Raw genomic sequence first — 288,358 nt, 5'->3', positions numbered from 1 at the left:
AAAATGGAGTGACTTATGATAAGCTGTTGAAAACGTGCACTAACTTTAAAAAATTAAGTTGCTATTTTGGTCAAAAACCTATATAATATGTTAAATATTGCTATTGATCCTGAAAATATAAGTGATTATCTCTGCATTTGGTGATTTTTGTGAATCTAGTGTAAAATCTGAGACTTATAGCCATGGAAAGGCGGTATACAAGTGTAACACCATTTATCATATAAAAAAATAATCGGGATTTTATAAGGGAACAACTTGGAATTTTTTTATGCCGCTGCTCATGGAGACTCATATATGGCTAAGGTTGGTGCCTGTTTTGGTTTTAGCTCAGTAACAGCTTTGGTTTTGAAAATATTTGAATTTGAAGTTTCTGAAAAAAAAAGCCCCCTTCAAATCGGCCCCGTTTCCCATGTCATGTCAATAGGTTATGAAGTCTATAGTGTGGTTTATTTTGTTGCTGACCAAAAATGATGTACAGTGCCTTGCAAAAGTATTCGGCCCCCTTGAATCTTGCAACCTTTCGCCACATTTCAGCCTTCAAACATAAAGATATGAAATTTAATTTTTTTTGTCAAGAATCAACAACAAGTGGGACACAGTCGTGAAGTGGAACAACATTTATTGGATAATTTAAACTTTTTTAACAAATAAAAAACTGAAAAGTGGGGCGTGCAATATTATTCGGCCCCTTTACTTTCAGTGCAGCAAACTCACTCCAGTAGTTCAGTGAGGATCTCTGAATGATCCAATGTTGTCCTAAATGACCGATGATGATAAATAGAATCCACCTGTGTGTAATCAAGTCTCCGTGTAAATGCACCTGCTCTGTGATAGTCTCAGGGTTCTGTTTAAAGTGCAGAGAGCATTATGAAAACCAAGGAACACACCAGGCAGGTACGAGATACTGTTGTGGAGAAGTTTAAAGCCGGATTTGGATACAAAAAGATTTCCCAAGCTTTAAACATCTCAAGGAGCACTGTGCAAGCCATCATATTGAAATGGAAGGAGCATCAGACCACAGCAAATCTACCAAGACCCGGCCGTCCTTCCAAACTTTCTTCTCAAACAAGGAGAAAACTGATCAGAGATGCAGACAAGAGGCCCATGATCACTCTGGATGAACTGCAGAGATCTACAGCTGAGGTGGGAGTGTCTGTCCATAGGACAACAATCAGTCGTACACTGCACAAATCTGGCCTTTATGGAAGAGTGGCAAGAAGAAAGCCATTTCTCAAAGATATCCATAAAAAGTCTCGTTTAAAATTTGCCACAAGCCACCTGGGAGACACACCAAACATGTGGAAGAAGGTGCTCTGGTCAGATGAAACCAAAATTGAACTTTTTGGCCACAATGCAAAACGATATGTTTGGCGTAAAAGCAACACAGCTCATCACCATGAACACACCATCCCCACTGTCAAACATGGTGGTGGCAGCATCATGGTTTGGGCCTGCTTTTCTTCAGCAGGGACAGGGAAGATGGTTAAAATTGACAGGAAGATGGATGCAGCCAAATACAGGAACATTCTGGAAGAAAACCTGTTGGTATCTGCACAAGACCTGAGACTGGGACGGAGATTTATCTTCCAACAGGACAATGATCCAAAACATAAAGCCAAATCTACAATGGAATGGTTCAAAAATAAACGTATCCAGGTGTTAGAATGGCCAAGTCAAAGTCCAGACCTGAATCCAATCGAGAATCTGTGGAAAGAGCTGAAGACTGCTGTTCACAAACACTCTCCATCCAACCTCACTGAGCTCGAGCTGTTTTGCAAGGAAGAATGGGCAAGAATGTCAATGTCTCGATGTGAAAAACTGATAGAAACATACCCCAAGCGACTTGCAGCTGTAATTGGAGCAAAAGGTGGTGCTACAAAGTATTAACGCAAGGGGGCCGAATAATATTGCACGCCCCACTTTGCAGTTTTTTATTTGTTAAAAAAGTTTAAATTATCCAATAAATTTTGTTCCACTTCACGATTGTGTCCCACTTGTTGTTGATTCTTGACAAAAAATTAAAATTTTATATCTTTATGTTTGAAGCCTGAAATGTGGCGAAAGGTTGCAAGGTTCAAGGGGGCCGAATACTTTTGCAAGGCACTGTAATTTCAGAGTTTTAAAATCTTATCCTATCCATCACATTTTTGCCCTTAACGATACCAGATGAAATGCGCTCATATCATAACAGCAATGTCGCATGCCCCATGTCGCATAATACTCCATCTACTGATTTTTTTTCTTGCCATTATCTGAACATTACCCTGGGCATGGTTATATGGACACATCAGCCAATATTATGATGATTATTATCTTTTTTAAACTTAAATAATAAATGGTTGTTTGTCCTTTGAAAGACTGTGTACCTTTGAAATTGAAATTCACAGATCCTGCCTTATCTACTTTTCCCCTCATTCGCCAATTGGAAGTTCTGATTTTCATTAACAATCGAGTTAGCTATTGTTCATAGCCTGGCAGTGTACAGTTTGTACTGTATGTGTTCACCACATACATCATGAAACGGTGGAACAGCACATCATGTTCAACAAAACATGCAGTACACAGGCGCTGTGAGTGGTAAACGATAGGTGACTGACCATAATGGTCAGTAATGATGCTCCTTTCTGTATCGCTCTGTGTGCAGCTCGACATCCCCACAGCAGCTTTGACCTGTCTCAGCACTTATTTGCCATCTATGATATGGGTAGCTGTGAGCTGTGAGTCTGAGGCGATAGTAAATAAGGTCAGAATAAACGTATTACTGGAGGAATGGACAGTTTAGGTGGAAATGGAATAGATTAAAAAGAGTTACAAATATCAGAGAATTTAAATTGTGCTTTTTACTTCTGTCAACATTTTATGAACACATCCTTTTCTCTCAGTTACTCTTGTTAAAGACAAACCTCTGTTGATTTAATACAAGTCTGAATACTCACAACAAACAACATTTATGGTGTCACAGCAGCGAAGGTGAAGCTCAAATGAAATTATTCACATAATTACTATAAGGGACAACATCTGCTTGCATATCTTGTTAGCAAAGACTGAAGGCATGGGTGCTTTCTTTGCCTGTAAGGAAAATACAGAAGGCTAGTTACCCAACACAGTCATAAATAGCGGGAAAAGTTGTGGCATTATTCTACACAGTGGAGATACTGTAGGTGAAACAGTGCTGGTGTTAAATGGAGCAGAGTGCTTCTTCCAAATCCTTTTTAGTCCGCTATGTTTGGCAGTTGGACTGTGGATTATTGTGAAATGACCCCAAAAAGAGACACTGATGACGTTTACTTGCCACCATATCTGAGACTGAGTTGGAGGGAATTCCATTTTCCCAAAAAAAAAATTTCTTCAGCTTTAAAATAGATGTCTCCAAGGTTGAGTCTAACTTTTAGAGTGGATATGATGAATGAGCAATGATCTTGGAGAACTGGTTCACTACATTGAAGATGGCAGGGTTACCACAGGACACAGACCGGCTATGAATTACAAGTTATTATGGGAATAACTTGGATAGGAAAAGATGAGACATGGATGTAGAAGACCCTCTGGAGGTCAATGGGAATTTTATTTTATTTTTTCCGAGAAGAGACCGCAAATAAGAACGTGACCCCTTTCTAATGTTATTATAGTCATATACCATGATACAACAGCAATAGCTGTTCTGTCTCCCTTACATTCTGTTCTTTTCCCTCTGTTCTCTGTTTTTGTCCCTTTACATACCTTCCAATAAATAACGGAGAACAAACAACCACAGCGGGAGTGTTTGAAACTCCCGTGTTGCATAGAAAAACTGTTCCAGCATAAAAAGGTATATCGATTCAGTATTCTGCCAGCACAATAATAGCAACTGGATAGGCCTGGTTTTGGAATTATAGAAGAAGGTTGAAAAGAGTGCGAAATAAGGAGCCAACGTTGTCAGTTACATGCAAGACAACAAGAGGAGAAGGTGCACTGGTAAAGCTTATGGCAAACTGGTGATGATTGGAACAAGACCGTCCTGATCTCGCTTTCATATGTAAAGAAAAACACGCTCAAACAGTATACAACCATCCAGCTACCTGAAAGTATCATCAGCCAAGAGACATGAGAAGTACACAAGAAGAGTGCACATATCCTCCACTGGCAAGCTTTGAAATTGCAGGCATTAATAAGTCTTCAACCAAAAGTGCAAGCTTCATAACAAAAGAGGGGGCACCGATGATTGATGGATATGTAAGAAGTCTACAGTTGCAGCTACTGCCACAATCAGCCATGCACTGGTAAGTACGTGTGTGCAGGACGCTTATTTTGACTACTAAGGATATCAGGTATCAAGTAAATATTTTTCACCTTGGCACCTACATCCTCATTCATGCCTCCGGAGAGAGTCGGAACGGGGCCGTACAATCCCGGGCCGACTCCCCCTTGATTTTAATGCATCACACACCTAGGTTGTGGGATGGATGAGACCTGTTGGGGGAGGGGGGGGGGCGCATCCCGTCATCCCATTTCTGAAGGCCAGTTGATGGGGGCGTGAATGTTCCATGGGGACCACCCTAGATCCCAGGGGGATGACGGCGCCCCCCTTGCTGGGCCTAGGGAGGAGAGATGGGCTGCGCTGGCTCACCCTCCCCGATTGGCGGGGAAAGGCCCTGGGGTGTTTATAAAGCAGCACATGCTCAAAATTACGACAACATTTTCTCACATTTAGCGCCAGACAGTGTTTAAAACGGTGGTGTGAAATTTTCAAGTTTGGACCTGATTGTTTAAATCCAGAACTAAATATTTAATTTAAATCCTAAATTTATATCCTATATCCTAAATGCTAAAACTGGAAACGGTTGGAACTAAATATTTAGCTTACTATGCAAATTCACATGACTGGAGACCGGAAGTAACAAAATAAAAGCTGGAGCACACAAAATAGTCTTTAAAAAGTTTCTCCTAAATATGTATTTCACCTACAGTCCCTATTTGATACACTGCCAAATCAAATACTTGTTCTCCCCACTGTATATATTGTTATTATTATGATGACTCATGTCCAAGGCTGCCACCCTTGAGTAGGTTTTATGAATTTTCAAGCAACGTAAACAGTCTGAGCTGCTCCACCAGCTTTTATTTTGTTACTTCCAGTCTCCAGTCATGTGAATTTGCATATTAAGCTAAATATTTAGTTCCGACCAGTTGCTGATTTAATATTTAGGATATAGAATATAAGTTTAAAATTTCAATTAAATATTTAGTTCGGGATTTAAACAATCAGGTCCAAAACTTCTTATTTTAAAATAAATATTTAAGTTCCTAAATAATGTTGTAAATGTGCAAAAAAAAAGTGACTAAAGATTTCACATGATTTTTAAACACTGTGTGGCGCCAAATGTGAGAAAATGTTGTAATTTTGAGCATGTGCTGCTTTACAAACGGTGCCCCATAGTCGACCGCGTGGCATTTTCAATTGTCTGGAGGACTATCACATGTCAGATGGGATTCACGCATGGCTAGGTGCAATTAGACGCACTCAAGTAGAAAAACTGTCAAGATTAGCGATCAGGCAGCATAGAATAGGATGCCAACATACTCACACTCACAAGGAATTCACACAAATACTGGGTTCTACACCGCACATGGCTGATTTGTGTACGCTCACCCCTCCCAATCAATTATCTTTCTGACCCCCCCTCCTCATTCTTCTTGGTCATCAGGGCCCCCACATGGTTTCAAACAGAAATACAACTAGCTAACAATAGCACAAACATATTCATAGTTAGTGTAGGCGTTCAATGTATTTGTTGTTGTTTGTGCTTATTCTGTCTCTCTCTTTTCCCCTTTCTTCTGTCTCCCCATAACCCTTTCCTGTTCGCTGCTTTCGTCTAATAAACGAGACACGTTGAATGATACATATAATATGATACATTAAAACTGTTCGGACCGATCGTACACTCATATTTCCATTATCCGTGTCAATCAGCTGAACAGGACATACAAACAAACAAAAAATATCAGGTACGAAACTGCTGAAATTGATGTCAATTAACTCATTAGTAAATGTGCCTTTTCATCACTCGGTAGAATACTGCATCTGTCCTAAAAATACAGGGGACAAACTGCAGAGTTCACATTGTTTCATTTATCAGTTCCAACCAAATCTGTCGAAGTGGCCACATACTGTATTTGATCTGAATATACTTGTCTAGCCACATAATCAAAGTACAGGGTGTTCCAAAATGGTTGACCCCATTCTAAATGCCCATATCTCGGAAACTACTTGATGGATCTTCATGAAATTAAATACACTTTATGTTGAAGGTCATAAGTTTTATTGCTTAAATTTACAAAGAAAAGGCCAAATATTTGTTGGTTGTATGACAGATTTTCATAAATGTTCAATATGAGCGCCCCCTGTGACTCAGCACACGTTGAGTCGGTATTCGAGCTCGTGTCAAACTCGCTGAAATTTCTTTTTTTGGTGCCAAGTCTTAATTTGTTTTGTAGTTGGTGCCTTCTTTGCAAAATTTTGGAAGAAGGCACGCTGCACTGTCTTCGGTGACCGAGCCCGAGCATACTCTGACACACAAAATGCCTTTTCCTTTTGAAGTGAACGGCATTTCTTCACCTGAAAAGACAGAAATGCCAAACGTTACACACAAGAACTTGAAACGTTTCTACACAAGCTGTGAAAATTCTAAGTCATTCCAACGAAAATTGTCAAAATTATTGGCCTACGAAATGGGGTCAAACATTTTGGAACACCCTGTAGGTTCAGCTGCGCCCCGCAGTACTCGCCGGGGGAACAGTTGACGGTTAACAGCATTTGATCCGATTGGTCGTTGAAAGCAGAGGGCGTTGTAAGTGTATGACGAACGCTTGAGCCGATTGGTCGTTGATAGCAAGGGATAAGAGCTCAAGCTAGTAAGAAGAAGTTTCTCTTCAGGGAAGAGAACAAATCATTCCTCCAACATCTAATTTTAGAACTAGATATATTAAATCCTTTAAAGTCATACAGTTAAATTTTTGATAGGATTACCTGTATATAAATCCTAATATTCCAAGGTCTAGTTAAGGTTAGGGCTAAATAAATATATAATTTTTTGTTTATAAAGGAATTCTAGTTAAGTTTAGAGTGAATCTTGGATAATCGGGTTCTTAATTAAAACGTGTAACATGTACTACTATATGGGCAAGTCTCCCATAAATCAACATATCTATTCATTACTACTACGTTTAGAATTCTTGATAGCAAGGGGCGCGGTTGGCGGATGACGAACACTTGATATGACTGGCCGTTGAAAGCAGTATAGTTATAAGTAATTATAGTTTATCTTTATATAATGAATCCTTTCAGTATTAGACAAAATGCTGTACAATCGCATCTTGTGGTTGTAGTGTACCCTAACTTTTTTGCGCCCCCCCCCCCAATTTGTATTCAGAAAAGGCCAAATGTGGCCGTTGAAAGCAGTATAGTTATAAGTAATTATAGTTATCTTTATATAATGAATCCTTTCAGTATTAGACAAAATGCTGTACAATCGCATCTTGTGATTGTAGTGTACCCTAACTTTTTTTGCGCCCCCCCCCTCAATTTGTATTCAGAAAAGGCCAAATGTGAAGTAAGGTTGGCCAACCATGTTTTTGAATAATATCAATGGCTAAACAATTATAAGCATATTTTCGTTATTTTTTTTTTTTAACGCAACCCTTCCAGATTGTTTAACCCCTAGCAACGCCCTTGACAACGAAAATGCTTTTCTTCGACAATCTTCGGAATTGACGTCACACCAAGAACTGCGAGGGAAGTCCGCCATACACACTGTATTGTTACATGGGTAACTCGGTAAGATGCCACGGCGGTGTGTGGCGATGTATTGTTCTCAATCTAAAGAAAAGCTGTATGAATGGCTGAAGGATAGCAGGGCACGTAAATGGGAAATCTTATGTTCGCACTAAGCGAATGAATTTCACGCTATCATTGAGTCGTGTTCTCTGCTACAAGGACTTCAAAGATGCCTGCTTCCTCAACCGGTCTGCTTATGATCAAGGATTTGCAAAAAAGTGTGATTTTTGGATAGATGACTGATGACTTTGTCAAAGCAGAGGTGCCAAATGTTGTGGAACAGTGCTTAATTTGTAAATCATAAAAGGTGCCGGAACGCAAAGTACATATGACAGCACAGGGATAACGGCACGTGGACAGGTCCCGGAACATATTGTAATAGCCCGAATAGGGAAATATAAAGGAGAGGAGTGAATGATGGCTGCCTTTACTTTATTGTGGCGACAGTTAAATAACAAATAACAAAAATAAGAGCGGACTGCTGCAACATGCGACCGCCAACTTTGCTGTCACGCCGCACTCTTCTCCTCACTTCCCGCTCTGCTGTCCGATGGCCCCTTTACTGGCCCGCACCCAGTTACGGACATTGCATTATGCAGAAAATGTTGCTGAAAACAAAACGCAAATGCCCACTTGCCATGCTGTGGGACTTTCCTTTTTTTCTTTCTTTTCTATGTGCTTTTCTGACTCGTTTTGAACCATCTTCCTTCTTTTTGAAAAAGACAGTAAATGCAACAGTCTTTTTGGGATGTTGAAATACCGTTTGATCCTGGCTGCTTGCTCCCAAGATGCCGCAAATTTCAAGTTTTTTTTTTTTTTTTTTTTTTTTTTTTTTTGTCAGGAGTGTGATTTGTTGATCCAGCTTCTCAGTGCACTATTATTATTTTATTTTATGTCGTAATGTCGTAACTGCGTGTAATATTCTGATATAATGTTTTTCGAGGTACCCTGAAGTGCACGCAACGTTACTCTTGTTTTGGTCACGTGACGCGGGAGTGTGATAGAGAGGAAGAGGCTCTATCTATCGCTCCGCACAGCCTGCCGAGAGCCCCAAGCTGTGTTCGTACTGTTAGCTCCATGTGTTAATAAAGAAATAAAGTTGTCAGCACGTTGTGTGTTCGATACCTTTGTCAACAAAAAGCTCATAACAAGACACTATGCACGATCCGTTTATGAGACTCTGGGACTGGAGAGCTGTGAGTAGTGGGAGGCGAGGGGGAGATGAGCGAGAAGCAAAACTTTGCGGTCGAATGTGGCGGCAGTCCGCTATTATTTTGTTTTCTTATTGTTGCCACAATAAAGTGGAGAAAGCCATCAACGACTCATCTCCTTCTTTCCCCCCAACGTTTTCATATTTTATATGCACGAGAGCTGCCAAATCTGCCAAAATGAACATGAAGTCTGATTATTATTTTTTTTTTAAACAATGTCATCAGATAGACAAAAACATTAAATTATGTGCAAATGCCTGCATCTTCAAATCATGAAAATAACTAGAAGATTGGTAAGACATAGGCTGTTATCTTACCAATCTTCTAATCTCGATGGGTCTTGTCTCCATTCCATGTCAGGTAGTCCAGGCACATTGTTTGCATCCTGATTAGCGTCCAGCTAATACATGTTAGGTCCAACATAAAATTCCAACCTCCTCTTCTTCCTCCAACTCTTCCAAAACTTGGATCTCCTCCCTTGCGCTCAATCTATTGCTTATATCGCTGTTTGAATCATTCAATCAATCATCAGTCGCTGCCATCGCTGTTCTCAGTGTGACATATCACTTCCGGGTTCGTCCCCTTTCAGGCTCGAACTTCGGAAACACGATTGTTTTGTCAAAAATACAACATATAAATTATTTTTTCATGCTGTATTTGTTGGACAATGATTAATTACTTTAATTGTGACCCTATTTGGCATGTTATGAAATTACTTCACTTTTGGTCTTTAAAGAAAAACAAGGCTTTTCAACAACACATATTAATCATATCATTCAGACTTCATTCTCCATATGTCTTCAAAATGTATTAGACTTGCCATTTTCATTTTTTCCGCTTAGTTGGAAGTACAACAGCTACATTTGTTCATAATGAGCTGTGTGCATAAAGAAGAGAGAGCTACAGTGTGCGAAAGGCACCATTATTCTATTAGAAAACTGAAAGCTCTCAAAATCTTTGAATAGTTATTTTAAGTAAGAGAGAAATTGCACTTTTCTGATCTGACTAATTTGTTATGATTGACTATTCTGAATAAAAATGTAACATTGGGGTTATTGAATGAACTAATGAGGCCAGCTCTAATCTTCGAAAACAACTAGCAAAGAACTGTAGCGATCGATTCAAGGCCCAGAGAATTACAAGACCTGGATGAATTAGCCTATTCATAGGAACATATTATTGAGATATAATGGAGCATGTACATAACAACATTGCATTACCTATAGAGTTATTTTCATTCTATCACAATGTTTAAAATATATGCGTATCAGTAGGCAATAGTTCCCAGTGAGCATTTAATCAAGATAAAAAGTTGATTCAAATTAGCATAACCGCCATTGGGTTAATCAGGGCTTTATAGTGTGAGCGTTTTACCCACATTTGTGCCGAAAAATAATTTGTTGCGAGTAGAGAAAAAAACAAACAAAAAAAGAATGACCCATAGACTTCAGTATAAGTTGACGAGACAGCTCCTATAGACATTGCGCCACGGCTTCCCGTAGGGGGCCGGGCCAGGCTGAGCATCCTGGCAGCTTTCACCGTGATAAACTCAAACACATGCTGTGTTCTAACGCCGGATTTCGGTGAAAACAGGACGAAAGGTTTGGTGCATACAAGCAGGCAGGAGTGTCTCAAGAGTGATTTGGTTGAGGACTCAAGGTAATTATTGAATAGCACTATGCATACCTTTGAAACATTGTGAAAAAAAAAAAAAAAATCAATGGATAAAATAAGTGTAACTTTGGCTTGAAATATATACGTAAAATCAATGATAACTGCCTGTTTTTATTTGCTTTTAACTAGGGTTGTTCCGATCATGTTTTTTTGCTCCCGATCCGATCCCGATCGTTTTAGTTTGAGTATCTGCCGATCCCGATATTTCCCGATCCGATTGCTTTTTTTTGCTCCAGATTCAATTCCAATCATTCCCGATAATTTTTCCCGATCATATACATTTGGCAATGCATTAAGGAAAAAAATGAATAAAACTCGGACGACTATATACATTCAACATACAGTACATAAGTACTGTATTTGTTTATTATGACAATAAATCCTCAAGATGGCATTTACATTATTAACATTCTTTCTGTGAGAGGGATCCACAGATTGTGACTTTGTATATTGTGACTAAATATTGCCATCTAGTGTATTTGTTGAGCTTTCAGTAAATGATACTGCAGCCATTCAATCCAAATGCATGGTGGGAAGTGGAACCCTGACTGTGCGTAGTGCTACCAATTGTTATATCTTCTCTGCGTTGGGAAATAACATAAGGTGTTAAGAAAAAGATCAATTGCTGCCTTGCTTCCCCACATTATGATGTTTCTAATCGTAGGGAGAGGGATTGTAAGTCTTTAGCCTATTAAAAACAGGCTCCAAAGGCTGCCAAAATTCATTCTACTCATTTTACGCTGCCTTTTATCTTTCTATATAGGTAAACCGGCACCATTACAGATTGAGCGCAACAATGCGTGTGTGGGTCGTGCAACGCATGCATTAATTGCGTTAAATATTTTAACGTGATACATTTTTTAAAAAATTAATTACCGCCGTTATCGGGATAAATTTGATAACCCTACCTTAAGCCTAAACTAAAGACTCTGGATGAGTGTAACATATTATGTATGTGACGTTAAATACAATTAGAAAACGATTTAATTAAAAAATATATATATATTTAAAAAAGGCGTGGCCGATATTTTTTTGCCGATTCCGATACTTTGAAAATGACTTGATCAGACCCGATCGATCGGGACATCTCTACTTTTAACAAATAATCTAGACTGTTATACATTCATATATATATATATATATATAGAAATTTCTGGATTTACACATTTATTTACAAGAATTTTCAACTTAAAATGCTCTTTGTTTTGTGATGCTGGATTTTTTTAAAAAATCCTTATACAATAGCTTAACTTTACATACAAATAATCAGGTAATTTTCAGCCAACTGACCGTTTTTTGGCAAAAAAAAAAAAAAAAAAAAAAAGCTCTTATGTAACATTTCAACCTAAAATGACTAGGGCCATATGGCCGGCAAGACATACTGAGGCAGTGGTGACAGCGGAATTCAACCTAAAAAAGTTGTGATTGTACATAGAAAAATGAAAACTTTTCTTTTTTTGAGTAGAATAAAGATGATTCTGCATGCTTTCCTCAAGTATTAAAGTGCCTGTGACAGCATGAAAAAAATCAAATAGCATTATTATGTGAATTAGAATCATATTTTGAGACAATTTGACTATATACAACAATTTGGCAAAGAAAGATGATGAGAAAAAGAGTCTTTTAATCTGCCGTTTGACCCGCCTGTCATTATAGCGCTCTAGCGTTCCCAGCTGATGACGTCAGCAGGGTCTCGCCTTTCGAAAACGAAAAATCACACAAATCTACCCTGACTCATGTCACACACGGCGGCGGTATTGATTGTCTTTACCGATCGGCCAGCCCCTGTTGGCGAGCAGGTTACGGCTCGTCGTTCTGCTGTGGCCACGGTGGGCTGGCAGTGCTCGTCGACGGGAATAAACGCCGACAATAGCCCATTCTTGGTGGACAAACCAGCCGACATCGGAGCAGGGGCTATTTGTGGCCATGCCGAGGAAAGCGCGTTCTCGGTGGGCACGCGAATACGACCGAGGTAGTGGAAGTGACCATGGTGTGTGACAAGCCACTGGTAGTCGGCAGAGTGGCCTTCTCGGTGGACAAGGAGCATTGTCACGCACAAAACACAAGCCACCTCCTGATTAAAACGTGTGCCATGATCCCAGTATTTGACATAATATAAAACACATACCTTACTCACCTCACAATGGTCCCACAGTTTTCGGACTTGTTTTGGTCATTAACCATGGTGAACAGTAACTTTTTGAAACCCAAAAAGGCTCACACGTCTCTCCCTGGTGCAGCAACAAAAGCCTGCAGCACATTGGGCTGGTGTGATATGAAAAATAAACGAAATATTCCGCAAAATCAGCTGAATCCAGTCATTCTGCATTCTGTAGTATTGGGTGCATACTGAAGATTATCCCGCTGACGTCACATTCGTATTGTTCGTCAATCCAGGGAGTCTGTCATTTTCATGGTGCGGGATTAAAAAAATTGAATAAATATATCGATGGCTTTCACACACATCCAAGCGGTCCATTTTATTCAGGAGCATAAAATACCACGTAAAATATTAAATAAAGTGCCTATGACAGCAAAAAGCATGTTTAAGTTTCTGATGTGAAAATGGAGTCATTTATTAGCTGTTGAAAACGTCAAAATTGCACTGAATAAAAAAAAAAAAAAAAACATTTAAGTCGCTATTTGGGGCAAAAACGTATGATATGTAAAAATGAAAGTATAGGTGATTATCTCTGCATTTGGTGATTTTTGTGCATCCAGCGTAAAATCTGAGAATTTTATAGCCATTTGAAACTTTGTTATATGAAAAAAATAGTTACTCGGGATTTCATTAGGGAATGACTTCTGAATTTTTCGATGCCGCTGCTCATGGAGACTCGTAAATGCCTAAGGGATGTATGTGGCTGTTTTGGTTTTAAGTCGCTAGCGGCTTTGATTTTGAAAATATTTGAATTTTAAGTTTTTGAAAATAGGCTTCCTACAAAGCGGCCCCACGCCCGGTCTCCTGTCAACTGATTGTGAATTCTATGTGCGAGCACAGATTTTACCCTATTCATTCGCATTTTGTTCCTATTAAATATGAGATTTGAAGACATCTTGATCCCATATTTTTAGTTTACAAGAGATGATAAGTTATTTTAGTACTAACAATTCTTACATGCTCTGCACGCCTCCAATAAAGCTGATGATTGGCAGCGGGACAAAACGCAAGCTAAAACATAAAAAAACTGAGGTAAAATTCAACAGCGGGATTTCATTCACGGTACAGCGGCAACGAAGAAAATTGAGCACCATTTTTTTCTGAAAGATTTTAACCAAGAAGGGAGAAGAAATTGACGAATGAAATGCTGCAGGAGATGCTTTCAGGGTCTGACAATATCGAATCAAAAGATATGCCAACAGCCAGTGTTAGCAGCTTCACTGCAAACAAGATTTACCAATTCCGATCAGATTGGTTCAAATTCTTCCCTTTGCTAACGCTATAAGATAAAGCCAGCGTACGTTCGTGTTCCAGTAGTCAAATGAGCAGAGCCTAAAGCACATGACATGACATGGGGTGCAAGGCCGATCCATAGGGACCCTATTTTCAAAAACAATTACGAAGTCTATTAATCAGCGCACCCATTCAAGCATTTCGGTGATGCATTCCTAACGAGCGGCATGGCAGTTGACTTCCGAGTGATTGCGTTGTTTCAAACTATAAAAAAAACACTCTCAACACCCTAAAATGTTTAATGCAACCATTGTCATCATTTAAAAATATGAAATAAAGTCGCTTGATTTTAAAAACGCTCCATCTACATGCTACGTGCACTGTCACGTCAGTACAATATTATTCAATTCCCCTGAGCAACGGTAGGTTTTAGTAGATAGTAGGTTGCGGTTCTAATTTTTGTAGCCCTGTAAATCCACAAATCTGAAAAAAGTACTCGCCAAGGTTAGTGAATTTTAGTAGTGGACCTCTCCGACTACTCCCATACTCAAAACTGCATTTTTACTGTACCAATATATGGAAAAAAATGAAAAGTCCCGCATGTGAACTTTAATCAGGTTACAGTTCTAATTTTTGCGGTACTGTAAATCCACAATTTTGAATAAGCTCTGGCCAAGGTTGTTAAATATTAGTAGTATGCCTGATGGTGCTGCCCATTTCAGTTGCCCAGTGTGAAAGGGTCTTCTCTGCTCAGAATAGGATTAAGAGCTCCAAAAGAAGCAGCCTGGCAGTATCGAAGACAGAGGACCTAATGAGAATCACTCTGAAAATGCCAAGTCTAGGAATTTGACTCAACTCCTGCTGTTGATCACTGGATGAAATCAGCCAAGCATGCTAGGCAACTTGACTATAAGAAATGGGACAGCGCTTTTTTTTGTCTTTAGATACCATTATAGTGCGTGTATGTGTACATTATTTTTTTATAAAAAAAAGTACACTATAAGCTATCTAAAAAAACTAATCCCAAAATATGTATGTGATAATAAAAAAGCTTAGTGTAAAGGCCTGTTTTTTGTTTTTTGTTTTTTGTTTTTCTTTAGTTACTATACCGTAACTACACTATTCAGCTAAGATCATGATTTTATTTTGTTATTAGTAAATAGCTTATTAGCTTCTTCAGCTTATTATAGTTTAAAAAAATAAAAAATAGAAAAAAAAAAAAAAGAGCAATTTCAGGATTCAATTAGAAACCACTATGAGTCGGCGGTGAAGTCAGATATCAAAAGTATGAAATAAGCAGAGTTTGAATTTGAATACATCAATATGATTTCAATTTGGTATTACTACTGACATCTGAACTGGAGCACAAACATCACCAGCCTTGACTTTTGGCCGTATCTACACATCACACTGGGTTGGAGGTTACACAGTGTGCGTGCCGAGTGTGAGAGAAGCTGTCTGCCAATGTGTGATGTATGAATGGATGTTTGCATTTGTCCAAACACTGACACTCAAGGTTTATTGTGAGAAGAATGTGGAGACAGAAAAACCTACAGGGCACTTTCACAAGGTCCCTAATGAGATTTGCCGGAAGGTAGATGAAGGGGAGTGATGGCAACAAGGGAGGATGACTTGTCAAGAGTCACACGAAACGGGAAGAAGGGAAAGGAAACGTTAGAAATTTATATTCGGGTAGAAAGCACGAAATTTAACTTTGTCACATCTGAAACACTTGTCAACTGTAGAATGCCAACATTTCACAATTTTTGTTTCATTTTTACATGGAGTTGGACTTGATATTGACATAACCATGTTTTTTTTGTTGTTGTTGTTGTTTATTTTTACCTCTCATGCTACTGTATCAGCACACTCGTACGAAATACCATAATTGAAGGAATGGATTCTTTGTCTGCTGTCAGCACCATGAACTACTAGTATGATTTTCATTATACAAAGCATATCTAAAACTTGATATTTTTTTTATCACTCCTTTTCATTATTTTGAATGAATAAACCAGTATATATATATAAATGTTCAAGTATTTCATAGCGTACTCTATCAATTACGTTGTATATTTATCACATTGTACATTACTTTGCTATTTACTCATTACGGTCTGCGACAACAAGGGATGCTGTCAAAGGTTTATTGAATCCAACAAAAACAGGATTGTGAAATAAAGGGATAACAAAAAGGGTCCGTGACAGCAGGTCAATGGGGATCATTGAAACCAAGCCGAGGGTAAACCAAGGCTGTAGACAGTGAGCCAACAAGGTAAACTAATACAAACATATCCAAATACCTGCACTAGATAGAGAATTCCAAAATGAGGGCAGCAAATGAACAAACCAAGGCAGGGGCAAAACCAGCTAAATGCGAATAATGGTATCAAGAGTAAAAAACGTCCGATGGTGACCACCAAGTCAACTTCTTTACAAACCTCCCCTGGGTCGCTTGCATTTAACGCTAAAAGTCCTAGGTTTTTTTGGGCTATAAAGAGAGACCAAAAAGGCGTCAAATGACTGATACCAAACTGACTACTTGGCTTTCACTCAAACAAGCAATCAAGCATACAACCCCCCTACACACTCCTGTATAGTCACTGCTTAATTGTGAAGGGGGTGTTTCACTCTGGATAGCTGCAATTAGCTTCTTGAATATTTGAAAATTCAGGGCTCCATTTGCTTTGTCAAACACGGAGGAACACGGAGCTGCCAGTCGCCATGTTATACAATATGATTGACATGGCAGCACTGAATGCATGTGTGCTGTATCAGGCATGCACCGGAAGGCAAGAAAGATGGGTGGACTTCCTAGTTGGTCTTGCAAAGGAATTGGCTCACTCTCATGTGGGCGCAAAGAAGGCGCAAAAGGAAAAATTGCTTCAGCAACAACCTCCAACACCTAGCCCCGGGAAAAGGGTGTAATATCATATGTCACCACATAAAACATGTTTTGTTTTTTAGTACACCGTCCCTTGTACTGTAGGAAAACTGCACCATCTGGAAGATGTAAAAAGGTTGTCCGCCCGATTGCTTGCCTGAGCGGTCCACTGTCCGACAAGTAACAACTGTTTTGTCCAATTGGACAAGCCTATTCGGAAGGGGGAGAGAAAATGACCTCTAAAGTTGTTCATTGCCTCATACAGTTTACACACACATACAATATATGTGAGACATACTGTAAGTATGAAGACAGTATGGTTCCATGGATGTTTATACAAAAAAACTGACTAGTATGTTCAATTTGGTTTACACAGAGGATGAAACGAAGAGTGGAAGGGACAAGTAAACACTTAAAGTCACGTGCTGTCAGTAGTTTGGTCTATTTTATGGTGGCTTTTTCACCACAACCTCCAGCTAGAATAACACCAGTTTACCCTTCCCCCATCAGCCAAGGCAGCCCTGCCCTGCAAACGCGCAGGATGCTAATTGGAGCAATCCAACCCTGTGGTTTTGCGAGTGTGAATGGAAATGACTAATGAGAACCATAGTGCTTACAAAAGATATGCGTTACAAAAGTGATTTGTATCAACGGATCCACCCTTGGTAGTTCTAGTGTTAAATACACCGCTGATGAGATTGGACACAGATGCGACCAGGGAACACCACCCACACTCTAAAGCCTAGTCTATGCTTCTGCATTGCGGTGATGGCGTAACGACCGCGTAGACCCTATGTCCTCAATGAGCATTCAAAGTTCTGCGTCAATGGAACATGTTGCTCTGTAATTCCCCACCAAGCCACTAGAGGGGTGTTGTGTTGTGTTTGTTCGGTTTTGGGGGACTCTTGTCGAATTCCTTTAGTTTTCTTCCGGTTAGACATCAATTTGCAACAGAGATGGAACATCTATTTAGTTTATTATTTGCAGCTGCAGCCAATCAGTATTGGACAACAAATGTTGCCAGTTCAAATGGGGAAAAAAAGGCGATGCAGAAGACGTTTGCGAATGTTTGAAAATGGCGGTGTTGTTGTGCTGAACCGGAAACAACGTTCTGAGCGGCCCACAGTCCTTCGACGTTCACGTCACGCGCGTTGACGTGACATGTAGTCAGGATTTTGTGGAGGTGCACGTCAGGTTACAGCATAGGGTCGTAAACCGGGTCTGCGTTGATGGCGTAGGTCCGCCGTCGTCACTAAGCAGAAGCATAAATCAGCCTTAATGAGAACAATATGACCAGAAAACAAATGTGATATTACCATTATTCATTTATACAAATCAGTATATACTGTATATCAGTTTGCCAAATACAAGTTTGGATGAAAACCCTGATCAGGATAAGACTTCGTCCATTGCATGTTTAGGCAGGATGGTGATCACTTTAGTTTTGTACTACAAATGTACTGTCAGCAGAATGAACAGAAGTTCATGAAATAGTTCATATTTTAGGCGAATGTCAACTTAATATGGTGTCACTCATTACCATTCTTAACAGATTGTTATAGTACAACCAGAAAAGGTATACTGATAAAAGCAAATTTTTAAGAGTGGCCCGCCCAAGTAAATTAAGTGAATCCAATCCCAAATTAATGCCAATTTCCTATTAAATTTTTGTAGTTTTATTTATGAAGTACCTTATACAAAAATAGTTATTATGTAACCATCATGAAACAAAACATTTGTGGTGTCATGGCCACATATCTCAATACATGTAATAATTAAAATACAGTGGTACCTCGACAACTGATGTAAAATTTGACTCGTCATTTTTCTCGACATGCTCGAAATACGACGATTTATGACAGCATCCCAATTTCATCATTTTCCCATAAGACAGACGCGCGGCGGATTTTCTTATGAGAGAAATCAACACGGGTCCTGAGAAGGTTAGTGCTGATGGTGAAAAAAAGGTATAGCTTACCATTGAAATTAATAAGAAAATGATAGAAAAATATGAGCGTGGTGTGTGTCTGAGTGAACTGGCTGGACGTATGGCCAATCTCCTCCGACCTCCATTCGCCAATCTCTGTAAATTAAGATGACAATAAAATCTGTTTTAATATCCAATTTATTTTTCTTACTTTTATTATTACATCAGCAAGCAGACGCCAACAACAACATGAAAAAAAGGAAAAACTTCCCACAAAACTGCACCTCTGTCTCTCGTCAGCCATACGGTGCTTTCGGGAACAGCATGCAAAACACAACCGCCACGTTATATATTAATCATTAGAATTTGCAATTATAAATTTATCTGTTTTGCGATGTATGTAATTCTTATTTTTAATCATACAAGCAGTATTTACAGTATGAAGGATTGAGCGTAGATTTTCGGCTGTGGAACGAATTAAATCAAATTATAATGTATTCTTATGGGAAAATCCCGCTCGACATACCACCATTTCGACTAACAAATCAGATACTGGAATGAATGAAATTCTTATGTAGAGGTACCACTGTAATTGCATTTTTGTTTTGTTCTTACATGACATTCACACTTCAATGAAAAATGTCTTTAGGATGCCAGGACTGAAACCACCCATCCTTCTTTGCTTGAAGCTATTGAATGTGGTTCAACTTTGTATCTCATTCAGTGTGGGAAATTATTCAAACTCTCAACATAAGATCTACTTTATGTGAAGTCAAACACCTTTTAGCGTTGCACTTTGTCCCAATGGTCAGGTTAATGTAAAAAGAATAACACAACTGGTGTCTATGTAAGGAAAAAAAAATAATAACGATAATCACCTCAACAGACTTAATTACTGTGCAAGCTACCTCACAGCACCACCTTTGTTGTGTGGCAGTAGTTTACGCAATGAGTCAGCAATGCAAAAGTTCAGCTCCCCTCAGGCACATACTTTGACACCCTCAACTCTCACTGCTATCAAAATACATCGGCTTTTCCTATAAGTTGCCCGACGGCAACACATAAGACAGTCTCTCAAGCTTTAGCATGAAACATTATACAATTGCTAATAAAATTTCAACCTAAGCCTTGGCCTTAAAACTAACGCGTAGACTAAAAATGACCTCACTTGTCAGGAAACACCCTTTTAGCACCAGTGGGATGAAGTGGGTGGGTGGGAATGGGTTGTTGAAGTCAGTCAAATGGCTAGCTAAACAGGAGTCCTGCTTAAGTAAGAAAATAGTTGGTCTTTGAATTCGTTAAAAGGGGGCCAGTCCAAAGCCTTATCTGCAATAATGGTTTTTCCCGCACTTCCAAAACATGAAGGAATGTACTTTTTTAATAAAATCAATGACAGTTTGTCAGTTACTAATACATTTCTTTAACATCCAATATGGAATTTTAGCTCCATGACACTATGTCAAATTGATTTAAGTGCTGTGCCCACTTAGAATTATTAGATTTTGTTTATACCAAACTGATCGATAAATGCTAAAATTTTAATGAATCATAAAAGCATTTTCATATAAAGTGTGTTTAGCTGAAAGGTTACATTCCTTAATCACCTTGTTGAACAACGTGAACAAGCCTTTCAGAAAATTGGTGATCAGCAAGTGACTTGAGATGACCCTGTTCAACATGCTCCATGAAATTGAAGCTTACGATTGGCTCATTATCCACACCTATCTGTTGTGACTAACATAGGAGCAGGGGTGGAACTTAGAGGTCTGGGCTGGGTGCAATCGGACCCCTCTCAGGCAGGGGTCGGGAACCTTTTTTGCTGAGAGAGCCATGAACACCACATATTTTTATTGTAATTCCGTGAGAGCCATACTATATGTTTAAAACTAAAAATACAAGTAATGTGTGCATTTTGTGTAATGTCAACACTTTTAAAGTACAATAAGTTTCTGAATAGTTTTTAATGACATAGTTATGCTGTTGCTAATCAATGATGTGTATTTCTTACCATTAATGCGACTTATCGCCTTTGTCGGTTGACACGTGGATACTAATGCACGGAGCACCATCAGTGCACACCAAAACAAGTTCATCCATCGGTAGATTTTTTCTTTAGCGAACTCATTGAAGGACTTGAATAAATGTTATAAAATCCCATGTTGTCCCTTTCATAGTCAAAACCTTCAAATCACGCTGAACTGCGATAAATAGCTTACATCTGTTGACTCATCCAAAGCAAAAGAAAAGGACATAAATGTGAGTTTTATGTCCTGCTGAAAAGTATGATACAGTTTTTTTTTCTTTTTGCCATCTTCTCAAAAGAGTTTCTAAAATTAGATGAGAACGCGGAAAACGAGTTTACTTCCTGATCTAACGCACACACGCACATAGGCCGCTATTTTCGACAGCAAAATAAGGCAACCCCACTTGAGCAGTGTCTCTGCCTCATCTGCGTTGCCTATGTGATTGATTGATAGATAAATAGATAGAAACAACGACATGTATGTTTGCCACTTTCCCACTAAAATTACTGCGAACTGGGTTTCTAGTTGCCGGTTGCAGTATATGGACTGCATGTTCCATGATAACCCTGGGCTCACTCAGCCAGCATGGGATGGCATGGGACTTGGGGGGGGGGGGGGGGGGGGGGGCACATTGCACATCTAGGTTGCTATTTGATGATACCTTGTGTGAAGTGTAGGAGTGTTGTCGGAGCATTAAAAAAGTTAACAATTGCCGCAAAAGTCACATCTGCTCATTACTGCTCAACACCAGCGTATGATCGGTGACCGTCGCAGTTTCAAGCAATGCGCAAAGGAGTATAACGATTTTTTTTTTTTTTTTTAATTTTTAAAGATTTGTCTGCGAGCCAGATGCAGCTGTTATAAAAGCCAGATCTGGCTGGCAAGCCATAGGTTCCCGACCCCTGCTCTAAGGGGTTAATATTCGGGCGTAAAGTAGCCGTGGTTTGGCGAGGGGAGCGTCACACAGAAACGTAAGTAGACGCGCGTAGCTGTAATATAGTTAGGGGGCAATGGCGAAATGGAAAAGTCATCGGCGTTAATATGAAATCCAACACATGGGCGCGATCAGACTGCAGTGGCAAGTGACAGTGACACGCACCACCCTCTGCCGGTGTGTCATCGCTAGTCTCTGATTGGCTATGAATTTGGAGGGCATTTCAAAATTTACGGTCTTTTCTGAGCGCCAACAACCTCCCATACTGCTGCTTTTTTAAGTTAATTTCCAGAAATCATGCCAAGAGGTATCATGAAGTATGTTCTGGTTGCACACAGCTAAAATGATACGCTCCTCAATGTTGACAAAGTGTGGGGTGTGGATGTCAATTTACGGGTTAGCCAGTGTCGTCGCAGGTAATTTGTCAATCAATAAATCCATTGTTTATTGGTTGTAGTGCCAGGCGACAGCGACAGAAATAGAACCATTTCCTATTAGACTTATCGCGTCACTAGTCTGCATGAGTATGCGTACGAGCACAAAATTTCTCGTGCATGAAGGCCACGTGTCACTGCAAGAGTTTGCGATTTTCGCCTCATCGCGCTACATAGAATATGTATTCAACGTGAGCGACGTCACCTCCCATGAGTCTCGTCGCCCCCAAGTGTTAAAATATCTCAGCCCCACCCCTTGGCCGGTCGTCTAGAGGGGATCACAAAAATTTTTGAACTAGCACACACCTCCCACACACACACACCCGACTACCGTCTTGAGGGACCCATTGATAATTGTCCACTTGCACCCCAGACAGTCGGAAAGTCGATTCGAGAGAGCCGGTTTATGCTCATCGCACCTGGGACCTGTTCACATTTGTTCCGCCACTGCATCGGAGCATTGCAGTGGTGCTACAAAGCGGCATTTAATGTGTCAGAGCTGCAACAGTAAATCAACCGGACACTCTTCATCAATGCACTTAACAGGATTGATTACAAACTGGTCTCATTAGCAGTTATGCTAATTGTTTTATAAAGAGTGGCAATTATATTAGATTTAGACACTGAGTGACATTATATCGTGATGCATTTGAGCATCCCATGGCTAATTGTTGTTAATGATAGAGATAGTTTTAGGTTTAGGGTTACAAAATTTTTATTTTTTTCATTTCCAAATATATGTCACTAGATCACTGCTTCAATGAAGCGATCCAATCTTGTTCCATGAAATGCTTCAGCAGGTAGCACTAAATTTTAGTCAGTCTGACCTTGCTTGGTTTCACGCCAGCAGCTGCTCGGCTTGTCAGGCTTTTCTGTTGGTGCCACGGCGGCAGCTGAGGAGCCATTTTGGCGCCTGATGTATTCAACAGCTGGTAGTACCAGGCCCGGGGTGGGCGTAGAAAGACGAGAGAAGAAGATGAGGGGGGAGCGTGGAGGTCGTGTGTCGATCGAGCCGTGAAAACATGGGACACGGAGCGTTATGGATGGCAGGCACCCGGCCAAATGGCAAAATAATGTTCACAAGAAAAACAGGCACTTCACAAGCATTGCTCTACTGAGGTCTGGATCTGACCTGAAATCACGTTTAAACTGCAGTTTAAAGAGCCCCATCTGCATTCAAGCCACTGTGTAATGCACCTTCTTTTTTTAGCCAGAAGAGGAAAAAGCTGGCTTGAATTTACAGAGCAGTCCCCCCTCTGGATCAGGTATGCATGTGTGAGGTGAGGCAACTGAACACTTGGCTGTTTTCAGACATAAGTTTTAGCTTACTGCAGTGGGGGGGGAAGGATGGTACCTGATGTTTCATACATTTCCCATAATGTGTTTACAATATGAGTTCAACCTCAGTGGGGTCAGCTAAAGTGGGACCTCTTAAGTGTAAAATGAAATCTGTTCAGGGACACTGGTCGACCTATTGGCTTTCAAAACAATATAGCCAATTGGAATAATGGAAAGAAGTGGATTTTCAAGGGTCAAACTGTTGCTAGCATTAGTGGTTCATGAATACTTACAACCCCTAAAAAGGGCTACACTAAATGCAGAGCTTTCAGGTCCCATTTGTTGCAATGTCACCCCACCAATTTGCACGAGATAGTGACTAAGGCCATGTTTAAACAGCAGGATATTTGGCAAGAAGAATAACTTTTTCTACAGTTTGGCCCATCATCCACATTTACATTTTGGGCATTGAAAACAAGGGTTCTTAAAAACTACATCAAAAGTGAAGATGTGCAATTCTGTGTTTGTGGCGCCAACATGTGGACACTGATAACCGAAGATTTAACTGTGGAAACGTCACTGACTGCCTTGTTCTTACGTCACATGAGAGACCAATCATAGACCTCACCATAAGTTGACAAGACAGCTCCCACAAACATTGCGCCATGCCTTCCCGTTGGGGCTGACCCAGGCAAAGCATTTGGCTTTCACTGTGAATAAACGCAAACACGCGCTGAGTTCAAACGCCAGATTTAGGTGGAAAAAGTACAACAGTTTTACTGCATACAAGCAGGCACGAGTGTCTCAAGAGTGATTTGGTCAAGGATTCAAGGTAAATATTATATGAAATAGTCCCATGCATGTACTTTTAAATATTGTGAAAAACATGCATGGAAAAAAATACGTAAAATGAATGATAACTGCCTGGTTTTTTACTTTTAACAAAGAATATAGACTGTTCTATGTTCATATCTATAGAAATTCAGGGATGTACGCATTTATTTAGAAGAATTATAGAGAGATGCTAAATTTGCTTTTGTTAAGTAAAATTAAGATAATATTTGAGGAAAGAATGCAGAATTAAGTTTCTGATGTGAAAATTGAGTGTTTATTAGCTGTTCAAAACTTACACAAAAAAAATTAAGTTGCTATTTTGGGCAAAAACTTTTATATGTTAAATATTGCTATTGATCCTGAAAATATAGGTGATTATCTCTGCATTTGGTGATTTTTGTGCATCTAGCGTAAAATTTGAGAATTTTATGGCCATTTTAAGTTTTTGTTATATTTGTACTGAAAAATATATAATAATATTCGGGATTTTATTTGGGAATGACGAGATTTTGATGTTGCTTCTCATGGAGACTCATATGCCTAAGGGAGGTGCCTGTTATGGTTTTAGGTCACTAGCGGCTTTGGTTTTGAAAATATTTGAATTTGGAGTTTTTGAAAATAGGCCCCTTACGGATCGGCCCCGAGCCCCGTGTCCCGTGTCCCGTCAACTGATAGTGAAGTTTATCAACCAATGTTTACATCGTTTCCGTTTAGATCTAATTATTAGACAGGTGCTTTTTGCTTACTTTTCTTTACAAACTCTTGCAGTGCTTCATATTAGTAGTTGTATGGACATTTTTTTTTTTTTTTTTTGCGGATAGTTATGCAATATAATTAAAAACGAATAATTGCAGTTGATTGTAGAAGCTTTCTTTTTTTTTCTACAATCGTGCCGTTGTAGACGTAATTATTTTTTCAGGATTTATGAAGGCAGGATCCTCAGATTTAAAAAATTAAATAAATAAATAAATACATAAAAATCTGCCAGGTGAATAGCAAAAATCTGCCAGTAATCCATAGTTTCACTGCCTATAGATGTCACAAAATGGCATCAAGTAAGTTGTTTTTCCCCATACAAAAGGAGGAGCTAGGGGACTGGGTAATTATAACTGCTAAAAAAATGTTTCCAAACCAATATTTTAAAAACATTTTCAGTAAGTGAGCACACAAACACATACAAAATCGGTATAGAATAGCAAATATGCGGCGGAACATGATGTAATCCTGAAAATGTGGGTACATTTTCAAACTGTATAAAAAAAAAAATCAAATGCTTGGAGAAACATTGACATGCTTTGTTTTATTCCTCACAGCAGTTTATAAAATAATTTGTGCTTACTTTGGCATATTCAGATGCTTCATGTGTGCATCTGACGTAGGAGTATTTTTATGTAAACTTGTTTTCCCACTGTCAGTCATCCTCCCTCTTGAGAAAGAATGAGCAAAACACAAAGGGAGTGGAGGATACAATCTCACAACCTGCTACGTGTGCTATCTGGGGTTACTTTCCGTTCTGACAAATTATGTGCACTCTACACTGTGTGCTGCCTATCGCGTGTGTTTTAAGGAGAGTCTGTAGAGATGACAAGACAGCTGAATAAAGAAGAAAGAGATAAACATTTGAACAGGACACACCAGGTGGATGGAAGGCATCCAAAACCATACTGTGATGAATCGGGCTGTCAGCTTTTGATACCTTTTTTCACGATGCATCTCTGTTTAGTTTCATCTCTAACCTCTCAGTAAACTCCTATAATTAAGTGATGTCATTGCCTTTCTTTGTATGAAAATAATTCATATGATATAAACCTACAAGCTTTTCTGCGAAGAAACACTGATGAGGCTTTGAGCCAACATCATTTTTAAAATTGTGTTTGGACACCTGATTAAATCCAATATTTCCTCTCCCTACTATCTCCTGAGGGAAATATGAGGTTATTCTGAAACTAAATGCTCCACATGTCAAATGTGTGATAGATGACATGAGATTTAAACCAATAAGGCAATGGAGCTGTACGCGGCAAAACCAAAACTTTGACATGAAACTGATAAAGTCAACAAAACTACAGAGCAGAAAAGGTGATTATTTTTTTTGTCCTAGACATACAGTCTATCACAAAAGTGAGTGCATCCCTCGTAGTTCTGAAGATATTTAAGTATAACTTTTCATGGGACAACACTGACAAAATGACACTTTGACACAATGAAAAGTAGTCTGTGTGCAGCTTATACAATAGAGTTAATTTATTTTCCCCTCAAAATAACTCAAAATATAGCCATTACTATCTAAACCCCTGGCAACAAAAGTGAGTACACCCCTTAGAAACTCAGTACATCCCTAAATGTCCAAAATTGAGTACTGCTTGCCATTTTCCAACGAAAGCCCGCAAACAGTTTGCTGAAAACATGTCAACAAAGCACATGAGTTATTGGAACCATGTCCTATGGTCGGATGAGACGGGTGGGCTTTCTTGTGTACCATCTTCAGAAGAGGATTCCTCCTGGTGTGACAGCCATGCACACCAATTTGATGTAGAGAGCGGCGTATGGTCTGAGCACTAACAGGCTGATCCCCCACCTCTTTAATATTTGCAACAATGCTGACAGCACTCCTGTAACGGGTCACATGACATTTTGGAGGTAAAATTACAAGCAGTACTCAATTTGGACATTTAGGGATGTACATAGTTTCTAAGGAGTGTACTGACTTTTGTTGCCAGGGGTTTCGATATTAATGGCTATATTTTTAGTTATTTTGAGGGGAAAATGAATCAACTATTATATAAGCTGCACACAGACTACATTTTATTGTGTCGAAGTGTCATTTTGTCAGTGTTGTCCCATGAAAAGATATACTGAAATATCTGCAGAAATGTGAGGGGTGTACTCACTTTTATGATACACTGTACAATATGCTCACTCTTTCTGTATCCCATCTTTGTGTTCTTTGTCAAAGTAATTGGTTTGTGCAAGGAACATGAACATAACAAGCAAGCGAGAGGCAACAACAATCAGAATATCAAATAAACAGAGGTCAAGAAAACAACAATTAGCGCCAAACATGACTAAGAAACAAGAACAAGAAAATAAAAATTATAACAAAGTCCTGAATAAATTATAACATCACATGTTGTTTGCAACACCTACAAAGGCAAAGACAAGCAGATAAATTCACGGTTGGAGTTTTGTTTGTGCATTGGAGACAAGTTTCCTGTGTCGTTGTTAGTAATGAGCTTACAATTTTTGTAGATACTGTATATCCCAGTGATTGGCATTGGTATCGACTGTCGTGCTTCCAAATATTTATGCACAGTGTTATGAAACAGTTTTAGGCATACCCAGGGTCCCTACATTTTGGATTTCACTGTATATTCTCATTTGTCTGCCATTCAAGTATGCAGTCGAATGCAAAAGTTTGTCTATCCTGTGCATGTCCACGTTTTCTTACCACTGTGTGGCTTTGTTACTTCTAACCAGTCTTTGTCCTATTATAGTCCTGCAGAATGAAATGAATTGTTACGGACTAATGAAACCCCTGATAACTCTAAAATTAAGGCTAATATAAACAATTCTGAACTTCCCCTTTAAAATAAAGACCTAGCCGTTAAAATGTCTATAAAGTTGTAAAGCAATAAAATTTTCGGACACATCATGTGACTAGCACCTTAGAGACGGTCCTTTGCTTAGCCCAGGGGTCGGCACCCCAAAATGTTGAAAAAGCCATATTAGGTCAAAATAAATCTACAGTAATATGTCTGGAGCCGCAAAAAAAAATAAATGCCTCATATAAGCATTATTATTATTGTATATATCTATCACAGCTATATTAGCCTACTATCAAAAATGACCAAGTTGGCTATAAATACATCATGAGCCTTCATGATAAAATGTTTATTTTTCTTTCAGTGCATTCAATTGAAAATGACGCACCACGTGACTACCGTAATTTTCGGACTATCAGCCGCTACTTTTTTCCCCTCATTTTGAATCCTGCAGCTTATAGTCCAGTGTGGCTTATTTGTTGATACATTTGGGTTAATACGTAACACTTTCTTTAACAGTGGTGTCATAAGACTGCCTTAAGACCATAATAATTCTGACATGACACTATCATGGGCATTAATGACATTTTGAATTATGTCACTAACTTCATTTATGTCCAGCTGGGATCTTTACATCCATTGAGAAGTTAGACGATTTGCCGCATGTCACAAAATGCCCTCTGTCATAAGCATTCATTAATGCTCATGGCAGTGTCATTTCATAATTATAATAGTCTTATGACAGGCTTACGGCGCCACTGTCAAAATAAGTTATCAAATACCATAACTAGCAAATAATGAAACAACTGGAACAGTAACTAAAATAATTAGCACAGAACATGAATTTTGATTGTTATTTACATCTGCAGCACTGCAATGCATGTCAGGAGGCATGTTGGATGACAGCAGAATTGACAGCAGGTGGCAGCAGAGGTTGACTGCCCCCCCACCCCAATGGAGCAGTGATGGCCAAATGAAGGTTCTTGAAGTAATGACGCTTTGCAGCCAATTGGTTCAAAGCTTGATGGTGGTTGATTGGTCTTATGAAAGTCTTCTGATGCCGCTGTCAAATAAAGTGTTATTTCTTGGTGTAAATATCCCATAATACAGAGAGAACAGCTGCGGCTTATAGTTCAGTGCAGCTTAATTATGAACAAATGCTATTTTCGTGTAAAATTTGGTGGGTTGCGGCTTATAGTCAGGTGCGTCTTATAGTACGAAAATTACTGTACTTGTTTTTGTCAGATACTGCCTAAAGTATAACTTCTTTACAATAATGAATTATGTTTATTGCATTTTTTTAATTTTATCAAATCAATTAAAGAAATCCGAAATTTGAAGTTATTTGTATTTTTAAGAATTAAAAAAAAAAAAAAAAAAAAAAACTAGAATGTGCATAATGTGCCCCTTATCGGGACAACAAACATAGTGCAGCGAAACATAGCCTGCATTTAAAAAAAATAAAAATAAATAAATAAAACAGCACCCTTCACCCCTCTCCCTTTTCTCCTTTCGAAAAAGTATATAATTGGAGTTCACGTACCTGCATAAAAGTGATGGGTGTTCAATATCGATCACATCACACGACTCCTCACAGTATTCTGCTGCTGAATTAATGTCCTTGATTTGCTGATTGGTGAAGTTGCCTGCCATTTGTATGGCCCTTTCCTTCACAGCCTTAGTGCGAGAGGCATGATTTTGATTTTTTGTGTTATCTCAGTTCTGTTTTTGAAGTCTGCAAGTAGGTGTTCTGATATGTTGATGAATGACTCCTTCATTTAGCAGTCACCATTTATGAACGGTTTTCCACGCTTTATTTATCCCGTCTTGCAACAAAGCTCGCAGCAGTAGTGGAGTTTGGAGATGCAATCCACTTTTTAAATCTATATTTGCACTACTCTAATTTCTCCAGAAGTAATGCAATCACATTTACCGGGTACTGGGCTTCAAAAGTAGTGTGCCTTCCCTGCAAATGCCTTTCCACATTGCTTCTTTTGTGATTTAACAACTCGCTACAGAGCAAACATTCAGAAAATTCTTCCGCAGTGGCAATAAATGCATTTGATTTGGCCCAAGAAGCGTTAAAACCTCTCTTCTCCTCAGTTTTTTTTTTTTCTTTTCCTCTTTGGAATCCATGTCCGGTTTGTTTACAACAGCCGCCCTGCTGATCGAAACACGCCTCAGAGGCTACGACGCAAATCTTCGTTGACAGAAATGTTGAAATATAATAATTATTATACATGTTTACAGCAATGGAAAATGTTAAGATAGTTTGTGTCATGTTATTCCTCCTACAGAAACCATGTTAAAATATATATTTCCCTCTCTCATTTTTTTCCATTTTTAAATATTTTTGAAACGCTCCAGGGAGCCTGTAGGGCAGTGCTAAAGAGCCACATGCAGCTTTCAAAACATGGGTTGCCGTCCCCCAGCTTAGCCAAAACTACACTTGAGGTGGCAAGGTGGATATTCAGAATTTGTTTAAACCTAAGCTTTCAAAAGCTTCAGCAACAACTGGCTTGAACACAAACAGTTGATTTTATTGGTATTTTGTTTTTATTGCAGTGTTTTTACTATCCACTTTCAACCCAACCACCGAGAGTTGCATTAACCCCTTAATGCCTGCAATATGAAGCAATTGTCAGAGAATCACAAAATTTGAAAAATAAGGTCTTAATGAAACCTTTTTTTTTCCAAATTTGTAAAACAGAAAAAAAAAAAAATGTAATAAGCGCTCTAATATCTATAACTCTTACTAAATCCTTGTTTTTTTCCTAATGGAATCTACAGATGCATGAGTTGATTTTCATCTTTTTTTTTTTTTTTTTTTGAGGAAAGGTATTTAAACATTCTGAATTTGTCTCAAAATCATGCAATTTTAAGTGTATCAAATGTGATACATTTGGCAAGAAGGGTTTAAGAGCGCCAAAAATCTTGTTATGTTGGCTGGAGGATGTGACCCAAAAGCTCAGCAGTGAGAAGTCAGTTAACAGAAGCAGCCCAAGGGCGTATTTATTGAACACAAAAAAGAGGGAAAACCGGTGAGAAGCTGTGGCTCTGTAGATTTTCTGGCAGTGCTGGAAAGGCTGGAATGGCTTGGAGTTGCTGTGAAGAAAAAGAGTTTGTCAAAGTTTGGTGGATTTAGTGGCCTGTACTTTACCATGTGAGGTTAGGTGAAGCTCTGGCGTTGAATGACGTGCAGACTGGTCTTTTGTAGTGGCAGGCTGTTGATTGTGAAGTGGAGGCAGGTGTGGAGATTGATGACAGGTGTGCACAGCAGAGTCAGTGAGGAGTGGGAGGAGGTGAAGGTGAGTGAACCGTAACAGTACCCCCTCCCCGAGGGGCGCCCCCAGGCGGCCGTCCAGGGGCATCAGGATTGGCCTTGTAGAAGTCCCGAAGGAGAGAGGGACACATGATGAGCTGCTTTGAGATCCAGCAACGTTCCTCTGGGCCGTAACCTTCCCAGTCTGCCAGGTATTGAAAACCCCGACCGCGGCGCCGGACCTTTAGCAGACGCCGGACCTTCCATTGGGGATGTCCGTCAACTAACTGTGGCGGCGGCGGAGCTGGGGCAGAGGGCATCAGAGGGCTTGCAGAGACAGGCTTGATCTTTGAGACATGAAAAACCGGATGCACATGTTTCATGGAGGCAGGAAGCTTGAGACGAACAGCTGCGGGGCTCAGAACGCTGTCAATCGAGAAAGGGCCAACATACCGCGGAGCCAGCTTCTTGGATGAGACTTGGAGCGGCAAGTCGGCAGAGGAGAGGTAGACCCGTTGACCAGGCTGATACACCGGGGCAGGAGTACGGCGACGGTTGGCCCCACGGCAGGAGCGCACGTTGGTACGCAGCAAGGCAGAGCGAACCTCCTTCCACACCCGTTGGCAACGGCGCAGATGGGCCTGGACAGAGGGGACTGAGGCTTCGGTCTTCTGGACGGAAAACAAGGGAGGTTGGTATCCCAGGGAGGCCTCGAACGGGGACCTGCCGGTGGCGGAGCAGGACAGGGCATTTAGTGAGTATTCCACCCAAGGCAAATCCTTGCTCCAGGAGGTCGGGTGGAGAGCAGACACGCAACGGAGGGCGGACTCTAGGCTCTGGTTGGTCCGTTCAGCCTGGCCGTTGGTCTGAGGGTGATACCCAGAAGAAAGGTTAACAGTGGCCCCAATACCTTTACAGAAGGCACGCCAGACCTGAGATGTAAATTGGGGCCCCCGGTCCGAAACGATGTCACAGGGCAACCCATGGAGCCGGAAAACATGCTGGGTCAGGAGTTCGGCCGTCTCAGCAGAGGTAGGGAGTTTAGGCAACGCCACCAGATGCACCGCCTTGGAAAACCGGTCCACCACCGTGAGAACGACAGCATTCCCCTGGGAAGATGGAAGACCAGACACAAAGTCAACGGCAATATGAGACCAAGGGCGATTGGGCACTGGAAGAGGACATAGAAGCCCAGCTGGTGGCCGATGAGACGCCTTGGCCCTACAGCAATTGTCACATGCAGCCACGAACTCCCGGACGTCCACCCTCATCGTCGGCCACCAAAACCGCCGGCTAAGGAAGGAGAGGGTACGTTGGTACCCGGGATGGCAAGCAAACTGGCTGGTATGGCCCCATAGAAGCACCTGGGAACGCATCGAGTCAGGTACAAAGAGACGGTTGGGGGGACAGTTGCCGGGCCGGGGCTCAGTCTGTTGGGCCCGCTCAACCTGGGCTTCAATGTCCAGGGTCACTACTCCTATAACCCGAGAAGTTGGAACGATGGGCACAGGTTCAGCAGAGGACTCCTCGGGAGCATGGAGACGTGACAATGCATCAGCCTTGGTGTTGCTGGAACCAGGTCGGTAAGTAAGGGTGTAATTGAAACGGTCCAGGAATTGTGCCCACCGTGCCTGGCGGGAGCTAAGGCGTTTGGCGGCCCGGATGAAAGTCAGGTTCTTATGATCCGACCAGACAACAACGGGCTCCACGCTGCCCTCTAGCCAGTGGCGCCACTCTTCGAAGGCAGCTACAACAGCAAGCAGCTCCCTATTCCCGATATCATAATTCACCTCCGCCGGCTGCAAACGGCGGGAGAAGAAGGCACAGGGGTGCAGCTTCTGGTCTTCCACTGAACGCTGGGACAAGACTGCCCCTATACCCACATCTGAAGCATCCACCTCGACTATGAATGGCCTGGAAGGGTCAGGATGGAGAAGGACGGGGGCGGTCGTGAAATGTTCCTTGAGGACAGAAAAGGCGGCATCGGCTGCTGGTGACCAGATATAGGGGCGTAGAGTGGAGGTGAGACCAGTGAGGGGGGTGGCTAAGCGGCTGTAGTTCCGAATGAAACGGCGATAAAAGTTAGCAAAGCCTAGGAACCTCTGGAGCTGTTTGCGGGTTGTTGGTCGGGGCCAATTGAGGATAGCTTGTATCTTGCGGGGGTCAGGACGGATGCAGCCACCCTCCACAATGTGCCCAAGGAATTCCACGGAGGGAGCGTGAAAAACGCATCTTTCAGCCTTGATAAAAAGCCTGTTCTCTAAAAGGCGCTGGATGACCAAGCGGACGTGTTGCACATGCTCCTCAAGACTCCGGGAGAACACCAGGATGTCGTCCAGATACAGGACCACAAATACGTCCAACATGTCCCTGAGTACGTCATTCATAAGTGCCTGGAAGACAGCAGGGGCATTGGTGAGGCCAAAGGGCATAACCAGGTATTCATAGTGCCCACGGGGGGTCTTAAAGGCTGTCTTCCATTCATCACCTTTCCGGATGCGGACAAGGTGGTATGCATTCCGAAGGTCCAACTTGGTAAACACGGTAGCACCGACGAGGGGTTCGAAATTTGAGCTCATGAGGGGAAGTGGATACTTGTTCTTGATAGTGATGTTGTTGAGCTGTCTGTAATCGATGCATGGCCTCAGATCCCCGCCCTTTTTCTTGACGAAGAAGAAACCGGCCGCCACTGGTGATGTTGATGGGCGTATGAGTCCTTCAGCCAGGCACCCATTAATGTAACTGTCCATAGCTGCTTTCTCAGGTGGAGACAGGTTGTACAGGCGACTGGAGGGAAGTTCAGCACCAGGACGGAGCTCGATGGCACAGTCGTAGGGTCGGTGCGGAGGAAGGGTGCAAGCCCGCTCCCTACTGAAGGCCTCACCTAGGTCATGGTATTCAGAAGGAACCTTGGTGAGGTCAGGGGGAGCAGGGCTGGGTCGTTCGGCTAAGGAAGGTGTCTGAGCGGACCGAAGGCAACGGGCATGGCATGAAATACTCCAGCTTAGAATGCGGCCAGAACGCCAACAGACATGCGGTGTGTGGAGTTCCAACCAAGGTCTGCCCAGGATGAAAGGCGCATCAGGTGAGGCAATAACGTAGGGGCGGATTCTCTCCACGTGATTACCTGAGACAGTGAGCATGAGAGTCTCACACCGATGAGTAATGGGACTCATGGGACGACCATCCAAAGCGAACGCTGAGAGAGACTCCTCCAGGGGTGTGATAGGGAGTCCAACCTCTAGGGCATAAGAACGGTCAATAAAAGTTTCATCGGCACCTGAATCGATCAGCGCTGGGATGGACAGTGTTCGCTCTTGCCAGGCGAGGGTGACGAGAAATCTGGCTCTACTTGAGTGGGGGTTAGACAAGCGGCTCACACGGAACCCCCGACCGAGTGAGCCTTGTCTTTTGGGGTTCGAGCCGAGGGAGCCCTGGAAGACAGGCTTGGACATGTGTCAACCGAGTGCGTCGAGCTAGCACAGTACATGCAGAGCCCCTGTAGTCTCCGGTGTTCACGTTCCGCTAGAGTTAAACGGGCCCTTCCCAACTGCATGGGCTCCTCCTCACTAATAGGCTGTGAGGATGCAGGGAAGAGATGAGAAAACTGGTTCTGACTCACTGGTGGTGACGGACGTAGCTTGTTTGCAGCACGACACTGGTGAGCCCTCTCTCGTTTGCGCTCACGGTGACGCTCGTCAAGGGATATGGAGAGGGTGATGAGCTGGTTCAAGGAGGTAGGCCTTTCTCTACCCACCAAAGCGTCCTTTATGGACTCCGCCAGGCCTCTTCGGAACGCGCTGAATAAAGCGGGCTCATTCCATCGGCAGCGTGCAGCGAGGATACGGAATTCTGTGGCGTACTCTGCTACTGAGAGAGAACCCTGCTCAAGGGTAGAAAGGGCAGAATCAGCATCCTGCCCAGGGACCTCATGATCAAAAACCATCCTGAATTCCTTGATAAATGCAGCGTAATCCTGCATATAAGGTGCGGAGCCCTCTCGACTAGCCATAACCCAACGACGGGCTTGCCCTGTGGTCAGGTTAGCAATGTAGGCTATGCGAGCTGCGGCAGTGGAATACATGCTTGGTTGTAGCTCGAACACATACTCACACTGCATCAGGAACTCGCGACAGAGTGTGAAAGAGCCATCATACAGGGCCGGGGCAACGAGGTGGGGCTCACGGGCAGAGGGTGCGTCAGGCGGAGGAACCGTGGCTGGTGGTCCCGAAGGGGGAGAAATCTGGGCGCTGAGAGCAGCAACACGGTCGGTGAGAGTCTGAACCAAAAGGGTGAGTTGGCTAACCTGGGCCTGTTGTTCGGATGCCTGCGCCTGTTGAAGACCTGACACCACCCGGACCTCCTCCCTCAATCCAGAAAAAAGAGCAGCTGCCTCAGATAGCTGGTGAGAATGTTGCGCCAGCAGCCTGTCCTGGGTCCGATGCGGGTCGGGGGTCGTGGGTCTTCCTGACTGCGACATGCTGGCTGGGTCTTTTGGCCAGAGCTTACTGTTATGTTGGCTGGAGGATGTAACCCAAAAGCTCAGCAGTGAGAAGTCAGTTAACAGAAGCAGCCCGAGGGCGTATTTATTGAACACAAAAAAGAGGGAAAACTGGTGAGAAGCTGTGGCTCTGTAGATTTTCTGGCAGTGATGGAAAGGCTGGAATGGCTTGGAGTTGCTGTGAAGAAAAAGAGTTTCAATGAGTCAAAGTTTGGTGGATTTAGTGGCCTGTACTTTACCTTGTGAGGTTAGGTGAAGCTCTGGCGTTGAATGACGTGCAGACTGGTCTTTTGTAGTGGCAGGCTGTTGATTGTGAAGTGGAGGCAGGTGTGGAGATTGATGACAGGTGTGCACAGCAGAGTCAGTGAGGAGTGGGAGGAGGTGAAGGTGAGTGAGCCGTAACAAATCTAGCATTAACTAAAGCACAATGTAAACATGCATAAATATCCTACAATATAGGTCAACAGTTTGATGTTAAGTATTCTACTTTATTTCATATAGTGCTCCTGCTCCACATGCAGGATTTACCCCCCCCCCCCCCCACACCCATTGCTTTACTTAACCACCTTATTCTTCTAAGTGTGCCTGTTAACTTAGATAGGCTCCAGCACTCCTGCAATCCTGGTGAGGATAAGCGGCTCAGAAAATGAATGAAGTATTATCAAACTTTCATTTATTTAAGCTAGTTAAGAACTTTTCTTTTTTTCAAAAAAATTATGCTTCAGTGAAGTTTTTGAAAATATGTTTTTCTGACAAAACACATTAACATAATCTACTTCTTAGGTATTGCAAGTAATATAGCCATCACAATATTCAACTTTTTCACATTTTGCCCATGTCGTATAGCCTCACCCAATGACCTACCCAATTTTACATCCCACCATTTGCATTAGTATGACTTATCTCATGCATTACATAACCGTGAAAACATTCATAAAGTATTTTCCTTAAAGTTGATATCTGGACCTCAAGAAGGACTACTTTCTCCATGACCTGGGTATCAAATAGCCACCCTCTGGTAGACTTCAGGTGTCCCAATGAATATTTCAGCAGGTCAAAATAGATATTATTCCCAAATCATGAATCCTGGCATAAGCTGCAGGTCTTATGTAGGGCACAGAGCCAAGACCAATTGCCGGTACACTGTACTTTGCACAAGTCTTGGGATACAATACCTTTTCATTCCACTGCCACTGACAATATGAAACAGGTATTTTTGATTGGATAAATCTTGTGTGATTTGTAGACTATCGTTTACAAGAAATTGCTGACTGTTAGGGCACATTAGTATTGTATACGGTGGTATTCGCTAGCTAAGTTCTTCAAATAAGCGCAGGGTGCTCCTCCACCGATAGTTACGGTACTAGTACTATAAAGTTCTGTATTGTTCATGTTTGTCTCAAGTGTTTTTGTCCAGTGTTCTTAGTGTTTAGCCAATTAAATGTTTCTGTAATTACATTTGTATTTTGCTAGTTTACAGTTGTTTTCACCCTGGATGCTTCCATTTATTTTAGTTTCAATGATTAAACACCGATTTTCTTAAAATGGCACCAACATTTAGAAATGACATTTAACAATTCTATTACATCCTCACATTTTTACTTCAGATTCTAAAACAGTTGCCATCCCCAGAAGGCTGGCTTCATGGCCATACCACTCCAAAATTGACCATATCGCTGCTGTTCGCCCACTAATATAGAAAATCTATGATTTCCATAAATAGGGAGTCTTTTTTCTGGGTCATAGACTTGAAGGCTGCCATAGACACTGCCATATCATTCTGTGGATTATCCTACATAATCCAAGATTGTTACCTTGTTCAAACTGCTTTACATCAATACACAGAGTTGTGTCCATGTCAACCACAAAGACTGACTGGTTTCCTCATCTCCAGTGGTAATCACCAGGGCTGTATGACTTCTTCAGATCAGTTCATCTTCATCGACTGTCTAATGTCCAGGCCCTGTTAGCGGGTGTCCAGACTGTCATTCCGCAGTTACCATCTGACTGAGCTGGAGTATGATGATGACACTATCCACTCAGAACTGGGAGATGCTCTGGCTATATAGAGCGAAAAGGCAAAGAAGCTTGACCGAAAAGTGAGTTGTATAGAGTTGTCTGAGGCCATGTCCAAAATAATTAGTCCACACCAGCACGTTTGTAGAAAAAAATGTCCATAATACCCCATTCTACACTTATGTTCTTCAATATGAAAAACTGCACGAGTTTGTTAATAAATGGATGCAAAAATGCACCTGTCTAATTTATTCCAAAAACATTGGCCTCATGTGTGATGTAGGGACATTGTTTGTCGCAGTCAGTGACATTTCCACAGTTAAATCTTTGGTTATCAGTGTCCACATGATGGTGCCACAAACGCAGAATTTGCACATCTTCACTTTGGATGCAGGTTTTATGAACCCTCATTTAAATGTGCGTGTGGATGATAGGGCAATCCATAGAAACATTTCTGCTTTTTGCCAAATACCCTGCTACATGTTGACATGGCCTAGTATTATCGGATAGTCGATGAAAAACATTTTAAAATGATATCTGATAATATCGAAAATTGGTTTTTCATGATCGTTTTTGTGCAAATATGCATATAACAGTTCTATAATGTCCGCTTATTGCCTGTATTTCTGGTGTTTTAACGCCTCCCCTCCTGGCGCTTAGTTTTGAAAAGTTCCTGCACTCTCTATACAAGTCATAGAATAGAGAGCTAAATGGACGAGCTAATGTCTGCAGCCAATGTACCATAGCAGTTATGCCATCCAACCACGTTGTTTGTGCCTTATACAAGCATGGTTCGTAAGTTATATTCTTCCTTTGTTTTATATTCATGAGTATTGTATAGTATATTGGAGATGTGTATATTTCATTTTGTTTGCATTTCTGGCAAAACGTGATTATTTCATTGCTTGCAAGTTGTGCTTCCAGTTGACTTTCAAATTTACATTAGGTGTATACTTTGCTTTATTTGTGACTTTCATATTATTGACACAGTGTGTTGTTGTTTTTAGTTTTACAAAAAAAAGTATCAGTGCTCTTGTCGAAAGATGACATTAGTAAAGCCAGTTCAACTTTACTCCAGCGTCTGACTTCTTGTGACCCTGATTTGTGTACCCACACACAGAATGAGGCCTTGATAAGTGCCTTATTGGCACTCTGCAATTGATCCCCCCCCCCAAAAAAAAAACAAAAAAACAACAACAACAAAAAAATGATGTTTGCACCATTTTGTTTTCAACAATATAGCGGTGCAATATACTTTTTCCAAAACTGCAGTTGAAATTATCTTAGTTTTCACAGAAATATTTAGAAAACCTTTAAGTTATTACATTTATCATTAGTAAAGCATCCAGTGGACCACCACAGCACTATCAGCCATAATAGGTCAACGACGGCATATAGTGGGGTAAATAAGTATTTAGTCAACCACCAATTATGCAAGTTCTCCTACTTGAAAAGATTAGGGAGGCCTGTAATTGTCAACATGGGTAAACTTCAACCATGAGAGACAGAATGTGGAAAAGAAAAAAAAAAAAACAGAAAATCAAATTGTTTGATTTTTTAAAAAATTATTTCCAAATTAGAGTGGAAAATAAGTATTTGGTCACCTACAAACAAGCAAGATTTCTGCCTTTCAAAGAGGTCTAACTTCTTCTAACGAGGTCTATCAAGGTCTAACGACGCTCCACTCATTACCTGTATTAATGGCACCTGTTTTAACAAAATTGTAGACCTGCGCAAGGCTGGGAAGACTGAATCTGCAATATGTAAAATGCTTGGTGTAAAGAAATCAACTGTGGGAGCAATTATTAGAAAATGGAAGACATACAAGACCACTGATAATCTCCCTCTATGTGGGGCTCCATGCAAGATCTCACCCCGTGGCGTCAAAATGATAGCAAGAACAGTGAGCAAAAATCCCAAAGCCACACGGGGGGACCTAGTGAATGACCTGCAGAGAGCTGGGACCACGGTAACAAAGGCTACTATCAGTAACACAATGGGCCGCCAGGGACTTAAATCCTGGACTGCCAGACGTGTCCCCCTGCTGAAGAAATTACACGTCCAGGCCTGTCTGCGGTTCACTAGAGAGCATTTGGATGATCCAGAAGACGACTGGGAGAATGTGTTATGGTCAGATGAAACCAAAATAGAACTTTTTGGTAGAAACACAGGTTCTCGTGTATGGAGGAGAAATAATACTGAATTTTATCCGAAGAACGCCATACCCACTGTGAAACATGGGGGTGGAAACATCATGCTTTGGGGCTGTTTTTCTGCAAAGGTACCAGGTCGACTGATCTGTGTAAAGGAAAGAATGAATGGGGCCATGTATTGAGAGATTTTGAGTGAAAATATCCTTCCATCAGCAAGGGCATTGAAGATGAGACGCGGCTTGGTCTTTCAGCATGACAATGATCCTAAACACACAGCCGGGGCAACAAAGGAGTGGCTTCGTAAGGGTTAGCCAAGGCCAAGCCAGTCTCCAGATCTCAACCCGATAGGAAATCTGTGGAGGGAGTTGAAAGTCTGTGTTGCCCAACGACAGCCCCAAAACATCACTGCTCTAGAGGAGATTTGCATGGAGGAATGAGCTAAAATATCAGAAACAGTGTGTGAAAAGCTTGTGAAGAGTTACAAAAAACATTTGGCTTCCGTTATTGGCAAGAAAGGATACATAACAAAGTACTGAGATGAACTTTTTGTATTGACCAAAAACTTATTTTCAACCATGATTTGCAAATGAATTCTTTAAAAATTAAACAATGTGATATTCTGTGTTTTTTTCCCACATTGTCTTTCATGGTTGAGGTTTACCCATGTTGACAATTACAGGCCTCGCTAATATTTTCAAGTGGGAGAACTTGCACAATTAGTGGTTGACTAAATACTTATTTGCCCCACTGTATATTAGTATCGGATTTTGGAGTTGGACAACATCGGGATATCGGTTAAAAAGTCATTATCAGAAAACTAGAGCTGGACAATGACCATGCTTATACATGTTGCTGACAGAGCAGATCGATCTCCTCTCCTCTTATGCTATAATACTGTAGCTCTAGTTAATAGCTTTGTATATCTGGGCTACAAAGAGACACACAATGGGGATCTAAAACTGGAGGTCTGCAGAAGAGCCCTGGCAGCATCAGCCCTGCACTCTCTCTGGAAATCATTCTGGCAGACTCGTAAAATCTCACTCAACATAAAGCTTTGAATGTACAACTCTGCTGTTCTCTCCATCCTCTACGGCTCAGAGATGTGGCCCCTAAACAAGACCCTGGCTGCAAGAATACATGGCTTTGATAGCACTCTCAGAACTATTGAGAACATCAGATGGCCCCAGCGGATCGCCAACAAAGCCTTATGATGCTGCAGGGTGGCATGTACGGGCTCTTCTGTGGCTGAGCAGAGTGATTCCTGCCAGTTTGGCCACGTCATCCGTCTACTATCAAATCATCCAACCATCCTCCAGTTCCACACTAAGGCTATGTGATGCAGGTTAGGCATAGTGTAATTTCCATGCAAGGCACAAGCATCTAGGACAAGACCGCCAACACTGTAGTACTGTAATCAAGTTCAACTCTACGCACCCGAGCAGCACATTGCCCCTCTTGCAGGAGCATTAACTAACGAACCAAATTTTTACTTGCATGCTTAATTCGTATTCATATAAGTGCACCCTTTCATTTATTAAAGTTGTTTTGGATGTACATGTCCCTCTAGAGTAGGCAAAACAGTCAAAGGGTCGCAGTGGGTGCAGGTTTCCCTTCCAACCCATCAAGAGGAAACCTTATCACCAATCAGATGTCTTGCAAGCGAAATCAGTTGATCTCAGTCAGGTGCTTCTTGTTTCAGCAGAAATCTCATTGGTTAAACTATTTGTGCTGAAACAGTTGGAACAAAGACCACGACCCACCACAACTCTTGAGGACCTGTTTACAAACCCCTGCGCAGGAGTCTGTTCTGGGAATCCAAGTCCGAGCAGTTCCTCAACAAAAAATTTAAAAGGTTCTACAGCTTCAGTCATCTTCTGTTCTGCTTATCTTCACAAGAGTCGCTGTGATGCTAAAGTCTATCCCAGCTAATTATGGACAGGGCCTTACCTGAACTAGTTGCTAGCCAACCAAAGGACACAAAGAGAAACCATAGACTTCATAATGATATTGACGGGACATATTTCCAGAGACTGCGCCACACCTTCAAGTAGGGGGCCGTCCCACACTCCGCTTCAGTCGGTCGCAGTTATTCTCAAACACATTCAGCAATCCAATGCCAGATTTAGGTTGAAAAATTATGAAAGCTGTATCGCATGAAACAGGAAGGATTATCTCAGGAGTGGTTTGTTCGACGATTCAAGGTAATTATTACCGTATTTTTAGGACTGTAAGTCACATTTTATTTATTTATTTATTAAATTTTAAATTTCACGGTTTGGCTGGGGGTGAGACTTATACTCTGGAGCGACTTATGTGCAAAATTATTAAAGGAACCCTCTGTTTTTAAGACAAGTAACTCTTAAAAGATAAATGTTAGTATGAGTTATAATAATTTGATATTATAAACCCCTGTTAATGAGGTTTTTGTTTTAATAAAGTTTGTAAAATTATTTTAAGTGATAGGTCGCCAATCTTGTTACGTCACCGGTCCTGTTGCCGAAATTCCAGCGTGTCACTCGTTAGCTTTCCCAACATGTCGTCAGTTCTACCCTTCCTATTTGAACCAGATCTGAAAAGTGAAGAGCAGGACAGCACTGTCGGTCGTTCACAAGACGAGCTTCAGGGGAAAATGCGTGCAGCAAATACCTGATAAGACAAAAGTTGGGCAAAACTGGTGATGCGAGAGAGTGCTGTTGACAACTCCGGTTAGGAGCAAGAGTGTATGCTGTTTGGAACTCCGGTTTTATTAGCAGATATTCAAGGTAAGCATATTGCGTTTTCAAACTTATCCCTTATCCCAATGTAATTATTTAGATTGTTAGCATCCAGAGCTGCCGTGTGCTTTACATACAGTACAGGCCAAAGAGCACACCTTGTGTAATCCATGTATTGTACATTGTAACGCGTGGTAGCTAGGATACGTGTATAAAAGTACCAAATAGGGGAGAAGCTTCCACTTATGCACATTTATTCACAAAAAAATTATATTTCCACCTTGACCACTCTTCACTCGGGAGCTCAGCAGTACGCAAACACGCGTTCCCTGATGAACTCCAACATTGTTGTAAGGTCCACGTCAGAGTCACTGTCGTCACTGTAGCGTGCCATAGTGCTTTAATTATTTTGTATGATTTGGGGAAAACTCCCACGAAAAATAGTCAACATTAAAGATAGCAATAGTAATCCAAATCCGCATTTTTTACTCACTTGAAGATCCAGGAATTAGACCGATCCCATGGCAATGTCGCAGCCGCGATCAGGCCACAAAATAGACTGATCCGAAAAGCCGCTGTGGGACCGACAAATCAAAAAAATGGACAGATCCAAAACCAATATTGCAGATGTGGTGGGACCGTCAGATCCAGAAAATAGACGGATCCCTTACTTGACTGAGGATCCAGGAAAAATGTTCGGGCGCCAGGTGTAACGCGCGGTGGGTAGGATACATGCATACAGGGACCAAAAAGGGGGAGAAGCTTCCACTTATGCACATTTATTCACTAAAAATAATAATTTCCACTTTGACCACTCACTTCAGTCCCCTTGTTTCCATTTGACTGGAAATTGCATCCAAAAGCAGCACCTCGTGGCATTTTACTTCGCGAGTTTAGGCAGCAATAAGGAATTGCTGAACACGCTACACATTTGGAAAGATACCAATTACGTCATCACTGCGAGCCCGCAAACCATGGTGCCAACTAACGGTCAAAATATGGACTAAATATTATAAAATATTGCCATTGATTTAACATTTTATGTGTTTCTAACAACATATTTTAGTACAAGAGAACAATTGTGGTTTATTAGAGCCGACATGTATTTAAGTTAGAGGATCACTTTAACATATTATATCATTTCACATGTTATTTTGGCGTTTTGAAGTTACACTGAAGGTTTGGTAAACTTGTTAGCATGTTCTTTATGCTATTGTTATCTGAATAACTTAATAGCTATGTTATGTTAACATAACAGCCACGTTCGCATTTTGTGGTTCATGCATCATATTACATTATCATAAGATATCATCTTGAAAGGTAATTTAAAATATATCTGTTCTATGTGATGGATTTTATCAAGTAAATTTCCCCCAAAAATGTGACTTATGTTTTTTTTCTTCTTCGTTGGGCATTCTATGGCTGGTGCGACTTATAGTCCAAAAAATACGGTATATTTTTGGTACCAGGCATGCATTTTGAAACGTGAAAAAAAATTCAACAGGAAAAATTAACCGCTATGGTATTGGCGTCACAATTCGCAATATTCACGTAATATAAATGCTAACTGCCCGGTTTTTTGTTTTTAACCAGGAATCGAGACGGTTTTACGTTCATATCTATAAAGAATTCAGAGATTTAAGCATTTACAGTATTCACAAAAATTTTCAACGTAAAAAGCTTTTCGTGGTGATAAGGTGGCGCCACAGTGGCCAAAGACTAGCAGCACATTTGACATATTTAAGCAAAATAAATTCTAACTGCCAGGTTCTTTGCTCTTTTAACAAAGAATCAAGACTGTTTTACGTCCATATCTATAAAGAATTCAGGGATTGAAGCATTTATTCACAAGAATTTTCAACGTAAAAAGCTTTCTGTTTCCACTCGGTCAGCTTTGACGGAGATAGGCCCCCTATTAATTAGCCCTGCGCCTGTCAATTTATTATGAAGTCTATGGACAAACCACCATTCATACATACAATCATACCAAGGGACAAATTAAAGTGGTTAACCAGCCTGCCATGCATGTTTTTGGGGTACCGAGAGAAACCCCTCAAAGGTACGCAAAGAACATCTAAACTCCATGCAGGATAGCCAGGGCCTGGAATCAAATCTTTGATCTCACAACTGTAAGGCATACGTACTAACCACCCAACAAGCATGCCGCCTCAACATCGTCATACAAAATGGTAAAACGACATCTTGTCATTTCGGATAATTGTGTACAATATGAAAATTGCGCTTCTCTGTGCTATTAAATGTCCATGTTTATTTACGTTTTTCACTCAACTACAAGGCATGCTTGATTTGTGGCATCATAAATGCACAATAGAATTGTAGCTATAACTGTTTACACTGCTCTCGGGGACTATCAATTTGAAATGTGTCTAGCTTTACTCAGTGTTCACATCTTAAAATGTGGTGGGCATTTTTCATCAATTTAATATGTTTGAGGCCAAATATGTCAGGAAGGCTGACTGACTAAACCCTCATTGTGATTCTATTTTAGAGAGAATCACATTGTTAGCAGAAGCCCATGGTCAATAGAGACGTCACATAGCATGTCAGAAGGTAATCGCTTCATACAATAATGGCATTTCATTTGAGCCCTCTTTTCCCACAATTACAAAGCTGAGTGCATGAGTTGCCTGTAACTAATCATACTAATGTTTTGACATAAATCTACATGAAACAGCTAAATCCCCTAAAGTTTCACTGAAAGACGATATTTAGTATACTATGCTTTCTCCAGAAGCCTTTGCAAAGTGAGTTTGTCAAATGATTTGGCACATGCCTAATTTTGATATGATAGACCCAATTATCATCTTGAGTTTTCTGTATTTCTAAGCACCACTTTTACTGCAACTACATACAAGGGCAGGCTTTCCTCATTTATTTCAATCTCTTTCAAAAACAACATGCTATCAAGCACTGCCTACCCCCCATATCCATTGATCTCTACCGTTTTGGTAAGGCTTTGATGGAGTATCTTAAATGATATTCCATGCATCTTTAAGGGTGCGGTAGGCAGGCGCCAGTGTAAAAGGCTGGCAATTACTGGTTAAGACATTTACGAAGAAAATGAGACCTCGTCTCTAACACCACAAAATGTGTGCTGCTGCGGAACCCCTTGTTCATTGGCTTCGTCATGGTCCTGTGGGCCCATGTGGTTATGGAGTGGGGCTTAGGTAAACAGCAGCAGTAGTGGTAAATTTATGTTGTCATTACACTGCAGGCTAAGTTACTTTCAAAATAAAGTTACATTTTTAGGTTAATATAAAATTATGATATTTAAATTGACAATATTAATAGAGCAACAGATGGAACAAATATTACAGGAACTATAATAAGTTAAAAATCCCAACAATTTTTGGTGTTTTGACATTGGCTAAAATGAGACCTATAAATAATATACAATAAAGTATTCACTAATTTGTCTGTGTGGACAAAGAAATGAGCGAAACTATGAAGTAGGAATATTTACTAATAGTTTGCATACGTTCGTCGTTTCATTGGATGTCACCAATAAAAAAAAAAAAATAAATAAAAAAAGTTTTGCTCTTAGTTCAACATTGCACCTCACCAAATTCTGTTCCAATCATAATATGCAAAACAACTGATGAAGCTGCCAAGCAGCTGTGCCCATCACTGTCTGCTGTCGCACACACACACACACACACACACACACACACACACGCACAAAATTAATTTTTAAAGTCATAAGCGTTGCAGTAAATGCAACAATCAGCTGCCTATAAAGACAGAAGCTAATCCGCATGCACTTACTTAAATTGACAGCTCATGAGGCGTCTTTTATAACAAAGCATTACAGAAATCAGTATTAGTAAAACAATCCTAAACTTAAATATATGTAACCTCATTATGGTCTGCAATAGAATATTCAGATGTTTAAAAGTAGTTGACAATTGCACTGCATGGTTTGTGTTTTACATCACTTCTCGGAGTTCATGAGTTTTTATAACTTTGTTGTCAAGCTATTTTCACAACTTCAAATTGGTTAATACTGTACAAAATGACTACCAATAGTATTGATTTGTAAAGAAAGCAAGGATAAAGAAATGTGCTCACCTTCTGTTGCTGACGTCAGCAAGGTGATGTCAATCACACAAATCAAGAATAAAAATTGCTTACTCCTTATATAGTTCGGGGAGGTTAGGACTTTTTTCAGTTGATATCATTTTTGAGCCCAGATCTATTGGAAATGTGCAAATACCCACAGCATTTGAGAGTCCCTATAAGTAATAGTAATTAATTTTTTTCACAAACTTGTCAAACAAGCTACAGTTAAGGTATACACAGGGGTGAAAGTGTGACCGAACGGTCAGGAACGCAGTTCCAGTATAAGATTCAGGGCCGGAATGCTATTCCGGTATAAGATTCAGGGCCGGAATGCTATTCCGTTACACGGTGCTTTGATTCTGAAAATATGACTGCAACTGTCAAAACGCTATATTAAAAAAAAAATAAATAAAAAATAAAGAATAAAAAAAAGAAGCTCACGCTGCCACACATGCATTTCATCTCCAAGAAGAAAACAATCTACCAAATTCAGATTTCCATACACAATTGTTAGCAACAAGCATAATAAAGTGCTTATCAGTTTCCATTGATTTTATTCCACGGACGGCATGGAGGTTTCCCCAGCTGGTGCAGTTATCAGAGTCTGACGATGATGAGTCACGTCAATGTGCCAGTGAACGCAACAAAGCAAAACGCCTGGACTCAATTATCTTTTCAATTGGCTGCCATACTGACATGTGATCAGCAGAGATGGTTAGCTCTGATTGGTTCAAATGTGCATGTTTTCTGGAACAGCAAAAAAAAAAAAAAAAAAGGTTGAATTGATGCGACAAAAAAAAAAAAGGGCAATGCAACATAAAATTGATAAAATCTTTAAGAGCAACGAAAAAGTTCAGGAGGCTTATTTAGTTTTATTTGCTCTGATGGGGAGGTTCAGAACATCTTAGCTGTCAATGTGCACTTTGGAATTATTCATTTCCTTCCTTATGATTTAAAAAAGTCAATGATTGCGCGATCTTCAAAATATATTCCATTTCACTCTGCATAACATAAGTCATTTGTACTTATTTTTCTGAATGCATGTTACTTCTTTATTATTAAAAAAAGAAAAAATGTTTACATTAACTTTAATTTTAATATACATCCTATGTTCTTAACTAGTTAAAATTAAGATTTTGCATTTAGCATGTGAGGAAATGAGGGAAAATAAAAATTAGGAGATGGAGGTATAGCAGTTTTTGTTAACTTTTATTGTGCAAATCATTGAAAAAATACAATTTTGAATGAAAATCAGTTTTCGTATGCGTTATAGAAAAAACTGTGATAAAACAGTTTTCTTTGCATTTCAGTAGTTTAAGAGGTTTGGGGAAAAAAAAAACATTGGAAAAAAAAAAAAAAAATTCTGGCTCCGTGGCGACCTTCACTTCGGGGAGTTCCAGCAAGAAAGTTTAGCCATTTTCACCCCTGGGTATACATAGATCGTAGTCCTTACCACTATATGAAACAAAATTCAAGTTCTTTTCATACCATAAAAATAATATGCTTTGCATAGGTATAACACCAACAACATAGGTAAAATCACCACCCTCTGGCCAATTATCCTTAGACACACAGGCACAAAAACTGCTTTGAAAATAATGACCTATAGCATATTTTCTGTTACAGAGGATCCAAGTAATTTCACGGCGACACCCACCCCAGGGGCAGACAGGCTGTGGCCACAGAGCATCAGACCACAGGGTAAAGCCATGGCCATGTTATGATCCACAGAGGCAGAAGTAAGTAAGACCCCGAAGCAGACAACTCAAACCAAGAAGGCGTGTTAAAATATTTATCGAACTCAAAAAACACACGCGAACATCAAGAGGAAATAACAAAAAGGGTCCGTGACAAAAGGTCGACGGGGATCTAAAATAAAATAAAAAATAAATAAATAAAAAAAAAAACGAAGGTAACTGAGGCAATAGACTGCAAGAGAAGGGTATGAGTCAAAAATAAAGCAAGCGACTCAGCAACAAGCAAGATAAAAAAATGAGACAAAATGATCATCAAGCAAAGTAGCAAAAGGCACAACAACACAAAGTGTCAAAGGCGACAAGACAGGTAATATCTCAGCACCTTTATCTTGGATTGCCTGCGTTTAAATACTCTGCTGATGAGATGAGATGCAGGTGTGATGCTGGAAACTCCGCCCACCACGGCACACCTGGCTTTGTAATTAAAGCACAACCAGACCAGCAGCAGAATGTGACAGGCCATGCCACATCACAGTTCCCAGTGAGAATGGATTCCTCTGAATCAACAATGAAAGTTAGTATAACATTCCTCAAATAATATACACAGTAACAATAAAATCACTGAAAACAAAACTTATTTCAAATTTAATTTACATAACCTATGAAAAAAACATAAGACAAAATAGAATAGATAACAATAAACATTGAAATTGTAACAAACATTACCGTATTTTCCGCACTATAAGCGCACCTGAAAGCCTTCAACTTTCTCATTAATGCGCCTAATAATCCATTGCACCTATATACCGTATTTTTCGGACCATACGTCGCACCTGAGTATAAGTCGCGCCAGCAAAAAAATGAAATTGAATGAATTGTAAAGGAAAAAAACATATATAAGTCGCATTTTTTGGGGGAAATGTATTTGATAGAATCCAGAACCAAGAACAGATGTGTCATCTTCAAAGACAAGTTAAAATACAATAGAGAACAACAGGCTGAATAGGTGTACGGTATGCTAACATTACATGACGCTAGAAGTTAGGTCGGGCCTAAAAAATCCAGTCCAACCTGACCGGCCCGCGGGTATTAAAGCACGACGCTGCCCGAGCCTGATCTATTAACTTGAATGCTTGCCCGAGCCCGAAAAAGCCAGAAATGTTTTGTTTTACTTGTAGGCATGAGCCTGAAAAAAAAAAAAATATATATATATATATATATATATATATACAGTGCCTAGCAAAAGTATTCGGCCCCCTTGAATCTTGCAACCTTTCGCCACATTTCAGGCTTCAAACATAAAGATATGAAATTTAATTTTTTTGTCAAGAATCAACAACAAGTGGGACACAATCGTGAAGTGGAACAACATTTATTGGATAATTTAAACTTTTTTAACAAATAAAAAACTGAAAAGTGGGGCATGCAATATTATTCGGCCCCTTTACTTTCAGTGCAGCAAACTCACTCCAGAAGTTCAGTGAGGATCTCTGAATGATCCAATGTTGTCCTAAATGACCGATGATGATAAATAGAATCCACCTGTGTGTAATCAAGTCTCCGTATAAATGCACCTGCTCTGTGATAGTCTCAGGGTTCTGTTTAAAGTGCAGAGAGCATTATGAAAACCAAGGAACACACAAGGCAGGTCCGAGATACTGTTGTGGAGAAGTTTAAAGCTGGATTTGGATACAAAAAATTTTTTCCCAAGCTTTAAACATCTCAAGGAGCACTGTGCAAGCCATCATATTGAAATAGAAGGAGCATCAGACCACTGCAAATCTACCAAGACCCGGCCGTCCTTCCAAACTTTCTTCTCAAACAAGGAGAAAACTGATCAGAGATGCAGCCAAGAGGCCCATGATCACTCTGGATGAACTGCAGAGATCTACAGCTGAGGTGGGAGAGTCTGTCCATAGGACAACAATCAGTCGTACACTGCACAAATCTGGCCTTTATGGAAGAGTGGCAAGAAGAAAGCCATTTCTCAAAGATATCCATAAAAAGTCTCGTTTAAAGTTTGCCACAAGCCACCTGGGAGACACACCAAACATGTGGAAGAAGGTGCTCTGGTCAGATGAAACCAAAATTGAACTTTTTGGCCACAATGCAAAACGATATGTTTGGGGTAAAAGCAACACAGCTCATCACCCTGAACACACCATCCCCACTGTCAAATATGGTGGTGGCAGCATCATGGTTTGGGCCTGCTTTTCTTCAGCAGGGACAGGGAAGATGGTTAAAATTGACGGGAAGATGGATGCAGCCAAATACAGGAACATTCTGGAAGAAAACCTGTTGGTAACTGCACAAGACCTGAGACTGGGACTGAGATTTATCTTCCAAAAGGGACAATGATCCAAAACATAAAGCCAAATCTACAATGGAATGGTTCAAAAATAAACGTATCCAGGTGTTAGAATGGCCAAGTCAAAGTCCAGACCTGAATCCAATCGAGAATCTGTGAAAAGAGCTGAAGACTGCTCTTCACAAACACTCTCCATCCAACCTCACTGAGCTCGAGCTGTTTTGCAAGGAAGAATGGGCAAGAATGTCAGTCTTTCGATGTGCAAAACTGATAGAAACATACCCCAAGCGACTTGCAGCTGTAATTGGAGCGAAAGGTGGCGCTACAAAGTATTAACGCAAGGGGGCCGAATAATATTGCATGCCCCACTTTTCAGTTTTTTATTTGTTAAAAAAGTTTAAATTATCCAATAAATGTTGTTCCACTTCACAATTGTGTCCCACTTGTTGTTGATTCTTGACAAAAAATTAAAATTGTATATCTTTATGTTTGAAGCCTGAAATGTGGCGAAAGGTTGCAAGGTTCAAGGGGGCCGAATACTTTTGCAAGGCACTGTATATATATATATATATATATATATATATATATATATTTATATATATATATATATATATATATTTTTTTTTTTTTGTGGGGACTCAGAAGAAGGACGAAATGCGGGGACGCGATGTGTGGTTGCGTTTTGTGTGACCACGTTTGTGACGATGCCGGTGCATGTATGCCGAATAATAACAAATTAAAGCCTGACTTTAGTAACGAATTCTCCCAGTTAAACAAGACTGTAAGATGGATATTCAATAAACATTTATATCTTTTATATTTGCGTGTCTGTTCTAACAGGCGGATAGTGGATTTGACATTTATTTTAAAATCTTCTCGAGTTGGCAGAAAAAAAAACTTTTTCTCAATGTTTAAATAGTCTACAATTTTTATGATCATTATAAATCGATTTACACAACGAAAAACGCTGGAAAAGTTTGTTAAATATATTTCTCGTATGAGACCAAAGCGCTACATTCATTTACATTCAGCGAAGCCGACACAGGTTTCCGTATAGCATCTTCAACAATCAATTTGAATCCTTTCCATATCCCACTCCCACCGCAGTTGTTTGCCCCCTGTCCCCTGTCTTTAGTTTGTTTTTCACTCCTATAGCTGCTCCACATTGAAAAGGGAATACCAGGATGCTCGCAGAAGGTGCCAGGGCTCGGGAGGGGAAGAATGCGCGTTCATGTGCGCAGGCATGCACAGCGCTTTCTCTGTTTTATCCAAATTATTTATTTCATTTAACATCCATACATCGTTTTAGTATAAATATATGAGTATATATTTATTTTTAAAAAAAGTTAGGGAGAGAGAAGTCGGCCCAACCCGACCGTAAATAATCACACATAAGTCGCTCCAGAGTATAAGACGCTAGCCTGGTACACCAGACTCAACGCTGTTCCAGCTATTGAGTCTGGCCACCATTCCCACGGAAACAATTTCCAGGGCGGAGCAAGCCACAGCAAACAGACAGCGGAGTGGACCAATCAGCGACGGGCAGACGTGACGTTATTAAATGGCGATGGCAGGACGAGGGACTTGCGCGCGGAAGTAAACATACGAAGAGAGCGGAGTTTATTCGACATGGCTAGCGCGAGACAGACTGTTGTCAATGACTCGTGTCGATGTGTTTTTGGTCATTTAAAACTGATTTTACCGTGGATTGGAACATATTCTTGGCTCTGCCGTTCACCATCTGTGTTGCTGAAGAGACGACTTTCGACGCGCAAGAGTGACGTTGCTCGTGAAGAACACGTCACGCAAATAAACGAATCTGATTTGTCGATTGATTTTGTATCTGCTCGAAAAGGCCGTTAATGGGATGGTTCCCAGACTATATCTCTCAGTGTTTGAAAAATACAGGGAGAATAGTCTGGCAGAGCCAGGCTAATAAGACGCACCCTCTGCCAAACTATGAAAAAAAAACTGTGACTTATAGTCCGAAAAATACGGTATATGGACCAACACTGATTACTCATGGCATGACATTTTAGCGCAGCTCCATCTAGTGGATGCATAATTCAACCACTACCACTACTAGTAGGGGTGGGAACCTCTGGGTACCTCATGACAGGATACAATACAATTTGTAATACAAGCTCACAAGAACGATGATCTCATGATATGGCGATAGAACCATTAGCGATAGAATCATTCAACGTTATTTTACTATACACATAATAAACAGAAAAAACATGCTGTTTTTATGTTCGTTAATTCGCTGCCGACCTTCTTACTTCAAACAGATTGGACGTCTATGGCGGTTAATGCCAACCAATGAGCATTTAAGATAATTTTCTGTTGATTTTCAGTCACTTCCTGTTTATTTTGGGCCATTTCCGGGTCACTTCCTGTTCATTGTTGGTTAATGAACAGTAACTTACCCAGGAATGAATTGGTAGTGACTCAAATTCAACAGGAAGTGACATGTAAATGTCCAAAAATCAACAACCCTATCTGGAGGTGATAACACGTAAGAGCAGAATTACAGACGCTATGACTTTAACGAGATCCAAAAACTCCATGTAGCATGTATCACCGAGTGTCAAAACACAGCTGTGAATGGCCGCAGCTGGATTTTTTGGGAATTTTATGGGTGAAACATGGTAATATAACAAGGTTCGTGATGCAGAAATCGAAGACATCAAGGAGTGGTCGAGATTTTCTTTTTTTCATATATTTACACTTTTAATCGTCTTTATTTAATATTTCTTTACTCGGATCGATTATTCATCATCTAACATATCGGAGTAAATGCAACAGTAACAAAAAAAAAAAGAAATACAATTCAGCGATAGTTATGAGGTAGACATCCATGACTTTTTTACAGACGCCATTTTTTTCATTGTGACGTCATTTGTTTAAATGTTTAAAATATGAGAGTGAATACTTTTATAAAGTCTTTTTTTTTTTTAAACAAAAAATATTAGACATCAATTAGTGATTCTAAGCTAAAAATGACGGACATTTTGAATAATAAATATAAATAACTATTAGCTTTGTTTTATGGCTGGGTTGAAACAAAAGCAGTTGCGCGACGTCTGTAAACGGGGGTTTCCAGGGTAAAAGGGACAAATTAAAAATAGTTCGGGGGCTTAATGCGCTATGAATCTGCTATGGCAGCATATAGACATATTGTGCTATCAAACACAACATTTGTTTTGGCTTAAAATACAGCAGTTTCTTTTAAAGAGGAGTGCAAGAGCAGAAACTGCTTTTTCAGTCTTGCCTGTGTTTTCTGCCATATATTAAAGTGATATAGTCATCTTTGAGTGAACTTTGTGTAAAATTCAAGTATTCCCAGACCGGGCCGAGTGTCCTCTATTTTGGATATCAAATATGGTTACCCTAGAATACCTATTAGTATTAGGTATTAGTAGGAGTTAATGTGCTCACATTTCCTAACACCTATTCAATCATAAAATTGTTGGATCCCATTGGCTAACATAATACCTCACAAATTTCCCATTGATTTATGAACTTCAGAGAGTGACGAGTGCTAAGTATGACAAATCTCCAAACTTCTTTGTCAGCGTTTTGCTGTTTATTGGGAACTCATTTTACAGGCACTAAAGGCATTGCCACAAGTGTGACATATTAATTCCCTCATGCCATGAATGCTACATTTAGTGTGCTATTATCTTGTTCAGCATGGTTGTGGAAAAGAACAACTGTGCTGTTCACATGTGTCTTATTTAGTTTAGCTGAATTCAACCAGTTTGTTTGGGCAGGTGTGAACACTGTGATGACGGTCGGGCGCATTCCAAAATGAATTGACCGAGACTCTTAAAGGTGGTCTCTGTCTGACAGCAAACAAACTTTCTGATGGTAAGAATGATATCACACTCTCATAAATACTCTTGAGTTATGGTGAAGTCTCATTTTAATAGTTATTTATGCAATGAAAATATATCTTAGGCATTTAACAAGTGTAATTAAAATGATATTTTCTTCATTTCAAAGAAAACTGACATGAGCATGGAACATGTCTTGGACAGAGCATAAATGGACTTGCTTGGGTGTGTGTTGATGGGGGGGTGAGTACCTTACATAGTTGAGACATAGAACTGGAGAGCATCACAACTGTTTTTACTTGCTAGCAGGTTTATGTTGTACCTCTGCCATATGCCCTGCCCAGGAAATGTGTTTTATTAATAGGGTTAAAAGCACACCATGCCTTTGTGACTTATGGTTTATGTAAGCCAATGTGAAGGTGCATTGTTGACAGGCTTTTTGCAAATAAAGTCAGGGTAAAATTGCAGGAAAGATGGAAAGAAAAACCTTCTCAAGGGGCCTCTCAGGAGCACGGGACCAACTGGTTTTCTGGCCCAGCCTCTAGGGAGGGTTGTATTAAGCAAGTCACTGCATTCCAGGTGTTGTCTTTAATTGGCAATTCTGCATGCAATAAAGCATTTCACGTCCTTTCCCTTGTAAAGTGCTTTCATTCTAGCTCCAAATGATGTAATTACCTTGCTGTCCCTGGCGAGAGGGCAAGCAAGAGAGGAGAGACGCTTGCTCTCAGCAAGAAGTCGGGAGAGGGGTTGGTGAAATGTGTTTTCACTTAAGAATGAAAACACTGGAAAGTGACATGTTCACTCACCCAATAAAGGTGCACTTTAATTTTACTTTGTACCTCCCCTGCTTTAGCAATGAAAACAGAGCATAAATAAAAGTTGGTTTTGATGCACATTATGAATGCTGTTCTAGAAGGTTTCGCAGAGCTTTCATCACAGTTTGAGGTTTGACTTTTAAATCTTTAGTATGATGGGTAAAGGTCATTGCATAGACTTCATAATATATTGACGGGGCGCAGAGCCGATTAATAGCGGGCCTATCCAGACGCGGCTGCAGAAAGAAATTACGGGGGGGCATTACATTTTTTTTTTGAGGGGGGGGGGGGGGGGGGGCACACTTATTCAACGTAAATTTAGCCTGAACAGTGGCATTATTACCTGTACATTACTACATCAGTGCACTGAAATATTTTCTGTCACTGAAGTCACAAGTGGTAGTTCATCGTAAAATCTATAAGACAAACGAAAAACAATGGTGCAGTTCTGTGTGCATGTACCGTAATTTCCCGAATATAAGGCGCACCCGTGTATAATGCGCACCCCAAATTTACTTGTAAAATTTGGGGGAAATTATTGTACCCGTTTATAACGCGCACCCTAATTTTAGCACCAATAAATAGAAGAATACAAGAAAACAGAGCTCGTGTACAGATACAGAGATGTCATTTTACTGACTGGTGAAACACAGCACAAGCATAGCACATTGGTAGTTCAAAACATTACCGTAAACTGACAATATTTACGGTAATAATATGATTTGACAACTTCTCCAACTTACCAGAATCTAGGAGAAAACAAAACGGATGCGACTTTTCTTTTAAAGGCTGCTGTATAACTTGCTCGTTTCCTCATGATGAATAAATGTTTCTTCCATGGATTGATACGGTAAAACTACTGAACTATTGTTATTTGGGTTTGAGTTTCCCGAGGGACCGATACAGTTGACGGACACAGAAAGTGTGTGTCCTTACATTTGCTATGCTCCGAATTGTGGAGCTGCAATAAACGTCGACTCAAATGAGTTCAAGAAACTAAATTCTGTGCTTTATGAAGAGTGAAAAAAGCAGAATTTAACACAGACGAAATCATTCGGCCGATTAGTATGAAGTATTACCGAAACAAAATGGTGACGTCACGTACCGTAATGGTCAGCAACGGGTCGCCGCATACGTTTCTTCAACACAACGTGGCCGTGTCAATGAAAAAAAATCGGTTTATATATATATGTAATACATATATATTTCTGTCTCCATCCATGTACCCGTTTGTAATGCGCACCATGAGTTTACAAATTGATTTTGGGAAAAAAAAGTGCGCGTTATATTCGGGAAATTACGGTATTCAACGAAGGTTCTTAAGCATAAACATAACATATGCACTGATAAACATGAGCACTGATGTCAAGATGAGCAGTGAAATCAACAGTCATGCTTGAAGAGGTAACTACAGCAGCTAAGAGCACAAAAAAACACGGATGTCCATCCCAATTTGAATTAGTAACGGAGGAGCCGCTCAATCTCCATTTCTGTAACCAAAGCAATCCCTATTCAATCGCAGTACCCAATGGCCGGCTACTTGGCCCGCCCCCCTTATCTATGATTGCATACCAGTCAACCCGAGGCCGTTGGCAATCTTATAAATAGTGACGCATGCCCTTACAAATTGGTGACTAATCTTACAATGTTGTATATAGCGTGCATTAAGAAACAAAATTAAAACTCAATTTTTAAAACAATATTAATTAATTGGTAATATTGTAACATATAACCTGGAGAAATCAAAGAAGAATCAATATCTACAGCTACATCATGATTACTAAAATTAACAATGACTTTTGTTATAATTGTATGTAGAACTTTTGGCACTTTCTATCATGTCTTTTGATGGCTGCACTTCAGCTCGCAATTCAGTTTGACGTGAAGGGTAATTCGTTAGTGTGTCCAATTATAAATTAAAAAGGTCAATTGGTAAAATTAACTCACCGATGCAATCTTTGAGTCAGGGAACATTTCTTTTGCTAATTCTGAGAAGTGATCAGCAATAGTTGCGGGCAAATTTTGTTCGGCAACAAATTGGCAGAATAAAATCTACGCTTTCGTCACTTTTGCAGGCTTGATCTTTATGACCAGTGTTGTTAATCCTACTTTTAAAAAGTACAGTTACAAATGACTTATCCCAAAAAGTAATTGAGTTAGTAACTCAGTTACCTGAATGTAAGAGTAATTAGTTACTTGACAAAGAAACTGGTGTTACCTTTCATGTTTTGTTTTTTTTTCCCCAAAAAAAAAAAAAAAAAAAAAAAAAAAAACATAGTAACCTTTGCTATGTTTGGAAGTCATTTATTACTTCATTACGATGTAAAAGTTTTAAAACTGTTTCATCATTTAAAGATAGATTCAAGTCAAGATTTTGCCGATTTACGAGTATTTTAGATAAAAAGTTACTTAGGTTCGCTAAGAAGGTTCACTACAACAGAGCCATTCTGAGAACTGTACTGCTCTAAAATGGCGGCTGTTGACTAACGCCACCGAACTACATTTCGCATGTAGTTCTATATGTATGAGATATCTAGGCGTAGATTGTAGGCTGTCGGCTACAGTCAGGAAGTATTGGAGCCACCTTATCTAGCATCGCGTTTGCTACAGCGTCACAACACTCTTCCCTCTCCGTGTCTCTAACTTTTCTCGCGTCATTCAACCAATGTTGTAACGCATTGCAACACACATTGTCTCGTTGCCGAAACGGTGACAAAATCTGAACGGAGAAAAAAAACGTAATGCACGAAAAACGTACAGATTTTTAACATACGGCGTCCACATTTAAAAATCAGTGCTCACTTGTACAAATTACGCTGAAACCGTACAACTTGACAGGTGTGTGATTGGCTAGAAATCGCCTTCATTCGCTGCTCAGATTGGTTGAATTGAATGACGACAGATCAAGATAGGATGAATAGAGGGTTCGTCCTCTCGGTGTGTGTGTGCGTGTTTTTGTGGAAGATTTAAAAAAAAAAAAAAATTACACAGTACAGTCTAATAGAATTAGGGCGGGTACAGCAGTCTCTCAGGGCGGGCCCGGTCCCCTAATGCCTGCCCATGCCACCGGGTCTGAGCCTATCTCCGTCAAAGCTGACCGAGTGGAAACACAGAAAAAGACCTTTTTACGTTGAAAATTCTTGTGAATAAATGCTTAATTTGTTGAATTCTTTATAGATATCAACTTAAAACAGTCTCGATTCTTCATTAAAAGCAAAAAAAAACAAAAAAAAAACGGGCAGTTAGCATTTATTTTACGTAAATATGTCAAATGTGCTGCTAGTCTTTAAGCCACTGTGGCGCCGCCTTATCACCAGAAAAAGGTTTTTACTTTAAAAATTCTTGTGAATAAATGCTTAAATCCCTGAATTCTTTATGAATAAGAACGTAAAACATTCTCAATTCTTTATTAAAAGCAAAACAAAACCTCGAAGTTAGCATTTATTTTACGTTAATATTGCGAGTTATGACGCCAATGCTGTAGCGGTTAATTTTTCCCATTGATTTTTTTTCACGTTTCAAAATGCATGCATGGTACGAAAAATATAATAATTACCTTGAATCCTCGAACAAATCACTCCTGAGACAATCCTTCCTGTTTGTGTGCGGGCATTCGTACTTTTTCAACCAAATCCGGCATTGGATCGCTGCATGTGTGTGAAAATAACTGCGACTGACTTAGACTGACTAAAGTAAAGTGTTGGACAATGGGCCCCTACTTGAAGACATGGCGCAGAGTCTGGGGAATGTGTCCGGTCAATATCATTATGAAGTCTATGGTCATTGCCTGAAAATGTTTCTGCTTTCATTTGGAACGGTCATTTGAGTCAGTGTTAATATATTCACAATGGCACCTTCACAAGTGATTTACTGTATTTTCAGTCTGGATACAATTACAAATATGTTAATGTTGTCAACTACCCAACAGAAAGATCTTATCATTCAGTATTTGTGCTAAATTCCTCCGTTTGGGTGGTGTCCACTTCCTCGTGAGACCTCAAAGGTCAAAACCAATGGCAAGTGTTGGTCGGCCAAGCGTGTGGAGATGTGTAACAGTAACCTGCAGTCGCTCAACCAAAGCGAATCTCATGATCCACCTGAGAGTTTTTGAAACCTCAAGAACAAGTTCAGCCTGTCAGTTCACGGTATGTAACAAGAACTCTATTTGAACAAGAGAAAATCCACAGAAGTCAGATGAACAAAAAACTGAGGAAGAAAGAGAATAATATGACTTCTTCATGAGTCCTACCTGGCTACAAGTTTGCATATCAGACCTGCCCAGTGGCTGTCTTGGTTCCAGGAGCGATACCATTGCCAACAAAACACACAACAACACAAAAACAAGCTGTTCGCGATTGCCTCTGTTCCCATGGGAACGAGCCTTCAGAGGGTTTGTTAACATACTCTCCTGTACTCATCGCACAAACACTACACATCCAGCATTTTTTTTGTCTTTGGGAACCAAGGCCTCATACGCAACCCTATTATCAGTGCAAGCGATTAGTTGGCACGAATTGTGAAAAGCACCACAAGGGGGAAAGGATAGGGATTCCCGAGATTTGGCTTGCAAGACTCATTCACACACTTCCTGTCCTAATAAAGACCACACATGCCTGCCGGTATGTGTGCCGCTGTGCTGGAAAAGGAGCAGTTTAAAAGAAAGCCGGTTTGCTGGAGAGAAAGCCAACGTAAAAGTAAACACATTTGAGTTGTATTTAATAAGCCCCTATTTTTTGTTTTATTGCAGTGTGCAAGAGGGTATGACAGTTTAACAATGACAATCACTCTTCGCTTTTCTTTGCCAACTTTTTTCATTGTTTGATTTTCTGTTGCGGAATTGGAAATGCATGGGTGTGCCAAGAAACAAATCCATGAAAATCATGTAAGTACTAATCCCTAAAAAAGTCCATGTCCAGGTCATATGAAGGATTTTCCCCCCCTATTGCTTAATTTGTCAAAATCTAAAATGTGTACAATAGGTGAGTATGAAATTGTGTCATTTGGTGCTGATCCAGATTACTGAATGTGCTCTACTCACTCACATTTGCCGTCAGTGCAAATTAATACCTTTCATAAAACGTTCTTTGCATTGCCACAGGCGCCAAAGTTCCCATATAATTTAAGTGTCAATTTACAACTTAAGGTTTTAATGGGAGTGAATCCAGATAAACCATTAAAATAGAGTTTAGTAATATTTAAAACTTTTGCATTTTTTTGTACAAAACTGCTTCTCTTAATGGAGCATCGCGGCCAACACAAACATCAAAGTAAATGAAGGAATTCTATCAATTGGCATACATGATCCAATACTATGCCCCCCTCATGTATATGTAGCTACAGGGCCGTTCCTGACCAATTTGGTACCCTAGGCAACATATTTGTTGGCGCCCCCCACCCCTATTTTCACCACATATATTTAAACATTCACACTGAAAAAGCACATCTCTTTGTAATTTATTATATAAAAAAGACAACAACGAACAAGTGCAGAAATGAAAAGAAAAATACTCCAATAACTATCCAAAGCACCAATAAAAAAACACTTGAAAAACAAAAGAATGACATAAATTTCTATTGTTATTACAATATAATTAAGACCTACCCACGAACCTATATAAAGACACACAGAACACTTTAAAATGCAATTTTTTTTTTCCACCTTGACCTATAACCTTACTCACCTTGTCTTCACCGATGCAAAAGCACCTATTGCACTTTCATATGACAGTTGTTTTGGAAGGTGCAATTCTTTCCTGGACTTGGTGGGCTTGGACTTTGTGCTGATGTGGATAAGTTTGCTGTAAAAGATGGCACAGGATGTACATAGGTAGAAGGAAAATATTTCAGAAGAGCATCTACAAAGAGAAGAAAGTGGAATGTTACATTATATTAGTCAAATAGCTGTTGATTGTGAAACCAGCATAACATAACCATAATAGCGCCTAAATTCTTGCAGCCTACTATACCTGTCTATTAGATCTGTCCACTATCTTTGATGGGCGTAGTTAAAAGAAAATACATTCTTGAAGCACTGCAACGACACAGGACTATGCAATAATAATGAATTGAATAATATATGATTACAAAAAAAAAAACTAAATTGAATAGATATATATTTTTTTTACATGAACGTGATCGCCATTTTAATGACCTAATGACACATTTAATAACAAATGTTATTAAATTTAAATCCGTGGCACTTTTTGTCCCCCATACCACAGAACTTTGAAATTATTAACTGCATTTTTAATGGTGTATTTATTCAATAAACCTTGGCACTTCTAGGCAAGGCAAATTTATTTGAAAAGCACAATTTAACACAAGGTAAAAGTGGTTCACATCACATGAAAATAAGCAAGACAATTTTAGTCCTCCATACACTTTGTCCAAATTTCTCTATAATGGGTGGGGGAGTAAATTTAACTGAAACTAATTCACAGCTGGCTGAATACTGAAAATATTTCTAAAACAGCAGCCTGGCTAGTGATACAGTATAATTTTGCTTTCGCAATAAGTCTATGTGACTCTATGTAACTTTATGTTAATAACCGCTTGCTTGCAGTTGCTCTAAGTATACTTGCTTATGCTGTTGAAAAAAATCATCACAACAAACCTCTGTTTTTCTTCTGACCCGGAGGGCTTTTGTCTTTTCATGAAGTTGATTTGTCACCGTAACGTCGCTCAATTGTGGAGGCTAAAAATATCACCTTCAGGTAGCTCGCTGGTCTGCTGGGTGGTGAGACTAGGGTCTGTGGTGAAATTATCGCGTCACGGAAAAAAGTGAAACAGGCAGAAGGCACACTAGAAAAATGATTTCATTATTATTTAAAGACTTATTACGAATGGTTTTGTTGTTCTTTTGTTTTATTGTTTTGTATACATTTTTTGAATACTGCTGTCATCAAATATTATTTGAATATTTTTCTTGACGCCCTTTTGGACGCAGCTGCGCCCTTAGGCATTTGCCTAGCTCGCCTTATTGGCGGCACGGGTCTGTGTAGCTACAGTTGTGTTCAAATTTATTCAACCCCCAATGTGGATAAGTGTTTTTGCAAGTTTGACATTCATTTTCCATCTTGTTTATAATCACATCAAATAATGACATGTCAATTAGACAAACACAACTGAAACAATAAAGATATTTTTGGTAATATTCCAATTAATGGCCTTTCTGTGATTACCTCATTGAAAAAAATTATTGAACCCCCCCAACATTGTTCCCTCTAAGCTGCGCGCGTGCGCAATTGTGCACTGCTTGCACACACTCGGCGCATGAGAACATTTATGAAGCGCAGAAAAAAATTCAACAGAAACGCATTGTAGCGCCAATAGGACTACTGTCTGTTAGCGCCGCAATAATATGTTAGCACAACACTCCTATTGGTGCATTCGATACTATAACGCGACGCTCCCATTGGTGCTTTCGATACTATAACGCGACGCTCCCATTGGTGCTTTCGATACGGCAACGCGACACTCCCATTGGTGGAGAAAAGTGAGTTTGACTACTCTGCTGATTTACTGAAGCAACATTCTGCTGCCAATGTTTGCAAACGCAACATATTAATTAACATCTAATTTTAGAACTAATCTAGTTAATTACTTAATTGCACCAGCAATTGTTTTCTGTACCATTTTGCAACGTAACTCAATGAGTGACAGATGTCTAGAAAAATGCTTTCAAACAATGTTTTGAACAATATCTATTCTTGAATTAAGAACGTTTCTGACCTTTCAAAACTTTTTAAAGATTAAATATACTAATAAAATAAAATATGTATTTTAAGCTATTTTTCAGCTAGTCATTTTTATTATTATAAGAAATCTGAGTAAAAATTTACTTGAAGCACTGGCAGATAATTTCACTTAATTCTTGTAGATTTACACAAGGGAATTTAACTACTCGTAGTTTTAAGGAGGTGTGTTTTTGCAGTGTAGCTGCTCAGACACAGAATAGGAAACTTGAGTGTCCATATTGTCTGAACAGTTTAAATGCGGGAGAGATATAGTGTGATACATTGTGGTTGTTCATTATGTTCTATTTATTAACTCACCTATGCCACAATTGGACCTTACCCAGGCCAAAGCAGGACCCTCCTATGGCTAAAGCAGGACTGTCACATGTAACATAGTACACATCTCATGAACAATGACATCTTGGTCTTTTTCATTTTAAGTGGGCCAAATCAGTTATACCTTATTAAAAGTAAACTAATGAAAATTGCTGCTGTAATTTTATTCTTTTAATAAGCCATGTAACTTGCTCTGATTCAAGGTTTTGAATAGGCGTGTTACTGGTGTGCGGCCTCTGTGTACACAACTGATGTTGCTCACCATGGGCTGCAGTGTGCTCAGAGAGCTTGTGTGTCTGCTCAGGCACATGAAAAATTAGAGGGAACATTGCCCCCTTTAACTCCACCACTCTTAATAACAAAGGTTTACATCAGGTGTTGTCAAACAGCTGAAAACATCTGTAGATGTGAACAGAACCCTAATGAGCAGCAATTAAGCATATTTAAAAGGACTGTGACACATGGCTCTTCTTGGCAGTTAATGACATCTTTACAACATGTAAAGTCCAAGGAATGGTCAAAAATGTTCAGAGAGGAGGTCATTTTACTTCATAAGCAAGGATATGGATATAAAAAGATCACAAAAGGGCTAAAAACTTCAAGAGACACAATTGGGAGCATAGTCCGCAAGTTTAAAGCGAAAGGCACAGTGGAAACACTACCTGGGCGTGGTCGAAAGAGTTTACTGTCTGCAACTTCTGTGCGATACCTCATGCGAAAGGTGAAGGAAAATCCCTGGGTGACAGTTGAGGAACTACGACAGGACATGTCATTGGAATGTATTCAGGTTTCATCCTAGACAATAAGACGCACACTGCAAAATGATGGCTTCCATGCAAGAACTCCCAGGCGCACCCCCAAGCTAACTTCAAAGCACAAGAAGTATGCCAAAAACCATGTGGACAAACCACAGAGGTTTTGGGATACAGTTCTCTGGAATGATGAGACCAAACTGAAACTTTTTGGGCCAACGGATCAACGGTACGTGTGGAGGCGAAAGAATGATGCCTATAAAGAAAAGAAAACCCCTACCTACTGTGAAGCACGGTGGAGGGTCAGTCATGCTCTGGGGTTGTTTTGCTTCTTCAGGTACAGAGAATCTTCAGTGTGTGCAAGGTATTATGAATTCAGTTCAATACCAGGAGATCTTGGATGCAAATGTCATGCACTCATTGACAAAGCTGAGGTTTGGGTGAGGTTGGGCCTTCCAACAGGACAATGATCCTAAGCATACATCCACATCTACCACATCTTGGTTGCAATAGAAGTGCTGGAAGATTCCGAAGTGGCTATTGCAATCACCAGACTTAAATCCCATTGAAAATCTTTGGTGGGACTTGAAGAAGGCAGTTGCAGCACACAAGCCCAAAAATGTTAATGAACTGGAGGCCTTTGCTCATGAGAAATGGGCAAAGATACCTGTGGATCGCTGCAAGAAAATGTTGTACTAAGTACTAAAACTATACATACCGAAGGGGTTGAATCATTTTGTCAATGATGTAATTACAGAAAGGCCATAAATTGGAACATTCCAAAATATTTTTGTTATCCCAGGTGTATTTGTCTATATGACATGTCATTATTTAATGTGATTATAAACCAGTTGAAAAATAAATGTCAAACTTGCATAAACACTTATATACTGTGGGGATTGAATAATTTTGAACACAACTGTAAATTGACGATAGGGATAGGTTCAGGTGGACCATTTCAAATCCGATCTAGGTCACTTTTGTATGTGGTTAAAATCCGGTCTGGGCCCCATTTTTTTCAGAATGTGGCTGCGGTCTGAACTGCCAAGTCTCCCAAATTGGAATTCATGCAGCAATTACGTCAGCAAAGAGCGAGAGAAGCAGGGAGCTACAGCAGGGAGAGAACTGTGCATTAGCGTTAGTTAGCAACATGAAGCAATTGTCAGAGAATCCCAAGATTTGGAAAATAAGGTATTAATGGAGCCTTTTTTTCAAATTTTTGAAAAAGAAAGATTAAAATCAATATGTGTAATAAGTCCTCTAATATCTACAACCTTTGCTAAATCCTGATTTTTTTTTTTCTCATGTGTTGACTTGCATCCATCAATTTTTTGGAGAAAGAAACTTCAAAATTCTCTCAAAATCATGAAATTCTAAGAGTATCAAACATGATAAAATTGGCAATACAGGATTAAAAAGACTTATAAATGAAACAAGTTTGTCTGTCAAATGGTTTTCTTCAATTCTTCTTAAGATTAAGTTTTGTTTTTCCGTCAATGTAGGCTACATATAATTCAAATGAAAGTATGCATGCTCTGATGGTAGTACTGGAAATCAGTGCAATACAAACTGCTGTTTCTTATTTTAGCTTTTTCCCCCCACAATCTGATTCAACATTTTATTCCAAATAGTTTGGCTGTCCATGTTTGTAAAGCAGATCGTTCTTGTGCTGCATTCAAAACCACCAGTGATCAGAGGGAGCTTGTGCTGTGTGCAAGGATAATATTGCTTTGCCTGATTCGATAATACAATCCTGCAAAAACAGTCAAATTGCCGAGTCACTTTTAAGTACACTGGGATTTACTTTTCAGTGTCAAAGTAATACACTTTCCAGTCACCACAGAAGATGGTACTGATGATCAGCAAAAGACACAAATCTTTGTTTCGCGTCATAACTCTCAGTAGTAATAAATCATATTCCAAATTTAAAGTCTGCAGAGTGGTTTGCCGGACATGGTCGCAGCTAGAGATTTGGGGCCGCGTGAAAAGAAAATGACTTTGGGCATTGCCACTTCAATGCCAGAAATATAAAATGTTTTTTTCTATCAGTCATGAATCCTTAAAACACACTATTTTCTTCTCTTTCTTATGTGTTTTTCTTGGACTTTAACCTAGTGAGCAAAAAAAAAAAAAAAAAAATGCACCACATAGTTTTCACTTGTATTTATTCCTTAAGTTGATGAAAAGAGATGTCTGACAAAAGATGACAAATGCAGAAATTTATTGAGTTGACATGAGAAAATACCTCTGTTGCAAATGTGTAACAAAGTACACAAGGCAGCATTGGATTCATTCATTTTATAACAATCTGTAAACTATTGTAGGTACTTCTCAAAGGTGGAGGCAAAATAAATGCAATTGTTTCAACTTTTGTACTGCAACGATAAAGGTGCTTTTTGGGGAAAAGAAAGGAAAATAAACATTGCGTAATCACATTATGTGTTTGCACTGCAATTGAGCGTGAATTAAAACAGCACAAAGATAACCACTGCTCTCACTTATTCATAGGGTGTACATTAAACCTTCATTTACTATTTATAAATGTACAGATTCTTGTTGTGTTCATGTTGTGTGTCTCATTAACAAATGTGTTATTATTTTGCTAAAAATAGCTACTGAAAAAAAATATTACCGCAATTTTCTGACTATAAGGCTCAGCTGACTGTAAGCCGCCACCCACTAAATTTGACACGAAAATGACAAATTCGTAGATAACCCGCACCTGACTATAAGCCGCCACCCACTTACTTTGACATGAAAACTGCATTCATTCATAGATAAGCCGCACCAGACTATAAACTGTAGCTGTCCTCACCCTGTTGTGGGATATTACCCATATTATTAACTACACCAAAAGATATTAACCGGTAACACTTTTTTTGACAGCAGCGTCATAAGACTTGGATATGAACATCATAATTATGACATGACACTGTCATGAGCATTAAGAATGCTTATTACAGATGTCATTTGGGCTAGGTTTATACCGCAGGTCTTAATGCATGAAACCGATTTTATCGTGTTTTTCCGACTCAAGTGAGGCATTAACTTGACGGTCTGAACTTGACAAGTTGCATAAAAGTGGACCATTTTAAATCCGATCTGGGTCACAGGTTTAAACCTGATCTAGGCCACATTTTTCCAGAATGTGACGGCGGTCTGAGCTGTCAAGTTTCCCAAATCGGAATTCATGAAGCAATTACGGCGGCAAAGAACGAGAGCGACAGGGCACTACGGTAGCGGTGCAGCTGTTCATTAGTGTTAGCGCCTAGTTTGAACGCAGCATTTGGGGAAGGAGGAGTCTTGACAACAGACCTAAAAAAAAATCAAATAAAATGAGTTGAGGATAAGCCTGAGAATGCTCGGTTTTCTTTCTGCTCCAAATGAGCAATATTTCAAGATTGCTTACACAGCCAGGAGTCGGAGCAAACTGTCCGTATGTGTTTGTGTACGTCATGTGTAGTCATTTGTTTTGATGCTCCGGCGCATGCTGGCCAGTATGCTCAGTACATCTCAGACTGAGAATTAGTGTGAATGCGTAATACTTGAACGGGCTCAATGGACAAAAACAATCTGAAAGAGCACGCCCAAAAAACAGATATGACGAAAAATCGGAATTTTGCATTAAGACCTGCAGTATGAACCTAGCCTTAGTGCCATCAAGCAAATTATGTCTTTTGGATGAATGTAAAAGAGCTGAGCTGGACATAAATGTAGTTAGTGACAAAATCTGCCGGACGACACTTAATTACATCTGTCATAAGCATTCATTGATGCCCATGACCTTGTCCTGTCATAGTTATGACGGTCTTATTACAGTCTTATGAAGCAGACGCCAAGTAAGTTAAATGTTGTTACCTATTAACCCAAATAAATCAACAAATAAGCCACACTGGACTATAAACCACAGGATTCAAGAATGAGGGGGAAAGAAATAGCAGTCTATAGTCCAAAATTACGGTATTTCATTTGTTAGAATGTGGTATTGGGTTTTGAAAAATTATTCAAAATTTTCAAAAATATTTAGAAATGTGATGTTGCCTGCCTTGAAAACATCTTGCACAGTATCCAGTGAAAAACCTTAAAATGTCATTAGTGCTTGACAAATAGAAACCTTATGATTGCAAAGGCAACATAAAGTGCACAGGCAATTGCAATCCTGTTTTCCTTCCAAAATGAAATATTTTGTAAGATATTGTTGAGAGTAATGTTTTAAGATGAGTTTGAAGTGGAAGCGTTTTGGGATCATAATTAGTGCTTTATTAATGGTTAAAACTAACAATATAGTAAATTATAAACATTTTGGCTGTGCTTAAGTTACTTGTAGTTCATTCATGCTATTTGGACGTGGACCCGTTCTGCAATGACTAACGTGGGTTTAGTCGAACCTTCTCGTGTTCTTCTCATAACATATCATGTTGAGACTGGACCTTCTTTTGGAATAAATGTAGCAAAAAAAAGAAAAAAAAGAAAAATGAAAAGAAAATCCAAAACAGACGGGCAGAGCTAACCCTTAAATGCTTAATGAACTGAAGTGTGCTGAGGTTTCTTAGATGCCAAAATCCCATGTAACGTCATGTTTGACACTAGCTAATCTTTGAGAATTGTGCATGTTTCAAAAAATACAAACGAAAAAGCAAAGAAGTCTTTCAATACCTTTATTTAACGTTTATGGTATTTTATACCCGACTCTGACTACACAATTTCAGTCGATTCCAGCCCGACCGACACGTCATGTAGAATCGTTGAGTGTCGTGACCGACATTTTTGAAGTGGAGGGGCGGATCACGACGCCTTGTGTCGTGTGATATTTTCACAGACTGTCGAGCTGGCTCGAACGACTCACTATTATGTTGCAGGAACTTTGGCGGGTCAGAATTTCTGTTTGTCACGCCGAATCGTGTGACACGTCCTACGTGTTCCTACTATTTGTTGATGAATATTGACCAATGGTGTAGCTTTCTGACTAGAATGTGCTTTCTATTGCACTCACTCACTCACTCACTCACTCACTCACTCACTCACTCACTCACTCACTCACTCACTCACTCACTCTCGAATTAAAAAAAAAAAAAAAAAACTGAGAGAATGCAGCATGAGACACCTCCATGTTCCTCCACCCCACGCAGAGAAAATAAACAGTGAATCCCATTATCCTGTCTTTTATGTAGTGAATTTGTTGAGTCAAACAGAGCAGAAAAACGTCCCTATTATGATACGAAGTGCCTCCATGGCCATTACCGACTGACAGCTGTTTGTCCCGCCTCCCGATGACATTAGCCATCTTCGCGGCAGTACGCGATGATCAGGCAGGGTCTGGTTTTGTAGCATTGCAACCAATGTTCTCTCTAATTTTTCATGTGTCTGTGCACACTGTAAACCACTGTGAGCAACATCAGATGTGTACCCTGTGGCCACACATCAGTATCACGCCTGTTCAAAAACTAGGATTACAGCAAGTTACATGGCTTATTAAAAGAATCAAGTTACAGCAGCAGTTTTCAATATTTTCAATATAATTGATTTACTAAAAAATGAAAAAGACAAAAATTTAGTTGTTCATGAGATGTGTATTATGTTATTTGTGAGAGTCCTGCTTTAACCATAAGAAGACTCCTGCTTTGGGTACGGTTCAGTTGTGGCATGGGTGAGTTCATACATAGTTATTAAAAAAAAAAATAATAATAATAACCACAATGGGAGTACAGTGGTACCTCGACATCCGATCGCTTCCACACACGATCTTTTCGACATTCAACGTAAAATTTGACTCGCCATTTGTTTTTACATCTGACAACATGCTCCAAAGATGACAATTTATGAAAGTGCCGCATTTTCTTTGTTTTCCCACAAGACGGAGACACGGTGGAGTTTCTTGTGAGAGAAATCAACATGGGTTGCAAGAATGTTCGTGCAGGTGGTGAAAAAGGAAAAGGTGAGGTTTACCATTGAAATATATGATCGTGTTGTGCGCATCCGTGAACTGGTTTTACAATACAGCGGTACAGCGGTAGAATGCCATCCATCCATCCATCCATCCATCCATTTCAGAACTTGTGCAACACAACATGCCAGCTGTCTGCTGCAGCTAAACAAAGTGAAAGTCAAAAGTCCTCCCTCACTCTCTGGTACGTCAGCCACTCGGTGCGTTCAGGTACACCACATAAGCCACATGTGCCACATTAGAACCAGATTCGTTACATTATCACAGGTATTATTACTACAGTGCCTTGCAAAAGTATTCGGCCCCCTTGAACCTTGCAACCTTTCGCCACATTTCAGGCGTCAAACATAAAGATATAACATTTTAATTTTTTGTCAATAATCAACAACAAGTGGAACACAATCGTGAAGTGGAACAAAATTTATTGGATAATTTAAACTTTTTTAACAAATAAAAAACTGAAAAGTGGGGCGTGCAATATTATTCGGCCCCCTTGCGTTAATACTTTGTAGCGCCAGCTTTTGCTCCAATTACAGCTGCAAGTCGCTTGGGGTATGTTTCTATCAGTTTTGCACATCGAGAGACTGACATTCTTGCCCATTCTTCCTTGCAAAACAGCTCGAGCTCAGTGAGGTTGGATGGAGAGTGTTTGTGAACAGCAGTCTTCAGCTCTTTCCACAGATTCTCGATTGGATTCAGGTCTGGACTTTGACTTGGCCATTCTAACACCTGGATACGTTTATTTTTGAACCATTCCACTGTAGATTTGGCTTTATGTTTTGGATCATTGTCCTGTTGGAAGATAAATCTCCGTCCCAGTCTCAGGTCTTGTGCAGATACCAACAGGTTTTCTTCCAGAATGTTCCCGTATTTGGCGGCATCCATCTTCCCGTCAATTTTAACCATCTTCCCTGTCCCTGCTGAATAAAAGCAGGCCCAAACCATGATGCTGCCACCACCATGTTTGACAGTGGGGATGGTGTGTTCAGGGTGATGAGCTGTGTTGCTTTTACGCCAAACATATCGTTTTGCATTGTGGCCAAAAAGTTCAATTTTGGTTTCATCTGACCAGAGCACCTTCTTTCACATGTTTGGTGTGTCTCCCAGGTGGCGTGTGGCAAACTTTAAACGAGACTTTTTATGGATATCTTTGAGAAATGGCTTTCTTCTTGCCACTCTTCCATAAAGGCCAGATTTGTGCAGTGTACGACTGATTGTTGTCCTATGGACAGACTCTCCCACCTCAGCTGTAGATCTCTGCAGTTCATCCAGAGTGATTATGGGCCTCTTGGCTGCATCTCTGATCAGTTTTCTCCTTGTTTGAGAAGAAAGTTTGGAAGGACAGCCGGGTCTTGGTAGATTTGCAGTGGTCTGATGCTCCTTCCATTTCAATATGATGGCTTGCACAGTGCTCCTTGAGTTGTTTAAAGCTTGGGAAATCTTTTTGTATCCAAATCCGGCTTTAAACTTCTCCACAACAGTATCTCGGACCTGCCTGGTGTGTTCCTTGGTTTTCATAATGCTCTCTGCACTTTAAACAGAACCCTGAGACTATCACAGAGCAGGTGCATTTATACGGAGACTTGATTACACACAGGTGGATTCTATGTATCATCATCGGTCATTTAGGACAACATTGGATCATTCAGAGAGCCACACTGAACTTCTGGAGTGAGTTTGCTGCACTGAAAGTAAAGGGGCCGAATAATATGGCACGCCCCACTTTTCAGTTTTTTATTTGTTAGAAAAGTTTAAATTATCCAATTAATGTTGTTCCACTTCACGATTGTGTCCCACTTGTTGTTGATTCTTGACAAAAAAATTAAATTTCATATCTTTATGTTTGAAGCCTGAAATGTGGTGAAAGGTTGCAAGATTCAAGGGGGCCGAATATTTTTGCAAGGCACTCTACTTTTATTATATTACTATTTTGGTTTTTATGCATAATTTTTTTGTTTTACTACCAGAGGAATTTGTAGGCCCAGCCGGGTGGTGGCGGGGGTCGAGTTCGGTGGTGGGAGGATCCCATCTCTGTTTTTTGCAGATGATGTGGTCCTTCTGGCTCCATCGCACAGCGACCTGGCAGCAGAATGTGGCTTCAACAAAACAGCACAGGAGTCTTACTCACCTTTCACTCTTTATTTTTCTCTGCACTTCTCAGGTCATGCACCTCACAATTATATACAGGTACAATCTTATATAGTCACCCATCAATGGGAGTGTCGCGTTTCTGTATCGACCGCACCAATAGGAATGTCGCACTGACACATCACTGCAGCACCGACAGTAGTCCTAGTGATGCTACAATACATTTCTGTTGAATTTTATTTTGTTGTCTGCATAGATTTTCTTGTGATTGTGATGTTGTGATGATTTCATAGTGTTTCTAGCTGAGTCTGTGCAGTCAGTGCACGATTGCGTACACGCGCAACTTAGAGGGAACAATGGTTACAACTAGACACGTGCTGTTACCAGTTTCAAGGTCCATCATTGTATGAAAGCGTCATGGTTTCAAAACCACAAAAGTTTTCCTTCATACCGGAGTACATATTAGCTATTTTTTATGTCCCAAAAATGCTGCATGAAATCCCTGGCTTGGCTTCCCCTCCGGTTGTTGCTTTGTCCTGTGTCTGACAGTTACACTACACCTGCGCTTTTTCCCTCCTCCAAAACAAATTAAAAAAAACAAAGTCGCGAGTACGGGAGTACTTCGGCAGACGGTTTAGAGGAGAAAGGACAGCTTACGTGCAAGACATTCTTGCGGAGGGTGGTTGCAAGGGGAAGCAACACCTCCAACATGGGTTCACATTTACTTGACCATCATCCGTCACTTTACACAAAATTTAAAGTAAATGCTTTCATAAAGTTTTTCACCAGCTCCGAGGGTTCACTTCAGCGTGCTTAGTGTGTCTTTGTCTTGTGATGGTTAAACAAATACTACAATGTAAGTTTGTTACCGAGGCAGATAATGTGGCTAGTTAGCATGCCTCCCTACAATTAGCCTACTTTTGTAAAGTGTTCTGCCATTGTAAACAACTCTTCAAAATAACATTTTTATAATACAGCCTGTGGTGTTTTTTCTCTCTGGCGACTTACTGTCTTGAGAGAGGGTGTGTGTGTGTATAATGTGTAAATAATGATATGAGTCATACATACGTCTTTTACTCTGGCTCCCCATTAATATTCAACTAATTAATATTTATAGTAGCAGTGGTATGTGTTTTACATAAAATCAATTTGATCATATATTGTTTAAGTCCGGTTCTTTATGACCAAAGGTTCTTGTTCTAATGTTGAGCAACTTGAGCTGTGGCTTTAGTCTCAGTTTCAGTTATTTATTAATTTATTTTATTTATTTATATTAACATTATTTTCATGTTGATGTTCCAATTTGCAAATATGCTGTTAAAAATTTAAAAAAATCCTGTTCAAAGGAAAAAAAGTTTTTTTTTTTTTAACCCATACACCTCAAAATAACACATACAGTGGGGCAAATAAGTATTTAGTCAACCACTTATTGTGCAAGTTCTCCCACTTAAAAATATTAGCGAGGCCTGTAATTGTCAACATGAGTAAACCTCAACTATGAGAGACAAAAATTGGAAAAAAAACCCAGAAAATCAACTTGTTTGATTTGTAAAGAATTTTTTTGCAAATCATGGTGGAAAATAAGTATTTGGTCAGTACCAAAAGTTCATCTCAATACTTTGTTATGTACCCTTTGTTGGCAATAAAGGAGGCCAAACATTTTCTGTAACTCTTAACAAGCTTTTCACACACTGTTGCTGGTATTTTGGCCCAGTCCTCCATGCAGATCTCCTCTAGAGCAGTGATGTTTTGGAGCTGTCGTTGGGCAACAAGGACTTTCAACTCCCTCTACAGATTTTCTATGGGGTTTAGATCTGGAGACTGGCTAGGCCACTCCAGGACATTGAAATGCTTCTTACGAAGCCACTCCTTTGTTGCCCTGGCTGTGTGTTTTGGATCATTGTCATGCTGAAAGACCAAGCCGCGTCTCATCTTCAATGCCCTTGCTGATGGAAGGATATTTTCACTCAAAATCTCTCAATACATGGCCCCATTCATTCTTTCCTTTACACAGATCAGTCGACCTGGTCCCTTTGCAGAAAAACAGCCCCAAAGCATGATGTTTCCACCCCCATGTTTCACAGTGGGTATGGTGTTCTTCGGATAAAATTCAGTATTATTTCTCCTCCATACACGAGAACCTGTGTTTCTACCAAAAAGTTATATTTTGGTTTCATCTGACCAAAACACATTCTCCCAGTCCTCTTCTGGATCATCCAAATGCTCTCTAGCGAACCGCAGATGGGCTTGGATGTGTACTGGCTTCAGCAGGGGGACATGTCTGGCAGTGCAGGATTTGAGTCCCTGGCGATACATTGTGTTACTGATAGTAGCCTTTGTTACTGTGGTCCCAGCTCTCTGTAAGTCATTCACTAGGTCCCCCCGTGTGGTTCTGGGATTTTTGCTCACCGTTCTTGTTATCATTTTGACACCACGGGGTGAGATCTTGCATGGAGCCCCAGATCGAAGGAGATTATCAGTGGTCTTGTATGTCTTCCATTTTCTAATAATTGCTCCCACAGTTGATTTCTTGACACCAAGCGTTTTACCAATTGCAGATTCAGTCTTCCCAGCCTGGTGCAGGTCTACAATTTTGTCTCTGGTGTCCTTCGACAGCTCTTTGGTCTTGGCCATAGTGGAGTTTGGAGTGTGACTGACTGAGATTGTGGACAGGTGTCTTTTATACCGATAATGAGTTAAAACAGGTGCCATTAATACAGGTAACAAGTGAAGCCTCTTTAGACCTCGTTAGACCTTATTAGAAGAAGTTAGACCTCTTTGACAGCTAGAAATCTTGCTTGTTTGTAGGTGAACAAATACTTATTTTCCACTCTAATTTGGAAATAAATTCTTTAAAAATCAAACAATGTGATTTTCCGTTTTTTTTTCCCACATTCTGTCTCTCATGGTGAGGTATACCCATGTTGACAATTACAGGCCTCTCTAATCTTTTCAATTAGGAGAACTTGCACAATTAGTGGTTGACTAAATGCTTATTTGCCCCACTGTATAAGAGCTATAATTGCAATACCTTGATACCACAGTAATTTTGCTTCAGGTTATCATACCGTCAAACTCTCATACTGGCACATGCCTCGTTATAACTCGTCTATTCCAAGACACACTGCAACATCATGACAAAATGTCGCATAATCTGACAGTGCGATCGTTGGGAACGACCCCAAAAAAATCTTGTAGTCTAGGAAAGACATTAGTTGATGTCACTGCTGCATTTGAAACCTTAGTTTTTTTTTTTTCAACTTTAGAGGCATATTTTGGGGGATGAATTCAATATGACGTTAGGGGTTTTCAATTCAAGAGGTTACTCAGTTTGTTTGTGTATTCAGAATATTACCGTATCCATTATATGACTTGTGCTCACTTCACTTAAGATTATTCCTTGAGGCAAAGACCCAAAATGCTGAGTGAGCAATAAATCTGACACTTAGGGGAATTCAGGAACTTCAAGTCCACAGCTCGAGTGCCGTCAAACGTTCTTTGGCCTCACGACATTCGCTGTCTGTGACCCCTTTAACTCCTGTTTTGTTCTCGGCACTGCAGGCCCCTCAGACTACCCCCAAATCCCTCTCTACTCTGAAGGTACAAAATCACCCTACATGGTAGACACCCCATGAGACAGACAACCTCTTGACTGTGTTCCTCCACACTAGCCCGGTAGCCTTTGACCTCGGCAGCACCTCTGCCTCTCTGTGTGGCTGCCCTTGCATTCCAGTGCAGCTCTGAAACTTGAGCCCACGGTGAGCTCATCGTCGGCCTGCAAATATTCAGGAGTTAAATGATAGCCAAAAAAAATGTTGAGGGAAGAGAAAACAGCGAGAAAGGGGAGAGGCATCCGCTGGTGTAGGACAGGTCTGGAACTACTTCTGTTTGCGTCTACTTGGCAAGGCACCTCAGGGGTTAAGTTACATGAGAGACAGCGAGCAGGAAGGGAAAGAAGCTGTTCTTTGCTTGTTGTCTGTCTCTTTTTCCTTCCCGGGCCTGACTGACTGCTACCTTCATTTTCCTCTTGACACGCGCTAGCAAGCCGGCTGCCCTCCCATATGTGCTTAAAATTTAACGACCTCATATGTGGGAGCTTTCCGGGGATGTGAGGGTGACCCAGTGAGCTTATGCTTGCACTCTTTTTCTGCGCTATTACCGCAAGTTGTCCAAAGACGGTAAGTGTACCTCTTTAAAATGACTTGAAGTGTACCTGTATATATAATAGTGCTGCAACAATTAATCGATAAACTCGTATTATTGATTAGAAAAAATTATTCTAATTAAATTTTGCTGCTTCGAGGAATTAGTTAATTAAAGTGCCGTTGTAATGGTTTATTTTGAAAGTGTTTGCATTTAGTTTTATTGATTTGAGTGGATACACTTCCCTCTTGTCTGCCTCATTTCAATTGGGTGAATCCAGCTGCTCCCTGTTAAGACCAACATAAGCTGTTGTTTGAATTAGTTTTTTTATGCATTCATAATTTAGTTTATAGGTATATTCAGCTGTTTTTTTGTATTTTTTTGTCTAAACCATTTGTTAAGAGCATTGTAAAAAAAAAAAAAATAAAACGTTAGCATTTTATTGCATTTAAGCTAGCGGACTTTTGCTATGTAAGTTAGCCAATTGTTCTTTTGTTTGTACATAGATTCTCTTTTATTTACTTTTCTTTTACTGTTTGAGGCTGAGCTCATGTATTTTAATTTTTCATGTTCCTTATCCGATTACTCAATTACTCGAACTAACTAGTTCATTAATTAATCGACGACTAAAATAATTGATACTGTAGCTGCAGCCCTAATATATGTATAACATATAAAAAAAAAATTAAATTAAAGACCTCAAAATTCCAACCACATGCACAACCCAAATGAGATAATACGAGACCTGTATGTATAAATGAGCACTCTTAAGCAAAGTTTTCATCTCAGCAAATAGTCAATGTTTTATTGTGTTGTTAATTACAGAAGTTTGACAAATTTTGTGACTCGAAAAAATAGTTGAGAATTTAAATTTTTGCAAATAATTATAAATCTGTCTCTTGAATTATCTCATTAAACTCTGCAAGTGGTTATGGCCAGCAAGTGGATAACTTTTTATATACTAGTAGGCAAATTGTGTGTAAATGAAACGGATAGAGAGTATTTCAAATCCTCATCGTGTTCTTCTCAAGATGCTCTACCACTATATTGATGATTGTTCCGGCTTAATTACAGCACACATAATTAAACCAATCAGTGTCAGTCTCCTGCTGTTTGGGAAGACGTCTCCAGAAAGTATGCAAAGTTAAAAGAGAAAAAAAAAAAGCGAGCCAGCTGAAAGCTCAAATGACTACTTAAAAGTGGGACCGTTTCATTTCATGCATAATTCATAACTGCCTTGTTTCTTTCCTGCTCCCTGCCTGTTGTTTAGTGACCCGATGCACTTGTCTTGTCAACCTTTTGGTTGACGTCTCTCTGAAGCTTGCTTTAAAACACTTACTGGTGATTTTAATAAATGGTCCAAAATATAAAAAGGTTGAGCACACACAGTTTTCAAGAAATGAGAGAACATCTTTCATGCTGGTTTTAAATAACCAATAATCGGTCTGGAGAGATTTCAAGTTTATATTTGTAAATCTGTCACCAACGTTTCCTCTCAATGAGAAAAACAATTTAAACTAATTGCGAGCATTTTCATGCTATAACTCTAAAAAATGTCTGAGGTGAAACAGCAGCAATTATCTTGCAATGGTCTCATTATTTAAATGGGTGTGAAGTGCTCCATTGCTCAGGTAAACACACAATTCTTCTTGGAAAATAACTATGCGCTGTGATCAAAAGCTTTTTTTTCTTTTTTTTCTTTGCCAGGGAGAACTGCCCCAATAACCCCCATTTACAAAACCTATTCACAGTATTCACTTAACACACTACCAGCAAGCAACTACTGCCAATGGACATGATTAATGGGTAAACATTACAGTGTGCAGTGAATAGCAACACATAACACTGTCATCATCAACACATAACCCCGACACACTAACGAATGCAATGAGGTCACTGAGGGTTTTCATGGACATTAATTTGGCTTTTAGCTGGTTAATGCTTCCTGGAGCTTCTCTTGGGAAAAAATATATAATTGAAAATGATTATGTTATCACATGCTATGGCTATTCACTCTTTTACTCGTGTATTCCAATAAATGAGACTAAACATCCTCTTGCTGATCTAACCTGTCTAATATTGAAAAAGTGTTTGTTTTCCTGGTTGAATGTACTTGGATTGTGTGATTAATCAGTGCTCTGGTTGCTTTATTGGAATTTATTTACTGTAGTGGAGCCAAATTGTGGTGGTTGCACAGTTCAACCTCTCATTTGTTAAGTCATTATTTAAACTAATTAGCTAATGGATTGAAATTGCTAATTTGATTTTTAAAATCTACTCCACTGAAAATCTGTTTGATGCATTGGTACTATGTATGTATATTGAAGTAGATACCATTTGTTTCAAGTGGGCAGGTTTTTATAGTTTCTTCATTTGGAATATGGTATTGCAAGACGAGTCTGCGGGTAATCTCCCAGAGAGCAGACATACATTGAAAAGATGTTGGCTCAACATTCCGCTGTCGATCTTATATCGTTTAATCAACGTCAGTTTTGCACCCTCAGTTAATGTTGTTTCAGCGTTGAAATGCTTACAAAACCTAAACGTCATTTTGATTATTAATAATATTAGAACAACGCTTAATCAATGGTATGTTTTTGACCAAAACGCCCGCTTATCCATAATTCAATGACTTTTCAATCATACTTCCCGGTCAATCATAAATCAACTATATGTCAACATTAGTTCATCAACTATAAAACAATGTTAACCCAACCATCACCTGACATTTTGTTTGTTAAGGATTTTTTCTTTAAGGAATTACAAATCTTACCTTGTAGTCATTATTGTTCCAAGCAGGTGTGGATCAAATGACATTAAAAAAAAAAAGAATGAAAATAATAATAATAAAAAAAAATAAAAAACATATGTAGGCAGGGCTCCAGATTTCGACCAAATGGTTACATTTTGGGCCTAAAATCAGAGCCAGTACGTATTTTTTTTTCCATGTACTCGCACATGCACAATCAGTAATATTCCAGTTTTTTTTTTTTTTTTTTTTTGTCTTTTTTTTTTGTTTGTTTGTTTTTGTTACCGACAAACTCCTTCGCCGTTAAATCCACTAGTTGGCGGTAATGTAACGAGTACGTTTCCCAAGGGAAAATACGACAGAAGAAAAAGATGGTAGAGATGGCGATGTGTGGAGCGGGTTATAATTGGGGTAGCGGCAAAAATTGACAACACTTGAGCACAATGGCAAAAAGGACAAAAGGTGGCTACCATATTTTCCACATTATAAGATGCACCTTAAATAAATGGCCTATCTCAAATCTGTTTTCTTATATAGGTCGCACCGCATTATAAGGCGCAGTAGTAGTAATAGTAGTAGTAGTGGTTGGGATTGTGTTATACATCCACTAAATGGTGCTGCGCTAAAGGGCTGGTCATGCGTACGCGGAGTTTAAGAGGGGCCGGGGGGCCAGGCCCTCCCTGGTGGCCGAAAAGTGTCATTGTATGTAATTGACTTATATATGATTTTAAAATCAAGAGTTTTCCGGTAAAATATTGTCTATAAAAGTTACAAAGCAATAAAACAAACAACAAAAATGAATGAAATGAACAAAAAAGATATTTTTATAATGGGTCTAAATTATTTTTCAAACAGATCATGTGACTAGCACCTTAGACGGTCATTTGCTTTGCTTAGCCAAACCCACCCAAGGACTGAAGAGGCAAGATGGATATGCGTAATTTTTTTTCAAACCTAAGCTTTCAAAAGTGACAACAACTACTGAGCAAGAACCAAGGATTGAAAATGTGGACAATGAAACGCCAGAGAGCACCACCAAAATGGTGAGCGGAGTTTCAATTTGCCCCACTAAAGACGCTAATTGTACAACAAAGCCACCACCGTGGTCTTACAAATGTAGTTACCCCCGTCAAAAATTGTGTCCCCTGGCCGCGAGAGCGCACACACACACACATTAGTTATGAGTTATGTCGATTTAAACAGTTAATTGAAGCCAGAAAAGAACCACAGTTATACAATTTGGACATTGACGTTGATTAAACTGGTAAAACTCCACACAGGACTTGAATTACAGTAGTAACAATTATAGGTCATCCTACAAGTAAAACAGTAAAATATTGCGAAACATTTTATAACGTTCAGTACATATGCTACGTTATACGACAGGAAAAAAACAAACAAAAGTTTTGTTTCTTTTTGATGGATAGGCCATGTTTTAAAACCTCGTAGATAACTACATCACCAAAACCTGGAAATCAAGCAAATCAGTGCAGCGCTGTGGCTCCGCCCAGGGGATACAATTTTTGACGGGGGTTATTACATTGGTAAGATACCAGCGGGCATACCATATTCAAAAGATCACAGTCTTGGCGAAAAGTATAGCTGTCCTTAAAAGCCTGATTTAGAATTCCCCTCAAGAATGATGGGGAAACAAAAAACGCTGATTTTCACGTATTATTATATATATTCTTGTAAGTTAATTTTATTGCTGTCAATGAGTTTCGGGGTCATTAACATGTTATGCCCCCCCTGCCCCAAAAGTCAAACTCCGCCTACGATGTCATGCAATGATTAACCTATATTGGTCCAACTATAAGGTGCATCGGATTATAAAGCACACTGTCTGCTTTTGAGAAAATTGAAGGCTTTTAGGTTTGCCTTATAGTGCGGAAAGACTAGTAATTTACTTAAACCCATGACTACCTTTAGATTCTTCTTCTTTTTCACATGTATTTATTTTTTGTCATGAATGCGATACTCCGCATCCATGATACAGCTGGGTCTCCTTTCAGAAAGGTATACCAGTTGATGTCAATACTGATAGAAAATAAAATATAGATTAATAAGTTTGCAGTTTTATGCATTTATTATGAACATTTTTATCAGTTAAAAAGTGAAACATAAGAGGAAAACTTTGCATGTCAATATACAGTGTGCATGCCTGAAGTTACGGACCACTGTGCTCCTAGTAATAAACGCTAGTCTGGAGCCCTGATAAGAAACATCCTGAAAGAAATAGAAACTATTATTATTATTAAATAATTTTATTCTTATCATCATTAGTGGTAGTAGTATAACTGCTGTGGTGTGATAATCCATTTTAAAACTCAATCTTGGTGAACTATAGTCATACCCTTTAGCAAAGTATTTGTAAACTGTTGACTCTCTGAGAATCTTGTTTAAAAGGCCCAGATGGAGCAGCGCCGCAGAAATGTTTGTAGCTGCTCGAGTGAATACTGTCCAGTCTGTTTTGAGGATGGTGATGCTTAATTTTATTCGTTGTTTGAATGGTTCTAAAAATGTGTTTTGGGCCGGACCAACGTTTTGTACAGTTCTACACGGTTAAAAAAGCACTGCTATAGGTGGGTTTTTAAAGTGGGTCGCTTGGAGACCCAATACTGTATAACTTTTGATTATTATTATTACGTTTTTTTATTTTTAATCATTTCCTTGTATTGTGTTGCTGTAAGTCGGACCTTGAGTCTGCTAATAAAATCCATCCATAGTAAAGTGTCTTATCTATCACACTACTCTGTCTATTCAAACGTCACTTTAGTATGAAGGACAAATCCTATAACTTTATTCATGCAGTTATACACCAACTCCCCCTCATGTCTCATCTCTTTGATCAAGATTTATTCATATGTCAGGATTCTATACATTGTCGTGTTTTATGGAATCATTCAGATGGACCTTCTGCAGTCAATTACAGCATCAAGCTATGTTTTTTTAGGCTTTTGGAACCGACATTGTAAGTTTAGAAAAAAAATTGGTCTGCATGAAATGAACTATTTAAGAAAAAGCTGCATTTGTCATTTAATGCTTGAACATACGACAAGATAAATATGATTTTAATTATGTACAATAAAGAAGATGGAATTTGATAGAATTATAAATGAGATAGCTTCTTTAAAGCTTAACTATGCAGTGGTATAAAAATTACACATATTCAATCGCTCCTTGATATAATGAAACAAATGTTAAATATCTTAAGAAAGGTTAAATGAATATATTACTAGTTTACTACCACTATTATTTTTATAGTTCTTAAGTAAAATATTGTCTGCTTTCCTTGCGTCTCCCTACTCCTTGGAAAATGTTAAGTGTTTATTTTACGGAAATTTAAAATGATGAAAAAACATTAAAAGTATTTTATTCCATGACGTGTAATCTTAGTAATTTGTCAACATGAAATTGTGAATCGTTTGAAAATTTAGAGAAGACAACAGCATTAATTTTTAAGGAAAATGCAGGTGGTATACTGGTGTGTTTTTTCTTTATGATTTTTGTTGTTGTTGCTGATTATATCAGCATCTCCTTCTTTTAAAGAGCTGAAAAACAATTCAGCATTGAAAAACAACAACAGAATAAAACTACACCTCTTTTAGAATGTGTACTTTAAAAAAAAATTCCGCATTTCTGTCACACTTAAATTGATTAAACTGCTTGCAACATATGAAATTAATCCACCATCCAAAACTGAATTAGCTTTGACTCAGCTGAAGAATGAATGCATGAATCAGGCATTGTCTGTCTGGCGCTGGACATGACCCCAAGACTCAGCTCAGATATGTAGTGAAGGAACAGGAGAGTGGTGAACAAGCAGAGGAGTATTGAGAAAGTAAGGAGGGGGAGACTGAGTAGAGACTGGTCCCAGGCCAACTGGAGGATCCAGCACAAGGAGAAGCTTGTTCTCGTTTTTTCTCCACATGCACCACAGGCACTGAGAAAAAAAATAATAATTCTGCAATACCAGCGATAATGTAATTATTGGCAAATAGAAGAACGAGGGTTAATTGGAGTTAAGTGTCTGTAGGATAGAAAAAAAAGTTAATATCGTATGTGCATATACTGTATAAATATATGTGGGTCAAACCACCATCCTGCCAACGGTGCAGAAGAAGCAGAATTCCTACCGCTGCTTTTAAAACAAACACATAATTCAGTAGTTCCGACAGACTGCTTTGAGTGTATATTTTTTTGGAAGATAATACCTGGCTATTTGAGGTCCAATCATTAGATTATAGTCAACCTTGACACGAGATGAGAATAACATGTAGAAAACATGGAGCTGCTTTAGAGGGTAGAGAAATCCAACCCCCTGCCATGATGAATTCCACTCCTTGCTGTTTTCATCCAATCTCATAATCTCCCACTCGTGACTGTTCATGCCCTGTCTGTCGGTGTGAGCGTTTGTGTGTGCGGTTGTGTGAGGGGCGGGCATAATAATAAAAGTGATGAGTTCTAAAAATAAAGAATAGATTACTGCTTTGCTTATTTATCAGATTTTGTAATTTATATCTCCAGCATGTTTTGATGGACATTACATTACATGTAGCCGAGTGGTTAGCATGTCTGCTTCACAGAAAAGATTCTAATTTTAGCTTCAGTCTTCTAATGTAGTCTTTGTCGTCCTTTTAGTCTTTGTACTTTCTAAATGTAGTTACAGTGCTTTTAAGGTTTTTCTCCCGGTACTCCACTTACTAAAAAACATGTAAGTTAGATGATCCCTTTAAAGAAACTATCTTAGAGACAAGTATTTCTTAAAAGATAAATGTTAGTTTGAGTTATAATAATTTGATATTAAAACCCCTCTTAATGTTTTCGTTTTAATAAAATTTGTAAAATTATTTTAAGTGATAGGTCGCCATTAGGGTTGTTCCGATCATGTTTTTTTGCTTCCAATCCGATCCCGATCGTTTTAGTTTGAATATCTGCAAATTCCGATATTTCCCGATCCGATTGCTTTTTTTTTGCTCCCGATTCAATTCCAATCATTCCCGATTATTTTTCCCGGTCATATACATTTTGGCAATGCATTAAGAAAAAAATGAATACAATTCAGACGAATATATACATTCAACATACTTTACATAAGTACTGTATTTGTTTATCATGACAATTAATCCTCAAGATGGCATTTACATTATTAACATTCTTTCTGTGAGAGGGATCCATGGATAGAAAGACTTGTGACTTTGTATATTGTGACTAAATATTGTCATCTAGTGTATTTGTTGAGCTTTCAGTAAATGATACTGCAGCCATTCAACCCAAATGCATGATGGGAAGTGGAATCATGACTGTGCGTAGTGCTACCAATTCATGTATCTTCTCTGCATTGGGAAATAACATAAAGTGTTAAGAAAAAGATCAATTGCTACCTTGCTTCCCCACATTTCTTCCCATGATATTTCTAATCATAGGGAGAGGGATTGTAAGGCTGTAGCCTATTAAAAAAAGGCTCCAAAGGCTGCCAAAATTCACTCTACTCATTTTACGCTTCCTTTTATCTCTCTAAATGGGTAAAACGGCGCCATTACAGATGGAGCGCGACAATGCATGAGTGGATCGTGCAACGCATGCATTAATTGCGTTAAATATTTAACGTGATACATTTTTAAAAAATTAATTACCGCCGTTATCAGGATAAATTTGATAACCCTACTTTAAGCCTAAACTAAAGACTCTGGATGAGTGTAACATATTATGTATGTAACGTTAAATACAATTAGAAAACAATTTAATTAAAAAAAAAAAAAAAAACATATATATATATATATATATATATATATATATATTAATTAAATTGTAGTTAATATATATATATATATTTGAAAAAAGGCATGGCCGATATTTTTTTGTCGATTCCGATACTTTGAAAATGACATGATCGATCGGGACATCTCTAGTCGCCATTCTTGTTGACGTCTCAGTGCGGTGACGTCACCGGGCCCGCTGCCGAACTTCCAACGTGTTACTTGTTAGCTACCCCAACATGTCGTTGGTTTTGCCTTTCCAATTTTAAACAGAGCGGAAAAGTGAAGAGCAGGACAGCACTGTCGGTTGTTCACAAGACGAGCAACAAAGGCAAAATGCAGAGCAGGAAATACCTGATAAGACAAGAGTTGGGCAAAACTGGTGATGTACTTGCGGCAAGTGCGTCTTGATGACAACGAAGCGCGAGAGCGTATGCTGTTGAGAACTCCGTTTTTTATTTGGCATATATTCAAGGTGAGCTATTGCGTGATCAAACTTATTCCAATATAATTATGTAGATCAGGGGTGTCCAAACTTTTTGCAAAGGGGGCCAGATTTGGTGTGGTAAAAATGTGGGGGGCCGACCTTGGCTGACGGCCTTTACGTAGAAAAATATATTCAAGCAAATTTTAGTAAGCGATTCTGTGTGTCACATTTGCTTTATTATCTTTTTTTAAATAATTTTCAACAATCTCGCAACTAGCCTTAGTGGCGTTCTCTTTCGACTCTTGGGCTCTTGTGAAATACTGTTGATGGGAAATTAAACTAGCTTCAAGTTGTTTCAATTTCTCGCTGCGTATCTTCCCTGTAATCTTGTCGTACATGTCAGCGTGTCTTGTTCGGTGATATCGCCTCACATTGAACTCTTTAAAATCAGCGACTGTCTTTATGCAAATGAGGCCGACACAGCTGTTAAGTATTTCAGTGATGAAATAGTCCAATTTCCACCTATCCTTGAAGCGTCGGCCGTCGCAGTCAACTTTCTTTTTTTTGTTGATTATCGCCGTTTTAGAAAATTGGAAGTAAAGGATCACACAGGGTAATGTTGCTGAGAGTGCTGCTGCCTTTTAGTGGGTAAATGAGGAGCAGCATTTAGTGTGTAAGCTACTTCATATGCTGGTAGCAGTACTGCTGACCAATTTATTAAGTCTATGTGCGGGCCAGGCGTTATTGATTTTATGACAGAGGCTGGGGGCCAGATGAAATTTGACCACGGGCCACGTTTGGCCCCCGGGCCGGACTTTGGACATGTCTGATGTAGATTGTTAGTATCCAGAGTTGTCGTGTGCTTTACATGCAGAAGAGCCCAAAATTTTGAACACACCTTGTCATTCGTGCATTTTTATTTTTATGACTATTGACTTTATAAACTCTCACTGAAGGTAATAAAACTATAAATGCACACGTGTGATAGTCAGGATCGGAGTCGGGTCGTGGCTGACTCTCCTCATTAAATTCGTCATCTGGATCGAGTGTCCTCCATGTCTTGTACATCCAACTCACGTTTAGCTACGTAAGGGTGGTCCATATTAAGTCCTCGACGCGCATCAGCTGGCCACTGTACCGCTGCATCGGACATGTCTGGATCAGTTTGAGTGGCAGCATCACTCATATTAGGTGAATATTGAACAGACACACTTACTGCCTGATGAACCGACAGTAGAGGTGAATTATTAACTTCCTCTGTGACTAGCGGTACGCCAGAAGGTTCGCCTACCGCCGTAGCGACAGGAGCGGCTTGCCTGCTTCAGAGAGCGGCCAGCAGTTTCTTGTCTTTGGTGCTTTATTGCCCGCATTTCACTCGCTATCCGAGCACGTTGAGGCTTCTTGTTAGGGAAAATAGTTGGAACAGCATTTGATTTTAGTCTCCGCTTATATCCAGCCGCTCCGGTGAGCTCTTTCATAAGTTGTCGTTGATTAAAAGCCTTGTACGCGGTAGGAGAAAAATGGCGAGAACAAAGCTTTGGGTCTTTGAGAAGTTTTGTCAGTCTACAGGCATTTTCCCAAAATCTTCTCCTCTTTTTGTCAATAGGAAATCTGTGGAGACTCACATCACTCCTCTAGTTTCCATTTGACTGGAAATTGCATCCAAAAGCAGCACATCGTGGCATTTTACTTTGCGAGTTTAGGCAGCAATACACAATTGTTGTACACAAATGGAAACGTCAATCACTCCGAGCCCGAAAAACATGGCGCCGACTAACAGTCAAAATATTTACTATATATTATAAAATATTGCATTGATTTAACATTTTATGTGTTTCTAGCAACATATTTTAGTACAAGAGAACAATTGTGGTTTATTAGAGCCTACATGTCTTTAAGATCGAGGATCCCTTTAAAGAATCTAAATCCTTCAAACGTGTCAAATTAATTTGGGTATGCATATGTGCCCAGCTATAAGATGTCCCTTACCTTTCACTCCAAATCACTTGGATTAGGCTCCAACTCACCCTTGGCCCAAGTTAGGTTTTACAATACAAAATATGGAGTTCACACATGCGTTTCACTTTCATTAGTAACACATGTATGCAAGCGTGGGTGGCCAAAAGACGACAGGCACTTGTGGATATTTTTCCCCCAGCTGATTTTCGTTCTACTGAAATGACAATAAACATTTGCAAATTACTTCCTAATAAATTCATGCCACCCAAACTGAATTATTCACTGCCGTTTTCAGACCCCGAAAAAGTTTGACAAGGATTTTAAACCAGTTGATTGACTGTTGATGAGGAGGCGGAACCCATGCTCATCTTGACAACCAGTCAATATCTCACAATCAAACATAATGTGTTACTTTGATTTCTGCGCCTTCAATTTTTCATTTCCTTGCTCTGCGAAAGGCACCTTGATTGTGACAACATTGTGATCTGCATATAACACGAATAATTTATTCCTAAGAATAAATCAGAATAACTTTTTTAAAAATAGTATGGGGGGTTAAGAGGAAAGGGGGACAAGGGAAAACGGAGACCTATGATGATGTATTTTTGTTAAGAAAAAAATATAATTTAACAAATTTTCTGTTGTGTTTACGAAATGTGCATAGAGCAAAAGAAGCAACTGTGTTTATATTTTTATAAGTATCAAAATGTAACCTTTCATGTCTAATCCACATGTGCTATCCCTCATCCAGGGATTCTTGAATGTCAGTGGAGTTGTTTTTTGCATAATAAACTGTGAATAAACACACACATGCACTCACACCATTTTTCTTGCATACTGGACGTTGCATGAAAAAGTTACTGTTACCATGCCAACAATACTCATTTTGATTCAATTATTCAGCTTTACTAGGTAGAATGACTGGTTAAACTGATACTGTGACTAAACCTAATTTATTTTTATTTCTTGTTAGAATGTTATTGTTTGTGCCATGACTAGTTAAAACATAGTGCTCTGATTAGTATTGTGTCTGCCAAATATAATTAAACCAACCAATTCACTAATATTTGGCGCTCTGCTGCAGACTACAAATGATCAGTGGTGGATGAATTGCTCACTTTTTTTTTACTTATGTAAAACTACAGATTCAGTGGTACCTCTACATATGAAGTTAATTCGTTCCAGGACCTTGTTTGTAAGTCAAAATTGTCATATGTCGAGCAGGATTTTCCCATAAGAATACATTATAATTCCATTAATTCGCTGCACAGCCCAAAAACCTACGCTAATTCCTTAATAAATACTGTTGTTACAATTGCGAATCGCAATGACACAGAGTAAAATAAAAAAATTATGCATACAATTCAAAACAATAATACAATAATAGTAATAATAACAATAATTCCTGTAAAAACGTAACAGACCGGGTTCTAATGTGGCGGATGTGTTTTGCGTGGTGTACGTGAACGCACTGCGTGGCTGACTTGACAGAGGGAGAGAGGATTTTTTTACTTTCACTTTTCAATTTCTGTTGATGGTGTCAGCTGTGGCATGTGCTGCACAAGGTATCGAATAAATGATTAAAAATCTGACGAAGCTGGCGATTTCTTTGGTGATGTTACAATAATAATAAATAATAATTGTCACCTTAACTTGTAAAGACTGGCGAACGGAGGTTGGAGGAGGACCATTGAGATTGTAGACATTCTACAGATGTATTATCAAGCCAGTTCACGGATGCAGAGACCACGCTCATATTTTTCTATCACTTCCATCTTGATTTCAATGGTAAGCCTCACCTTTTTCCTTTTTCACCACCTGCGCTAACATTCTTGGATCCCAAGGGCATAGGTTTGGTCTTAATATTGGTAGGGACGATATAACAGCATAACCTGCATGTACACTTTTTGCTGGGGATGGGACATTAATAAGACCAAACATATTTGGTGAATGGGGGTCATGGCTACTTTTCTCACCAATATGAACCTAATTAAATGATAGGTTAAATGATTAACGCAAAATAAATCTGTATTGACCTATACTAACTTTCACACTGCAAATTTATAACATCTTAATTTGATAATTTGGGTTAAATCTAGTCAAATAATTGTCTCTATTTTTTTTTTAGTGTTAAAGGCTAATTAACAGATTAATGTGTCAGATTCTTCCTCTTACTTTAAGTAAATACTACTATTTGTTTGTATTGAGCCCATATATCTAAAAGAAAATCATTTTTCACCTAAATCAAGAAAAAAATTCTTTGAAATAATGTTTTGCACAATATTCTTGAATTAAGAACATTTCTGACAAAATGTTTTTCTTCTAACATTAAATATAAAAGCTTTTTGCTTAAAATAAGTATGTTAAGCTTATTTTCAGCTAGCTGTTTTTCTTATTTCAAGAAATCTCAGTGAGTAAAATCGACTTGAAGCGCTGCAGCAGTAGCGAAATTAGTGGAGTGTTCCCCACCTCCACAACATTGACGTCTTTTTACATTACTTACAGTGGCTGCTACTGGCAGAAAAAAAACTTCTAATATCCCTCGTCTTTGAAGGGGGTGGGGGAGGCGGCATGTTGTATTTCTGTCGGGCTGTGAATGGGTGTGTGTGTGTGTGGGGGTTCAAGTTCAAGTCATCAGCCAATCAAACGTGTGTTTTAGGGGAAAAAGTGGAATGGCACATTCAGCAAGTGAAAAGGGGTCAGTGTAAGTCTGAACATAATAAAAGTACTATAATTCACTTAATAATTGTAGGATCAATTCTATCCATACAACATAGAGAAAGACAATCTAAACTGAAGTCATTATATAATGCAAATAAGGTTGCTTAAAAGTTGGTGGGGATAATTTGAGCATCCTGAAAAGTTGGTAGTGTTATGTCCCTACCGTCCCTATGCAAACCTACGCCCTTGTTGGAACCCATGTTGATTTCTCTCAGAAGAAAATCCGCAGTTCGTCCATCTTGCGGGAAAACAAAGAAACTGCAGCATTGGCATAAATTGGCGTATTTCGAGCATGTTGTCTGACATAGAAGCAAGTGGCAAGTCAAATTTTACGATGGATTTCGAAAAAATCATGTCAAAGTGATCGTGTGTCAAGGTAACACTATACATGTGCAAAAAATTACTTGAGTAAAAGTAATCTGAGTCAATATTCAAATAAAGAACCTGAAAATTTATTGACTGCTCAGTTTTATGTAGAACTGCACAGAATGGGAAAAAAGCAAAAAAAAAAAAAAGTGACTGCTCTGTAAACAGAAGCTTAATAAGCTCAAAAACTTAGTTTAATGGCTAATTGCAAGCAACTATAAGGTGCATACCGCCACCTACTGTACAAGAGTGTGGTGGTTTTTATTATCAATATCTTGTTCACCTGCCTAATCTTGCGTGTACTAGTCTTGGTGCCTCCAGTAGTCAGTTACAGTAGAGTTGCACGGGGCTTATCGATTGACATGACAACGATCAACTATCAATATATATTTTTTTCAACTGGATAAAAGAAAACAAACAATAGTAATGTGTAACACAAGCAACAATTTGAAAAGTAGTGGAGTAAAAAAGTATAGATACCTGCTTTAAAATGTAGTAAAGTGAAAATAAAAAGTACCACTTCATATTTGCACGAAGTACAGATACACAAAACTGTACTTAAGTACAGTAAAGAAGTACTTTTACTTTCGTTATATTCCACCACTGCAAATGATGTCATAACCAGTCTTACCGTTTTCTGCTGATACAGCGGCAGAGTGAGCCTAGTAAGCTAAAGAATTGACAGGAACAGCAATGTGTCAGGAATGCGGATTCATCTACACCCTTTAATCTAGTGCCAGCCAGCATCTAACACCAGGATGATTTTAATGAACATTTTTTTAGCTTATAACATTTACAAATAAACATATCTCAGGATTGTGTTGCATTGATGTAAGTGGCAACAGTATGAAAAAATAAAAAGCTGTAGTCAAGCAAGCCATCCTGGTTTTCCAAACTATACGGTAACACTAACGCCTGAGACTAAATTATCTAAAAATATCTGCCACGATTGGTGAGTTGAATATTTTACATGTATTTTAGAATGATTATTTTGTAGATTTAAGTCAAATTCCTCAGATAAAAAGAGAAAGAGAAATATTTTGACAGGCTGAGTTAAATTCCTCATAACGTAGTCATAATCACTTGACGAAGTGCAGCAATTTGATTGAAGTGCAACTTAAATTGTTTGGCTTGAGGATCATTTCAGCCTCCATGCAAGGAACTTTAGACTGACATGATTAACCCATAGATGAGCACTCAGTCAGTCATCCTTCATGTCTCCAGTCTGTGAAACCCGACAGCGCAGTGGAAATTATGGGGTATTGTATGAACAGCAAAGACTAGCGGTCGGCTCTGAGTTTGAACAATCTGGTGATTTGCCATCACATCTGGACTATGAAAGAGGTCTTATTATGGATCCCACTGCTTTTCTTGGCAAGCCACGCCCTGCATACCGTGCAAGTTCTAAGACTGGCCGGAGACAGATGACTCTAGCAAGCTTAGCTTCTTCATTGAAAACAATTAAGTTATTTATTAGACAGTAAGCTTTTAGTTTGGAGTTAATTTACAGGCACTGTCTTTTCAAATGTATTTGGGGTGAAGTGGGTTGTCACAGGAGTACATCAAAGCCAGGATGTTGCCATCACCTGAGACGTAAATAGAGGCTGATGGCATATCGGAAGTTGTTATTCCACAATCCACTGCAAAAAAAAACTATTGCAGTGCCGTTTTGGGTGAGTAAGAAGACACATTTTGTGAAATACTGTACTCTTTCTGTCGGCGTAGGCTTGACATGCAAGTTTTATGGGCTGTGAGCGAGGCCATTCTTGTTTGCTTTGGAGCCTTCTGAAAGAGGCCCAAAAAGCCCTAGTGAACTCTATCCAGACCAGCTGCCAGCAGGAGTACAGCACACAGCTTGGAGACTAACTCCTTGCTTTTCTGCAACCACACTGAACTTTTAGCCGTCTCCATGATGTCGACACATTTTCGATTCCACACAAGCCTTCATCCTCATCTTTCCGTCCGTCTTCACACCTAATAAAAACACAGTTTGTCTCTTCAATCTATTCTCTAAAGCATATCATTATGACTTTAGTGTTTCTGATGCATTCGGTGGCTCTTGTAATATGTGTCCAGAACAGACGTAGAACGATGGAAGACATTGGATTAGAAGATTGAAGACGTATCCTCCCCATACACTTACTTCAAAGCAAGCGATCCCTCAGAGACTAGGAGGATTAATATGTACAGACATGTTTCATGTGGCAGCAGCGGTGCAAACTGTTTATGTTCAAGTTCTTTACTTCAGTTTTTCCTATTTAACTTGTCATGATTTTGCTGGCAGGTCTACAGTAAGCCGAGCGATAAGTCTTGTAAATTTAAGCAGTCTCATTTTATTTGTGAATTTCCAACTGGGCAAGTTAACTTTCCTTTGACTATAAGACCACGGCAAACTTGAGTAAAGTGGAGCAAAGCTTAAAATCGACTGTACATCAATTCTGAAAAATTGCACTAAATTATTTACATACTTTAAGAGAATAAGATATCCGGTAAAATGCTTCCATTTGGATAATCCCATTATATATTATATATTTGCAAACTACACCCGCGATCAAAGGTTTTGAGACACTTAACCATTCTGTAGAATGAGAAAATGTCTCAAACCTTTTCACAGTGGGTATATATACAGTGGTACCTCTACATACGAAGTTAATCCGTTCCAGGAGCTTGTTTGTAAGTCGAAATGGTCGTATGTCGAGCAGGATTTTCCCATAGGAATACATTATAATTCCATTAATTCGTTCCACAGCCCAAAAACCTGCACTAAATCCTTAAAAAATACTGCTGGTACTATTACAAATGGCAATTACATATAGCAAAACAAATAAATAATAAATAAAAATCGGATTAATAATATAATAATAATAATAATTCCTTTAATAGTGTAACGAAACGGGGTCTAATAAGGCGGACGTTTTTTTCTGTACCTGAAGGCACCGCGGCGCTGACGTGACAAAGAGGGAGGGGAGCGGGTGAAAGTTTACTTTCGCTTTCAATGCTTTCTTGAGAACATCGTCAATTGCGGCAGACAGCAGGCGTTTTGTGTTGAATAAGTTGTGAAAGAAATGCTGAAAACGTGGCGAAGCTGGCGATTTCTCTGGAGATGTTACCACAATAAGAATTGTCAGCTTAACTTATAAAGACTGGCGAACGATGGTCGGAGGAGGACCGTGGAGATGTATTGTTGAGCCATTTCACGGATGCCCACCCTACGCTCATATTTTTCTGTCATTTGCATCTTTATTTAGAAGGTAAGCGTCAACTTTTTCCTTGTTTCACCACCTGTACCAACCTTTTCTGAAACCTGTGTTGATTTGTCACACAAGAAAATCCGCCGTGCATTCGTCTGCGGTGCTGCCATTGTCGTCGTATTTCGAGCATGTCGTCGGATGTAGAAACAAATGGCGAGTCAAATTTTACGTCGGATGTCGAAAAGTTCGTGTGTCGAAGCGATCGTATGTAGAGGTACCACTGTACTAGTATACATTCATTTTAGGCTGCGCATAGGGTGACCACTTCCATAAGGTCAAAACAGAGAACATATTTTTTAAAAATAAAATAAAATTACAACACATCAGACCTGTGGTGTATTTTTCATCAACACTAAAGTTTTGCACGGTATATACTGTAGATAATATTTGTGTAACTACCATACTTTTCGGATTATAAGCCTCTACTTTTTTCCCCTCATTTTGTATCCTGCGGCTATAGTCCAGTGTGGTTTATTTGTTGATGTATTCGGGTCAATTGGTAACAATTTTTTTGACAGCAGCGTCATAAGACTGTCATAAAACAGTCATAATTATGATATGACACTATTATGGGCATTACTGAATGCTTATGACCGATGTCATTCAGAGTTATCTGGCAAACTATGTCACTAACACAATTTATGTCCAGCTCGGATCTTTTACATGCATTCATAAGTAAGATAACTTGCCGGATGACACTAAATGACATGCTCATGACAGTGGCATGTCACAATTATGATTGTCTTATGGTGCCACTGTCAAGTAAAGTGTTAGCAAATATCATAAGTAGCAATTAATGAAACAACTAGAACAGTAACCGAAGAAATAATTAGCACAGAACATAAATTTTGATTTTTATTTACATCTGTAGCGCTGCAATGCATGCTAGGTGTCATGTTGGACAACAACAGTGTTGACAGGAGGAGGTTGATGGTCTCCTCCAAGGGAGCAGTGATGGCCAAATGAAGCTTCTTGAAGCAATGAAGCTTTGGTGGTTCATTTGGTCCAATGATGCCGCTGTCAAATATCGGTTAATATCTTTTGGTGTAAATATCCTATAATACAGTGAGGACAGCTGCGGCCTATAGTTCAGTGGGGCTCATCTGTGAACAAATGCCGTTTTCGTGTCAAATTTGGTGGGTGGTGGCTTATAGTCAGGTGCGCCTTATAGTCCGAAAACTACGGTAAATAGTAAAAGATACAAATTCAATGTCAAACTTTTTTGACAATTTACTTTCTCATGTTTTCAAAGTGCAACATGCGCAAGAACAAATCTTATTTTGAAACGGTGTTCTGCCAAAATAGCCTACACGGCGAAACATCTACCAATGCCCAGTGTGCTTGCACACGCATGCGCAAATCAGTTAAAAGCAGCGAGTACTTATTATTTTCGTTGTTATTGATTTTTTTAAACTTTCTATTGCCTCAAAATACGTTTGGCATATGTTTTCCTTGGTTAACTTTTAAGCCTTGACTTTTCGTGTGGTAGCTTTAAAGCAAATTGTTTATGTGTTGACCACATTAGTCACATCATGTATTTAAATTGCCCTTATTTGATACTATTACGTTTAAGTATTTTCTTAAGTCTCCCTGTATGCATTTAAACAAAAGAAGTTGAAAGGGCACGGTAGTATTTACAGTGTAAATACTCCCTCCCTCTCCCTGCTTGATGTTCGTCAGGCAGTGCACGTGCACTGGAGTTGCTTATTAAGGTTAACAATGATTGACATATGTTTGTGTATGATCTTGCCAGAGTCACAAACTTCAAAAGCGCCGTATGCGTCAATCATCTTTTAACTTCTTAAACAGTTACTGCGGCAACTCATTTTGTATAAGTGAGCAGCTACAGTATAGGGAATTTGAGTAGACTAACTTAATGAAGCATTTCATAAAGCCAATCATTTTTTTACTATTTATATTGTTTAAAAATAATTCGGTGGGACAGTAACATGTTTGAAACTTATCACAAATATTACATTTGGAGTGCTTAAAAAAAATCTATTAAAATTCATATATACAAATATATATTTTAATTTTACTCTATGAAAAAAAGTCGAAAAACATGTCTTATACAGTATGCATCTTTCCAATGCTAATTCTGAATGAATACATTGAACACACACAGAAAAAAAATAAAAATGTTAGGTGGGGGGCGGTGTGCAACTACACAGTTTTTCACTTATTGTGGGGGGTTCTGGTCCTCATTAACTGCTAAAAACAAAAATGAGGGCTCATTGTATTTCAATTTATTCCTGAAACCTTATCCAGCACTCAAGTAAAAATGTTTTTGTTTTATGTTTGAACAACATATGGCTTTCTCTTTTTGAGTAGTAACCTGCTTAAATGCAGGATTCTAAATACTCCATGCCTCCGTTTTTTTGCAGTAAAAGCCAAAATAAGCCCAAATTTCAGAATTATAAAAGGACTAATCCCAGCAACATGACCGGAAGTACCCGCCCGCCATTGCTGAGGTGTGCCACATGCCGCACACAGCCAACAGCAGTTAATGTTACTGTTTACATTGACTGAACTGGGCTGCTATAGGTGTCTAAACACCTCAGTAATGGTGGCCAACCACTCGTGAGTGGCGTACACAAATCTCTACTTGGATTAGTCCAGTGTTGTTGTTACTTTAGCAGAGTGGCAGACAAATATGCTGTGCACTGCCAACTACTGGACTAGAATAGAAATGCAGCCACTGAATTATTATTTCTACCAAAAACTCGTGAAAGGACCGATACAAGAATTGCGTGACGTAAGATCGCAATATAAGAATTGATATACATTGCAAATACATTGCACTTTTACACTGAGCAAATGCTCTTATTTCCTGTATTCTTCAAATGGCTATCAACGAATGATATAATTGCATTTTTACTAATTAATGTCGAATAAGGGTTTGAGGAAATGCAAAGCCACTGATGTTTCAATGGATCTTAAAGATAAGCGAATGCCATGAACTATAATGCTTTTGCATGACTTTTCACATTTTGTAATTTGACTTCTTACAGCTTTATTTAAAGGATTTGTTTGGCAAACAGTTGTTACAGGAAATGAGTGAAAAAAAACAGAAGGGAAAAAAACAGCATAATTGTACTGATGTATTACTCATTTTAGCAGATGATACTATTTGTAGAAAAAATAACGAAGACAAATTAATTTACTGTGTGATGTGGAGAAAGATTTTCTTCTTTTTGCAGAGGTTAGCTATGATGTCACTGTCATGTGTTCTGGGTTATATCCTATAAGTGACGTAAAGGACAGTGAGAAATCAGATTTAGATATGAAGGATAACTCGGAAATTTGATTTGAATCAGATTTCACTCCAACCTACAGCATAACTCGCAGTTATTTCTTGCCATCACACTTGACTAAAAAGGATCTGATTTCAATCTTGGAATAAGACCCCAAATCCATTTTGTCAGCGTAAACATAAGACATATTAGTCATTTTTGCCCTTTCCTCCTGTTAATATACTCCGTCTGGCTGTCTTTAGCCTTTGCTTGACACTCTTTTTCTAACCAGACAGTGTGACATCATCTTTTTAGTGACTGTTGCAATGCCCAAACAACATAATAGAACAACTTCACTTCTAAAGTAAACTCCACAAAGGCATTACGCAACTCCCCGGACTTATTGTTTTTGCCTAAGCTTCGTTTTTAATAAACTTTACCCACAAGATGATATATTTTAAAAACGGAATATTCTCATTTCATATATTATGTAACAGTGTAGTATAAAGTGTTACTTTATTTATAACTGATATAACTGTCAGTCAGACAGGCACTATTTTTCTAATTCTTTTTTTTTATTATTATTATTTTTTTTTATTATGTACCATCGGGGGTCTGGCCGCTCCCATTTCTTGCAGCAAGACTCTGGCACATTACACCCTTCCAGATTTTAGCACATGTCACTCGCTTATTTGCCTGCCATCAGGTGTATGCTGAATGATGCATTCCTTCTGTCTCTAAAGATTCACGGTAATTATACGGTAATTGCTTGTCCAGCCTCTTGGCCCACCCACACTCTTTGTACTTACTGAACTTGGCAGAAACAATACAAGTTCAAATGAAAAAAAAAAAAAAAAAAAAAAGAAAAGTATATGCCCGGTGGCAAGACATTGACACATGTTTCAAGACCAAATTATTCAAAATAATCTCCACTATATTTATGCAGAAAGGAGCAATCTCTCCCATGTGGCATACAGTTTTCTCTTTGTTTTAGGAAAAATAAGCTTTTTTGACTGAACATAGCCGCAGGCATGTATCCAGCTGAACCACATTCCACTTTCACATGACCTCCTCATAGACCTGGCCTGGAGCAAAACCTGCACCGTTCATTTTTTTGGCCACACCTCTTCCCATTTGACTGCCCTAGATAATTTAAGACCTATTGTTTTTTTTTGTCTTTTTTTTTATTCCTCCTTCCTCCTCGCTGTTTACAAGCTGGACTCTATTCCACCAGCAAAGCTATTGGCTTGTCAATTTCATTTATATGCCTTTATGGCTGTATTTACAAGAACAGAACCATCTCCAGTCAGTGTGGGCATTTGAAATTCATTATAGCGTCAGGCAATGTGCTTTCTCTCATAAGATGAATATGGTTTGGGCATGAGCATGTCCTACGTTTAGCCAGGGTTAATGACAGGAATTAATCAGGTCATGCCCAAACTCTGGCAAATGCCAATTAATCACTTAGAGCTGTATTAATACACGCACATTTTTAATGTTTTTTTTTTTTTTTTTTTTCATTATGTTAACACTAAATCAAAATTAGTGTTGTAACACTGGAAAATACGTACAATACTAAAAGTTTCTTGTACAATGTTGACGAGGGTGAAGGGAAATTTGTTTCCCCTTGTTTATTACATTGACCATGCAAAGTGCCGTAGGGTGTGTCAGTTAAATTACAATTACCGTATTTTCTGCTCTATAAGATGCATCGGAGTATAAGGTGTACCCTCAATGAATGGCTTATTTTGAAACTGTTTCCCTTTATAGGACGCACCGCAGTATAAGGCGCACCCTCAATGAATGGCTTATTTTAAAACAGTTTTCATATATTTGACATATCGCATTATAAGGCGCAGTAGTAGTAGTAGTCGTAATAGTAGTAGTAGTAGTAGTGGTTGCGTTATGCATCCACTAGATGGAGCTGTGCTAAGGGGAATGTCATGCCATGATTAACCAATATTGATCCACATATAAGGTGCCTCCGATAAAAGGGCCCTCTGACTCTTAGGTGAGCCTTATAACGCGGAAAATACGGTACTTAAATGATGTCCAAAATGAGATACAATGTCTAATTTGGTATTACGGTGACCCCTCATTTTTCACGGAAAATCAAAAATCCGCGAAGAAGAGGCGGAGCTTATTTACATAATTGTGTGTGTGTGTGTGTGTGTGTATTGTGTGTGTAACGATATTAGAGAGTAACGGCGTTATTTTTTTTCAGTAGTGAGTAATCTAAATAATTACTTTTCCCACCTTTGCAATGCCGTTACCGTAACTGAGGATGTAAAGGTGTGCGTTACTATTCGTTACTACGTTGGTTGAATGACGCGAGAAATGTCTGAGAGACCAGGAGAAAGCAGAGCAGGAGTGGGGAGGAGGAAAGGGGGTTGTTACGCTGTTGCAAACACAATGCTAGGAGGCTCCAATAATACCTGACTGTAGCCGATAGCCTCTAACTACGCACACATGATGCTAGGGTAGATATCACATGCATGTAGAACAAGATGCGAAATGACAGACTCGGGGGCGTTAGTACATACATAGAGAACTAAATGCGGAATGATACACTTGCCGATGTTGGTAAACAGCCACCATCTTAAAGCAGTAGACTTCTCAGAAAGGCTCTGTTGTAGTGAACCTTCCTAGTGAACCTAAGTAACCTTTTGCCTAAAATACTCCTAAATTGGCAAAATCTTGACTTGAATTTATCTTTAAATGATGAAAAAGTTTTTAAACTTTCACATGTCGAAAGTAGACAGAAGGGAACTAATGCAATAATGGGAGCAATTTTAACAACTTTAACAGTTGGTTCACAACAACAAATGACTTCCAAACATAGCAAAGGTTTCTATCTAGTTATTGCAATATCCGCACTACCCCTATGTTAGGTTTATGGTAAAGAATTGGGCTAGGTCCAATTGTCCCAAAAACCCTTTGAACTTCACATAGTGTGAGCTATGTTTTTTTTGTTTTTTTGACATGTTATTTCCCTTTTTTCCCCCAAAGTATAATTTAAATAAAATGAAACAGAACAAAAATAAACAAAACCTTATATGTATATTTTAATAAAATGTACATGTGGATTCTAATAAATGTTTTTTAAGCATTACAAATGTAATAATAAAAATGATGTAAATGAGATATTGTTTTCTTTTATATATGCAGTGTGTATACATATATAAATACATATATCTTAACATTTTTAAATACTGTATTTATTTTATTCATATTTTTAATTGAAAAAAAATTAGCCATGTACTGAGGGCATGAAGTTTGAAGCACGAAATAGCGAGGGATCACTGTATTTTTCAGATTAAATTAGTTAACACTTAGGAGTTTATTTGATTTGATGTAGACATTAAATGAAATTTCAATTTTTTTAGGTGCGTCTACATTCTGCTATAATGTTTACATTCAGAGAATATGTGAAGCAACCCACATGCTCAGATGCCCAAATTGCTTGTAAATAACCACCCAAATATCAACACAGGGCAGTGACATCCTGGTAAAAAACAGCAATAAATAAAACATATATTAAATGTCACATACTGTTAGATGGCTTGCATTGAATCTTCTCCCAATTGGTTTTAAATGAGGATAACCTCCACATTATTCTACTAGGTGCGGTCAACAATTGTTTTCCCTATTTAATAATAATATTAAAAAATAATGTATTCGTGTACTATGAAGTATGATTAGTTTTCTATGCTTTGCCAGTATTTTAAATTGACGTTTTTTTTTTTTTTAGCTTGTCAGGGCAGAGATAGATGTGTTTAGGTCACAGATTTTGATGATGATGTCAAGCAATGTGCTCCTAATTTAATCGACACTTCTGTGTGAACTACTGATGGCGCCCACTCCATCAACTCCCATGCCACCACACACACACAGACACCTTAAATCTAAAAGGCTTATTCAGTTTACATTTTAAGATCTACATTTGTAGTCATCCAATGAAAAATTATTAATAATCACAAGGTCCCACCATCTCTTAAATCAGAAAGCAACTTGGTTCCTCAGGAGAAAATAGACATTAACAGTACTTGTGGTTGTGTAGAGAATTCAGGAACAGACACGTAGAAATTTAATATCCCCAACAACAATGGGAAGATGGGGCATCTGTTTGAAAATGTCACATCAGACAAAACGATGTGTCAGCCGAGGTTTTTGCATATATCTTCCCTTGTACTTGGTATCCCACAGGAAAAGCCAGGCGTACGGAAGATCTGATGAGTAGTCAAGGGTTTTGATCAAAGCTCCACATGGAAATAAGAGACGGCAAACTGAAGAAAATGCGTACACAACTCCAAAATCAATTATACTATCGGGGCTTGGTGTTCTTTAGTTCAGTGGACGTGCAGGAAGGGATGTTTTTATGTTCCTGTGAGGGCATCTGGAGCACATTAAGGGAAGACGTGACGCTGCTTGGTGAAACATGACTCAGGTATGGATGAAGGCTTTTACACAACTGTCTTCCCAGACGTTTCAAAGCTATTCTTTATTTGTCTGTCAAGTAATAGAACACATACTTTTTATGTGATAGCCAAAAAACCCAGAAAGAAAACAATCCTCCTGATCTACTTATCCATTTTGGTTTATTTATTTTTTTCTTTCGTATGGGGCTCTGGTGTCCTGGAAGAGTCAGGATATTCAATATTTTAAATTAGCTGTCTGTACAGACAATACAACCTATGGTAAGGGAATGTAATTTGTAAAATAACTAAATGTGTATTTTCTTTTTGTAAAACTACAGCAAGATTATTGCCTAGTTGGGAACGTAAGGGAATGTAAAGTGATAACAATTTAGGCCCAGCGGAGACTGAATTACCTGAAAATTGATTATATTTAGAGGCCTTGTTTTGTTACAATCATCATGACTGTGGGTAGATCTTATTAGATCCTGTGTTTCCACTTGTGGCTGAATTGAGGCCCCCTCAACAGCCTTTATCCGGTTATGTCTGGGCGCAGCAGTCAAATTTGTTGTGCTGCCGAGCGGACCCGTGTCCCTGATTCCACCTGCAGTTTTAGCAAACAAGGCCTGCCACCACTAATATGACAAAAAGTATTTAGCACAAGTCTGGATTTTTACATCCACTGATTGAGCACTTGGTTTGAACATTTGACGTAAAATACTGTTTTCCTAAGATTAACATAAATATAATAATTCCTAAATTAACTGAACTGATTCATTCTTAGGCTGGGGTATAAGGCCTAAAAACATAATTAACTCATTCACTCCCAGCCATTTTTACCGGCGCAAGGCCCTTCGCCGTTTTACTGGATTTTGCCTAATTTTGCAAGGCCCACAGAAAATTCTGTTCTATTGCTATATAAACATGGAACACACCAAAAGAAAGATTAGACTCTCTTCTTTCAGCAGAAAAAAAAGTTCATATCTTTTTCCATTCTTTAGAAATCAGCATTGGAAATAGCTTAGTTTGAGCAATTTTCCAATTTCTAATGCAAAAATGGAGAAATTGAACTTTTTGTGAAAGCAAACATTTCAAACATAACTTTGACTTATACACAGCTATTTTTTTTTTTTGCTTTAGTTACATTCCAAACATCTGAATAATGTTTTCCTTTTACAAAATAAGATAAACAACAAGACAAATAGAACTTTTGATAGCAAAGAAACAATTTATTTACGCACAACTAACTGAAAAATGATGCTGTTCTGGCCGCGACAGACGGTTAAACTTTTCCCTCATCGCCGTCTGTCCCATAAAGAAGAATTTATTTGAGTCTCTGTGGGGTCTGCTCGGCGAGCAGCACGGACCCAACGTCATCGTACGCTGGTGGTCACGGTCGTTCTGCTCGGTCGTCCAACGCCTGGCATCCCGGGTGTCCTACCGGTTGTTCTGCTCGGTCGTCCGCCGCTGGCATCTATTCAGTCGTCTTCCACCGGTGCCCGGCCGTGTGGCTCGGCTGTTCGTTGCTGTTGAATCGGGTTGCGGGTCTTACCAAATGCGCTACTACCCTCCAGTGGCCAGTTTTACTGCTTTAAAATGGATTTTCAGCTTTTTGCTTTGGAGCTAAATTGAATCACGGCCCGGAGTTGTCTTTTTTGAAAAAAAAAAAAAAAAAAAAAAAACGTAAAAGACGTATAAATACACCTTTGGGACACTGAAACAATTAAAAATAGAACATATTTATATGTTTTTGGGAGCAAATGAGTTAAGATAATCATGTATCCAGAGGTGGGTAGTAACACACTACATTTGCTTCATTATATTTACAGTGGTATGAAAAAGTATGGAATTTCTCACATTTCAGCATAAAAACCCCATCAAATGTTTTCTGATCTTTGTCAAAATCACACAGATGTAAAAACAGTGTCTGCTTTAACTAAAACCACCCAAACATTTATAGGTTTTCATATTTTAATGAGGATAACATGCAAACAGTGACAGAAGGGTAAAAAATTTGTAAATTGAGAGATAGCTGAAGCTACAAAGGGGATGGATGCTGAAACAAGAAAATGATCCAAAATACAGAAGTCAATCGGCTTCAGAAGAACAAAATGCATGTTCTGGAGTGGCCAAGTCAAAGTCCAGACTTGAATCTCATTGAGATGCTGTGACATGACCTTAAGACAGCGATTCATGCCAGAGATCCCAGGAATCTGACTGAACTACAGCAGTTTTGTAGAGAAGAATCGGCCAAGATTAGTTCTGATCGATGTGTCAGACTGATCTGCAGCTACAGGAAGCGTCTGGTTGAAGTTACTGCTGCCAAAGGGGGGCAACAAATTTTAATTGTGATTGTTCACTACTTATTTTTCAAACTGTGTCATTGTTTGCATACTATCTTCATTAAAATATGAAAACCTGTAAATGTCTGGGGGGTTTTAGTTAAAGCAGACACTGTTTTTTCATCCGTGTGATTTTGACAATGATCATATCACATTTTATAGGTGATTTTATGCTGAAATGTGAGTAATTCCAAAAGGTTCAGATACTTTTTCAGACCACTGTAGAATTGCACCTTTAGTTACGAACGTCTCACCATACAGAATGTCAGATTAAGACACATCAGTATGGGAAAATATTGCCTCCTGTTACAAAACAAATTTCAGGATACGAAAGGTAAAAAATACAGTATGGGCTGCTACTCACAGCTCCCAGAGTTTACTGAACGTAACATACATATATCTGCTTTGCTACATGGCCATTGCCTGGCATTCCTGGCATCCAATTGGCTAAGAGAGACCTCTACTGAATGTGTATGTGTGTATCCCAGCATCCTCTGTCGTGTTCCGACAGCTTTATATGAGTGTATTTACTTTTATTCTATTTCTTTTTTTTTTTTACATCATGCACAACTCAGATTTATGTTTATTGTGCAATATTGTGATTGTAATATGTATTTGTTACATGTTTTGATGAGTTTTTATGCATGACAAAAAATTTATGTCGAAATTTTGGGGGGCTTGAAACGGATTAGGGCATTTACATGGAAGATGCGTCTCTACTTACAGAATTTTCAAGTTACTTCCAGAACCAATTAATTTCACAATTATAGGTACCACTGTACTTGAGTCATTTACTGAGAAAAATGTACTTACAACCACGCCACGTTTTCCCACGCCCTTCTTTTTACTTTTACTTGAGAAGATTTGTGAAGAAGAAACGCTACTCCTACTCCACTACTTTTTTCCCCCCTATTTATTTTTACCAGCACAGTGGCTCACCCAGTCTCACCAATCAGATGCAGCAACAATAATCACATGACTCCATTATACCAATTAGATGTAACAATACAGATACATCACCTCACACACCACAGGTTTGCAGGCCAGTCTTATGTCACGTTCTGATGATGTTCTAACATCACAACAAGTGGAGTCCTTAAAGCTCCGTAAAAAAAAAAAAGTATTTCAGATAGTGCGGATTTCAAACTCTTCTAGTTTTTATTTGGCACAGATAGACCACGGAAAAGCAGAGCAAGTTTTAGTTTCATGGTGGAAAATGTTTTTATCCACTCGAGGACAGTCATGCTCTTGGGACGGGTGATTTTTTTTATTTTTATTTTTTTCAGTTGGAGTTGGATAATTCTGGTATATTTTTGGCCTAATATGCTCCTCAAATAGGTTATAGTATAATAATAATAGTTTATACACTGCAAATTTATAACGTCTTATTCAGATAATTTTTCTTAAATCTTGTTAAATAATTTTCTCTATCTTGTTTTGAGTGTTAAAGGCTAGTTAGCAGATTAATGTGTCAGATTATTCCACTTACTTTAAGTAAATATTAATATTTGTTCTTATTAAGCCCATACATCTAAAAGCTGCTGATTTTTTTACCTTAATCAAGAAAGAAGTGCTTTCAAATAATGTGTTGAACAATATGTATTCTTGATTTAAGAGCATTTCTGACAAAAAAAAACATTTTTTTTAAGGTTTAATACACTCATTTATTGCTTAAAATAAGTCTGTAATGCTTATTGTTATTTTTCTTATTTCAAGAAATCTAAGAGTAAAATTTACTTGAAGCACTGGCAGATAGTTTCACTGATTTCTAGTAGATTTACACTGAAGACAAGGGGATTTCACTAGTTTTAAGTATGTGTAATTTTTGCAATGTATAGATGACCTTATGCTGAGAAAAAAATATGCAATTGTTTCAAAAATAAATACGATATTATAAGGAATTACGTCATACTTAAGCAGTTTTTCCATCGAATACCTTTTTACTTGTACTTGAGTAATATTTTGAAGTAACGCTACTTTTACTTCAGTCACATTTTTGGCTACTCTACCCACCTCTGCATGTATCTCACAATAAATTTGATTCACAGTGTTCTGATTATTTTGCATCTCCTCTCTCTTTAAAGAAGACTGAGTCCAAAAGATGGAAAAACTCAAAACAAGTTTTTTTTTAAATTTTAATTTACATTGTTATTCTCTGAAAACCAAACTAATCCTATAGTTAAAGTGCAAAGCTTCCATTTTGAATGTGCTGCCTAACTGCCATTTATTTTTTTAAGTTGTTCACAATAAACCTCAAATGAATTCATAAAATCTCCCAGGTAAATAAATATTCTAAACTGATTTCACACTGTCTGTGTGACCATAAGTTTAATAAGATAACAACAAACGGAATGAATGTTCGTTACACATCATTTTTTTTTTAACCATTCCTAATTTTCACAGTGGAAAACTTCAAAACAAAAGCACGAGCTTTGATTACAAGTGACAACACGAACAGTCGCGCTGGCGTCTAATTTATTTGAATGTCAAGCTAACTTAATGCAATTTTAATTTTACAGTCCGCTTCTCATTTTCCGCGTAGGAAAAAAATAAAAGCCAAGAAGCAAAATGCTCATGCAGAGTTAATCCTTTGATGCTTGCCAACTGAGATATGCTGAGGTGTTGTGCAATATGCTATCGTCAGGGTAACATCATGCACAATGGATTTCCAGCCTTTTGAGGTGTGAAGTGTTGAACCACAAAAAAGACGAGAAAAGCTTGCTGAACTGGAGTGCATTGTAGTATGCTGATGGGGATTGTGACCTCATATATAACTGCAAAGTTCTGTTGAATGTTTAGGTCAGGTATTGCAGAACTCTACTCTTATTTCTATATCTGAATGTATGCAGAATGTTGACATTTGTTTTTGTGTTTTTTTTTTTTTTTTTTTTGCTCTTCTTTTTGCTCACCGTGAGAAAATATGCAAGATGAGAACGCAACTTGACACAGTGAAGTAGAGCCATATCTGGTTGTGCGTGCTCAGCCTGACAAGCACTCACTGTGGCCCTGAGGACGTGTGAGAGGGAGTGATACAGAAATAAAACATTGTTTCCATTGCTTTACCTAATCAAATGCAAGGCTACACAATGTCTCTCTTTGAGTGTGTGCCACTATTCCGGCACAGGTTTCCGTTTCAACCCTCTGGGCACATCAGCAACGCATTTGCTTCCGACAGCCATTTATTACCAGTCAATTGAAAGATTCCAAGGTGTGGGTCATTTTGCGTTGGCTCTTTTGGGAAGATTTGTTCTTGGTTTCTTTACACAGGCCTGTGCGCTGGCTCAAGAATTTTAGCTTTAAGTCCTTTTCAAAAAAGGATTATGATGGTCCTATTGATTACCGACCCACCAACATTTACTGTATAAAGACTAAAGCAGCTATGAATATGGAACCAAGCACATCACCAGTTAAGCTGATAGCTTGCAGTGACATCATGCTTCACTGTCATTACTGTATATTTATTTTATGGCTTAAATCAAGCAGACACAAAATAACGATGTAAAATACCAGAGTTGTATCACAATGTTCTGTTTTGAATGACACTGTAAGCTATCGATACATTTAAATTGTTATGATGGTGGGTGTACTTCTCATTGGCTGAAGTGTATTACATTTTACTGAGATACCTCTCCAATATTGCAAGATTAAATTTCTAACATTTAATAACATTGGTGAGTTAAAAATACAGTGAAACCTCGTTTGTCGTAGTTAATGGGGACCAGAACCCGCCAGTATAAGTCAAAAACTGCAAAGCAGCACCCCCCCACCCCCAAAAAAATATATATGGCGGAAAAGATAGACAAGGCTGAAAAAGCTGTTTCTGTTCTTGCACCCCTCTTCAAAATAAACTGCTGTATTTTAAGCCAAAAGAACTCTTGTGTTTGATAGAACAATACGTCTACATGCTGCCATGGCAGATTCATGGTTCAGTAAGCCCCCGAACTATTTTTAATTTGTCCGTTTTACCCTGGAAACCCCCTTGTTGACAGACGTCACGCAACCGCTTTTGTTTCAAACCAACCATAAAAAGAAGGGAGGTAATTATATTTATTATTCAAATTTTTTGTCGTTTTTGGCTTAGGATCCTCATTTGATGTCTAATATATCTTTAAAAAAAAAAAAAAACTGAAAAACTACTTTAAAAAATTATTCACTCGCATATTTTAAACAAATTACGTCACAATGAAAAAAATGGTGTATTCATAACTATGGCTTAATTTTATTTTTTTGTTATTGTCACATTTTCCCCAATATGTTAGATGATAAATAATCAAACAAAGAAAGATTGAACAAAAAAAAAAAAAAAATGTTTAAAAAGGTAGATATATGAAAAAGAACATCTCGACCACTCCTTGATGTCTGCGATTTCTGCATTGCGACCCTTGTTATATTACCATGTTTCACCCATAACATCCCACAAAATCGGCTGTGGCCATTCACATCTGTGTCTTGACACTCGATGATACATTCTACATGGAGTTTTTGGATCGAAACAAGGTAAGTACGCAATAATATCTCGTTAAAGTCATGGCGTCTTTAATTATGCTCTCGTGTGCTCTCACCTGCAGTTAGGGTTTTGCTGTTTATTTTATTTTATTTTTTTAATGCCCTCCTGTTCGATTTTTTTCTTCCCCCAGAAAATTGAGATTTTAAGCTTTCCAATGATGTATCACACATGCATATAGGACAATTGTGAAATTTGGCCAAATTGGGAGTCTCAGAGCGGAACTTCAAGTCACCTGAGTGTTTTCTTCCATATGTATATTTTAATAAATAGTTTTTAAGCACTTCAGATGTAATAATTATTAGTTTTAAACATGTTAGTGTCCCACCGAATTATTTGTAAACAAGAATAAAGTAAGAAAATGCATGCCTTTATTAAATGCTTCTTTGAGTGAGTCCACTCAAATCCGCTCCATCTCCACACTTACACACTATGAGTTGCCACAGCAACTGTTTAACCAGTTAAATGATGATTGACGCATGTCGCGCTTTGCTGCTGTGGCTTCCAGGGATATGTGGCAAGATCAAACAGAAGATGTCTATCAATCATCGTTAACTTTAATAAGCAATTCCAGAGCATTGCCTGAACAACAAAGAGCTGTGAGAGGGAAGGAGGGAGACTGGGACTACTCACTACTACTGGCTCGGGACAGCTCATCTGTATTATTATTATTATTATTATTTTAATTGAAGAAAAATCTGTGACAGACCGCTGTTTTGGGAACCAAACACACAAAACATAAAGCAATACAGTGGCACCTCAATATACGATCGCATCAACATACGATCCTTTGAAAAATTTTGACTCGTCATTTGTCTCGACATATGACGACATTCTAGAAATACGACGATTTATGACAGCGTCGCAATTTCAAGACGGACGCACGGTGGATTTTCTTGTGGGACAAATCATCATGGGTCTTAGGAAGGTTAGTGCAAGTGGTGGAAAAAGGTTATCATTAAAAGGTCATCACGCTTATCATTTAAATTAAGTAGGAAATAGTAGAAACATATGAGCGTGGTGTGCACGTCAGTGAACTGGCTCGGCAATCCGGCTGGAATATGAACTCAAGGACGACACTTGTTATTATTGTTATTGTTGTAACAGGAATAAAGTCGCCAGTGTCGTCAGGTTTTTAATCATTTATTTCAGAACTTGTGCAACACAACACGTCTACTGTTCCCCGTAGCCGACGCCAACAACATCAGAATATGAAAAGAGCAAGTAGAAACGTCCCACTCTTCCACACCTCTCTCACTCTCGTCAGTCTCATGGCGCATTCAGGAACAGCATGCAAAACACAACCGCCACATTTGAATCCGATTTATTACATTGTTATCATACTATTATTATTCCCGTTTGTATTGAGAATTTATGTGTTCCACTATGTGTAATTTCTATTTGTAATTGTACCTGCAGTGTTTATTAAGGATTTAGCCTTGGTTTTTTTGGCTGTGGAACGAATTAATCGAATTATAATGGGAAAATCCCGCTCGACATACGACCATTTTGACTTACAAACCAGGCTCTGAAACGAATCAAATTTGTATGTATGTGTACCATAGTATATTGTTCCCCTACAAATAGCATTTTTTAAAGTCTTACCTATTTTGACAATACATTGTTTTTTCTTTTTTTTTTTTTTTTTTTTTTTTTGCAATTCTGACCAGATTCTGTGTCAACTGTGCTTTATAATAAGTATTACAAGTAACTTGTGCAACACAACACGAATACCGTTCGCTTTAGCTGACGCCAAACACAACAGAACATGGAAAGAGAAAGTAAAATCTCTGCCACAGCTGTCTCACTCTCTCGACAGTCACACGGTGGTTTCAGGAGCAGCTTGCATAACACAGTCACCACATTAGAACCCAATTCGTTATATTATTATTATTGTTATTATTATTCCGATTTGTATTTATGATTAATTTGTTTTGCTATGTGTAATTGCTATTTGTAATTGTACCTGCAATATTTTTTAAGGGTTTGGCGTAGGTTTTTGGGCAGTAGACTGGATTAAAAAAAAATTTTATAATGCATTCTTAAGGGAAAATCCTACATACAAATCAGGTGCTGGAACAAATTAAATGTGCCCGAAAATTCGGCACTGAAAACTATCAGTCAAAAATAGCTAAAAATTCATTATCAGTTTTTGGTTAAAATGTTTTGAAGACAAAGTTTACCATGATTAGTCCAAAGAGTCTAACCCCCAAATTCCACTATCTCCATGTGCGCTGCACTCAGCTGCGTTCCGAACAATATTTGTGACACTATTCTGAGCGAGCAATGATAGATTTTGAGCACAGAAAAATAGATTTCCAGCTAAGAAAAAAAAAGTATTGCGCTTGCAATTAAAGATTTTGAGCAGGCAATGATAGATTTCAAGCACAGAAAATACTATTGAGAAAAAAACATTACTTTGTGCTCCATAAATGTGTTAGCATGTTAGTTTTACCCGCTCAATTCCCCTCCTTCTACTCTCGCTTAATCTCCTGACCCCTGCGCTCACCGTTTTGTTTTCTCTGCGCGCTCATTATGGCACACACGTTACAAATGTGCCACAAACCAGCAAATCAGAAAGTTGGCGGATGAACACCGATTGGCTGTTTGCACTCCAATTAGATCACTTGTTACATTCTCCCGGAAAAGGCAAAAGAGACGGAATTTGACGGGAGAAGGAAGACTCTTTTGAAACTATGTACGAGAGTATTTAATATTATGATTATTGTCTCATGTGATATAACTTGTTGTTCTATTGCGTTGTTCATTAGCCTCCTTCTGTGGCGGAGGCTTTCGAAAGGGTGAAAAAGTTTCCTCCGGATAGTGCCAAGGCAAATTGCATTAAACGGAAAATAATGGTATACATGTATATTATTAGGCCTATTTTTCAGTTTTTTGGCCAAGTGTTACCAAAATTTGGTTTCGGTATTTATCATATAATGGGTGAGCAATGCTCACAAACATGCAGTTTTCATTTTTGTACATTGTTTTGTAGTTTTGATTTCAAAGAAAGGCATCTAGTTTTAACATAAATAGAGTCTTCCATGAATAAGCAACCGTTTAGCTTTATATAAATCAAAGCTCTAACTAGCAATAAATCCACTACTTTGCAGCAGGGTCATGTATCAGAAGGGCTGCCTTTTGAATAAGCCTCCACATTGCACAAAATGATAGCATAATGAAATGGCCTCGTTTACAAAAACAAATACCAGAGCAGCCATGAGCTACAGTGGTATAGAAAAGTATCTGAACTTTTTGGAATTTCTCACATTTCTGCATTTAAAAAAAAAAAAAAAAAAAAAAAAACATCAAATGTGATCTGATCTTTGTCAAAATCCCACAGATGAAAAAACTGTTCATTTTAACTAAAACCACCCAAACATTTATAGGTTTTCATATTTTAATGAGAACAGCGTGCAATGACCGAAAGGGGAAAAATAAGGAAGTGAACCACATTTCATATATTGTGGTTGCCCCCTTTGGCAACAATAACTTCAACCTGACGCTTCCTCTAGCTGCAGATCAGTCTGGCACATCGATCAGGACTAATCTTGGCCCATTCTTATCTGCAATACTGCTGTAGTTCAGTCAGATTCCTGGGATGATTGGCTGTCTTTAGGTCATGCCACAGCATCTCAATGGGGTTGAAGTCTGGACTATGACTTGAACGTGATCCAGAACGTGTATTTTGTACTTCTGAAACCATTCTAAGGTTGATTTACTTCTGTGTTTTGGTTCATTTTCATTTTGTCTTGTTGCAACATCCATCCTCTTTTTAGCTTCAACTGTCTGACAGACAGCCTCTGGTTATCCTGCAAAACATTCTGATAAACCTTTGAATTCATTCTTCCATTAATGATTGCAAGTTGTCCAGGCCCTGAGGCAGCAAAAACAGCCCCAAATCATGATGCTCCCTCCACCATGCTTCACAGTGGGGATGCGGTGTGGATGTTGGGGAGCTGTTCCATTTTTCTTCTGGACATGACGTTGTGTGTTACTTCCAAACAATTCAACTTTGGTTTCATTCGTCCACAAAATATTTTGCCAAAACGTCTGTGCAGTATCCAATTGCCTTTTTGCGAACATTAAACGAGCAACAATGTTTTTTTTAGACAGCAGTGGCTTCCTCCGTGAAGTCTTCCCATGAACACCATTCTTGGCCATAGTTTTACATATAGTTGATGTGTGCACAGAGATATTGGACTGTGTCATTGATTTCTGTAAGTCTATAGCAAACACTCTAGGGTCCTTTTTTTACCTATCTGAGTATTATGCGCTGAACTCTTGGCGTCATCTATGGTGGAAGGCCAATCCTTGAGAGAGAAGCAACAGTGCCAAACTATCTCCATTTGTAGACAAGTTCTCTGACTGTTGGTTGATGAACGTCCAGACTTTTAGAGATGTTTTGTATCCTTTCCCAGCTTCATACAAATCAACAATCCTTGATCGCAGGCCTTCAGACTGCTCTTTTGACTGAGCCATGATGCACATCAGACAATGCTTCTTATCAAGACAATTCTTACCATGTGTTTTTTATAGTGGGCAAGGCAGCTTTAAACCACTCATCAGTGATTGGGCACACACCTGACTTAAATTTTTTGGTAAAAATTGATTTCAATTGCCCTGTACGTCACCTTAGGCAGAGGCTTCACTTATTTTTCCCCCTTCCGTCATTGTTTCCATGCTATTTTCATTAAAATATTAAAACTTATAAATGTTTTTGGGTGGTTTTAGTTAAAGCTGACACTATTTTTTCTAACCTGTGCGATTTTGACACAGATGAGATCACATTTGATGGTGAGTTTATGCAGAAATGTGAGAAATTCCAAAAGGTTCAGATACTTTTTCAGACCACTGTATTTTGTTTTATTCATGATTCAAAGTTTATTTGTCAATTATCCTCATGTAGTTATAAATATTTATTAATTATCAGTAGAATTGTGCACTTGCATTTGTCTAGAATGGACCTGTGTACGAATGTTTGTGATAAAAATTCCCTGATGAGTTTTCCTTTTGTGTAATTTCAATGGAGTTGCACAACAATGAATGCAGCCTTGTGCCTCAGTGATAGGTTGTGTTTGGGAATTGTTTCCTTTTCTGAAAGGATGAGCAGTGTTGATGGAGGTGATGAACTCTTTTTAATGACAATATGTGATGCAGCCAGCTAGATGTGTTCAAGGAAGGGGAGTTGAGCACAGATTCAACATTGTGCGACAAGGAAATGGGAGTTATCAACAAAGAGTGCGGTCGGTCTTTTTCCACTCAATCCCAATGGTTTTACAGAGTTGTTACCACTATGCACTCGACTACTCTTTGAGGTGAAACCCAGACTTACTTTCAAAATGTTAAAATCCATCATGACCTTTCTTTTAGTTTTGCTCATTTGGTTGTTGCCTCAGCTCCACCATCTGACATGTAACCCCAGTTGGCATTAATCCATGCTCCGAGGCGTGTAGCTTTATATAAAATGTGAAAATAATAGAAACTCGACTTTGAATTGTTCTATTCTAGATCTGGTGATACGAACATGATATGAAAACCTATCTTTTTGTGAGTGCATGAGTAATTTTGTACGCATGTTACTTTTGAGAAGCATTTACGCATCTTGATGGAACACAAATTTGGAGGTGCATCAGCAGCATTTTTATGGAACAAGTTCGAATTCTGTGTAAACAAAGAAAACATTTTCTAAAAATACTTACAGTACATCCTTGCAACCTAATTAGACTTTGATTACACGTGGATAAAAATATGATCTTGACCAATGGAGCAAGAGTAAATATATCAACATGAACGTCTACCATTGTGATGCACCTGTGTTGGATTAAGAACAACACCCATCAACAGCTTTACGATTTTTAAAAATAGACTCCAAATCAGTGTTGTTTTTGGCATCCCTTCTAATTTTCGTCTTAGATTAATAAATATTTTTGTACAAAAGACTTAGTCATATTTTACTCATTTCAAAAATGTGTTCGTTCTGGTCTCGTTTTCGTCAAAGAAAACACAAATTTCGTCTGGCTTTAGTCGACGTATCCTCAAAATGTTTGTGTCTGCAAACTTGAAAAGTTATAATCCAAAACTATATTAATATTAAATGTTTCCTACAATTTGGAATGAACATTGACTGGCAAGCACATATTATAACGTCTACAAGGGCAATGCCAGCTTGGTGAGGGTAATACACAATCAGTAGTAGGGTTGGGCATCGAGCATTGATGGAATCCGGGGCTAACACTCCGGTTCTCCTGGAACCATTCGATTTTTTTTATTTCGATTCCAAGTTTCGATGCCCTGACCGCCGTAAAAAATAGTTGCCGAACACCACGAAGAAGAAGCCACGTGAAAACTTTGCTCCATTATGAGTAAATCATATGAAGTGGCTAATTTAGCTTAGCTTAGCTTGTGTTGCTTCGCTTCACATAAATGACAAAAAAGTAACATAACAAACACACCTAAATGATATCAGACCCTCTGTTAAAACGTGCAAACTATCAGATATTGTTTTATCAAGGGTTCCCATTGATGTGTAGTGCAGAAGAGGTGTGTAGCGTCTATAGACCCTACTCACCTACGTCACAAAATGGGCGTGTCGCTGTTTCCGGCCGCCATATTGTACCTCTTTTTCAGACCTATTCTCATTGTTTTCTATTAGTCGAGCAAGTTATAGAGCAATTCATGGAAGCCCCGGTGTTATCTGACGCTGTAAACTCATTGGATCCGTTGCATAAAAGGCGTTACGTGGAAAAGCTTCAGTTTATCCATTCGCCAGATCCGTATTTGATGCCTAAATCGATGTTTTTCGACCCGCTGGCTTCGCCTGACATCTGATACCCACACAAAATCAGCCTATTCTCACGAAAGTTTGAAAAACTTTAAGAGCTTGGAGGCTTATAAATGCTACGTTGCTGGTTAGGTGAAACACGTCCTCGTACACGAAAATTCGGCAGGAATCTTGTGCTCGGAAGGTGAGTTACGAAATTTTCAATTGAAAATCTTTTGTTCTTGCTAACATCCACTGTCAAGTCTAATGTATTTCATGTCATTTGTCAATGGAGCTAGGGCTTTTAATGTTTATATGGTTTAGCGATAGCACTAACTACATACATACGTGTATGTTGTCGGCGATTAGCCTAGCAATGATCTTAATTGTGGTTGTCAGCCCGAAACCCTCTAAATATATATTAAATGCATCTTACCAGATATAAAATGACTACTACATAATCTGTGGTAGTCGTTTGGAGCCCAGTTGTCTCGTCGAATTGCAGCAGTCAATCGCGGCCTCCTCTTCGTGTCTCTCGGAATACGGTAAAAATTCAAGTCTCTCCGTCTATCTTCTCTGTTTTTGCAACTGACCGCCACACACGACTTCACCATTTTGAGTATTAATGTTGACGAGCAGTAAAACGTGCAATAATAGGAAGAATTTACGAAGCGCTAATGCATTTCTATGGTGAGTATGCGGACATCATGGCGCGGGGGCGTGGCTGTGACGTCACGTGAGTAGGGTCTATACACCTCAAGGATTATTTTCCAACTAAAGTAATAAGTTCTTTTTTCCTGCTGCTTCCAGTAAGTCACCATTAGGGGAAGCCAAGCACACTTAGCAAAACCAAAGAAAAACTGTAGAGTCTGGAGTTACAATAGTGACATCTTGTGGACGGATAGACAATATATCAGTTTAGAAAGAAATCAAACTTAAAAAAGTAGTCAATTTAAGATCAAGGGACATAACACTGCTCGTCTGACAGCCTTTAATTAACTTGTAGAAATACCTCTTAAAACAAACGATGCAATACAATAAATGTCTGCAGCATAAGACACTTCAAAACATAGGCAAAAGAATATGTGTAAATGTTTTCCCCGTGAGCTTTTGAAAAATAAACATCTTTGTGAAAGTGCACTCCTGTGGAAAGAAACTTATTACATCATATTCAAGTTCAAAGATATATATATATATATGTATGAGTTTAAAATAGCCCTGTGAGAAATTCATAGCAAAGTTCATTGAAAGTTCATATAATTTAAAGAAATAATCGAGAAGTTCGGAAATTAATATAAACTATGCGATTTTTTACACCCTGGCAATTAAAAGAATCAAAATCGAGAATCGTTTGGAACCGGAATTGAAACGTGGAGTCAGAATCGGAGCCGTTCAAATTCAAACGATGCCCAACCTTACTCAGCAGGAAAACAGTACCTTATTTTCTATTAATTATACCCACCTGGATGCCACGAACTGTATGTAAAAAGTTGCCGCTTACCATGCTAAATGCTAATGAGAACGCGGATGCTATGCTAACACTCCGAGTTATGTTGAGTGTGTGATGATTATTAGGCACAGACCTTTAAAGGCTAAAGCAACATTGCATATTCTCATACCATGTGTTTCAAGACAAGAAAGCATGAAGCCTGGAGAGGACACCGTTGACTGGGGGTTGGTGCAGCACGTCTCATGAGTGACACAACCAAACACTGCTACAAAGCAGGCTAACTACTAATACAATAAGAAAATGTCATACTTTTTCGTCTCGTTATCATCTCGTCAGACAAAAATGGCCATTTGTCGCATTATGTTTTAGTCTCCCAAGACTTGTTTTTAGCTCATTATCATCTCATTATGAAAAAATTGTCGACAAAATATTTTTATCGTCTTTATTGACAAAAACAGCAATGCTCCGAGTGCAGTGACAAATCAGAGGATTTAGTTTGATTGGCGGAAAATGGAATTGGCGCATGCACACCTACTAACACATGGTTTCAAACATTTCAGTTTATGAGGCACGAAAATAAAGCCCTGTGAGATTAAATGAATCCAAGAATTGACACACACTATATACAGTGGGGCAAATAAGTATTTAGTCAACCAATAAATGTGCAAGTTCTCCCACTTGAAAATATTAGAGAGGCCTGTAATTGTCAAGATGGGTATGAACTTTTGGTATTGACCAAACATTTATTTTCCACCGTGATTTGCTGTTACGAGTACCCCTGGTGGTCAGGGGCCGCGAGCGTAACATAAGACTGCAGGTGTGCAAGGAGGAGGCAGTGACAAATCAAAATTGCAAATAAAAAGTTTATTTAACAGAACAAAAGGCAATGGACACAGAGCACACAAACATTTACCCAACCCCCTGCACTATGCAGCAAACACCAAATAAAAGTTCCAAAAAAACCCAAATAAACCTAGAACCCAAAACAACCCCCAAACTAAATCACTACTGTGGCAGGCATCTAGTGTACCCCAAAATACATGGGTGGTGTTGCAGCTCTATCTAATGGACTAATACAGAGAGTTAGTACCTACGTGAGGTGGGAGACACGATGTATACCTGCAGGTGTCTACTGTCTAACTAAAGTCCCTACCTCTGGGCTCTGCGCCAGCCTAAAGGAAAAAAAGACAAAAGAGATCATTAATAAACAAGTGGCAGAAAGCAAACTTCACAAACAAAATCAAAGTCAAAACATAACAGGCTTCAACAAACCAAGACAATCAAATTGAGAGCTGCCACCGCCTCTCTTAAACAGAGCAAACAATTCAAGTTATATAGTGGCAGGACGAACAGATGATTGGCTAATGAGGAATTGGTTCCAGCTGTGGAGGCCTTCTGAGATCACACAGGTGGAAACTACTGCAAAGGAAAAATACAGGTGAAAACCAACATAAACCAGTATAAAGTGAAAGGGAAAACATACATACCTGAACAAAAAGATAAATTACTCTCCATAACATTTGCAAATAAATTCTTTAAAAATCAAACAATGTGATTTTCTGTTTTTTTTTTTTTTTTTTTTTTTTTCCTTTTCCACATTATGTCTTCTCTAATATTAATAATAATATTAATACCTCTCTAATATTTTCAAGTGGGAGAACTTGCACAATTAGTGGTTGACTAAATACTTATTTGCCCCACTGTATGTGATGTGACTTTTTTGATAGGGGGCAAAAAATAGACATCACGATAAGTTATTAAGTCATGCTGAATCTTTTTTTAATGTGTAAAGTTGCTGGGAAAGGAATGATGACATCACTCTCACTTTGAAAGCCTAAAAAAACAAGTTTAGAGGCTGTTTTAAACTGCAGCTAGACTACTCCACTAAATAATCAAATTATAGAGAATAATGACTGTTCTTATCCATGTTTATTTCTGACACAGAACTTACTATTCATGCATGCGTTTGCATTCATGGAAAAAAAAAAAACATTGATTTTTACAGAAAGTTTACCTAAGGCCTTTATAGATTTTAGTACAACACACTTTCATAGAAATGTGGTCTTATAAATATTAATCTCAACTCAGCAATCAAGGTAATGTCTATGAAAAAAAAAATCTGAATGAACGTAAAAAGAAAAAATATCATTCAAACAAAACAGCACAAACTCCATCTGCTAACACTCCGCATAGCTGGGCTTCCTGGTTTCAGAGGTTAAGAATTATGGGGCTGCTTGATGTGTAGTTTGTGAATTTGGAAGGTCCTTGGCAAGAGGCCTCAGCCACGACTGGAAGACAATCAGAGAACAGTCATTAGAAATCCCTCTTTCGTACTCTGCAGTGTAAACGGCCCAGCGGTCAGCATATAAAGGAAGCCAGAGGAAAGATCACCTCTGTTGCATTGAAATTGGAGCATGCACAGTGGAGGGCTGCTGCCAAAGATGAAGAAGGGGGGAGTGAAAAGAGTTATGTGACCCTATTTATTGACTTCCCCACACAAGATCACTAAACTGTTTCAAGGGAGGAGAACAGAGTTCAAAAAGTCTGCCCCCCCAAACACCGCAGACATTAAAGGGGTGACAATTTGCCTTTATAAAAGCCTGAACTTACTATGGAGAGATTTCTATTGCAAATGTACTTAACCTCTCATTATGGTCATTATTTCCCTCTTTTGGTTTGTCTCGCTTAGCAGTAAGTTATCCCAGCACAGGATGTCCCTGAACATGTCTTAAAAACCAGACCCAAGGATAATTGATTTATTTTCATACCTCTGCAGTAAATGGAGTATAATTTTTAGTTGAGCTACTGAGGTATTTTGGTTAATTAAATTTTACATTTATATCCAAGGGTGTAGGTTTGGTCTCAACATTGGTAGGGACGATATACGTAGCAGCATAGCCTGCATGTACATCATTTGCTGGGGCCGAGACATTAATAAGACCAAACAGATTGTGTGAACGGGGGTCAGGGCTACATTTCTCATGAATATGAAAATAATTAATTAATAGGCTAAAACTTTTTTTTTTTTTAATCCAGACATTTACTGTAATTTTTAGACTGTAAGGCACACCTGATTATCAGCCTCCACTCAGCAAATTTGACACGAAAAAGGCATATTTTCATAGATAAGCCACAATGGACAATAAGCCGCAACTGTCCTCACTGTATTATTAGATATTTACACAGAAAGATATTAACCGGTAACACAATATTTGACAGCAGGATCATAAGACTGTCATAAGAACAAATGAACCACCATGAAGCTTTGAACCAATTGGCTGCAAAACTTCATTGCCTCAAGAGGCTTCATTTGGCCATCACGGCTCCCTTGGTGGGGGGGGAGTCTACCTCTGCTGCTACCTGCTGTCAACGCTGTTGTCGTCCAACATGCCTCCTAACATGCATTGCAGTGCTGCTGATGTAAATAACAATCAAAATTCATGTTCTGTGCTAATTATTTCTTTAGTTACTGTTCCAGTTGTTTCACTATTTTTTAATTATAGTATTCGGTAACACATATTTTGACAGTGGCACCATAAGGCTGTCATAAGACTATTATAATTATGACATGACACTGCCATGAGCATTAATGAATGCTTATGACGAATGGCATTTTGTGTCATCCGGCAAATCATCTCACTTTTGAATGGATGTAAAGATCCCAGCTGGACATAAATGGAGTTAGTGACATAATTCAAAATGTCTTTAATGATAGTGTCATGTCATGATTATGATCGTCTTATGGCAGTCTTATGACGCCACTGTCAAAGAAAGTGTTACCTATTAAGACAACTACATCAACAAATAAGCCGCACTGGACTATAAACCACAGGATTCAAAATGAGGGAAAAAAGTAAGGGCTTATAGCCCGAAAATTACGGTATTCTGGAAGATATTAGCAAATTTAAATTACAATTTTCAAACATAGATTGTATTAACATACACAATAAATGTACACACTTGTTAATAATCTCTTAACTATCCAGGATGCAAAAAAAAAACAACAACAACAAACAAACAATTGTATTAATGGCACTCAACATTACTTGTCTAAATAAATAAATATAACTGAAAAAAACTTCTTAGTCGGGCTAAAACAAAAATAAAAATGGAGCCAGTACTGCTTTGTGCTCAAGCACAGTTAAACGCAGCAAAAACTTAAAACTTTTTACCTCGACTATAATTAATGTATGATTATTTGAAAAAAATGTCTGCATCAGGTGCAAATTAAGATATTTTAAGATAAATAAATACATTTTAAATAAATGCAAGTTGTCAGCCAATCAAACTGTCATTTTGGGGGGGGAGGACCGGCCCATTCAGCAAGTGAAAAGGGGTAAATGTAAGTCAGAACATAATTCAAATAATTCACTTAATAATGGTAGGGTCAATTCCATCCTTACAATATATGAAAAAACAATCTAAATGACCAATATAACTGCACTTGTTATAAAATGCAAATAAAGTTGGTTGTGTTATGTCCCTACCTTCCCAATGCAAACCTACACCTACACTTTTTTATATCACTCTAGGTGGCAATTTTACTCTTTGATGAAACAGTAACAAAGACTCAGTATGTAATAGCCATATTTATTTACTTACATGTTGCATTTGATAACAGATTGAACTCATATGTGTATTTAAAATACTCCTCTATGGGTGGCTTGAACTGTTTCCAGTGTCCTATGCAGTTGTGACAACATGGAAAAACATACCTCCTTTATACTTGTTAAATTCCCTTGTTTTCAGAGTAAATCTGCTAGAAATAAGTAAAATTATCTGCCAGTGCTTCAAGTAAATTTGACTCAGATTTTTTTTAAATCAGAAACATAGCTAGCTGAAAATAATGTCAGAAATGTTCTTAATTCAACAGTCGATATTGTTCAAACACAAGGGTGCTCAAGTCAAGTAGTAGTTTGAGCTTGTTTAGAATGTCATTGCTATTTTCGTAGAATGTAGGCTATGTAGGTGAACCATTTAACATTTTCCTTTGCCTTAGCTCTATAATGGATTCAGTGGATAAACTTTGGCACAACGACACACGTGGTTCTATGCTGTTTTTGTTATCCATGATTGGGGCCTTTCATACATGCCCACCGATGGTCACAGTCTGTTGTTGTATTGGGGTCAGTCTATTTCTTCTCTTTTCTTATAAACTGAGTAATTTGAGAGTATTCTTAGTCGCATTGTGCTTGTGATCAGACCAACAATGCACCTTTTTGCACAATTTATTAATATCCATCTTATTTTCAGACAAAACACTGGTTTAATGCATAACCTTGAACCAATTACACCCAGTCAATAAGAATTATCACTTTGATTACACCTGATAAATGCTTGCAAACAGTTTCTCCAAATATGTCTAAGACATTGATTTCTTGGAAAACTAGGGTATTGGGTTCCCAAAAGTGTATGTGTTCACATCAGTGTTGATTTTGGCAGCCCTTTTAATTTTCGTCTTAGTCCTTTCGATGATAATACTTGCAGTCTTAGTCATATTATCTCAAAATGTTGGTCTTCGTCTAGTTTTTGTTGACGAAAACTCTAGACCAATTTCGTCTAGTTTTAGTCGACATTTTCTAATAACGTTTTCGTCTGTACGATATAAATAATTTACTCCATAAATAAATAAATTAAGGTTTCCAACTGTTTCGAATGAACATTGACAGATGAGCACCATGTTGTAACATCTTTCTACAAGGACAACGCCAACTTGGTGATAATACACATTCAGCCGGAAAACAGTACATAATTTTCAATGAATTACACCCACCTGGACGCCACTATCTGTAAGACAAAAAGTTGTCTTACAGTCGTTAGTATTGGCCTGATGCTAATGCTACGAGTTACATTTAGTGTGTGATGATCATTTAGCACAGACCTTTAAAGGCTAAAGCAACATTGCATATTGTGTCCGGCCAAAAAAACAAATCTTACCCTCTGTGCAATCCTGCATGGAGACCGGTGATGACACAATGGTGAGTCAGGAAGGTTGGGGCGCAGCACTTCACGAGCGACACAGCCAGACACTGCTACGATGCAGGCTAACTACACATAAAATGTCAAGAATTGTGAACATGTGAGGGAAACTATTTCACATTTCCGCCTTGTCAGAAGAAAACTGGCATTCAACTCTTTATGCTTAAGTCTCCCAAAATATGTTTTTAGCTCCTTTCGTCATGAAAAAAGTGTTTGTTGACGAAATATTTTCGTTGTCGTCATCGTTGACGAAAACTACGCTGTTTCACTTCTTTCTTTTTCCCTCCTGCTGACTTAAAGACAGTTTTGATCAAGTTCATCCCAGTGCAAATAATCTTCTTAAACAATGTGAATTAAACAAATCAACGGATTTTAATTTTTATGATGTGTAGTAGTGGAGGAAAACAATCAAGTCTATAAAAGCCGATATATCTAAGAAGTCAGACATCTTTTTAAATGCCAGCTCTATTTCAGACAGTCAAATGTGAGCATTTCAGATTGTCCTGCTAACTTGTCACATATTTGCTACACACTGGAGAATACACGTCTTGGAGAAATAGGCTTTAATGGAGCCAGGAATTTTCACCAGTGTCTCACACAGAGAAAAGAGAAAGCCAGAGACAGATTGCACAGGTACAAAAACAATAGTGTATGCCTATTTTCTTGTAGTTACTTTTGACCTGTTTTGAGTGTCTCAGCGTTTATGTGCTGTAGGTAAAATATACAGTTTATATATACATATATAGTACATTTCTATTTATATATATATATATTTTTTTTTTTAGATTTTTTTTTTTTTTTTACCAACCATTTTTCACATCAAGGTCATATATACTAGCTTTTGTCTTTTAGTTTTTGACTATGAAGGTTAGGGAGGTGTGGGCTGAGCCAAACAGTCCTCTACACCATTACTCAGCCACATAATCTCTCTTCTGCTCAGTATAGTGCCATATTCAATAAACCATGTCCACTTTAGAGCAATTCAACCTAATGTGGAGGATTACATTTAAATCCCACTCATAACTAAATGGAAAGACATCATCATATCACTGATCCTAAAGATATTCTACCTTCACAATATCAGAGGTATTAATGGCACTTAGTTCAACTATAGGACATTAATACATGCGCAGACATTTGAAGTTATACAAATAATGATGTACAGAAGACTTATACTACTTATGCTATTCAGTTTCCCCGCCTCCCAAAAAAAGCTGCTGCTACTGTAAATGTTAGTTATTAGTTTGTAAGTGATTGCACACAGTGGGCCTTGTCTGAAGGGTAAAGACATTTTAAAATTTAAAATTCCCAGTATAAATACACGTTAATTTACATGATCCCCCCCAAAAAAAATCATTTCTGTTGGGAGGATAAAATATATATATATATATTTTTTTTTAATCTGTTCACTTAAAAAGAAATGCAAAACTTTGCAAGTTATTCAGGGAAAAAAATCAAATGCAAATAATGTCCTTACTAAATTGAATTACTCTAATGTTTGTATATTACTTGTAGTTACTTGTATGACTTATACTGCACAGCTGAGACAGAAAAATGTCTGTTATTCTTGAAAATTTTGCTACATTTCACCATTTTAAATTAGCTTTTAACTTATAATTATTTTTTTCTTTATTGTTTTGTTCTGTTCACGTTGTTTGCTGTTTTTGTTTCAACTGTAAAGCGTCTTTGAGCATTGGTAAAGACGCTCCACAAATAAAATTTATTATTATTTATTAATATTATTACATCAACTTTTTGGCCATGTCTCTGCACCTCCCTCTCATTCATTTCCGTCTCAGTTGTCTGAACGGGCCGCGTGCCATGGCCGAGAAACTTTTTTTTTTTTTTTTTTTTTAAATTGAACAGGCCATTGGTCCAAAAATGTGTGTCGGCCCACTGGTAAATGCCCGGTATGCCCGAAGGCCAGTCATAGAGCTCGCTGGGCCGATTAATACGGGGCGTGCAAGTTTGGCATGGCCGCAAAGCTGACCGAGTGGAATCACAGACAAAGAGCTTTTTTTGTTGAAAGATCTTGTGAATAAATGTTTAAATCCCTGGATTCATTATAGATATGGACCCAAAACAGTCTTGATTCTTGGTTAAAAGCATTTGCTTTTTTCCCGTCTTCCTTTGTCTGTCATCGTCTTTTTTCGGGCAAATTTTTCCATATTCTGTGTCAATGTTTCTCCTTTCTGGCCAAACTATCCCACACTCTGTAACTGTCAATGATACTGATGATGATGACAATGACAATAAATGCATTCATTCATTCATTCAAAAGCAAAAAAAAAAAAAAAAAAAAGTGCAGTTAGCATTTATTTTACGGAAATATGTCAAAGCACGATGCTAGTCTGTCAGTCAATGTGGCGACCGCCATATGTAAACAGCTTTTTCAGTGAAAATTCTTGTGAATAAATGCTTAAATCCCTGAATTCTTTATAGATATGGATGTAAAACAGTCTCGATTCTTGGCTAAAAGCAAAAAATCGTGCAGGTAGCATTTATTGTACGCAAATATTGTGAACTATGACGCTGGTCAGTAAGGAAATTAACGGCTACAATATGTAAACAAAGAGCTTCTTCCGTTGAAAATTCTATTGAATAAATGCTTACATCCGTGAGTTCTTTATAGATATGGACGTAAAATAGTTTCTATTCTTGGTTAAAAGACAAAAAACGTGCAGGTAGCATTTATTTTACGTAAATATTGCGAAGTATAATGCCAGTGCTGTAGCGGCTAATTTCTCCCTTTGATTTTTTTTTCACAATGTTTGAAAATGCATGCAGTGTACAAAAAATATCATAAATATATACCTTGAATCCTCGAACAAATCTCTCCTGAGACAATCCTTCCTGTTTGTATGCAGTGCGGCTTTCATACTTTTTCAACATAAATCCGGCGTTGGATCGCTGCATGTGTCGCTGCGACCGACTGCGAATAACTTAAGCGGATTGAGAGATGGCCGCCTACTTGAAGGCGTGGTGCACTGAAGGTCGAATCTGACCCGTCAATATCATTATGAAGTCTATGGGCCAGTCCACCTCTGTCTATCATTGATGGTCAGGGTTTAGTCCATGTCAATCGCACTACCCACAATCAGGATATTTTCCAATATTTACTCTAGCAAAAGGGGCAAACAATCATTTTAAATAACGATCACTATAAGCATATTATATGCTATAATAAGATCAAGTGGGGAAAAATAGTGTGTCTAGGAGAAAATGATCATAATATTGGCATTCAGTGCAAACTGCCTCTAATGGCTTTTTGTATATGGAGGCATCTTGGCTTGGAGGCAAAGAGCAGCATCTGAGCTCACAGTGAAAACCTCCTGAGTGTTCTGAAGTTGCGCTACAAGCTTTTTCTCTTTTCCAAGAATAATGATCTCTGAAGAAAAAAACACTTAACACCTTCCCTCCGCAGGGACATGACTTTGTGTGTAATTATGACACACACCATGAGCAATGCAGCATTTGACTCCTGTGCTATTAAAGAGTGGGAGCTGCATTTTCCGCACTGTACACATAGTGTTTACTTTGGATAAGATCGCTCCACCATTCATTGCTGTAACTAATACAATCTATGGTGATCATTATTTACCATATATTTGTGCCTCTGTTCCCCAGCTCCCTCTTATTATTCAAAACATATAGATACCTAATTAATCTCTTATCCATCCAGAAAATGTTCAATTGGCTCCGGATGAGAAGCTTTTATTCTGTGATGACATTTAGTCAGGCCCAATCTCCATAATAATGCAATGCTGAGATGAGTAGTTGTAAAGATCCAACAAACAATGGGTGGGTTCAATGCATGTACTATCTAATTGTAATTTATTTTTGTTGATACGCCCACTGAGGATTGTTTTTAAATGTTTTTCTTACGCTCTGAAGTTGGTGTTACTTGAATGGTCTATGTTTTTGCTTATGCTAACTAGTAATGACAAACAAATAAGCTTATCTTAGCTGAAAAGCGCTGTCATTCAACGAGCCCAAAACTATAGCAAACAACGAGGCTAACATTAATCAGTAAGACTATGAGTAAAGACAACTTTTTTTTACTCCAGCACAAACCTTGACTATTTTTACCACAGCCACAGCACAAACTTTGACCATTTTTACCACAGCCATTCTGTATATAACAGCTTTTAGGAGGTTAAAATCGAAAATGGTAATTCAGGAAATGTATACAGGCAGTCACAGGGTTACGATGTACTCGACTTCGGGATTTTGACTTCACGACGCCGGTTTCATGTCCGCCATTTTGTCTTCAGTCTTTTTTTTTTTTTTTTGTTTTTTTTTTGTTTTTTTGGCTTTTATTTTGGCGTAGGAAGCATAGAGCAGGTAGTACTTCCACACTGAGTTATAGCGTATGTACACACGAAGAATATTGAAAGAGCGCATTTGTGACCACGAAGAAGTCACGCAGCTGATTGAGAGAGATGCGCCCACGTTTGTTGCTTGTGAAGCATTTGCTGAGGCAGCAACTGTATATAACACCCTTTGTACCGTTTATTGTGTGTTTTTAATTGTGGTCAAATACTTTGGGCAAGTTTACGTGTTTGTTTGATGTGCAGACGCTAACTGATACATGCTAATAGTTTGTGTGGATTGTTATTGTTGTATCAGCAGCTAGATATAAACACAGATTTGAATTGCTGTTTTTGAAGATGAAACCTATTTAATTTTTTTGTTATTTTCTGTAAGTGTTGATGTCGTGAGCAGCTGAATAAAGCCAGCAAACCACACATATGTCTGACATCGTCATTTCGGAGTTAAGCTTGCTGTCTAGCTAAGATTTAGTTCCAACGTCTTGGTATTGACGGTACAATGACCTATAATACATGGTTTTGGATTGTTATTTTGAGATTTGCAGGGTTTTCGGGGGTACTTAAGAAAGGGTTAAATCTGACTCACGCTGAAATTTGGGTTATGTCACCAGCGTAGGAACGGAACTCGTTCATAACCCAAGGATTACCTATACATATATATATATATATATATATATATATATATATATATATCCTTGCAATATCCATTTTTTTCTCGTATAGTGCACATTTAAAACCAGTTTTTAATAATTGTCCTCCTCTGTAAAATAAGCTTAGAATTAAATTTGACGTAAACCCAAAAAAATACAATTTAACATCATTGTTGGACTGTATTTGGACCATACGGTTTATATTCCGTTGTGGGTGATTTTTATGTATTTTTATATAATATACGCTTTCTAAGTGTAATATCCCATAGTACAATGTGGTCACCATGTTTTGTTTTGGGTTTTTTTCCTGAACAACAGTGGTACACTTTAATAATATACAAATTATAGCTACAAAGTATGTATTTCTAATTAAGAACACAAACTATTCAAGTGCCCTAGGGAAAACAGTCAACATTTTTAATGACTGTTTAAAAGCTGGTTCCTGGGCACCCAAATTTAAGCTAAAAGTCTGAATTTTATCCTTTTAACCTGACTGCTTGGCATTTTTTCAGCACTAATGACACTTGAGTGTTTTTTTTTTTTTTTTTTTCATCTCTGACTGCCTCAACAAAGTATGTCCACCTGTTTCCCTTTTACTTTGACAAATGCATTTAAAACAAAGCCTTCCTTCCTTTTGGCACATGCCATGTCGTTTACTTTGGCATGTGATCTCATGTGTTGCGTTCACTGACCCTTATCAAGGCTTGAGAGAAAAAACAAAAACTTGTTTTTCTTTTTAGGGTTGTATTGTGGGCCCATTCAGATGGTCTCATATTTTCAATACACAACACAAAGAAGACAACAACCAGGCATTGGAGACATATGCAGGACCCAAAGAATGTACAGGTAAAACCTATTTTACGTTGTATTAAATGATTTCTTCATCCTATTGTGTTTTTCCCATACCCCTCTCAGGTAGTTGTAAAATCTGAGAAATATTTCACATAAATTGTACTCCAGTAAAACTCGGCACACACTACAAATTTGGTGATAACCATAAATATATTTATTGCCTTTGTGAGAGTGTCAACAATGACCCAAAAAGGGAAATTACAAGGTTCATAAAAGTCAAATTCACGGCAGAGCTGTTGTGCTAGACGTTTACAGCTCATTGAACGGCATCTTTTATTTGCTGTCAACATCACCTACCATCACCGGTATGGAAAATGTGTGAAAAAAGAATTTCGAAAACTGGCTCTGGTATCCCATGCATGCAAATACTGTGCAAACACAGCAAAGCACTTCAGTAAACTACTGACATTTAAGAGCCAGAGGGAGAAGCGTACTGATGGGTAGATAACTTTGTGGTGCAACTTTGTGGTTAAGATAATCTGCACTGATCTCACACAATACCAGGATCATGGAGGATCACCACAACCAATCTCCCTAAATGTATTGCTGCTCCTGTGTCTCAGGAATTTAATATGGAAATGGTAGCTCTTCCAAGATCCAAGTCAAGTGAAATGTATTATTACAGCCTTAAATCATTAAAAATATCTGAACAATTGTAAATGGAATGGCAAACAATTCTGAATGTAGTCCTAGTTTATAAGAGAAAGCCGTATAAAAACTGTTTTTAAAGAAAAAAATGGATATACAGAGGGACCTTTGTTGGGACTGACCACTTGTATGGATTAGGAATTAAATGTGAAATTGACCAAATTTGAACATTGGAGATTTCCGCCAGGTTTCTGACATCTGTGTTATTCTAAATAAAACCTTAGAAGTGTCAATTTCTGTGTTATCTTTGGACTGCATATCTTAATGTTACGGTAGCCAACGGTTCACTTGCATTAGAGCAGAGTAGAGTTGTTCAAACAATATGCATAAATGATCGTTTTACCTTCTCATCAGTATGAATAGTTTGACAATTTCTTAGCAGTGTTGTGATGTATTATCACGCTCACATATGTTTTTTTTTTTTTTTTTTCACTATCTTGCACTTTATACTTTTATCTTTGCTGCTGTGGTGTTATGGCCGCTGGAAGACTAATTTCCCTCAGGGTTTCCCCCATAGGATTAATAAAGTGAATTGAATTGAATTGAATTGAATCACGTCTTAAAAAATGAAGTGACACAAGAACTAGCTGTATTTAAAGATTAATATGAAAAAAAAATCCAATTGTTTCCTCTGAAGTGGCACAATTTGGATCGTCGCGTTACTGTAATAAAATTACTTTTTCCAGCAACAAGTAATGCATTACTATAAATTAGGGATGTCAAACGATTACAATTTTTAATCGAGTTAATCACGGCTTAGAAATTAATTAATCGAAATTAATTGCAATTCAAACCATCTCTAAAATATGCCATATGTTTCTGTAAATTATTGTTGGAGTGAAAAGATAAGAAGGATATATACATTCAACATACTGTACATACTGTAAGTACTGTATTTTTTTTTTAATTATTACAATAAATCCACAAGATGACATTAACATTATTAACATTCTTTCTGTTAAAGGGATCCATGGATAGAAAGACTAGTAGTTCTTAAAAGATAAATGTTAGTACAAGTTATAGAAATGTTATATTAAAACCCTGATTAATGTTTTAGTTTTAATAAAATGTTTAAAATTTTCAATCAAAAAATTAACTAGTAGCTCACCATTGTTGACGTCGCCGAGTGGTGACGTCACACGGGCTCTCTGGCGTTCTTCCACAGTATCTTTAACTACGTAAGGTAGTGACTGAAATACACCACATGGTGTCAATGGAGAGTTTTAAATCACTTAGAAATCAAGCCAATGAGTGTGTTTTGTCCCTCGACTGACGCCGTAGTTCCCTGTTTACTGGTCCATCCACGACATTTGAGTGCTGTCTTCACAACGTACAAGACCTCTGATAGTTTGTATATTGTGACTAAAAATTGCCATACAGTATATTTGTTGAGCTAAACGAAATGTTTGAATAGAGTTTGACCAAAGTCTGAGTTTTATGTGTATTTTGCATAGTTATTTTAATTGGGAATGCCAGCTTTTCTTTTTGTGAACATTTTTTTATTTTTTGAGATATAGGAATATTATTTTTGCTGTGCTTTCACTAAATGATACTTATGTTTGTTGTGAAGGAGTTGCCGAAGCTTATGCCAATAAACGGAACGTCTGTGTCCACTCGCCTTACTCTGCCTCTTAGCTCTCAATGTGCAAAAAACAGCGTCACTGTAATCTGTTTGAGGCAATGCATGAGCGGGTCATTCCGCGCATGCATCAAATGCGTCAAATATTAATAATTTCTCCGCCCGTCTGCGTGGCTGTTGCGCGCCCGGTGGGGCTTGCGTGCTGCTGGATGTGGTAGGGCATGCTCGGGTTGGGGGTTCCGGTGCCGGGATTGGCGATGCGGCGGCGTAGGGTTGGTCGCCAACGGGCTTACACTCATAAGAGATTCACACGATTACTGGGTTTTAGATCACAGAACTGATTTGTGTACACTCTACCCCTTTCAATCACTTAGCTTATAGTGTTATAGACACCCCCACCCCCATTCTCCTCTTTCACTGGCCAATAGGCCCCCACATGGTGTAAACCGGAAATACATCTCGCTGACGATAGCACCAGCATATTAGTAACTAGTTTAGATGTTCAATGTATTTCTTGTTGTTGTTTGTGTATGTGTTTCTTTTCTTTCTTCTCTTGTATTTCTTTTCTTCTGTCCCCCCATAACCCCTTCCTGTTCGCTGCTTTATCATAATAAAAAGGTATTTTGAATGATCACAATGGGAGTATGTCAGACTCTCAATGTGAAACATTAAAACTGTTCAGAATCCGGGCACTTAGACTTCCATTCTCTCTGTCAAACAGCTGAACAGGACAGGTTTTAAAAAAAAAAAAAAAAAAAAAACAAATGCGTCAAATATTTTATTTATTTTATTTTAATTAATTACTGCCCGTTAATGCGATCAATTTGACAGCACTACTATAAATAATACGACTAATATAATATTAATTCTAATACAGTGGTGCCTTGACATATGATCGCTTCAACATACGATCCTTGCCACATCCGTCATGAAATTTTACTCTTCGTTTGGCTCGACATATGACGTCATGCTTGAAATATGCCGAATTATGACGGCGTCGCAATTTTATTGTTTTCCCGCAAGACAGACGCACGGTGAATTTGCTTATGAAAGAAATCAACATGGGTCCCAAGAAGGTTAGTGCAGCTGGTGAAAAAAGGAAAACGGTGACTCTTACCATTGAAAGTAAGAAGGAAATGACAGAAAAATAGGAGTGTGATGTGCGCGTCAGTGAACTGGCTCGACAATATGGCCGGAAAATGCCAACAATGTATGAGGACGACTCTCATTATTATAATTATGATTTTTGTGTCATCGGCAAGTAAGTCGCCAGCTTCGTCAGGTTTTTAATCATTTCAGAACTTGTGCAACATAGCACGGCTACTGTTTGACGTAGCAGACGCCAACAACGAAACATGAAAAGTCAAAGCAAAAACTTCCCCCTCTTCTGCAAACCGCACCTCTCTCTCTCTTGCGTCAGTTACACGGTGCGTTTAGGAACAGCATGCAAAACGCAACCGCCACATTAGAACCTGATTCATTACATCATTGTTATTATTGTATCATTATTACTATTCCGATTTGTATTTGAAATGTATTTGTTTTGCCATGTGTATTTACTATTTGTAATTGTACCTGCAGTATTTATGAACTCATTCACTCCCAGCCATTTTCACCGGAGCAAGCCCCTTTGCTCCCAGCTGTTTTACTGGATTTTGACTGATTTTGCAAGGCCCACAGAAAATTCTGTTCTATTGCTATATAAACATGGAACCCACCAAAAGAAAGACTATCTTCTTTTAGCAGGAAAAAAAGTTCATATCTTTTTTCATTCTTTAGAAATCAGCATCAGAAAATAGCTTAGTTTGAGCAATTTTCTAATTTCTGATGAAAAAAACAGAAATTGAGCTTTTTGTAAAAGAATATATTTCAAACATAACTTTTGACTTAAACACAGCTATTTTTTGGCTTTTGTGACATCCTTAACACCTGAGTAATGTTTTCCTTCTACAAAATAACATAAACAACAAGACAAATAGAGCTTTTGATTGTAAAGTAACAATTTATTTACAAATAACTAAACTATTGAACTGAGAGATGACGCTGTTGTGGCCGCGGCTGTATCGGTAGACGGGGTAAATTTTTTCCTCATCACTGCCTGTCTCATCAAGATAGATTTATCTTTATTTTGTAGTGACCACTACCTCATAACAGAGTTCACCTAGGGAACTTGTATGGGGTGCGTGCCTTGTGTTTTATATCGTTTTTCTCACGCTTCTTACGTCTTCCAACTTCCGTTTCCTGACTATGTCTCTTCATTAATTTCCTTTCATGGTCCGATATGAGTTCTTACTAAATGCGCTACTGCCCTCCAGTGGCCAGTTTTATAGCTTTAAAATGGATTTTGAGCGTTGTGCTTTGGAGCAAAGTTGCATCAGAACCTAGAGATGTCTCTTGTGAAAAAAAACGTAAAAGACATATTGAATACGTTTTTGGGACACTGAAACAAATAAAAATAGAACATATTGATACGTTTTTGGGAGCAAATGAGTTCAGGATTTAGCGTAGGTTTTTGCGCTGTGGGACAAATTAATCGAATTATAATGTATTCTTATGGGAAAGTTCTGCTTGACATACGACTATTTTGACTTACAGACTAGGTCCTGGAATGGAATTTGCATGTAGAGCTACCACTGTACCAGGCCCGGAGTGGCTAATTGGGAGGATCGGGATACTTCCCGGTGGGCCGATCTGATGTCTGGGCCGGTTGTAATATACTTTTTTAATAAAGTTGTCAGTTAATAACGGCATTCACGCAACCCCCCTCTACACGATACATTATGGTTCTTCTAGCATCCCGTAGTTTGGAATTGAAATTCACTCCCAATGTTGCCAGCTCTGTTAGAGAGTATCATCTTGTTGACTTGATCCTGGTAAAACTTAATTTTGGAGTCTCCAGGCACTTCATGCTTCTGTCACGGCCACCGAAGTTCACCATTTTTACGCACAAAGACGGAGGATTGAGGTGAAATGCACGTTCTCAGGCAAAACATAACTTTGGCATTTTAACCCTGTGCCAATAGGTGCATTTTAAAATTCAAATATAAAATTTTTGCATTAGAAAAATGCCACTAATCGCAAGTTTACTATTGACTGCATGCTATTAAAAATTTCATTCGCTTGACAGCACGATTATTATAACAATATTTCAAAACGGCAGATCATGATATAAAGTGGGCCAGTCTGTGGCATGAAATCCTGGGCTGAAAATGAGTCCCACTCCGGCCCTGCACTGTTCTAAATAATATTACCGATTTCCAAGCTTGTTATGTTCATTACATTGCTAGTAGCAACTCTAGTTAACCACACATGCACAATACAGCACAGAAGTGAACGAGCAGGATATGAATGTAACAATGATTGGTTGGGGTTTGGGGTCGATGAATCTCATATGGCATCGGGAGATGAGAAAAATATGCTTTATGTGATTAAATCACTGATCTAAACTACAGTAAAAGCATTAACATAAGATATATGGAATAATGGATGTGTACTGGTTAGGGCTGTCAAACGATTACAATTTTTAATCGAGTTAATCACAGCTTAAAAATTAATTAATCGTAATTAATCGCAATTCAAACCATCTATAAAATATGCCATATTTTTCTCTAAATTATTGTTGGAATGGAAAGATAAGACACAAGACGGATATATACATTCAACATATAAATACTGTATGTGTTTATCATAACAATAAATCAACAAGATTGCATTAACATTATTAACACTCTGTTAAAGCGATCCATGGATAGAAAAACTTGTAGTTCTTAAAAGATAAATGTTAGTACAAGTTATAGAAATTTTATATTAAAACCCCTCTTAATGTTTTCGTTTTAATAAAATTTGTAAAATTTTCAAACAAAAAATAAACTAGTAGCTCGCCATTGTTGATGTCAATAATTACACATTGCTCATGGTGCCGCAACCCATAAAATCAGTCGCACCCAAGCGCCAGCAGAGGGTGACAAAACACCAAAAAACACAAGTAACAAATGGACATGACACTGTGCTGTCATTTTAATCTGTTTGAGCGGGGCATGTGCGTTAAATGCGTCAAATATTTTAACGTGATTAATTAAAAATTAATTACCACCCGTTAACGCAATAATTTTGACAGCCCTAGTATATATATATATATATATATATATATATATACCAGTATATATATATTTAATAATTGATGCCAATAGCCTATGTAAATAATAAGGCTAATATTTTTTAAATTTTATTTTAACATTTTGTTGTGTTGTTGCAGTATCGTTGGTATAAATGGGATCTAGCAGCTACTAACATGGGATAAGCACTGGGAGTGTTTGTTTGTTAGTCTACTTTTGTATTTATTTAACATTGTCTGCAAGGATGTGTTTGTTTTAGTTGGTATTGGTATTTTTACTGCTGTTGTCCTATGCCTGCTTGTAGTTGCCTCTGTGTGAGCCAATTATTTGTAGGCATGTCTGACTTTATCGAAATGATGGATATCTTAGTATCTCGGCTTTGTGTGTTGATGTTTCACCAGTAAGTGTGTGTGTGATCATGCGTGCGTATAAAACTCCCCATTGATAAGAACAAGTTCTTCTTGTTAACATATCAACAGAGCTGGACGTAAGCCAGTACTGAAGTCTCAGGGGCGTATTTCTACTCAACCCATTGCTATGACACAGCACTTACTATACTGCAACTCCAAACACACACATGCATGGCCAGATAGTCTGGGAATGGAACATGTGTTAACACTCTCGTTTCAAGAGATACATTGAAGAGGACGTTTAGCAATGTTTCATCTTGCATCTCTCTAGCGGCCAACCGATTGCAGGCGTCTAAAATGCTTCCATGTGTAGCCTGTGCATTCCGGCTATCTCCATCAAGCATTTCAAGACTCCCCTTAAAGATATCAGATACCCAAGGGAAAGTAGATAGTCATGAGAAATACCCAATAGCCCTTAGTTGCCATAACACTTGAATAACAGGACTGGGGAATTTTTGTCATTCCGGTTGCATATCTTTGTACTCGTGCCCACGATTGTTTTCCAACTGTTATGCACCAAGGAGATGGAGTCGGGCCTTCTTTATGACAGTCGTAATCACCATCCCTGGCGGCTGCATAGGGACATCAGCTCCAATGGGCTGTTGCAGGGCACACCTTGCTGTCAAATAAAAGTGTCTGGATGAAGGTCGGCGGGAGAACAAAGAGGTTCTCTGTGTGTGGAAAAAAACCCACTCTCAGAGGGCGAGATACAAACCCGTCTGTGACAGCGTGTGCAACGTTCTGCCTCCAGTCTATTTGTTTAACCATCACACATCACTGTGGATGTCAGTTTAAAGAGGCATAACTGGCCCATAGTCTCCTATGTTGACAGTACCACATGCTCGATCCCAAGGTTGTGTCAAACAAGTGACTCGCTATGACAAATGGTATTTAGTGTCAAAATTACATACACCATTTAATAAAACACAGGATTTCCACATCTGAAGTAGTTGGGTAATGTATGGATACTTAACATCTGTTTCCAGGGAAAGATCAGAAAAGGGCATTCAGGATGACAAAACCACAATATTAGACAAGGTTTTAGTTAACTGGCGGGACGGGAAGTATCATTATACTTGATATATACTGATTTACCAATACTCCCCTTAGCAACAAGACATATGGTAATTCAAGAAGCAGTATTTAAAGAACTTGAAAGACAGTGGGGACTTCCTGCATTTTAAAAAGTCTCTAATGTAGATCATAGCAGCAATCACTGAAGTGTTTCAGATTAACCACTTTATAAAAGCTTTACCTTTTGAGTGAATGCAAAATGACAAATCCAAAAATTTGTTCAAACAAGGGGTCTGTCAATTAATCTGTCCCCATTTGCAACCACGATTTTTCATCAAAACCCAATACATCCACCACTTGAAGGTCCAACCAGTCAATCAAAGTCTTTGCCAAGCATCCCAATATATCCTGAACTATGTGACAATTGAGTCTTTTATGACACTACGGAGTTGTCAAAGTCCTCGTATGACATCAAACATTTCATCCTTGTGGGACTATGCGGAAGAAATGATATCAGAGCAATCCAGTTGGTAGCTCTTTTCTTTATAAAATTGTAGGATGAAAAAAATGGAACCCATATGTCTATTAAACGTCAAGTATCCCTTTGTTCTTGCAATAACTGTAATAAGTTAGAAACCGATGACACCACAAAAGGTGCTGCTTATAATATGAGCTTATTACTTTGGCAATCACTATTTGCTTCACTCCAAAGGTCCGTATTCATGACAACAATGTTATTTAATTAATTTATTAATCTATTTATTTGGTGAGAGAAAAGAAGCAGTCTAATATGCGTGTTGTAATTCAGTAAAGAAACACATGCATCCACACTAACTGTTATTCCTCCAGGACAAAAAAGTCTTTGGAATTGCATTTGCTTAAATGTATGGGTCTTGAATGGGACTTTGGTCAGTAATTTGGTGTAATCCACACTCTACCGGTCCAGTTATAAATGCTACTACAGAACCGACATAGTAATTGTTTTAGATGTTATGAAGATTACAGCTCCATACAGTGGTGCCTCTACTTACGAATGTCTCTAAATACAAAATTTTCAGGTAACGACACGCCTCAAATGGAACATATATCCTCGTTACTAAAGGAATTTTAGGATACGAAAGGCAAAAATACAGTATGGGCTGCTACTCACAGCTCTGAGTTTACTGAATGTAACATAATTATAGCTGCTCTGCCTTTGCCTATTGCCTAGCATCTTCCTGGCATCCAATTGGCAAAGTGGGGCCTCTACTGTATGCGTACTGTATGTGTGTTTCCCAGTGTCCTCTTCGTGTTCCAACAGCTTTACATGAGTGTATTAACTTTCATTCTTTATTTTTTGTATTTTACAAAATGCACAACCCTCCACTTTCGTCTTAGAATAGAATAGAATAGAATAGAATAGAATAGAATAGAATAGAATAGAATAGAATAGAATAGAATAGAATAGAATAGAATAGACCTTTATTGCCATTTTACAGTTGTACAATGAAATTGTGGAGCATCTCCCTTTATAATGCAGGATAAACTAAAATCTCAAAATTGACTTACAAGTATAAAAGTATCAAATCTAAATAAATATAAAATGTGTATAAAATAGTCCTATGTTCAGGCAGTAAAAATAATCGAAGTGAAGTAGCAGCAGTTTAACAGTGAAGGCAATGAATATTGCACGTAAGTACTAAGTATTGCACATAAAATATGTGTGAATAGAAGTGAAGTAGCAGCAGTTTGACAGTGAAGGCACTGAATATTAGACGTAAGCATAAAAATTAATCAAAACATGTAACATTTGTTAAAAGATGAAATATTTATGTCTGAATTTTGGGGGGCTTGGAACAGATCAGCCCATTTACATGGAAAACTCGTCTCTACTTACAGAATTTTCAGTTTATGAAACAACTTTCAGAACCAATTAATTTTGTAAGTAGAGGTACCATTGTACCTTTAGCAAAAAACAGTCAAAATGGTGTACATTTTTTTTTACTTTTAACTCTGCTAAGCTACATGAAAGCATAATCAATTGGTCACTGTCCACACATGGTTCGATAATGCGGCTTGTGTGTATCAACAACATCCCCGAATCGGTACTGTACTATATTATCTCAGGCTTGAATAACAACCAATATCAATACTTTAAAAGAGAAACAAAGTCCTCTTCATCCTTCTTTAACACCATGCAGTGTTAACTTGACAACACAAAATCCAGCAGCTTGGCATGATATTTGAAATGTCACTTTGGTCAATGTTTCTCAATCCTTTGCCGGCATTAGCGTCAAGTTCTCCCATTGTGTTAGTGGCATTATTCTGGGTACTGGGCCTTTTTATAGCGCTGATCAAAACCAAAGCGATGACACATTCATCTTAATGTGACATGCTATCAGACAGGTGCACTGGCTTTTGTAGACTGCACAATTAATCTGTCTTTTGCCGAGTTAAGAGCAAAGACAAAGGGAGAAGAAAAATGAAGAACCAAGAGAGAAAGTCATGAATTTTACAGTGAAGTCGTCGTTGTTTTGAAATAGAACAAATTTGCAATGAACCAGACATGAGTGATGCCTTCTATTCCTGAAATAGAAATAAAAGACTACATGAGGTGCGCCACTGACCACTGCGTACTGTTTTTCTTTCACAAGGCAATTTACTATTACAACATGCATTTAATCTATATAGTCAGGTCTTGTTGCAAGCTAAAATTAGTTGAGAAAACAAATTTTTGCCTCATGAGCTAATGCCATAAAAACTCATTTTCCTAAGTACACAATACCACAGTAGTGGCCAGCAAGGCCCCTGCCCTATGGGCAAAGAGGATGGAACTTAGACAAACACTCTTATAACTTTAAATTAGGGCCATCAAAATTATCGCGTTAACGCGCGGTAATTAATTTTTTTAATTAATCACGTTAAAATATTTGACGCAATTAACGCACATGTCCCGCTCAGACAGTATTCTGCCTTTTGGTAAGCTTTACAGCAAGGCTTTTTGTGCTGTCCAACAGCGAACTCTTGTGGTCGCTTTGCGACATGGTTTATTGTGTTCTTGCCAGTTCAATATGGCTGCACGACGTCTTGGGCTGACGCCTACGTTGTAATATTGTGCTTATATGATCCTTAGACAAGATTTGTCCGTAAGTATGGCTGTTGTAAAGAATGTACATATTATGCTAGTAAGCGAAATGTTATATTTTTTGTATGAGACGCTTTTTGTTTATGTTTAGTGAACCTGTATAGCGTGCTAAGCTAACGTTGTTGCTAATGCAATGCTTGTGTACTTTTTTTTGTAGTTTTACAACGGTCTAAAGAGGACAATGGTTTGAGGCCATTTTATTAATAAATCAGATGAAAAAGGAAGAAGTCTGATCATTAAGGCGTCGTTCACTAGCTGTCTAGCTTTGGAAAAAGCAGACGCTTCGGAGTGAGGACAGCATAGACAGATTTAAATGACAGGAGAGTGAAATGCCCACTACTGTCCTGATGTACCGTATGTTGAATGTATATATCCATCTTGTGTCTTATCTTTCCATTCCAACAATTTATTTTACAGAACATATATATAATTTACAGAAAAATATGGCATATTTTATAGATGGTTTGAATTGCGATTAATTGCGATTAATTACGGTTAATTAATTTTTAAGCTGTAATTAACTCGATTAAAAATTTTAATCGTTTGACAGCCCTACTTTAAATTAATTAATTATCTGTACAACTAATTTTCACGTGGGTTGGGGGTGCTCATCTGACTATGGACCCGAACAATTCACCAGCAAATCACAGATAGGGCACAAACAGACAAACCACCATTCACACTCGCATCTACTCCTATGGAAAACTGAGTGTTCAATCAATCTACAATGCATGTTTTCGAAACGCGGGTCGAAAAAAGTACAGTGGTACCTCTATATACGAAGCTAATTTGTTCCAGGACCTTGTTTGTAAGTTGAAATAGTCGTATGTTGAGCAGGATTTTCCCATTACAATACATTTTAATTCCATTAATTTGTTCCACAGCCCGAAAACCTACACTATATCATTCATAAATGCTGCTGGTACAATTTCAAATTTGAACAATAATATAATAATAGTAATAATTATAATAAGACCTATACTAATGGAACAAATCGGGTTCTAACGTGGCGGATGTGTTTTGCATGGTGTACCTGAACGGACCGTGTGGCTGACTTGAGAGAGTGAGAGAGGACATTTTACTTTCACTTTGTTCAGCTGCGGCGGACAATCGGCATGTTGTGTTGTACAAGTTGTGAAATAAATGATTAAAAACCTGACAAAGCTGGCGATTTTTTGGCAGTGTTACCACAATAATTATTGTCAACTTAACCAATAAAGGCTGGCAAATGGAGGTCGGAGGAGGACCGTCGAGATCGTAGACATTCTACGGCCGTATTGTCGAGCCAGTTCACGGACGGCACACCACGCTCATAGGCAGAGTTTGACGTTTGGTGCAGGAGCATAGGTGTAGTTTGACCTTTGGAGCAGGAGGGGGCAGAACATGTTGATGACCCTGGAATGCAGTATCAGCAATAAAATTAACTTACAAGAATATTCATAATAATAAGTTGAAATGAGCGTTTTTTTTTTTTTTGTTTCCCATCCTTCTTGAGGGGAATTCTAAATCAGGCTGCTAAGGACAGCTAAACTTTTTGTCAAGATCGTCATTCATTGAACGTGGTACGGCGCCTGTGTCGTCCCAATGTAGTTACCCCTGTCAAAAATTACTTCCTGAGCGGAGCCACTGCGATGCACTGATTTGCTTAATTTCCGTGTTTTGGAATGTAGTTATCTACGAGGTTTTAAAACATGGCCCATCCATCAAAAAGAAACATTTTTTTTTTTTTTTTTTTTCTGTTGTATAACGTACCATATGTTCTGACTACTGAATGTAAAATAATGTTTTGCAAATTTTTACTGTTTTACTCGTAGGATGACCTATAACTGTTATTACTGTAATTCAAGTCCTGTATGGAATTTCTCCAGTTTAATAAACCTTGATGTTCAAAGTATATAACTGTGTTTCTTGTCTGGCTTCAGTTAATTGTTTAAGTCGACATAACTCATAACTAATGTGTGTATGTGCTCTCCCGCGGCCAGGGGGTACCATTTTTGACGGGGGTAACTACACTGGCAAGACACCGGTGGTGGCTCTGTTGTACAATTAGTGTCTTTAATGGGGCAAATTGAAACCCAGCTCACCATTTTGGCGATGCTCTCTGGTGTTTCATGGTCCACTTTTTCAATCAATGGTTCTTGCTCAGTGGTTCTTGTCCGTTTTGAAAGCTTAGGTTTGAAACATTATGTATATCCATCTTGCCTCTTCGGTCCTTGGGTGGTTTTGGCTAAGCAAAGCAAGGTGCTAGTCACATGATCTGTTCGAAAAATAATTGTGACCCATTATTAAATATTGATTCATTTCATTCAATTTGGTTGTTTGTTTTATTGCTTTACAATTTATGTAGACACTATTTTACCGGAAAACTCTTAACTTTAAAGTCATTTAAAATCTTTAAAGTCGACCTCCCCTCAAGCTCCGCCTATGACCACGCTCATATTTTTCTATCATTTTCCTTCTTTATTTTAATGGCAAGTCTCACCTTTTTCTTTTTTTTTCACCACATACACTAACATTCTTGGAACCCATGTTGATTTATCTCACTAGAAAATCTGCCGTGCGTCCGTCTTGCGGGAAAACAAAAAAAAAAACTGTGCCGCTGTCATAAATCATAGTATTTCGAGCATGTCGTCGGATGTGGAAACAAATTGCGAGTCAAATTTGACCTCGTGTATCGAAGCGATCGCATGTCGAGGTACCACTGTATATTACTAATCTTTTCCCTTGATGTCTATGCTCTATGTCTATGAATATTTTACACAGGAACCCTGGATGGAACTCTTGATCTCAGAACTTTTATGATAAATAGTCATCAAGCATGCCGCCAAAACACTACAATTTGCTGATTATGAAGAATTTGTAACCGAACCTCTTCTCATTAAATGTAAAATATGTATGGACGGAAAGAAAAACAATGCCATCTGGAGGACCAGTCCCCTAATGCAGAGTCATCACGAGAGTCCAGTGGGAAGATAATAGCCATATGTGATTCTTTTACAAAGTGCCTTTCAATGTATGCGTGCATGGGTGCAGACGTCTGGCTTGGGCCTCGTGCCACCTGATCGTGACAGAAAGAGCGGTCTTTGGCTCTTCTGGGAGATGAGCATTGAAAGGAGATGCCATTTCAATCGATTTGCTTTTACATTGTCACTCACACCGAAGCCATCTCCTTCACTTCCCTCTACTTCCTCTCACACTCTTTGTTCTTGCTTTTCACAAGACAAGAGTCGAGGCCAGTTGAGGCTAAATAAGGCACTCTTGATTCATCAGAGGCGCCCCGAGAGGACCTCTAATTCTCACGCAGGCATCCACCAAGAGACACCCCTAAGGATGTTTTGTCAGACTATTTCTAAATTGGGACGACATGCTGTGGTAGTAAGTGAAAGCAAAAGTTGGGGGGCTCAAAGTAACCACAGTGACCAGATGGAACCACAGATTTTGGCAAGGGGGCTAACTGCCTCAGCAAAACCATATGGGTCAAAAGTGCCATTTAGAAAAATCACATTTGTTTTTTTCATGCCATGGAAAGCAGGACTGGAGGATCCTGTAAACAAAAGATAATGTTCTAAGTAAGAAAAAGAAAATCCATAAATTCCATTTGCATCTGTGTGTCTGCAGGGCATTCAGTTTTTTTAGGAGTTAAATTTCTACGTGTGAGCACAATTCCAAACGAGCTAACCTACACAAGCCAAGTTTTAATACCGCAAAGCATTAAGTTACAGGAAAAACTTGCCAAGGTTAATGCTGTGGAGCTGATTGTGACTAAAAGAAATAACTAAAGGAATCACAACGATGATGATGATGAATTAACGACAGGAAAGAAACCAAAGCCTGAGATCAGACTTTTCAGTTATGACACCCCCAAAAGAAAAGACAAGTAGTGCCATCAGCATAGAAAAGGATTAAACACCATAGCTTAGTCGTGTCTGAAAGAATAATTGTATTCGAAGCTGTCTGTTGGGAAGTGCTGTAACCTGGTTGCTGATGTAATCTAGGTTTATCCGACTCCCTGTCTCATTTTGAAACAGAGGATTTTTCAATCTGAGCGTCAGCGTGGCGATTTAGATAGGTAATACAGGCCTGCGACATACTGCTACGTATAAAGAAAGACATTGCTGTTGAAAAACTCGAAAGCTGAAAGCTATTTAGACTCTAATGGATAACCCAGCCACAACCTTATGATGATAATAATGACACTAGCACTAACCATCTCCTTTAGCTATGCAAGATTCAGAATTAAACATTATTTGCACCACCTTGTAATTTTTATTAATTAAAGCAGAGCAATTAATAAGCCCCTCGAGTCAAACGAGTGTAAATTGCTGTGAGCCGTTCTCCACTCAGAACTAATTTGAAAACATGCAATAATAAATCAACAGTGAGGAGGTGTCAGAAGAGAAAAGGTTGAAGGGGCTGTGGTGTATGGTGTTTCAGGCCTCAGTTAATTAGTTGGAGGGGAAAGCTGATGATAAACACAGATTGCTGTTCTAAGAACAGGCAGGCCCTTCTAACAGCTGTCAGCTTTAAAGTTGCGATGAAACCAGACCTATTGCTCTTGCACCATTGTGTCACATGGCCACAGTTCTAACAATTGTTTACTGATAGAAGCGCTTTTAACTAATTTAGAGGCAATCCAATCATTTGTTTTAACATCTGTTTCTCACATGTAAGTTTTCATCTGCTGCTTGACATATGTTTTAACTAAAAACATCAGATCCAACTACCGGTACTATTTGTATGGTTTTAGACACTGCTTTATTCAAAATCAAAAGTTTACATTAAATAAAATTACCCAAGCCCTTTTCACACACATTTTCAGGGAAATTCCCGTGTAAGATGACGCGGGTTTAACACTTTCACAGACTTGTCCCGTGTTGCCTACCGGCATTTTCTGTGCGGGGAGGTCTGCTGGATCGATTTTATAACCCGGACATTACGTCATTTTTGGTCTGCATCGGCTGTGACAATGTTGGTCAAATCGTGTTTGGTTCCAGAGTGAATAGCCACGTTCACATGCTGACTTTTATTCATACCGATTCAAATCATTCCGAATGGAAATTTCAGATCAGCTGTTTACATGTCACTTCATCTATTCCGATCCAGCGTTTACATGTGACTGCCTTTATTCCGAAAGGACGTTTGACAACTGCCGTCTGACATGCGCAGATTAATCAAAACAAAGCGTCACGTTGCAAAACATGGAGATCGATCGTCGGAGTGCTGCTGTTTTAACTTTAACCCACTTGTTGTGTTTGTGGGGTCGTATCCGCTTCTGCTGTTTTGCTCTTTTGCCTTGTAGTAGCCGGTTTTCCACCGGTTTCTAATCTGGTCAACGCTCCGGTGTATTCCGGCTTCGTGTAACCTCTCGTGAACTTTTTTAAATAGTTCACTGTTCCTCGTTTTACGCCCGTCTAAGCAAGCAATTATATTCAATTCTTTTAAAGTTTGAATTAAATACAATCTTTCCGCCGGACTCCAATTAGGTGCGCTGTGCTTGGAAGCCATGTTGCAAGTGACGTCACCACGTCAGTGCGGAGCTTGTGCAGAAAGAACGCAACCAAAAAAAAAAAAAAAGAAAGAACGCAACCAGACACCATTCCGCTTCCCTGTTTACATGATATAATTTTACTTCTAATCGGTTTGGGAAAAGGAATATTCCACCCCTGTGAATCGGAATGAAATTCCATTCGGTTTGGGCCTGTTCATTCCGAATGAGGTGTTTATATGGAACACATTTATTCGGTTTGAACAAATATTCCGATTGTAATTGGAATATTTGGCTCCATGTAAACGTGGCAAGTGTTCCCAACGTTATAACTGCAGCCAATTCAAGCTCATCAAGACTGTATTTAAGCCCAGGCGATCCAAGAGAAGGGAGTGGAGATATTACTTGCTGGGCGCAATTCGACACCTCTGCTGCTCTTGTTTTGAAATCCCCTACGTTGTGCTGGTATTTGAGTGTACTGTATTTTTTCTGTTGTCTTATTGGCTTTCTGCCCACCATTTAGGTTAGTATTATTGATCCCCGTCGACCTACTGTCCCGTACTACATTGTGTTATTCGCCCTTTTCCGTGATCGCGTGTATTTTTGTTTGCATTTAACTCATTTGCTCCCAGAAACGTATAAATACATTCTATTTTTAAATGCTTCATTGTCCCAAAAACATATTTATACGTCTTTTGCGTTTTTCTTACAAGAAGAATCAATAGCTTGCAATCTAGCTGAGAAACAGAAAACAGGGCTCCAAACCCATTTTAAAGCAATAAAACTGGCCACTGGAGGTCAGTAGCGCATTTTGTAAAGACCCGCAACCCGATTCAACAGCAATGACAGGCCGGGCAGCACGGTCGGAGCGCTGGCGGCAGTATGCCAGGCGGCGGAAGACCGAACAAAACAACCGAGAGGACGCTTCGAATCCCAGGCGCTGGACGACGGAGCAAAACGACTGAGACCACCGTGCAGCGGGCTCGCCAAGCAGACCCCACAGAGATTCAAAAACAATCCATCTTTGTGAGAGACACAACGATGAGGGAAAAGTTTACACGGCAGACACGGCGACAACGGCGTCATCAGGCGTCATCTCTCAGTAGTCATTTGTAAACAAATTGTTACTTTGCTATCAAAAGCTCTATTTGTATTATTCATTATGATATTTTGTAAAAGGAAAACATTATTCAGATGTTTGGGATGTAACTAATGCAAAAAATAGCTGTGTTAAAGTCAAAGTTTTGTTTGAAATGTATGCGTTTACAAAAAGCTCATTTTCTCCGTTTTTTCATCAGAAATTGGAAAATTGCTCAAACTAAGCTATATTCTAATGCTGATTTATAAAGAATGGACTAAGATATGACCTTACTTTTTTTTCTGCTGAAAGAAGAGAGTCTAATCTTTCTTTTGGTGGGTTCCATGTTTATATAGCAATAGAACAGATTTTTATGTGAGCCTTGCAAAATCAGTCAAAATCCAGAAAAACGGCCGGGATCGAAGGGCCTTGCTCTGGTGAAAATGGCCGGGAGTGAATGAGTTAATAAACTCTTGAACGCTTCCCTCCATTGTTTTCTGCTTTGAAGTACAACCTTGTTCCCGTAGTAGCAGATCCTAACATCGGCAACAAAATAAACCACTCATTTCCAAAGATGGACGACGGACTCTCATCCTCGGCTCTTAGATCCCGTAGCAATTAAATTTCGTTATGTTTTAAATTTAATCTAGCTATTTCCAGCTTGCTATGTTGATAATTGCGATGTTTGTTTACCGTTTTTCGTCTTACTGCGAAGAAAGAGGAGGTAACGATCGGCCCGCCATGATATTTACGTCATCAGCAATCGTGCTGTGATCCGGGAGTTTAACACCTGCGTTCACACACACAGCTTCCCGGGAAAGTCCCGGAAATTATGCTAAGACTCCACCCGAGAAATGTCTGCGTAATCTCAGTGTCAGTCGACCAGGGAAATTGTTTTCACACTTAAGGGCTACCCGTTTAAATGTTGCTATTATCATGGTATTTCAGTGTGTGTGAAAGGGGCTTATGTGTTCTCTCAATTTCGGAAAACCTACTTCTGATGGGTTTACTATCATCCGACAACATTTGCGTTAAATAGAGACACACCTGTGGCTGTATGTCAAGGCAAACCTGAAACCACTGTTTCATTGTGTAACATTCTGGGAATGTTTTTTTTTTTTAAACGGTGACAATATCTAAGAAAATTGCAAAGATTTCTGGGTCTTCTTTAGGTACAATTTCCACAAGCCTTATGGTGCCATGTATATCTGTTCAAAAATTACATACAAGCAATGTTGTTTTCGGCAATGACAATTAGAACAAAAAATATTTCGTCAAAGAATAATTTTTCATAATAATGATGAGACGATAACGAGCTAAAAAAATGTTTTGGGAGACGGAAGCAGAACGAGACTAATGCCAGTTTTCATCTGACCAGACAAGAACTAGACGAAAATGCGCAATGGTTTCCGTCACATGTTCACAATGTTTGACATTTTATGTGCAGTTAGCCTGCATCATAGCAGTAGTTAGTTGTGTCACTCATGTGATGTGCTGCTGCACTCCCGTCCCCAGGCTTGCACACACAGTAAGATTTTTCTTCTCTTGGCCAGAAAGAATATGCAATGTTCGTTTAGTCTTTAAAAGGTCTGTGCTCAGTGATCATCACACACTAAGGCAAGGTTCATACCGCAGGTCTTAATGCACAATTCCAATTTTTGTCATATCGGTTTTTTGGCATGCCCGTTTAGACTGCCTTTCTCCATTGAGCCTGACCAAGTATCACACATGCGCACTAATTCACAGTCCGAGATGGGCAAACTGACCCGTATGCGCAGGAGCATCAAAACAAATGAGTACACATGATGCACACACACATATACGGACAGTTTGCGTGGACTCCAGGCTGTGTAAGCAATCCTAAATATTGCTCATTTGTAGCAGAGAGAAACCTGAGCCAGGCTTATCCTCAACCTATGTTATTTTTGAATGACCATTGTCAAGCCCGCTCTTTCTTCAAAAGCCGCGTACTAGCTAGGCGCTAAAGCTAATGCACAGTTGCACCGCTGCCGTAGTGCACTGTCTCGCTCGTTGTTGACGTAATTGCTGCATGAATTACGATTTGGGAGATTTGACAGTTCAGACCACCGCCACATTCTGGAAAAATGTGGCCCAGATCAGATTTAAACCACATACGAAAGTGACCCAGATCGAATTTGAAATGGTCCACATCTATGCGACTTGTCACGTTCAGACCGTCAAGTTCATGCCTCACTCGAGTCGGAAAAACACGAGAAAATCGGATTCGTGCATTAAGACCTGTTGTATGAATGAAGCATAAATCTAACTCATAGCGTTAGCGTAGTTTTCGTGTTCCCGTTAACGGCGAGCTTCCTCTTAAACTCGGACAACGTTTTTTTTACATACAGTTCGTGGCGTCCAGGTGGGTATAATTAATTGAAAATAATGTACTGTTTTCCTGCTGAGTATGCATAATCACCAAGTTGGCGCTGTACTTGTAGAAGCCACAATATGAGCTCGTCTGTCAATGTTCAGTGGAAATAGTTGGAAACCTTTTTTTATGTATTTATTTTTGGAGTACATATTTTTTAATTTTGCCAACGAAAACATTTTCAAACATTTTTAGACGAAGACAAAAATATGACTAAGACTTATTAGTATTATCCTCCAAAAGACTAAGACAAAATTTAAAAGACTGCCAAAAACAACTTTGCATACAAATATAAACACAACTGGAAGCCCCAGACTTGAAAATGCTTTGGTGCAGAATATGCATATCAACCTAAAAACTAAACAAAAACATCTTACAACTATGCTGGATGAAGCTGGTCAGGGTGTGTCATTATCTCCAGTGAAATGAGGACTGTGGTGCCAGAAACAGGCCAATTCTCCAAAAGAAACATCAAAAAGACATTACAGTTCGCAAACGCACACAAGGGGGAATACTTGTTTTTGTTGTTTGGCACACATCCACAGGACCAAAGGAAATGTCAAAAGTCTTTTTGTTTTATATCTATTCCTGCGTTACTTGTGGACTGAAAATTATATTCTAGGGATCTATACATATTAGTCTTTGAGCCCGATATATACAGTATATATTTTTTTATGTGTATCAGGGCTTTTTAATCAATTTTGACTTAATGTTGCCTACAGGTTATGTGTTTGCCAGTAGAGGACGTGCAATTTTAGTCATAGCTTTCAGCCTGTCGTAGAACATTAATGCTTGTTTTTTTCCAATTTTATAAAAATACCGTATGATATATATATATATATATATATATATTATTTTCTGTCACAACTTCTCATGACCACCTGAGCCCTCCTAAATGCCATCATGGATTTAATTTGATAAATACAAGTGAGCCAAGGCCTGGATGCTGCGTTTATTCAGCTTCTGAGTAAACTGACTCATGGATTACAGTTTTTTTGTACAGTAAAGCCTGGAAGGCAGCAGCCGCCCTTCCACCCACCCAGAAGACTTCCTCTTTGCTCGAGTCAGGAGAGGAAATTGAGCCCAGATGTGACATCAAACAAAGGAAAAGCTAAAGGGATAGGAGGTGGGATCAAGCCCATCTTATTCGTGACCCCGAGACCTGCTCCTTCCTGCTATCTGTCTATTTACCTCCTCTTCTTCTAGATTTTCATCTATTGTAATTTACAGTCCACCGGGTGCTTTTCTGACTCATCACTAACTCTGTATATCATCCGAACTTTCACAAAAATGATCTGGACAACCAAAGCTTTACATTTTTCCGAAAAATCTTTGTCAAATGGATCAGCTACTAAATATAGCTAAATGACAACATTCCATTTAAGCCCTGTGATTAGACATTTGAAATATGTTGAGGCATTAAGCATCAGCCAAAAGAAAATGAAAAAAAGCTGAATGAAAAATTGGTCTTTCCGCTCTTAAATTGCACTTTAGTCTTCACAACACAGCTCTTAGGGACTTTTGTTTTCAGGTGTTGCTCAATGTTTGAAAAATCTTGTTTTGTCTTATACCGGTTGTTCTGACAGTGTCTTAACAAAGACCCAGAAGAGGCCCATAAATCTTTTTTTAGCGTTGGAAATGGAACACTTTCTCATCCAGGTAGTCAAAACAAACTTTTATTATGTGCGTTTCCATATTTGCATCTTGGATAGCCAGATTGTGATCTTCTATTTTTTCACAAGGAAAATAGCAAACCTCGCTGCCTAAAATGATGGACGCAACTGCAGCACATTCTCCGTGATGTGGTATTTCGCACTGATTGCTGTGATTAAAAATGTATTAAGCACATTAGAAATGTGGGGGAAAAAAAGTCTGCTAAGTACAGAAAATTTCTTTTGTCTGGTTGGAATTGTAGTATTTGGTTTCTGTAAGCCACAAAATAAAAATGTTGTTTCAGAGAATAATTGTGCTTAAGGAGTAATTAGTCATTGTGGTTTACATACTGTATATGAATTCAATGCTGTAGGAAAAGAACCTGAAAATATACCTTGCAGGAGCAATTAGATCTCCCACTGTGACACCTTCTATAGCATTTTCAGCTCATAGCTAGCAAGAAAATCAAAGAACAATGCAAGGTAATGAACATTTGCACAACATTAGTTCCTTAAATAGATGAATAGTTCGTGGAAAATTATTAAATCGCAATATATAATGCAATCTTAGGTTAATTTACGTGTACAGTATTTCAATGAAAGATCTGCCGTTTAGGTTCATCAAAACTTCAGCATTGAAACCACCTCATGCATGAGTTCACGGCAAGAATCATTTCACATTTACGAGGTGTGTTTTGCTTTTTATGATATTGTCACACTTATTCCACAAGTTGAATAAGATGTTTTTCCACTTCATCTCAAAAGGTTGTATTACAGATGAACCCAACAATCGGTCAGATCTGTGAACACTATTTAAACACACTGGAAATGTTCATTTTTTTAAGCGTCTTGGTGTGGCTTGAAAAGTGCTCTTGAAATAAAATGTGTTATTATTATTATTTTTGTATTTTATTTTTTGTAGCCTATACAGTAGTTAAAAACCTCAAATATACTAATAAATACAAACACTAAATCCAACATAGTTGATAATTTTATTATTATTATTTGAAAAAAAGAAGAAAAAAAAAAACATTTAATTTAAAAATTTTAAATAAACTTGTGCTACATCCAGAGCTGTGTAGAGTAGCCAAAAATTTTACTCAAGTAAGAGTAGCGTTACTTCAAAATAATATTACTTAAGTAAAAGTAAAAGTAGTCATCCAAAAAATATACTCAAGTACAAGTAAAAAGTATGGGGGGGGGGGGGAGAATACTTAAATAATTAGTAACATTGAGAGTAACTGCTTGTGATATATGGTATATATTTCTTTTACAACGGTAAACTTTTTTTTTCTCAGCAGGAACTTATCTATTTCAACTGTTGTTGTAATGATACTGTACAATAACCCATTACATAACCACATTAAGCACAAGAAATACAAAAAAAAAAAAAAAAAATCATTGAATTCTGACGAGAGAAAAAAAAAATACATAAATGAAGCATTATTCGTCTAACGATCATGACTGCCATCTGGTGGAGAAATTAGTTCCGAGTTTGAATAGTCTGATTCATGTGTGTGATTAATGTGTCATGTGATTATTGTTGCCTTTTCTCATTGGTGAAATCGGTAGAGCTACCCCGGTAATACAACAGGCACTCTTGGCATCGCTGGCAAAAAAAAAAAAAAAAAAAAAAATCTGATTTGTAGAATAAAGAAGAAAAATGTCACGACACAAAATATAGCTTAGTAAAACTACTCTTGGAAGTAATTTTTTTTCAAAAAGTTACTCAAGTAAATGTAATGGCCTACATGTAACGCGTTACTACCAACCTCTGGCTACATGAGGGGTCCCGAATCTTTTTTGCACCACGAATCGGTGTGATGTGTGCCTTTTTTTCCACGGACCAGCAATGTGTGGCAGAAAAATACAGCAAATTTAAAATACCACAACAGAGCAACAAATGAGTGTTAAATGCAGGCAAAATGTACCTCACCGTACGTTGAATCATTGAGAGGCCTGAGCTTGTTTCTTTGAGACGGGATGGTCCCATTTAGGCGTAGTAGGAGATCGGCAAGTACGGCAAATATCATTAAATAAGTGAAATCCAGTCGTACGGTTTCTTGGCTTTAACAATACGGTTCGCCGTGAGTTATGATGCTCTAAGTACACTCCCGTTTGTTGATGTGGTGGCCCTCAGTATTTTTTTCTGTCCTTAGTGCTCACATTTTTGTCTTACAATAAATTCTAAAGTATTCCAGGGAACTTTCTTTGAAGGCTTCATTGCCTTGTTTGCTAGGTTTTGGTTTGGCCACATATTATGCAGAGCGGACTTTGCGCATGAGAGCCACCTGTTGCGAAAAATTGTAGGCTCCTCTTATGGCTCGTCAGGAGGCCTTTTGCCCATAAAAAAAAAAAAAGCTGTTCAAAGACGTCTGTTTTTCAGTCATCTTCGCTAGCGTGTGGGCTTATTATTTCAAGGACAAGAGCACATAGATATTGAAAATAGATGCTATTTGCTAGCTCCAATTGATTTCTATGATGACCTTCTATCCTTGCAGTTTTATTATTATATTTAACGAAAGATAGGCAGATTGGACTGTGCCTTTTGACACACCAAAGTTAATTCGGCCAGAATGTGTTCATTAATATATTATTTATTATTTCTGTGCGGCCCGGTAGCAAATGTGCTATGGACCAGTCCCGACCTGGTGGTTGGAGATACCTGTACGACACATTATTTTTAAATTCATCATTGCATTGTGTATGACAATGTAACAATTTCCCAGCCAGAGAGAGCAAGTGCAATGGAACATAAGAAAGACTTTTACAGTGTACCAATCTATAAATGTGTTTACTTCTTAAAATGGATTTACACTCGCACCCATTGATTTTGACTAGCACACCACAGGCTGGAGTTTGCACTGGATTTTATTGCCAATTCAGTTTCCCGTTTTTACTTTACTTTAATCTTTGACTCCAACTCCCAAAGCCAGACGTGGGGAGATAGCGATGACATACACTAATGTAACGCTGGGATTTTCTGGCCACCGCAGTCTTTCATTCATCATGAGTTTTCACTTTCATTGGCACTTGTACACCCTTCAAACCCAACTTCACTGAAATCTCACATCCGGAATTCGTTAACATCTGTGCAAAGTTGTTGTGCTTAGTACTTAAACAGTACTGTATTGATGCACATGATTGTGTTCAAAGAGGTTGGTCTCACGGAAATGAGCTGATGAAAAATGAATACATCATCATGCATGTGAACTAGCGGGCAAAACACGACAGATAGCTCGTGCGGCATTTGACGGGTAGCAAGAAAGAATGTCGCGCGCACGTCAACAGTCGCATAGCATTCCAAGAGGTGTTGTGCGACCAAATGTGTAGGTCATTGGTTGCAACACGACAGTTCCCTCCCATGTGTGAGTATAAATAGGCCTTAAAAAGTCTTGAACATAGATGAACAACAACTGTGGGTTTTTTTATATATCAATTATCACGTCCAATTTTGGGCATGATATCTTCTTTCTTCTTACTTTGTTTTCATTCTTCTTTAGTCAAATGGACAGTGTCATGCAAAATAGTTTGCTGAAATTTAGTAGTCGATAATAGAATCAGACCCACAATAAACCGCGGGCAGAACAAAATATACGATACCGCTGTGAAATAAAAACTCAAAACCCACGATGAAGGGGTGATTAATGCAATAAAATATTATAGAGTGGCATGAAAAAGTATCTGAACCTTTTGGAATTTCTCACATTTCTGCATAAAATTACCATCAAATGTGATCTGATCTTTGTCAAAATCACACAGATGAAAAAAACAGTTTCAACTAAAGCCACCCAAACATTTATAGGTTTTCATATTTTAATGAGGATCGTATGCAAACAATGACAGAAGGGGGAAAAAATAAGTAATTGAACCATCACATTTAAAATTGTGTGTCCCCTCCCCCTTTGGCAGCAATAACTTCAACCAGACGCTTACTGTGGCTGCAGATCAGTCTGGTAAATCGATCAGGACTAATCTTGGCCCATTCTTCTCTACAAAACTGCTGTAGTTCAGTTAGATTCCTTGGATGTCTGGCATGAATTGCTGTCTTAAGGTCATGCCACAGCATCTCTATGTGGTTCAAGTCAGGACTTTGACTTGGCCACTCCAGAACGTGTATTTTGTTCTTCTGAAACCATTATGTAGTTGATTTTTTTCTTTGTTTTGGATCATTGTCTTGGTGCAGCATCCATCCATCCTCTTTTTAGCTTCAACTATCTGACAGACGGGCTCAGGTTTTCCTGTAAAACATCCTGATAAACATTTGAATTCCATTTTCCATTAATGATTGCAAGTTTTCCAGGCCATGAGGCAGCAAAACAGCCCCAAATCCACCATGCTTCACAGTGGGGATGAGGTGTTGATATTGGTGAGTTGTTCCATTTTTCCTCCACACATGACATTGTGTGTTACTCCTGAACAATTCAACTTTGGTTTCATCAGTCCACAAAACTGTTGTCAAAACTTCTGTGGACTGTTCAAGTGCCTTTTTGCGAACATTAAACGAGCAACAATGTTTTTTTTTGGGTTTTTTTTTAACAGCAGTGGCTTCTTCTGTGGAGTCCTCCCATGGACACCATTTTGGCCTTAGTTTTACATATACTTGATGTGTGCACAGAGATATTGGACTGTTCCAGTGATTTCTGTAAGTCTTTAGCAGACACTCTAGGGTTCAATTTTACTTCTCTGTGTATTCTGCCCTGAACTCTTGACGTCATCTTTGGTGGACGGCCACTCCTTGGGAGAGAAGCAACAGTGCCAAACTATTTGTAGACAACTTCTCTGAGGATTGACGAACATCCAGACTATTAGAGATGTTTTTTTTTTGTTTGTTTTTTCATCCTTTTCCAGCTTTATACAAATCAACAATCTTTGATCACAGGTCTTCAGACAGCTCTTTTGACCGAGCCACGATGCACATCAAACAATGCTTCTCATCAAGACAGTTCTTATCAGGTGTGAGTTTTATAGTGGGCAGGGCAGCTTTCAACCCCTCATCAGTGATTGGGCACACACCTGACTTAAATTGCTCTTTAAGTCTCCTTAGGCAGAGGGTTCACTTACTTATTTTTCCCCCTTCTGTCATTGTTTGCATGCTATCCTCATTAAAATATGAAAACCTACAAATGTTTGAGTGGTTTTAGTTCATGCAGACACTGTTTTTACGTATGTGTGATTTTGACATAGATCAGATCACATTAGATGGTGATTTTATGCAGAAATGTGAGAAATTCCAAATGGTTCAGATATTTTTTCGTACAACTTTAAATTAGCGGACCCACCTGCAAAGCAATAAAACTCTTGCAAATGTGTCATCTCTTATCAAATTGAATGTTTTGTTGCTATTTTAACTCAGCTTTACTTTTGGCGATTAAAAAACATACTGGACTGTCTCAGGAAATTAGAATACACAATATTCTAATTTTTTGAGACAGTCCTGTGTATATATACAGGACTGTCTCAGGAAATTAGAATACACAATATTCTAATTTCCTGACTGTCTCAGGAAATTAGAATATTGTGTATTCTAATTTCCTGAGACAGTCCAGTATTTGGGAGACCGAACATATTTGCAATTTGGGATGTTTAAATTGTATTTGTAAGCAAAATACGGAAAGCTTTTGTAAAATTGCATTAACAGGTGATTAATTCATTGACCTATTGAAAATTAATTTAAAAAACTGAAGTGGGTTTAACAAAGAGATTATCTCTGATCCTATTATTTATACTGAAACCATTAGTGGGAGAAAGTCTTGGTTTAAAATAAATAAAACATGCACTGCCAATGGGATGTATTTGTTGCATAGCTACAAAAGTCAGAACCAAATGGCCACCGTATCCGTCTTGCCTGACAATTACTGCACGTGTTGCTAAGCAGCCAGCTATAGTATTAAATCTTAGGAAGGCAAGGATGACTTGCGCGCCTCATGTCAAAAATGCCAGTAATCCACAATCCTCTCTTCCTGTCCTCTTTTAAGCTATTTCAGCTCCATTGCCTGTTCCCTCGAAACTACCACACCAACACCGTCCTGTGTGTGTTTCCTTTCCCTCACCCCTCCTGATACTGAACTACAGGGGCTTACTTGTTGTCAAGTGTTTTTACAGGCTGCCTTCAGCATAGGGCAGAATCATTTCAAGACTATCTAGCAGTATAACTCACAGGTTGCCTTCACTATCATTCCATGCAATGACCCAGATTGCACCTTTGGACAAGGCCTAAAAATTGGTGATTCTCTTGAGAACACAGTTTTGTGTAATCAAAGTGTGCTCTTGAAACAGTATAGTGGGAAATTGCACACAATTACTGCATTTTATTCTTTGGAATATGACCATCAGTTTGTTGGTGCATTTGTAGTGTGGTACATCAGGCTTCCTTACATTCTGGATTTCTGGCAAGTTCCCAAATTATGCCTAAAATGTTATCATGTAAAAGTAATTCTAAGTAAATGACAAGTTGATACTGTGCATTAGATGTAGTTGATATCCTGTAAAGGGTTTTATTTATTTATGTATTCATTTGAAAACGTGTGGCAATGATTAAAAAAATCAAAAAATAAATGCAAACAAAATACATATTCTGAGCATTTTTCAGGAGTGAAATACTATGCAGTATTCTAGGTATCATGCTGCGACATTAGATGCATGAATCAATAGTGTAAGTATAATTAAATTGCCTTGGACATTATCGAACACATTGATCGACAGTCTAAACTTCCATTTATTTTCTATACTGCTTATCCACACTCAAGTTCTGAGTCATCTCAGGTCATATTGTTAGAAAAGCAGGGTACACCTTGAACCAGTTGCTGGCCAATTGCAAGGCACTGTAGACAGTCTTATCAGAAATGTGTTATTGTAATCTGATTACGTTCTTTCAGTAACGAGCAATCTAACTCGTTCATTTTCCCAAACCAGTAATTTGATTAAAGTTAGTTTCCTTAGTTCTTGTGTTTTACTCTTTTGTTATTGGCTCATAATGTATGGAGATTGACGAATACTGTAGTTATGTACGAAGAGCATTTCGAATAGAATTGTTGATCTTGAGTTTGGGACTGACAGCAAATGACAGGTTTTCTAATGGGATGACAAAAAAAAAAGAAACGGGTCACGTGTATTACCATGCTGTGTGAGCGCTGAGTCTGCGGCAGCCAACACAACATAACCTAGCTAAACCTAGCCTAACAGTGAAAGCGCCAAGAGGCAGGAGAGATACCGCCATCAGCTGCATTTGCTCACTGGAAATACAGCCATTAGTTCACATTTTTGTCCCATGAAGCTGACAGAAATATCTCGTGCGTTGCAAACTTTGCGCTGGCTCAAAAAGACTGTCAGCCGCTAAAAACTCCACAGCCTACAGCAGGGGTGTCCAAACTTTTTGCAAAGGGGGCCAGATTTGGCGTGGTAAAAATGTGGGGGGCCGACCTTGACTGACGTCCTTTACGTAGAACAATATATTTAAGCAAAATTTAGCAAGCCATTCAGTGTGTCACATTTGCTTTATTTTTTTAATGAATAATTTCAACAATCTCGCAACTGGCCTTTGCGGCGTTGTCTTTTGACTCTCGGGCTCTTGCGAAATACTACTGCTGTGAAATTAAACTAGCTTCAAGTTGCTTCAATTTCTCGCTGTGTATCTTCCCTGTAATCTTGTCGTACATGTCAGCGTGTCTTGTTTGGTAATATCGCCTCACATTGAAATCTTTAAAAACAGCAACTGTCTCTTTGCAAATGAGGCAAGACACAGTTGTTGCATATTTTAGTGAAGAAATAGTCCAATTTCCACCAATCCTTGAAGCATCAGCCGTCACAGTCAACTTTTTTTAGTTGATTGTCGCCATTTTAGAATATTGGAAGTAGAGGGTCACACGGAGTAATGTTGCTTAGCCCTTAAATACCTGCAACATGAACAAATTATCAGAGAATCCCCAAATTTGAAAAATAAGGTCCTAATGAAACCTTTTTTTCAAATTTGTGAAAAGTCAAAATGAATATGTGTAATAAGCGCTCTAATATCTATAACCCATGCTAAATCATGTTTTTTTCTCATGGAACCTGCATATGCATGTGTCGACTTGCATCCATCATTTTTTTTTTCCCCAAAAAGAAATGTCAAAATTATAAATTAGTCTGAAAATCATGAAATTTTATATGTATCAAATGCGATACATTTGGCAATAAAGGGTTAAAGTGCTGCTGCCTTTTAGTGGGTAAATGAGGAGCAGCATTTCGTGTGTAAGCTACTTCATATGCTGGTTGCAGTACTGCTGACCAATTTATTAAGTCTGTGTGCGGGCCAGATGTTATTGATTTTATGACAGAGGCTGGGGGCCGGATGAAATTTGACCACGGGCCGCATTTGGCCCCCGGGCCGGACTTTGGACATGTCTGGCCTACAGGTAACGGGAGCACTTCTACAGTTTGCAACCAGCCTTTACGTACGTATTTTATCGCTACAGTTCGTACCGATGGGCGGAGTTTGACTTTTGTGGGAGAGGGGGCACAACATGTTGCCTTTTCATTGGGGTTGGGGCCATCATTTGCAGTGCATAGAATGAGGTGTGTCCAAACTTTTGGCCTGTACTGTATATACAGTATATACATCTTGACACTGTTCGTGTTCAATCCTCGGTTCAAGCTCAGTTGTTAAAGTTTTTGAAAGCTTAGGTTTAAAGAAATTCTAAATATCCATCTTGCCACCTCAGCTGTAGTTTTGGCTAAGCAAAGCAAAGTACCATCTCTCTGGTGCTGGTCACATGATATGTTTGAAAAATCATTTGGACCCATTGTAAAATACTTTGAAGGATTCTTGTTCATTTTGTTCCTTTTTGTGTACTTTTATTGAAAACATTTCAACAGCTAGGTATTTATTTTAGGGGAGTTCAGAATTTTTAACATTAGGGTTAATCTTCAGTGGCGGTGGTTTATTTAGTCGTTGGAGTTTATTTGAATAAATTCCTTGCAGTTTGTCAGTCATTTGTTAGTTTCCGGAGTCGTTAAGCGAGCGCGAGTTGAAGACAACTCCATCGACTAAAGCCTTATGTGAAAAATTCAATTCATGCGATGACATTTTTCTGTTGTCATTCTAATATTGAGGCAGCAAAGGAAGAAAAATTGGTAAAAAGTTACTGATAAATTATTTTAAAGTAACATGGTTACTTTGATAATAGGGTAATCCGTGAAGTAACTGGATTACTTTTTCAGACGTACTCAGTAATCAGTAATTAAATTACTTTTTCAAGTAATCTGTGACAACACTGAGTGTAGACCAGTACTTCTCAAATAGTGGGGCGCAAAGCGGTGCCAGGTGGGGGGCATGTGACCTCGGGAAACATTTTTTGGTGTAATACAATGACTTGCAATAGCGTATCGCAAAAATGCTATTTTTAGATCGCAAGGCTGCGTTACGTCACCATCATAAATCGTAAGGTGGCCAACACAGAAGCACACTCGCATACAGCCCATGCAAGTACTGCTTGTTTTCTGCCTGTAATCTTTAAAAAAAAAAGAACATGCTGAGTAAACTCTGCTGCTATGGAACTTGCACAAACGACTCTAGACATTACGACCATCCACATATGAAGGATGTTTTCTTCACACATTTCCCGAAGCCAAAAGAGGGAAAATATGTGAACAACAGATCAACTTGTGCGGACCTCTAAAAGACCAGTTTAATGGTAGATAGGTGAAGCCATTCACCTTCATATGCAGTAAACATTTTATTGGGGGCCATTGTCTTACAGGTGACAATCCCGATCCATTGCCTGCCACGAAGAGGTAACCCATTTTGATATTTTTACTTATTTTTTAGCGTGGTGTTTTGCCATGCTGCTTCTGTCTGACTATGAGTGAACTGAAAAAAATATTAAAATTTTATTCATATATCACAACAGTCATGTAGGCCTATTTTTCTAAAATATGGATATTCAAATAAATTTGCCATTTTTGGCCTTGGTCATTTCGTAGTAAGCCTGTTCATGCCTGCAGGTAGGCTCTAAAATTTAACAGCTTTACATTTTCTGTTGTAAAGAAACAACCTTAGTAAGGGGGAAGTGTAGATAAATTAATAGAATTAAGATTTGTTATTAATGAAAAAATTAAAAGTGTATGTTGGATGTCACCGAGTAGCATTTGCGATCGCTACATAAAAATAGCAATATAAATTACCCCCAAGAATGGTCGTAGAGAGACGTAAGACAACCAGAGGATATAAAATATAGGTAAGACAGGGCATATGGTGGTAAAGGATAGCTTGTTGAAACAGGAGAATGTCATTGTCAGTGGCGTAAGGCAATGCACACAAGAAAAAGGTATCGATAAAAAAGCTACCTCTGGATCAGAGCGACACTTTTTCTCATCTTTTTCAGCCCTCGCACTCAAGCCATCTCTTTAACTAAACATTTGTATGTTACTCCACATCTTTACCAGTGAATTTGGCATCGGGGACATCATTTTCGGACAGAATTGGTAGGTTTAGCACAGTAAACATATCGTTCGTACACTATTTACATGCATCTAGCATGAGGGACAAACGCGAGTTTGACCCCCCCCTAGCAATAGTTGCTAACGTCATGAATATTAATGAGCAAAGGTGACGTGTTACGTAAGGTACGCTATTGTAATTTCACTTAGTGGTTAGCAGTGGTGAATATTGCCAACAATCGTCTCGTTTTGTGAGTTCTACATCAGTAAACCAGCGAGCATTGTTAGCATCATATAAGGTGGCATACCAAGTTGCTCAGAGCAAAAAAAACACACTATATAGCAAAGGAGCTGATACTGCCTGCAGCATTAGACAAGTACTGCAAAAATGAATACTGTCCCTCTGTCCAAAGACACTTTTTTGTTTTATTTTTGTTTTGTTTTTTTGGTCAAATTGTTTGGCATATTGTGTTCTGAGTTAATAATACATTCAAATGGGTTTGCAACAGTATTTATTAGTTTCATAACGTTTTATTTTTCAGTATCAAATGGTCAAAAAAATTACCCTGAGTGCAGGTTTACAGTTTGAATGTGACTTTTTTTTTTCTAATTGTTGCGCTTTGTCTTTTTTGCTACAAACAAAAACAATGTTATACATTATTGTTACTTGTTTTAAGTTTATCTGTTACTTTTTTTTCTTTCATTTTAACAAGGAAACAATGTTATGCAGATGTGTACCTATAATTTATAGACAAATGATACGATTTACAGTGGAAGCAGAATGTTGGGGGGAGCACGAAATGTATACTTCTTCCTGTGTAACAGAAAATAATTGAGAAGCACTGCTGTAGACAAACAGCAACACATTCACATTTACACTTTAGGCTGGTTTTACTTATGTTTTTGCAGTTTGGCCAGGGCCCAGTTTCCAATCCACAGCCTCAAAACTGTGAGATGGATTTGCTAGCCACTATGTCACTAGGCGACCCCACTGCAAAAATATACTGTTGTACAGCTACTGAAATTATAACTCAAATAACATGATTCAACCACTGCTCAGTGTGCATTCTTGGTCTATTCAATCATATGTGCAATTTGTGCACATATTTCTACTTTTCTTGTAACACTAATTTGGCTGGCACCTTTTGAAGTGCTACGCAATGTCCAGATGTAAATGAATTCAGGGAGGAATGTGATAAGCTAATGATGTCTCTTGGGAAGGTAATGAATTTAACCAAGGGGTAAACATATGCATATCTAAGTTGACATTTTCCCCTTTCCCTACCCTCCGTTAACACAGTTTGGTGTGGAGCAGACGGACATCAGATTTTTATGTGTGTAGGAGTCTTGTGTATCTGCAGTTTCATCAAGGTGCAGAAGCGTACAAAGTAAATATGCCACACCAAAGTCTCTTTGGGCGGAGAAGGGAAAGGGAATTTCCACTGAAATTGCACAGTGGTTATTGAGCAATAAAGAAGAATCTCCTGTGATTTTGAAATAGGTTCTCAAATAAAACAAGGTACGCATCTTGTTTTCCATGCAATGCTTTCGAAAAGACATCAAAAGTACTTTTGTGTTACCCAAATCACATAATTTCAGAAACACTTTTTAATTATCTTAATCTAACTAGTAAATGGTAAAATATTTAAGATTTACCGCACATATTTAATATCAACTTTGTGGCTGGATTATTTTTAGTTTGAAAAAGATACTAGAACTAGAACTACAATTCATGTGAGCAACTGTAGTTACAACAAGTGAGTGACTATATGAGTCAGCAACAACAAAAAAAGTAGATGATTTTAAATATATAACAGCATCAGAAACAACATAGTTGGTACCGAGAATTAGTTGGAGAACCTGCATATAGGTGGCAATAATAATACAGGTAATCCCCGCGTTACGAACGAGTTCAGTTCCTACACTGGCGACGTAACCTGAATGTCCACATACCCACGTATCATGTACCCCTAAATCTCAAGATAACTATCCAAAAACATATTATACGTCATATTAATAAAATTTGGTAAAATATAAGATACTGTACTTACTTACCGTCAACACTGAGAGATGTTACTGTTACGCGACTAAAAAAAAAATAAAAAAAGACGACTGGAGATGATTTTCCTTCTAAATTCCCATGTAATGTGACGCAGGATTTACTCGTGTCATGGCTTTCAGACATATAGGGATGTACCGGGAATTACCCAAACTTCATAATGATATTCACGAGTCATATTCGACCTTCACTGCGCCACACCTTCAAATAAGGGGCCATCCCACAATCCGCTTGAGTTATTCGCAGTCGGTCGCAGCGACACATGCAGCGATCCAACGCCGTATTTATGTTCAAAATGTACGAAAGCTGTAACGTATACAAACAGGAACGATTTCTCAGGAGTGATTTGTTCGAGGATTCAAGGTAATTATAATATTTTTCAACTTTCAGTTTTCAACGTAAAACGCTCTTTGCTGTAAGGCTGCCGCCGTATTATCTAACAGACTAGCGTCATTCTTTGACATATTTACAGTGCCTTGCAAAAGTATTCGGCCCCCTTGAATCTTGCAACCTTTCGCCACATTTCAGGCTTCAAACATAAAGATATGAAATTGAATTTTTTTGTCAAGAATCAACAACAAGTGGGACACAATCGTGAAGTGGAACAACATTTATTGGATAATTTAAACTTTTTTAACAAATAAAAAACTGAAAAGTGGGGCGTGCAATATTATTCGGCCCCTTTACTTTCAGTGCAGCAAACACACTCCAGAAGTTCAGTGAGGATCTCTGAATGATCCAATGTTGTCCTAAATGACCGATGATGATAAATAGAATCCAACTGTGTGTAATCAAGTCTCCGTATAAATGCACCTGCTCTGTGATAGTCTCAGGGTTCTGTTTAAAGTGCAGAGAGCATTATGAAAACCAAGGAACACACCAGGCAGGTCCGAGATACTGTTGTGGAGAAGTTTAAAGCCGGATTTGGATACAAAAAGATTTCCCAAGCTTTAAACATCTCAAGGAGCACTGTGCAAGCCATCATATTGAAATGGAAGGAGCATCAGACCACTGCAAATCTACCAAGACCCGGCCGTCCTTCCAAACTTTCTTCTCAAACAAGGAGAAAACTGATCAGAGATGCAGCCAAGAGGCCCATGATCACTCTGGATGAACTGCAGAGATCTACAGCTGAGGTGGGAGAGTCTGTCCATAGGACAACAATCAGTCGTACACTGCACAAATCTGGCCTTTATGGAAGAGTGGCAAGAAGAAAGCCATTTCTCAAAGATATCCATAAAAAGTCTCGTTTAAAGTTTGCCACAAGCCACCTGGGAGACACACCAAACATGTGGAAGAAGGTGCTCTAGTCAGATGAAACCAAAATGGAACTTTTTGGCCACAATGCAAAACGATATGTTTGGCGTAAAAGCAACACAGCTCATCACCCTGAACACACCATCCCCACTGTCAAACATGGTGGTGGCAGCATCATGGTTTGGGCCTGCTTTTATTCAGCAGGGACAGGGAAGATGATTAAAATTGACGGGAAGATGGATGCAGCCAAATACAGGAACATTCTGGAAGAAAACCTGTTGGTATCTGCACAAGACCTGAGACTGGGAAGGAGATTTATCTTCCAACAGGACAATGATCCAAAACATAAAGCCAAATCTACAATGGAATGGTTAAAAAATAAACGTATCCAGGTGTTAGAATGGCCAAGTCAAAGTCCAGACCTGAATCCAATCGAGAATCTGTGGAAAGAGCTGAGGACTGCTGTTCACAAACACTCTCCATCCAACCTCACTGAGCTCGAGCTGTTTTGCAAGGAAGAATGGGCAAGAATGTCAGTCTCTCGATGTGCGAAACTGATAGAAACATACCCCAAGCGACTTGCAGCTGTAATTGGAGCAAAAGGTGGCGCTACAAAGTATTAACGCAAGGGGGTCGAATAATATTGCACGCCCCACTTTTCAGTTTTTTATTTGTTAAAAAAGTTTAAATTATCCAATTAATGTTGTTCCACTTCACGATTGTGTCCCACTTGTTGTTGATTCTTGACAAAAAATCAAAATGTTATATCTTTATGTTTGAAGCCTGAAATGTGGCGAAAGGTTGTAAGGTTCAAGGGGGCCGAATACTTTTGCAAGGCACTGTACATAAAATAAATGCTAACTGCACGCTTTTTTTTTTTTTTTTCCTTTTATCCAAGAATCAAGACTGTTTAAGTCCATATCTATAAAAAATTCTGGGATTTAAGCATTTATTCAAAAGAAATTTCCACGAAAAGCTCTTTGTCCGTGATTCCACTCAGTCAGTTTTGACGTAGCTTTGGTACTATTAATTGGCCCCCCGCCCCGTCAATATCATAATGAAGTCTATGACCCGGATTGGACATTTTCAGACTTGTCCAGTGGTAGCGACTCGGCGCTCTCTGTGGTGGAGGGGGAGAGGGGGCGGGATTTTATAACCCGGACATCGTTACGTATTTTGGCCGGCATCTCAACAAAATAAACCGCACATTTCCATAGATGGACGATGGATTGTCTCCTCCTCGGCTCTAAGATCCAGTAGCAATTTTTAATTTTGTTGTTTTCATTTTAATCTTTGCTGTTTGTCATGTTGATAATTGTGATGTTTGTTTACCGCTTTTCATCTTACTGCGAAGAAAGAGAAAATGACAATCGGCCCGCCATGATATTTACTAGTATATCATTAGCCTTCACGCTGTGACCCGGGAATTAACCAGCTGCTTTCATACATGCTGTGTCTCGGTTACGTCCCGGACATTATTCTAGGAAGTGACCTGGTTACTGTCCGCGTCGTCTCTGTGTCAGTCGACCCGGTCTAAAATGGTGGACGAGAATCCGACACTGTAAAGTCGAAATCACATAATCAGTACCTGTATTTCTCTGCAGCAATTTCTGTGACTATTTAGCCATATAAAAAGGATTATAGGTAACACTTTACAATAAAGGTCCCTTAATTAACATTAGTTAATGCATTTTTTAGACAATAACTAATGTTTAAGTAACATGACAATAATTCATTTAATGCTTTATCTAACATTTATTAATATATTAATTAATATGAGTTAATGCATTAAGTTAATGCATTTTAAGACTAATTCATATAATCCCTTATTAAACATGTAGTAATATATTAATTAACATGAGTTAATTCATTAGTTAATTCATAACCAGACAGTAACTAATAGTTTGGTAAAATTAAATATTTATATAGTCCTATATAGCGTTAGGGTTTAGGGTTAGGGTTTAGCATTAGGCTTAAGCATTGATAATTTCTTAGTTAAGGGACACATGTGCTACACTTTACAATAAGGATACAAAAGCATTCAGTAATGGTTAATAAAGGTTAAGTATAATACTTTTGAGATACGTTCACATGAAATAATACCATACTTAAGGTTAGGTTATAATATATAGAATACATTACTTAACATTAATTCACATATACATAAGTGCATTAATACATAGTTATTAATGTATACTGGTACTAGTAAGTGATTGTTATTTTAAAATGAGAAACATTGCTCTGTGAGTCCCTGGGTGCTGCTAACCTAACCTTAAGTATGGTATTATTTCACGTGAATGTGCCTCATAAGTATCACTTAATGTTAATTAACCATTACTGAATGCTTTTTGGACCCTTATTATAAAGTGTAGCACATGTGTCCCTTAACTAAGAAATTACCCTGACCCTAAACAAGGGTTCACTAAATCCGGACCTCGGAGCCATTTTTCCTGTCGTGTTTTCCATGTCTCCCTCCTCCAATACACCTGAATCAAATAATCAGGATCATTATCAGGCTTCTGGAGAGGTTGCTGATGACATAATCATTTGATTCAGGTGTGTTAGGGGAGAGAGACGTAGAAAACACGACAGGATTGATGGCATCGAGGTCCAGATTTAGTGAACCCTGCCCTAAGCCTTAAGCCCTAACCCTAAATAGGCCTACCGTAATTTCCCGAATATAACGCACACTTTTTTTCCCCAAAATAAACTTGTAAAATCATGGTGCGCATACATGGATGGAGACAGAAATATATATATATATATACATATAATATAATATAAACCGATTTTTTTTTTTTTTGACACAGCCACGTTGTGTTGAAGAAACGTATGCGGCAATCCGTTGCCGACCATTACGGTACGTGACGTCACCATTTTGTCTCGGTAATACTTCACTCTGATCGGCCGAATGATTTCGTCTGTGTTAAATTCGGCTTTTTTTCACTCTACATAAAGCACAGAATTTAGTTTCTTGAACTCATTTGAGTCAACGTTTATTGCAGCTCCGCAACTCGGACCATAACAAACGTAACAACACAGACTTCCTGTGTGTGTCCGTCAACTATATCTGTCCCTCGGGAAACTCAAACCCAAATAACAATATTTCCTATTGTTACTGTCGTGTCGACAGCGATGAGCTCTCTCGGATTTCCGACTTACGTTCTCACTTTCAATTTACCGTATCAATCCATGGAAGAAACATTTATTCATCATGATGAAACGAGCAAGTTATACAGCAGCCTTTAAAAGAAATGTCACATCTGTTTTGTTTTCTCCTAGATTCTGGTAAGTTGGAGAAGTTGTCAAATCCTATAATTACCGTAAATATTGTCAGTTTATGGTAATGTATTGAACTACCAATATGCTATGCTTGTGCTGTGTTTCACAATTCAGTAAAATTACATTTCTGTATCTGTACACGAGCTCTGTTTTCTTGTATTCTTCTATTTATTGGTGCTAAAATTGTGAGGGTGTGTGCTATAAACGGGTACAATAATTTCCCCTAGATTTTACAAGTAAATTTGGGGTTCCCATTATACACGGGTGCGCCTTATATTCGGGAAATTACGGTATATATATTTTCAATTTTACCAAACCATTTGTTATTGTCTTGTTATGCATTAACTAATGCATTAAGTAATGCTTTAACTCATGTTAATACAATAATAAATGTTAGATAAGCAATTATATTAATTCTTGTAATGTTACTGAAACATTAGTTACTGTCTAAAAATGCATTAACTAATGTTAATTAATGGACCCTTATTGTAAAGTGTTACATGATTATGAATGCATATTCAGGTAACCTACATCAACGCCATTAGGGAAATAAAGTGTTCAGAATACTGACCACAGTTTCCTCAATGTTATGGATGCAAATACAGCTATTGTCAGGAGTATAATTAAAATTGATAATTGAATTAATATGGTTGTGTTCATTTAGAAACATGGATAATGTCTTTTGAATGTCGACCAAAGATTGTTTTTCAAGGTCAATTTTATTCACATGCAAAAAAAAGACACATATCTTACACTGTAAAGATTGAACAGGCCGCTGCCAACATGTCTATCAAGGCAAAAAATAAAAATAGACGGTTACCTCTAAATTTGCACTGTCAATAATTTATACAACAAGCTGAGGCTCTTTTTCTTTTTTGTTTGAAGGAATTGAATTTAGCTTTTATCCTTTACCAGCTATGCATGACAGGGATATGACAGCTAAAATTAAACATGATAGGCAAACAGTGAGCCTGACCGAGATTGTCACAAGACAAAAATGTTGTTTTTGATTCGGCAATAAATGTTGCCTACATTTTTCCACCCACTTTTCTTAAATGGGGCTATTAGTTATTATGTTTCCTCAGTATAAAAGAATCACTTTTACCGACTGTTCAGTTTTACACTGTGTTGCCTTCAAATGTTTATACAAGTGTGTTTCCCCCTTGCAAATCACCCCCCACATGGGAATGACCACTAAGGATTTAAAAGTGATTAAAAGATACACTGTGAGGAGTGCTTGCCCATAAACAAAAGTAAAGTTCTATATTCTTATGAATTGTGTGAGTCACAGTGTAGCGGTTCACTTGCCTGGCTTCTGTGTAAGCAGTGAGAATTTAGTACCCTATCAGTATTCCTATATGCAGCTTTGATTTAATTGCAGTTAGGGAAGGGTGTGCGTTTCAGCCAGCAAGAAAAGAGATGTGAAGTAAGGTCAAGGGTAAAAATACTTTTTTTTATCCCCCAAAGGAGTTTGACATTTCAGAAGTCACACAATCACACTAACACACATTCAGTTGAGGTAAAGAACAAGCTACTACTGTAAATGGAGTAATAAAAGATGCACATACTGTATACAGACAGAGTTGTTGTACAGTCTCTTAGCAGCACGAATGAACAATTTCCAGAATTGTTCCGTTCTGCACCACAGAGAGAAGAACCTGTCACTGCGATTGCTCCTCTGAGCAGACAGAGTACAATGTAGCAGGTGCCCGATGTTGCTCAGGATGCCCTACATGAGAGTCCTCATCCTTCTCTCTAGGACTGCTCCCACAGAGTCCACCCCCTCCACATCACAGAAACACACCATCTCATCAGCCTGTCCAGTCAGTTCATGTCTATGTGTGTCATACTGTCCCCCAATAGACCACCCAGCCAACTGAATAAAGATGGCCCTGCTCACATCAAAAGCCCTGACTCTCCTCACAAACTGGAATCTACTGTGTGCTTACTTATTGTATATTGTATTAGCTTGTAAAGACAAGTCCAGCTTGTCCTTTACTCATACCTGTCAACCCGAGGCCGTTGGCAATCTTACAAATAGTGACGTATGCCCTTACAAATCCGTGACTAATCATACGTTTTATATAGCGTTAGCGTTATATATATATTGTTTTATATTGCAATATGAAACAAAAATAAAACTCCATTTTTAAAAATAATATGAATTTATTTGTAATATTGTCACATATAACCTGGTGCGATCAAAGAACAATACCTTCAGCTAAAACATGATTACTAAAATTTAACAGTGATTTTTGTTATAATTGTATGTACCGTATTGTTCGGACTATAAGTCGCAGTTTTTTTCATAGTTTGGCTCGGGGTGCGACTTATATTCTGGAGTGACTTATGTGTGAAATTCTTAACACATTATTATATAATTTCACATGTTATTTTGGTATTTTGGAGTGACACTGATGGTTTGGTAAACTTGTTAGCATGTTCTTTATGCTATAGTTATCTGAATAACTCTTAATAGCTATGTTACGTTAACATACCGGCCACATTCGCATTTCATTGTTCATGCATAATGTAACATTATCATACTGTACACTTATTTAGCATGTTGTTCTCCATTGTATTTTTATTTTAAATTGCCTTTCAAGATGACATATCTGTTCTATTTGTTGGATTTTATCAAGTAAATTTCCCCCCAAAATGCGATTTATACTCCGGTGAGACTTATATATGTTTTTTTTTTTCCCTCTTCGTGGGGCATTTAATGGCTGGTGCGACTTATTAGTCCGAAAAATACGGTAGCACTTTTGGCAATTTCTATCATGTCTTTTGATGGCTGCACTTCATGGGACTTCAGCTCGCAATTCAGTTTGACTTTAAGGTAGTTCATCAGTGTCCAATTATAAATTAAAAAGGTTGATATAGCGAACTTACCGATGCAATCTTTGAATGAGGGGAAATTTCATTTGCTAATTCTGAGAAGTGATCAGCAATAGTTGCAGGCAAATTGTGTTCAGCAACAAATTGGCAGAATAAAATCTCTGCTTTCGTCACACCATAGCTTTTCATTCTGCAGACTGCATCTTTATAACCAGTGTTGTTAATCTTACTTAAAAAAAAAAAAATAATTTGTTACAAATTACTTCTCCCCAAAAGTAATTGAGTTAGTAACTCAGTTACCAGAATGTAGGAGTAATTAGTTACTTGGCAAAGTAACTGGTGTTATCTTTCATGTTTTTCAACGTATTTATACGTCTTTTACGTGTTTTTTTTTTTTTTTTTTTTTTTTACAAGAGGCATCTCTAGGTTCTGGTGCACCTAAACTGCAATGCACAACGCTCAAAACTCATTTTAAAGCAATAAACTGGCCACTGGAGGGCAGTAGCACATTTTGTAAGAACTCATCTCGGGCCAAGAAAGGAAGAAGAAAAATAGTCAGGAAACAGAAGTTGGAGAGATCTTGTGAAGACGCGTGAGAATTTGAGAAAAATGAGAACTATCGGGAAAAAAAGGCAAACAACCCTGGAGGAGTGTTTTGAAAAGAAAACGAAACCATCGTCAAAGAAGGATTCAAAAATATCTATCTTGATGAGACAGACGGTGACATCCACAACAGCGTCAGGTTCCACATGCGTTCTGCGGAGCTCACATTGCGTTACTCCTAGCCTGAGGTTGAAACCAACAATAAATATGATGAAAAAAGTGAGACCGATCTTGATCCGGACTCATCAGATTACAGGGAGCCACCTCATTCAACCGAGAGCAGCCGAGAGCCTTCCCCATTGTTATGTGCGCAAATAGTTCAACAGTTTAGTTATGTGTAAATAAATTGTTACTTTGCGATCAAAAGCTCTATTTGTCTTGTTGTTTATGTTATTTTGTAAAAGGAAAACATTCAGATGTTTGGGATGTAACTAAAGCAAAAAATAGCTGTGTTAAAGTCCAAGTTATGTTTGAAATGTATGCTTTCATAAAAAGCTCAATTTCTCTGTTTTTTCATCAGAAATCCGAAAATTGCTCAAACTAAGCTATTTTCTAATGCTGATCTCTAAAGAATGGAAAAAGATATGAACTTTTTTTTTCTGCTGAAAGAAGAGTGTAATCTTTCTTTTGGTGGGTTTCATGTTTATATAGCAATAGAACAGAATTTTCTGTGGGCCTTGCAAAGTCAGTCAAAATCCAGTAAAACGGCCGGGAGTGAAGGGCCTTGCGCCGGTGAAAATGGCTGGGAGTGAATGAGTTAATGATGATGAGTAGTATAGAAGGGAAATGTTAGTCTGGACCAAAAATCATCCTGAGTTCAGCCAAGACCAAGACTTTTGGGAGTCGAGACCAAGACCTTCAGAATGCATTCTCGAGTGTCACAACGCTTCCAGATCAAGAGAGTGAGCTTGAGAAACATTATTCTAGTCGGAACTGGATAGTCTAAAAATCCGCAGGGTGTCTTTAACATGTCAAAACTTGACAAACCTTTGAAGTGTTTTCCCACTGGGAACTGAAAAACAGTCAATTGAGGTGATCTATTTCTGTTTTGTGCCCATGTTTATAAACTACATTATAAACTTGTTAGTCTGCCATGATCACTGTGTAAAGTCTTAACATTATTTCCCACACTGGCACAGGGAAAATGTTTTAACCCTAATATTTGTGAGGCATTAAGGGCATAGGTTTGATCTCAACATTGGTAGGGACGATGCAACAGCGTAACCTGCATGTACTCTTTTCGCTGGGGACGGGACATTAGTAAGACCAAAAACATTGGCAAACGAGGTTCAGCGCTGCATTTGTCACGAATAAGAACCTAATTAATCAATGCAAAATAAATCTGCATTGACTTATACTAACTTGCATGTGTAACAGTTAAGGCGATCCACCGTTCGATTCAAACCTTTGTTTAAAAAAAAAATACTAAAGAAACATTTTGAAAACTTCCAGAATAAATGTCTGGATTTCATCAACAAAATTTAAACATAAATTATATTAATATACACAATAAATGCAAACCTGTTTATAATCTCTTAACTTTCCAGGAGTGCAAAAAATATTTTTTCTTCAGACCACTCAACATTGTCTAAATAAATTAAATAAATAAAAAATAAATAAATAAATAAATAAAACGTATTCATCAGGGAATAACAAAAATAAATAAAAATGGAGACGTCCTTCAGGTAAAACACAACAGCTTTTGTCCACAAGCAGAGTCAAACTCAGCAAAAAAATGAATGTTCCTTTGGGCTGCTTTCAAACCACATAAATAATAAAATAAAAAAGAAAATTGATTGACACACACACAGACCGGGGTCCTCTCTCTCTCTAAGCAGCTTCTTGCTCACATTTTCTCGTTCTATAGTTTCCAGCAGAGTTCACTACATTTCTCACACTTTAGGTAATGTTAACAGTAGAAAACCAATACAGGACACTTCTCTCTAAGCAGCTTCCTCCTCTAGTTTTTTAGGTTGGCAAGTTAACACAGTTTAATGTTATGCTAACTCTGATGAAAGTCGGCGTAAAATTAGTGGTGTGTTCCCCACCTCAATATCATTGATGTCTTTTTACATTACCTACTGTGGCTGCTGCTGGCTGAAAAAAATTTATAACTAATATCCCTCCCCTTCGAAGGAAGCGGAGGAGGCGGCATGTCGTCGACATGTAATTCTCTCGGAGCTGTGCGTGTATGTGTTAATAAAGTCATCAGCCAATCAAACGTGTGTTCAAGAGAAAAAAAATGGACTGGCACATACAGCAAGTGAAAAGGGTTAAAGTCAGAACATAATGAAAATAACTCATAATGCCAGGGTCAATTCTATCCTTATATATGTGAACACAATCTAAATTACCTATTTAACTGAACTCATTATATTATGCAAAGTTGCTTAAAAGTTGATGGGGACAATTTCAGCATCCTGAAAAGTTGTAGTGTTATGTCCCTACCATCCCTACGCAAACCTAAGCGCTTGCAAAGCATACTCATACATAATTATTGACCACAGTTTGGGAAAGTTTGAAATCGCTCGCTCAAAATCATATTTGCAGAAATAGGCAAAAACGTTGTTGCTCAGTTCTACCCTTGATAAGCTTGACCATGAACAAACACTTCAAGTCAAAGTGCACACTTATTGTTTTTTAGCCAATTTTGATTCTACCCTGAAACAGTTTACATTCATTGTTAACATCTTTATAGGAGCTTTCGGTCCGTTTGTGCTCATTTCGAAAACGAAGAAGCCCAAAGTGCTTCCCAAATTGGTGTTTGGTTTCTGGTTGTTTTGTATTATGTGAATTATCTTCACTGCCAACAGCATTACACGCTGCCCCTCACCTGTCCCAGTTCTGCCCCACACTGCCGCAAACTATAAGGCTAACAAATGTATCTGTGTACATTTTGTGTATTAGTGTGGGTGCATGCAATACTGTCCTCCTATCATCTCATAAAGCACTTATGAGCATCAAACATATTGAACATCATTGATACTAAAGAGTTCAACATCGTTTGCATCACAAACGTTAAAAAGTACACCATTAACGTCACACATAGAGAATAGCTTGTCATTTTTACCATCTATAATGACATGGGCACCAAAAAGTTTACCATCGTTAACGTCACAGACAAAATAACGTAAAAGATGTTTTTCATTTACATTCATGAACTTACTCTGAACTCTTTCATGTTGCACAACTTCGTCTCTCTAACACCACCAAAGATGATGAATGGTGAACACACAAGCCACACATGCCCGTAAGTTGACTTTACCAATTCTGGCAGAAAGATTACATGTTGCTCAATTTATGTTCTGCTCAAAAAGTATCAGTGTTTCAGAATGTGCTGTTCAACCAATTCAGCCGTTGATTGATATATGTTGAAAATTACATATGAAATAAGAAATATACCTCAATATTTTCTTGTCCCTGTATTCAATAACTAAAAAGAGCACTGCAAGCATATAAAATATCAAAGTATGTTCCTGCAAGTTTACGTTGAGGTTTAATCATATAATGTTACCTAAAAAAGTTTGCGATTTCAGAATTTGCCACTAATTATAAGAACTATTATAACTTTTAAAAATATTATAGTGTGAACTAGATTGTACATATGCATGATCACATGAGCTTCCTCTTCGAAAAACTGCAGTAATATCCAAATATGATTACTAAAGCCCCTTTCACACAAGCCGAAATACCGTGAAAATCGCAGAATTTAAACGGTAGCCCTTAAGTGTCAAACCGATTTCTGGGTCGACTGACACGGAAATTACAAGGACATTTCACGGCTCGCGTCTTAGTATATTGTCGGGGACTTTTCTGGGAAGCGGTGTGCATGAAAGTGGGCATTAAATTCCCAGGTCACAGCACAATGGCTGATGACGTGAATATCACGGCGGGCCGATCGTCACTTCCTCTTTGTTCGCAGTAAGATAAAAAGCGCTAAACAAACATTACAATTATCAACATAGCAAGCTAGAAATAGCTAAATTAAACTGAAAACATAAGGAAATTAAACTGCTATGGGATCGTAGAGCCGAGGAAGAGAGTCCATTTTGGAAATGTGTGGTTTATTTTGTTGCCGATGTTACGGTCCGCTACTGTGGAAACAAGGATGTACTTTAAAGCACAAAACAACGGAGGGACCCGTTCAAGGGTTTATGAAACACAAATAAAAACACATGCGATATCGGAAAAGGGCGAATAACACAACGGGTTCGTGACAGTAGGTCAACGGGGATCAATAATACTAACATAAGCAGTAGGTAGAGAGCCGATATGACAACAAAACAGATACAGTATACTCAAATACCAGCACAACATAGGGGATTTCAAAACAAAGGCGGCAGAGGTGTCGAATCGTGCCTCGTAAGTTAATATCTCGATACCCTTCTCTTGGATCATATGCGCTTAAATACAGTCTTGATAAGCTTGAAATGGCTGCTGTTACAACGTCAGGAATGCTCCCTCTGCAACAAAACAGGATTTAACCAACATTGTGACAGCTGATGCCGATCAAAAATGACGTAATGTCCTGGTTATAAAATCGCGCCAGCAACTCTCGTCGCACAGAGCGCACCAGTGGGCAACACAAGACATGTCTGTGAAAGTGTCCAACCCGCGTCAATCTCGGGACATGTCTACATACGTAAATTATCTGTATTATACTGTGTTATATACATTATATAAAAAAAAAGGTTATTTGTTAAAATGTGTTGTTTGTTGATTTACATGCTTTAACAGATTTTGCTTTAGAATTTCATATGTCACCATTTAACTCGCATGAATTAATGAATGCAACTACAACGTTTTCTATTCTCGGACATATTGTCTTTATTAGGTGCATTAATGTGTACTAATAGAATACATTTCATGGGAATTGTACCAAAACAATAAAATGATCAATTTCAGTCAGTGCTAAAATCCTTTGCAGAAATCACTCCCAAATATATTTGTGAGTTATGTTGCACCTTGGGGCATGAAGTATTTATACCCTCGAACTTAAGTTCATCAATTACGGGTTTTTACCCAAACATTTTACACATACAGTATATGTGTGTCATGCAAATGTAACTTTGAAAAGAAAATAGACTTTATTCATCCAAGAAGGGAATCCTTTCTTGTTTTCCTCTTCTTTTTCTTTTCTTTTCTTTTTCTTTTATTTTTTATTTTTTGCTATCTCAAGGTCCTGAATGAGATGTATAGATCAGTGTCTACAGGGAATGTAACATGAGCCAACAATGGCCAAAAATGAACAAAACATAAAAAGTGTCTACCAAACCATTTTTTTTAAACCAAAGCTGTTGACCATTTTATACAGTTGTAAATTGAAATATGAATGCATCGATATACAATCTTTTCGACATCCGCCGTAAAATTTGACTCGTCATTTGTTTTGACATATGGCGACATGCTCGAAATACGACGATTTACGACAATGTTGCAATTTCATTGTTTTCCCACAAGACGGCAGCACGGCTGATTTTTGTGTGAGAAAAAACATGGGTCCAAGATGGTTAGTGCAGGTTGTGAAAAAAGGAGACACTTACCATTGAAATCAAGATACAAATTATAGAAAAATATGAGCGTGGTGTGCGCGTCATTGAACTGGCTTGACCGTACGGCCGGAATATGTCTCCGATCTCGACCGTCCTCCTCCTCTACCTCCACCTGTCTCCTCCAACCTCCGTTTGCCAGTCTCTATAAGTTAAGGTGACAACTATTATCATTGTAACATTGACGAGGAAGTAGCCAGCTTCGTCAGCTTTTTAATCATTTATTTCAGAACTTGTGCAACACAACACAGCTCCTGTCCGCCGTAGCCGACGCCAACCACAACATGAGAAAGTAAAAACTTCCCACTCTTCTGCACCTCTCTTATTTTGTCGTCAGTCACACGGTGCATTCAGGAACAGCATGCAAAGAACAACCGCCACATTACAACCCGATTCGTTACATTATAATTATTATTACGATTTTTATTTATAATTTATTTGTTTTGCTATATGTAATTGCCATTTGTAATTATACCAGCAGGCTTTAGCGTAGGTTTTTGGCCTGTGTAACAAATTAATCGAATTATAATGTATTCTTATGGGAAAATCCCGCTTGATGTATGACCATTATGACTTACAAACCAGGACCTGGAATGAATTAAATTTGTATGTAGCAGTACCACTGTAATTTTCAGTGATTTAAAATATATCTACATTTGAGATTCATTCTTTAGAACTATTTTTTGCAGTGCAAAGTTCGGAACATTTTGTGTATACTGACTATGAAGTCGACTCATTTTGCTCTTTAATTGGTTTAGCCTTCAAAAGTACATGAATACCAAGTGTCAAATTCTGAGTAGCAGCTAATTCCAAAATGTCATTTAAGAGGTAAGTGGTTATTTAAATGGCCGTGAGTGTGGCCCCTGTGGTCAAAAAGACCAGTTAATGTATTCTTATACCCCGTAAATTTTCCTCACTAATGCACCAGTTCTAGTCCTGTTGTCTATTGTATGGTTAGCAAATCTGTCACACAGTTGAGTTGTGGGTTCAAATCCAGGCTTTCCTGTGTGGAAATTGGTTACTTGGTTTTCCTTCCATAGTCCAAACACATTAATAGAAAACTCAGAATTGCCTATATGGTGGAGATTGGTACTTTATGTATGCTTCTGTTTGGCCTCTTGACCAGTTAAGGGTTGTTGGCGTGGTTAGGCTACTACTCATTTGTGAGGATAAAGGGTAGACAGAATGTAAGGATAAATCAATGACACACTAAGAATGGCTAATTCATGCATTCATTTTCTTTACCACTTGTCCTCACAAAGTTGGTGGGGTCGCTGGAGTGTTTAGATGCTGGAGTAATTTATATAGTCCGAGCCGACAATGGCAGGAGGCACCCTGAATTAGTTGGCAGGCAATCACAGTCATGATTAATTAATTTGTGCAATAAATCAACTTCTCATAAAACATCAGTAAAATTATGTTGTATATACATGAGACTGTATTTGATATTTCGGTGGCATAGCATATTTGGTCTTATGCTGAAAAAAAAAAAAAAATGTAACTACTGTATATAGAGGTGCAGGGGTGCAGCACCAAATTGTAGGCCCTGCATGCTCCCAATGTCAGTGGGCACTTATCCACGCCAGTGCGTAAAATACGTAAAGATTTTTTTTTTTTTTTTTTTTAATGAAGGGGGTGCTATTTTTTTTTTACACGGGTGCGCCTTATATTCAGGAAATTACGGTAGTCAGGAAATGGTAGTTGAAGAGATCTTGTGAAGACGTGTGAGAATTTGAGAAAAATGTGGAGAACGATCCGGAAAAAAAAAAAAAAAAAAAGGCAAACGACACTGGAGGAGTTTTGAAAAGAAAACGAAACCATTGTCAAAGAAGGATAAAAAAAAAAAAAAGTATCTTGATGGGACAGACGGTGACGTCCACAACAGCGTCAGGTTCCACACGCAATCTGCGGCGCTCACGTTGCGTTGCTCCTTAGCCCAAGGTTGAAACCAGCGATGGAGATGATGAAAAAAGTGAGAGCGATCTTGATCCGGACTCATCAAATTAGCCACGGGAGCAGCCAAGAACCTTCCCCGTTGTTATGTGCGCAAATAGTTCAACAGTTCAATAGTTTAGTTATGTGTAAATAAATGGTTTCTTTGCGATCAAAAGCTCTATTTGTCTTGTTGTTTATCTTATTTTGTAAAAGGAAAACATTATTCAGATGTTTGGGATTTAAGTAAAGCAAAAATAGCAATAGAAATGGATGCTTTCACAAAAAGCTCAATTTCTCCATTTTTTCATCAGAAACTGGAAAATTGCTCAAACTAAGCTTTTTTCTAATGCTGATTTCTAAAGAATGGAAAAAGATATGAACTATTTTTTTCTGCTGAAAGAAGAGTTTAATCTTTCTTTTGGTGGGTTCCATGTTTGTATAGCATTAGAACAGAACTTTCTGTGGGCCTTGCAAAATCAGTCAAAATCCAGTAAAACGGCCGGGAGCGAAGGGCCTTGCTCCGTTGAAAATGGCTGGGAGTGAATGAGTTAATGTTCCATCCCTAGCAAAAACTGTTCATGTAGGTTATGCTGTTATATGGTCCCTTCCATTATTAAGAACAAATTTACGCCTTTGCTCCAGACATATCTATCTATCTATCTATCTATATATATATATATATATATATATATATATTTTTTTTTTTTTTTTTTTTTTTTGCTCCAATATGCTTAAGCGGATTTAAAGGGGGGGCAAGCCCCCCCCCGTGGCCGAAAAGGGTCATTGCATGATATTGACTTTCCTATATATAAGTTGTAAAACAATAAAACTGCAACAAAAAATGAATAAAATGAACAAAAAAAAAAAACTTTCATAATGGGTCAAAATTATTTTTCGAACAGATCATGTGACTAGCACCTTAGACCAGACATGTCCAAAGTCCGGCCCGGGGGCCAAATGCGGCCCGTGGTCAAATTTCATCCGGCCCCCAGCCTCTGTCATAAAATCAATAACATCTGGCCCGCACACAGACTTAATAAATTGGTCAGCAGTACTGCAACCAGCATATGAAGTAGCTTACACACGAAATGCTGCTCCTCATTTACCCACTAAAAGGCAGCAGCACTTTAACCCTTTATTGCCAAATGTATCGCATTTGATACATATAAAATTTCATGATTTTCAGACTAATTTATAATTTTGACATTTCTTTTTGGGGAAAAAAAAAATGATGGATGCAAGTCGACACATGCATATGCAGGTTCCATGAGAAAAAAACATGATTTAGCATGGGTTATAGATATTAGAGCGCTTATTACACATATTCATTTTGACTTTTCACAAATTTGAAAAAAAGGTTTCATTAGGACCTTATTTTTCAAATTTGGGGATTCTCTGATAATTTGTTCATGTTGCAGGTATTTAAGGGCTAAGCAACATTACTCCGTGTGACCCTCTACTTCCAATATTCTAAAATGGCGACAATCAACTAAAAAAAGTTGACTGTGACGGCTGATGCTTCAAGGATTGGTGGAAATTGGACTATTTCTTCACTAAAATATGCAACAACTGTGTCTTGCCTCATTTGCAAAGAGACAGTTGCTGTTTTTAAAGATTTCAATGTGAGGCGATATTACCAAACAAGACACGCTGACATGTACGACAAGATTACAGGGAAGATACACAGCGAGATATTGAAGCAACTTGAAGCTAGTTTAATTTCACAGCAGTAGTATTTCGCAAGAGCCCGAGAGTCAAAAGACAACGCCGCAAAGGCCAGTTGCGAGATTGTTGAAATTATTCATTAAAAAAATAAAGCAAATGTGACACACTGAATGGCTTGCTAAATTTTGCTTAAATATATTGTTCTACGTAAAGGACGTCAGTCAAGGTCGGCCCCCCACATTTTTACCACGCCAAATCTGGCCCCCTTTGCAAAAAGTTTGGACACCCCTGCCTTAGACGGTCATTTACTTTGCATATAATTTAAAACAAAAAAATAGGGGAGGGCAATTTTATTTTTCATGTTTTTTTTCTTTGATTTATATATTCATTTTATTTTTATTTTTTTTGATTGAAGCTTTTTGGGGGGATTGAATGATTTAGACACAAATGTCCTACCCATAATATGGCCCAAACACAAAAAGGATGACTTCAATAGAATGAAACTTTTTCAATGAACATTTAAGTGTTCAAATGATTTTTTTTTTCAATCTCAAATATTTTTTGCATTCATGCAAAACATTTTGTATGGTTGAAATGTTTCTTTTTTTGATTGAAGTGATTTTTCTTTTTGAAAATATATCTTTTTTGAAACAACTTATTTTTTGATTGAATAATAAAGACGAAAATGTCCTAGCCAAAATACGGCCCAAACACAAATCAACATTACTTCAATCAAAAGTTGGTTCAATCAAAGAAAAATTGCTTTCACATGCATGTTTTTAACTTTCAAATTTATTTTTGCACTCACCTTTTTTTTAATTGAAACTACTTTTTTTTATTGAATAATAAAGACACAAATATACCTCCATATGGCTCCGCCCAGGGGATATAATTTTTGACTGGGGTAACTACATTGGCACGACACCGGCGGGCGTACCACATTCAATGGTTGACGATCTTGGTGAAAAGTATTGCCTAAGCAGCCTGATTTAGAATTCCCCCTCAAGAATGATGGGGAACAAATAACGCTCATTGTCAACCTATTAGTATAAATATTCTTGTAAATTCATTTTATTGCTGACACTGCGTGGTCATCAACATGTTGTGCCCCCCCTGCCCCAAAAGTCAAACTCCGCCTATACCAATATGGCTCTTTCGACATTTTGGGTTGACCCCTGCTCTAGGGAGAAATGGCATATACTTTAATGTGTTAGGGGGAAAAAAATATTTTCTGCATTGTGAGGGCAGCAGAGAGGATCTCTGACACACCGCTATCACGGGGCTGCTGGGGGATATGCATTCTTTATTCCGAGGGGTGGGACGGGCGAGAGAGAGAGAGAGCGAGAGAGAGTGAGAGAGCAAGGAGCGCACACGTCGCACTATCAACTGCATCCGTCTAAGAAAACAACTCCGGGCAAGTCTTGTACGAGAGACACCAAACTAGAAGTTGATTCCCACTAAAAGAGCGCACCGGGCGGACGCAGCCAGCTGTCATGGCCCGTGACAAATCAGGCGGCGGGCACTTCCACGAGTGGATCCTCGCAGTTCTGCTTGAGTGGACGGGGAGCTGTGGGAGCTGCGATCGTCGCCCTGCATTCTGCCGCCCTCGCTCTTTGGCTCCGACGGTGTTTAGTTAGAGCGGCTGGCAACACATAAAAAGTCAAGATAGAGGCAGTAGCGTAGAATATGCGAGTACGACGCTTGATCGGATCCTCCTGGCTCCAGCGGTAATAGACGGATCTTCAAGCATGATCATCGAAGAGGATTGTTTGAAGGATACTGTGTGAAGGGAGAAAAGTTAAACGCAGCAGCGGCTCGGGGGAAGGAGAAAGACTCGGCAAAGGTACCGCTCTTATCATCCCTGCTCAAGAAAATGGGGAAATGATTGACAATTATAATAAATGTAACTTTATCGGCGTGGATTTAATCAAGCCTGTCCAACATGAAAAAAAACGACATTAACATATCCACAGAAAAATAAATAGCTCCTTCTATTTGTTATATTTATTATGCAGATTTTTATCAAATACTGTATTTTTATTATTATTTAACAAATTGAAGAAAACCGCTCAAACGCGCCCCAATGTTTCAACCCATGGAGATGAGATTACACTCTCTATGCACCTCACGCCGTTCAACTGCTCTTAGAAATATTCCATCCGAATGAACACCGCTCACTGGGCAACCTTTGAAGTATGCCTGATCCGCCTCTTATCGCCTCTTAAATACCTTCGCCGTTTTCCAACTTTTAATTGCGTTTCTCCCAGCAAATCCACTTCTAATCCGATTGTCCTGACCACGTATCAGAGCGTTCATCTGGAGGTGAGAATATGTGCTCACTAGCCTGGAAATTTAATAAGAGAGGGATAGAGGACTATAGTGGGAGGGAAAGTATTATTGTCTCCCAAAAACTCTTACATCCATTCATCTACTGGGGTTATTCTTTTCAGCAAAACTAACTTCCGTTTTAAGAGTAGTTGGTGTGTTCTTTTTGCCTTTTTTATGATTACAGCAATAATAACGTGCATGCAGTCGCCTTGTGCTGCTGTGTGTGCTGCTGTGGCTGCATGTTTTATCGCCTTCCGTGGTTGCTTACTCTCCCCACCGGTTATTTGATTAAATATAGTAGCTCTTTCAATTTAGAAAAGTAGATCACAGATGTGAGGATTGTTTGTACATTCATCCCACAAAGCAGTCATGCAAGTGCCCTCCTTGCAGGGAATGTAAACATATAACAATTTCCACCTCATCAAAAAGCATGTTCCTTATCATGCATGTAATTGAAACATTGTTATTTAATATGAGGCTGGCAATTGCAACTGTTGGTTATTCTTATGCTAAACATTCATCCAATACGACCCCTAATTGTATGTTATCCATCAATGACTTTGGGTGGAGCTTCTGTAAAGCTGTAAGCAACCGATGACAACAAGAATCCTTCAATCATATTGAGGGAGCGAGAATGTTTGATGGGTCATAAAACTTAGAATAATGGATCTCTGGTTCTCAGTATTGCAGTGGCCTTGTGCTTTGCCAGAAACCTCCCGGTTGTGAAAAATAGCCTATATTGATCATTTATTGCAGGTGGGGAGACTAAATTATTTTTGCAATCCCATTTCATTTGACAACTTGTGCATGTCACAGGAGTGAGAAGCGGAACTCATATGTGAATGCGTGCATGTGTGTGTGTATGTGTGTGTGTGTTCCTTATTGGTCTTTGTTTGCTTTTCACCTGCAATACCATTATTCACACCCTTAAATCTTCAGCGAGATGAAGGTGCCGTAAGGGCATTAATAATAATAAGGTCCTCTGGGCTACTAGCCAAACATCCCCGCTGTTTACTATACACATGTGTGTTTACTCACAGTCTGCTCTGGACAAAAAGGTAGTTTTACCATTTTAGATAATACACTCAAAAGCTTTTTTTCCCAATGTTCTTTTAAAGCGGGAAAAAAAATAGATCTGTCTTCCAACTTTTGAAAATCCCAATTGGGGTGTGCGCGCATGTGTGTGTGCCGTTGTTGTTCTCTTTTCCCTTTCTTGACAGCGCGGAGGGACAAAATCCCCTTTATGTCTGTGATACCGGATATGCCAGAGCTGTTCTGAATATTTATCAGATGGTTTAACTTTCTTTTCCAATCAGTCAGCGCATAATTTGACATCAAGCGTGATGTGTTTGTCTCTTCTGCCATTCTGTTCTACATCATAACAGTAGAGCAAGGGTGAAAAAGAGACACCGAGTGAAAAAACTGCATGTGGAAGTGCTAGTGGGGGGTAGGGGTGTTTTACTCAGAGAGGGGGGAGTGACCAGGCCACCCTGAAAATACTAGCATTTCTTTGTTTTCCCACAGGTCTCTGGTTCCAAATGTCACCCTCCTTGGACTCTGCCCCAGTTGGGGAACGGCAGCAGTGTGTGACGGACAGGCGAATGGAGCCTGCGGTGGCTCTCTCCCGCGTGGCTTCAAACAGGCCTTGGATGAGCTCTGCATGGCGCAACCAGTGAAGAATCCTGCTATGGTCTGACGTCTCAGCATGGATGGAGTCAGTCAAAAGATCCGCCACCTCTAATGAGACCACTGCTCTTCAGTCGAGGACTAGCTTTTACAGGATTACACACACTTTGTCCTGATCATTTCGTAGCAACCAACATCATTAGCAGACGCTCCACGGAGGACTTTTTTTGTCTTTAGTATTTGTTGGAATAATACATTATTTAGATGTATTTTTTACTTTGTTTCACTCCCTTCTGATTCTTTTTTTTTTAAATAGTTGCTTTCCCTCATTTTCCTATTTTTTTATTTTTAAGTATGGAGTTTCTGACTGGACCCTGGAATAAGGATTGGACTTCATTCTTACAATTTTGGTTGACTGTAATACTAAGCCTTCAAATGCAATTCAGTCCAGGTGCCTCTTGCCCAGAAGAGTGTCGTTGTGACAAATTATTTGTGTACTGCAACGAACGCAGCTTGACATCTGTGCCTCTGGGGATACAGGAGGGCTACAAGGTTCTCTATCTGCATAACAACCAGATCAACAATGCTGGCTTTCCTTTGGAACTTCACAATCTTGCCTCTGTGGAGACTGTGTATCTGTACGGCAACCAGCTTGATGAATTTCCCATCAATCTGCCTAAAAACACCAGAGTACTGCATCTACAGGAGAACAATATTCAAACAATCTCCAGGGCAGCCCTAGCACAGTTGACTCGATTAGAAGAGTTGCACCTTGATGACAACTCCATCTCAACAGTGGGGGTGGAAGAAGGGGCCTTTAGGGAGGCACTAAGCCTCAAACTCCTCTTCCTCACCAAGAACCACTTAAGCAGTGTTCCCATTGGCCTCCCAGAGGACTTGAAAGAGCTAAGGTTGGATGAGAATAGAATCGCCGTCATCGCCGAGGAGGCCTTCCAGAATGTGACACGTCTACAGCGCCTCCTGCTGGACGGGAACCTGCTAACCGATGAAGGCATTGCGCCAGGGACATTCCAGGAACTGGCCAGCCTCCGAGAACTGGCGCTGGCCCGCAACTCACTCACCTTTCCCCCTCCCCTTTTACCTAGCCAGTCACTGGTCAAACTTAGCCTGCAGGAAAACCAGATTGACCAGATCCCAGTAGCCGCATTTGCAGAATTAAATCGAATGGAGAAGTTGGATATTTCCAGCAACCAACTTCAGACTCTTACACAGGGTGTATTTGATAACCTGTCAAGTTTAAGGCATCTCATTGTGCGCAATAACCCATGGCGCTGTGACTGTGCAGTGAAATGGGTGGTGGTGTGGCTCAAGTCATTGCCATCCTCCATAAACGCACGAGGCTTCGTGTGTCAGAGTCCAGACAGAGTCCGTGGAATGGCAATCCGTGAGCTCACACTGGATATTATTGAATGTCCAGTCGACGCTGGCCAACCACCATGGCCCACCCTTCGCTCTACACCTCCTCCTCCGCCCACCACCACCCCTCTTACCACCATAATCTCCACTGTTGTAACCACATCCAATCCCGACTACTTTGACTCTCCTTCCCCACCTTTACCCCCAATCCATATCAATCCTCCCGGCCCCATGCCTCCTTATGAGGACCCCCTTCAGATTTCCTTCCATGTGGTTAACTCTTCTAATATAGAGGTGAGCTGGGCTTCCTATTTCACTGTCACAGCCTACAAGGTCACTTGGGTTAAACGGGGCCAAAGCCAAATGAACGAAGGCATGCAGGAACGGACCGTGAGTGGGGGCCAACGGCATATTAGCCTCACTGACCTGGAAGCCAGGTCTGTGTACCGGATCTGTGTGCACGTGTTGGACACCCATAACTCTTACAGGCCAGGAGAGGATACAATATGTTCTGAAGCCAGAACCAAGTCAGCCTTGCCAACTAAGTCTCCTGGTTCAGGGCAAACACCGAAGGAGAGTGTCAATTCCACATTATTAATGGCTGGCATCATTGGTGGAGCAGTCCTTATCGTCTTAGTAACACTGCTTAGCCTATTTTGTTGGCACATGCACAGGAAGAGCCGGTCATCTTCGACCAAGTGGAAATACAACAGAGGCCGGAGAAAAGACGACTACTGCGAGGCTGGAACCAAGAAGGATAACTCCATTCTTGAGATGACTGAAACCAGTTTCCAAATTGTGGCGCTGAACAACGAGCAGCTGCTCAAGGGAGATTTCCGCATTCAGCCTATCTACACACCCAATGGGGGGATTGGATTTAGAGACTGTCACCTCAGTAACAACAGTTTAGCCTATTGCAAGAGCAGCAACGTACCGAGTATAGAGTTTTGCCACACGTGATGCCAAGGCAAACAGTGGATTGTTACACCCACAAACTCCAAAAAACAGTTGACGATACATATAAGACACACATACACTGTCTGTTTAGACAATAAGAGAAAAACATGAAAAAAATCTAGCGAAATATAACTGTACAATATATATAAATATATATATATATATTTCCAAATTCTGTCTCGGATGTAATTTATACTGTGGATAATAATGTGGGTTTTTTCTGCTATCTTTTTTATTCATAGACAAAGGAGATCCAAGTGTTTCTTTTTTTTTATGAACAGCAGGGTTTTGAAAGTTGTTTTAATGGTCGATACTGTACATGAACACTAATTTGTACAATCATGGCACCCTGGGTGTAGCTTCTGGCATATGCTGTCAGCCTCGGAAAATGTTGGGCACTGAGGGCTTGGATCCTTTGCTAACCACAGAAGTAAAAACTAAACAAAAAAGCTTTTTAGTCATAGAAACCTCCCAAGTATATCAACATTGTCAAACAAATGGAAATAGCACTGATTAGCGCATTGTGGAAAAGAGCACGATTCGTAACAGTTTTTTTTTTTTTTTTTTTTTAAGAAACTGAAGTGCACTTTCCTATTCACTTTAACAATAGCGGTACTTGCTTATGCGGCATTATGGAAAAGGTGCAGAGAAATCCCAAAAGTGCCTTTAACACTAAAATCATCTTGCTCTATTTGTTTATAGCTAAGCAAAGATGAGCCTTGGTTAAAAGACACTTTTTGGAAGACTCTGAAATAGGATTTGTCATCTTCTGCACACTATTAGTCACGAGCACCTTGATTATCTTTAACAGAAAAAGCAACAAAGAATGATTGTGCTTGATACAATGCGTGAATGAATGTGTTGAGACTCGAGAGAGCAATTCCCCCACTCGAAAGGAAAAAAAAAAACACCCACGCTTCCATTTTCTTCAGCCTGTTTTTGTAAATGAGACCACAAGGGGGCAGTTTATTTCAGTTTAGTATGAAACAGGGGTTGAGACAGACAGGAATGGGAGAAACAAAGCCACACAGATCACTTTACCGCAGCCATTCCCTTCTACTTCATAACCCAGATGACATTACTCTGCTCAAACAGCATTGTTATACTGTTATTGCTCATCTGGTGTCTTTAATATGTGCAATCATTTAAAAAAAAACCCTGCTTTATGCCGTAATGATATAAATATTCACCATTGTGGCAAATCAAGCAGGAATGAGCATTCCAAAGACAAGTCCTAATAATTCACCCATTTACATAGACTTTGTGCAACGTCTAGTCAGGCTTTTAATGAATTAGAAAGTAGGAAAAACAAATGCACTCTGCATTGTGGATAATAATCGCAGATTATCACAAGGTGCTCAGTACGCTTCGTCACTCACTCTTATGATTACTTTCACGAAACGTTTTGCTTGGTTTTCACCTGCATACCTCATTTAGGAATGAATGGGTCTCACCCGCCATCTTCCACTTCTTTGGCTGTCTGCCTCCCTGTCCCTTTCCCAATACCTCTGATCCCAGCATGGGCTCAATTAAAGCAGTTTCCCTGCCCTTCAGCTCTCGGACTGTGGCAGCAGAGCTTTGCATGCGAGGTGCCAGCAAGAGGTCTTCATTATGCACTTCTTAAGAAGACTTTATTTGATTTGACATCATTTTATTTTGAGGGGGCCAAGCTTAAAGAGTTCCCACCCTCGGCCACTCCGCTCCTCCGCCCTGTCTCCTCATAATCCTCCACCAAAAAAGGGAGAGAAATATGTACATTTTACTTTCACTCGAATGCACCCAACTCGAGTTAAGAAAGAGTGTTAACTCTTTGTGGAGCACATACCTCCACCCACGCATGGAAGGAAAGGGCTTGTAGCTATGTATGTATTCATTATATAAAGAGGGCTTTGTAATGCAGCAAGTCAGTAGCAAACACGATTTTTTAAAGCCTCCTATTTAATTTGGTTTAATATTATCTAGTGGAATTATGTATGAAATATTGTGTAAAATTGTTTATCACAACTGAGTATTTCCATGTTAAACCAAAGCAATGTCTTATGTTTCTCTGACACGGGCTCGATAAAATTGAATCCAGTCAAGGCTAATAAAATGAGATTTAATCAATAATTGACCCTGATTATGCGTGCCCAGTTTTGGGCAGCGTATTGAGCTGCAATTAATTTCTCAAACCACAAGCACATTTATATTGAACTTAATCTAACAATAGCACAAAACTACACGTTTAAATTCCTCCATTTACTTTTAATTGCATACGTTTGGTTTAATTTGACTTGTTTCTTCTGTGGTTAACAGAGCATCTCCACTTTATGATGATTTTTTTTCCCTCTTAAAATCGACATATCAGCGCACCCAGAAGATGTACCAAGTGTTCCTGACCTGCCCTGCTTTAACAATCGCAAAGCATAGCTGACCAACAGTTCATTGTGTGGTTTGCTCTAAATGCTGCACCCACTGACCATAACATCCTGCTCATTAGCAACTGAATATTTCCACATTGGATTTTTGTTTCATTTTAAGAAATTGGATTGACAATTTTACTATAGTTTCTCCCTCAGAGACCGAAAGTATATTTGCCTTACCTGTTTACGCAGGATCGAATGATTAAATGGAAGTCTAGAGGAACAGAGGATGTGACATTAGTAGACAGCAACAAGAATGCCCGAAAGAAAGCACATTTACGGTGGCGACAATAACAGTGCCAATAGGAACAACATTGCTAAGCACGACACAATTACGCACACACTAGCTAATGAGACTTTTCATCCATACTGCCAGACTTGCAGTGCTCTTACACGGTGTGGTTAATGATTCAACCAGCCCAGGAAAGCGCTTTAGTTGTTGTTTTGCAGTATGCATTACTCCTCATTTAACACAATGCTGAGTCTAATGGAATTAAACTGAATGGAATGCAAACTGACTGCCACTGTTGGTTTGTACTGTTTTAATTTTTTAGAGTGATTGGGTGAACAACATGTTTTTTAACAACAATATTCCTGTAGGCAAATATTTCACTTCAGATATATATCAGCAAGAAACATGAATTTGTTGATTTTGCATGTAAAAGCTCATTTCCTTCAGTTTTGCTTATATTCTTCCACATTTAAAAGCATATTTCACAGCAACTGTCCGCCCAGTGGTTGTTATACAGCGCATCTTACAAAACCTGTGTTTGCTGCAAAATTTTCAGTGCATGTAAAAATGGCTACCTTTGAGATATTCGGCCTTTCCGGCTTTCATCACATTAGAAGACCCAAATCAAGATGTTTCTTAGGAACCAAAGTTAAAAATTTTATGTTTTCATTATGAAATGTTGATGTTGTTCCATGTATGTGCCTTGAGGTTAAACTTACAATGTAAAGTCCTTGAAACCTTTAAATGTTTTTGCACAAACTGTACATACCTAAGTGAAGGGGTTTTTTGAAAATAAAAGAGCCATTGGATTAGAGCACTCACTCCAGCTTTATTCTGAGAAACATTTCAAGTTTTACACTTTGGTATGGGATGCTCAAAACATATTAGTGTAGCCACCAAAGCTTAGCACAAAGCCGGAGAAAATCCAGTGCACTTCAACATTGTACTCACATGGCACAATTGGATCTGGCGGTGAGCCTCCTATATTCTTCATAAAATTCAAGTAATAATCCAGACTCAGCTGGACCACACTTACTCGAGCACAATACTATTTTTGTTCAATTAGGACATTGATATTATGCCTTAAAATACTGAAAATATTCAAAAACATTTTTTCATTGTTGTTTTTGAAGGCAAGAACTGTGTGCTTAGAATTTTAATAATTAATAATAATTAAGTGTGTGTTACCCATTGGGCATTGAATTAGGATTACATTACAAAACTAAATCATTGCTTTTGGGTAGAATAGCCACATCTACATAAACATACGGTAGTTTTCGGACTATTATGCACACCTGACTATAAGCCGCCACCCACCAAATTTGAAACGAAAACGGCATTTGTTCACAAATAAGCTGCACTGGACTATAAACCTCAGATGTCCTCACTGTATTATGCAATATTTACACCAAAAGATATTAACCGGTACCATTATATCTGACAGCATCATAAGACTGTCATAAGACCAAATCATCCACCACGAAGCTTTGAACCAATTGGCTGCAAAGCTTCATTGCTTCAAGAAGCTTCATTTGGCCATCACTGCTCCCTTGGGGGAAACAGTCAACCTCTGCTGCCACCTGCTGTTAACACTTATTGTCCAAAATGCCTCCTAACATGCATTGCAGCTCCATGATCTGTGCTAGTCATTTCTTCACTTACTGTTCCAGTTGTTTCATTAATTGCTAGTTATGGTATTTGGTAACATTTTCTTTGACAGTGGTGGCTTCACATCATAATTGTGATATGACAATGCCATGACCATTAATGAATTCTTACGACAGATGTCATTTTGTGTCATTCGGCAAATTATCTTACTTTTAAATGGATGTAAAATTCCTAACTGGACATAAATGGAGTTAGTGACATAATTCATAATGTCATTAATGCCCATTATAGTGTCTTATTGCAGTCTTATGACACTGCTGTCAAAGAAAGTGTTACCTATTAATCCAAATATATCAACAAATAAGACACACTGGATTACGGTAAATTATTTTTCAGCAAATGAAATAACTACAGATAGTCTGTTACCAATTAGTTCCATTCCTACGTTGGCGACGTAACCCGAATATAAGTAACATAAATTGGAATTAACCATTTAAGTACCTCTAAATTTCAAAATAACTATCCAAAAACATGCATTATGCAGTACGTCTTTGTACAGTCCTCGCCAAGACTTTGGAGCTAAATCCTAGCTACACAGCGAGCTAAGCTGTAATGTTTTCCCCACTCACTGGACTGAGCGACTTCTTTGTGCGAGCAAATGTGCTTTTCCGCGTGTATGCACGTGCGCTGTTCTTTGTGTGCAAATACATGCTTTTTCATGTGTACATGCACCCTTACTCTCGTGTGGAAATACTACCTGGTCTATGCTTCCTGTGTAATATAATCAAATACACATTCCATCAAAGGGCAGAACAGTCTTATTAATAAAACAAAGTTAAAATAAGTCATTCTGAGGTTCAATAAGGTACTGTTTACTCAACATTAAAAAAAAGGGGAAAAAAAAGACGGGACAAAATGGCGGATGAAACTCCATCGTCGTAAAGTCGAAATCACGTAATTCGGGTATGTCGTAACAGAGACTACCTGTACTTGTTTTTTCAGTTGGGAAAATTGTTCACAAAATATTTACAACACTTATAATGTCAAGTGGAAGTGGTGAGTTCAAACAGTCACCATTCCCACTTTAAAAACTGTTCAAATAAAATAGCTCCAATGTAAGTGTTATTTACTTTAAATATGAATAGTTATGGATGTTTAAATGTGACCTAACTTTCAAAAGTGTACAATTTATAAATGACCTCAGTCAATGTAAAAACAAAAAAGTCACTTGATCATTACTTTGTCCGCAATGCATGGTCATGCTGGGATGCTGCACAAAAAAAAGGGCCTACAACAACTTTAGACTTGCTGCTTCATTTACCTTATGTGACTTCTTAGCTCCACTGGTCATTTTTTATATTTATGTGCTTGTTCACATTCATTGTTTTGGCTGGCATTTCTTTTGGAATACATGTTTTAAAAAATGGAAAGCTAAATACACATCGATACACAGTGGTTGCAAATATAATTAGTGGTTGACTAAATACTTAATATTAGAGAGGCCTGTAATTGTCAACATGGGTAAACCTCAACCATGAGAGACAGAATGTGGAAAAAAAAAAAAAAAAACAGAAAATCCCATTGTTTGATTTTTAAAGAATTTATTTGCAAATCATGGTGGAAAATAAGTATTTGGTCAATACCAAAAGTTCATCTCAATACTTTGTTATGTACTCTTTGCTGGCAATAACGGAGGCCAAACGTTTTCTGTAACTCTTCACAAGCTTTTCATACACTGTTGCTGGTATTTTGGCCCAGTCCTCCATGAAGATCTCCTCTAGAGCACTGATGTTTTGGGGCTGTCGTTGGGCAACACGGACTTTCAACTCCCTCTACATATTTTCTATGGGGTTGGGATCTGGAGACTGGCTAGGCCACTCCAGGACCTTGAAATGCTTCTTACGAAGCCACTCCTTTGTTGCCCTGGCTGTGTGTTTGGGATCAGTAGCCACGTTTACATGCTGACTTTTATTCATACCGATTCAAATCATTCCGAATGGAAATTTCACATCAGCTGTTTACATGTCACTTCATCTATTCTGATCCAGCGTTTACATGTGTCTGCCTTTATTCCGAAAGGACGTTTGACAACTGCCGTCTGACATGCGCAGATTAATCAAAACAAAGTGTCACGTTGCAAAACATGGAGATCGATCGTCAGATCAGCTGCTGTTCTAACTTTTCGAGTGGAAACAAAACTTCAGAATGACACGCCGTTCATTTAAAAAGTTGTGTGGGTGCGCTGTGCGTGTGCTTGGAAGCCATGTTGCATGTGACGTTACTTACGTCACCAAGTGACGTCACCACGTCAGTACGGAGCATGTGCAGAAAGAACGCAACCAGACACCATTCAGCTTCCCTGTTTACATGATATAATTTTACTTCTAATCGGTTTGGGAAAAGGAATATTCCACCCCGTGAATCGGAATGAAATTCCATTCGGTTTGGGCCTGTTCATTCCGAATGAGGTGTTTATATGGAACACATTTATTTGGTTTGAACAAATATTCCGATTGTAATATTCTGTCTCTCATGGTTGAGGTTTACCCTGTTGACAATTACAGGCCTCGCTAATCTTTTCAAGTAGGAGAACTTGCACAATCGGTGGTTGACTAAATACTTATTTGCCCCACTGTAATTATTGAGGTTACTTTTAACATGAAGTTGCATATGACTTTGGAAGAATTTTACATTATTATAAATCATAGGAATTAGCATTCAACTTCAGTACCTCCACTGCATTTGTATTGTAGCTAGGCAAAATCATCGTCAAGTCTTTTAACTTTATTCTTTGCTTAGTAATGAAGCTGAAAACAACATTAAATTCCTCATGAAATGTAGGTAAATCTTTAAATATAGGTCGGATCTCAAGCATGAATGAAAGTGCAGGGGATTTTCTGTCCCAATGGAGATTCTTTCCTACACGGTTTTTAAATCAGAACAAACTTAGTTCCACTAACATCAAAATACAGTAATAGAATGAAAAACGTAAGTAAAAACAAAATATCCTTACATCTACTCCCATGGTTGTCATAAAAGAGGTGCAAACGAGTTCACTGTGTGAGTTCATTACAAGGAAACGCTGTAAACTCAATGTACATGACGTATGTTAAGGATTTTTTTTCTTTGTTGAATTTGCATCAAAATGTGTCAGCTATGTTTCATACCCAACGCATAGTATTCTCCCTTTTCAAAAATTTTCATAGAAACACTCAAAGGGATGTGTTCTCTTTTCATTTAGTGATGTTTCAATCTTTGCAGGCGTATTATGCTCCCACAAAAATTAGAGTGAATTGATCAAGAACTGCACATCTGCTGCTCCCATAGCAATGCCAGCACACTTTGTACCTTCTGCTTAATGAGGGCTCTATTTTATCTAAAAGAAAGCAGCTATGTTTGTCATATTCCATATTGCGGGAAGTAATGAAATGTGGATTTTCTGCTTTTCAAATGTTCTATGAACAGGTGTTGGCTCAAAGAGGATGTCTTTTGATATTTATCTTTAATATGAAGGGGAGATTCATCAAACGCCGCAATTCAGAGAAATGGTATTCAACATTCACAAACGTGGGCATCTGGTAGACTGAACAGTAAAGTGGCTGCTTTGAAAGATTAGCTCTGTTGTTAGTCTCATCTTTTAGTCGGCTGAGAAGCTTTTAATTACAGCGTGAACACAGGTGAGGCCCCGGCCTCTATTTTCACCGCCAGGCTAATGGATGTCAAAACGGGGTCACTGCATTTCTCCGTCCAATTGCTTGCAACATCAAATGGCACGAACATTAAGTCAATCAATTCCGCATCACCTTGCTCTCAATTTACATAAAAATGAAAAGTACCGTCGTCATTTTTTAGCAAGAAGGAAAATTCTGTTCAGTGACACATTTTCTCCGGCTTACTTTTTAAGCCATTTTGATAAGCAGAGGTGGGTAGTAATGCATGGCATTTAATCCGTTACATTTACTTGAGTAACTTTTTGAGAAAAATGTATTTATAAGAGACATTTTACCACAAAATCCTTTTTACTTGAGTATATTTGTGAAGAAGAAACACGACTCTTACTCCATTACTTTCGACTACACTACAGTCATTACATTTTTCCCTTTTATTGACTTTATTTTTGCCAGAAATGCCAACAGCAGTTGTTTGTTTCACCAATGAGACATCGCAATAATAACCACATGACTCTAATCAGACGTGGCAATGTTTATTTTCTCCACTAGAGGGCACTCATGCTCTTTGGATGGGTGATGTTTCACTTTTGTCGTTTGAATTTCATGATTTTGATGTATTTCTTTGGCCTAACATGGTCATGTAATAGGTTATAGTACTGTATAATAATAACCAGAGGTGGGTAGAGTATCCTGAAATTTTACTGACGTAAGAGTAGTGTTACTTCAAAATAATATTACTCAAGTAAGAGTGAAAGAAGTCATCCAAAAAAATGTACTCAAGTACAAAAAGTATCCAGTGAAAAGAATACTCAGGTCATGATTAACATTTTGAGTAACTGCTTAGTTTTGTTGATTTTTAAATTCTACTCAATGGTATTTTTTTTTTTTTTAATCTCTCAGCACAAACATATCTTATATGAACTGTCGTTATAATGATACTGTACAATAACCCATTACATAACCACATTAAGCCAAAGAAATAATGAAAAAAAAAAAATTCAAGAGAAAAACTGTGATGAAGTATTGTTCGCCCAAAGAGCATGAGTGCCCTGCCCGCTAGTGGAGAAAATAGTTCCTAGTTTGAGTAGTGAATACTGTAGTTCCTTCATAGTTACGAATATGAAATTTAAAGAATCACATCTCCAGTTTTACGTGTTCAATCGTGGCCAAATAAAAACTGGGAGAGAGTTTTAAATCTGCGATTACGATTCATGTTGACGGCAGCACTCTATGTCAAATATTTCATTTGTTACGATGCTTTAAAGACACGTGATTGAACAGGCTTGCGTGATCATGGAACGGCAAGCTTGGGTTTGATTGGTGTAGTGGAGTCATGTGATTATTGTTGCGACGTCTCACTGGTGAAATTAGTGGCGCTACTCTTGGCAAGAGCATCGCTAGCAAAAAAAAAAAAAAAATGTAACGACTCTTGTTTAGCCCAAAGTAGCGGACTAAGAGTAGTGTTTTTTTCTTCACCAATCTACTCAAGAAAAAAGAATGGCTGAGTAAAACTACTCTTAGAAGCCCATTTTCTTAATAGGTTACTCAAGTAAATGTAACGGAGTACGTGTAAAGTGTTACTACCCACCTCTGATAATAGCAGTTCATATCGATGAAGTTGTGCTGAAAAAAAAAATACTGTATATACATGTATTTTTTAAAAATCAGACATTGTAAGCAGTTAGTCACACTGTTACTCATTACTTGAGTATTCTTTGCAACTATATTTTTACTTGTACTTGACCAAATTTTTACTTGAGTACCATTATTTAGAAGTAACACTTCTTACTTGAGTACTTTTTTGCTCCTCTACCCACCTCTGTTGATAAGTTACATAATAACAGTTCATTCCAAATGTTTAGAATAAAAATAGTGTATTTTACCATTGATTTACCGTTCCTGGCATGTTTTTACGAAGATTCATTAGATCAGAGCTTGGAGGTCGACTGCTGTTTCCATGGGGTCTTTACCATTAGTTTCTCAATGTACGGTAACAAGGGGAAAAACAGCAATTAGAATGCAACACTATCACTAGCGGTTTTTACACAAGCCCACTTTAAAAGATTTTGAGAGCTGGTTGAGATGGAAACATTTAAAACCAACACTAACTTTAACCCCTACAGCATTATCCATAAAAAAATACTGTTTGTTCTTCACAACCAAAATATTAGACCAAAGGGCTGATGTGTTTGTATTTTCTCACTCTTCTCCAACAAAGTGTACATTTACTGGAATGCTACTACAGTACAACTGAGCGACATTTCTAACCATGCTGGCATAACATTTCATGTTTGCAGAGCAGGCTGAAATTAGATTGCTTTGATAACATTGCTGTCAATACAGTACTGTGAACAACATGAAAGAGTCAAAAACACTTTCATTTCGACTCGAACTTTGCCATACAATTTATACAAGTAATTTTAAATTATTCAATGACTTTATTTTGCCACTTTGCAATGCCGTAGGCATTTTTAAATACTTATTTTTAAGACGTAATAATTAAATTAGTCCTCTTAATTGCAGGCAATTCTTCTGTTTAACCATGTGCGTATAAAATCTTGCCACACATGCCTGCAAAAAGGTTTTCCCTTTTTACAACGTGTAAAATGTGACTAGCAGCTGTACTTAGTTTTAATTGGTGGCAAAATTAGTTTTATACTGAAAGCTGTTGTGTTTCTGCCTGAAAGGCTTTGATACCTAGAGGGCATTCACACGCGTTAACACAGTAAAAGCGGCAAATTGTCGACACTTCCGATGAGGGTTTTTTTTAGGACACTGGCTCACTGAGAGGTTGCAAAGTTGTTTGTGGACAGTTTTTACTGAGCCTTGATTGCATAATTAATTCAATGCAAGCTACCATATAGATACAATGGACAAAAAATATTATTATAAAAGTGTTTCCCATCCGATTTTCAAAAGGTAATGAAGCAGTTTTAGTAAAGTATGCCTTAATGATTTAACTGACTGAAAAACAAAATTATCAGATAAGCACATACTTATTATTGTCTGAATAATGCTGGTGTCCTTGTGTTGCCATCATCCCAATGATTTAAAGCAACACTTGGTAACTTTTTGACCTTTATAAAATATTTTCATTATATTTGTGATAATAGGTCGACTGACGGCAGGTGTTAATGCACAAATCCGATTTTTTATCATATCCTTTTTTTTTTGGTGTGCCCATTCAAACTGCCTTTGTCCATTGAGCCCGGTCAAGTATTATGCATGCGCACTCATTCGCAGTCCAAAACGTGCTGAGCAAGAAGACCTGCATGTGAAGAAGCATCAAAACAAATGACTACACATGCTGTCTGTCATTCTAGGTAGATCATATTTCTATTTCCAAAAAAAGCAAACAATTAACAGACATAAATAATCCCCGTTTAGGCTTATATTTAAAGTTTATATGGATCGATAGCATGCACGCACTGTTCGTGCATGTCACACACACACACATACAGTGGGGCAAATAAGTATTTAGTCAACCACTAATTGTGCAAGGTCTCCCACTTGAAAATATTAGAGAGGCCTGTAATTGTCAACATGGGTAAACCTCAACCATGAGAGACAGAATGTGGAAAAAACACAGAAAATCACAATTGTTTGATTTTTAAATAATTTATTTGCAAATCATGGAAAATAAGTATTTGGTCAATACCAAAAGTACATCTCAATACTTTGTTATGTACGCTTTGTTGGCAATAACGGAGGCCAAATGTTTTCTGTAACTCTTCACAAGTTTTTTCACACACTGTTGCTGGTATTTTGGCCCATTCCTCCATGCAGATCTCCTCTTGAGCAGTGATGTTTTGGGGCTGTCGTTGGGCAACACGGACTTTCAACTCCCTCCACAGATTTTCTATGGGTGTGAGATCAGGAGACTGGCTAGGCCACTTCAGAACCTTGAAATGCTTCTTACGAAGCCACTCTTTTGTTGCCGTGACTGTATTTGGCATCATTATCATGCTGAAAGACCCAGCCATGCCTCATCTTCAATGCCCTTGCTGATGGAGATTTTCACTCAAAATCTCTCAATATATGGCCCCATTCATTCTTTCCTTTACACAGATCAGTCATCCTGGTCCCTTTGCAGAAAAACAGCCCCAAAGCATGATGTTTCCACCCCCATGCTTCACAGTGGGTATGGTGTTCTTCGGATGCAATTCAGTATTCTTTCTCCTCCAAACACGAGAACCTGTGTTTCTACCAAAAAGTTCTATTTTGGTTTCATCTGACCATAACACATTCTCCTAGTCCTCTTCTGGATCATCCAAATGCTCTCTAGCGAACCGCAGACGGGCCTGGACGTGTACTTTCTTCAGCAGGGGGACACGTCTGGCAGTACAGGATTTGAGTCCCTGGCGGCGCATTGTGTTACTGATTGTAGCCTTTGTTACTGTGGTCCCAGCTCTCTGTAGGTCATTCACTAGGTACCCCCGTGTGGTTCTGGGGTTTTTGCTCACCGTTCTTGTTATCATTTTGACACTACGGGGTGAGATCTTGCATGGAGCCCCAGATCGAGGGACATTATCAGTGGACTTGAATGTCTTCCATTTTCTAATAATTCCTCCCACAGTTGATTTCTTTACACCAAGCATTTTACCTATTGCTGATTCAGTCTTCCCGGTCTGGTGCAAGTCTACAATTTTGTCTCTGGTGTCCTTCGACAGCTCTTTGGTCTTGGCCATAGTGGAGTTTGGAGTTTGACTGACTGAGTTTGTGGACATGTGTCTTTTATACCGATAATGAGTTAAAACAGGTGCCATTAATACAGGTAACGAGTGGAGCCTCGTTAGACCTCTTTAGAAGAAGTTAGACCTCTTTGACAGCCAGAAATCTTGCTTGTTTGTAAATGACCAAATAACCTTTTTCCACTCTAATTTGGAAATAAATTCTTTAAAAATCAAACAATATCATTTTCTGTTTTTTTTTTCCACATTCTATCTCTCATGATTGAGGTTTACCCATGTTGACAATTACAGGCCTCTCTAATCTTTTCAAGTAAGAGAACTTGCACAATTGTTGGTTGACTAAATACTTATTTGCCCCACTGTACGTACAGTTTGCGCAGACTCTCGGCCGTGCAAGTAAGCTTGAAATATTGCTCGTATAGAGCAGAGAGAAACCGAACATTCTCAGGATTATCCTCAACCCATTTTAATTTTTTTATGACTGTTGTCAAGTCTTCAATGCAAGCTAGGCGCTAATAACACACAGCTGCACCAATACTGTAGCACCCTGTCTCTCTCGCTCTTTGAAGACGTAATTGCTGCATGAATTCCGATTTGGAAGACTAGACAGTTCAGACTGCCGCGACAGTCTGGAAAAATGTGGCCCAGATCGGATTTAAACCACATAGGGTGACCCATATTGGATTTAAAATGGTCCACTTCTATGCGACTTGTCCCGTTCAGACCGTCATGTTAATGCCTCACTCGAGTCGGAAAAACACGAAAAAATTGGATTCGTGCATTAAGACCTGCAGTATGAACCTACCCTATGTTAACTTTGAAGAGGGAGGCAAGAACCCTGCCACAGACAAGAAAAAAAAAAAAAAACTACAAATGTGCTGACTGCTTTACGGCATACATCACTTCCCCCTTTCCCCATTCATTATAAAGACGGAAGTCGTTGCGAAACTTTCGCGCAAATTCTGCAAAGATGGCAGAGCAACAAAAGAGACAAAAAGTTTTGTTTGAGGAGGGACAAAAAAGAGAGGCTACCAGGATATACAGAATAAATATTGGCCCGGCTTTCACTTGCTGGCTTTATGACACCTCCCCTCCCCCCAACCTAACTCTTCAGAGTCAGGTGGAGTGGGGGGCTTAACCACACTAAGGGCCGTTTACACGGCGACTTTCCGAGAATATGAAAAATGTCAAATTTGCATTTATGTGGTTCCGTCTCCATTCGAACAATGTCGCAATTCAGTGTGAAAACGATGTAGTATTCTTGCCAGTTCCTAAGGGGCAGTGCAGATTTACAAGGTGACAGTCAATGATGCACTTTGACCCCAACAACCTCCTCAGCCAGAAACATTCAACATATTTAAATTAAAAATATTATAAAAACACTAAATTAAAGCCGACGTTTGCCATATTTGCCGTTTTTAATGTTTAGTGGCACCGCTGCGCACACCCAATTTGACGTGTGCGAGTGCTGACGTTCTCGGCACGGCAGCTTTCCGTTGATATGGATGCTGAGAAAGCCCCGACAATCAGATCCTTCCACTTGGGAGCCCGGACTAAATGGTTTGTGTCTTCACCTTCCGTATTAACCGACTCCATATAAAGGTGAGGCCATTCCGCAATACAGTCAACGCGTCTTGGTGTCGCAGAGTTGCCATGTAAAATGTCCCTAAGCCACACGGTTGCTAACCGGCATATGCTATTGTTTAGCCATAACTGGATTCATTACCTTATTACTATTCATCCTTCACACTGCCGCTGGAAACAGAAACGTTGTTTAATCCATCTGCAGGCGACCGGGAGATTGATTTTTGTCTATTGATGACTTTACGACAGTGCGCGGGTGTGCGCTGGTCCTCATGTGAGATGCTAGCCTGGAACTCCAGATTCACTGCTGATCCAGCGATAGAGTCTGGCGACCGTCCAGCAAATCAAATTTCCAGAGCGGAGCAAGCCACAGCAAACAGACAGCGGAGTGGACCAATCAGCAACGGGCGGACGTGACGTTGGTAAAGCGACAAGAAATTATAGCGCGAGCGGATAACGGAGAAGTTTATTCAACATGGCTAGCACGAGACAGACTGTTGGTTTTAGTGACTCGATGTGTTTTTGGTCATTTAAAACTGAATTTACCACAGATCGGAACATATTTTCGGCTCTCCTCTTCGCCATCTGTGTTGTTGGGGAGACAACTTCCGACGCGTAAGATTGATGTTGCTCGTTAAGAACACGTCACGCAAATAAATGAATGTGATTGCACGGATGATTTCATTCAGCCTCGAAAGGCCAACAAGGAGCTGGGTCCCAGACTATTCTCACAGTGTTTGAAAAATACAGGGAGAACAGTCTGACCATGCCAGGCAAGGGAAACGCAGTCTTCCTCATAACAAAACACTATCGCGTTTGTCCACCGGTGTCGCTACAATCGACCAAAACTGAAAAGCTACCAAGTGTTGCTTTATGATAATTATTAGTATAGCATATTTAAAGAAAGAAAGATTAATTTAAATTAGAAAACCGCCCAAATTGGCAAGGCAAGGCAAATTTATTTGTATAGCGAAAATCAACGCAATTTAAAGTGCTTTATATCACATGAAGATCCACAAACAGAAATAAATGATTTGTAAAAAATCTAATAAAAAAAAAAAAAAGTTTATAACAGAAAAGTGAAACAGGAAATAAAGTTATACATAAAACTCACATTAAATCAAGAAAATTGAAAAATAATTGAAATCGGAAATTAAAAAAAATAAAATAAAAATAAAAAAAACTTGAAATTTGAAGAAATACACAGCTATGAATATACTGTGGTAAACAATAGCTCCCTTAAATCAAAGCTAAAAATGCTAACAGTTTGATGACACTTCAGACCTTCTGATAACTTGTTCCAGAGGTGAGGAGCACAGTAACTAAATGCTGCCTCACCCTGCTTGCTTCTTGTTCTTGGAACATACAGCAGACCGGTTCCAGACGACCTTGGGGGTCTAGATGCTTAATACCGGTCAAACAAATCAAGCATGTATTTTGGTCCAAGTCCATTTAGTGTTTTGTAGACAAGCAGGAGTATATTATAGTCTATCCTTTGACTCACTGGAAGCCAGTGTAATGATTTCATAACCGTTGTAATATGGTCTAGGTTTGTTGAATTTGTAAGTACTCGGGCAGCTGCATTCTGTACTAACTGCAGCTTCCTGACTGATTTTTGATGAATACCTGTACATTTACCATTGCAATAGTCCAATATCCTAAAAATGAATGCATGGATGAGGTTTCCCCATGTCATGTTTAGACAGAAGCCCCTTAATTCTGGCTCTATTTTTCTTTTTTTTTTTTTGTGGCAATAGGTAGATATAGTGACGAACTTTAGGTCTGAGTCAATAATTACGCCAAGAGTTGTGAGTTGTTTTATTTTAAGTGACATTGTGCCAAAGTGTGTGCCCAAACATTTTTATGCCACTGTGCTAACTATGACTGTACTAAGTTGTCTGTCTCCCTCTTGAGGCACATATTTTTCCCATGAATAAAATTCTGTCATGACAGATACTCAATATCTCTCTGCAATACATTAATATTCAAACCAGGCAACAATCTTGTTATTCAAACTAACAATGTACTGCATATATTTTTGCAGACTGTACTACTTTCTCGCCTGTGTGGATTGCTTCATTACATATTTACATCTTTCTACACAAAAAGAAACTCAAACTCATCTGTATGCTAATTGTTTATTTCTGCATCAAGAATGAAGAGGGCATCTTATTGCGCTATTATCACGGAACAACCCCCTGCCTGCAGCACGTTTTTGTCAGGAACAAAACAACACATTTTGGTGTTTTTGCTTACTTGAGTACAAAGATTTGTTCACCTACAAACAGTTACGTGAATTTCCATAATATTTAAATATTAATCTTGCAGAAAGGCAAGTTGAGTGAGAGGCCTGGTCAACGTGCATACATATTCACAGAGATAAAGGCAGCTCAAAATATCTTGACAATGAATTTACAGCTTCAAGTTGTCCTTGATAATTGTGAAAAGTTTTTCACATTTGATCAAAAAATGAGTTGCTTGTTCTTCACTTATTACTGTAATGGAAACTTGGAGGAAATTCCCTTGAATGTGGCAGGATTAGAGTTTGACTTCCTATCCAAGGACCTCCGAGAGCTTGGTCACGCCACCATATGTTGAGCCAGTGGGTCAGAGGAGTCACAATTCCTGGTGGGACAGAGCAGCTGTGACCTTGAGCTATACTCTTTGCCTGGGTAAGACCTACAATGAATGAAGATGGTGATGAATACTGAAGGCAAGAAGATGAAGCAGGTAACTAAGAACATAGCAAAAATGCTTTGTACGTGCCTGTGAGAACATATTTTAAGAAAATCATATCTGGTGTGTACTTGTACTATCCTAAGATCATTCATGAATTGTAAATATTACAAATAAATGAAATAATTTTTTTTAATAATTAAAGGGGAGTTCAGAATTCTTGACATTAGGCTTAATCTTCGAGTTAGCGGGGGTTTAATTAGTTTGTGGAGTTGGTTTCAACAAATTCCGTGCAGTTTGTTAGTTATTTGTTAGCTTAGCCACTCTGGAGCCCTGAAACTAGCACGAGTCAATGGGGTTTGCTAGCATGCCAAAAAACACAATATCATAACAGATCTAACATGGTCAAATAAATTCAAAATGCAAATCATTGTTTGAACTACCCATGCGGCTAAAACAATTGGTGTGACATAATTCATTTCTTCGAGCAGGATCTTTTTTTTTTTTTTGGGGGGTGGGGAGGGGGTGATGCAACCACAATAGAGAGGAGTGCTTTGGCCACTCGTACTCATGCTGCATTCGAGGAAGGTGGGAAGTCAGAGTTTTCCAACCTCCTACCACAAAAAAAAAAAAAATTGGATAGCCACTCGAACAGGAAGTGAAAAAAAGTACCTCGACTTCACGAGTTGCTTCGATCTGACGTCTCTCGACAAAATGGCGCTGCCTGTTGAAAAGCAGAACGTCAGTGGTAAAACATAACACGATTATTAAATTAGATTTATCAATATCTACAGTCGTGAAAAAATTAGGACACCCCATTGAATATTCAGTTCTTTCTTAAGAAGTGTTGACATATCAATGTCTGATCTTGTTTTTCTTTATCTCTGGAAAAGAAAGTGATTTAATTGCAGGTAAACAACAAAAATGAACATTGTTTTACTCATTAAACTAAATATATCAACAAAAATGCATATTCTAACTGAAGAAAAAGTTAGGACACCCTACCACCCAATAGCTAGTGTTACCCCGTTTGGCTGAAATAACTTCAGTGAGACACTTTTTGTAGCCATCTACCAGTCTTTGACATCGGTCTGAAGAAAGTTTGCCCCACTCCACAACGCAAAATACTTTCAGCTGTGAGATGTTTGAGGGGTTTCTTGCATGTAAAGCCCGTTTCAAGTCACGCCACAGCATCTCAATGGGATTAAGAGCTGGGCTTTGACTTGGCCATTCCAGGACTCTCCATTTCTTCTTTCTCAGCCAGTCCTTGGTGGATTTACTGGTGTGTTTTGGGTCATTGTCATGTTACAGGGTCGAGTTTCGCTTCAGCTTTATTTTTTTTCATAGATGATCTCACATGTTCCTCAAGCACCCTCTGATATACGATAGAATGCATGGTGGAGTCTATGATGGTGACCTGGCCAGGTCCTGCTTTAGCAAAGCATCCCCAAACCGTGACACTTCAACCTCCATGCTTCACAGTTGGTATGAGGTTCTTTTCCTGGAATGCTGTATTGGGTTTACGCCAAATATGTCCTCTGTTCTGGTGTCCAAATAATTCCGTCATAGATTCATCTGTCTAAAGAACATTATTCCAGAAGTCCCGGTCTTTGTCTACATTCACTCTGGCAAACTTCAGTGCGACCTTCAAGTTCTTCTTGGAGAGCAAAGGTTTCCGCCTTGCACACCTCCCATGAAAGTTAACAAGTCTCTTTCTGATTGTAGAGGCATGCACTTTCACATCAACAGTAGCAAGAGCCTGCTGTAGGTCCCGTGATGACATTTTAGGGTTTTTGGAGACTTCTTTTAGCATCTTGTGGTGAACTTGTTTGGACGGCCATACCTGGGCATGTTGGCAGTTGTTTTGAATATCCTCCACTTGTAGCCTATTTTCCGGACAGTGGAATGGCTGATTTTATATTCTTTTGAGATCTTTTGAAATCCCTTACCAGACTCATAAGTGTCTAAAATCTTCTTTCAGAAGACCTCGGACAGCTCCTTTGATCTCACCATGGTGTTTTCTCTCACTTGAACAGTCAGGGGCACACCAAACTAAATATGGTGAGTAAAATAAGGCAAGCCGCCTTCAAAGCACTGGGTAAAGATATTCTAATCATGTGCATCTGATGTGATACGCCTGTGTGTGACCATTAAAGTGGGATTGAATGTGGGGGTGTCCTCATTTATTCCTTAACAGAAATTGCATGTATTTAAAATGACATTTTCCAGAAAGTCAAAAAATCAGCTTTGTTTAGTTCTATTACCTTAATATCTCAAGATTTTTAAAATTGATATTTAATATCCAAATGACCAGCTATGTTAGAAAACACACACACTTCCATAGGTTGTTCTAATTTTTTCTCATGATTGTATTTATTATTGAATTAATTTAGTTATTCAACACAACTTCACAAAACAAAATATGATTATTACTGACTTTGCGTGAGGGTATGTTGCTCTCTTGCCAAAGTTATTTGAAAATTTGAATAAATAAAGCAAATTAGGTAGGTTTGCCGGAGATCAAAATGTCTTTTGATGGCCAAAATAAAAACAACTTGTTGCGATCAGCCACATTCGCTGTTCACATTCAGTTTGAAAGCTTTGAGGTCGCAAATGGTATCATCCGAGTTGGATAAGTCCGACTTCCCACCTTCCTCGAATGCAGCATTAGTCTGCTGAGTCCTGACTGAAGGACTGCATCATGGTAAAATGTGGATTTAGAGGCTGTGGAAACAGACAGAAGAAATGGGCAAAGGAAATTTCCCACAAATTCCCGATGAAGAACGAGGAACAATATAAACTTTGCTTACTTGCTGCTGGCAAAAATAAAAATCAGTGGTGAAAAAAAAAAAAAAAAAAACAATGTGATATCTCTCTACCCTGCTTGTCTAGACAGCCTGTTCCCTGCAAAGCTGATGGATTACAAATGTTGCTGTTCATACTACAAGTATTGACATGCAATGGTAAGTTTTAATAACTTGAAAACAGAGCCAGCACTGTTGATTTCATGGGTCATCGGTGAGTCTCATGCGTGTTTTATTACTGGCATGCTAGCAAACCCCATTTACTCATGCTAGCTTAGACCAGGGGTGTCCAAACTTTTTGCAAAGGGGGCCAGATTTGGTGTGGTAAAAATGTGGGGGGCCGACCTTGGCTGACGTCCTTTACGCATAACAAATTATTGAAGCAAATATTAGCAAACCATTCCATGTGTCACTTTTGCTTTTTTATAATTTTTTAAATTAATCATTTCAACAATCTCGCAACTAGCTTTGTGGCGTTCTCTTTCGGTTCTCGGGCTATTGTGAAATACTGCAGCTGTAAAATTAAACTAGCTTCAAGTTGCTTGAATTTCTCGCTGCGTATCATCTCTGTAATCTTGTCGTACATGTCAGCGTGTCTTGTTTGGCAATATCGCCTCACATTGAACTCTTTAGAAACAGCGACTGTCTCTTTGCAAATGAGGCAGACACAGTTGTTGCGTATTTTAGTGAAGAAATATTCCAATTTCCACCTATCCTTGAAGCGTCGGCCGTCACAGTCAACTTTTTTTTTTTTTTTGTTGATTGTCGTTATTTTAGAAAATGGGTAATGTTGCTTAGAGTGCTGCTGCCTTTTAGTGGGTAAATGAGGAGCAGCATTTAATGTGTAAGCTACTTCATATGCTGGTAGCAGTACTGCTGACCAATTTATTAAGCCTGTGTGCGGGCCAGACGTTATTGATTTTATGACAGAGGCTGGGGGCCGGATGAAATTTGACAAAGGGCCGCATTTGGCCCCCGGGCCGGACTTTGGACATGTCTGGCTTAGACACTCTGGAGCCCTGAAACTAAGAAATAACATACAAACAACAATAAAAATTACAAACTGCATGGAATTTGTTGAATCCAACTCCACCGACTAATTGAACTCCCGCTAACTCGAAGATTAAGCCTAATGTCAAAAATTCTGAACTTCCCCTTTAAAGTTTGTTCGCTATTTTCAGAAAATGTCTTAGAACAAGATATTCTGAATTTTGGCCTGATTATGATATAACAGTGTGCCTAATTGACATTATAACCACATCACTCATGACTTGACATTAAGATGGAAAGAGTGATTTTTATTTCCGACTTGTGTCAACAAACAGGTTGATTGCAATCTGAATTAACCGTAAGGATTGTGGACTCACATCCTTTGATTAAAAAAAAAACAGCCCAGGAAGTAGGATCTAATTTTCTTGTTGTCGGTCTAAATCGGTCAACCTCTGTTCACCTTTTGGTGTCTCCGCCTTCCTGAAGTGACTATACCTGGATGAGGAATTAACACGTGCAGAATGGGCTCAATTCCTCCATTAAAAGTGGTTATAGAAAGGCAACGTGATAAGAAGCAAATTTTGTAAACAGCGTTTGCGTTAGCACGGTCTTGACTCATATGATGTGAGGTCAATGGGGGCTAAGGAAAGAGAGCAAGCACTTTTTTTCTGTTCCCTTCCCTTGTGACAAATAATGAATCCCATAAGGAAAGTATTGTTCAAAGGAAATTGACAATAAATCAAACTCACAGATTTGGAACATTAGTGTGACCATGCACACATCACCATACCCACAATCAGATTAAGTGGACTCAATATTCTATTTCAACACCTTCGTCATTAAAGTAGGTGTGTGAGCCAACCAATGATGGGAAGAGATTTCTTTGTCCACTGAATGGAAAAAAATACCCACTTGAATGTTTTTATTTATACTGTGACCACTAGATAGATAATTGCTAAGTGGACCAGTGGCTCTAATATCAGCAGGAAGCAAACCTGGCGGTACAAACCCAGGCCACTTAGTCTTTGTAAATATTTGAACTGATAACTATCCCTAATAACCACACTGAGTAATCCAGTTCCAGGCGTGTCTGTAAATCGTTTCACTTTCACCAAAAATGCTCACTTTTTAATTTGTTTTTTAATTCAGACCCATGCAATGCTGGTATGCTGCTATGATATAATCTTTATACCGCACATAAATATAAAATTCCATCGCATATTTTCAAACAAATGACTTTTGTGAAATTTAAATCTAATCACGTTAGTTCACTCTAAGGTATTAGACACATTTCATATGTAAAGACTTGTATTTGAATAACCCATGGGCATATGTTAAAAGCAGCTTCGACAGGACCATAGAGTTTGTCAGGGTCATCGCCTTCTTGTTCACAGGAACACTGAAAAGCCTGTGATCACACAGGGTTTCCATATTTTTTTCCTCATTAGTTAAATATTAATGGAATTTAATCAGACCAAAATTAGGTGAGCCTGGACCATCTAATCAGAGTGTTACCTTGACTCACTGGTGCCCCTTGTGGTAAGCTTTGCACTCGAGATAACCCGCCGTTCGTACAAAAAAGAAAAAAAAAAAAAAAAGATGAAGGTTGGACATTTTTATGGAAACATGCAGAATGGTCAGTTGCAGTCGGCGGAAATATTATTCACCTCCACGTCAAATATTACCGTTAACTTTAATGTGTTTCTTTCCCCCTGAAATATCCCTTGAGAGGACAAATCCTTGAGTTTATTTATTTATTAGATTAACTTTATAAGTGGATTTCATCATAAGATCACACAAATATCCAAATGTTAATTTTCAGGTCTGTTATCACTTTTTTAATAAGCCTTCTTTTTGACTTCTACTTTTAGTCATGAACGAAATTATTGGCACTTCTGGAATTCTTCCAGAAAATACAGCATTTCTCACAGAAATCAATGCATTTACAAATGTTTTCGGAATGAATGTGTTTATTTTTTGAACGTGCATTGGAAAACCACAAAAAAAGCTGGAGAAAAGCCAAAATGTACCCAAATTTTACACAGAGTGCAAAAAATTGGCGTTACAAAATTGTTGGCACCCTCAACTCAATATTTGTTTGCCCATACTTTAGAAGAAATAACAAAGCAATCGCTTCCTATAACCATCAACAAGTTTCGTGCACTTCTCAAATGGAATTTTGGACCCCTCTTCTTTTGCGAACTGTTCCAGGTCTCTCAGATTTGGGGTTGTTATGCTGCTTCTGGCACTTGGTGCCTTGACAGTGTCCAAAGAGTCATGAAATATGGAAACTGCCAAAATGTTTTGGGCCGGAATGTAGGCTGTATTGACAGAAAACTGGATCTGCGTCAGAGGTCATGGGTGTTCCAATAGGACAATGACCCAAAACATACCTCAAATGGCACCAAGAAATGGTTGGAGACAAAGCACTGGAGAATTCTGAGGTGGTCATAGATGAGTTTGGATCTAAATTATATTAAACACCAGGCTATGGAGAGATCTCAAAATTGCTGTTGCAAGACCTCCTTCAAATCTAAGAGACCTGAAACAGTTCGCAAAAGAAGAGTGGTCCAAAATTCCATCTGAGAGGTGCACAAAACTTGTTGATGGTTATAGGAATCAATTGCTTTCCGTTATTTCTTCTAAAGGATGCGAACCAAATATTGAGTTGAGGGTGCCAACAATTTTGTCTAACCTATTTTTTGCGTTCAGGGTAAAATTTTGGTTTTTATCTTCAGCTTTTTTGTGCTTTTCCCAATGCACATCCAAGAAATAAACACATTTGTACTAAAAACATTTGTGATTGCATTAATTTCTGTGAGAAATGCTGTATTTTCTAGACAAATTCCAGGGGTGCCAAAAATAATATTTCGTCCATGACTGTATAAACCTATGCACTATGGGGTTCACAAAAGCAAGTTGTGTCACTGAGCATACACAATTCAATCACCATTGAGTTAAACATAAATGGGAAATTGTTGGCTGCTTAAAATCACGTTGAAATTTGATGACAATGTGCACACTGAAACACATGCTTTTATTTGGATTTCTTTTGGTAAAAGATGAATCTTTTAAATGGCTCAAAGTTGACTGAAAATTCACGAATATCAGCTGTAGTGATGGGTGAAGCTCGAAACTAGAATAGGGTGAGCAATAAAATGGCTAAAACAAAACAACAAAACGGAACGTTTAAGTGTGAGGTAGTCAATGCCCTATTGAAACACTTAATAAGGTTAAAAAACCCTCCTATTAAGAGACATTAATGAATCTATAAATACATGTATTCATATTTACATTTCATTCTCACTCAGTATGAAGTAAAGTCATATTTCAGCTCAATTTCTGCTTCTTTTGCTAAACCTGTTCCTCTGGATTAACATATATTTTTATTTTTATATTTTTGCTTTAAATTTTTTTTATATGTTTAAATTGGGAGCTCACTTCAGTTTCACATAGAGAAGAGTAAGAGAAATTGAACGTTTCATTTGAGATAATGCATATGGGTTGAATGACGCGGAATTAAATAGCTACTGTATGTTAAACAAGCAGTTAACCTGCATTTGCCTGCTTTCCATCTCTCTCTCTTTCTCTACTATGCTTGAAGTAGCAAATACATAAAACAGCAACAGCCTGAAATGGTGCAAAATCTTACAGGATTGCAATGAGGAAAGGCCTCTTGGTAAAGAGATGGCGACAGTTCATAGGGCAAAACCAGAGCGGACTCCTGTTCAGACACAAAGCAGAAGCCCTTTGTCCCACAGCTGGGAAAACTGTGGCTCAAAGCTGTTTAAATGTAATGCGGGAAAGACTATTTCTTATGGGGCCCTGGTCCTGAGCGCACATTACATGTTAATGACTTGGAACACAGACAGACCAGCAGAGTCTCAAACTGCCAATTAAGCATATGCTACGTACACCAGTGGTGTTCAGACAATCCTTATGTTTGTGCTTAGGCTTGGGGTACTTCAATGGTGAGTCAAGCCCAGAGGAAAATTGTTGATTAGTCGATACCCATCCAGTTCTGCTATCTTCGGAAGCTAAACAAACATTATTTAGCACTTTGCAGGGTGTTTAAAGCAGATTTACTGAAAGAATGCCAAACAGGACTATCACATCTATTGAATTATTTGTTGCATTGTTACCGTAATTTTCAGAGTATAAGGTGAACCTGACTATAAGCCGCCACCCACCAAATTTGACAAGAAAATGACATTTGTTCATAGATAAGCCGCACTGGACTATAAACCACAGCTGTCCTCAATGTTTTATGGAATACTTACACCAAAATATATTAACAGATAACACTTTATTTGACATCAAATGAACCACTATAAAGCTTTGAACAAATTGGCTGCAAAGCTTTTTTGCTTCAAGAAGCTTAATTTTGTCATCACTACTCCCTTGGGGGAGACAGTCAACATCTACTGCCTCCTGCTCTCAACATTGTTGTGATCCAACATGCCTCCTAGCATGCATTGCAGCACTACAGATATAACAAAATTCATGTTTCAATTATTTCTTCAGTTACTTTTCCAGTTGTTTCATTAATTGCTCGTTATGGTATTTAGTAAAACTATTTGACAGTATCTAATATCTATTGCAAGTAAAGTATGCCCCCAATATCAGCATATCCCTTCATAAAGAACACTGAATGTTTTTCTATGTGTGTGTGTGTTTTTAAGGGGCTATCTACTGTCCATCAGCTTCACAACGATCATTAAAAAACTATATGGATTCTTACTAATCTCATGACACTGAACAAAAACAAAAACAGAAAAACTGGATAATCCCAAAGTGCCTGGATGTCCATGAATTTGTCAAAGTTCTCCATAAAATGTGATTGAACCAAAGTCTGGAAGCCATCTGTACTGTTTATGGATTCATGTTTATAATCTTCTTAACCTCAGCAGTGCATACTTTCTAGACTTCATCTGTCTGTATTTTGCTGAACGGATCCAACTCCTTTCCCCCTCAGAATCTCCACAGGCCTGCTACATGGACTCATCCCAACAGCACTGCACAATGTTTCCAGTATGTTGTGTTTCATTTGGCTTACACCATCCATACTGATGTTTGATATACTTTGGCCACAATTTCCATCTGGACTCATCAAGACCCTAAATTAGTGTCTCCGTATACTCACAACATAACCTTGTTAGTTTTGGCCTTTAAAAAAGCTACAGACCGTTATACATGAAGACAGAATCTGTTTTATGTTCTTGGTTCTTTTAAAATCCAAGGTGACATGTTCTTTCTTAGCACTGACTTTTTAAATGAATGTTACTGTAAGTCTCATTCATTTAACTTGATGACCATTATCTGTTTTGATTAGGGCTATCAGATAAATAGCCATTTCACAAATGATCATTGCATCAAAGTGACATGTTGGAAACCAATATTCATCTGTTCTATTAACTTGATCATGTGATGCAACACTGTGAAAATCAGTGGTTGAAACATTAACAGAAATAGCATGAAAATCCTGATTTTAACGTTGTTTATTCTTTCAACACAAACCAGATTTTAATACATATTATAAAAGATGAGGAAAGTTGTCATATAACAACATGAATGCAAAACAGTGAGACCATTGCTAAAAAAGAAAACAACTAATCCTGAGCCATCGTTGAAAGTTAATTTTCTTGCTGACATGCAAGCGACCAAATTAACAATGACGTTTCAATTGTGCGTGTTCCTCAACCACTCAGCTGCAGCTAAACCTAAACTACACCCATCTGCTGATAAACGTCTCCACACACTGAGGAAAGTTGGTGCCAAAAGCAGTTTGCACAGCATCTCTTTGACCTTGGCATGATTGCCTGCAAGGCACTTTAATTTAATCAGCTTCCCCAAGCTTGAAACTGTGTTCATTGTTAAGGAGAGGAGGACCAGCGAACTCAATACGCACACATTTCCACACATACACAAAGAAGGCACATGCAGGCATACTCCTCCGCATGCTAAGGCAAGGTTAGTGACAGAGCTAAGCTCCAGGGGCCTGGGCCTCACATCCTTGCAGGGGCCAACAGACAGAAGAGCTTGCCAGGCATCTCCATCAAACAGGCCGTTTCTAATTATGTCATCAATCAGGGATGAGATGATGGGCAGGTGCTCAATTAATGGTCATTGGAATGCAGCACAAGGTTTGACAGACAGGGCATCGTGCCATCTCTGTCATCTTAGAGGACATGCATACGCATCAATGTGTTCGGAGAATCCTGCTGGCTCGAGCTCAGACAAACACATGCTGCCATTGTATGAAACACAGAAATATGCAGCTGAACTAATCGAGGAATGTGTAAATGCATTTTTTTCAAGGTTGTAGCCCCATCAGGAGGGAAGCCTGCTTCATGCTGGGGACATGTTTTGACAAAGCTAGTGCAGTCTACACAGCATGATTTTTTTCTAGCATTATGTAAAGTCTTCAAGAGAAAGACAACACCTTTAACATGTGCACCCCAGCGGAAATAATTGTGTTTAATAAATTGACTAAACACTAGTGATGTAACGAGGTGCGCTGAGCCTTCGAAACGTGTGTCGAGTAATGACGGGACATTCCCGCGAAGCGCGTACCGATGTTTCGAAAATGATGACGTCCGAAGCCTCACTGCCCAGCTGTACTGCGTGATTGCTTCAGGGAGTGCTTTAGATTTTGCCGCGCAGTTTGACATCGTGCTACAGTATATAAACACCTCCGGCTACATTCAAAATGTGGGTGTTTGAAGGTCAGTTGCAATCAGGTGAGAGTCTGGATAGTTGAGAAGTGGTTTGGAGAGTGAAAGGTTAAGGAGTGGTACAGTAGTTGATAGGATGGAGCAAGCAAGAAAAAGGACTTTCCCCTGTGTGGACAAACTTTTGTTTTTGAATGAACCCCACTCCCTCCCCATTCTGTACATCAATGTTGAGGTTACACTTTTACTGTTCTCTGCCTGATTACGGTCATGTCAATTTCAGAAAAACACATTGCAAAACCTTTCATAATATGATAATATAAAATAACAAATAAAACATTTGGGGAATCATTTTCACACGCACCCACCATTTATTACAGTAATCCCTCACATACCTGTCAACCCGAGGCCATTGGCAATCTTACAAATCGTGACGTAAGCCCTTACAAATTGGTGACTAATCTTACAACGTCATACATGACGTGCAATATGAAACAAAAATAAAACTTAATTTTTAAAATAATATGAATTTATTGGAAATATTGTAACATATTAACTGGTGCAATCAAAGAACAATCAATATCTTTGAGCTACATCATGAGTGTCCAATTATAAGTTAAAAAGGTCAGTTGATAAAACTAACTTACGGATGCAATCTTTGAGTCAGGGAACATTTCTTTTGCTAATTCTAAGAAGTGATCAGCAATAGTTGCGGGCAAATTGTGTTCGGCAACAAATTGGCAGAATAAAATCTCCGCTTTCGTCACTTTTCATTCTGCAGACTTCATCTTTATGACCAGTGTTGTTAATATTTCTTTTAAAAATTAATTACAGTTACAAATTACTTCTCCCAAAAGTTATTGAGTTAGTAACTCAGTTTCCTGAATGTAAGAGTAATTAGTTACTTGGCAAAGTAACTGGTGTTACCTTTCATGGATTTTTGTTTTCATTTTTTCTACAAAAAAAAAAAAACAAAACATAGTAACCTTTGCTATGTTTGGAAGTCATTTAATGTTGTGAATCAACCGTTAAAGTTGTTAAAATTGCTCCCGTTTTTGCATTAGTTCCCTTCTGTCTACGTTCGACATGTGAAACTTTTAAAACCGTTTCATCATTTAAAGTCAAGATTTTGCCGATTTAGGAGTATTTTAGATAAAAAGTTACTTAAGTTAGCTAGGAAGTAGGTTCACTACAACAGAGCCTTTCTGAGAAGTTTACTGCTTTAAATTGGCGGCTGTTTACCAACGCCGCCGAGTCTGTCATTTCGCATGTAGTTCTGTATGCATGTGATATCTAGGCGTAGATTGTAGGCTGTAGGCTACTGTCAGGAAATATTGGAGCCACCTAGCCTAGCATCGCGTTTGCTACAGCGTCACAAAAAACACTTTTCTCTCCGTGTCTCTGACTTTTCTCGTGTCATTCAACCAACGTAACGCATAGTAACACACATTGTCTCGTTGCCGAAACGGTGACAAAATCCAAACTGAGAAAAAAAAAAACGTATTGCATGAAAAATGTACAGATTTTGAACGTACGGCGTACATATTTAAAAATCAGTGCTCACTTGTACAAATTACGCCGGAACCGTACAACTTGACAGGTATGCCTCTCTACTTCGTGACTCAATTTTCGCACAGTCAGTGCATCGCAGATTTTTTAATCATGTCTTGATATAAGAATGAAAGAGTTATAAAACAGATTTATGTGCACTTGGTATTCATCTACAAATTTATCTAAACCAGTGGTCTCCAAATTATTCCACATCGGGCCGCAGTGGGTGCAGGATTTCACTCCAACAAAACACGACCACACCTTTTCACCAATCTGGTGTTTTATAAGTGTAATCAGTTGATTGCAATCAGGTGCTGCTTGTTTTAATAGAAACCACATTGGCTAAAGGGTCTGCGCTTGATCGGTATGAACAAAAACCAGGACCCACAGCGGCCCTCGAGGACCAGTGTTCGGCCATTCCTTACTACGCAGCGAAATGTCCTACACAATGCTCAGCACGCTTGCGCATGCATCCACACGCATGCGCACATCAGTTAGAAACAGCCAGCACTCACTATTTTTGGTTTTATTTAGTTATCTAGAACCTTTTCACTGCCTCAAAGATACTTTTTGCATGTATTACCCTCTCATACTTTTAACCATTGTGTTTTTCTGCATTAGCTTTGAAGCAGTTGACCACATTAGTCACGTAGCGTATTTAAACTGTCCTTATTTGATACAAATACATTTAAGTATTTTCTGCAGGCATTTTTTTAGTATGTTATTCCTGTATGCATCTAAACAAAACAAGTTTAGAGCGCACGGTAGTACTTTGGGGGTCAAATTCGACTAATGTAGCACGTTTCGCCGATGTAGAAGATTTTGGCAGAACACCGGTTTGGAGACTCCTGATCTACACTTACATAGAGCCCTGCACATGAATCATGAGAATTCATTATGATTGACGGGTCAGAATAGACTTTCACCGCACAACGTCTGTAAGGAAGGGGCTGCCCTGAAATCAGCTTTAGTTATTGCCAGTCAGCCATGGAGTAAAAGCATGCAGGATTTTAACACGCCAGATTTAAAAAGACTGTGATCATACACATAATTTCTTTTTTTCTGGTGTGTTATAGTAGAGAAAAATGTAAATAAAAGCCAGGATTTTTAATAAGTGGTTGACCGACATGTGGGCATACATTTTATCAATGTCGTTACTTATTTGGCCCATTTACCCCAGATTAGCCGCGCTTTCTCGTGATGTCATAATACTCTTTATCACATTCACCTGTTCTTCAGGCCGGCAGTGTGTGTATGTGTGGGGGGCTGAGGGTATAGTTGTGAGTATCCTATATAAATCACACTTCGTCGCGATGTCATAATACTCATTATCACATTTACTTGTTCTTCAGTCTCCCAGTGTGTGGTTGTGTGGGTGGTGTAACTGACGTCACACAATGTCTGTGCTTAAGAACGGTGTAATTTTTTGTGTTTAAATATGATTTTCTCCATTATCAGAGGTCTAACAAATGTGTGATTTGCATACTCAGGCCACATTTACCTGTCTATGGAGGTAGATTTGTGTCTTTATTATTCAATCAAAACAAAAGTTTCTTAAATCAAAATATTTATTTTCAATCAAACAAAGTCACTACAATAAAAACATGTGTTTGAATGCAAAAATAAATTTGAAACAAAAAAAAAAAATGCATTTGGAACCTATTTTTCTTAGATTTTTTTTTTTTTTTTTTTATTGAAACAACTTCTTCGACGTAATGTAGTTTTACTTTTGGACCACATTTTGGCTAGGACATTTGTGTCTTTATTCTTCAAACAAAAAATAAGTTGCTTAAAAAAAAAATATATATATATATATATATATATATATATATTCAAAAGAAATCACTTCAATCAAAAAAAAAAAAAAAAAAAAAAAAACAATTGTAGAAAAAAAGTTTTTGAATGTGAAAAATTATTTGAGACTCAGAAATTCGCATTTGAACACTTAATTTTTCATTGAAACTTTTCTTTGATTGAAGCAATCCTTTTTGTGTTTGAGCCATATTTGAGCCACTTTTTTTTATTGAATAATAAAGACACAAATCTACCTCCACACCTTTCTCTCAGTTTTTATTTGGCAACCATTGACCACGGAAAACCGGAGATATGATCCCTCTCATTTCACAAAAGAAAATATGTTTTCTCCACTAGAGGGCGCTCGTGCTCTTTGGATGAAACATGCTTCATTTCTGTAATTTTGTTCTCTCGCCGGAATTCAATTATTATTATTTTTTTTTTTCCTGAATGTTATTGTGGATGACGTGGCTCAGTGGTAGTGTAGTTGTTCCCCAACCCAGGGTTGTGAGTTTGATTCTCCCCACTGATGAACTGTGTAAGTAGCCTTGAGCAAGATACTGAACCCCACGTTGCTCCTGGTGCTGTGTCACAAGTAGGCAGATGAGGAGACAGTGTAAAGTGCCTTGAGGGCCTTAAAAGTTGGAAAGGCATAAAGTATAATATCATTTACCATTCTGTAATAGGTTATAGTACAGTATAAAGACAGTTCATATAAATAACTGTGCTGAGAAGAAACCTCATTACTTGAGTATTTTTTTTCACCAAATACTTTTACTTGAGTCATATTATTTTGATGTAGTGCAACTCTTACTTGAGTCATTTTTGGCTACTCTACCCACCTTTGGTAGTATGCATTCCCAATGTGTAGGTGGCAGCACCAAAATAAAAATTAAAGCATGAGAATGCACTACTTCCATGTCCAAACTCCCGCAATTGACAGAGCGTACCAACTCCTTCAATAACAGAGGGGTGTCCCAACACCTTCCCTTCTGTTGTTTCCTCTTTCATCCTGATCAAATAATAACAAGGTGAAGTGCATCAGGCTGTAATTAGAGTAGTGAATAATTGACTAAATTCTTGAATGATGTTGAATGCAGTTAGGCCATTTTTAAGTATTCTACTTGAAGACATGCTTTCATACATACTGTCGGACTGTCCACGTGCACTGACATCAGTATCTTCAGCCCCTTCACTGACAAAAATATTGGAGCATTCGTCATGTATAGTTTTGGAGTACGGAAGGCCGTACTCACTTTTGTGTTCTTAACTATGTAGACTTCGACAACACCGGAGCATTTTCAAGATTTCCACTCTGGAAGGAGTCTTTTTTTTGTTTTGTTTTGTTTTGTTTTTTTACATTTCTGTGTTTTCAGCACCCCAAAATGCCGTCGCCGTGTAAATGATAGGGCTCTCCGGAAAAGTTTTTGTGTAAACGGCCCCTTAAATTTCTTTGAGCAACGGTCTCTCTTTTGAAGGCCACTTATAATCGGTGTTGCATGTCCCTTTAATCAAATGCAAATCACATGTATGAGTGACACATGCATTTCCAACAACTATAATATATTCCAAAATCAAATAAAAGCAAAATAGTTTTGTCTTCCCTCTAGAAAATCTTGTAAAAATTATGCTTGTGAAAGCCAGACTAATTAACAAGCCGACCATTAGAGAAATGGCATTCAAAAACGTAACCTCTTCGCTCCTTCATTTGTACTTTGCTGTGGTAGTGGAGACTGTGGATGAAAAAAAGTTTACACACCCATTTTAAAATACCAGGTGTTTTGTGACACAAAAACAAGACCAAGATAAATCATTTAAAAACCTTTTCCACCATTAATGTGACCTTTCCGAATGTCTGCAGGGTGCACATTGGTTCATGGACCACACAAATATTATCATCCATGTCTGTGCACAGGGTTCCGCAAAGACGCTTTTTGGGCGACTGCATGCGGCCCAATTTTTTTGACTGTGTGGACTGAATGCATTTAAGCGCGCCAAACATGCATGAGTCAGAGGAACAAACAACAACAATGGACTCCTGAGCATGAATGAGCAGATGTACCGATATCCTACTTTTACAATTTGATCCAAATTTAAAGGAATATAAAAGATAGCAGCATGATTCCTAATTGCTGAATTATTCATATCTGGTTCTCTGTTCTCTTTCAGTACTCGCACATTGCTTTTTGTCAACCAATGTAGACATGCATGCGTCACTGATGACTATGAGTACACTGAAAAACTACGAATATAAAATGCAAAAACTATAGAGGAGCTTTAAGATGGGTCTCCGTGTTCAGAATAAGTCAATCACATTGACACTACTGTTCACTGGTAGTGAACACTAACTGCCAGCATTTAAAGAGCCTTTGATAAAACCAAAAATAAAATTTTGTTTTAATAGTGGGTCATTTTCACAGGAGATCTTGCAAAAAAAAAAAAGATCTGAAGACCTGTGATCAAGGATTGTTGATTTGTATAAGCCTGGGAAAGGATACAAAAAAACATTTCTAAAAGTCTGGATGTTCAGCAATTGACAGTCATAGAAGTTGTCTACAAATAAGTTTAGCACAAAGTTTAGCACCATTGCTTCTCTCCCAAGGATTGGCCGTCCACCAAAGATGACACATACAAACAGGAAGGATAGTCTCAGGAGTGATTTGTTCGAGGATTCAAAGTAATTATTATATTTTTCGTACCATGCATGCATTTTGAAAAGTTGTGAAAAAAAAAATCAATGGGAGAAATTAGCCGCAATAGCATTGGCAGTGTACTTCGCAAGATTTACATAAAATAACTGCTAAATGCGCGTTTTTTTGCTTTTAGCCAAGAATCGAGACTGTTTTACGTCCATATCTATAAAGAATTCAGAGATTTTAAATCCCCAAATTCTTTATAGATATGGAGGTAAAACAGTCTTGATTCTTGGTTTAAAGCAAAATAACTATGCAGGTAGCATTTCATTTTCCGTAAATATTGCAAACTATGAGGCTAGTCAATAAGGAAATTAGCAGCTGCCATATGTAAACAAAGAACTTTTTCTATTGAAAATTGTGAATACTTCTTAAAACTCCTTGGTGTTATTTGTCCATTTATGCATTTATTCACAAGAATTTTCAGCGGAAAAGCTCTTAACATATGGCGCCCGTCACATTGACTGACAGACTAGCATCGTACTTCGACATATTTATGTAAAATAAACGCTTACTAGTGCACAATTTTTTTTTGCTTTTAACCAAGAATCAAAACTGTTTTACGTCCATATCTATAAAGAATTCAGGAATTTAAACATTTATTCACATGAATTTTCAACGGAAAAAGCTCTTTGTGTTTCCACTCGGTCAGCTTTGACGGAGATAGGCCCCATATGAATCAGCCCCGCGCTCTGTGTCCCACCAATACATTATGAAGTCTTTGATCCTGCACTCAAGTTAATAAATATACAGTAATAATACACAAACATTTACCCCACATGTATACCATAACGGATGGTATCATAACATAGTTTTGAAATATGACAAAAATTAATCTCATTATGTAAGAACCGGTTATGAATTCAGGATTTTATACAACCTTCAATGCTGTGAATTTTACGATCCGCAGAGGCTGAAGTAAACTTGGACCCCGAAGCATGCAACTCAAACCAAGGAGGCATGTTACAATAGTTGAGCCCCTTTCAGACTTATATCCCGGTAAATTCCTGTGTAATGTGTCACGGGATTTAACTGCGAGATATCCCGGGAATAACGCGGGTTGATTTTATAACCCAGACATTAGGACATTTTTTCGTCAGCATCAGCAACAAAATAAAACCACACTTTTCCAAAGATAGACGATGGACTCTCTTTCTCGGCTCTACGATCCAGTAGTTATTCAATTTAGTTATGTTTTCAGTTTAATTTTGCCATTTCCAGTCTGCCATGTTGATAATTGTGATATTTGTTTACCGCTTTTAGTCTTACTGCGAAGAAAGAGGAAATGACGATCAACCCGCCATGATATTCATTAGCTATCATGCTGTGACCCGGAAATTTACCGCCTGCTTTCACACGTACCGCTTCCCGGGAAAGTCCAGGATATTACACTATGACGCAACTCGGTAAATGTCCGCGTAATCTCAGTTGACCCGGGAAATTGCTTTCGCACACAACTGTTTAAATTCTAATTTTAACAGTGTTTAGTTATGTGTGAAAGGGGCTTTATTGAACTAAAAAACGCACAAACACAAAGAGCAAGTAACAAAAAGTGTCCATGGCAAAAGGTCAAGGTTAATCTTCAAAAAAATAAAAAAAAAATAAAAAAGACAAAACACAGAACAAGAGAAGACTAGCAACTAGCAAAAGGCATTAGAATACCAATTGGCAATTGCAATCAGCAAGGTTGTAAGCAAGGATCTCAGCACTAGGGTTGCCAACTGTTCCGTGAAAAACAGAATCAACGAGTATTCAGAAACAAAAGTACGAATCCCTTTTTGAGCTTTCAAGGGATACGCTTTGTCTCTCATTTTTATCAAACTAAAAAATACAATCTTATTTGTACAACGAACGAATAATGGTATAGTGCTTTACAAGATGCAGGGAAGCGCATTCCCCCTGCTATCCTGCTTTTTGACCAATGAGCCAACGGAACAATGACAATACAAAATCTGACTCATCTCATTGGTTGACGTACTGTCACTAATGGAAGACCACATAAAGCCTAATTTATGCTTCTGCTTTGCAGTGACGGAGTAGCGACGGCGTAGACACAACGTCGTCAACAAGCATGCGAAATTCTGTGTCAAGGGAACGCCTTGCTTTGTAAAAAATGTTATGTAAAAAGCCACTAGAGGGGTGTTGCGTTGTGTTTGTTCTGTTTTGGGGGACTCTTGTCAAATTCTTTGAATTTTCTTCCAGTTAGACAATAGCAACAAAGATGGAACACTTGAATGTGGATCTTAAGCTCAACAACATTGAACAACAAATGTTGATTATGCAAATGTTGAGGCGCAGGCGACTCAGAAGACTGTCGAAGGCGGTCTGTCCGACTGTTGATGACGCACAGAGACTGGCAGTCACATTCCGAATTCTAGCATCGGGTGGAAGCCAGCAAGCTGTGGCCGCTAGCTACAAACTGTATGTCGAGGAATGTGTCCGGCGTTTTGTTCGATTTCTTTTCCGTGTCCTACAACCAGCCAATGGGAAGCCATAGCATATTTCTGGCGGCTCTGGAACTTCCCAAACTGCGTTGGAAGCTTTGATGGTAAATACGTTATAAAAGCACCGAGACACTCTCAATCAGTGATAATGTATCAAGTGTATAAACTGTCTGTTGTTTGTAAAAATTTAACATCAAAACAACTCTTGACACAAAACCTGTGCTTTATTTTTCAGACTCTTGAAGTGTAAAATGTTAGTAAGTCACAAACTCACAGCAAACATATGTACAAAATAAATGATAAAGTGCACCAACGAAAAAGACGACAAATAAAAAGCTGTCAGTTTTTGGCATTTTTTTGGCGTGGTATTTTTTACTTGTGCTTATGTAACTCAAATATATACCAATTCATTCCGTTTGTAGTGAAATTATTATTATAATTATAATAATGATTTAAAAAAAAAACAATTTTCGCATACAAAAAAATAATGAAGGGTGAAGGTTATCGGACCGGCCGGCTCCCAAAAAAAAAAAAAAAAAGAAAAGGTGTTTCTGATTTTTTTTTTTTGGTTTGTTTTCAGGGAGTTGGCAACCCTAACTTTACAAAGCATAGAATCAAAAGGACAGCAAATATCAAAACCCCAAAAAATTGAGACAAAACACAGAACAAGAGAAGACTAGCGAATAGCAAAAGTCACGAGAATACAAATTGGCAATGGCGATCAGCAAGGTTATACAGTATTTCAGCACCCTTCTCTTCGATTGCCTGCATTTACTCTACTGATGAAATGGGACGCAGGTGCGACACAGGGAACACGACCCTCCGCCACACAACTGGCTCTTTAATGCAAACACAACTAAACCAGCAGCAGAATGTGACAGCGAATCGTCTGTTATTTCAACCCTAACCAAGATTTTTTTACCATCTTAATCCATTTGTATAACAATCATTTCTTGATTGGTATTTTCATAGTTCATATTAAATTAATGCAGGCATAGGCTACAAGCAGAGAAAAAAAAAAAAAAAAAAAACTCCTTCAAACCAGTGATCAGGTTAACTTCTCCAAGAAAAGAACACATCCAATACAAATCAAATGATTCCGTGCAACTGCATTTTGCCCCTCCCATTCATCAGCTCATGCGGTCGAAATGTCTGATAATGCTGTGCAATGCACATTGATGCAGAGGCTAGCATTGACCCAGTGTAGGCGTCCATTTCACGCCTTCCCAGTTCAGGGGCTAATGGGCACAGTTAGCATTTCACAAGTGGGCTAGGTGAATGATCGAAGACCATTAATCCACTGCAAATCATTTTGTATCCAAATCACTGATCACAGTCCAATTGAACATGTTCCAACAGCACATTGGGGGGCTAATATACTCTAGGTCTTGTGATTCAGTTTATTTTGTAAACATACGTTAGCATTTTTGTATTCCTTTTCAAAATTAGAACACTATAGCTGTTTTAAATGTCCAATTGAAATTAAATTTTACCAAAGGTGTTTTGGGAGGAGAGTTTCTTTTTAAAAGAAAAAATTGTCATAATCCTTCCTATCATACATAGTGGTGTGTGACTTTTCGAGCATCCTCGTTTTCTTCCTTGAAATGGCTGAAACTATTGCATTTTAAATAATAGAAAAAAATACAACTATTTTAATTTGAGCCCCAATCTAAGACTTCAAATTGTTATTGACGGGACACCTACCCTAGACACCTTGAAGTAGGGGGCCGTCCCACACTCCGCTACAGTCAGTCAAAGTTATTCCCAAACACATGCAGCGATCCAACGCCGGATTTAGGTTGAAAAAGTATGAAAGCTGTATCGCATACACACAGGAAGGATTGTCTAACGAGTGATTTGTTCGAGGATTGAAGGTAATTATTATATTTTTCGTACCATGCATACATTTTCATACGTTAAAAAAGTCAATGGGAGAATTTAGCCGCTACAGCATTGGCGTTATAATTTGCAATAGTTACGTAAAATAAACGCTAACTGCCTGTTTTTTTACTTTAAGCAAGAATCAAGACTGTTTTACGTCCATATATATAAAGAATTCAGGGATTTAAGCATTTATTCACAAGGCTTTTCAAAGCAACAAGCTCTTTGTGGTGATAAGGTGGCGCCACAGTGGCTTAAGGACTAGTAGCACATTCAACATACTAATTACGTAAAATAAATGCTAACTGCCCTTTTAACAGAGAATCAAGACTGTTTTACGTCCATATCGTTCAGGAAAACCGGGCAGGCAGGTGGTGTGGACCCAAATGCATGGAAACAAAAGGCAGCAAGGCAGGTGGCAGTGAACTCAAAAAACTTTTAAATAATAACTAACAAAAACACAAAGTACAACCAAAAGTACTGGGGATCAAAAAGGCAAGGTTCAAACTAAACTTACTTTATTGGAGGGACTAATACACGAGGGCTTGGACAGGACTTCGACACTGACAATGATGCAACAAAGCGTAAAAAGAAACTGGAAGCTGATATACACACACAGACAAGGGGTAACGACACAACGAGGAACAGGTGAGCACAGGAGGATGCAGATTGGAGGATACACTAGGAGCAGGTACAACAGGTGAAAACAATGGGCAATCACAGGGACAAGTCACACTAGGAGAAAACAACCACAAAACCTAACAATATATGTAAAGAATTCAGGGATTTAAGCCTTTATTCACAAGAATTTTCAATGTAAAAAGCTCTGTGTTTCCACTCAGTCAGCTTTGACGGTGATAAGCCCCCTATGAATCGGCCCCGCCTATACATTAAGAAGTCTATGCCAAGTTAGTATTTTATTACTGAAGTGACAAGCAAACTCAGGTTTAAAGTACCACCGGGTGCTATCATGCCTTCACACTCCAACACAGGCTCTACATAAAGACCAAAAACATTCATTAATTTTTTTTTTTTTTTTTTTTTTTTTTCCTTTGCAGATTTTTCAGTCAATTTGAGACGGTTTGTACTTTCTGTACTACACCATGTCTGGACAATGTCACTCTCGGTGTTTTTAATGTTTTGTTTGTCTGAAAATATGACTATGACTAGACTTGTTTAATTTTACATAATAGCTTGCAAAGGTTTGCCCTTTCTCATATCCAAGTGTTGACAGATTAATTTTTGTGAACTATCATTTATGCATTCAAGCAAGAGGAATCATCATTCCTCACATGAATAAACACACTCATGTTAATTTGTAATAACTGATTTTTTTTTTTTTGGCGTAAATTAAATCTGACAAAAAAAAAAAAAAGACCTGAGGTTGTTTAAAATCTTATAAATGTGCATGCTAATGCTAAAAACCTTGCAACATTAAACTGCACTTCAAGTAGACTAAGGTTCTGAGGACCCCATCTATGAGTTTGAGTGATCACCCATTTTGTGCTGAATTAGCACCAACAATTGATGCCTGACTTTGACCTGTATCGATTACACCACTTCACTTCTGACCTACGATACTTTGTTGAATTCACTACACAATTAGACTGATCATCTGCTGATACAATGTTGCATTACTTTGTTACAAACACGGGCGCAGGTTTGGTCTCAACATTGGTAGGGACAGCATAACCTCTATGTACACCAAACAGATTTGGTCAACGGGGGTCAGGGCTACATTTCTCATGAATATCAACCTAATTAACTGATAGGCTAAATGATCAATGCAAAATAAATCTGTATTGATTTATACTAACTTTAACATGTATTGGTTCAGGTGGTACATCGTTCGATTCAAACTTTTTTTTTTTTTCAAAAACTACTAAAACATTTTGAAAACTTCCAGAATAAATGTCTGGATTTTATTAGCAAATTTAAATGGCAATATTTGAACATAAATAAACATACACAACAAATACAAACATATTAATAATCTCTTGGCTATCCAGGAATGCAAAAAATAAACATTTGTCTTAAGACCAGTCAACATTGTGTGAATAAGTAAATATGACTGAAAAAAACTTCTTGGCGTATATCAAAGATAAATAAAAATGCAACCAATTCCTTCCGGTAAAACACCACTGCTTTTGTCCACAAGTATAGCCAAACTTCTTGAAAATAGAAACCTTTTACCTCAATAATGATTAATGTATTTTTATCTATAAAAATATCTGCATAGGCTGCAAATAAAAATATTCTTAAAAAAATGAATGAAAATGAAATTAGTGTAGAAAATTATTTAATAACATTTTAAATAAATGCAAGTCATCAGCCAATCAAATGTGCATTTCAGGGGAAAAGTGGACCAGCACATTCAGCAAGTGAAAAAGGGAAAATGTAAGGGAACATAACGAAAATAATTCACTTACCAACAGTAGGGTCAATTTTATCCTTACAAGCTATGGAAAGACAATCTAAACGACCTATATAACTGAAGTTATTTTATAATGCAAATAAGGTTGCTTAAAAGTTGGTGGGGACAATTTGAGCATCCTGAAAAGTTGGTAGTGTTTTGTCCCTATCGTCCCTATGCAAACCTATGCCCTTGGTTACAAACCTTATTGACATGAATGTACATAATAACATATTGTAATATCTCAAAACCTTTAGACTTGGGTTGCAGCTATTGATTATTCAAGTAATCGATTAATCAGATAACAAACTTAATGCATTGCAGAATAATTTTAGGAGATGTAAAACAACGAAACAGGTGTGTATGCTTGCAATAACGTTTATGTTGACCTGCACATCGATTGGCACCAGGATTGCACTTTCACAAGAATATTAAATGGAATACAAAATAAAATCCCAGTGATACTAATAGTGTTTCTTCAAACAATACAGAAGTGTACTTTCATTTCACAAGAACAATAAATGCACCTGAGCTTAGCATCAAATGGTATTAAAAAAATAAATGAATATATAAATAAAACAAAAATTCAAATATCTATTTAATCAAGTTGATATCTAATTTTAGTAGATGAATTAAACTTGTAAAGCAAAAGTTTTTTTTTTTTCAAAATTTCTTAACCACAATTTTCGGAGTATAAACGACAACTTTTTTCCTTCATTTTGAATCCTGCGACTTGTAACCATAAAGCCGTCATAATTATGATATGACACCAACATTGGCATTGATGAATCCTTATGAATGATGTCATTAAGTATCATCTGGAAAATTAAGTCACTAACTCTTTATTTCCAGCTCGGATCTTTTACATCCATTCAAAAGTGAGATAATATACTGGATAACACAAATGACATCTGTCATAAGCATTCATTCATGCTCATGGCAGGGTCATGTCATAATTGTGATGGCCTTATGTTTTATAGCGCCGTTGTCAAATAAAGTGCTACCAAATACCATAGCTATCAATTATTTAATTATCTGGAACTGTAAGTAACTGAAGAAATAATTAGCACGGAACATGAATGTTGATTGTTATTTAGATCGGTAAAGCTCCAATGCATGCTAGGAGGCATGGTGGATGACAAGTGTTGACAGCAGTTGGCAGCAGAGGTTGAATGTCTCCCCCAAAGGAAGCAGTGATGGCCAAATAGAGGTTCTTGAAGCAATGATGCGTTGTAGCCAAATGGTACAAAGCTTCGTGGTGGTTTGTTTGGTCTTATGACAGTCTTATTATGTGTTAACGGTTAATATCTTTTGGTGTAAATATTACATAATACAATGAGGACAGCTGCTGTTTATAGTCCAGTACAGCTTATCTGTGAACACATGCCGTTTTCGTGTCAAATTTGTTGATTCACAGCTCTTAGTCAGATGCACCTTATACTAGTAGTCCGAACATTACAAATCACATTTTCCCACATTTTTCAAAAAAAAAAAAAAAAAAAAAAAAAAAAATAATAATAATAATAATGCCTTTATGTTGGCCGTACCAGGGAGCAGCTGGATTAAGCTCATTTTACACGAATTTTGCCATATTCAATTTTGCCAACAGAGGGCAGTGTCACAAGGCTCTATTATAGGGCCTTTTCTCTTTGCACTTTATCTCCTACCTTTAGGATCAATTATAAAAAAAAAAAAAAAAACAACATAACATCTCTTTTCATTTTTATGCCGATGACCTGCAGCTTTATCTGCCCCTGAGATCCAACGAACAAACTGCTCTCACTAAATTGATGAAGTGCATATCCGATGTTAAGCAGTGGCTTGCACAAAACATCTTACATCTTAACGAGAGCAAAACTGAATATTACTTTTTGCACACCTTCTATGATGAACCTTGAGCCCAACTCAGGTGCTCTGGCTCCCCTTATTAGGACAAGTTAAAAATCTCGGAGTGATATTCGATAGCAGGCTCAACTTTGAAAAACAGATTAGTTCTGTTGTAAGAGCAAGTTTTTTCTAGCTCAGTTTCTTGGCCCAAGTGAAGCCTTTTCTTTATCGCAACGACCTTAAAAAAGCAATTCACACTTTTATAAGCTCAAGGCTGGACTACTGCAATGAACTTTATGTTGGTCTTCTCAAGTCCTCAATTTCTAGTCTGCAACATGTTCAAAATGCTGCTGGTCAATTTTTTACTGGTACACCTAGACGTGAACATATTACCTCCGTGCTATCATCGCGCCGCTGGTTTCAAGTCCATTTTAGAATCGACTTTAAACTTTTACTGTTTGTTTTTAATTCTATAAATGGCAAAACTCTTTCTTATTTATCGGAAATTTTAACCCTCCGTAACTCTGGCAAGACTTTTCGTTCTACCGGCCAGCTTCTTTTGCAAGTTCTGAGGTCAAAAATTAAACAGTGGGGAGACCGATCTTTTGCGGTTGCTGCCCCCAGGTTGTGGAATAGCCTTTCCCCCCAAATCCGCACCATTACAAATCTAGATCGTTTTAAGTCTCGGTTAAAAACACACCTTTTTTAGACTCGCCTTTCCCCCAGATAAGGTTAGCCCGGTTTTATTTTTTTTATTTCTTCAGGGTTTTGAAAGTTTTCAGATTTCATCTGTTTTATTGTTTTATATGCTGTCGGACTTTTATTGTGATGCGCTGTTTTTGTTTCTTTTTTTTTTCTTAATGTCATTCTATCATACTTTCCTGCCTTTATCTTGAGCCATGTTGTTTTTGTTGTAAAGGACTTTGAGGACCTTTCGGGTTTTGTAAAGGGCTATATAAATAAATTTGATTGATTGATTGATTGACAGTGTATCGTCCCGAATCAATAAAACTAAATGCAACACTTTGTAAACAGACCACTTCAATAGCACTCTAAACGAATCATCGATGCAGCTAAATTGAAATTGAAGCTTTTTTCTAATCGAATTACTTGATTCATTTGATTAATTGTTGCAGCACTACTCTAGAGAATGATCTATCTTTAGATAACATCTCATTACAAGAACAGATAAGCTGTCGAGCCAAAAGGAAACCTATTTGTTTTTTTTTTTTTATCTTTGGCATTTCAGTTGTGGCCGTTTACCAGTCCCAACCAGCCTGTGGGTTTGGTGGTTGCTAAAACAAAAACACTGCTGTGAGAAATGTTCAGTTTAGCTATTAAAAATGTCCATCCTTTTGAGATATCTAAAACATTGTCTGGGTTATATGCTTTTGGTATACTAGTATGTGTGATGGAACACTCACCCAGATAAGTTGCTAAAGAAGATTCCACTCCAACTGGGTCAGAGCTAGAGGAAGAACCACTTTACCGAAGGCATCTACCTACGGCAAATCATAAGATCAAATGGAGTAGATATTGTGGGGCAACATACTATGAAAAATGTTGCCCACTGCCGCCTGCTTATCCTGAAGGGGAATTCCTCCATTTGTGGTAACCTCCCAAGGTTTGATCATGTCACATTTTCTCATTGCCCTTCCTCTCTGGTCTGTATTCGAACCCACACAATTATATTCGCGATCAAACAATAAGTATGACAGTACAGTACTACCTTCACATTTTTACTATGATTTTTTTTTTTTTTTTTTTTTTTTGCACTTACATATTTTTATATTCTCAATAGAAACAAATGCTTGTGTACTGTTATGGAATGGCAACATTACGGTGGAGGCTAATGAAAGTTGACTAGGTAAAAGAGCAGAATGGTGCCAGGGAGTTTGTCTGGCCTCATCCCCCCGGGGAATCACAAAAGACCTGTCAGTAAAAGAGATCATGGCCCTGCCAATCGCTGAAACCCTTTGAAAAGGACACACATTGTCTGACCTATGCTCTGAAATCTTAAAATAAGCATTCCCTGGCCAATTTGCGCTGTGGCAAGGAAGAAAAAGAGGATCTAAGGTTCAGTTGGCACTGGCGGATTATGAAAACCCACAAATAGTGAAAGCTTCATGTCATTTGTATGGATAAATTCAAGTACAGTGGTATTGGTACATCTACATACGAAGTTAATTTATTCCTAGACCTTGTTTGTAAGTTTAAATGGTCCTATGTCAAGCAGGATTTTCCCATAAGAATACATTATAATCCCATTAATTGGTTCCACAGCCTAAAAAACCTACGCTAAATCCTTCATAAATGCTGCTGGTACTATTACGAATAGCAATTACATAGAGCAAAATGTATTAATTATGAATAAAAATTAATAATAATAATAATAAAAACTGAAATAATGTAACAAATGGGCTTCTAACGTGGCGGATAGCGCAGCTGACTTGACAGAGGGAGGGAGGTACGACTTTTTACTTTCACTTTGTTCAGCTGGAGCAGACAATAGGCATGTTGTGTTTCACAAGTTCTGAAATAAATCATTAAAAACCTGACGAAGCTAGGCGATTTTACCACAAAAATAATTGTCACTTTAACTTGTAAAGACTGGCGAACGGAGGTCGGAGGAGGACCATCGAGATTCTAGACATTCTACGGCCGTACTGTCAAGTCAGTTCATGGACGCGCCCACCATGAGTCATATTTTTGTATCTTTCCTATCTTCATTTCAATGTTAGGCCTCACCTTTTTCTTTTTTTTACCACCTGCACTAACATTCTTGGAACCCATGTTGATTTCTCTCACAAGAAAATTCCACTGTTCGTTGGTCTTGCGGGAAAACAAAGAAACTGCGGTGCTGTCATAAATCGTCGTATTTCGAGCATGTCGTCGGATGTACAAATAAATGGTGAATCAAATTTTACGTCGAATGTCGAAAAGACTGTGTCGAAGCGATCGTATGTATAGGTACCACTGTATTCAGCCCAGGTTAATGGTCAACATTTGTTATAGGGGAGCTAAACCCCAATTTTGGGGGAACCATAGACTTCATAATTGTATTGACAGGTCACATCCGTCAGACATTACACAACACCTTCAAGTAGAGGGCTGTCCTACGTTCCGCTTCAGTTATTCGCTGTCAGTCGCAGTTAGGGATCCAACGCCGGATTTAGGTTAAAAAAGTACGAAAGCTGTACCGCATACAAACAGGAAGGATTGTCTCAGGAGTGATTTGTTCAAGGATTCAAGGTAATTATGATGCATTTTGTACCATGTTTGCATGTTGTGGAAAAAAAATCAGTGGGAGGAATTAGCCGCTACAGCATTGGCATTTTACTTCGCAATTTTTACGTAAAATAACTGCTAACTGCATGTTTTTTTTTTTTTTTGCTTTTAACCAAGAATCAAGAGTTTTATGTCCACATCTATAAAGAATTCAGGGATTTAAGCATTATTCACAAGAATTTTTAATGGAAAAAGCGCTTTGTTTACATATGGCGGCTGCTAATTTCCTTACTGAGTAGCCTCACAGTATGCAATATTTACGTAAAATAAATGCTAGCTGCATATTTTTTTGCTTTTAACCAAGAATCAAGACTGTTTTACGTCCAAATCTATAAAGAATTCAGGGATTTAAGCATTATTCACAAGAATTTTCAATGGCCGCTAATTTCCTCACTGACTAGCCTCATAGTTCGGAATTTTTACGTAAAATAAATGCTACCTGCACGTTTTTTTTTTTTTTTTTGCTTTCACCCAAGAATCGAGACTGTTTTACTTCTAAATCTGTAAAGAATTCAGGGATTTAAGCATTTATTCACAAGAATTTTCAACCGAAAAAGCTCTTTGTCCGTGTTTCCACTCAGTCACCTTTGATGTAGATAGGCCACCTATAAATCAGCCCCGCGCCCCGTCAATACATTATGAAGTCTATGGGGCGAACAAATGAGTCAAAGCACCAGATTTTGATTACGGCCATGATCGTGGAATGAGAACCAACTTATATTCATAGTTCAGAATAATTCACCTATTTTAGTGGGTCACCAATACACCAAACTTTGAATGTAAGGATATAAGTAGTACAAAAGGTGTAGTGCAATGAAAGCTTTGCGAGTGGTGTAGATATTTGTCCAAGAATGTAAAGTGGTCTAAAGTGCACTACCATGGTATAGCGACATTTATGCAATTGATCCACTCCCGCAACATAAAGTGTCAGTAATAGCAAATGCTGATTAATGCAATAATAAGTGACAGTAGAATAGGATTCTGATCATCATCCGCTCTGTAGTGTATAGTACATTTGCAGACAGTGTGGCAACAATAGCATGCATGACATTACTGTCAGAACAGAAAAGAGATGTGCAAAGAAAAATGTCATATTATTTTCCTCTCCTTGCACATATTTTAATAATGACTGAATTTCCACCCATCGAAAATAGCTTTTTCAGCAACATGTTCTGGTTTTGTAGACGCCAAGAACAAGTGCCGGCTGCTGGATGGCTACGAATTGGTGATGGTAACTATTCCTATTCCCTATTAACCCTTTAAGGTCTGGGCCTATTTTGTCTGATTTTGCATGCCTTTGAAGTTGCCTTTATATTTCAAAGAAAGAATTGTTTACGATGGCCTGGTTTGGTCCCTTTTTTTGTGACACCTTGAACTTCATGTCCAAACTGTTGTTTCCGTCACTGACCAATTATAAATCATCATTTTGGGCCCAAAAAGACCAAAAATTCCACAATCGTTTTGTCAAAATTTTTAATTTTGATGTCCAATTGACAACCAAACATGCGTAACGAACCGTTTTGAAACTTTGTAATATTTATTCAACATGTTAGGATGAACATTCAACCAAAAAAAATTAGAATAAATAGTCTTATATTTGACAATTCAACATAAACAACAGGTATAGCATAGGCGTTTTTTGCCTTTATACATGCTCTAGTCAAAACAGGTAATATACAGCAGACCGAACAGTGAAAAAATATATACCATCTAACACAAAAAGTGTTTAAAGGCCATCTCTTTATGAGTTTAGGTATTGCGGCCCATCACCTGATGAAAACTATGTACACACAATCAAGTTTCTTGAACACACATTTACAGTATATACACAAATTGAGAAGACTGATTGTGGGAAAAAATGTATATACCTGTATATATAACATTGGGGGAAAAAAAGTATTTTCAAAAATATTTACAATAAACAAGTTAAATTTTTTTCAGGCATGCCACTCCGAAAAGCAGTTTCGTCCTGGAATTCGAAACAGGGCGACATCACACAGCCCACACTTCCATGGGGTGTTGGTCCTCTTTCCGCCCTTCCATTTTCATTTCACTTTACTTTCATTGTCACTATAAATGTACATGAAAAAAAGTCAGTATTTATGAAAATAATAAAGTATAAAATAAAAATATATACAGCAATAAATAATAATGGAAATCTATATGTATGACAATAGAAAGAATACCACAGCTGAATATGTGCTACATCCCTAATCTTCATATAGAAAGAAGATCACCACAATTATAAATTCCTGCCTTGGATACACACAGTTCACGTACGACTTTGATCTGATATGCACATTTTATTATTATATACACAAACACACACTTATATTGCATCAAAATTAACTTTGTCATGCAGTATCAAAAGAAACTTTCAAAAGAAACTTTTTCCAGCCTAAAAAAAAAAAAAGTGAGTTTGCTTACCTCTGCTCGTCGATGGCGTCACCCACGTGTTCAAATACGTCACTATCTTCACTCGAGGACTCTTCCGAAGAAGACGATGATGACGAATTTGGACCATCCTCTTCCTCAAGTTGATCAAATAGCACAATTGCTTGCGCTAAATTTAGTTTTCCGTTCATTCTCAAAGTCACACAAAGTCGCTGCTCGATCCAAACGGCCGTCGGCTCGCCACCTCGCTGCTTCAGAACACTCCTCTCTCTCGTTCGGTGGAACCTCGCATGGCAGTTATATTTATTTAAAAAACGCATTTTGTGCTTCCACTGTGACTTCGAAAGGGTTCGTTTGATTTGTGTTTTTTTCATGGAGCTTCCGTTTTGAAAAAGGACAAGAAATGATGGAAATATAGACACAAACAAATGATCCATGCAGCGTTTTAATGTTTTTTTGAGAGGACAATAAAACTATAAAACTTAAATGACAATATCTCACGTTTTAATTGGTCGATTGACTTCAAATAATAACGAGAGTAAACCGCAACTTCCGCACTTTAAAACGAGGCCAACCAACGGCATGTGGGTGACGTATTTAAAACGTGAGGGTGCTTCAAAGACGACGTGCGCTGAGGACGCGCCGGCGCGTCCTTCGACTCTCAAGGGTTAACCTTTTCCCCTCCCTTCTGTTTTGGGTGTGTGGTGAAGTTGCAACTAGCAATGTAACAGTTAACAAGCTTGGAAAACAGGTACATTATTACTATTTTAACAAGAGTAGTGTCTCACACTACTCGTTCCATGGATAATAGGGTATGTATTGAATACACGATGAAAGCTGAGCGTGCATATTCTTGCATTGTGCAATTGCTTTTCAATACTGGATCTGATTTGCAATGATAATTCACAAAATTGTCATTGATTACAAAATTAGAATTTGCACAATCATACCGATATTTCCCTATGCAGCAACATGGATGAGAATTAGAAATCATTGCCATAATTACACAAACTTGTTGCACTTAAGGTTCAGCAAAACACTGTAAGAGTATAATTGCCGGTGCAGTTTTGAGTGAGTCACAAGTAATCATAAAATATATGTGTTACCACGTTTGTTACAGGAAATATTTGAGGTCAACTCAAAATATCCTAGTAAGTAAACACCTTTTTTAAGGAATATTTTAACGCAACGTTTTATACGAGTTGTTTATGGTGAGTATCATCAATCAGAGAATGTAGTAGAAAATTAGTTTACCGCTCCCTTTTCTCCTTCTCCCTTCGCAGCCATATTGGGCTATAGATCCACAAGGCCTGACACTTGGATGAGCCCATTCCAAGCGAATGATATTGCCTCATAGATTTAAAGGAAGTGACAGAAACACCAATACAGTACTGAACAAAGAGGCATTAAGGCAAAGATAAACCTCTGTGAGAAGGACATGAATCAGCTTGGCCGTGATTTTAGAGCAAGCTAAGAACAGTGCTGGCAAATCTTGATCAATAAGAACCTCATTAGGAAATCTTTCTGTCACACCGGTCCAACTTTCAGAATGAGTACCAGGAGATCTGCTGTTAAAGCATAGTTAAGTTGCAGTTTGACTTTTGATCTGAGTTTTTATGTCATTGCATTTTTAAAATTACAAACTATTCCATAAGAAGTTTGAAATTGCAGTACCTACTCATTCTTAAGAAGAGGCATTAAAGGATTTATTTTACTGTTCTTTATTAAGTTGTCCTTCGTTTATTGAAGTGTCACAAAATACATATTTCAACAACCTAAAACCAGATGTGAATATGACATTTGCACCTAACTTCTGTCAAACTGAAGTCCCTGTTGTGCAGTGGATTAGAAAACACCATGTCTGATTTAACATGCTCTCGGGATTCTTTCATATTTTGCAGCAGCCTCCTGTAGTTTCACATTTTTTTTGTGTCACGTGTGTTCATGTCATGTATTCTAGAGGTACATTCCAGATTTGACCCCCAAGCCAACACAACTCAACAAATCATAATTAACTAGGATACCAAGATTACACATGATTGTATTCAGGACAGGGAAAACATTCATGCTGACCTGGAATTTGCTAGGTCTAAAAAGTCCGTTGATATGGAATAAAGGGAATAGTATCGTTTCTCGTATTTACTATTTGACTGTTGGTATTACTCTAACACACCCAATATAATATAAATAGCATTTATATCATAGTTTAAGAAAAACAAGCAGAATATATTTGATATTATGAACAGATGGACTTTAAATGATTAAAACTTGCAGCGCCAACACGTGTAGATAATGAGAGGAAAGATTCAGAACGTGCGTCACGCAGCTGACTGAGCAAGATTGACGCTGACAACCAGGATATAGGCAAGACATCTACAAGCCCACGTCTGCACCACCAAATTCCGCAATCAGCTTTTCCGAACATTCCAGAACAAATGGCGGGACATATTGTCTTACTACAAGGAACATCTGATACAGAAGAACCCGCAACCAAGAAGTAAACATTCAGGCACTATCTACACCAGGACGGATAATAGACTAAAACATGTAATCAGTTAACTATACAGCACGTCGGCTACACTCGTATGCCTATTTTTTCGGATTAGTTGTTAGACGGCTAATGTAGGCGGGTAATATTACCTGCCGTTTAATATGGACTGCTGTCTCCGTACAACAATCAGATACTAAGGAAGTGATGTCATGCCGTCGCTATTTTGAGTGCGGCATGACGACATCGTAAACAATTGAAACAGATGATCACGACGTGGCATTCCTGCTCCTCTTTTCTATTCTACACATTTTTCTTGAACCTTCAAACTATGTCGCAATAATACGCTTCAATCCATTGCCCATTTGTGGTCCTCCCATCACAGAGATGAGCGTTTATTCTACAGCGCTAGTCTCCCGAATTGTCTCCGATCAGCCAGCTGCGGGGCTGGCCCCTCCCAACTCAATGCTGACCCAACATGAGTATATAAAAATGCGTAGGGGAAAATTAAACCCCGAAAAGTGATCTGCGTTGTACCCCCAGTCAAAGAGGCGCATGATCAGTTTTTTTTCCCATAACATTGCTGCCTGTCAAAACTGTCGCCACTTCCAGGATCGCCACTGTAATGCACAAGCACTCCTGGTTGCGGCTTCCGGAAAATATACACAGCACCACACCATATGCTTCTATTTGTTATTTTCCAAGTGGTGAGAGCGCAACTAGGCATCAATTGTAACATCCCAAGTAACAATGTCAGGCTTTCGTTGTTTTCTGAAGATTTATTTCAATCACAAATTGACGACTGCTCGTAAAAGCCGAGCGTGCTCTCCCTTCACTCTCGCTACTGCGTGATGCATTCATGAAAAAAACAATGATCACAAAATAATGACAGTCTAGAAGGTGTAGTAATTTCATAATTTGCCGCCAGCGAGTAATGAGTTTCCCGTTCAAAGGTAAATCACACGGGCAATGATGTAACAGATGAGGCTGCTCCTTTCACACATGCGTAGTTTGCGCAAATGCAGGAGTACCTTGCAGAAGCGGGGGTGCCTTAAACGCACCTTAAACGTGAGTGTGGACAGGTATAAAAATAGTCGGCAAAATACCCTGGAGAAAATTATTCGTCCTAATGTAGACATAGCCTCAGAACTCACGTGGCGCTGCGGATGGCAAAATACTTAACTCTCGCTGCCCTGACAACAGTAACGCTCCTGTCCAATCCAAAAACAGACAATAATCCTAAACAACGCCCAAACACACCCTCACCAGCACCTTTAAAAGACCATGTTTAACTAAGGTTAATACTACAGGTCTTAATGAACAAATCCAATTTTTTGCCATATCAGTTTAGACTGCTTTTGTCCATTGAGAGCGTTCAAGTATCACGCATGCTCACTAATTCGCAGTCCGAGATGCGCTCAGTAAAGAGACCTGCATGCACAGAAGCATCAAAACAAATTACACATGCTAGCTGTTTATTATTCCAGAGTGATCATATTTTGATTTCCAAAAAGAGGACACAAATAACAGACATTGAATATAAGACTAAACGGGGATTATTAAAGTTTATATGGAATGATAGAACGCATAAACGCACACACATGAGCCTTGATGTGTGTCCGTGAAATGACGTGGGTGCGTCAGTTTTCCCCGACTTGGCCATGTGTGCAATAATGAAATATTGCTCATTCGGCGCACAGAATGAAAATCGAAAATTGTAAGACTTATTCTTTATTTTATTTTTTTATGACTGTGGTCAAGCCCACTTCGTGCTTGGAGTTCAAGCTAGGCGCTAATGCCTACATGGCTGCCGTCCTCAGTGCCTTTTACTCTTTGCTGACGTAATTGCCGCATGAATTCCGATTTGGGAGTCTTGACAGTTCAGACCGCCAGTCACGTTCAGAAAAAATGTGGCCCAGATCGGATTTGAAATGGTCCATTTCTATGCGACTTCAGACCGTCAAGTTAATGCCTGACACGAAAAAATCGGATTCGTGCATTAAGACCTGTAGTATGAACCTAGCCTAATTGTTGTCATTTTTCTCAGGAATCTTTTGTAGACTCGCCTGAGTCCCTCTGTGCTGTATGATTACTGTCAACTCGGAATAAATTTCATCTTGTGTTTCAAAGCCTTTTTCCAGCTTTAAAGAAGGAGTCAGTACAAGGGGTTAAGACTAAGGTGAATCTGCAGAATGTGGCCTTTTGGTTGGGTTTTCGGGTTTCCGCCGGCCTGGGTCATTGGAATTGCACTAGTGCATTTCCGGCGGTTCAGCTGGCATGATTCCGGCAATCTGGCTGAAAGGTCAGATTCCTTTAGGACGTTCACCGGCCTCATTGGCAGGGACATACTCTACATAGGCGTCAATGTTATGGACGTAGGTGGGCATCAGTTGCATTGACATGCATGGGCACTAACCCTAAACCCCCAAACACTAACCCTTTTTTATGTGGCCATTACCCCTAACCCTAGCCGCAACTGTAACCCGGGCAGCAATCCTTGCCGTAACCCTCACCGTAACACTTACCCCAGCTGTAACCCTAAATCTAGCTGTAGCCTGAACTCTAGCCGTGAACTAGCCCTAACACAAGCCTAGTTGTAACCCACATCATTTTTAGGTGAATGGTAGTTATTGGGTGTGAACTAAAGAGTGCCTTCTTTGCATTAGGATTCCGGTCATTTTGGTCTTGAATAACTCAAATAGATAATTCCTCAACTTTTTTTTTTTTATCATTTTCATCGTCATATCATCAATTATGACTTGGCTGCCAACAGGGTGAACCCCACCTCTTGCCTTTCGTCATCTGATATTGGCTCCATCACCGCAGCAGATGTTGTGAGAATACGTGTCGCATTATTTTAATTGATAAAATTATTTGTATTTTACATGGGTTAAGCAATTTCACACTTGACAGATAGGCAGCTATGTTACAGATCTACATACAAGCAATTAAAAGAGCATTTCCCATCATGGTATGTCTCGTTTAACAGCACGTATGTATGTACAGCAACTCTTGTAAGGAAAATGATTTATTTGTAAGCTTAGGAACCAGAAGGTTGTTTTGACTTTAAACATCATTCTAATTCCAACAAATTTATCTGACATTCACAACAAAGATTTAAGGATGAGTTTTTCTATTATTGTAGTTTTGTTTTTTAGGATGAGTTATAGCTATAGAGACAATGTCAGCCCTTAGGAGCAATGAGACTCCTGAGTCTGCTGCATACAGGCAACAGACACTTCACTTCTGAGGTGACCTTATCCTCCGGCATCAAACATTAAGACATCACAAGAGGTCACAACAGAACATTCAAACACTGATGGACAGACGCCCTTCAAGTGTCGACACAAGAACTAAGAACATTTTTTTGTTTTAGTGCGATTCTTGTACTTGGGTTTACAGGGGTAAAATTTCCACAATTTGTTCGTGACATTTCCTGACCTTCGAAACGGTCAAAAATCATACAGAGGTCAGTAAACAACAAGCTGAGCAATACAAACACCAGCGGTAAATCCTATTTGACCAATGGGTATGGAAACAAATGAAGAAAAAGCATAAGTGAATATCTAATGAGATTTAATTGTAAGAATTGATATTAGTTTAACTGCATTGTGTTTGCATTTTATTGTCAAATGTAACAACAACAATTTAACACAACATGAGGAAAAAAAAAAAAAAAGTAAATGCTTTGCTATATGTTTGTGTCTGAATTGCTTACATTGTTCCACACTATTTAACTTTGGTTGATGGCTCAACTGTGTTCAATATTGGCCATCTTGCAGCCCTCAATGAAGATAATACTTGAGGGCTAACAGACTTCAAAAGATTAAAATATTGATTATTCAAATGTCTGCCTGTGAAGCCCTTTGGTTATCAAGGGCTACACTGCGGGCCAAAAGTATTGGTACCCCTGCAATTCTGTCAGATAATGCTCAATTTCTCCCAAAAAAAGGTTGCAATTACACATTGTTTGGTAGTAATATCTTAATTTGCTTGCAAGTATGATTTTTTTTTTTTTTTTTTTTTTGAAATCATCATTTTACACAAAACTCCAAAAATGGGCCGGACAAAAGTATTGGCAATCTCAGCCTAATACTTGGTAGTTAAGCCTTTATACAAAATAACTGCAAACAACCGCTTCCGGTTGTTTCAATCAATCAATGACTTTCTTACAATGATCTGCTAGAAATTTAGAGTATTCATTTTTGGCCATCCGCTCCAGGTCTCTGAGATTTGAAGGGTGCTTTCTCCAAACTGCCATTTTCAGATCTCTTCAAAGGTGTTCTATGGGATTCAGGTCTGGACTCCCTGCTGGCCACTTTACAAGTCTCCAGTTAATGCTTTTTAAAGTGTGTTTTAGGTCATTGTCCTGCTGGAAGATCCATGGCATCTGAGGGAGACCCATCTTTCTCACACTGGGCCCTATATAATGCTGCAAAATTCTTTGGCAGTCTTCAGACGTCATAATGCCATGCACTAGGTCAAGCAGTCCAGTGCCAGAGGCAGCAAAGCAACCCCAAAACATCAGGGAACCTTCGCCATGTTTGACTGTGGGGACAGTGTTCTTTTCTTTGAAGCCCTGTTTTTTTTTTCCCCCTGTAATCTATGTTGATGTATTTTCCCAAAACGTTATTTGGGCTTTGTCAGGTAAGTTTTGGCAAACTCCAGCCTGGCTTTTTTTATGTCTCTGGGTCAGAAGTGGGGGCTTCCTGGGTATCCTACCATATAGTCCCTTTTCATTCAGACCCTGACGGATAGTAGGGGTTGAGACTTGTACCCTCGGACTGCAGGACAGCTTGAACTTGTTTGGATGTTAGTCGAGGTTCTTTATCCACTATCCGCACAATCTTTCATTGAAATCTCTCGTCAATTTTCTTTTCCGTCCACATCTAGGGAGTATAGCCACAGTGCCATGGGCTTTACACTTATTGATGACACTGCGCATAGTAGACACAGGAACATTCAGATCTTTAAAAATTGACTTGTCGCCTTAAGATTGCCCATTCTTCCAAACAATTTTGCTTCTCAAGTCCTCAGACAGTTCTTTAGTGTTATTTCTTTTCACCATGCTAAATGTGGTATACACAAGGACACAGGACAGAGGTTGAGTCAACTTTAATCCATTTTAACTGGCTGCAAGTGTGATTTAGTTATTGCCGCCACCTGTTATGTGCCACTGGTAAGTAACAGATAATGTTAATTACACAAATTAGTGAAGCATCACATGAATCATTTTTTGGGAGAAATTGAGCATTATCTGACAGAATTGCAGGGGTGCCAATAACTAATTTACACGCAAGTCAGATTGATGAAGTCGGAATTTACGTCAAAATATTTCATATGAAGTAAGTAAAATATTTTACTAGGGTGGATAGGGAGGCTTTTCAATGGTTTATTTGCAACTGAAAGCAAGAAACATGACTAATGTACTCGCCAAGCCCCCCCCTTCCTATCTCACGCCAGTCAGTCACGCGGTGCATTTGGGGACACCCCAGAAAATATAGCACTCAACAACACATCAACTACAACCTGAAGCATAGATGCAACCCGATTCGACACATTACTGTCTTTATTTTTAGCTTACGTGAGCCGGAAGTTGTTTGACTTTATCTGTGACGAAAAGTCTAAGTGAACATAATTCTGCATTTGTCTGAATAAAGCATATCTTTACTGATGTGCGTCGTTTTATGATTTTTATGATGTTGAGGTTTGTTTCCACAGTAATTGGTATTCTTCTGGCTGAACCTGGAAGACTCCCATTTTTTTCTTCGGGGCCATAATGTGCAGAAAGGATGGGGGGGGAAAACAAAGACACTCCTGGTGCACAAACACAGAAAAGTACTATACATTAGCTAAGCAAAAACTATGGTGTGGTGCAGGGGACATGAGCTTGCTCTATGCCTCTGCATTGGGCCTACGCCGTCGACCCTACACGTTGATGAGCATTTGAAACTCTACCTAGAAGTGATACATTGCGCTGTAGTGCGCCGCCCAGTTCCAGTCACTAGTGTGGTGTATCCTTATCTTTATGTGGTTTCGCAGGCGTCTGCGGGCTTCACATACATAGCACTCCTTGGTTTCTGTAATGTCGGAGACTGACCAGCTGTTTCTCGAATTGGAGCTCAACGAAATTGAAAAATAATTGCTTTTACTCCAGATGTTGAAATGCAGGAGATGAGGAAAACGTTTATGGAGGTGGTCTGTCCGACCACTGAACCAGTCGAGGCAAAGAACGGGTGAATTTGCCACACTTGCTCACCTACTGAGGGGAATATGACGATATTTTCTGATGTCAGCGGGGAGATATGACGATCTTCTCTGCTGAATTCCCCTTTGATATCACACCAGCAAACACACAATCCATGAAAATAAAACGAAAGCAATGACGTTTTGTGTGGACCGATCACAGTCTTTGCAGTTCACATAGCGATGTGTAGTTACTGTATGATTTTTGGGATGCACACGTCAGGCTACGGCTTAGGGTACGCTGTTGACGGCATAGCTATGGCGTCGCCCCAAAGCAGAAGCATAACTACACCTTTAATGGTGGATGAGGTACAGGCTTTGTAAAGTCGACAAGTCTTAGGTCGACTACATCGTAACCCGAGGACTCCCTTTATTCAAATTTCTGCTTTTAAAGCCCTTTGGTGATTTAAAGCTAAATAATACTTGAATTTTCCAAGCGATAAAAAAAGACCAAAATCAAAAAGATTTTTCCAATTAGGAGAGAGTTGTTTCACCAAATACATGCATTTTGTATATCTGTATCTGGCTATCAGTGTCCAAATTAAGCCTGGTATGTAATTCAATTTTTGGCTCTTTCAATACAAGGCAGGGAAAATTTATTTGTAGCACAATTTAACACAAGGTAATTCAAAGTGCTTGTAGCAGCAAAAAAATAAAAATAAAAAAACTTGTCGACTGAGGATACGAACTCTGTTAAATTTATGTTTACACCACACTCTCGCAGTGCTGTTGAGTCTCAGCGCTGCATGTAAAATTTATTTGAGTTCTATTGGTTTGATCCCATAAGGAGTGCTATGCAAGGTTGCATACTGTCAATATTTTTTTTAGAAAAATTCATCAGACATTTTGGCATGCTGTTTGACAGCATACTGTTAGCACATTCTCATTCAGGCCAAATCTGGCAAGACAAGGGTATTTTAATTCTGCTCCCATATATGTGCAGTAAAATGTAAACACAATCAAAACTATATGTAACAATGACAAAAACAACAAATATACAGTAAATGCACATGCATTAAGGAAAAGCAAACTCCTAAATTAAAATCAAGTGTATCTTCTGTGAATGTTTTCCACCAACAAATACATATATAAGTTGGGAGGATGCTACCATGTTCATATTCTTTAACTTGGATTTTTGTATAATTTATTGTTAATCTAATTATCAGTGAAGGTGAAAGTACTGTAAGATAGGGGTGCCCAAATGTTTTCCACAAAAAGCCCCATTGTAGATAAAATTGGTGGATGCCACCTTGATATTATGGAGCCTTACTTTAAATGTGTGATAATAAATAAGTGTAGTTAAAGATATACTAAATACTAAATACATATACATAATTTTTTTATCTAGTAATTTGTTTATCTAGTATGATATTGAAATATTTTACTATAAAATAAGTGTAGTTAAAAATACTCAGCGACTATACATACAGTGGAATGAAAAATTATATGAACCTTTTCGAATTTCTTACATTTCTGTGTAAAATCATCGAATGTGATCTGATCTTTGTCAAAGTCACACAGATGAAAAAAAACAATCTGCTTTAATAAAAAACACCCAAACATTTATGGATTTTCATATTTTAATGAGGAAAGTATGCAAACAATGACAAAGTGGGGGGGGGGGGGGGGGGGGGGAATAAGTGAACCATCACATTTAATATTTTGTGCCCCCCCCCTCCTCATTTGGCAGCAGTAACTTAAACCAGACGCTTCCTGTAGCTGCAGATCAGTCTGAGGACTAATCTTGGCCCATTGTTCTCCACAAAACTGTTGTAGTTCAATCAGATTCCTGTGATGTCTGGCATGAATCGCTGTTTTTAGGTCATGCCACAGCATCTCAATGGTGTTCAAGTCCGGAGTTGGCCACTCCATAATGTGTATTTTGTTCTTCTGGAACCTTTCTGAAGTTGATATACATCGGTGTTTTGGATCATTGTCTTGTTGCTGCATCCATCCACTTTTTAACTTCAACTGTCTGACAGACAGCGTCAGGTTTTTCTGCAAAACATCCTGATAAACTTTTCAATTCATTCTTCCATTAATGATTGCGAGTTGTCCAGGCCCCGAGGTAGCAAAACAGCCCAAAATCATGCTGATCCCTCCACCATGCTTCACGGTGGAGATGATGTGTTGATGTTCTGTTCCATTTTTCCTCCACACATGACGTTGTGTGTTACTCCTAAACAATTCAACTTGGGTTTCATCAGCACAGAAAATATTTTGCCAAAACTTCTGTTGAGTGTCCAAGTGCCTTTTTGCAAACATTAAACATGCAACAATGTTTTTTTAGACAGCAGTGGCTTCCTCTGTGGAGTCCTCCCATGAACACCATTCTTGGCCATAGTTTTACATATAGTTGATGTGTGAACAGGGATATTGGACTGTCCCAGTGATTTCTGTATGTCTTTAACAGACACTCTAGGGATCTTTTTTAACCCCTCTCTGAGTATTCTGCGCTGAACTCTTGGCGTCATCTTTGGTGGACCGGCACTCCTTGGGAGAGAAGCAACAGTGCCAAACTCTCTCCATTTGTAGACAACTTATCTTTTGTATTGTACTTCTGTTTTGTATCATTTCCCAGCTTTATACAAATCTACAATTCTTGATCGTAGGTCTTCAGACAGCTCTTTTGACAGAGCCATGAGGCACATCAGAACATGCTTCTCATTAAGACAATTCTTACCAGATGTGTGTTTATAGTGGGCAGGGCAGCTTTTAACCACTCATCAGTGACTGGGCACACACCTGACTTAAAATATTTGGTAAAATTAGTTTCAAATGCTCTTTAAGTCTCCTCAGGCAGAGGGTTCACTTAACCCCCCTTCTGTCATTGTTTGCATGCGATCTTCATTAAAATGTGAATAACTAAAACTAACCAAATATTTATAGGTTAAGACACTGTTTTTACATCTGTGTGATTTTGACAAAGATCAGATCACATTTCATTGTGATTTAACGCAGAAATGTGAGAAATTCCCAAAGGTTCAGATACTTTTTCCACTACTCTACTTATTAGCTATTGTGATTCATGTAACAATAAACAAAACTGCAATGATATCAGACATGCAGTGGAGAATTTTTCAAACATTTGTGGTGCCTAATAGCCTTGGCTTTAACACAAAGGGTTGCTCTAAACTAAAGGGTCTCATAAATTGGACCATGACACAAAACAGGAAGTGTAATATAGGCGTGAAACCAGTGTATTCAATTATGGATGGAAATAGATCAACCGTTTCATTTAATGTTAATTTTGTCATGTATGATCAAAACTTTTCTGTTCACCTTTTATTAAATAACATTTGATGTATAAATTTCCTCCTTATATAGTACAGTACTGTCACCCAATTCTTGTATATGTTTACCATCCTTGGCGTTACCCACTAATGTTTTGATTGATTTATTATATTTGCCAAACATTTGCCTTACCTATATTCACCTGTTAAATATTTTCTCTCCGCAATGCCATAAAATGCTGCCAAAATGATCTGCTTCGTTTAAGTCAAGGCAGTATACATAGCACTTTGTGTAATTCCTACACCATTTTTGATACTTCAAGTTATTAAAAGAGATCTGAAGTCTCCTTTCAGCATTGGATCAAAGATGTACACATCACGGTGTGCATGACTTCACTCACATCCGCTAACAAGCTAAGTTTTCAAGTACAAGGGGAAAGTACAAGCAACTGAAGTGTCCTTGTGACTATAATACTGTATAAATATAGAGAAAGTCCCCATGTTAGTGGAAATCGTTGGGCACTAGAGTTGTCCCGACTCGTGACAATGTTAATGTGTCGATGAGCACATTTCGTCGACGGTTAAAGGAGAGTTAAAATAAATAAATAAATATATAAAGAAAGGAAAGAAAAAAAATGCTTGGAAAGTTAAGAATGGCAGACGTTCGGGATGGAACCAGGAAAATTCGAGCTTGCATACCACGGCAGCACGAAGCCATGAATGAACACCTGAAGCGCCGTCACCCAAATATGATTTTGGAAGGCGAGGGGTGACAACAAGCTGGCAGATCGTAACTTTGTAAGTCCATATAACGACATTTTTTATTGAACTTGCCTTTATGTGCGTTGTACGATAAAATATTAGGGCCAAATAAATCATTAAAAACAAAAAGGACTACGAGATTAAAGTATTACTATTGCTACGAGGGAAAAAAAAAGTCCTTTTATTAAGTAGCTAAGTAACAGCTGGGAGCAACGACGAAGAATTAGATTATACATTATTCTATGGATAATGATTTGATGTAGATGAACAAATATACAGTGGGGCAAATAAGTATTTAGTCAACCACTAATTGTGCAAGTTCTCCCACTTGAAAATATTAGAGAGGCCTGTAATTGTCAACATGGGTAAGCCTCAGCCATGAGAGACAGAATGTGGAAAACAACCCCAGAAAATAACATCGTTTGATTTTTAACGAATTTATTTGCAAAATATGGTGGAAAATAAGTATTTGGTCAATACCAAAAGTTCATCTCAATACTTTGTTATGTACCCTTTGTTGGCAATAACGGAGGCCAAATGTTTTCTCTAACTCTTTACAGGCTTTTCAAACACTGTTGCTGGTATTTTGGCCCATTCCTCCATGCAGATCTCCTCTAGAGCAGTCATGTTTTGGGGTTGTCGTTGGGCAACACGGACTTTCAACTCCCTCCACAGGTTTTCTATGGGGTTGAGATCTGGAAACTGGCTAGGCCACTCCAGGACCTTGAAATGACTCTTACGAAGCCACTCCTTTGTTGCCCTGGCTGTGTGTTTGGGATCAGTGTCATGCTGAAAGACCCAGCCACTTCTCATCTTCAATGCCCTTGCTGATGGAAGGAGATTTTCACTCAAAATCTCTCAATACATGGCCCCATTCATTCTTTCCTTTACACAAATCAATCGTCCTGGTCCCTTTGCAGAAAAACAACCCCAAAGCATGATGTTTCCACCCCCATGCTTTATAGTGGGTATGGTGTTCTTCGGATGCGATTAAGTATTCTTTCTCCTCCAAACAAAAGAACATGTGTTTCTACCAAAAAGTTCTGTTTTGGTTTCATCTGACCATAACACATTCTCCTAGTCCTCTTCTGGGATCCAAATGCTCCCTAGCGAACTGCAGACGGCCCTGGATGTGTACTTTCTTCAGCAGGGGGACACGTCTGCCAGTGCAGGATTTGAGTCCCTGGTGGTGCATTGTGTTACTGATAGTAGGCTTTGTTACTGTGGTCCCAGCTCTTTGTAGGTCATTCACTAGGTCCCCCCGTGTGGTTCTGGGATTTTTGCTCACCATTCTTGTTATCATTTTGATGCCACGGGGTGAGATCTTGCATGGAGCCCCAGATCGTGGGAGATTATCAGTGGTCTTGTAAGTCTTCCATTTTCTAATAATTGCTCCCACAGTGGATTTCTTTACACCAAGCGTTTTACCTATTGCAGATTAAGTCTTCCCTGCTGGTGCAGGTCTACAATTTTGTCTCTAGTGTCCTTCGACAGCTCTTTGGTTTTGGCCATAGTGGAGTTTGGATTGTGACTGACTGGTTGTGGACAGGTGTCTTTTATACCGATAATGAGTTAAACCAGGTGCCATTAATACAGGTAACGAGTGAAGCCTCGTTAGACCTCGTTAGAAGTTAGACCTCTTTGACAGCCAGAAGTCTTGCTTGTTTGTAGGTGACCAAATGCTTATTTTCCACTCTAATTTGGAAATACATTTTTTAAAAATCAAACAATGTGATTTTTTTTTTTCCCCACATTCTGTCTCTCGTGGTTGAGGTTTACCTATGTTGACAATTACAAGCCTCTCTAATCTTTTCAAGTAGGACAACTTGCACAATTGGTGGTTGACTAAATACTTATTTGCTCCACTGTATGAAGGATATCTTTATTCGTAAAACCGATTCTAAAACACAAGATGCCTTTAATATAATTGATTTAACGAAGGCAGCAACGGGCTACGTAATATACGTAGCTGCTTGTTCAACTGCATTAGCGCTAAATAATAATAGACTTTTATCAAAGTATTAGTATGAGAAAAAAACAACAAAAAAAACTTTCTCAGGGAACAAATGTCGAAGAAATTTCCAATGACTAATTTGGAACTGGAGACAACAATTGATTGAGTACTGTAATTATCAGACTATAAACCACTATTTTTTTTTTCCCTTCATTTTGAATCCTTTGGCTTATAGTCTAGTGCGGCATATTTGTTGATTTATTTGGGTTAATAGGAAACACTTTATTTGATGGCGGTTTTATAAGACTGTAATGAGACCGTCATAATTATGATATGACACGATCATGAGCATTACTTAATGCTTATAACAGATATTAAGTGTCATCTAGTATATTATGTCACTAACTCCGTTTAGTCCATCTTAGATCTTTTACTTTCATTCAAAAGTGAAATAATTTGTCTGATCACACTCAGTGACATCTGTTATAAGCGTTCATTAATGCTCATGACAGTTTCATGACATAATTATGTCTATGTCTAATGACAGTCTTATGGCGTCGCTGTCAAATAAAAGTGTTACCAAATACCATAACTAGCAATTATTGAAACAACTGGAACAGTAACTGAATAAATAATTAGCACAGAACATGAATTTTGTTTTTTTACATCTGTAGCACTGCAATGCATGATAGGAGGCATGTTGGACAAAAACAATGTTGACAGCAGTTGGCAGCAGAGGTTGACTGTTTTCCCTAAGGGGACATTGATGGCCAAATGGAGCTTATTGAAGCAATGAAGCTTTGCAGCCAGTTGGTTCAAAGCTTCATGGTTGTTCATTTGGTCTTATGACAGTCATATGATCCTGCTGTCAAATAAAGTCTTACAGGTTAAAAGCTTTTGGTATAAATATCTCATAATACAGTGAGGACAGAACGAGTGCCGTTTTCATGCCAAATTTGGTGGGTGGCGGCTTATTGTCTGGTGTGCCTTACAGTGCAAAAATTACATTATTTTAAACGTAGGTTGCGAGGCAAAAAATTTAACTCTTACTGTATCAGTGAAACTGTAGTTTTTGTGAGTAAATAAACTTTCTCTTCCTGCACAGCATTCCTGCATTTGGGTCCAACCTGCTTACAAATTTTCTAATCACAAAAATAAATCATTACAAGATTATCAACTACAGTAATCAATTTTTTTTATATATAAGCTGTAATTTTCAGACTATAAGCCATTACTTTTTTCTACATCTATTAATCCTTAGCTTATAGCTCAGGTTGTCTTAATTATGGATTTTTAGTCTAATCAGCTCCATCTTTTACTGTAAATAAACCTGCAACAAATACCAAAATCATTGGGTGTGGCTAAATGTCCGGTGGTCCTTGTTGTCCATATATAACAGCTACAGTTATTATAGAAACAGCAGATTACTGCAATAGTGAAGGAGATTTTCGTCCACACAGCTGCAATGTAGTGACGTCACAGATGTTTAACTGGGATATACTGTACAGTCAAAGCGAACACTGTATATCAGTATATTATACAAGAGGTTGTAATGTTGTGTGCTTGTCAGTATATACTTTAAAATGTGTATGTGTATTTCTTATCCTCACATCCTATTGGTCAACAGTCACCACAACAAGCTAGGGAAACAGGTATAAAATATATCAGCTCTCAACAGAGCCTGTCATATGTTACAGTATGTGTACTTCAGCATATCTCTGTGCCTATTTCTGCCTGTAAGCTGGTTACATGCTTACCCCTTCAAACATGCCTTGGACTAAACACTGTGTGTCAAATGGGAAAGACCTAATCTAAGACCATATAATGTAGTCGCCCACTCATTTTTGGCTGCCTGTTAAGAAAGCTCTCATTTTGGAGCAATAAATCATTCACTGACACACAATGTAATTGGCCATGTGATGCAATAAAGCATACTTGAGTATCTGATGGCCAGAGGGCTACCTCTTAAAGACGGCACACTCACTTTGCTTTTCTCCACATCATAATTACTCTGTTTCCCTGCTGGCTTACAATTCATCTCAATAGGAATCCATCTTTTACATGCAGGCAATGTAGAGTCACACACATCAGTATTCACACACACACACACACACACACACTTGTGTGTTCTCAGAGCCCCAATTAATCTCAGTAGCAGACCTTCCATAGTCATTATTCAAAGGAGTTTGCATGCAAGCATTTATTACATCATGCTCAGCTCATGTAAATGAAACATAGGGGAGAAAATCTAGCAATAATTGACAGTAATTTATTATATAAAAAAAAAAAAAGTCTTTGGACAATAAGGTTTGATCTGAACTTTAATAATAGGTAGCCATGAATCCTTCTAGCAACCTTGTAATAAGTGACTGCTGCTGTATTTTAACGTATAATGCAACATAGTTTATCTACTCCAAGAGATCACATTGAGTCATCTGCACTTTACACTATGCGAACATTTTACCTTATGATTACTGCACTGTGTATTTGTTCCGACATAGTTCCAATAAATAGCCCAAGGCCAAGCTTTATTATGAGGACCATTGTAAACAAATTAACATGTTTTGAAAAATGCTGCCAAATATTGCCTTTTCATGGACACACAGTATACAGGTAGTCCTCGGGTCACGACGTACCCAACCTACGGGAGTTCGACTTTACGACGCCGACGTCTCCTTCACTATTTAGTCTCGAGTGCTTCTTTTTTTTAATAATGTGAACTTTTGTTTTGTGATGCATGCTTTTATTTTGCCGCAGGAAGCATAGAGCAGGTAGTACTCCCCACACGAGTAAGAGCACATGTACACATGAAGAAGAGCGAACGCGCGCACATGATGGAGAGAGCATTTGCTCCCATGATGGAAGTCGCGCAGCCGAGTAAGAGAGAAGGGGCAAAGATTACAGCTGCAAGCCTGCGCACACATTTGTTGCTTGTGAAGCATCCACAGAGGCAAGACTTGTATATAACACTTTTTGTGCTGTTTATTGTGCATTTTCAATTGTGGTTGAATACTTGTGGCGAGTTTATGTGATTGTTTTTGATGATGTGTGGACACTAACTGATACATGCTAATCGTTTGTGTGGACTTTTATTGCTGTATCCGTAATTAGTTATTAACGCAAATTTAAATTGCTGTTATTGAATATGAAACTGAATTTCATTTTTATTTTAGTTTAATTCTGCAAGTGTTAATGTCATGAGCAGCTGAATAAAGATAGCAAACCACACGGACGTCTGACATCGTCATTTCGGAGCTTAGCTCGCTGTCTAGTTAGGACTTAGCTCAAAAGTCTTGGCGAGGACAGTACAACGATGTATAATACATGTTTTTGGATAGCTGAGATTTAGGTGGTGTGCATTAATTTGGGTTACGTCGCCAGCGTCGGAACGGAACTCGTTTGGAACCCGGGGACTACCTGTAGTTTAGATAAAAGATCAAATAACTGACCTTTTGTAGTTACGCATTAATTATGACTTAGGAAAAAAAAAAAAAAAGAGTAGATCACCTTTTATAGCCTTTTAACAACTCAAAACCAGACACCAAATTTCATTGGTGTAAAGCAGTGTTGGTTATTAAAACATTCGAAAATGATGAGCAATGCTGATTACACTGTTATTTAATTTATGTCATGGACTTGAATGAATGTTAAACCTATTGTTAATTTCACATTTGAATTTTTGCATAAATATGATCCAAAATTTACAATCTATTTGGTCAACGTCTGTGACTTTTTATTCTTTTTCTCGCTTCCCGCTGAAAACACTCTTAAACCTCATTGGCCATTTTACCTATGACAACTTTCTTTTGTTTTTGTATTTACCAGCAGACAGTATGTGATGGAGGTGATATCATCTACGCGCTGAATGAGAGGTTCTTGGTGTGGGTGCACGTGTCAGCTTCCCTGAATCAACAACTCCTTTGCTTATCTCATTTGCTCCCAAAAACGCATAAATATGTATGTGTAAATTTATGTGTCCCAAAAGACGTATTTATACGTCTTTTACGTTTTTTTTTTAACAAGATATATCTCGAGGTTCTGATTCAACTTAGCTCCAAACCACAAAACTGAAAATCCATTTTAAAGCAATAGAACTTTTGTTAAATAAATAATTACCAATAAACTTACCAATAAAAATTTGGTAAGACCCCCAACCCGATTCAACGGAACGAACGGCCGGCCGGGGGGCCGGCGGATGACGACCGAATGGACGTCCAGGATGCCAGGCGGCGGACGACCGAGCAGAACAACCGGGACTACCAGTGCAGCGGACGATGCCGTTGAGTCTGTGCTGAAAAGACTAAAAAAAAATCCATCATTATGAGACAGGCGGCGATAAGGGAAAAGTTTACACCGGCCGTCGGGGCCACAACAGTGTCATCTCTCAGTTATTTATGTGTCAATAAATTGTTACTTTGCTAACATTATTCAGCTGTTTGGGATGGAACTAAAGCAAAAAATAGCTGTGTTAAAGTCAGTTATGTTTGAATTGTATGTGTTTACAAAAAGCTCAATTTATCTATTTTTTTATCCGAAATTGGAAAATTGCTCAAACTAAGCTATTTTCTAATGCTGATTTCTAAAGAATGGAAAAAAGATATGAATTAACTTTTTTCCTGCTGAAAGAAGAGAGTAATCTTTTTGGTGGGTTCCATGTTTATATGGCAATAGAACAGAATTTTCTGTGGGCCTTGCAAAATCAGTCAAAATCCAGTAAAACGGCCGGGAGCAAAGGGCCTTGCTCTGGTGAAAACGACTGGGAGTGAATGAGTTAATAGCAATCTGCCATATCTTTGAGTATCGGAGTGGAGAGGAAGGGGAAAAAGTCCATGACTGCATCGGTGCTATGGCAACCGTTACAACTACATACCACAGGCAACCTGCAGATTTCTTTTCCTTTCCGGCCTCTCTGACATTCTCTTCAAATCATATAACGTGCTATCCCTCTGATATGCTCATTCCTTATCGTTTCCATCCAGGTTACCCCCAAAGAGAACCTAAGCATCTTCATCTCTGCCACCTCCAGCTCTGCCTCCTGTCTTTTCATCAGTGGCACCGTCTCCAGACCAAACAACATAATAGCTGGTCTCACCACAGTTTTATAGACCTTTCCTTTCATTTTAGCCGAAGCTCTTCTATCACACATCACACCTGGCACTTTTCTCCACCTAGTCCAGCCTGCCGGCACACACTTCTTCACTTCTTTTCCACACTCTCCATTTCTCTGGACTGTTGAGCCTAAATACTTAAATTCCTCCACCTTCTTGTTCTCTTCTCCCTGTAACCTCATTCTTCCACTTGGGTCCCTCTCATTTACGAACTGATACTCCGTCTTGGTACGGCTAACCTTCATTCCCCTCCTTTCCAGGGCAAACCTCCACACCACCAGCTTCTCCTCCACTTCTTCCCTGCTCTAACTACAGATCACAATGTCATCTGCAAACATTCTCGTCCCTGGTGGATCCTGTCTAACCTCGTCTGTCATCCTGCCCATTACCATGGCGAACACGAAAGGGTTCAAAACTGATGCCTGATGTAGTCCCACCTCTAATTTGAACTCCTCCGTCACACCAACAGCTCACCTCACCACTGTCTTACAATTAATAAAGACAAAATGAGCAGAAATTACCGGAATCTACACTTACAGTGGTATGAAAAAGTATCTGAACCTTTTGGAATTTCTCATATTTCTGCATAAAACGACCATCTAATGTTGATCTGATCTTTGTCAAAATCACACAGATGTAAAAACAGTGTCTCTAACTAAAACCACCCAAACATTTATAGCTTTTCATATTTTAATGAGGATAGCATGCAAACAATGACAAAAGGGGGGGAAAAAAATCACAATAGCTAATAATTACAGTGGTATGAAAAAGTATCTGAACCTCTTGGAATTTCTCACATTTCTGCATTAAATTACCATGAAATGTGATCTGATCTTTGTCAAAATCACACAGATGTAAAAACAGCGTCTAACTAAAACCAACCAAATATTTATAGGTTTTCATATTTTAATGAAGATTGCATGCAAACAATGACAGAAGGGGGGAAAATAAGTGAACCCTCTGCCTCAGGAGACTTAAAGAGCAATTGAAACCAATTTTTACCAAACAATTTAAGTCAGGCGTGTACCCAATCACTAAATGGGTTAAAATTGCTCTGCCCACTATAAAACACACACCTGGTAAGAAATGTCTTGTTGAGAAACATTGTCTGATGTGCATCATGGCTCGGTCAAAAGAGCTGTCTGAAGACCTGCGGTCAAGGATTGTTGATTTGTATAAAGCTGGGAAAGGATACAAAACCATCTATAAAAGTCTGGATGTTCATCAATCGACAATCAGAGAAGTTGTCAACAAATGGAGAGAGTTTGGCAATGTTGCTTCTCTCCCAAGGAGTGGCCACCCACCAAAGATGATGCCAAGAGTTCAGATCAGAACTCTTACAGAGGACTCTTAAAAGGTAAAAAAAGAACCCTAGAGTGTCTGCTAAAGACTTACAGAAATCACTGGCACAGTCTAATATCAGTGTGCACATATCAACTGTATGTAAAGTTATGGCCAAGAATGGTGTGCATGGGAGGACTCCACAGTGGTCAGTGCTGTCTTAAAAAAACATTGCTGCTCGTTTAATGTTCGCCAAAAGGCACTTGGACACTCACAGAAGTTTTGTGGACTGATGAAACCAACTTTGAATTATTTGGGAGTAACACACAACGTCATGTGTGGAGGAAAAATGGAAAAGCTCACCAACATCAACACCTCATCCCCACCGTGAAGCATGGTGGAGGGAGCATCATGATTTGGGGCTGTTTTGCTGCCTCAGGGCCTGGACAACTTGCAATGAATTCAAAAGTTTATCAGGATGTTTAACAGGAAACCCTGAGGTCGTCTGTCAGACAGTTGAAGCTGAAATGAGGATGGATGCTGCAACAAGACAATGATGCAAAACACATAAGTAAATCGACTTCAGAATGGTTTCCTAAGAACAAAATACACTTTCTGGAGTGGCCAAGTGAAAGTCCAGACTTGAACCCCATTAAGATGCTGTGGCATGACCTGAAGACAGACATTCATGCCAGACATTCCAGGAATCTGACTGAACTACAGCCGTTTTGCAGAGAACAATGGGCCAAGATTAGTCCTCAGACTGATCTGCAGCTACAGGAAGCGTCTGGTTGAAGTTATTGTTGCCAAATTGGGAGGGGGGGGGCACAAAATATTAAATGTGATGGTTCACTTACCCCCCCCCCTCTGTCATTGTTTGCATACTATCCTCATTAAAATATGAAAATCTATAAATGTTCGGGTGGTTGTAGTTAAAGCAGGCACTGTTTTTTCATCAGTGTGATTTTGACAAAGATCAGATCACATTGATGGTGATTTTGTGCAGAAATGAGAGAAATTCCAAAAAGTTCAGATACTTTTTCATTCCACTGTAGCACTGGAGTTGTCAGATATTATCGGGTTGCCAATGATATTGGCCGATAAAAGCATTATAAAATGATATAAGAGAACATCGACTTCATTTTGTCATTTGTTTTGGGCCAATATGTTTATGGCAGTGCTGTCATGCCCTCTTATTTCCTGCCTGTGTTTCTGTTGATTTTTCGCCCCTTGCTGGTGCTTAGGTGTAATTTGTTCTAGCACATTCTGCTGACGTAATCAAATGCTGACGCGATCTCATTGCGAATAGAGAGCCAAATTGACGAACCAATGTCTGCAGCCAGTTCTTGCCCTCTCACCACATTGTTTGTGCCTTATACAAGTATCACTTGTAAGTTACTGTATTCCTTTGTTTTATATTCATGAGCGTTGTATAGTATATGAGTGGTGCATATTTTGTTTTATTTGCATTTGTGATAAAATATGGTTACATTATGTCATGAGGGGGCTGCATGGAGGACCCAAAACCAAGGGAGCGGGGAGGCGAGGCAAGGTGGAGGTGAACTCACAATGGTTTGAATGATAAACCCAAGTCCAAAAAAAGCAAAGTTCAAACACAGGTCAGAGGATCAAACAAGAATGACATCAAAACCTATTTAAAGGGCAAGGATCACAACATAGGGGCTTGACAACAGTCAAGATGCTCAGATAACACTTGGCAAAGCACATGGATTGACAATGAGCCAACAAGAAGTGCACCCAAACTTGGAACTTAAATACACAGACAAGGGATAACGAGACAATGAAACACAGGTGGGTGATACAAAAGGCAGTGGATTGGTGGATACAAACGAAGCAGGCAAAACAGGTGAAATCAATGGATAATCACAAGGCAAGACATACTTGGGCACCAACCTAACACAACTTAACACAAGGCATGACACATGATTTCATTGCTTGCAAGCTGTACTACCAGTTGCTATTCAAATTGACACCTAGTGTATACTTTGCTTTATTTTTTTGACATTGTTTCATATTATTGACACGTTTTGTTGTTTTCAGTTTTGCAAGAAGTATCAATGCTCTTGTGAAGAGACACATGACCACAGTAAAGCTAATTCAACTTTACTCCAGCCTCTGACTTCTCTTTAGAGCCTGATTTGTTCAATATCTGTCTGTACATTGAGGACAGAATAAGTGCCTTATTGTTATAAAAAAAATGATGTTTGCAATATTTTGATTTCAAAAATAAAAATAATAGTGCAATATAGGCACTTTTTCCACAACTTCAGTTGAATTATTGGTTTTTCTTTTTCACGGAATGCATATGTGGAAAACCTTGACGTTGTAACATTTAACATTAGTAAAGCAGCCAGTGGAGCATCGCAATACGATTGTCGATTAGCCATAATATTTTAAGTCCAGGACCACATCTATCTATATCGGTTTAATATCGGTATCGGATTTTTGCAGTTCAAAAATATCGGGATATTGGTTATTTGTATAAACAAGTTTCCGAGGTACTTCCGTTTTAGAATTTCTGTAGTCGAAACAACAGGGGAGCTGGTGTAAAATTACTGTCATATTTGTGTGTGTTCTCAGCTCTTTTTTCTTTATGCAGCACCTGATCGAGCCAGATTGGCGGGGTAATGCGACACACCTGTGCTTGATTAGGAGAGCTCAGTATTTAAGGAAACCTGTCACCATCTGCAAGTGTCGGACTATTGCTTGCTACTTGCCTTGCTTACCGCCTGTGTGTTCATCGTCAGCCTTCGAGTTTCCCGACGTTCTACGGTCGTATTTTGGTTTGGTCATCTTTACTTTAGTGCTCTTTTGGGCTTTGTAGTTTGATTCTTGTACTCTGTTATATTCATGCATATTTCGCATGCTCCCTTTGTTGTACTTTATTATTATACTCGCGTTTATTTGCGTGCTCTCTCAGTTTGTTATATCCGCATTTTTCGCGTGCTCCCTTTGTTGTAATTTATTATTATACTCGCGTTTATTTGCGTGCTCTCTCAGTTTGTTATATCCGCATTTTTCGCGTGCTCCCTTTGCTGTAATTTATTATTACACTCGCGTTTATTGGCGTGCTCTCTCAGTTTGTTAAACCCGCATTTTTGGCGTGCTCCCTTTGTTGTACTTATTAAACACAAACTTTAGCTTTACCTGATCTCTTGGTCTGTTTTTGGGATTCACATCAACGGCTTGCCGTTCTTGACAGAATAGTCCGACCACATGGATCCCACGGACTCGGAGGATCTTTTCCGTGCTCTCGCTGGTCACGACCAAATGATCAGTCAACACGAGCAATCGATATGCAAATTAGTGGATGTGATCAGCTCGCTCACCACAAGAGTTGCGAATATGGCTCCGCCTGTAAAACCTGGAGGTATAATTGACGCTACCGCGGCGCCCGACCTGCCCGCCCCTCCTCCGATGAGCCCGCCGGCGTCTTTTCGGGAGCCTATGTTGCCACACCCTCATCGTTATGAGGGAGAGCCAGGTGCTTGCCGACAGTTTTTGCATCAGTGCTCCCTTATTTTTGACCAGCAGCCTTTTACGTTTGCTAGTGATAGATCCCGTGTAGCTTATGTAATGAGTCTCCTCACCGGTAAAGCGGCTACATGGGCCATGGCGGTAAGCAACACAAGGCCCGTGGTCCGTAATTGTTTTGAAACTTTCGAGACTGAGTTCGTGAGAGTTTTTGATCATCCGGTTAGGGGCAAGGAGGCAGCCAGCCGCCTGTTGGATTTTTTTCAGGGCGATCTGACGGTAGCAGACTACTCTATTCAGTTTCGCATTTTGGCCGCGGAGAGCGGTTTTGGAGAAGCGGCGCTGTGTGGGATTTTTCGGCGTGGGCTGTCTTCTGCAGTGAAGGACGAGTTAGCGGCCCGGGACGATTCGTCGAATCTGGAGGACCTGATTTCCTTGTCCGTGCTTTTGGACAATCGTCTGAAGGAACGGGAGAGGGAACGTGCCATGGAGCCTCGGGGACGTCGTTGGTCGTCGTCGCAGAGCAGCCCGACTGCGGTCCATAAAGACGGCTTCGTCGAGCCGCCGTCCGTCTCTACGCCGACGCAGAGTCCAGTCCCGACGGGAGGGGAGCCTACACAACTCGGTGGCGGCCGCCTTTCTGCTGCGGAGCGACGGAGGCGGTTGGAGGCAGGCTTGTGTCTCTATTGTGGCTCGCTGGGACACCCTATCGCCGCCTGTGACGCTGTTCCTTCGCGTCGACCTGGATCTTCGGTTCCTGGGGTTCCCCTCGCCCGAGGGGGGCCGAGGTTCGTACATGACAGCAATCCGTCAAGTGAGTTGCCCCACGACGACATAAAGGAACCCAGACACCCCCAAGGCGTTATGAGACTGCAACTGCCGTGTGAATTGTCACATGGTGGGGTTAATTTTAAGTTTACTGCTCTGATCGATTCGGGGGCAGATGATTGTTTTGTAGACCAGAGTGTTGTGGACGCTCTTGGCTGTACATTAATAAGACTTGCTAGGCCAAAACGGGTTTTAGATCTCGATGGGCGACCCCTGGCGGATATTAGGTTTATTACGCCTCCACTCAAAACAAAACTGTCGGGCAATCATTTTGAGGTCCGAAGCTTTTTGGTTATGCCGTGTAAATCTGCTCCAGTAGTACTGGGGCTCCCCTGGTTGAAAGTACATAACCCCAATATTGACTGGGCTAAAACGCAAATAGTAACTTGGAGTACTTTCTGTTATGCACACTGTTTACGGTCGGCGTGTCTACTTCCCGCTCAAGCACACGTGACGACCGAGCCAGTTAATTTGGTCAATGTTCCTACTGATTATCACGATCTCAAATATGTTTTTAGTAAAGAGCATGCTATGACCCTACCGCCGCACCGTCCCTACGATTGTGCCATTAACTTGCTGCCCAATGCCCCACTGCCCAATTCAAGGTTATATCAGGTCTCTAAACCGGAGCAGGAGGCAATGAGGGAATACATCTCCTCTTCCTTAGCTGCTGGCCTTATTCGCCCTTCGTCTTCTCCTTTGGGGGCAGGGTTTTTCTTTGTCGGCAAAAAAGATGGGGGTCTTAGGCCGTGCGTTGACTACCGGGGTCTCAATGAGATTACTATAAAGAACAAATACCCCTTACCATTGTTGGATTCGGCTTTCGCCCCATTAAAATCAGCCAAAATTTTCACGAAATTAGATTTGCGCAGTGCTTACCACCTGGTCAGGATTCGTGAAGGGGATGAGTGGAAAACCGCTTTCAAAACACCGCTCGGGCATTTTGAATACCTGGTCATGCCTTTCGGTCTGACTAACGCGCCTGCGGTATTCCAGAGCCTCATAAACGATGTGTTACGCGACATGTTGAATGTATTCTGTTTTGTATATCTGGACGATATTTTAATCTTCTCAAGAAGCCTGCAGGAACATCAGCAACATGTCCGCCTGGTTCTGCAAAGACTTCTGGAAAACAAACTATTTGTCAAAGCAGAGAAGTGCGAGTTTCACCAGGATTCAATACAGTTTCTGGGGTTTATTGTGGAAAAGGGACAGCTCCGGCCTGATCCCGCTAAAATTCAGGCAGTAGCCGAGTGGCCGACTCCAACATCGCGTAAGCAACTACAAAAGTTTCTCGGGTTCGCCAACTTTTACAGACGTTTCATTCGTAACTATAGTATGAGGGCCGAGCCCCTTACTAGACTAACCTCCAACAAAAGGCCGTTTACGTGGTCTTCGGTGGCAGAGGCCGCATTTGTAGGCCTTAAACGGGCATTTACGAGTTCACCTGTCCTGGTCCATGCTGATTCTGATCTTCCGTTTGTGGTCGAGGTTGACGCATCGAGTTCCGGAGTGGGGGCCGTCCTGTCCCAGAGGTCTACCGTCGACCAGAGACTGCACCCATGCGCATTCTACTCCCGCCGCCTCACCCCAGCGGAAGCAAACTATGATGTCGGCAACCGGGAGCTACTCGCCATTGTGCAGGCTTTGCAGGAATGGAGGCACTGGTTGGAGGGGACTGAAGAGCCGTTCCAGATACTCACAGACCACAAAAACTTGGAGTACCTTCGGGCTGCCAGACGCCTCAACTCTCGCCAGGCCCGTTGGTCGTTGTTCCTGACCCGCTTTAACTTTGCAATTACTTACCGTCCAGGGTCAAGGAATGGAAAGGCTGACGCGCTATCAAGGATCCATGAACCGGTGGAGGAGGGTCCTTCAGAGGAGCCGGTCGTACCTGACCGCCTGATTGTTGGGGCGCTACGGTGGGAGGTCGAGCGTCTGGTGGAGGAGGCCTTGCGGGGTGTAACGGTGCCTGGAGGCTGCCCCGCTGACAAGTTATTCGTTCCGGATGCTCAACGTGCAGGAGTGCTGAAATGGGGTCACACTTCCAAGTTCGCCTGCCACCCAGGTGTGTCTCGCACGTTCTTCCTCATTTTCCAGAGGTTTTGGTGGCCGGGTATGCGCAGGGACGTCATGGACTACGTCGCTGCTTGTACCATCTGCGCTCGAGGCAAGGCGGTTCATCGTCCCCCAGCTGGATTGCTGCATCCACTTCCTGTTCCATCTCGCCCTTGGTCCCATGTGGCACTGGACTTCATCACTGGACTCCCGCGCTCCAAAGGTCTTTCTGTCATCTTGACTGTGGTGGACCGTTTCTCAAAGATGGCACACTTTGTCGCACTCCCCAAGTTACCCTCGGCTCTGGAGACTGCTGATTTGTTGGTGGCGCACATATTCCGGGCTCACGGCATTCCTACTGACCTGGTCTCTGATAGGGGGCCACAATTCGTCTCAAAAGTTTGGGGGGCGTTCTGCAAGGCATTGGGGGCCACGTCAAGCCGGTCTTCTGGTTACCACCCGCAATCGAATGGACAGACAGAACGGGTCAATCAGGAGCTAGAGGCCGCCCTCCGCTGTGTTTGTCAACTGCATCCAGCCTCCTGGTCAGCACACCTCCCGTGGGTGGAGTATGCCCACAACACCCTCGTTTGCTCAGCCACCGGGAGGTCACCATTCATGACCGCATACGGATTCCAACCTCCATTGTTCCCGTCGCAGGAAGCAGAAGTAGTTGTGCCGTCTGTCCAGGTCCACCTGAGGAGGGCCCATAAAGTCTGGAGGAACACAAGGGCTGCACTGGTCCGCACGGCAGCACGCAACCGCCAGATAGCTGACCGCCACAGAAGGCCTGCTCCGGTCTATCGTCCAGGCGAGATGGTCTGGCTGTCGTCGAGGGATTTGCACCTTGCTGGGACTTCTAGGAAGCTGAGCCCTAGATACGTTGGTCCGTTTGCTGTGGATGCTGTGGTCAATCCGGTCTCTGTCAGGCTGAAGCTTCCTAGCTCCATGAGGGTCCACCCAGTTTTCCATGTGTCCCTGCTCAAACCGGTCTCCACCTGCCCCTTGAACCCTCCGCCAGTGCCTCCTCCTGCTCCTCGCGTGGTCGACGGTGGGCCGGTGTATACGGTGCGTACCATTCTTGATTCTAGGAGGCGGGGTAGAGGGGTGCAGTACCTGGTCGACTGGGAAGGTTATGGCCCAGAGGAACGCCAATGGGTCCCCCGCTCCTGGATCCTCGATCCGTCGCTGCTGCGGGATTTCCACTCCCTTCATCCCTCGAAACCAGGTGGTCCGCCAGGGGGCGTCCGTTGAAGGGGGGGTTCTGTCATATTTGTGTGTGTTCTCAGCTCTTTTTTCTTTATGCAGCACCTGATCGAGCCAGATTGGCGGGGTAATGCGACACACCTGTGCTTGATTAGGAGAGCTCAGTATTTAAGGAAACCTGTCACCATCTGCAAGTGTCGGACTATTGCTTGCTACTTGCCTTGCTTACCGCCTGTGTGTTCATCGTCAGCCTTCGAGTTTCCCGACGTTCTACGGTCGTATTTTGGTTTGGTCATCTTTACTTTAGTGCTCTTTTGGGCTTTGTAGTTTGATTCTTGTACTCTGTTATATTCATGCATATTTCGCATGCTCCCTTTGTTGTACTTTATTATTATACTCGCGTTTATTTGCGTGCTCTCTCAGTTTGTTATATCCGCATTTTTCGCGTGCTCCCTTTGTTGTAATTTATTATTATACTCGCGTTTATTTGCGTGCTCTCTCAGTTTGTTATATCCGCATTTTTCGCGTGCTCCCTTTGCTGTAATTTATTATTACACTCGCGTTTATTGGCGTGCTCTCTCAGTTTGTTAAACCCGCATTTTTGGCGTGCTCCCTTTGTTGTACTTATTAAACACAAACTTTAGCTTTACCTGATCTCTTGGTCTGTTTTTGGGATTCACATCAACGGCTTGCCGTTCTTGACAATTACTAGGGCTGTCAAACGATTAAAATTTTTAATTGGGTTAATTACAGCTTAAAAATTAATTAATCGTAATTAATTGCAATTAATCGCAATTCAAACCATCTATAAAATATGCCATATTTTTCTGTGAATTATATATATATTCTGTAAAATAAATTGTTGGAATGGAAAGATAAGACACAAGATGGATATATACAGTCAACATACGGTACATAAGGACTGTAGTGGGCATTTCACTCTACTGTCATTTAAATCTGTCTATGCTGTCCTCACTCCGAAGCGTCTACTTTTTCCAAAGCTAGACAGCTAGTGAACGACGCCTTAATAATCAGACTTCTTCCTTTTTCATCTGATTTATTAATAAAATGGCCTCAAACCATTGTCCTCTTTAGACCGTTTACGTAAAACTACAAAAAAAACAGTAAACAAGCATTGCATTAGCAACAATGTTAGCTTAGCACGCTATACAGGTTGACTAAACATAAAAAAAAAGCGTCTCATACAAAAAATATAACATTTCGCTTATTAACATAATATGTACATTCTTTACAACAACCATACTTACGGACAAATCTTTTCCAAGGATCATATAAGCACAACAGAGACGTCGTGCAGCCATATTGAACTGGCAAGAAAAAAATAAACCATGTCGCAAAGCGACCACAAGAGTTCGCTGTTAGACAGCACAAAACGCCTTGCTGTAAAACTTACCAAAAGGCAGAATACTGTCTGAGAGGGACATGTGCGTTAATTGCGTCAAATATTTTAACGTGATTAATTTAAAAAATTAATTACCGCGCGTTAACGCGTTAATTTTGACAGCCCTAAAAATTACTCATCAAAATGCCTTAAAAAAGACAATTTGGAAATACCGCATCCATCTGCCATCCTCACGACAGGGGAGGACAACATGTTCATGAAGGCAGATGTGGAACCAAGCTCGTGTCACCACATAGAAGTTTTTGTAGCCATGTTGCCGTTGTGTTATTCAAGGTATGTTCTTCCTATCCCTGCATTTTCATGTTTCCGGTGCTCAAAAATACTAAAGCGCAAAATGAGTTGTTGCCTACGATATTGTTATTACGATAATGATTGTAATTATGATGCTCTTTAATATTATTTACTACAACAACTGTATGCTGTGGCTGCTAGCCTGTTGCTAATCAGTACGTGTAGATGTCAACGCATAAATGCAAGTGTTACAAGTTTTTTGTTAGTTTGTTTACAATTGGAAAACGCTGTTAGGCAAGGGAAGATAAGTTAATGTGGTCCACAACAACACTTACTGTATATTAATGGACATATATCGAGACTACATGCGTTCTACCCGGTCGCGGCCGAGCGGCTGAGGCTGGAGATGGTGGCTCGCCTCACTGCGGACCGTCAGCTCGATCCCAAAATCCAACAACGAGCTTTTTGACTGCAGCAGCTGTAACTACCAAGGACAGCGGGAGAAAGCCCGACTGGAGGCCACCAAGGGTCTCCGTAATTTCGGGTGAAAGTTTGGCGAGGCAACCTTAAGCTCTGCCGTCTAATAACACATTACTCGTATACTCCACCTTCATTAATATTTTTCTTATAATTTTATAAATTGTGATTTATTGACCTGTTTTTCACATGCACCAGTCATTTTCAATAAAACAAGAAATGAAATCATGTTGTCCAAATGTTTTTTTTGTGATCAATATCTGCAATAAAAAAGAATGACATACTGTTTTTGTTTACAGTGTATGTCATACCTTGTAGTATTACCTTGTAACAACAATATCTGTGTCAGCCCTCCTACCTTCGGTAATGTAATAAAAAAAATATATATATATTATTGTTAATTTCACCTCACTTTGGTCACTCAAGTATCAATCTACACCTCACGTCAACACAGGCTGACAGGTTGTTATAATTTTGTCCACAAATGATCAACGAAGTGATAAGAACAATCATACAATCTTTTAGGTATATCCTTAGGTTTAAATCACAACCTTAACTTCTTGTCTGCAGCTGGTTGTGAGGTGTATGGCGAGGTAGATCCACACTGGCACTTTGAAGCTGGTCGCTGATCAAAACATACCACTTATACAGTACATGGCGCTTCCAGTAGTTGACCCACAGCACAGAAAGTCTCGGAGTCTCATCTACGTCATGCTGAATCCATTTTTGGAGATTCCATGGGTTCCTCTGGTTTCATTTTGCAGTTTTAACTTTGTCAACACAATGCTTACTTTAACCATAGAACCAAAAAGTCATTGTTTTCACTCATTTATTCTTTCGTTCCGTATTGCTTATCTTCATGAGGGCCACTAAGGTGCTAGAGCCTATCCCAGCTGAACATGGGCAGGACGGGGGTAACCCCTGGAACCGGTTACCAACCAATTACAACCAAAGATCCATAAAAGTACTGAGGTTGAATTTGACCATCCAACAATTCAAAATACGGTATGTATTACTGGATGTTTAACTTGTTCTTTGTGCTGAACTCATTCTAGATGGGTACAGACACCATTTGGGGATGGATCCATATGAGTGAAACCTGCTGAAAGTTAACCTTTTAAAAGAAGTTGAAGCCATACTGACGCTAAAAGGTTTTTAATTGTTTTGTCGATGCTTCAGACTGGCAAATATATATATATATATATATATATTTCATATGAAGTAAAATGACTCTCTTTAACCATAGCATTTCAAGCAATATAATGTTCTTTTTACATAATTCCATTAAATCAGTAGATCGTTTTTGAAACAAACAAAATTGGTATTGTCATCATCCATTATTTCAATGAAGCAGTGTTTGTGCAAGTACATTGTTATGGAATGTAGAAAACTTTCATATAAGATTTATTAGATGACAGTATCACAATGTAGTGGTCTGACACAGCTGTCATGTAAATTGGGTTATTACAATTTCACGGGTTTGGTATGATTGGCAAGAAGTTATAAAACAGCTTAGATCATAGTGATTTTGGTTTAAGAATCAAATATGCCTTGAGCCCAGATGTTAAGGTTTGTGCTGAAAACGTGATTTTGACCTTAAAATGTCTAAAGTATTTTTCCATTTTTAATGCCATTTCGAATATGGTAATCTGTTTACATGCAACAGCATAGAGGGTCCTAAATAGAGTGTAATATTCTGCAGGATATTCAATAGCCTTCCTAAAGCCAACAATAGCCAGTGTTCAAGGCTATCACTTTACTAATGAGTCATGACTTTTCTTCTCAATCCAAAAGGGTTTAGCTCTGCCAATTAATATGCAGCAATAACTACTTCCTGTACTCAAAAGACCAAGATTTCTTGAGAATGGAGTATCTACAGAACACAAATAAATGATCCTCTCAAAGACGATAGCCCCTATACATGGGCAGGTACTCAGGTAAGTATCTATCAAGGTAACTACTGTAAGTAAGTAACCCAGGGGGACTACTAGGATTAAAAAAAATTGAATATGAGCGTATTCTTGGTGTATTTATGGGGGAAGGGGGTTATGTATGCTATACAGTGCATCACAAAAGTGAGTACACCCCTCACATTTCTGCAGATATTTAAGTATATCTTTTCATGGGACAACACTGACAAAATGACACTTTGACACAATGAAAAGTAGTCTGTGTGCAGCATATGTAATAGAGTTAATTTATTCCCCCCCCCCAAATAACTCAAAATATAGCCATTAATATCTAAACCCCTGGCAACAAAAGTCAGTACACCCCTTAGAAACTACGTACATCCCTAAATGTCCAAATTGAGTACTGCTTGTCATTTTCCCTCCAAAATGTCATGTGACTTGTTACAGGAGTGCTGTCAGCATTGCTGCAGGGATTGAAGAAGTGGGGGGTCAGCCTGTTAGTGCTTAGACCATACACCGCACTCTACATCAAATTGGTGTGCATGGCTGTCACCCCAGGAAGAAGCCTCTTCTGAAGACGGTACACAAGAAAGCCCGCAAACAGTTTGCTGAAGACATGTCAACAAAGCACATGGATTACTGGAACCATGTCCTATGGTCTGATGAGACAGGCAGGCTTTCTTGTGTAAGGGAAAACTGACAGATTTATGAACATATTTAAGTTAATAAAGAAAGGATATATGATTATTGATTTAAACATATATATATGATAATAACTTCATAGTGAATATGTCAGCATTTATGTAATGTTATTAATTAATTATTTTATTTATTTATTTTTAATAAAACAACAAATTATTTAGGGGGGGGCTGAAGAAGCCCCCATAAAACACCCCTAACGACACCACTGAACTACGGCATATTTTCATCTTGTTTTCGTCTCGTCAGACGAAAACTGGCAGTAGTCTCATTATGTTTTAGCTTTTAAGCTCGTCATCGTCATTAAAAAAAACTTGTTCATCGACAAAATATTTTCGTTATTGTCCTCGTTGACGAAAACAACACTTTTATCATATGGATGTTTCATGTGATCCTCCATTCAAAAGGCAAGTACACCTTGTACTGGTTGCCAGCCAAAGACAGGGCACAAAGAAACAACAACAACAAAAAAAACTCACATTCACACCTACGGAAAATTTGGAGTGCTCAATTAACGTATTTATCATGCATGTTTTTGGGATGTGACAGGAAACCAGAGTAGTTGGAGAAAACTCATGCATGCAATGGGAGGACATGCAAACATCCTTTAATCTTGGAACTGTAAGGAGACGTTGCTGGCCAGTCAGCAAATGACCACTTGTATTCCATCATGTACTTTACATACAGCATATTTAAAATGTGTTTTCATAAAGTGCCATCAACCTTAGATGAAGCATTATACTTTTAAACAGTAGATGTTTACCAACAGCTAAGGCTAAAAAAACAAACTTTGCTTTACCACTGTATGTAAGTTTATTTTTGAACAGAAAGGTGAGGAAAGAATTGAAATAAAAATGAGATCAACAAAATTTTTATTAGATAATAATAAGCAGGATCGCAGTGGCAGCTGACAAAACACAAATTCAGCCAGTCATATGGGGGAAAAAAATTGCACATCCAATAACAATATTTATCAGCCGACCCGCTGTTTCATATCATCTGTGAAAACAACAAAATAGATTTTGCTTATGTACATCAATCAGAAGCAACAGATGCAACACAATTTTCTGGTGTTACACAAATCATCCATGCGGGATAGAAGTAATAGTATGATGATTGCTTTTAGCACTGGGATGAACATCACTCTAGTTTATGGAAATAAGAATCAGACTTGTCTAAAAGTAGATGTGAGACGACATAATGTTTATTCATTTGAGGCAATTTGGTGTTGGTAGGCTGTGAGACATTACATTTTTCTAACAGCACTCTTATGTACCTGTGGATCTTGATGGCTTGTTCAAAACAAGCCTAAACTTGAAAAAAATAAAATAAAATCATCGTGTTCATAGTAATTCATGACCGTGACACAAACTTTAATTGTGTTTGCTACATCATTAAAGTTTCATTGTACACATGATTTGCCAATTTAGGTTTGTACGAAAAAAAACGTGTCTTGTTTTCCTGGTAAAAAATCCATTTCACAAGTCATCTCCTGTATCAAATGAAAAATTAATGGATGAAACTTTGGAGCAAAACTTACAACGTGAAAAAGGGGGAATTAAAATCAATCCCTCGCTCTATGTTCTTGTATTAGTGGTGTTTCATATTTGAATCATTATCAAATGGGGAAAGAGACAAAAGAATTACTATTGGTTCCTTGGGATGATCTGTCAGGCAGCCTGAACACAAAGACCAGCATGACCCAGCTATGTCGCCTTTATCACAGTAAGCTGCAACAGAATCCATTATCAACCCTCTTGAAAAGCCATTGATGGCAGAATGAGAACCCATAGAAAAAAATATATCTTGATAGAAAGCCTCATTTTTGGTCATATCAGCTGACTGGGACTGCATCTCCCGGGCATTCAACTTCAATACCTGAGGCACAAGGCTTTTTTTTTTCCTTCCTCAAAACCAAACAATGTTACATCTGGTCCTAAACAGAACATGGGTGCTCACAGGGAGCCTAAAATGATGATGATCCAACCTAGATACATTGTGGAGAAAATGAAACTTAAACATGTGTGTGATCAGCATATCGCATCCCTCACACTGTGTGTCTATCTCACTGCTATCAGATCAAGGCCTTAACCTGCTATACCTCCTGGAAGCCAAACGGCAGAGTAGGAGAAATATTGGAACAAATAATCTAAAAGATTACAATTTGATGGGAAGGAGGATGTCAGAATTCAATTTTGGGTCAAATATACCACATTTTTCAGACTATAAATCGCAGTTGTTTTTTTTTTCATAGTTTGGCTGGGGGTGCAACTTATACTGTTATACACATTATTATATCATTTCACATGTTATTTTGGTGTTTTGGAGTGACACTGGGATGGTTTGGTAAAGTTGTTAGTAAGCCTGTCACAATATGCAATAATTCCATTTATCGCACTGTAAATAAAAATGAAGGCGGTCATTTTTCCGCTGCGATTTATAGCTTCGCGTGCACGTGTGTGCGTGCGTGCGGCTGACGTGCTGTTAAAAGTTCGGCTTCCTTGTTACCAACCAGGCAAAATGCATTTTCGTTCTGGGTCCGGTGTTGTGCCGAAAAATAGCTGCCCCGCGTGAAATGTCCCCCCCTGACGGGACGCTTATTTATAAAGCTTACACTGGAGCCCCCCGGATGGTTTAGGCTATTTTTTGTTTAGTGCAGTTTAAGTTTAGTGCAGGTGGAGAAAAAAAAGAAAAGGTGACAGTTCTTATTGTGGTAACATCGCCAAAGAAATCGCCAGCTTCGTCAAGTTTCTAATCATTTATTCCATCAACTCGCCGAGTGTCTACTACTGTTGACGCCAGGATCGAAACAGAAAGTAAAATAGCCCTCTTCTGCTCACCGTCAGCCCCGCTGTGCATTCAGGTACAGCAAAAAAATGTCTGCCACATTACAACCCAATTCGTTACGTTATTACAGGCACTGTACTGTATTATTATTATTATTATTATTGCTATTATTATATTTTTGTTATTCTGATTTTTAATCACATTTTATTTCTTTTGCTCTTTGTAACTGCTATTTGCAATAGTAACAGCAGTATTTATCAAGGATGTAGTGTGGGTTTTTGGGCTGTGGAACGAATTAATGGAATTATAATGTATTCTTCTGGGAAAATCCTGCTCGACATACGCCCATTTCGATTGACAAACAAGCTCCTGAAACAAATTAACTTCGTATGTAGAGGTACCACTGTATTACACATGGAACGCCATAGCAGAAGCTATGAGGGGAAAAGTTTTCATTTGCCAAGATGCTTAAATTATTAAGTGGAATTTTATTGTTTTTCTTAAAAAACACATTTTTATTTATTCTGTGTTTCTGTGCAGTATTAATATTGTTGTCTTTTACTTAAAAGAGGCATGGTCCATTGTTTTTAGTAGTGATTTCTTAAAAAGTATTTCTGAATTTAAGAGTAAACATTTATTGCGTTTAAATGGGTGTACGTGACCTCTTAATATAAACTGCATTCTCACAGTGTTATTGTACTTTTTTTTTTTTTAATTGAGGGGGTGCAATAATATCGCGTATTTATTTCATAAATTATTGCACACTAAAATTTGTTACCGCGACAGGCCCACTTGTTAGCATGTTCTGTATGCTATACTGGACTGTCTCAGGAAATTAGAATACACAATATTCTAATTTTTTGAGACAGTCCTGTGTATATATACAGGACTGTCTCAGGAAATTAGAATACACAATATTCTAATTTCCTGACTGTCTCAGGAAATTATCGGAATAACTCTTAATAGCTATGTTACATTAACATACCGGCTACTTTCGCGTTTCATTTTTCATGCATCATGTAACATTATCTATTATACACTTATTTAGCATGTTGTTCTCTATGATATTTTTGTTTTAATTTGCCTTAGTTTTGTATTTTATTGATTTAATGGCAGTCAGTGGATGGAAACCCAATCAGGGACCTGAAAATCTCCGAAGCATCCAGTTGAATGTGTCGTATTCCATGAATATGGGAATTTTGTGTTCATGAAGGCAGATGTGGAACCAAGACAGTGCCACCACAAAGCAATAACAGGTACAATTATGTGCAATTTGACTACAATTCTGTGGTGCGTCGCAGCTGAAACATCATTAGCTTCTACGACAAAGAATGGAAAACATTCATCTACTATAGTCATACATACTAAATCATACACGGGCTTTTAACCCTAAATGCATTAATTCAAGTGTTACATGTTTTTTGTTCGTTTTTTTTACAGGTGGAAAACACTGTTTGGCAAGGGAAGACACTTGATGTGCCTCACAACAACACGTTGATAGACATATATCAAGACTACGTGCATTCTACCTTGATGATGGAAGGCTCGATTTATGCTCCACCTTTTTTGAAATATTTTTTCTAATAATTTTATAAATTGTGATTTATCTACTTTGTTTTGCACATGCACCAAGAAATGAAATCATGTTGTCCAAAAGTTTTATTGCGATCAATATCTGCAATAAAAAAGAATGACTTTACTATACTATTTGTGTTCATATGTACCTGTGCAATTCTCATAATACCATAACTGTAACCTAGCGTGATGAAAATTACCATATAGTGTTTTCTTGTAACAACAAAATCCGTGTCAGCAATTCTGCATTCGCAACTGTAATGTTGTTTGTAATACTGCCTCATTTTGGTCACTCATGTGGCCGGCGTATCAATCTACACCCGATGTTAACACAGGCTGCACAGATTGTTAGAATTTTGTCCACGAACGAGCAACAAAGTGATAAGAACAAACATACAATCTTTCAGTTGGATGCTTTATGGTTAAAGCTGCTAGCAAAATCCTTAATCTGCTGCTGGTTTCGATTTAAGGCGTACGGCGAGGTAGATCCACACTTGCAATTCCAAGCATATATATGGGCGCTTCCAGGAGTTCCCACAACCAAGCAAAGCACAGAAAGTCCCGGAGTCTCATCTGAGTTGTGCTGTATCCATTTTTTTTTTTAAATTTTATTTTGTTTATTTATTTATTTTTAAAGCTGTCCTGTTCAGCTGTTTGACATGGAGAATGGGATTCTAAGTGTCCGGTTGGTCTGAACAGTTTTAATGTTTCACATTGGAGTATGACATACTCCCATTGTGATCAGTCAACATACCTCATTTATTAAGACAAAGCAGCAAACAGGAAGGTGTTATGGGGAACAGAAGAAAAGAAAAGAAACACAAGAAAAGAAAGAAAAGAAACACAAACAACAACAAGAAATACATTGAACGACCACACTAACTATGAATATGTTGGTGCTATCGTCAGCTAGGTGTAGTTCCGGTTGACACCATGTGGAAGGCCTGTTGACCAGGAAAAGAAGGGGTGGGGGGGGATATACGATAAGTGATTGGGAGGCAAGCATATATATGGGGGCGTCCAGGAGTTCCCACAACCAAGCACAGCACAGAAAGTCCCAGAGTCTCATCTAAGTCGTGCTGTATCCATCTTTATTTTATTTTATTTATTTATTTTTTATTTTTTAACCTGTCCTATTCAGCTGTTTGACGTAGAGAATGGGATTCTACGTGTCTGGTTTGTCGGAACAGTTTTAATGTTTCACATTGGAGTATGACATATTCCCATTGTGATCATTCAGCATACCTCGTTTATTAAGACAAAGCAGCAAACAGGAAAGTGTTATGGGGAACAGAAGAAAAGAAAAAAAAAAAGTATCAAGAAAAGAAACACAACAATAAGAAATACATTGAACGACCACACTAACTATGAATATGTTGGTGCTATCGTCAGCTAGGTGTAGTTCCGGTTGACACCATGTGGAGGGCCTGTTGACCAGGGAAAGAAGGGGTGGGGGGGATAGACGATAAGTTATTGGGAGGGGTGGAGTGTACACAAATCAGCTCTGTGATCAAGAAACCAGTAATCGTGCGATTCCCTTGTGAGTGTAAGCCCGTTGGCAACTGACCCTATGGTGCCCCACCGCCAATCCCAGCACTGAGGCACCCCACCCGAGCACGTCCACCAAACATGCAACAGCCACGGAGACGCTGGTCAGGGGTCACCCCAGGGCCACGGCCCCCACCCAGCCAGCCTGGGGGGGGGCAGCACAGCCCATCACTCCTCCTGCAGGCCATCGTCACCCCCCCAGGGATCCAGGGTGGTCCCCTGCGCCCCCATTAACCGGCCTTCAGGGATGGGAAGAGGGGACCCACCACCAACCTCATTCAATTGGTGGGGCGAGGGGCGCGAACGATTTGTAGAACGATTTGTTTGAACAAATCTTTTTACTGAACGAATTGTTATGTATTTGTTCCCTCAAGTGAACTGTTTATACCGTCACTAACACCTGCAATTGTCAGACGTAGAGAGTATGTGGTAAAACATGATTGATAAAAATGCTAAAACATGCCACAGGAGCACACAGGGCCAACAGATGAGAAAGATGTCAGTTGTGCCCAGGAAAAACACCATTTAGGGTTAGTTAGTTAGTTAGTTAGTTCGTTAGTTAGTTAGTTCGTCCGTTCAAAATGCAGTATTCCTGTTTGCAATGATCAAAGCCAGAAGTACGTTGTATGTGACAGATGCACATAGAGAGAAGATGTTTGTGTGTGTACAAGTGCTTGCACTTTGTTATGGTCCCCAGACCTACTTTAAGTTTATTCTCTGTTCGTCCTCCGTCCACATATTTAAACAGAAAAGCAAATACACAATAGGTTTTGACAATTTTTGCTACCTGAAGGATTGATTGTTTTGTTACCAAATGCAAATAAATGATTAATTATCATGTTTCTCTTTTATTGATCAAACCACAATAAAAATCATCTTTAACTAATAATATTAAAAGATATTTCTGAAGAATTTTGTAAAACGTCATTTGTTCTAATAGGGGTCATTTTGACCCCACTCATTGAAGAGTGTAGGTTATTGGTAGGCCAGCTACATAGGGTAAAAGGGATTTAATTCCATTATTTTATTGAATTGCCTTCTACAGTTACTATATTTTTAGCTGGGAAGTGTATACTGTAGAGTTCAAAGTTATTCATGTTTTTTTCTAAATATTAAGACAACTGGACATAATGTAGCACACAAAAAGCACTTCTAAAATCCTAAGTACATTGTAATATGAAGGTTTTGTGTATTTGTTTGTGTAGAGACTAGACTAGACTAGACTCGACTAGAGAGTAGAGACTTCTGTGATTGCTTCTTCAATGGCAAGTTGACAAAAATTCTAAATAGGAGATGTGAAATTGAAAATAGCACACTTTTCAGAAATGCCATCAGTCATGTTCCTTCAAATAGCCTGAGAACACAGAGATGCATGTAATCAGGCTGTGTAACACACGAAAAGTGACAGACAGAGCTATCACGCCTACAGCAAGAGGTGTGTGCTGTTATCACTTTCGGGAGGATAAACAATGTTAGTGAGAATACTAATCTCAGTGCACCAGCTCAGAGCATCTCCTTCATTTCCGAGGTATAAATAGCATAATTAGCCACGGGAGGGAATAACACAAATGCCACTTATCGCTCTATCCGCTGCACAGAGTTCCGGATTCCTCATGTGCATTTCTTTCCTCTCTCAGTTCATCCTCCTTTTACGACACACTCAATATCTGTGACCGATGGGAAATTCAAAGTTAGGGAAACTGGAATGCAAACAAAATATTGGATTAAAATAAAATGCCAATTTAGACGATTTACATTTTGTTTCGTTCGCAAGTTTGGGAGGGCTGCATCCTGAAGGAAGAGCATAACCGTGCGTGAGGTCTTTTACTATTCAGATGCACGCTTGCATAACAAGAGGCATCCATATATGGGATTAGTTGGCATTTTGTGCTTTTCTGTGACTCACGCACACACATACAGAGTGAGTTCTGTTGCAGAGGTCAACAAAGCAGATGTTGTTCACTGATTTCGAGAAGAGGCAGCGGGACAGCTGGCCAGCAACACTCAGCCAGAGGGCATTTGGGGAAAGAGCCATGATATTTGAAGACAAATATTGTCCCAATTGCATGCGATCAGGGTTCAGAAATAGGACACATTTTTAGCACACAAGCAGACAAAATATACTATGACATGTTTTTGCACATTATTCATTTGTAGATAGTGAAGACTCGCATTTTGCTGTCATAATTTCACTTAATCTGTTATTGTGTAGTTATTATACCAATATGTATAAGTAAATTGAACTAAATCAATTTGATGTATCCTATTTTTAAGTAAAGGGATTTGAATAATATAAAAAAAAAATCATTTAATTGATCTTAAGTTTATACTGTATGGCAGAATGGACAAGAGTAACATTAACCTCTTTACATTAATTGCCAATCAAACATATTTTTCAATGCAGTGGGTACTTTGCTATACAGTATATTCTCAATGAGCATATACATGGGTTTTTATATACAGTGGTATGAAAAAGTATCTGAACCTTTTGGAATTTCTTACATTTCTACATAAAATCACCATCAAATGGGATTTGATCTTTGTCAAAATCACATAGATGAAAAAACAGTGCCTGCTTTAACTAAAACCACACAAACATTTATAGGTTTTCATATTTTAATGAGGATAATATACAAGCAATGACAAAAGGGGGAAAAAATAAGTCAGTGAACCATCACATTTAATATTCTGTAGCCCCCCCTTTGGCAGCAATAACTTTAACCAGACGCTTCCTGCAGCTGCAGATCAGTCCGGCACATCGATCAGGACTAATCTTGGCCCATTCATATCTACGAAACTGCTGTAGTTCAGTCACATTCCTGGGATGTTTGGCATGAATCGTTGTCTTTAGGTCATGCCACAGCATCTCAATGGGGTTCAAGTCTGGACTTTGACTTGGCCTCTCCAGAACGTGTTTTTTGTTCTTCTAAAACCATTCTGAAGTTCTTTACTTCTGTGTTTTGGATTATTGTCTTGTTGCAGAATCCATCCTCTATTTAGCTTCAACTGTTTGACAGACGGCCTCAGGTTTTCCTGCAAAACATCCTGCTAAACTTTTGAATTCATTCTTCCTTTAATGATTGCAAGTTGTCCAGGCCCTGAGGCAGCAAACCAGACCCAAATCATGATGCTCCCTCCACCATGCATCATGCTGGGGATGAGGTGTTGATGTCGTTGAGCTGTTCCATTTTTCCTCCACACATGACATTGTGTGTTACTCCCAAACAATTCAACTTTGGTTTCATCAGTTCACAAAATATTTTGCCAAAACTTCTGTGGAGTGTCCAAGTGCCATTTTGCGAACATTAAAATAAGTTGTTGTTTTTTTTTTTTAGACAGCTGTGGCTTCCTCCGTGGAGTCCTCCCATGAACACCATTCACACACACAGAGATACTGGACTGTGCCAGTGATTTCTGTAAGTCTTTAGCAGACATTGTAGGTTTCTTTTTTTTACCTCTCTGAGTATTCTACAATGATCTTCTAGTGCATCTTCGGTTAATGGCCACTCCTTGGGAGAGAAGCAAAAGTGCCAAACTCCATTTGTAAGCAACTTCTCGGACTGTCGATTGATGAACATCCAGACTTTTAGAGATGGTTTTGTATCCTTTCCCAGCTTTATACAAATCAAAAATCCTTGATCGCAGGTCTTCAGAAAGGTCTTTTGACCGAGCCATGATGCACATCAGAGAATGCTTCTCAATACATTTCTTACCAGGTGTGTGTTTTATAATGGGCAGGGCAGTTTTAAACCACTCATCAGTGATTGGGCACACACCTGACTTAAATTGTTTGGTAAAAATTGGTTTCAAGTCTCCTTAGGCAGAGGGTTTACTCAGTTATTTTTTCCCCCCTTCTGGCATTGCTTGCATGCTATCCTCATGACAATATGAAAACCTATAAATGTTTGGGTGGTTTAAGTGAAAGTATTTTTTGACAAAGATCAGATCAAATTTGATGGTGATTTTATGCAGAAATGTGAGAAATTCCAAAAGATTCAGATACTTTTTCATACCACTTTACACAGACATACAGATTTCATGAAGGAGGTTTCCCACGTCGACTGCAGGCACGCTCGTGGCTGACAAGGCCAATGTGAGATAGGCAGGTGCGGCCGCAGCGGCTGCAGTCAAAGGTCATGTCAGGTACGACTGCTGAGGCTTCTCGAGTTTTCCTGCTGCTGCGTTTATCCCTCAGGTTGTTTTTGCGGGAATCCTCGAAGGAGGAGGCAGCCTGGTGGATGATGTGTCAGCAGCCAGATTAGACCACTGGCTATGGTCAACGTGGCAGGTACCGAGGGACTTTTTCAGGGAGTCTTTGTAACGCTTTTTTGGTTCCCCTCTATTGTGGTGGCCAGTGGAAAGCTCACCATACAAGACTATCTTGGGTAGGCGATGTTTGTCCATTCTGGCGACATGTCCTGCCCAGCGTAGCTGTGACTTCAGCAGCATGGCCTCAATGCTGGTGATCTCAGCCTGTTCAAGGACCTCAACATTTGTGACGTAGTCACTCCAGTGAATGTTGAGGATAAGACGGAGACAGCGCTGATGGAAACGCTCCAGGAGTCGCAGGTGGTGACGGTATGTAACCCACAACTCGGAGCCGTACAGTAAGGTGGTGAGTACAACGGCTCTGTACACGCTGATCTTAGTACCCTTCTTCAGATGTTTGTTTCTCCAGACTCTGTTGCCCAGTCTGCCGAAAGCGCTGTTTGCCTTGGCCAGCCTGTTATCTACTTCCCTGTCTATCTTGGCGTCTGATGTAATTGTGCATCCCAGGTAGGTGAACTGGTGAACGGTCTTCAACACAGTCTCGCCAATGGTGATGTAAGGAAGGCAATACTCTTCTCGAGGTGCAGGCTGGTGGAGGACTTCCGTCTTTTTCAAGCTGACCTCGAGTCCGAAGAGCCGGGCAGCTTCTGTGAAGCAGGATGTCAGGCGCTGCAAGGCTCTTTCGGAATGTACAACTAGGGCAGCATCGTCGGCAAAAAGAAGGTCTCGAAATAGCTGCTCACGAGTCTTTGTGTGGGCCTGCAGTCTCCTTAGGTTGAATAGACTGCCGCCAAGACGATAGCGGACATAGACAGCATCTTCATCGTCAAAGTCTTCCATGGCCTGCTTGAGCAACATACTGAAGAAGATGCTGAACAAAGTCGGTGCCAGGACGCAACCCTGTTTCACGCCGTTGACAATGGGGAAGGGTTCAGCGAGGTCGTTGTTTAACCTAACTTGGCCATGCTGGTCTTCATGCAGCTGCTTGACCATACTGAGGAACTTTGGGGGGCAGCCAAGGCGCTCCATGATTAGCCAAAGACCCTTCCTGCTCACCGTGTCAAACGCCTTGGTTAAATCGACAAATATTACATATACTCCTTTGTTCTGCTCCCGACACTTTTCTTGGAGCTGCCGTAGGATGAAAACCATGTTTGTGGTTCCCCAGTTTGCTCTGAAGCCACACTGCGTTTCTGGGAGGTGGTCTTCTTCAATGATAGGTACTATCCTGTTCAGGAACACACTTTTCGCCTTTGTTCTTGTATAAGGTAATAATGACTGCATCGCGGAGGTCTCTTGGCAGTTTGCCCTGCTCCCAACAACAGACAAGGAGTTCGTGGAGCTTGCTGTGTTGCGCTGGGCCTCCACTTTTCCAAAGCTCTGGTGGAATTCCATCAACTCCTGCTGCTTTGCCAATCTTTAACTGCTCTATGGCTTTAGTAAGTTCCTGCATAATAGGCATTTCATCCAGTTCCAATTTGACTGGCAGCTGACGGATATGGAGTAGTGCTGAGTCCTGAACAATTCGATCAGCACTGAAGAGTGCTTGGAAGTGCTCAGACCAACACCTCAGGATGGATGTCTTGTCTTTGAGGAGTGCCTGTCCATCTGCACTGCGCAAAGGACTCTGGGCCTGATGTGTTGGGCCATACAATGCTTTGAGGGCTTCATAGAAGCCTCTGAAGTCACCAGCATCTGCGCACTGCTGTGTTCTTACTGCGAGGTTGGTCCACCAATCATTTTGCATCACTCGAAGCTTGAGCTGGAGTTTGTTGCAGATGTGGCGAAAGGCAGTTTTCCTAACAGGGCAGGACGGGTGAGCCAGGTGGGCCTGGTGGGCTGATTTCTTTTTTGCTAGCACTTTCTGGATCTCTTCGTTGTTTTCGTCAAACCAGTCTTTATTTCTTTTAGTTGTAAACCCAAGGACTTCTTTAGATGTCTGCAGGATGGTGGTTTTCAGTTGGTCCCAGAGTATTTCAGGAGAGGGATCTTCTGGCCAGTTGTTGTTTCCCAGCTTGGTCTGTAAGCCTGCCTGGAAGGCAGCTTTCACTTCAGCTGACTGTAGCTTGTTGAGCTTGAACTTTTCCTTGTGGGGCCCTCCTTTCCTTGGCTTTGGTTTGAAGTGGATCCTTCAAATGAAATGTGAGAAATTCCAAAAGATTCAGATACTTTTTCATACCACTTTACACAGACATACAGATACACTGTACAGTATGCACATGCATGTAGAAGATCACCCCCAGCCCATACACACACAGAAATATGAGCAATGCAAATCAACTAAGCAATGAATTGCCAACTAAGTTTATGAGGCCATATCTACTCATATCCACTTTTACCTCTGAAAACATCAAAATGTTGCAAGTTGAAGGTGAACTTTTACTTTGCAAGAAAGCAGCATTTGTTTAAAAAAAAAAAAAACTGAACCAAAAATTACATTATATTCAAAAACACGTTTAATAAGTTAATTTCTGTACGTAATCAAACAATTTAATGATATGTATGTCAGTCTGTGCCATTGTGCTGAGTTGTGGGTCTTTCTCCAAATATTTTTCTAAATACAAGCTGACAGCCGAAACACCCATTTTCAGATGTTCAATTTCAGTGTTCTTGCTGCAGAGCTCAGTTTACTATGATGAATCAGATACTGTGCACCTCCGTATAGAAAAATCATGAAATACATTATGCATGAGACCAAACACTCAGTGTTTAGTAGGGCTTCTTTTCTTACTAGCATTAAACCTCCGAGTGGCTCTCAGAGACGCGATCCAATGAAAATCACGGTTTAACCTTGTCAACATGTCAATAGGTAGCTACTAGGAAGAAGACCCTCTTAAGCTAAACCCACTATAAGTGTGTAATGTTTTGTTTCATATTATTTTAATACTTATCATAACACTGTCGTAAGACTGTCATAAGTATGACATGACACCTTCCATGAATATGGATGAATGTTTATATCTGGTGTCATTTAATAAATTACAGTCCGTCACTTTTGATGCAAAATTGACATGTGTATTTGGGTTAGAGTTTAGGGTTAGGACACCAAGCATTCTTGTTCATGCCAGATGTTATGTTATGACAGTCTTATGACAGTGTTATGATAAGCATTCAAGTAAAGTGTTACCAATAAAAGTAAAAATAATGATTTTCTAGAACCCCAAAGATATTTAAGATTGGATTACATTATTCACTCACCCTCTTGTATTCACACACACATAATACATACACCTATGGTGCTGCTGCCATGCAAGATGCCGCCAACCCACTGGGAGCAAATTAGAGATCTTGCCCAAAGAAATTTAAACAGTGAGGAGTCGTGGCCTGGAAAGCTCGTGCTACCAAATGTGGCACTGATACCCAGGTGTAGTTTCACCTGCAAAATTAACGTGTGCATTTCAGGTTAATCTAACAATTCACACACATACAAATTATCCCTAACCTTTCGTGAGTTATGTATGCAATATTTCATCAATATGCAAGCATGAAAATAGATGTCAATTTGTAACTTTAACTTTGTACTAATTTTACTATATCAGTGGTTCTTAACCTGGGTTCGGTGAGTAAGTCTAAGGGGTTCGGTGAAGGTAAAGAAATGCAGAGCCCAATTTTCGTACGATGATTAAATTTAGGCAAAGTGGCTTTTCAGACAAGGTTTTGGACTGATTTGCTCCCAATTTACAGGCTTAATCCATTTCTTTTAACTGCCAGTCCTTGATTTGATAGGAGGAGGAACTGGTTTGCTCAGTGGAAGGTTGACTCACACTTGGTATGAGGAAATACAACAGACCAATGGGGAGCGTGGTCTCAAATTTTGACCTGTTTATAAAACGTGCTGTCAAAATAAGAATAATTTTGAACTGGAATTTGCTAAATTATTAGCTTGCTAGCTTAGATACCGTAATTTTTGGACTATAAGCTGCTACTTTTTTACCCTCATTTTGAATCCCGCGGTTTAAAGTCCAGTGCATCTTATTTGTTGATTTTTTTGGGTTATTAGGTAACACTTTATTTGACAGCGGCGTCTTATTAACTCCATTTATGTCCAGCTCAAATCTTTTGCATCCATTAAAAAGTGAGATTTTTTGCCGGATGACACAAAATGATATCTGATATAAGCATCCATTAATACTCATGGTAGTGTCATGTCATAATTAAGATGGTGTTATGACAGTCTCATGGCGACACTGTCAAATAAAATGTTAAACAAATACCTAGCAATTAATGAAATAACTGGAGCAGTAACTGAGGAAATAATTAGCACAGAACATGAATTTTGATTGTATACGTACATCTGTAGGGCAATGAATGCTAGACGGTATGTTGGACGACAACAGTGTTTACAGCAGGTGGCAGCAGAGGTTGACTGTCTCCTCCAAGGTAGCAGCGATGGCCAATTGAAGCTTCTTAAAGCAATGAAGCTTTGCAGCCAATTGGTTCAAAGCTTCATGTTGGTTCATTTGGTCTTATGACATCTTATGATGCCGCTGCCAAACAAAGTGTTACCAGTTAATATCTTTTGGTGTAAATATCCCATAATACAATAAGCTGTGGTTTATAGTCCAGTCCAGCTTGACTATGAACAAATGATGTTTTCGTGTCAAATTTGGTGTGTGGCGTCTTGTAGTCAGGTGGGCCTTATAGTCCAAAAATTACCGTATATCGCTTTTGAATTTGAAAAAAATGCATTATTATCTAATTCCGAAGGGTTCGATGAATCCACATGTGAAACTTGTGGGGTTCGGTACCTTTAGCAAGGTTAGGAACCACTGATCTATACAAACGAAACATTGTCAAATTTAGTATACAGTGGTGCCTCGACATACGATTGTTTCGACACACGATCTTTTTGACAACCGACGTAAAATTTGACCCGCCATTTGTTTCTAGATCCTCCAACATGCTTGAAAGACGACAATTTATGACAGCGCCGCAGTTTCGTTTTTCCGCAAGATGGACGCATGGTGGATTTTCTTGTGAGAGAAATCAGCATGGATTCCAAGAATGTTAATGCAGGTGGTGAAAAAAGGGAAAAGGTGAGGCTTACCATTGAAATGAAAATGGAAATGATAGAAAAATATAAGCGTGGTGTGCGAGTCCATGAACTGGCTCGATAATACGGCCGCAGAATGACTATTGACGGTCCTCCTCCGACCTCCGTTCGCCAGTCTTTATAAGTTAAGGTGACAACTATTATAACATCGCCAAAAAATCGCCAGCTTTGTCATGTTATTAATCATTTATTTCAGAACTTGTGCAACACAACATGCCGACTGTCTGCCGCGGCTGAACATGAAAAGTGAAAGTAGAAAGTCCTCACTCACTCTGTCGAGTCAGCCACACGGTGCGTTCAGGTACACCACGCAAAACACATTAGACATTAGAACCCGATTCGCGACATTACTACAGGTATTATTGTTATTATTATTATTACTATAATTATATTATTATTCCAGTTTTATTCATAATTTATTTGTTTTGCTCTGTGTAATTGCTATTTGTTATAATACCTGCAGCATTTATTAAGGATTTAGTGTTGGTTTTTGGGCTGTGGAACAAATTAATGGAATTGTAATGTATTCTCATGGGAAAATCCTGCTCGACATACGACCATTTCGACTTACAAACAAGGTCCTGGAACAAATTAACTTTGTATGTAGAGGTACTACTGTATCGTACTATTGCATCACTAACACACGCTATGGGTCTTATGCAAAGGTGGGTAGAATACATTACACTTAGTTGTGTAACTTTTTGAGAAAAATGTACTTCTAAGAGTAGTTTTACTAAGAGTTACATTTTACTTGGGTAGATTTGTGACATTTCTCCTCTTTATTCTACATATTAGATTTTATTTCATTTTTATTTTTTTTGCCGGCAATGCCAACAGTAGCTCTGCTAGTTTCACAAATTAGACGCTGCAACAATAATCACGTTATATACTGTATATCAATCAGACTCAAGCATGCCGTTCTACGTTCATTCACATAGCGTCTTTGAAGCACCGTAAAAAAGTTTTTGGACATAGAGCGCTGCCATCAACATGACCTGAAAGCGCATATTTTAACCTCTCTCCCAATTTTTAGTTAGCACCGACTGACCACGGAAAAAAGGAACTATGAAGGACCTATTCACAATTCAACTATTCAAACAGGAATGAATTTCTCCACTAGAGGGCACTCATGCTCTTGGATGAATGAGGCTTCAGTTCTGTAATTTTTATCTTGTCAGAATTCAATGATTTTTGGGGGGGCTTAATGTGGTTATGTAATTGGTTATTAGACAGTTTAATAATAAAAGTTAATATTGATAACTAAAGATTTTTTTTTGAAACAATGTTAAACATCGTAAGCATTTAGTCAAAATGTTACTCATTACTTTCATATTGTTTTCACCAAATACATCCACCCAAAGAAAACTGGATGTAAAATGACTGCTAGGGGGCGCTACATAGTGTATTTGGAATGTGTCTTCACACAGTATCAAAGATTGCATCTGTCTTGACCTGCCTGCCGATTTTGGTGCATTTTGAAGCATTCTAAGGGCTCAAATTGAGCTCAATGGGGCTGCGGAACAAAGAATAACTATAATAATAATAATAAAACTGAGGAACCACAATATGACTAATGCCCACCCACACCTGGCATCCTGGTAACACCACTGCCGTGAAGTAAAACGTGAGTCTTCATAAGAGGGTTAATATTTTCAAATGTGTCCAGCAAACCACATAAGGACATTATTTTTAATCCTTTGTGGTGAGTTAAAGTATTAAGCAGTAGAGACGGAAATCAAGTTCTCCTGGAATGTCAGAACGGTTTAGATATGTAGACCACGCAGCAGCAGCATTTTTTGTCATCACAGTGGGAATACTAATGAAACACTCCAACAATATGTAACCCATATTTTAAGGAGAAAAATTGATTACTATCTGACTACAAGTGCATCAGGTTTGACTAATTTATGCTGCGCTATTCACATTTAAACAAAAGGTACCGTAAACAGTGCAATAGTTAAACATTTTTTTCAGACCCGATGCTATTTCTGCTGTCAGGTTTAAAACTATTTTGCTTGCTATATTTATGTACTGCACCTAAGTTGACTATTTCTGCCAAACCAAAACCAACTGCAAGACTACGTATTCTAAATATGAGTATTGATCACGTTATTTTGCAGATACTTAAAAGCCTTCCATTGTGCACAGTTGACCCAATGGTTACTGACACACTTGCTATCTTGTGCAAATGTGATACAGATCTGGTGAAGGTCGAGAGAAAGAGAGAGATCTCATTCTCAGCAAAGATGTGCTTGCTGATAGTGTCACTTCTGCTGGCAGATTAGCCCAGTCAGATCCGACTGCCGGCCCAGTCGTCCCAGTGGTGTCAAGGCTGCTGCACTGATAGTATCGCACAAAGCCTCAGATGACCCTCATAGGATGTTAAAGATTCTATTTAACTTGGTGACATCCTGAGAAATGGTATGAAGATAACATACAAGTGAGCTGGTATGTGTGCTTAAATATGAAAATAAACCTGCAACACATTAAAGCAATCATGAGCTGCCAAGTTAAGTTTTTTGTTCCAACATTCATTCAGGGATACTGTCTTGCTCATATGGCACATCAAGGCTGTCTCCTTCAGTGTCTACCTTTCAGAATTTTTCCAACCACTCTGGGACTCAAGAATAATAAACTGGAGGTCAGAGATATGGTAAAGCTGACAACCTGAAGGTGAAAAGACACACATTAAAATGTGTGTGCGTGTGTGTGTGTGTGTGTGTGTGTGTGTGTGTGTGTGTGTGTGTGTGTGTGTGTGGAGGGGGGGGTATGCTCCTATTATTATAGCAAACTTGAAGTTGAGGGAGGTTTCTTTTCTTTGTTATCATATATGAGCTTGCTTGACAAGCCCATTTTAATCGTGACAATTTTAGCATGTACAGTAAAAAAAAAAAATACATGGTGTACCTTTTGGTTGTTGTTTCTTTGCACATGCAAACACAAAATACGTATTTTGTGTAGCACACAACACATGACAACAAGCCAAGGTTAAAAATAAAAATGTGGCTTGGAGGTGTTCATTAGCGTTGTTGCCAAAGAACTCCTTTGTTTGAATTGGAGAGAAAAAAGAACACTTGAGGTGTCATGCTGATTTGAATGTTTACAACCAGATTTTTTGAATTTTCTTAGTCACCGACAGATATAAAAATTGGGCTTTAATTAAAGAAGGGTATTATGAGGGATATACACATTCATCCCTTAAGTATAGAAGACATTTAGTAATGGATTACACAGTTTTTGTTAGTGGATTATTAATTTAATTAATGTATTGATGGGATTATAACAGAAGGAGTCATACATTGCTGGAGTCCAAGGGTGCTCTGTCATAATCCTTTTGGTCTTGATGTTATTTTATATGCCTACCTTCATGTTTATCTTAAATAAACACAATCCAGGCTGGACATAATTAATTGAATTTGAAATTGACATTTACTTGGAAGTAGGGTTGTTCCGATTATGTTTTTTTGCTCCCGATCCGATCCCGATCGTTTTAGTTTGAGTATCTGCCGATCCCGATATTTTCCGATCAGATTGCTTTTTTTTGCTCCCGATTCAATTCCAATCATTCCCGATAATTTTTCCCGATCATATACATTTTGGCAATGCATTAAGAAAAAACTTAATAACACTCGGACGAATATATACATTCAACATACAGTACATAAGTACTGTATTTGTTTATTATGACAATAAATCGTCAAGATTAACATTCTTTCTGTGAGAGGGATCCACGGATAGAAAGACTTGTAATTCTTAAAGGATAAATTTGACTTTGTATATTGTGACTAAATATTGCCATCTAGTGTATTTGTTTAGCTTTCAGTAAATGATACTGTAGCCATGCCCAAATGCATGATGGGAAGTGCAACCATGACTGTGCGTAGTGCTACCAATTGATATATCTTCTCTGTGTTGGGAAATAATTTAGGGTGTTAAGAAAAAGATCAATTACTACCTTGCTTCCCCACATTGCTTCCCACGATATTTCTAATTGTAGGGAGAGGGATTGTAAGGTTTTAGCCAATTAAAAAAAGGCTGCAAAGGCTGCCAAAATTCACTGTACTCATTTTACGCTGCCTTTTAGTTCTCTATATAGGTAAAACGGCACCATTATAGATTGAGCGCGACAATGCGTGAGTGGGTCGTGCAGCGCATGCATTAATTGCGTCAAATATATTAACATGATACATTTTTTAAAAAATTAATTACCGCCGTCATCGGGATAAATTTGATAACCCTACCTTAAGCCTAAACTGAAGACTCTGGATGAGTGTAACGTTACATGTCTGTAACGTTAAATACAATTAGAAAACGATGTAATTAAAAAAATATATATATATATTAAAAAAAGGCAAGTCCGATTTTTTTTTTGCTGATTCCGATACTTTGAAAATGACGATATCAGACCCGATCGATCGGCATGATTGGGACATCTCTAGAAACCTAAGCAGTTAATTTAGGTTTTAGGAATAAAACATTTATTTTTACTGGTTCATTCATTCAGTTAAGGGGAAATGATGGTCATGTATCAGAAGCTTCAACTAAAAGTGACAAATTACTTTATGATAGACCTAATTGTGATGATACTTATTATTTTAATATATTATTCTCGTTACAATCTCTGAAAGGAAATTACAGTTTACACTTTGCTGTAAATTTTAAGAGGTACACAAACAGCACTGTGCCACATGAGCTAAAATGTGGCGTCAGGTAATGTTGGCAATGGCCATGAAAAATATGTATGGTACTTTTATATATGCACATTCATGTGAAAAAAATAAATATTCACTTCTTTATTAAGAAATGTTCACATATTAATGTCTGATCTTGATTTTCCTTTATCTCTGGAAAAGAAAGTGATTTAATTGTTGGTAAACAACAAAAATGGCTTTACTCAATAAACCAGCAAATGTCAATATATCAACACAATTCATATTCTAACTGAGGAAAAAGTTAGGACACCCTACCACCTAATAGCTTGTGTTACCCCCTTTGGTTGAAATAACTTCAGTGAGACGCTTTTTGTAGCCATCTACCAGTCTTTGACATTGGTCTGAAGAAAGTTTGCCCCACTCCTCAATGGGGAACTTTCAGCTGTGAGATGTTTGAGGGGTTTCTTGCATGCACAGCCCGTTTCAAGCCACCCCACAGCATCTCACTGGGATTAAGATCTGGGCTTTGACTCGGCCATTCAGGACTCTCCTTTTCTTCCTTTTCAGCCAATCCTTGGTGGATTTTATGATGGTGAGCTGGCCAGTTCCTGCTCCAGCAAAGCATCCCCAAACTATGCCACATCCACCTCCATGCTTCACAACTGGTTTGAGGCTCTTTTCCTGGAATAATGTATTGGATTTATGCCAAACATGTCCTCTGTTTTGGTGTCCAAATATATCAATTTTAGATTCCTCTGTCCAAACAACATTATTCCAGAAGTCCTGGTCTTTGTCTACATTCACTCTGGCAATCTTCAGTCTGGCCTTCATGTTCTTCTTGGAGAGTAAAGGTTTCCTCCTTATATACCTCCCATGAAGGTTAAACTTGTGAAGTCTCTTCCTGATTTTAGAGGCATGCACTTTCACATCAACTGTATTAAGAAAATGCTGTGGGTCCCTTGATGACATTTTAGGGTTTATGTAGACTTCTTTTAGCATCTCGCGGTCTGCTCTCGGGGTGAACTTGCTTGGAACGCCAGACCTGGGTATGTTGACAGTTGTTTTGAATGTCCTCCACTTGCAGGCTATTTTCCGGACAGTGGAATGGCTGATTTTATATTCTTTTGAGATCTTTTGTAATCCCTTACTGGACTCATAAGCGTCTACAATCTTTTTTTCTGAAGGCCTAAGTGTTTTCTCTCACATCAAGAGCCAAGGGCACACCCAACTAAATGTGAGGTTTCAATAATGCAAGACTCCTTCAAAACACTGGGTAATGATATTTTAATAATGTGTACCTGATGTGATACCCCTGTGTGATATTTTAGCCATTTTGAGTGGAATTAAATGTGGGGGTGTCCTAATGTATTCCTCAACAGAAATTGCATTTATTTAAAATTATATTTCACAGAGAGTTATAAAGAATATTTTTTTTAGTTTTAATTGTTTAGTGTTATTACTTGAATCTCTCAAGATTGTTAAAATTGATATTTAATATCCATATGACCCAATATGTTAGAAAACACACAGGTTTCCATAGGGTGTCCTAATTTTTTCACATGACTTTAGATCCTGGGTACTTGATGTGGAGACCTCTCTACTCGTGGACAGTTTATCATATATAATGATAACTGTCAATAAAGTGTACATCTTAATGAAATTTTTCTGTGCATTTAGTCCATCTTTGAAGAGCTGGGGGCTGCAACTGAGTAATGCCAAGAGATTGAATTCAGATTCCGTGCAAGTGTCCCAAAATGTTTGTCCAAGGTTGTACATTTATGTTGGAAAAATTCAAATAAAATATAGATATTTTTACATGTGCGTTATAGTCCGGAAAATAAGGTAGATTTTGTGCCCTGTTAGGCTGTAAAACAGGTATAGTAGCGGAAAATGAATAATTAAACTAATTTGTAATGTGACTGGATTAATATTTCTTGGATGAGTACCACACAAATGTTTCAGTATCATGCCATTTTTTTTTTACA

The 288,358-nt window shown here is 38.8% G+C and overlaps 1 protein-coding gene across 2 annotated transcripts; it reads left to right on the top strand.

The window, feature by feature from the left end:
* The first annotated feature begins 76,173 nt into the window (after window positions 1-76,173).
* flrt2 (fibronectin leucine rich transmembrane protein 2) lies at window positions 76,174-186,046 on the top strand. Of its 2 annotated transcripts, XM_057823413.1 has the most exons (3): window positions 76,174-76,368; window positions 127,973-128,078; window positions 183,041-186,046. In XM_057823413.1, exon 3 carries the CDS (start codon window positions 183,497-183,499, stop codon window positions 185,477-185,479), a length of 1,983 nt encoding a protein of 660 aa, XP_057679396.1. In that variant the 5' UTR covers window positions 76,174-76,368; window positions 127,973-128,078; window positions 183,041-183,496; the 3' UTR covers window positions 185,480-186,046. The 2 variants fall into 2 exon arrangements, with proteins under 2 accessions (XP_057679396.1, XP_057679395.1); XM_057823412.1 differs by lacking the exons at window positions 76,174-76,368; window positions 127,973-128,078 and adding an exon at window positions 180,536-181,031.
* The last annotated feature ends 102,312 nt before the right edge of the window (window positions 186,047-288,358 follow it).

Source organism: Corythoichthys intestinalis, chromosome 19 (genome assembly GCF_030265065.1).
Source record: "Corythoichthys intestinalis isolate RoL2023-P3 chromosome 19, ASM3026506v1, whole genome shotgun sequence".
NCBI lineage: Eukaryota > Metazoa > Chordata > Actinopteri > Syngnathiformes > Syngnathidae > Corythoichthys > Corythoichthys intestinalis.
The sequence above is the reverse complement of the archived record's forward strand: the minus strand, read 5'-3'. Positions and strand labels throughout refer to the sequence as shown.

What these genes read in the sequence shown, in the direction of transcription:
- flrt2 (XM_057823413.1), top strand. Translation starts at nt 183,497, where the DNA reads ATGGAGTTTCTGACTGGACCCTGGAATAAGGATTGGACTTCATTCTTA.